Here is a 288358-nt window from a genome sequence, read left to right as displayed (position 1 = left end):
TCAACTGCTGGTCTAGGCAAACTTCAAACTTATAGCTATGTCATGCCACTGGTTATAATTTGGGTACCGTATCGAGTTCGAAACCTTAATACTGACTGGCAGGTTGTTACACTATGAAGAAATCCAACACGTCCCTAATTAAAAGGCTACACACCGCCACACCTTCCACCTTCGATTTTAGCCCCCTTGCGGTGGCATTCGTGGTACCACCTGGGTGCGATGTCAGTAGTGACAGTAACTGCTAACTCACTTTCCTACTTCATTCAACAATTGAAATCCATGCTGTTAGATTAATGTTTACCCCAATGACACTGGGAAGGTGCTCCACTCTACAACCTGAAAAGTAGCAGTCAGTAGATTCATACTCTTCTGCAGATCCTTAGATGCGTTAGTGTTGTGCTGTGGAAGCGCATGTGAATCATCGTTTACCAAAACGCACGTTCTGTACTTTCATGAACTATATTGCTTTGGATAGAAGTTTCAGGTCAATGTAGTGTAATCCATCCACCCATTTCATAAGAGCCTGGGGCCTGTCTCAGGAAGAACAGGGACCCAGGTAGGCGACACTCTGACAGAATGCCAGTGCAGTGCAGGGCATACATGTAATGTAATCCATTCATCTCTTTCATCAATTTTCCATAACTGCTTATCAAGTACAGAGTCATGGTGAGCCTGGAGTCAGGAAGGAGAGGCCATCAAATCTGGCCTCATCTACAGTATATCTTGGTGAATTCTCTCCTGCCCCTTCCCTACCTTAGCTACTGTGTGGTGAGCATACTGGTGCAGAAAGGTAGCCGTTGCGTCATCCAAGTGGGGGCTACACAGTGGTGGTGGTTGAAGTGGCTTCCCATTGATTCGGTGAAGCGCTTTGGGTGTCTTGAAAAGCGCTACACGAATGTAACACCCATTCACAAATGTAACGTAGGGCTTTTTAAAAATGAAGTATGATGTATATTTATGTCTAGTGGGACACCTGCTATGCAGAACACAGGAACCTTACAGCTTTTCAGACTGTATGCTAAGAATAAACCATCATGACGATTTACATGCGCATATACAGAGCAGCAGTGAACACCACATACAGTAGTTCTACCACAATAGTCCTAACATTTCCACTATGTCAATGGCAACTGTGCAACATGTCTACAGTCACACATCCAGCGAAATACCCCATTACATCACACCGCGGTGTGGAAGGGGAGAAGTACATGGTTTCACATGATAATAAAACTATTAACCTGGCTGATCTGACAGCTTGGACAGAATACTCCTAGGGGCACCTCTTTGCCATTAGCTCTCTGTCACAGGACATTAATAAGCCACTGGGGTAATTAAATGAATGCCACAAGAAGCATGAAGGAAACATGATTAATGAAGCTCTAGCTAGGCTGAAGACAACAGCATTGGTAACTGAGGAGATGCGCTCAACACTCAGATTTTTCCCGTCTTTTATTATTGACCAGCTATGTAACACTCAGCAAACTCATTAATCAACCCCCCGCCCACCCCCACGGCATTCTCACATCCTGAATGTGCTTGTATGGATCTTTAACATGAAACCTAAACTGATCATTTATATAATGACAGCAATCATCTTAGGTGGCTACAAGTGTTCAAGAATCGTTTGTTGTTTGTTTTGGGTATGAAAACATTGCCATTGTCCCTATGACCTTCGTCGGGATAAGCAGTTAGTGGATGGATGGATGGAACATTGTCATTATCTGAAGATACTGCATGATCCAAAATATTCAATAGTGAATGCAACTATATATAGTAGCTTATAGAAAACGGATTGTATCTTTTCTCCTAAAGATTTTATATTTTTTTGACATTTATTCTATCTGTTATATTTTATTTAATTTATTTAATTTTATCTAATTTTTGTTTGTCATTTATTACTTTTTTCATCTTATCACATAGTGTTCATGGTGTCCAAAGGTGTCTCTGTCTACCTGTGTAGTTGTAGCAAAAGCGATTTCCCTATGGGAACAATTAAGTTTTTTTCTGATTCTTATGTTTTAAAAAGTCCAAAAACAATTTTAACATTTAAGAAATAGTTTGAATGTTACAGCACTATATTTTTGAAGATGTACTTGATTGTTTTACTGCTTTAAACAGAACACTAAGGCTACACATAGGTTGTTTTTATATCCTTCTGAGCTTTGTGAGATTTAAGTTTTAATAAGCAAAAAAAAATTTAATCTGCAGAACAATAGGCTGATATCGGTGTTACTGATTTATGTATGAGAAACAGAACCAAAAAAAAAATAAAACAATGGTCTCACAACATTTTCCCTTGCTTGGTGCAATTTTATGTAGGTGGCTCAAGTAGTACACACGTGCTGTTCACGCTGTGCAACACAGAATCAGGATTCAATGTGAAATGATTCCAGCGGTAGCAGATGTTCAGGGGCCAAGATGCAGGATCATACAGTAGAATCCTGCCACAGTGCTCTCAGCATGTGTTCTGGAGGAGGGCTGAAGAGACTTCAGATTCTCTACCACTGTGTGATTTATGAGAAACATCATCTCCACTGGCTGGGCTCCCAGGGAGGGACCTGCTTCTGGAACCTGTCTCAGATCAGCTCTCAGCGCTCAGTCTTGAGTTTGGTGCATGTGGGTTGCATTTCAGAAATGTTTCTAAAACAGTTCATACGTTGGGAATGAACTGTAAAGGTGGACAGTCTCTCTGATGCCCAGGCTTTTGCTGTTTCTCAGACCTCGACTGAAAAGCAAATTTCCAAAACTCCACAGGACATACTTTTGACACAACTTCTGTTGATTTAGTGAGTTTTGGAAATTGAATGAAAGCTTTTTTGTAGGATTACATGAGAACTGAATGAGTTTGGTTCCCAATACTGTAGCATATGATGAAGAAGCTGGACTTTAAGTCATTGGCGGTCTCATCTCAAACATAACAAAAATGTACTGAGCAAGTTTTGGAAATTTGTTCTTCAGATGAGGTCAGAACAAGGATTTGTTTGATCTAGGTTTTCATTGAAATAGCAGGTTGCTGGTGAAAACCCATCTGAAAGCGAAAGGCAGTTAGACCTGAAAGACACCAGGCCTCAGGCAACAGTGTTCCATCCCTAACAATTTTTTCAGTTGCTTCCAGATCTGCACCGGAACATCAAAGTCGTCGACGTTCCTGATGGCATGCAGTGTGGCTGGCAAAGATATGCCAGGTGGTAGATATCCAAATAGTGAGTAACTGCATGTTTTCTTCCAGCTCGAACAGTCTTTGTTGTTGTTCTCCATCATTGACGTGAAAGCTGCTGAAAGCAGCGATGTTGCCCAGAAAAGAGCTGCCTGCTGACGTCCATAAAAACACGATTTTGCAGAATAGTTTTAGCAGGTGCCTAAAACCACAACAGAAGAGCATTATTTTTACCTTTAGCCTTACAAGCATATGTCTGTAAAAACATAACAAGCTAAAAAGTGACATTGTTTTTCTGCTCATTCCTCTATATTAAACGACCCTACTGTTCACTTTTCTTCATCCAAGCTCACTAGACTCAGATAACATCTGTCTATAATTTCAAGGAAAAAAGGTTGTACAAGCTAAAATATGTAATACATGTTGGAGCAGGATCAGAAAAAGATTGTTGCCCCTCATGGTAAAGCTGAAAATGTGAGACATTTAATACCAGCGGATGTTCAGCACATTGTTGTGCACCTCCCAATACCCCCTAATATACCTATCTTCATAAAAGTCATATTGCACTTTAGGGAGATTGAATCACAATAATGGAAAATACACCATTCCACAGGGCTGCAAAAAGCCTCATTTGACATGAAAGTTGGAAGCCATAGGGGTTCACGCAGCATTTCTTACTCAAAAGATTGGGATCCAGTTACATCTATCTAACTCTTAACTAAACTTATGGAAATAACATGTGATATCTACTGTACCTGGATTACAAATAAACAAAACAAAAACAATCTCAACATCTGGCAATACTACAGTTCTTACCCTTCTTGCATCTGCTTTGATTACCACGTTGTCTAACCACTCATTTTGACTGAAAATCGAGTGAGACCTACAGTGCTTGTTAAAAATCTCCAGATCATCATTCATTTCTGCTGCAGTGAATTCTACTTGAAGACACTTGCCAAGCTCAGGAATGCACCAACTTAAAGTTTTATACAAACTTCCCTCGAAACTTTGGCAAGTTCAATTTCATTGCAACCCAATGTTATAAAACATAATTGGTGGGCAACTAAAACTTTAATCAACAAAACCATAAATCCAGCTTAGATTTCCTGTGCACAAAAATGTATATATGTATTAAATTAGTATCCATAATAAACAATATCTCATTATTATAAATATTTCATAATTTTACTGTTATCAATGGATGTACTATATATAAAATCTTAAATCCAGTATTTTATTGTTTAGTTGGTTATTTGCCAGATCCTTTCCTGCCACCATTTTTTCTCTAATTAGTTTTCTCCAGTGGTGCATCAGACTTGTTGACAATACGTTCCCCCCCATGTCGAGACAGCAGACAGTGTATGCACGCTACCCAGTGCACACCTCAGCTGCTACCCCAGTGCACCACGCAGCCGCTACCCCAGTGCACCACGCAGCCGCTACCCCAGTGCACCACGCAGCCGCTACCCCAGTGCACACCGCAGCCGCTACCCCAGTGCACACCTCAGCCGCTACCGCAGTGCACACCTCAGCCGCTACCCCAGTGCACACCTCAGCCGCTACCCCAGTGCACACCGCAGCCACAGCCGATACCCCAGTGCACACTTCAGCCGCTACCGCAGTGCACACCTCAGCCGCTACCCCAGTGCACACCGCGGCCGATACCCCAGTGCACACCGCGGCCGATACCCCAGTGCACACCTCAGCCGCTACCGCAGTGCACACCTCAGCCGCTACCCCAGTGCACACCGCGGCCGCTACCCCAGTGCACACCGCGGCCGATACCCCAGTGCACACCTCAGCCGCTACCGCAGTGCACACCTCAGCCGCTACCCCAGTGCACACCGCAGCCGCTAACCCAGTGCACACCGCAGCCGATACCCCAGTGCACACCTCAGCCGCTACCGCAGTGCACACTTCAGCCGCTACCCCAGTGCACACCGTGGCCGATACCCCAGTGCACACCACAGCCGCTAACCCAGTGCACACCGCAGCCGCTAACCCAGTGCACACCGCAGCCGATACCCCAGTGCACACCTCAGCCGCTACCGCAGTGCACACTTCAGCCGCTACCCCAGTGCACACCGCGGCCGATACCCCAGTGCACACCACAGCCGCTAACCCAGTGCACACCTCAGCCGCTACCCCAGTGCACATCTCGGCCCCTACCGCAGTGCACATCTCAGCCCCTACCGCAGTGCACACCTCAGCCCCTACCGCAGTGCACACCTCAGCCGCTACCCCAGTGCACACCTCAGCCCCTACCGCAGTGCACACCTCAGCCGCTACCCCAGTGCACACCTCAGCCGCTACCCCAGTGTACACCGCAGCCGCTACCCCAGTGCACACCGCAGCCGATACCCCAGTGCACACCGCAGCCGCTACCCCAGTGCACACCGCAGCCGATACCCCAGTGCACACCTCAGCCGCTACCCCAGTGCACACCGCAGCCGATACCCCAGTGCACACCTCAGCCGATACCCCAGTGCACACCTCAGCCGCTACCCCAGTGCACACCGCAGCCGCTACCTCAGTGCACACCTCAGCCGCTACCCCAGTGCACACCGCAGCCGATACCCCAGTGTACACCTCAGCCGCTACCGTCATTCAAACCATCCCTTAACATCATGACACATTGTAATTCTGTGTTGTAGCTTAGGCATTGGGAGTCTTGCAGGCAGCTGAACCCAGCATGTATGGCAGAGGAGCTTAGAGCTGTGGTCGCACAGGTTAAGCTCACTCCCTCCAGTGGAGAGCTGCCATCACAGCTTCCTGATCCCAAGTCCCACCATCAGCAGATTACACAGCTCACCTTGTAGTCTGTTGTCTGAGCTTTAGGGCTCAGTCTGCACCTTGGATGAGTGTCATTATTGGCTGAACCGTCAGGATGCCCCTGAAAATGTCTCCTCTTATCGTCATTAAACCAGATTCAGACATAAAAGGCTTTTCAAGCAAGAAAAAAGCTGTGCTAATGACAATGAAAGAGCGACTTGGCGACTGAATTATTGAAAATATATAGGTGTCAATATCATTCGGATTCCTGTTGAAATCTTCATTAGCGATATGTAAATAGTTACTGCTACTTGAATAGTACTAATACCCCCCGCCAAAATAAAGAAATAAATAAACACATAAATAAATAAATAAATAATGATGGATAGATGTCTGCTGCAAATCACCTCAACTTCTGTTCTTCATTCATTTCCTTCCACCTTCCTTACAAGTACCCATCGATGCATGATGTTACAACTGACATATTTAGTATGTCTTCTTTAATTAGATGAAGTGTTTTTTTGAACAATCTGCAATGATCTTACGCAGCACTCACTTGGTACGGATATGCTTAAAGCTCATTTACATGATGAAGGTGGTGACCTCTAGTCCAACTCAATGGCAACATCAACGTTTGAATACTGTAACTTTTTCAGTTGCCTTCCTCTGATTACTGCTATGCTTTATCCCAGTTTATCAGTCAGTATAGCTTCCCAAATTCTGTGTCCAGCACATAGAAACTCTGGAAAACTTCTGTGTGGGCACTTGGAACGATATCAGAACTTGCGAGTGCACAGTCTGTGCTACACTTGCATGTTTAGGATTGCTTTGCCTTACATCGTTGGCTTTCTTCTGCTCATATCTGCACCACAGGAGAGGAACAGAATCCAGCACGCCAAAGGTAACCTTTGCTCAGCCTTGGCGTGACTGTAGATCCCGTTTATGGTAAATATTCATATTTTTTTTTAGCGTTCCCCATTTAACATTATTATACTTTGTTACTTGTATACTAACCTTATCTTTCTTCAGAATTTGAACTTTGTTGACAGAAGCTAAATGCCTACAATACAGGTTTCTTCAGATTCAACATACTGGAGAACTGTATCCTATTGAGAAGTTGATAGTCGGACTACTGGTTTAACGGATTCAATTCAATTTATTTTATATAGCTCCTTTCACAACACAGTCGCCCCAAGACACTTGACAGAATGCAGGCTTGCCCTTCTCTATGCCAACATCCTACAGAATCAGTCCAAGGCAAAGCACACCTTTAACTCACAAGTAGAAGTTTATCTGATGATACTTGTGGCATAATGTCTCTGGAGTAGAAGTATCTTCTGAAGATTTAGTTTACCCATTCATATACTAGAACTTAATCATGGTACAAACCTATAAAAGTAACCAAATTATCCAAATGCCACGGAAAGTTAAATGCACTAAACTTAATCAGCGAATACCTTGCCAGGAAATGCACAACACAGGTTTAATGCCATAAAATTTCTCACCCACTCTCCAAAGCTGACTAAAAAACAGCTATGGTCATCTGCAGTGGCCTGGTTGCTAAGCAACTCCAGAGCCGGCCCTATCAATTCCTGCAGTCAGACTCGATTAGCTAATAAGAAAGGCAAACAAATGGTGCCGCTTCAGCAATAAAGCTATTAGAGACATGTTTTGGGAAATTAAGGATTCGGTGAAAGTATTAAAAAAAAAAAAGGCTTCTTAGAAAGAGAAAATATATCCACCTTCAAGGTGGAATGAACACTGGGTGGATACAGTACAGTACGGAAACATAAGTGAAAATCAGCTTTGATAAATTAAACCTTGTTGAGTTTTTGCTGTAACTTCTGTGCCTCAGAAATCTAATCTTGTTGTACAATCTACTCTCGGCTTTGCATGGCACATCTTTACATTACATTTTATTTATTTAGCAGATGCTTCTATCCAAAGCAACATACAACAGAGAAAGCTGGGTCAGCCAGTCTCTGGGGCTCTTCTTAAGGGCCCTCCTTAGGGGCCCAATGGTGAAATCACACTAATGACCCCATGATTTTAACTAGCAACCTTCTGATCATATAGGCACCCACATACTGTAGGTGCACACCCCACCCTGATTAATTGCCCAAGAACTAAACTTTGGGGAACATCCTTCTTGGAAGTACATGAATATACTTATACCTGCTGATATTGGGCGAAAGGCTCTACACCTACTGTAGCAAACTGCCAGCAGGATTTTGTGATGGACATTTTTCATTCTGTTTACTTTTTCCTGTTTCTATTGAGATTTAAACAGTAACAAAAAACATAAATTATACAAGTTACAACACAAACTTATGTGGTTTATAACATTCAAATTAAGTTCTAAAAGGAAAGAATTTCTAGATTCTAAAATTAATTAATTAAACAAATAACCAACCTATTTCTGGAAAAGTAATCCAGTGTTGGATAATTACTAAAACAAAAAAGAAAGAAGAAAGAAAGAAAAGAGGGACATTTTTAAAATAAAAAACTGTGAATCCCATTTAGTATAACCAGTGGCTTTTAATGTCAATTAATAATAAATCAACCACTTTCAGCTCTTTATTGACATAAAACTCAGTGTTGACATAGAACTGCAGAGATGTTGACAGGTGCCTTTGGATTTTATGTGAGATTACAGTGCCATCTGAAGGAATCCCAAAGAAACGTGATTGCCACATTGTTCCGACTGAGGATGGACATGTTTTCATATCATAGGCTTCTGAACGTATGTAATTCCTTGCTATAATTGATTATTGCATTTTAGAGTTACTGATCTTAACCAAAACAAAGCAACAAAACAAGAACAAAACAAGAATAACAAGAACAAAACAACAACAGCAACAACAAAAACAACAGCCACAACAACAACAACAATAATAGTAATAATAATAATATTTCATCCCATCAGGGGTCGTGCACTATATGCTCACCAAGATTCTGCACTGGATAATCAGTTACAGATTATGGATGGATTATTGAAAAGAACAGAATGGCTGGTCATGAATAGTCGTGCATAGTTATACATTTTATATACCATCTGGTTATTTGAAGGCACATATCTATTTATAGGCCTTGATTTTCTCTTTTGGGCTGATGAAAATGATCTATTTCATGTAAAACTCCTGAACTGTTGTACCATATTTACCTGTCATAAATATAATCTAGACATCAGGAAAAAAAACCACATGTGTTTGACTATCTTAACCATTCTTTGGCGGAGGGAAGCGGCAAACAAGGAGTGGCAAACATCAGGGGTATACATACACCTTCACATGCCTAACGACTCACACAGGCAGTTTCTGCTACTGACAAGCAACGTCTCTGCATGCCACCTAACACGCATTTGCTATTTTTGTCATGTAGTGGTTTTATGCTTTAAAAATCACTGGACAGCGAGTTTGATTGCGTCGGGGAATATTTTCACAGCTAAACTGTGTAAACTGCTTTTTTGACATTCGGCAATTAAAGGTATGTTTTGTTTATGCAAGTACAGGCGGTGGTAATGTATATTGTAATACGTGTAAAAAAAATTGCAAAGACACCCGATCTCAAGACGGCACGTGCTAAGAGAATCGCAGTAATTACATCAGTATGGATAACTGGTGTCCCAGGCGCCAGTTTGTTTATTCATTAAATCATATATAGTTTCGTTAAACGCAACTTTAAAGTTGCGCGTGTGATCGATGGTGCGATTAAATATAAGGAAGCTTCCTTTCTGCGCGCATGTTAGTCTTGCAGCCCGCCTGGACTGAGCAAGGTAGCGGTCTGGTGTGAGTCTCCGTCTGGCATCAGCAGTGACATCGCCGGCGCGTGGCTGCCGAAAGGCGATCGCGCGCGGCTCGGACGCCGCCGCCGTCACTCGTGGGCAGATTTGCGTGGGCGCTGCTGTGGAATAACGGAGGAGCTGAACCCGGGGAGATGCATCCACGACACTGACTCCGGGATCCCGGCGCTCTCACTAACGATCTATGGACGCTGCCGTATTCTCCGCGCTGGTCCTCGGCTTCTTTGTCACAGGCTCAGCGTGGAAACCTGACTGAGGAGAGACACGAAAATGGTTTTGTAGTCAGTCTTCTGCACGGCAGGTTACAACAGTTATTGCACCATCCAGACAGACCGTGGAATCAATGACATAAGGTTTCTGGTGCTTAAATCTCCTGAGAAGCAACACAGTTTGGTAAGCGAAACACTGTTTTTCTGCAATTTACGGTTGCTTTTAGGTAAAGTCAAAACCGATTTATCTTAAGTACTGCGTTTTATAAAACGATTTTTTCATTCATTAATTCGCGTCTTGCTGGACGGAATAATTTATTGTTTGAAGTGCTATTAATTGAAATATGATAGAATTAGGTTTCGATTTTGTTTTTTTAATCATTATTATTAATTATTAAAACTGTAGAAAGAGGGGCATTGTAAAGTTGGGTAGAAACCATGGCGTGAATATAGCAGAGCATTAGTATCGCTAATACATAAAACGAGGCACGGGATAAAATAAATCCTTTCCAGATTCGTACTATATCAATTTGGGGAATTACCTGAAGAAAAGCCAATTGTGCTTTATAACAGGACAGCAAGAAAATTCTGGAGATTTAAAAGCTTGACTTGAACCTAAGAGAGGCATGCCTCTCTCCAAAGAGCAGCCTTCACTCCCATTGAGGTTGCAGTGATTTTTCCCCCCTCAGATTATTTTCTTTTATCAGACATCCGTGCACGACCGACTTTGTATGCTTTATATTTTTTCATGTTGTATATTTCTTTTATGTCACCGTCCAATGCAGTCCCCTTCTTCTCTCCTTATAAAACTGGCGAGTGCAGCGTGTGACTTACTGTTAGTTTAATTAGTCATCCTAGTCACGGCGGCACTTTTCTTCCATGTGTAGGCTATGTTTCACACCTTTATATTTGAAAGGGGGTGGGGGCATTTTCGGAAAACTGACAAATTAAAGGGGATTTTTATTGTGCACCCCTATAGATGCAACGTGCAAGGCAGAATTACTTTGGGCAATCAGGTAACTTCCTATTGCAGGTATGGACACAAAGCAAGCTACCATATATTCATTATTAAAAGATTGTCATGCAAATGTGCATCGGCGGATTCATTAAACCGCTCCATGTGGTCCCCTAAAAGTACGTCCAGCGCCTTCGTTCATGGGTTATCTACTGTAGCTGTAATGCAAATAGGTATGCAGCGTTATCTATCTATCTATCTATCTATCTATCTATCTATCTATCTATCTATCTAATCTTTTTGTTCGTTTTTTATTTATTTGGATTGATTGTATTTTAAAACGAATGTAACTTATCTTTACCATTATTTGTGCATGAATATACCAATTACTCCGCGCGTGTGCATTGGTTCTGAGCATCATTAGTTTTATGGTATAGGTGACCCGGTTTTACTAAGCGTTTTAAACTTTTGAGTTTAGGCTAGTTGTTTGAGTTTTGAGGAGTGTACAGCAGGAATAACGGACATATTTTTTTCCTGACCAAATATGGGTTAAAGATTAGGTCAATTTAGGCTAAGATTTGCATATTTTAAAATTAAATTGATTAATTTGACATTCTGCGTGCTACGCATTTTTATAGTACCTTTAAATTACTACATTTTTTCTTTAGCCAAAAGCCCTGATAAATACTGGAGAATGAAAAGAAATAAATATATAGGCAAACGGATGAAACAGGACGTTGGCAGGAAATATAATTGTAACAGGCAGTGTTGGACATAATTGGATAGTTTGCACGCAGCAAAGCAATAAAGGCTGCAATGGTGATGTGCAATGATACACTTGTATTAGATTATAACTTAAAGAGAGAAAAAACAGAACTTTTCATTTGCGCTTTATAGTTAGACTCAAATACAGATATACTCATTTAAGACCCAACAGAGGTCTGCTACCATGTTTGTTTTCAAGGTCACTTTCACTGGAGACTCTACCCAGCATTTTTATATTTTACTAAACAGGACTCAGACTGCGAAGGAAATGCTGGCGAGTGTGTTTAAGTCCTCATGCGATGCCGATCTCAGTTACAGGCAACGATATACAGTAGTAACCGTCTTCTTAGGTGGATAAAACGTGTCATGGCATATACCCCCTCTGCCTATCGCCCCCAGTCACAAAAAACAGCCCCCCGTAATTTAAATAAATCGTCCACAAATCTACAATGTATCCATTTGGGCTGGCTGTTATTACTGCATGTTAATGAGTGTAATCGGGTAATAGTATGCCTTGGGTATAAAGTATGAAGAGACTGAGGCGGTTATACAGGATAAAACAGTATGGTCAGTATGTGACTTAGTAAACAAGGTGCTACTCAGCAGGCAGTGTGCGATTGTTTCCTTTTGCTTACCATTAATGTTTATTTGTGGATGACATCACTGGCTAGTCTATTATTTGGGCTACCAAGCGGCGGGAGTGTGCTACAAGCAATACATTTCTGCCAGAAAGGAAGACTATGCTGCAAAAAGGAAATAGCGTCAAGCAGTCATGCCTTTGGGTGTTGGGAGCCAGATGTGTCATATCTTTTGCTCCTCACCATTATCTGGCTGGCTGGGAAATGATCTCTAGCAGAAAGGTACTGCTGGAATCGAAAGCATCTTTCCGAAAGGAGGCCCATCCGGGACTAGAGACATGGGAAGTGAAGGAGGAGAATGTGCTGCAATGGAGTCCATTCTCTGCCTTTCCGTTCGTCCTGTGGGTTCTCCTGTATTTCTGACATTCACCTGGATGCCTTGAAAACTGATTTCAGGAGACCATTTATCATCAGATGTTTACAGGGAGTCCTCTGGTCAAGTCTGCTCCACACTATAGAGCTGGTATCCTTTTTTACTCAAGTTCGTCAGTTGGCAAGCTATCAGAGGATTATCTACTTTTTTGTGGAAACCCCTGTTCAGGGCACCTTAGTGCACTGTTATTGTCACCCATCTGCTGTTACAGTAACTTTCATTGTTAAAGGGAATTGCTGGAACCTCTTCTCAGAAACACATACTTAGAGTATTGGCTGCCTGTCGGGGGGGATGATGCTTTATTTATAATAAATCGTTATTCTCTTTCTGGTTCTTGGGTAAACTCCAATCATTGTTATATGGACACAATAATGGAGGCGTCATAGCTTGTGTCAAATCTTGTCAGCTACTTGGGAATCACAATGGCTACCTTGCTGTTTTTAATTTTTGTCTTACATTATTGTTTTTCTTGCTTCTATTTCATCTTTCGTATTTTTTCAGCACTGGTCCGTTCATTAATTATGGGAAGCTAAATAATGGGTGATCACAGGCAGTTTCCGGAAGGATCTGTCTTTTAGATAAATGACCTCAGCAAATTTTCAGGTTTATGAAACTGAACCAGTGTGAACCACTGAAAAATGTCCGCTAAAGCCCCTGATTGACACTAAATGAGCATCTTCCTTAATCCTGCCCAAACTAATAATGTTATGCACAAGGATTTGGTGCATATCAGCAGTTGAAAAACCATAGAAAGTCACTTATTTCATAAATAGTTTACTTCTTAATTTATATTTTACTGAAATACTCTGAGATGCTCTTTTTCTGACCTATTTTACCCACCTAGTGCAAGAACCATTTAAACAACATTTTCCAACATATTTTTTTTTCACAATTCTTCTTGCTTATGAATGAATTACATGTTTCAGCCCATGGCACACTGTATACTGCATTTTCTCTCAGCTGCCACTGCGGTCGCAGGGATGACTTGCACATAACACACACCACAAATTGGGCTTGGTGTAACTGCCATTCTCAGTAAGGACTCTGCAAAATGAAAAACTATTCTCATTTTTATCAGATGGCCATTTTTTTTGCTGAACTCTGCTAATCCAAATCCTTTTCTTTTTTATTTAAAAAAGTTTAAATAATGCCTATTATGCCTTCTGATTTAATGAGTCAATTAATGCTGAGTTTATTCTATCGTTACGGTTTTAGGAGATGATTGTCTACTGCGTAAACAAGTCACTCTTCAGTGAGGATGAGTATGAAGCATCGCTTGTATGGTTCATGGGAGTTTTACATACATAAAAATGTTCAGAGGGCAGAAAGAACAATGACTGGTTCAGAGAGTTAACCAATCAAATTGTAAAGGATGTGGGTCCAAGCAACTAGAGCAGGCCGGACAAACCAGTCAGATGTCTTGGTTCAGCCTTCTCTAGTTGCTTGGACCCACCTCCTCCACAATCTGATTTGTTATGTCTCTGAACCAATCATTGGTCTTTCTTCCCTCAAAACAGTTTTGAGTAAGTGAAACTCCCACGACTGCTTGTAAAGGTGTATGCGTATGCTAATTTATCAGTACCCTGTTACTTTTGGTCTGTGATTGTGGTGATCATGAATTAGTGACTCCTTAAGAAGTGAAAGTAAAAGGCAAAAGCTAGAGAGAGAAAAAATACACATTTGAGTGCTTTTTAAAAGTGGACCAAAATGATTTCACATGTCTGAATTACTCCTGATCAGACTTTCCCGTAGAACTTAATAATCTCTGTTCAACATCCTTTCTCATTATAGCACATGTGACAACTGTAAGCTAGTCTTTGTGAGCAACCACTCAGTTACCGCCGTGCTTTGAGCTTCGGTCTCACTTTGAACTTAGCACACATGAAAAGAGGTCTACTCATCAACCAAGCACATGCATTCTGCGTTATGAGGATGACTAAGATATACAGGGAGTCAAAGGCAAACAAAATGATGCATGTGAGCCGATATGTATGATATTTTATATCAAATAGGAATACTGAAGTTCACTTATAGGATATTGTTTCCTTGCTGAGCAAAAATATCTACACTTTGCTCAAAACAGCATTGTACATTTATACATTTCTTAATTTGAACAGGAAATTCAGGCAGTCAATTGACTTTTCTTGCTCCCTTAGAATAAACTTGTAATGGCAGGATGTTGAAGAAATTAGGACTACATTATGGCAAGAAAGTTGATGGAATTCCTTTAAATCTAAGATTTATTTTTAGTCAGTTTAAAATAGATGGCATGGCAGGACAGTGAGTAACTCTGTTACCTCACACCTCTGAGACCAGGGTTTGTGTCTCTACCCCAGCTCTACATACTCTCTACCCCAGCCCTACATACTCTCTACCCCAGCCCTACATACTCTCTACCCCAGCCCTACATACTCTCAGGTTCACTGGTTTCCCAACAGAAAAGCATGTTAAGGTTAACTGGAGTTGTCCGTAGGTGTGACTGGTGTGTGTGCCCTGCAATGGGTTGGCGCCCTAACCTTGGTTATTCTCTGCCTCGTGCCAATAGCTTCCAGGATAGGCTGCAGGACCCCTATGATTCTGCATAGGACAAGCAGGTACAGGAAATGGATGGGAGATTTAAAATACAGCATGGGAATTTCCTCAGGTCAAAATGTGACTGTTGTTGCTGTAACCAAATAAGAGAAACGACTTTGATCCTTTCACCAGATGTATTCTTCATGTATTCTGTCTGTGTCGGTCACAGGAAGACGTTTGGTGAACTTTGAGACAGTAAGAAATTACAAAGAGGAGCAGGTTTTCACAGGAACCACATGAATTGTCATTAAACCGACATACTATTGATGACATCATTGATTGTGTTATTCCCTGTTGGTCTAATTTTCTCTTCACACAACATTGGGGTGTGTAGTCTGTTTAGTAGTGCAGCAAACTTCAGTGGTGTCCACAGGACCTATTTACATCCCTGTGTTCACTAGAGACCCTGAGCCCTGCTTTGTGTGCCTACATTGTTTTGTAGGTCATGGAAAAAGATTTCAGCTCTGCCTTGATCTCATATTGAATTAGACTAGGTGGCATTACTGTCAACGCTTAATGACACCAACTTTTAAAGCATCTGTTGTTTTCATCACATACTGCCAGAACAAACCGCTGTATTATAAACATGCCCTATTGTAATTCTGGGTTGATATTTTTTCCACCATCACTGTTATTTCATACAGCGTTAACCATCCTAGTGCTTTCTACTTTTAAAAAATAATGCTGCGTAGTTGTTTCTGGGGTCATCACTTTCTCTGCAGCCCCTCCTTTACAAAGCCAACTTGATTTGTTTCCATGCTGCCCCTCTGTGGGCCTGGGGGGGGGGGGGGGGCAATCTAACAATCCCTTTGAACCGCAGGCCACAGCAACGTTCCGTTGATGCCCATAGCCATTATAATTTCCCACCGGATAATTGCATTCTATGGCTCTATTAGGGAAGGCTGCTACTGATGTCCAAACCTGCGTTATTATCAATAGCGTCATACTTGTGTTAGCGACATGCATTTTTAATACACAGTGTGAGCTGATGATTATGAGCTGAATATTGCTTGGTGGATTTCAGCTCAACTTAACAGGGCCTGAGCGCTGGACACCATTCTGTGTAACAGTTTGCTGAGGTTCAGTGTGAATGAATCTGCAAGACAACAAAATGTTGCACTTCACTGATGTTTTCTACCTATTTTTTTGTTGGTATATTTGCATTACAACAGTTGGCTGGCCCTCGTAATTAACATTATATTACTCATCATGATTTTTGTTTAAACTAGATGCTGTTGGCATGACAACAGTGTATTCCCTGGATGGCCCCGTCACCCCCTCCCCCATCTAATCCTTACTCCCCCCACACCCCTAACTTTTGCAATCTCTAGCACCCCCTACAGTACACTTGGGCATTATCTATTTTTTCATACTGTTATATCATCAATATATTATATCGCAGTATTTAGATGCCATTTTCAGAAGCAACACAATTCTGGTATCTTGGCGCAGGTGAGGGAGATCCCCCATGATAGAATTCAGCAAGCAGGTCGGGGTCTTCACCCACAATAGATTTCACCGAACGAAAATACCATACAATACCAAAAATATTACCGTAACACTAAATGGTTAATAAAAGGCCACCTTTGAGTGACTTGTCTCAATCTAGTCAAGTTCAGCAGGGGCCTGTATCACAAAGCAAGATTTGTTGGTTAGCCTGATAACTTGTCAGATTTAAGGTACCCCAGTTTAAATGGACTTCATCTTTCTTCACTTACATTTAGCCCAGACTACCTTAAATCCAACAAGTTATCTGGCAAGAAATCCTGCTTCGTGATGCAAGCCTCAGATCTACACCTGTTCTTTCATGTGCCACCTCTGACTTGGACTCGATTAAATTCTCCTCATAATAAATTTCCCTGAGTTTCCCCACAATAAATTTTGCCGACTAGCTAGCAATAAAATTTGCAGAGTGGGGGGCCTGTTAACAAATGAATTAAATAACCTTTATGGTAGAACATTCAGAAATTCATCTTGTGCCCCGCAGTTTCAGAACCATGGACCTGTACAGTGTTCCTCAGAAGTCTGAAAAAAATCCACGGGAAATGTTTAGACCTACTGTGTTCCAATGATACTCTGTAGCCGCCCTGTGCTGCCAGCTACCTGTGGCACTTCGATTTGTCGCAGGTGTTTCAGGTGCAGATTTTCATCCATATAATGGTTTGTGAAGTGCTAATAAGATCCATCAAAGATTAAACAGAAAATACTGTAATACGATCAAATGGAATTATCCTGTTCACAATGTCAGACATCTTCTGCAGTCACCCTTTGCCTTTGGTGCCACTAAGCAGTGCTTCAGTTTTGCTGCGATTTGCCTCAAGTCCATATGTTCACCCATGCAATGCGTTGGCAAAGGTTGGAAGAGATCCGAAAAATACAATTATTAATTGTTAATTGAATACAATTATTTTAGTCTCTGGTCAACAGTATGATGTAGAAATATCATGAAACAGCATCAGTAGGCCTATATTATCTGAACCTTTTTTATGCCCCATGTACTACAATGGGCACTTTGACATCGTCCCTGGCTCATGATTACATTGGATTGCTTTAAATGTAGGTATGTCAGCAAACAGCACTTTTTAATCAGTGGAGCTGGCATGGTGGCTGAATGAAGACACAGCAGGCATGGCGATGCTGTGCAGCACGGCTGGCAACTCCGCAGTCCTGGCTTCATATGATTTTCATTGTTTCTCAGAGGAAAAGCCAGAGCATGCAAATCCAATTGTGCCTGACTCACAGCAGCAGAGACACCCTAAAACTTTAAAGGCCGAGGGAAATCCTCTCTCAGACCCTGTGTATCTGCAATTATAGCAGCTGGCAAATAATTGCTCCCTTCAGGAGCGGGATGGTAAGCCAGCTGGCCTCAAGATTCGGCACTGATCCCTGCAACGGGTATGTGTGAGGTCCCAGTCCCGCAGGCCCAAAGTGCTGTGGAGGGAGCAGAGGGAGGGGATGCAGGGAATGCGGCTCGGAGAAGGCCAGCTAGCTTTGCACCAGCCTGGACCGACCAGCAGACCCCTGCCCAGGCCCCCACCTGCAATAGCTGGTTATCTGCCCTCTGAGGAGCCGCTCGGGAAAGTGCAGCAGAGAGTTAGCGTCAGAGAATCGGATCCCCCCCCCCCCACCGATTTTACCCAAAGGGATTTCTTTCAAAGGGGGTTAACTTGGTTGTCGGAGTTTGCTGAATCTGGACAGCATGGCTCTGTGCCCCAAATTTATTCCATTAATCTCTGACATTTCTGTGGACTAGGGCGAGTACGCATGTGTCTAACACCCATAATTAAAAAGGTTTTACATTGTGAGACGTAAATGTAAATGTAAAGACACTCTTGTTTAAAGTGACGACCATATTATTCTACAGGACTGGATGTACTTGACTCTGTTGTGTTTTTTTTTTTTCTTTCTGGCAGATAAGCATGGCGTATGTGTAATGAAGACAGCTGATTTGGTCTCCATTTTCTTTGATATCTTTCTGGAATGTATGATTCTCTTTTTCTCTCTTTTTTTCGTAGAGGTCTATTTTCCCATGCAGCTAAGTCAAAAAAGCGCGTACTGTAGCTGTGTGCTTTTTCTGCAAAGGCATATTCTCCCATTGACTCAAGTTTGGGGTTATGCCAGATATGCATTTTCAGCGCAGAAACACCGAAATATGGGGGTGTTGCATGTAAATGACCCTTGTGTGCATTTTGCCACAGACTTTTAATTGCATTTTTAAGCACGTTTAATTATGTTTTCCACTATGCACTCTGGAGGGTTGCATTAAGTTACATGCTGCTACACGGCCAAATGCAATATTGCAGTTTTCAGAAAGCCCAATGTGTAACACGAAACTTTTTACATTTATTATACATTAAGAAGCAAATGTTACAATCCAAAACACATGTGAATAACTCATGTAATTATATAAGAATTATATAACACAACAGCATATAGAAATGTGTAAGTATACACAAGTATATTACCATTAGACTGCCTTCTCAACACACCTAGCATGCGAATCATATAGGTTTAATGACTGGTTGATTAAAAAATATTGCTTTCAGTTAAAATTTGTAAAAAATAGGTTCAAAGGCAGTAATGTGTCTTCACATTCTTAAGCTGCAGTGCGTGTACTTGCGCCCCTGAATGCATCGCATGTTTCTGCTCCACCTGAATGCATCGCATGTTTCTGGGTGCTGTTTTGAAACAGTACAGGATGCCACTTGTCCCATATTTTCCTACTCATATATTCTCTTCATAGGTCTACATACACTACATTCACTAGATGGGGGTCCCCAATGGAATCTCTGACCAGGACATCCGCCTAATGGGTAATCATTCTACGCTTAATGGCAGAGATGTCTGGGTTTTAGTGGCAGCGACTAGCAGTTTGTTTGGAATAATAGTAAGAATTCTAGACTTTTCTTTCATGCTACTAATAATATCAATCAATCAATCAACTTTTATTTATATAGCACTGATTTAATCCCAGGGTTTACAAAGTGCTTTACAGACATTTAAAAGAAAGGAAATAAAATAAGCATGCACAGAAAAAATATTTAAAAATAGAATCAGTTTTTAAAAGATGAATATTTTTCCAAAATAAACAAATACATTATTGTATATTATAATACATACACAAAATAATAAAATATCTAATTACAGTAGATTCTTATATGCAATGGTGAAAAGGTGTGTTTTCGGCCTGGTTCTGAAAGTACTAAGAGATTCAGTAGCTCTCAGGTTTTCTGGGACAGAGTTCCAGACTTTGGGACCATAGTGACTAAAAGCTGCATCCTCCCTCCTCCGCGGCGTTTTAGGAATAATCAGTTAATCTCTCTCGGATGATCTGAGAGATCTGCCTGGGACATAATTTACAGTCAGATCATATCTACAGATAAGACGGCTATGTAAACATTTAAAAATTAGCAAAGGGACTTTAAAATCACTCCTAAAAGCCACAGAAGCCAGTGCAGGGATTTAAGAGTATTAGTGTGATGTGATCCCTGTGCCTGATGCGTGTTAGCATGCTAACAGTGGCGTTCTGGACCCGGTGTAGGTTCGAAATGGATTTCTTAGATATGCAACATATGATAACATACCCCAGACTATGGCCATATTATGAGGGTGACAGTATGCTGTTTTGCAGACATTGCTGATATGGATACTAAACTAAAATCGCCATTGAAATTGAGTTTCTATTCGGTATATCCATCCTCTGTACTTCATCCCAATAACAAGAATCTATGTTTTTTCTACTAACTGAGCAAAAAATAGGTCCAAAGGGAGTAGTGTGTCCTCGCAGTAGTGTGTTCTTCTTACTAACTTCCTACTAAGTTACATGCTACCATTTACACCATTGTAAGCATCTGTTGATTAGCCAAATTTGCTGGCTTACAGAATTGTCATGAATGAAAAGGGGGGGGGGGGGGCGGAATGAAGGATATGGATTCATTCTTAGCAATAGGGGTCATTCTAATGAACCCATCAGTGTAACAAATCAATTTTCTCTCATTTTAAAAATTAGTTTGATGACAGACACGTCATATTGTTGTCTAAAATGTCTATTTTGCCTCTGGGTGGTTAATCAGTTGCGTAGTAAAACAATTTAAGAAATGAACATGCATCTTATTATACTAATTCATTGTCAATTATGGGTTACATGCAATATAGCTGTAAGACTTAAAACATTTTATCTAGTTGTGTGTTATTTGATTTTAAAACTGTCATGGTACTACCTGTTTGAGGAAAAGCTATAACACACCTAGACATAATTTTAATATACCCAGTAAGGCTCTGCACAAACTTCAAACACAGTAACATTTTGTTTTTGTCGAAGGATTCAGGTTTGTGAGAATGACCAGATATAAGTACAACAGGCTAACACCATGCTTTTATCAAAATAAAAGGCTTTCTGTGGATTTCCATTAGGTTCACAATGTAAATGAAGTAGTCCACATTCCACGTTTTGCTTTTTTGCCAAAATCGTTAAAGGCATAGCCCCCTTTCCTTGCTTGATGAATTAATTATATTTCTTGCATATACTTTCCGCACCTTCTTTATCGGGTTAAGCATGGTGAGGGTGACCATGCTGATGAGGCAAGAAGACGCGTAACTCAACGTTAGTACATGATGGGAGAATCATTCCCTAAGGGAACAGGCCTCCTGACATAGACCAGCACCCTGTACAGTCTTCAGTTAGCACAGTCCTATTAGTGATGGTGGTAACACTTCACTTAAGGTCATGTTTTTAATAATTTATAAACACATTCCTAAAGCATTATAATTCATTCATAAAACATTATATACATGGCTATAAATATTAATAAAAGGCATAACACATCATAGCCATGATTATTATGCATTATGAATACTCTATGAGGCAGTATGAAGTACAAAACTGACCATTATAATGGATTATAAAGGTATCTATAGTGCATTATACATGAGAGTTTCATAAAGCATTCATGATGCATAATACACATGGCTATAATGTTTTATGCCTTTTGATATTTATGTTATAATGCGTTATGAATGCATTATTATTTGTTGTGAATATGCTTATAAAATACTAAAAACAAGACCTTAAGTAAGGTGTTACCACAATGTTTTATTAATCTTCATCATATCACGTTGTATTGCATTTCTGGTCCTGAGATAATATAATTTTCTTAGAAGGTCATACATCATTTGTACACTGCAGTCTATCTATCGCATGTCCAGTTTACCCTGTCAAGGAAACCCCAGGTTTCTGGCATCAGATGTTTTGTATTTAACATTCATATGTGCAATTCCATTAATAAATAATATGATATCATGACAATGAGCAACAATTCTTCACTAATGTGACACTTAAGTAATTTATTCAGAATGGAAGACAATGAATTGTGAAAGAGCACAATCTTGGCACTTCAGTATTCAAGAATCAATAATTAACCTTTGATTGATGTGACACGCATTGACTTTTTATTTAGTCACATGCCACGTTCTCATGTAAAGAGCTTTGCTGTTTTTCTTACAAAAAAATGATTAATAAATAAAAGCAGAGAAACGGCACATGCTGCATGGTGGAGAGCTTTGAAAGCCGCCCACCAGGTGCATTCAGGTCAGCAGAATGGTCCTTTTAATCAGGTGGACGGCATATTAGCTTTTGAGGTCAATACCCTCATGCTGCACTTTGTTCCAGCTCCTTGGATTGATGTGGCATGTATAATTCAGTGTGCTTTCCACAGAAGGGGAGCCGCTGCTGCAGTCACCCTCCCTGCTTAAGCGCCTTTACCTCTGCACTTGCCTATACCCCCCCGATGGGCAGAGACAATGCAGCTTTGTCCTGGGCTTTTCAATAAAACCTTTTGACGGCCCTGCAGATGTTGACATGCAAGTTGTTTTAAATATGCTAAATTCACGGCAAGCCAAATAATAACGCTGTTGGCCATCCTGCTAAAAATGGCGCCTCTTCTCATGTGTTCTTCCTCGGGACTTTGACTGAATGGCTGCCTGGTTGTTGGTCTTCAGTGGGCAAAGCAGCCACAGAAGTGAGTGGAGGTGTCAGACAAACTATCTATATGTCTCAGATTTGTTTTGTCACCTGCGTACCATCATTGTCAATATGTTGGTTGAAGATATCTGGAACAGCAGTGTACGAAAGTGGGAAAACATCCTCGGGTGGTGATCTGGGGGTGGTGATCTGGGGGTGGTGATCTGGAGGTGGTGATCTGGGGGTGTCAAAACACTTAATGGCCAATGAAATTGCAACAAGTAATGTTGGTATTTAGCTGGTAACTTACATACACGTGAGGCTTTTCTCTGTTTGATGTCTTGCATAGTACCTGAAAGAACCTTATCAAATAACAGGTATAATTTACAAAATGCTGTATATTATTCTTAACATTGTCTTTTTTTAACAGACTGAGGATCTTGTATTTATGAGGAAAGACATTCCATTTTCAAGCCACTGAATGAAAGTCTTGTTTACCCCTGGCAACCGAAGATGATGTTACTATGGAAACAACTACTTCTGCAATCAATCATGGGCTGTCTGGCAGGTAAAAAAAGTTTTGTGCATACTGTATTCACAAATGATTATCTGCAATTATGCTTTTTTTGTAGGCACATGTGGCTGTGACCTAGAATATTATGTCTTATAGATGTACTGTTACCATTCAGAACCAAAGGTCACAGTTACATTAGTGCCAAAAATAGTAAGTGAAAAGAGCAAAAAAATTAGACATTTATACAGCGTAATCATAAAGTCTGAAGTATTTCTCCAATGTTTCACATAAACGTAAAAATTAATATAGAAGAAATTGAATCATACTCCTCACTCAAATTAAGTAATAAAATGGAAATTAATATAAATCTGTTAAATATGTGTAAGAATTGCTGTGTGAGAACACTCCAGCATCAACAATCACACTTAGATCATTTAGTTGTTTCTTTTATATGTTACATATCAGTTGTTTTCTAATTTCTCTCCAGCTTACATATGGAGTTCAGGTTTACTTAAGTGGTTTGATAGCAATTTATATGTGGGGACACGGAATAAAATGAAAATTCCATGAATTATTGTTATTCACTGATGAATAAAAAGCTAATGGCTTTGGATTACAGTGATAGTATTAATTCTGAGCAATGTTGGCTTTTGTGAATGTTACACTTCATAGCCTTTGTACATTTCATTTGATTCCCAGTCATTTACAATTCCTATGAAAAAATACATTATCATACAGTAAAACTGCATTGAACAAGAAGTATAGACACATCTCTTTTAAAACAACTGACGACTATGACCTAGGGCTGCAAGGTATTGCAGAAATTTCAAATATTGCTGTAATTTCTTTTTGCAATAAATATTATATTTATAAATTTATATTTATAAACTATAGGCAAACAAATCTTGTTACCATCTACCAACAGAGTCTATTCAGAGGTATGCCAGTTGTGCCAAGAATTCACTTGCTTTTGCTCAATTCAAAATATTCCCATACAGCAGAAGGCGAATGTCCCTTAATGACCAGGTCTTATTTGCGTTTCTTCTCCTCACTCATATTTGTTAAAAGTCTTACAAACATGCCACACTGTCTATAAGTGAATCTGACAACAAGGATAAGAATGATGACGATTGGCTGGGAGAGCACAGGCAGAGTCTATACAGAAGCAGCAGAAAACGTTTCACTGATTTTGTGTAGTACAGCTTTCCACTCAATCTGAGCTAAGTAGAGCATTCCTATGAAAGTCAAAATGACATAAAGTGAAGAAGCAATTGTCATTAATTAATATGGGAAAAAATTTGAGCGTTCCCAGACCCAAAAAATTGGCTTCCAAATCATGCCAAATAACACGTAAAACCTAGAATAATACTAACATATGGTAAAAGCAGGAATGACATGAAAAATACGCAACCTATGTAAAGCAGAAATAATGTGTGTACTGTGTAGTTTCGTTAACCAAAAGAAACATGAAGAGGTTTTCAAGATGAAGCACATGTGCTCACAGATAAAGTTCAAAGCTATAGTAGCTTGATGCTGAGATGTTGAGTGTAGTTCCCGGGGAAGAAGCTTGGTGGCGCCACACTTGCTGCGCAAAATGTGCGCTGCCTCTACACAACTCGCAGGAAAGCCAACACTTTCATAAAAGCAAAAGTCCTCTTCGGATTTATTTTGGTTAGTGAAAACAGGTAGTATGCCTCTGAGACAGTAGGTCTCGGAGGCATAAAGTGAAAATTTAAGTGAGGATACCTATACTGTATATACTAAGCTTTGTGTCCTGCAACAAGTAAAATTGTTTTAGGGAAACCTGTTGATGGTCTCTGTGCGGTGAGGGACACCCCATCCCCCATCCCTCTGCTCGGTGAATTGTATCACTGAGATTTCAAAATCCCGGAAGTGTATTGTAAAATGGCATTGCTTTTGGAAATACCGTATACCGCGGTATAATGCCCAACCAGTATGATTGTAAATTGGACACCATCCAAGCCTGATCTCATTCCAGATGACTATCATGGTCCTTGTGATGTGACAACTGCAAATGCTCAGTACATGTGCAATGTTAATAATGTTTCAATATTAACATTGCACATTTTTCTACCCTACTATGAAAATGTATTTCACAAAGAAGTGTTTTATAAGTAAACCATTTGTTAAGCACATTTGTGTTTCAATACTTGCTGTCCCATTGTGGTATAATCGCTTTTTCTTTGTTTATTTATTTCACAGTTCAGTGATTCAGAGCAGTTTATTGACTTGCAAAGAGCCAAAACCTTTTTTTATTATTTTAAATAGGTGTAACAGGCTAGTACCCATAGGGGACCAGACCTATGTCTTCAAATGCCGTAACATACTGTGTGTATTCTGGAAAGACTTATCAGTGGATTCTTCAGTTAAACACCCAGTTTGTTAGTCAACAAAATTGAACTTTGGTTCTGAGTCCAGAGGGAATATTATTTTTCTAGGCACCCACATTAGCAACTTCCAACATGTGGCAATTAACAATGCTCAGTACATGAGCTGACTGTTAATTATAAGGGATGCAGAGTTGCAGCTTCATGGCAGAACAGATCGCTTTGACAAAAATGCATACGTGCTCCAATTCTTAAGTAGCCAACACCCTTTATCCAAAATTATTCGCAAAAAACTGTTATGCTTCTGCCAATCTATACTGTCACAGTTAAATTTAAAAACATCCAGTATTTAACTATACATAAAGCTTCCTTTTTTGAGAGTTGGATTAGCCTGGTTTTCTAACCGCCACATAACCTACTTTCACTATGTGCTGTGGTACAGTATGGTAATAATGCATTATTTTTCTGTTGCATGACAATGGAAGCTGTGTCTTATGCATCATCGTGTAGGTGGATTTCTTTGAGAAAGCTCTTGAAAGATCCATAGAAGTTGATTAAGCTGGAGATGCTGTTTCTGATACAGGGCACAGGATAGTTTGAATATGTATATACATGACAACAATAAAATGACTGGCAGCTTTAATACTTATTTTCTGCCCTTTCCCATGACCGCTTATCAGTCCCCTTATGCAATGTCTTCCTTTGTCTTTATATTTTATTGTGTCTTTCTAATACAGACTATTCGATAGTTGGTAATCGGGTCATACAAACAAAAGCCTTTATTGAAGCCTTCCTTGTTCAGATTCGGCTGATGGAAACTGTATTACATCACTTGTCAATGCACGTGGCCAGAATGCTCCATGGCACTTCTAAAAGAATGCCATTGGTTATTTTCTGAAATTGCAATAATTATGGTAATTGGCTGTCAGGGCCAGACCCAGTGAAATTTAAAATGTTCATGATGAAGAAGAATCTTCGCTTTAAGTACTTTGTGTCATCTAACGTAAGAAGAAAATGTACAGTGTGCAAAAAGACAATTCAAAACAATAATCAGAATTAGGTTGACTAGAAGTGCATGAGAAAGAAATAGAGAATGACACTTCATTGCTAAATTCCTGTGATGTGCAGAATGCAGTCTTTGTTCCAAGAGGCAGATGGTTATGTATGTACTGTCACTGTTTTCATCCTCCCTGTTTTTTTTGGAATTCAATTAGAAATCCTCAGTGAATTTGAAAACGGTCTAGGGGGAAAAAATCCCTTTTTGCCCAATTGTATCTTGTCTTCAAATGACTGTAAATAAACTTTTGAATATTTGCATTGCATTGCAATACATTTATCTTTTCTGAACAGCCTGGCTTCTCAAAATGCTAATGTGCTATTCCTTTTTAAATGTCAGACAGCTACCAGGCATGGGATGTGAGTTTGATTTTTAAATGCGCTGGTTTCTGATATACAAAAAAAAAAGAACATGAACATGAATTTTTGCCTATTATTGTCGTAATTAAACGACTTGATAATGGTGAAAGCAATAACTACACATCAGTATTAAAAAATAAATAATAAAGTTCCAAGACTTCAGAAATGTATTTAATTATACTGAGACCACTCAAAATGTAATTTACAAATATACGTATATACCGTTCAACATTACGGGGACCCTTTAGTATTTGTATATCTTCAGAAAGCATCAAACTTTTTATGGTTTATAATGTAATAAAATACGACCTGGCAGCAGTAGAAGCACTCGTCCCTAATATTTGGTTGCAGAACCCTTGGTCACAATGACAGCCGCCAAACATATCTTGCAGCTGTCTGTAAGCTTCCTGCACTTGTCCGCTGATAGTTTCTCCCACTCTTCAACTGCAATTTGTTCCAGCTCTTGAATATTTGCAGGATTCATTTTCCCAATGGCAGATTTTCAGTTGGATCGAGATCAGAACTCAGTGGCATCCAGTTTAAAAGTCTGTTTTTCTCTTTCACAGCCGTTCTCTTATGCTTTTGTATGTGTGCTTTGCGTTCCCCTGCTGGTGGACACACATCTTTGACCCAAACCTTTCTGACAGTGGTTAGCACATTTCACTGTAAAATGCCTCAGTAATCCTCTTAGTTCATGATTCCTTTAATATGTTCAAGACCTCCAGTACTAGAGGCAGTAAAGCAGCCCCAGAGTCACAGATGCTCCACCATAAGGTAGAGTGCTGTATTCCTTACAAGCTAACTGCTGCTCTGCATTGCTAGAGCTCTACTTTGGTTCCATCTCTCCATAGAACATTTTCCCAGAAGGATTGTGGCTTCTCCAGGTCGATCAGTCTTGCCTTGTAATGCTTTCATTTCAGCTATGGTCTCCTGCTTAGCCTTTCCTCATAAAGCCCTAGCATCTTGGGTTAGTGTGTTTGGAGTATAGTAAGGGTTGAAACCTACACTGTAGATGTCACCAGGTCAGCCTTAAGCTCTGTGGATGTTTTATGCTGTGTTGTCTACACATCTTACACCGGACTTCAAAGACTCCTCTTATATTATCAACGCTCCTCTTCCCACAAGCTTTTACGAGCAACAACCTTCTTAATAACATTGCAGGCTGTTGAAACAGGGATGCCCGGGGTTTTGGAGATGGCCTTGTGCCCTTTGAACCTCTTATGCTGTGTGATAATAGCATTTATGATGCTCTCAGATAGCCGTCTTGTGTTTACCATTATGAAAAAGTAACAGGGACTAAAATTGGCCCTTTTAAGCATTAAAGCCATCAGTTCATGGCATGTGAGCAATGAACTTTATCACAAGCGAGTCGAATTTCACTGCAATAAAAATCTAGTTCTTTTGTGAAGCCGATTTGAATTCCTCAAAAGGGTGCCAATAATTGTGTCATGGTAGTGTTTCTGGTTTTCTGCTTTTCATTTTTTAAATTTTTATTGTTTTATCCTGAGCATGTCAAACATATTAGTGTTTTTAGACCTAAGCTGCTTCAATACTGATGCTCCTCTACTTACGAACTTTCAACATACGAACTTTCAGACATACGAACGAAGAGGACTGTAAGGCCAAATTGTGTTCCTTAGCCTCCCGTTTCCTGTCCGCTACATCAATTTCTTTTTTCTGCACGTTAATCCCGCCTTGTATGACTTCTGGCCGCTACTCCCGCCACGCAGCAGCGTAGCGTGCGTACTCCCAGCATCCAAGTTCTTTGTACTTGCGTATACCCTTAAAATGATGTTGAATAACGACGTACTAACATTTAAAGTTACGAACGGCCATTCGAAACGCATCTCGTTTGTAAGTAGAGGAGCGTCTGTACATTTTTTCCAGGAGATATCGTACATGATATACATTAAATTTAGAGATGCCAATAATTACTAAAATTGTATGTATCACCATATGGCCAAATTCCATGCAATCTTCAATGAGAAATATTTGCATAGAATGGATGGTCACATATAACACCAGCAGCCATAAGATAGCGTATTTCCAGTTAGTCAGATTGCCATATTTTTGCCCTGGTAGTGCTGTCCTGGTCAACCACAGGAGTGAAGCGATTGTGAAGTGGAATCATCTGGGACCTACTTCAGTTGTGAAGTGACTGGCCCAACAAACTTAAAGAGAAATCAATATCTAACCTTAATGGCAGCAAATCCAACCAGCATTTTTTTATATCAAACATACATGTCAAATTATTACTTGGAAAAATGTGTGTATATATATATATATATATATATATATATACACGCACACTTTATCTATCTATCTATCTATCTATCTATCTATCTATCTATCTATTTATTATGACGAACATAATTTGTCACATCAACGTATTATTAAATTAGCAAATCTGATTAATTAGTTGGACTGTGTAATGCCGAGGTTGTAATTTTAGTCTACATGGTTCAGAATAGGAGTAAACCGACCCTTATTTGTACATGAATTAGAGTATATTTTCCTATTAAGGGACTTTTGGTGGTGCTTGCATCAGTTTTGTGTACATTGAGGTGAGGTTCTTTCTGTTCTGCATAGACTTGTAACGAAGTCTGTGTTTATGAGTCTCATTTGGTGTCCCAGTCACAGCGTCCCTGATGACGGCCACTATTACGCTACAGCAAATTCAGTAGATAACGCCAATAGGACAAACAGCTAGAGAAATGTACGTTATTTAAATTCTCCATTTTCTCTGATCCCATTGATTTGGAGTGATATAAATATGGTTAAAACACACAGAAAATATGCCAAACTTAATATTTCTTAAACAAAGTAAACCAAAATACCATGCCACTGGATAACAGCAATTTCAGCTGAAGGAAATATAAATTAATAAACCATTGGAATGAGTTCCGAAACCAAACAAAGTTGAACACTTAAAATGACAAGCAAGGAAAGCAGATTTTTTTCAGTCAGCGGAATCATTAACATAAGTTCTCACTAAACAATAAAGCGACCACTGTAGTTTGCTATTACAATAAACCAGGGTGTCCCAAATTTCATTTGATGGCCCACTTTCATAATTCAAAAAGTACTTGCGGCCTACAATAAATTTAACCACACAAACACTTACACTGAAGCTTCATTTCAAGTTACTACAGTAGCAACATATACACAAATGCCAATGAGCAAACATATCAAATCTATATGCAAATATCAACTTTCTTTGCATTCACTGTGATGAAAGACAGCTATTGCAGTGTACGCATGTGCAGATGTGCATGGTACAAATCAGTCAGGTGATGCAGATCGAGTAGTGACATGGTGCAAGATTTTGCATAACAGTTGTCGAATCTGACATGCAGCTAAGGAGGAAGTGAGATGCACAGGTGAGGTTCTCCATTCAGTTGCATTGTTTTTTTCAATAGCGATAATAAGTAAAGTATTTCACATGATAACCATCAATTTTTATGTGATGAAATATCGTGAAATCGGTATACTGCTGCAACTGTAGTCACAACCCTAACCCTATCAGAAGCTTCTGCTCAGCTCTAGAAAGGCTGAATGGAAAATAAAGAGCGCATGATCAGACGATAATGAAAACAGGCTCATAATATTTAGCCCAAGATTTTCATTAGACTAAATCGCCCTGTTCCACTTGGAAAATATTGGACGGCAGCGATGAATGCAACTGTCATATACCAATCCAAAGAAGCCCCGTCTACATCACAGCAACCACGCCCTTCTGGGAGATCCCACCAGTAAGATCCGCTGGTATAATTAAGCAGCTTGGGTGCCTTGATTGGGTGAATCTTGCCAGTGGGATCTCCAGGAGGGGCATGGCTGCTGTGATATAGTCTAAATTTTACATTCTAGCCTTACGTCTATAGACATTAAACTGTGTAGCTCGTAATTAATTTCATGAAAAATAAATAAATAATGGACTTACTCGTTTTGCAGCCAAGAACAGGCTACTATTATGGACTGAAGAATCTGCCAGCTGAGTTTTGGCAATCTCTCAAACTCTTTTTTTCTGTATGTTACTTGGGCACTATAGAGCTTTGTTTCAATGAAATAGTAAATTATTTAATTTGGCAATCTGTATTTTTCAATGGGAAACTCATTCATCTTCATAAAAGACTTATTTCATCCATGCGTCCATCTTCTGTACCCAGTTATTCAGTACAGGGTTTACATGAGGACAGGGAACTAGGTAGGCGTCACCCTGCATACTGTAGGATGCCAGTCTAACATAGGGCATATTAAAATTTTAAGGTGAATATGGGGGTTTCACTCTACAGTCCCAGTTTTAGAGCTTGCAGTAATACTGATTAATGGCAGAGGGGAAATCAGCTGAGCCCTTTCCTTTGAATTCCATTCTGTAGAGGTTGGAAGGCTGCTGTGAAGCTGTGAGCAGATCGTTCTAACTGCAGTCACAGTCAGCCTCTGTAATCTTTCAGTTTAACCATACAGGTCAAGCGTTTGCAGTACTAGTGATGGGGTTCTGATACGATTGCAATACATAACTGCTGATACCGATACAAATCCAAATGAGCTATTTTTACTTTAATATTTTAATATAAATATATAATGTAAATATATTTATACTAAATGTATTCATTTTAAACTAGTAAATACAAATTTTAAAAAGCACTACAAAAAAATTGAATTAGGCTATTACAAACATACACAACGTACTGTTCCACCTCGTTTGTACATCTTGTTTTAATCATTTTTGTGGCATCATTTGCAGTTCAATTTGAATATGTTCCAAGAGAATATACGCAAGTGGCGAATGCTAAAAATGTCCCACAATTTTCTCCCACTGGTAACAGTGTCACTTACAATTCGCTGTGATGGCAGTCCCTTAATCTACACCAAGTGTGCAAAACAGCCCAAGCCAGCTACTCCATTGCTTTTTTGATATTACTCGCGTTGTCTCACACGATTGCATGCACTTTGTTTAGTGGGATTTCCACTAAACGCTGCTTTGAACTCTCAAAACTTTGTTTTTTCAAAGATTGGAAATCACTGTGCCGCTAGTTGTTGTTAAAAGCGTAAAATACTTCCAGACCATCACCCTCTTATCTGAAGTTCTTCGACTCGTCCTGCTGCGAAGGTATGCGCATGACGTCACAGCAGGCGGAAGTCATTGCGCCTACACCCACTTCGTAGCAAAAAACTGAGTGGCATTTTAGCGCTCAGCTTGAATGCCGCAAAAGCACTAAATCTAAAATAGGAAAGAGCTGCCGTGCGACTGATTGTACAAAATCAATTTAACAAGAAATAGGAGCTCTCTTTTTATAGACTGCCGAAAACTAAATAAGTAAGTATCGGACATGGATCAGTCACATATGGCCGATACCCGATCCGTCTAGTAGATATGGATCAGTGCCGATGCCGATCCAAATATCGGATCGGTGCACCTCTAGTTGCCGCACAACTATGATTTAACATTATACTGTAGATTTAGAATTTATACTAATTTCTGTTGCTCATTCTCTTGTTTGAAATGTTCCTTCTATCACGTGCACAGGATGCAGTGAAACAATAATAAATGACAATAATTTGTGTAAGGCTTGGTCTGTATGTTTTTGCAATTGTTTCTTTTTCTCTTTTTTGCCGAGTTAGAAGCAGGACCGTTATTCTATTGCTTATAAAATGAAGAAAAAAGCCTTTAATCTTTGTGATGCAAGTGAAGAGCCCTGACCTGTGCAGATTCCGAAGAAAGTGCCTCCTCTCCTCTGCACACGAGTGTAACATGTGAAACCTTGTAGGACAGCTGGTGTTTTCCTCCTGCGAGAGCTTCTCCTGCATGTTCTCCATACACGACATGCTGAATATCACACTTTGGCTTCCTCATTATGCTGCTCTTTTTATGCTGGTCAGAGTTTTGCCATATTTACATTTATTTATTTAGCAGATGCTTTAGTCCAAAGCAACATAAAAGTGAGGCAGATAGTTTGCAGCAAACATGCAGCTGCCAAGAGTCAACTAGGCAGAGAGAGAATGATCAACTCATGGTTGTTGTTCTAGGTGATATATTTTGGTTATGGCGCAGTGACAGGACAGGCAGGGCAGGCAATGGCCTGAGGCCCCCGAGCTGGGAGGGGGCCCCCCGAATGCAACCGATTACATAGTACATTGCAATGACAAATCTGCTTTATTTGCGTATTCTGTTTATCACAAAAGTCAAAATAAAGGTCTTTTGTTGATTAAATTCTCTTTATTGATATTATAAATTTATACTTCCCAGTAAAAAAATTAAAAAGTAATAAGTTTTAACATGCTGGGGGAAGGGGTTGTTGGAAGGCCCCATAGAGTTTTTTGCATAGGGGCCCCAGAGTCCCTAGAATCACCTCTACTTATGATCAAGTTAACTTGATGTAGTAAGAGAGAAATATAATGTAAGTGTGGTACCTTAAAGACAAGGACCAAAGGCACATGGAGTATCTAACTACTAAATTCTGTTTTCTAAGCACATTCCTAATCACATGAATCAGGTACTTGAAACAACACACATATCCTTTGAAAATATGATGTTAGCAGTGTTCCGTCTGTTAATTGCCAGGAGGGCGCTGATACCAGAGACGCGTGTTTTAGTTAAGGGACGCAGGTCAAAAATCATATTCATATCCTTTCAGCCTTTTTGGATGACAGTGAGTTCCATGGGCCCAGATGGCGGCTGCAGCCCAGCGACGTGACGCTTCCCGTGGACGACCCCGAGCAGGAGGCTGTGCTGCCGTGCCAGGCGGAGGGACTGCCTTCTCTCCAGTACAGGTACTGTACACCGTGGGCCCTTCCGCTTACTCCCACAAATGTGCCCCGTCTTTTCTTTAGCATGAAGCTTCACGGGGTGATTGGTCAGCCAACCAAACATAGATGCAAATATTTTTGCTTCGGATTCGCATACGGCGCACTGTTGCTCTCTGTGTGAATGTTGAAATATTTACAATACTGTCCATTTAGAGGACACTTGGAATGTGGAATATAAATTTGAGGTTTTAAATTGCTGTGGATGGGTTTAAGCACCACGCTGCCTAATTATGTTCAATAAAAAGCTTAAATCACTGCGTCAATTCTTAACCTACTTATCCTTTGAATGTCAAATACCCTTAATTTTATGTCTCTCAGAAGAAAAGAAGAAAAAAATTCCGTGGAGAAATGACACACTGAAGTAACCTAAAAATGAGGCAGTGATATTTTTAGCTGTGTACAACTGATTGTGAGTGCTTTCCGAAATTTTAGGTAACCAAATTACACTGCCTGGATCTGCTACATGAACAAATATAATTCAATACTCCCTGCCGTGCAGAAAGCCTCAGAACAAAACCCGCCATTGTTTGTGGAAGATTGTATTACTGGGTTCGGTCAGCGTTGTGTCGACAGCTCAGCAGCAGCTGAGTCTGGCATTAGCCTGCGATTGATTAGCCCGTTAAACATGTTGCCTTTTCTCTAATGACTCCCCACTAAAATTGCAATCTGACATTCACAGCAAAATGGATATCTGCATTACCACATCTCACAACTGGTCATGTATAACCGAAACCAGCTTTCCAACGGGAGGAATGGAAGAAAAAGCGGATTTCTTTGAAAGTGTTGTAATTGGACATTAAATTTAAATCACGCCTCGTAGCCATTGTGATCCTGTCTCTGAGACTGAGGCAATCAATACCTGAATGGAGAGCTTCTCTCCATCAGTGGTGAGGGCGTGGAATCAGCCAGACAGCTTCCCAAGATTCAGGAAGTGGGGAGATACTTGGCTTTTGTAAATTAAACTCTCGAATATGATATCTAGTTAAAAAAAGAAGCAGCACATGCAAAAACATGTGCATGTGTTTCATAAAACTTAAGTCATCCCACACAAGGAAGATACAGTGGTGTCCAAAAATATTAGCCTGCCAAGGAAAATTATGTTTAAATCATCTCATGTTGGTGTAAAACTGATGTCTGTCAAAGTGTGTCAGCTTAACCCTTTCAAAACCTCTCTTAAAGTCAGAATTAACCAGTCAGATGCAGTAACCATCCAAAATAGCTATGAATTTATTCACTCACTGGCATACCATGTTCAGCTAATCGATATCTCATCTAATCATTTAGCTAATTAAATTAATTAAGTGAGCTGGTGGAAAAGGTTACAAGAAAGGGTTGGCGTTGCATAAGATACATGAAGTGATTCTGAGTGTTGGGTGTTTTGGGCCCAGATCTATGTCATTAAAATGCCACGGCGCTCTGTATGTTGACAGTTTTGTTGACAGTAGTTCCAAAAGGCACTCTGAGTGGGTGTGGAAACGCAGTCTCCTTGGTGTATCTCACAGCCTTTCACAGTCATAGATAGCTGAGCTGCACGTGTGATAGTGCAGTTTTGGTTCCATACAGGGCACTTCAGTTGTGGCCTTCAGTATCACTTATTTTGTCCAAACAAGCATGAGGCCGTGTAATCGGCCATTGCAGTGAAGGAAAGGTGTGTCGCCCCAGGACCTATATAGCGTAGATGGCAAAGGGTAAGGAAGGCAGAAGGCACAGGGATTGAAGTTGTCAGGGATAGATTATGGGCTCTCTAGTGGCTCGGACAGGGGTGAGCTGCTTTAGGGTAAGATGTTGGAAACAGCACAGAGCCTGTGTGCGTGCATGCATGTCTCTGTGTGTGTGTGTGTGTGTGTGTGTGTGGCTTATGTTTACATTACATTGTGGGGACCAAATGTGATAAAAATATGTTGTTTTGACATTTTTGGGACAATTTTTCAGGTCCCCAGAAAGATCTGTGAATGTAATCAACAAAGTAAAAATGCCAATAGTCTTGCATTTTGTTTGGTTACTTATGGCTATGGTTAGGGTGCGTGTGTGTGTGTGTGTTTCAGGCAGCCAGCACTCACTGTGCATGTTCTGCACTGTCTCTTTATGATGCAGCACCCCCACCCCCACCCATAGTGCGGCCCGGAGAGGCCAGTGTCGCAGCCACAGAATAAATTACCTGGATACAGCCGCAGGGCACATAAAACCCTAACAGACAGTTTAAAACCCGACTCCTTGTTCTCTGGCAGCGGCCAGGACAGCAGAAGCGGCACGTTTTCCTCCTTCTGGAGATTCACATTCCGCGGCGGGTAGGTGGCGACGTGACTGAATCCGATTAGCACATCCAGAGTATAAGTAAAAATAAATTCAAATTTGCAGCAAACAAGCACACTAACTTCAGGATTTTCTGTGAACTTGCCTTAAGCAGTATTCATTGTGTAGCCCATTGTGATCTTGTCTTTTATAGGAAATGTAACATGGCCAGCCAAGATCCTGGGTAAAACCACCAGAGTTGATCTGTGAGAATATTTCGTTTGTAATATGGCATTCATCCCTGCTGAGGGAGAAAAGGAAAAAACCATATTTGTTTTTCTTATCCATTTTATGGTGATGAATTCATCGCCTGTGCTCATGAAATGGGACCTTCACTACAGGGAAGAGATGCCAAGCTCCCGGCCCCTTGGAGGCGATGAGGAGATGATCTAAGTGGGGGTGTGATTCCCCAAAGGATGCGTCCCAGGAAATCAGTTTCAACTGATTAATCGCCCTGCCTGACAGGCGAGTCTATAACTGATGCTCTCGGAAGACGGAATGATGAAGTTAAGGCGTGATGATGAACGAGGTGTGAAACGCTGTTCCTTGCATCGCCACTCAGAGGGACTGGCATGTAAGCACTAACGCAGTGGCGGCCAGCCACGTCCTCGTGCGGCTTGTATGTTGTAGCTAGGTGTGAGAGTGTCAGGGAGGGCAGCGAGGGGGGGGGGCTGAAACAGCGTTAGGACTACGGAGATGCTGTCGTTAGCTCCCAGTGGGCTGGGACAGTGGAGGGGATCAGCGGACAGCCTGTTCTGCCTGTGCATTCTTCTGGAGCCCAGAGACGTGGCTTTGGTGAATTGGTGCTTCTCTTTGTACCCTGGTGTGAGTATTTGTGAGTCAATACTCGGCGATGGCTTACTGTCCCATCCAGGGTCTCCCTTGCCTCATGTGACGTGTTTCCTGCAAAAGACCCCAGGTTCTCTGGGACCCCAAGCTGTAAAGGAAACGTACATGTATGGGAGCTGTGGTCTTTTGCTCATTAGACCCCCCCCAACCACACAGAATTTTAAATGTGAGTATTTTGTGTACAACCATACCACGGGAAAAGGGCACTTTATTTTAGTTAAACACTCAATGTGATTGCTGTAATACTGGATTGGCCAAAAATATGTTTACATATAAGGTCACCATTCAGAGAGAGGGCAAGCATGAGCATCTTATTAAATTCACACATCAATAATGTCATGGTGTTTATAGAATGAAAAAGGCGACACAATTTGTTATGCTAGAGTAGGGCTCACTGCAATCAGGCACCGCCTAAGGTCACATTTCCCTGGCCCCTGATTGGCTTGAGTCCGGATCACATGTCTCAGTTCTGCCAGGGGGTTATTCTGTTTACGTAACACCTAGGGGTGGCACGGGGTCATGGGGCTGCAGCGGTGCCAGCGCTGGCTGTTCACTACTGTAACAGGGTGAAGCGCGTGGTTGGTGGTGGCGGTGGGGGGGCGGCCTCCCAGCCCCGCCACTGTAATCTGCAGGCTGTTTGTCTGTGGGAGGCTGATGACTGGAGAGGCCGGTGGTGACGGGGCCAGCTGTGCTCAGCGCTGTGTCGGTGTCATTAGGCGAGGTGGCCAGGCGCGTCTCTCTGGCTGTGTGTGTCCCGCACGCTTCACACAGCCAACATTCCTGACCAGAAAGAATAGCAGTCCATCCATCCATCCATCCATTTTTCATACGCGCATCTCCGGAGTCCAGAGCCTATCCCCGACGCTATGGACATGAAGCGGGGAACATCCCAGGATGGGGGGTGGGGGGGCTGTAGCTAACCCACTACTCCTGTACTGGATATGTTGTGCTGAGAACCAAAGACGTCCCACTTTTATTTGGAAGAAGGGGCTCGTAAGAAGACTCGTGGATGAAATCTGATCTGCGTCCTTAATTCTTATTGATACTTTGATTCTGAACTGCCAGTGACGGGAACGGGAACGGGAAGCTGACTTCGCAGGCCGGCTGGTGTTTGTCGATTACCTGAAGCACAGAATCACAGTGACTAGTTGACACTGACTGCTAGAAACATTGTGTAATGGAACAGGTGACTTAAATCTGCTTAGATGATGTAAACTATGGTGCTGCGTGTCATTTTGAAAGAGCTGCTCTGTGAGGAGTCTTTTTTTGGCCCCCGCTTCCAGCAGCCCTCTGCCTGCCGTGCATTGACAAAGCAGGCTGATTCCCCCATTCTTATTCAAAGGAAGGTTTTTAAAAAGAAAGCGGAGCGTATTTTTGTCTGATCCAGTGAGAAGCTCGTGATGCGTGGAGCGAATGGTTTGGGACTAAATGCATTTGAATTATCTACAGATGTTTCTGAGCTGTTAAAAAGGGGATTTAAATAGACCACTCCTCTGTGGGCCTCAGTTTTATTAGACAAATCCACTTTTTATTTAGGATGCACAGCAGACAGCAAGTATTTCACTGATACCATGCAGACCTGTCACATGATGTCTGTCACAGTCCCCGGAGTAACATTCATTTGACTGAGTGAAAACCATGTGGCCCCTATTTCCCGTTACTGTACAAACCTTGCTTACCGATTCCATGCCCTGCTTAAATATACCATTTGCAGAAGGGTGAGTACAGGTGCATTGAAATGCTTCTCTTTGCTGACCCCATCCTGCTGACCTTGCTTGGGGGGTCACAGTGCAGGGACAGCCAGTGAGTGGCACCCACCAGCTGGGGGTTGAGGGCCTTGCTGAAGGGCCCAGAGACACGTGGTTATTTTGCTGCGGTCAGGGCTCACGCCAAGAATCGTCCAGTCACAGTCACAGAGACTGAGCCTGCTGAGCCGCAGACTTAGACTTAGCCGCTCACTTCTGTCACTTGATCAACGAAAGGTGTCCTCTGCATTTAACCCATATGTGACGTAGCAGGGGGCAGCTGATGCATCGCCTGGGGAGCAATGCTTGGGGGGGGGGGGGTACTTCCTGGTCAGGGATTCAAACCAGCAATCTTTCAGTTATAAATGTGCTTCCCTAATCATTAGGTCACCACTTTACTTTAATAGTAAAGTAATAATCTTCTGAAACAAATAACAGTTTGCGGTGTAAACAGCTCACATGCCATCCACTAGAGTGAAAGAAGGCAATTTTAGCAAGTAAAGAAATGTTACCCCCCCCATTGCAAAAGGTGTGCTTACAGCTACTCAGAGTATTAAACCACAAGTTGGTTAGTTGCTTACTATAATTTTTGGGTACTCTTGAATGTTTCAAATATACTGTAGGCATTTAGTTGAATTAAGCTGCAAAATACCTTAAACATGGCGAAATTTGGCAGCTGAAAGCCAAAACCTAAGTGTTGATGAAATTGAAACTCCTTTTTCGAATTTAGTCAGCAGGTCATCACAGTGTCAATTTGGAATGGTATCGAAGCAGTTTTGTGTACGTTTCTATGGGGAAACACGCTTATGCGCTCGGCAGGGAACCGCAGGCCTTTACACCACTGATGTTATCTGCATTCATTGCTGACCCAGTAGGAAATGAACAATTTGGCAGCCATACCCATGTAACGCTTGCATGGGAAATCGAATTTTACGGGCATTACCGGTGACAACAGCAAGACCGCTAAGTGGCACGCTACAAAGATTTTGCATGTTTGAACGGTTAGTGTGGCCAGCTGGAAGTGGTGCCCCACCCACTCCCAAACCCCCCCCCCCACAGCCCTCCCACAAGCATGACCGTCATCACCACCGAACACCACCAAGGCAGAGCTCATGCAGAATTGGTAAAAGCGAGTGTAGGGCTCGGCAGAATGGACGAGCTCGCCAAAACGCACCGGAACGGAGCCAGCAGCTACTCCCATGAAGGTTGTGGATTTAAACATGGTGGGTGAGAAGGATTTAACAAGAGAAAGCAAGCTGGGTGTGCTCCCACAGCGATGGGGGGGTACCACCCTCTGGGTCATGGAGAGCGAGGTCACGCAGCATGCAGTCTGCAGACACCAAACCTCTACAAGTTTAATGCTCTTTTTTTTTTTGTGGGGGGGGGGCTGGGGTTGTAGTGCAATTTTCCCATCACAAAGACATTGTTCACATGGATATATTGATGTTTATTTAATGGTTCTTGTATATGCCAAGAAGTATTTCTCCTCCTATACACAGAGTAATACTTTGCATCAGCATATCAGCGTAACTATGTGCATCTCTCACTCTCTCTCACTTTTGCTTCTCCCATTTCAGATAAAGGCTATTAAATTAGCCGCCGTGCAATTCAAGACATACAGCCGAGTGCTGAAATAACCACACGCTAAGATGCACTTCTGAGTGTCTATAAAAATTTATTCAGTGAGCGTTTCATTTCAGTCAGTTGCTTAAAAAATGTGAGCATTCATTATCATTCAAAACATTCTACAGCAGAAAACTAGATTCATATAAAAAAATCTGTGCTTTCTGCTGACATCTGTATATTTTTAGCTACATAATGTGTAGAATAACACAAATTGCGTCACATCTTGTTAAAATTTAGTTTATAGATATGGGTGTAATAGTGACAAGTGCTCACCACCATAGATGAATTATGCAGGAGATGAGATGAAAGGCAGCCTTACCTTTTGTTGTCTTGATGGCAGGTATCTGGGGGACCTGATGGCTTGTTTTGAGACTAGGAAATTAGTTCTCGCTCTTTGTTGTTTTTGTATTTAGAAGGAGCTTTGGGATGGATGATGGGGTTCAGAGAGCAGACCAATAGGAATTCTGAGAAATGCGGGACTACTGGGATTCTGTCGGGGTCGGCTAGTTAGATCATTTTAAGTGTTCCTGAGGTTTGAATTATTCTTCAGAGATAGAATACCATTGAAAGTTCAAGCTGTCATACAGATATTTAAAAATTATTATATTTATTATTTAGGACAGTTGTAGACCTCAGATTCTTTTGGTCAGTTAGGGACAGGACATACTTATGCCAGTACTGTACTTAATAAACCATACTGTTGACAGTGACATTTTTTCCAGGTGGTATTGCTGGCATTTTGTTACTTTTGTAACACAGTACATATTTATTTAAATGACAACAAAGGCAAACCTTCTTAATAAACATCATTAAATTGTACATTCACCTAGAATAATTAACAAATTCTTGCCTCGTGATTAAATTTTCACGCTCGAGAGCACAGAGAGTAGCTTGTGATATACTCATTACCTGATCACATCTGTGTCTTGCAGGTGGTCCGTGAATGGGACACCAGTCGATTTCAGCACCGACGGCCGGCGCCGCCTCTCCGGGGGGAATCTCATTATCGGGCATCCGGATCGGACCTGGGACGCCGGGACATACCAGTGCATAGCTACTAATTCAGTGGGAACAATCCTCAGCAGCAGAGCGACCTTGTGGTTTGCATGTGAGCTGCCGAGCTCGGCCCCCGCAGCACCGCGACGCGAGAGGAACCCGAAACTGAAACCGTGGCAACGGCAGTTTGATGCCGAAAGAATCAAACCAAAGATTTTCTTTAGCTTTTCTAAATTCCTAGGGCCCTATTTAGTTCATCCTGCATAGAGCGGCTCCCCGGCGTCTTTGCTGGCATGAGCCTGACATAGTCGTCATTTTCGTGGAATTCCTCCCCCAGGATTTCTCAGTTAGCTAGAAGTCATGATTGTCCAATAAGAGTGTAGGTAAGGAGCATCCCTACTGGACAATCACGACTTCTCTATAACACTAGCTTAAGTTAACCTAGCTAAATGAGAAATCTTAATTCATTGAACACCCCCATGAGTCAATGGCGCAGCATTTCACTGTTATTTTAAGAGAGCATCATCAAAACAGTAACATGCGCCTACACAGGCCCATGCACAGAACATGTGCGCTGCTTGTTACATGCACAGAAGCGCACAAACATGCAAAACATTAAAAATTTAAAAAATACAATATGAAAGATACTTTAAAGTGTACATAGAAATGTTTTAAGGAATCAAAGTCATAGTGGTTAGTCTCTGGATCTTCAGCCAGAGGAGCTACATGACATTTATGATTCATTTGTTGTATGGCTTTGTTACAGGTGTTTAATGTAAAATAATCAAATAATTTATAAATATTTTGTCCTGCTCCCACCCGCAAAGGAAAAATATGTTTTGCTTGACTATGACTATAAAGAACTAAGACAAACCTGTAGCCTCAACAAATAGGGTACAGTACAGTACGTTCAACAGATGAAACAGGCGATTTTAGCATAATAGTAAGCTAGACACTCACATAGGCACACTGTACCTGTATTTCACCCGCCACAATGTTCGCAATAACAGCTCATAGATCTGCACAAACAAAACCCACATATTTGTGAGTTTTTTAAAAATTTTTTGCAGTTATACCTTTTGATTTTCTTGCACTTTCACTTAATGCCAGTGTAGTCTAGCCTTTCAAAGCACACGTGACCCTGAAGTGCTAGACCAGTGTATGATAGCACATTGTTGCTTTTGTCACAATGTGCAGAAGGCGAGTGGTTCCCATTGTGGTGGCTTTCACTGACAAGGACTGTAGAATATCTGATTTGCCGTTACTACGTCTGACATTAAGTAGTTATTCAGTTTTATATTCACTTTCCCTTAGCAGGTTCTTACATCCTCAGACATTGAAGTGTTTCGTGCCAGTTCTGCTATCATTAGCTGGGCGCTCATGAGAGTGACAAGGAACCTTCAACATGCTGTCTTACTTCTGAAAGTTCCAGGATAGGCTGGCTGTGTAAAAACCAAATCAGGCATAATTAGTCTTAATACGTTGGGCTGCAGTGGACCCATCGGGTGCAGAACAGAAGGCCGCATTTGTAGTCCACATCTGAAGGAGCCTTCGGAATGAGTCGTCACACCGCTGTGACGCATTCGGTGCGCAGCAACATTTGATGGCCCACCATCAATACCCTAATGACCCACCAGGGGGCTGTGGCCCACAATTTGGGAAACGCTGGCTGTATCCGAATTCAGGGGCTACATCCTTACCCGGCTGCATTCGAAGACCGAATTCATCACAGCGGTGTGACAGTGCTGTACCATTTCGAAGGCTCCTTCGAATGTGGTCTAGAAATGTGTCCTTCTTTTGCCGAGTCGCAAGGAATCCACTCGAGGTAAAGTGGGTGTGTTCCACCTAGGCAATAGGAGCAGCTCTTCATTACTGAAGAGTAAGGGTGGGATCAGCTGTTGACACATATAGGAAATTATCCACAGACAGTCCCATTGGACAACGCTTTCAGTTTGACCTTTGATCCATGATCCATGTGAATCTCCCTATGGTTCGGCACACATGTGAACCGCCGATTAATTTGTAAAGTTTAAGCATAATAATGTGAAATACAGTTTTACTGCCAGTGTTGTTTTTTAAAGTAATAATCCCCTAAATCTCAATGGCATGGAAGTCCACAGAGGACATGGATTCAGGGCTTGAAATTCATTTCTCTCAACGGGGGAGAATTTCCCCCCTTATGTGTAACACATAGGGGGGCAATAATAGATATTCGGTGAGAATGCGGTGAAATGCTGCACGGGTATCTACAGTTTTTGTTTCCCTTCTGGTTATTTTGTGACCTCAAGAAAATAACTTTGGATGTGTTGAGATCACGAGAAAAATAAGTCATAATCTCGACATTACAAGTCAGAAAAAAGATAATAATGTATTTCCTCTATGGATTTCTGTACAATGCAGTGAAAAGATTCTTCAAACACATTAATATAAAACTGTTATTAGGCTGCTAAAACGCCATGTGCAGTTATAGGAAAATAATAAACAGCCATGTGACGTCTCTGGAGCAATAAGAAAATAGCATTTACCAAAGCTGTGGTGTAAAAATAAATAATACATAGATCATGCCCTTTTCTCCTTCAGAAAACACATGCATATTGATGCAGATTACCGGTATCACCGTGCATTTTGACACATCTGACGGTGATGATGCAGCCAGTTCTGTTTGGTCACACTTTTAGCCCTGCTAGCAAGCAGAGCCATGTCAGCATGGGTAGCATGGGCCTCGCATCATTTGCAATGGTAAACCATCTCTTTGCTGTACGGTTTGGTTCCCGGTGGCAGGAAAACTGCCATTTCTTGCCTCACAATTGAACCTATTGGTCTGGATCACTGTTTTCAGCAGAACAAACTAGGAATCCGAAATCATCTCACAACCCACCCCCTGTGGAGTCACTCTGTTATATTTCTGTCCTTTCCAGAGTTTGCTTTTTTTTTTTTTTTTTTTTTTACCTGGCAGCCTGCAAGAAAATGTTCATTTTGTCCCATTTTGCCATTTATTTTTTCAAATGCTTAGTCCAGTTTAGATTTCCTATAGTGATTCTCATTGTTATTGTCAAATGGTGAATAACCCTTCACCACTGCGCTGCCTAGAATAACTGAACTGTTTAGAGTTTCTCCTTAAACACTGCCAGCTCCTGCATTAACTTCCTGCTCTGCTATACACCCTTTGAGGTCTTTTCTAAGAGAGTCGTCTAACTTGTTGACACATCGACTCGGTTGTTTTTGTTGCCTTTGAGTTCTGAGCGCTATCTGCCTATTGTGACTAAGACTGTCACTCCATATCAAAATGACTAGCAGTGTTTTGCATGGATTGTTGAGAAAAATAAGTCTGTTTCTGTCTCTTGTTGCAGATTTGGAGATGTTTAAGAGTCAGACGAGAAGCGCTGTCTCTGTTCGGGAAGGACAAGGCGTCGTCCTGTTGTGTGGGCCACCTTCTCATTCTGGGGGCAAGTCAACAGTCATTAGCTACTGAAACTTATAAGAAACAGAACATTTTTAAATCAGCATAGATTATCCATGCCTAAGGACAGTGGGGAAAACCTTTTAGTAAATATTTTTAACTTTCAGTAAATATATATAACTTTCAGTGAATGTGTGTGCGTGTATGTTTTTTTTTTTATTTCCTACTTTTTCTTAATGTTTTTCCTGTTTCTGAAATATGAAAGCATGGAGAGTCACAAGTCGGGAACTTAAAATTTGATAGCTTATTGCATAAGAATGGAACAACTTTATTTGAATTAAAAACCATCATTCAAATCAGACCTTAGTGTAGTATGGAATGCTTACCGTATGGTCCTGCTAGGATGAGCCCTGGGATTTGTTCTTGCCGAGAAAGCACAGGTGTGGGCTGGCTGCCTGCTCGTGGGCTTCAAGTTCAGTCAGCCAGTCAGGTCACAAACTGACATTAGGGGAACCAGTGTCGTCCACCCAGAATGCTGGGATGTTGGTCAGAGCCCAGCCGTGTTCATGCAGATGGAGCAAAGCTGGTCCAGGAAGAGCTCTGCTCTTCATCATCCTGTTGATCTGACGAATTAATCAAATATAAAGCTTGAAATATGAAATACTAATTCTGCAAGGCTTTGGTGGGGCTCATGGCTGAACATTTTGTGGGGCATCTCTTAGTTTTCACCTCATTTTCTTTTTTTTGGGGGGGGGGGGGCATTGTCAGCTCATGGGAGTTTTATTTACACAAACTTGTTCGGAGGGCAGAACGAAATCGTTTTTTCATTCTGCCCTGAGAACATTTTTGTGTAAGTAAAACTCCCACGCATTTTGACACCAACAAAATGATTTTCTTCCTGTTTATAGAACTTACTTTCACATGGGTCTTCAATGAGTACCCAAACTTCATCCAGCAAGACTCCCGTCGCTTTGTGTCCCAGGTGACCGGAAACCTGTACATCGCCAAAGTGGAGCCGTCAGACGTTGGCAACTACACCTGCGTGGTGATCAACAGTGTCACCAAAGGCAAAGTTCTCAGCTCGTCCACACCACTGGTGCTGAGAACTGATGGTAAGATCTGTTCTCTTCTTCTTAGTCCCTCGAAGAGTTTATTGTAGGTATGACTTCTTACCTTTTAAAAATGACTCTGAACAAAAACAAACACATTTGGCCACAAGCTTGAGCTATAGCCTTCATATAGATTTAATCACATACCTTCTGTCTGATAAAAGTTTAACTATTGGTTATTACTAATAATGTCTTGATAGACGTATTTCATATCTGTTTTATTGGAAAAAAATGCCTATCCTGTAGCTTAAAGTGCCAAATTGATATGTTCCATTTTACGTGACTTCACTGTCCTTCATTTAGGCCTACTGCTAATATAGCCACAATGGTTGCTGTGTACAGATCGGATGCAAATTCCAGGCATTTTGTTTTGCTGTTCTAGCATTTTTTTGCTATATTCTTAGGTATATGTTGAAGTAAAGTATAGTTTAAGTTAGGCATATATCTTGATAGTCATGAATTATGGATGCTGAAAAGTAATTTGCGTATTGTCTGTCTATCGCAGGAGCAATGGGTGAATATGAGCCCAAAATAGAAGTTAATTTTCCAGAGACCGTCCCAGCTGCAAAGGGATCAGCTGTTATGCTGGAATGCTTTGCCCTCGGAAAGTAAGCAGTGTTTTGTTAAATGTACCTTTTGTCAAAAACGTTTTTCCGTTGAAGAAGAGGCCTTGTTTTAATCTGGGGACGAAGAGGGGACCTTCCTCTGTATTTGAATGAATTTCTTTTCTCTCTTTTAATCTTTTCGGAAATTGTAATGTCTGTATTTGCTATTATGCACTAGATAAACAGTATGGAAGATGGATGGATTGGTGTATTTTTAGATATACTGTCGATAAGAAAATGCATATGTAATTTGTGTAGGTTTCCTTTATTGTACGCTTATCAAGTGGGGGCACTTTTGATGGATTCCCCTGTTTCTCAGCACTCATTTGCACGTGACCAAGTCATAAAACGCAAAGCATTTCACAAAAAGATCAATGTCTGACTCCTCCCATTCTTAGATCAGGGGATTTCAGCATCAACCACCGCGGAGAGCAGTAGAATGTTTCTCAGATGAGGCCAGCTGCATGGTCACATCCTCTCAGCAAAATGTCTTGGAAAGTAAAGCTTTGCAAAATGAAAGAATTTGCAAAAGAAAAAAAAAGAAATCTACTTTCACTGCTGTGAAATCATGCCGTTTAGAGACTGGCTTTCAGATTTTGGTTAAGATGTTATAACTGCGCCCATGAGCAAGATACTTTACATCACTTCAGGAAAAGAAACTGATTTGTATAAAAGGCTTACCACCTTCATTCATGGCATTTAACTAAATGGTTCTAACTTGAGCAAAGTAAATGCATTATGCAGTGTAATACAGGCAGTGCCCAGGTTACGCACGACATCCTTTCCCTAAGTCTGTTTTTAAGCCAGAAAAATAAAACAATACATAATTGCAATAGTAATTATTCAGTAATAATAAAAGCAACTGCGTATGGTACTGTACTGAAGCCAGTCAATGTTTTCACAAGCATTACAAATAGCGCATGAATTTTTATCATGAATCGTTGTATTTAACCTGAAATTTATGGCAGTCCGTTCATAAATAAGATTTGTCCGTAATCCTAATCTGCGTGTAATGCAAAAAAATTAAAAACCATTTTTTGTATACAGTACATACCGTGTAACATAGATATTTCAGCTCGTCACCCTGAATTTTGAGTTGGTATTTTTAACACTTAATGCCAGAAATGAAAGTGAATTGGCCAATAAATGATGACACGTTTAACTGTAACTCAGAAGAGGTGTGTTAATAACATGGACACTCCAGATAACTGTTCAGTTTTTTCCTTCCACTGGTCCTTGCAGTCCAGTTCCCGAAATCACATGGAGGAGAGCCAATGGTGTCCCATTTCCGAGCAAAGTGAAGGTGCAGAAGTCGAGTGCGGTCCTGGAAATCCCCGACTTCCAGCAGGAAGACGCAGGGGGCTATGAGTGCGTTGCCGAAAACACCAGGGGCAAGAACGTGGCAAGGGGGCGCCTGTCTTTCCATGGTGTGTGTAACATTCTGGGGACTCCAGTGTGGATGAGGAGGGATATCGTGGACTGCGGATACTGGGGGTGTGACTGGATAGCGGGAAGTGCACTGAATTTGATGAATGTTTCTGTATGTGAAAGCAGCTCTTGCCTATAATAGGTAAAAACAAGCGTCCTCTGATGCATCACAATTAACTTGTGCAAAAGCTGCTTTACTCAAAGGGAGATTATCGGTGCCAAAGAGGCGTCACTCCTCATTACCGAAGCCTGACGTTTTACAACGGCTGAGGGATTCTGGCTGTATTAACATTTTAAATGCTTTCACAGTAGCATGCCATTAATCATTACCTATTCAGTGGCCAGCTAGCCTCTGCAAGTCTGCATGTGCTTCTGCGGTCGCATGTGGGAATGCAAAATGTGAAATGCGAGTTGACAAGCATGCCGACAGGAACGGCACTGTGTATATATCCAAGTGACAAGAAAACTAAATTACTTCCTTTGAGAGTTTCTTGAAAAGGCTGTGGTTACTTACGGAGGTGAAGAGTAGCGATTATATTCAGCATTTTGCTGGGAAATATATTTGTATTATGATAATTGCACATGGCTGGATAGTGAACAACACTCTGTGGAGCAAGTGTTTGTTCTGTCCTGAGTCTTTGGGAAAATTGCATTGTAATTCTCCATGAGCGTGAATCACTCTTATTTAGAAGTTGGAATTTCTGCATTTTTTTTAACAAAAAGTGTCTGTCTTCACAGCAAAGCCCCAGTGGATCCAGACGGCGACAGACACGGCTCTGGCCATCGGGGAGAAGCTGCTCTGGGAGTGCAAAGCCAACGGGAAGCCCAAGCCGTCCTACAGTTGGCTCAGAAATGGAGAGACCCTCGCTACAGAGGTAAGATCCTTTTCCCAGCAGTCTCTCTGCTGACTGTCAAGCGTGGTACACTGGCATGGGGTTATATACTTTTGTTTAGATTTCAAAAAAACATTAGTAAGACCCAATCAAGTAAATCTTGCGATCATGAATAAGAAGGTATGGGAGAGAAAGCCCTGTAATACTTGTGTATTAGCCTTGTTTTTCTTGCCCGGACTTCTGCATCGGTATGTGTGACCTGCCATGTCACTGATGGCAATATCCTGCCTCGCTCCTTATTATAGCACCTGAGTGGTCAACATAACATTGACTCCGTTTGTCATCATCAGGGAGGAAGGGTCCAGGTGGAAAACGGAGCTCTATCTATAGCGGCAGTGAACCTTTCCGACGCCGCGATGTATCAGTGTGTAGCCGAGAACAAACACGGCGTCCTCTATTCCAGTGCTGAGCTGCTGGTGCTGGGTAAGCCCCCCCCCCCTCCCCCCCCTCAATTTTTTGGTTCCTTTCTATGTACAACAGAGGCTTTGAGGTTAATGGTTTAGACAGTCCTGCCTCCTCCATGTAATCTATAAGCAGTGGAAAAGTCACAATACACCCCTCTGTGGGAAATAGGGCTGGGTGTGAAGGTTTTCTTCTGTTTTTTTTTTTTCTTCAAGACTTTCTTTAAATGGATCATGCGACTTTTGAAAGGGCTGCATTGGGTTTCCTGCTACTATAAATCCCATATCGATTGTCTGAAAAGACTGAAGCAGTTTGTCTTCCTCCTGACAGTATGAGCTGAATCTGAAGATTACAAATGTTACAAACAATGGAATTTTTTTTTTCATTATATTGCTGGTTAGATTAGGCTGGTTAAAATCCATGACAGAGACAAACATATTAAACTGGGTGTTTTTTTCTGGTGTTTTAGGATTCACACTATCAATGATGTCTCCATAGCTCCCTAAAGTCAAGTATTATTTTTCTAGAACTTCAATGCTATAGGTTTTGTCACTCATGTGATCATATTTAAATTTGTATGGTGCCAGAGCTTCACAGGGATGGGTCAGTTTATTGTTCTTAAACACCAAGTTTCTTCCAACCCAGAGCCAAAGAACTCACGCTATAAGCCTGTCATACCTTTCAGAAGGTTTGGACTCCATTAAGCAGGAACCGCTGGTGAAGATAAGACTATTTTTACAATGTCACAGGTCAAGGTGGTTTTCAAACACCATATTGGAGGTGTTGCTCAGTCGGATTGGAATTTGTCACACACCATGAAATCTTTGATAGATGAAGACATAATGGATCATAATGAAACAAGTTCTTGAAGACCTGAGAACAGCAGAAGCACATCACCACTGTATATTCTTTGCAGCATCACCTCCTGACTTCACTGGGAGGCCGCTGAGGACCTTGCTGAAAGCCAGGGCTGGCACTGAGGTTGTGCTGGAGTGCAGACCACAAGCGTATCCCCAAGCGGTCACCCTGTGGAAGAAGGGCAATGAGATTCTGCACAGAACTGAGAGGTGATCCATATTGTTGTCGATCAATACATTTGCACATCTATGCGTTTGCAGTTGGAGAGAAGGATACACAAGAATTTGTAAACATAACTCAAAGGAACACAGTATAAGTCCAATTACAGTGAATTAATTTTTATACTTTGTCTGTTTGTTTGTGTTTTCTGACTTCAACTGTATCTCTGCTTACACAAGACAAAAATAATGATCCCCTTACGATTAGCTGCTTATTAGGATGCCTCCGTATGTTTTTTTGCACAGCTCAAGTGACCAGATGTTTCATGCTGATTCAGTCCACCTGTTCCTCATAGAGTTAGTGTTAAAATTTAGTTGTATTTTTTTCTCTCACCCCAATAAACATGCCAGTAAATTCCCTCTGCTGTCCATATCTGCAGTTTAGTTTTCTTTCGTTGTACCTTCTCAGCTCTTTTGTTAAACCCAGTAATCATGTCCACTGTCCACACTGCCAGAGTCTGAGAATTCAGATGTTCGAAAATCAGTCATTAGCATTACAGAGGGAAAAAATGAATCAAAATTAAAATTGAACCAAGAATGAATGCTTAAATTTTAAAAAATGCATCTAACAACTGAAGAGGTTTAAAGGCCTCCGTCTGATTATCAGAGAGATGATACTGAAATGGGAAAAGTGATACTGTATCCATACATGCAGACTGTAACTGTGGTAAAATAGGAACAGACAAACACTCAGAGGAGTTTATGCTTTGTTTGTACAATATTCAGCTGTCTGGGTGTATGGATACAGCACCACTAACCACAATTACAGTCTGCATGTATGGGTGCAGCACCACTAACCACAATTACAGTCTGCATGTATGGGTGCAGCACCACTAACCACAATTACAGTCTGCATGTATGGGTGCAGCACCACTAACCACAATTACAGTCTGCATGTATGGGTGCAGCACCACTAACCACAATTACAGTCTGCATGTATGGGTGCAGCACCACTAACCACAATTACAGTCTGCATGTATGGGTGCAGCACCACTAACCACAATTACAGTCTGCATGTATGGGTGCAGCACCACTAACCACAATTACAGTCTGCATGTATGGGTGCAGCACCACTAACCACAATTACATTCTGAATGGATAGATACAGCATCACTAACTGCACTTACAGTCTGAATGTATGGATACAGCATCACTAACCACAATTACATTCTGCAAATATGGATACAGCACCACTAACCAGAGTTACAGTCTGGGCGTATGGGTACAGCACCACTAACCACAGTTATAGTTTAAATGTATGGATACAGCATCACTAACCACAATTACAGTCTGAGTGTATGGATACAGCATCACTAACTGCCATTACAGTCTCAATGTATGGGTACAGCACCACTACCCACAGTTACAGTCTGCATGTATGGTACAGCACCACTAACCACAGTTACAGTTTGCATGTATGGATACAGCATCACTAACTGCCATTGCAGTCTAAATGTATGGATACAACATCATTAACCACAATTACAATCTGAATGTATGGATACAGCATCACTAACCACAATTACAATCTGAATGTATGGATACAGCATCACTAACCACAATTACAGTCTGGGTGTATGGGTACAGCATCACTAACCACAATTACAGATTTGTGAAAAGGCTTGGCTTTTATCCTGTTTTTATTAAGAAGCAGTGCATCTTTTATTATTAATATGTCAATATTTAATCTTTTATAATGTTAACATAATGTGTGTTTTAATTTATTCATAGCAACATTTCCTGACATCCCATTGCAGGGTGTCTTTCTGGGCTTGCGTCCAGGCAGGTTCTGACCCTACACTGGACACACAGTTAGGGAAAAGGCATGGAAAATACCCTGAGCTATTTTGAATATGCTAGCAACAAACATGATTTTTTTACAATTGCTGAGCTGAAATAAGTATAATGAATATAATGCCATTAATCAGTCATTTAAATGTGAAACTTGGCCTATCGTTTAAAAAGAATTTTTATCTTTTATTATTTTTATTCTAATATTCCTTAGTATGGGAAAGGCTGAGCTGGTTAAAAATGAACCTGTTGGTCTAACTAAAGAGAACCTTTTCCTGGCAAAATAAATAACTCGCCAACATACAGAATGATACAACGATGGAGGTATGAAGAGCAGTTGGAATGAACTGGTGCAGTTAGAATCACCCGATTCCTGCCTAAGACACATGATGCCCCCCCCCCTCCCCCTCCATACACACAGCCTCATAATCCATGTCATGTTAAAAAGGGATTCCTGCAGAAATTACAGAAGTAATAGTAGCACTCAGTCAGTATTAATTTTGAGTATTGCCTAGTTAATGGCTGTGCCAAGAAGCAGATGCCAACGACAACTGATAAAACTTTCTTTTAGCAATTATGTCACCCTAATATATTTGGCATATTCAGGATGGATTTTCTGTGAATTGGAACAGTTTAGGCTGTGGAGATTTCGAATGATCTAGCTTAGTGCTTTGATCAGGAGTGGAATGTGTAGCAAATAGTCTGTGGAATGAAAAAGAGAGGGATAGTCCCATCCAGGGAGGATTTCATTCCATTCTGGGAAAGGAATTGGTGCAGTCTTGTATTAGCAGGCCATACCACCAAAGAAAGTTATTTTAATGCTACATTTCAGATTCGTTCTCGTGTGAAGATTTTTAATTTTTTTGTTTTGGTTTGTTTGCTTTTGTTTTTTCAGATTACTTCTAAGCAGATTGAAGATGTTTCAGTAACTGGGAAAACAACATATCTGTTTGTTTGCTTCTGAACATGACTCAGATAAAGAATGTTGCTGGGAGGAAAAATTTATATATTTTTTTTATTGGAGCGAAAGAGGTTTTCTTTCTAGGGGAACTTTTCAGGAGAGTGTTGCCGTGTTCCAGAGTCCAGACATGTAGTCATGACCAAGGTGCTTTCATTTAATACAGAAAGAACTTGATTACTTATGGTCAAATGGAGGCTTTATGTTGAGTGGAGGGAACTGCCCATCTGCTAATGGAGCTGGCGGATTGGATTAATATGCTAATGAGCACTGTAGCTCTGAGAGCTGTGGTATTGTTTGCCCAGTAATTTTTAAAGGAATCATAAAAATACAAAGAAAGATGGAGATATGGTGGATTTTTGCTGAACAAACATATGTCCCAACAGAAATAAGTGGGTTATTTTGATGTTAAATTCCTTTCAAGTCCAAAGCTAAATATCGGCTTCTTTATTAGGCAGTTATTATATGAAGATAAAACACTAATTCGGTGACAATTCCTGTATATGACTTTGTTGAAAATCTGTATATTACTGAATGCACTGGGAACTGGATGCCATGCACGAACAGGAAGAGTATGAGGTCGATTTTCAGCTAACAACCTGATTCTTAAAGCTGGAATTCATTCCTGGAGGGCCTGTGGATTTTCTGCAGTTTCATTGTGATGTCGGTTCACATTTTGTCTGAAGTTTATATGTCAGGTATGAGATGCTCATGACGTGATGCTGAAACCCTCACAGGACTAATTACTTAACTAGTTTTTTGGACTGAAAATCAATGTCGTTCAGCTTCTCCCTCCCCTACCATTACAGCTGTAAAGGAAGGCACGGAACTGAAATGATTCATGCTTCAAGTCTTCAGCTAGTGGGAGAACGAAAATCCTTTTCACCCTTATGACTAGAGAGCATGAAACAGCTTAACCACTGGGGTGTACTGTATGTGTGTAAATGCCATAATAACATCAGATTATGCTGACCTTCTCAGAACATCCAGACAGTAGCCTTATTGTAAAATAACAGTTTTCTCCAGGATTTTATTGCTTCCTGGTGGCACGCTGAAAATAATCAACGTGACCAAAGCAGATGGAGGAAGTTATACGTGCATGGCCAGAAACCAATTTGGGACTGCAAGCACCACTGGGAGGCTCCTGATCACAGGTGAGACCATGAAACTCCAGTAACTAGGTTCATTAAAGTGTAATTAAGAAAAATACATCTCAGAGCCATCCAGTCTCCCCATGCAGCTTCTTAGAACCATAAAGATCGGCAGTGCAGTTCTGCAACTAACAGTATCTGTTCAGTCAAACCAAAGGTTTATCTCAGGAGCAAATGATGCTATCTACTCAAACTGCTTGACCTCATGTTGCATGGTAGCTGAATCCCGTGCAAGCGATCTAAAGCCACTTCCAGCACTTTTGTTCACCAGTGCCCCAGAACTGTTTTACGTACGATAATGGTGCACAGTGCCAATCCATGATTATGATAATCATTTACATTATAGCCATGGTTTTTGTTCCCTATATGTAAAGAGAAAGGATGTCTGATGCTGATATTTTGCAATTTCCGGCTCTTATGTTTCTCCACTCACTCACTAAGCATCAGTACGCATCATCTGTAATCTAATTTGACTTCATTAGCCTGACCTTTTACCCACCAGACCCCTATACTCCACTGCATTCACTGTTTTATACACACCATACTGGCTACAATTAACATTCTCCCTCTCGTTACATTCTGCCGAATTCTGCATTGCCAGGTAGTTTCCCACTGTTATGAACTAGCTTCTTGGTGCCATTATTCTTCTGTGTAGAGCCCACAAGAATCACCCAGGGACCTACGAACATGGAGATTATCGTGGGTGAAAGCATCGTGCTGCCCTGCCAGGTGACCAGTGACCCTGCCCTCGACGTCTCCTTCTCCTGGGTGTTTAACGGCCAGCTGGTTGACTTTCAGCAGGACAAGACTCACTTCGAGAGAGTAGGAGGGGTGAGTCAAGCAAGGACAACCTTTCTTTAATGTTTACCAAGTGGGCATGTAAGTGTTGCAAGTCTTCTCAGGAGAGAAAAAATGTTGTTTTGAAAGGAGACGGCATCAACAGCGATGATTGTTTGCCCCCCCCCCTCCTTTGATAACAGATCGACTGCGTCTGACCAAGGGCACTTAGGTGTACCTGTGAAATGATCGTTCGCTGTCTGTATTAAACAAATAAAGAACAATCATGATACTCTTCTACCTATTAAAGAAGACATGAGTCAGTCACTGTATGTCTGGCAGCTGTAGGTTCAGGATAATTTACTAAATTGGTCAGTATATTAAAATTTTGAATTGTAAATGGGCTGCCTAGATAGGACCACGGACCAGATTTGATTTATGTATCTGTATTTATATATCGAAATATAAAGCTTCTGCCTGTATTCTTTCCACATGACTCTATACTAGACAGTTGATTGAATGATGATGACCATGTCTAATGGATTAATTAATTTGACTCAGCGGATTAAATACAATTAGACTTGAATTCAGGCCACTCTGTTGAATCTAAATCTCACCATATATTGGTCCTTGCTAGGCAAGAGTGGTGTTGTCACTGAAATTTTTCTGCAAGAACATTCCGCAATGATCAAAGGAAATTCCATGAGATGAGGAAAAAAGTTGTTGAAACTTGCCAATCAAGAAAGTGTTACTGAGCCCTTTCTAGGAGATTTCTCTGGGACAACACTGCACGACAGTGAGAGCGATTACCTCTAAATGGAGAACATTTGGAACAGTGGTAAATCTTCCCAGGAATGCCCAGCCTGCCAAAATTCCTCCAGGAACTCAGTGATGACTCATTCAGGACTCCTCTAAAGATCCTAGAAAAACTTCCAATGAACTGCAGGCCTGTCAACCTTCAGCTAAGGTCAGTTCATGACTACATGATAAGACAGGGCCTTAAAATTAGTTTCTTGGGGAAGGATTAAGGTAGTACATCAATGCTATTTCAGAGAACCTAGATGATCCCAAATCCATTTGTAATAATGTTCTGAAATAATGACCAGAAGGATGAAAATGGACAACACAGGTCCCACAATGTCTGCTGTGAAGCAAATACAGAGCTCCACAGTAAGAATGTCATACAGTACCTGCAGTCGTAGATGGGCATGGGAGTGAGACGGTGTGGGGATGCTTTACTGCCTTAGGACTTGGGTGACTTGATCTCTGTCATTGTTGAAGAAACCATGACCGGGTGATCTGTCTGTTAACCTGAAGCCAAGGTGTAATTGGATTATGCAGAGGACAATGACCCAAAACTCAGAAGGAGTCTGCAACTAAATGGCTCAGAAGAAACGAAATTAAAGGTTTCTGATGGTCTGAACCCAATTGAGACACTGTGGCAAGACCTAAAACGAATGGTTCACGCATGAAAACTCACCAATGTGTCTGAATTAAAGTGTGGCCTAATGGATCTCAGCAGCCATTTAAAAAATATATATAAAATATATATTTATAGAAAGTATGCACTTAGTTGGAATTATTGTGGGTAAAGGTGCTGAAACCAAGTAATGAATCTAAGGAGGTAATTACTTTAATTTCTTTTTTCATGGATGGTTGGGGCATTGGCAGAGGTGGACATTTCATTGGTCGAAACAAAATCTTGGTCGGGATTTTTACTTTCTGGAACTGAAATTTCCACCTTTTGGCATTGGGTAACTTTGTTCCTTGAATAAAGGGAAAATTTTCAGACTATACTGTGTGTATACTCGTGGCCATCTTATTTAATATTATATTTTGTCTTAAGACATATAGCCATTCTTTGTGAAATTCTGCCAGGAAATCGGGTGGAGGGGGACTTTTTCACGGCACTGTAAACTCACTTATTCTTTCATATCTCAATAAACTGTATGTGTGATCAATGAGATGTTTCACAAGGGCAGCACCATCCAGTTTTCATATCCAGTTCCACAGCCTTCTGCAGTTGGACAGACAATCAGTCGTTTTCTTGCATCGCCTACAGAATGCATTATCATAAATTAAACCAGAGCAGCATCACACCACCTCAGCTGTCAGAAAGAGGAATTAGCTAGCTGTATATTTCTGCTAGTGCTCCATGGTCAGAGAGACACGTCGGCTGTGCATGTTTATCAAAGCTTTGTCGCCCGTGTTAAAGGTCTAGGGCTTCCCTGGAAGCAGCGACAACATGTGGGAAGCGCGGCCTTGTCTGATGATTAATTGAATCCGATACGGCTCAATGTTTTCAAGATTCTGAGAAGTCAGGCTGCAGCTATTAAGCGCTTTCGGACCACTTTTCTCTCACTGCCATGCTTGCTCTGAACCTGGCTGGAAAACAGGACATGACACACTAACAGTCTAACTGGCATGTGGACAAAGTAGCGTTGGGTTAAAGAGTTGCTTGAACTTCCCAGGTTCTCACCATCGAGCTGGCGGAGGCCCCCTTAGCTTGCCGTAATATCCAGCTGCTTTACTCAGAGACCTGCCTGTGTTACCGAAGCCTGCACAGCACAATTACGTCTTTACTGAAGCTGCGCACTAATCGCATCCATCCTATCTGATGAGCTAATTAAATTAATCTATTTTCCAAGTCTTGGTTTCATGGCTAGTTACTATGGATTACCGGTTAATATTGATTTTCTTGAATTTATTTATTGATATATTTAGAGTGAAAGCTTTTTTATTTTTTATTTATAGAACATGCATAATTAGAGGCATGTTCCTCATATGCCGTATTTTTCTCCCATGAGTATCATTTGCTTTGGGTTGTTATAGCAATGGGGTACGGTGGGGGGGTGGTATGGGGTTGGTGCAGATGGGAGAATGCAGAGCCTCAAATGTTGGAAGTGGGAAAGTCAGAGCTGGAGTGCCCTACTGTGATAGCTTTGTCATTCTCCGCTAATTCTTTTTCTTTTCATAGTTTTTATCTACCGTATTAAACGCTCATTAGGAGCTTTTTTTTCTGTTGTCCTTTAAAGTGGACCATTTGCAGAAGTCAAGCTAGAGATTTATTAACATTGTTTTTTTCCTGCAGAATCTTTACGATTGCCTGTTTTAAATGCTGTTGGCACGCTCTCCCTGAAAAGTATTTTTAGTGCTCCAGCAGTAGCTGAGTGGTTAGATGTCGATTTTACGAAAACCAACCCTCAGACTCACACAGACACACGCAGAGTCACATTCTCCTGCCCTGAGACATGTTTAATTGTGGAACCTCACAGATTTTTGCGGGGGATCTGATGATCCGGAATATCCAGCTTGGTCACGCTGGGAAGTACATCTGCATCGTGGATACGGATGTGGAGAGTCTGTCAGCTGCCGCCGTTCTCATGGTGAAAGGTAAGGGAAGCAGCAGCGCCTGGCACAAGCAAACTGTAACGTATTCAGAGGCAAGACTCCGAAGCTTGTTGTAATTCTAAGAAATTCAGTGAGTCACAGTTTGACTTAGAAAGTTAAAGCTGGAATGAGGTGGTCACCTGGTGCATAATCCCACATATTAATATATCACAATAAGAAACCTTACTTACCCATCATTACATCAGTGCAACATGCAAGCTACTTCTGCTTTATTCCAGACCAACCATCTTTGTTTAATAATTCAACCCCCACTGCCGTCCTCTACGTGAAATACTCATGCTAAGTCCACTTAGCAATGCTTATCATGTGCTTCTTCTTTGTTTAAACTGTCATGCTTTCTTGTTACCAACCCAACACATGGCAATATACTAGAAGTAGAGGGTTTTCTCAATTTCAATCAAATTGCGGTTTTTTTTCTTGACAATTCATTCCGGATATAGTTCAGTCTTCATTAAAGATGATGTCACCTTACGTTTGCTTGACAGAATGCCATATTTATTTACAGATCTTCCTAACTCTTACAGACCATTAAGCACCAACAAGAAACAGATTACTCTCTATGGATTTAAAGCATTCAAAGTATATCGTTAAATCTGAGGAAATACAGTTAGGTTTTTTTTTTCTAAATGTCATGAATGGACATCTCTGAGGTAAACTACAGATCAATGTAAGTCAAGAAGGAGGTGTAATTGCCACAGAATGCAATATAAAACTTTTTGGCAATAAATATTAGGGAGCAGCAGGAATGGAAAGAGCATTTAAGCTGTAGTTTTAGTTGTCAGGAAATCTGCACCTTATATGCAGACGAGATGCTTGCGAGATGTCCACACCCTTCCATCTGCAAATGCATTGTATATTTGTCGGCTCTGCACAGAACATAACATTGAAAAAATGACAGGTTTCGATCCTTGGTAGTGGATTTAGATCAGTGGCCTGTACTACGAAGCAGAGTTACTGGCTAAATGGACTTAATTCGTTCACTTACATTTTGCCCAGACTACCTTAAATCCGAGAAGTTACCCCAATAAGGCAGTAACCCCGCTTCGTATTACTGGTCCCTGGTTATGTAGGCAGGGCTGAGGCGAGCTCTAACTTTGCTAAATGCCCGGTTGAGTTAGGTCCCCCCGGGCCGCCAAGTGCAGTAACAGTGGAGGAGATTACGGACAGCACAGCCCAGCTCTCCTGGATGTCAGGCAGGGACAACTACAGCCCCATCAAAGGCTATGTCATCCAAGGGAGGACTGCCTTCACTTTGGGATGGCAAGCCTTGGACACAGGTAACTCTCTGGATGCAAACACCCCTAAAGTCACAATGACAGGGGCAAAACACACAGCAGTATAGCCAATGTGTACACATAGATAACCTTTAGCATCAGCTTGTAAGCAGCTTGGACATTTCAGGTCCAGACAAAGATTGTGTTTCTCACAACCAGCTGAGCATAAAGAGTCACAGTTACTTGCCTGGGTGTTAGAAACAAAATCCTGGTCTGTATTTGTAGCTTCTGGACCAGAAATGCCCAACACTGCATTTAAGATGTCCAGTACCTGGTTCTTCTAATATAACTGACTTCCAGCATGTACCAACCAGCACCTGACTGGGTGGGACTGACTGAGTATACATTCCAGTGAACTAGTTGCATTTGGCCAGTAAAACATCTTCCTCACTTTGTTTAATTATTTATTTTTAAATCCTGTTCCATGTTGTTCTGAAAGATGTTGGCAGTCGCCTGATCTGTCACCTGACCTTATCTCCAGTCCCAGAGGTCATTTTTGGCAACACCCTGACAGCCACCGTAGTGGGCCTCAACGCCTGGGTGGAGTATGAGTTTCGTGTGGTGTCCAGTAATGCCGTGGGGGTGGGAGAGCCGAGCCCCCCATCCGCCAAGACCCGAACCGAGGATGCCGGTAAGTCAAAGTCTCTCCATTGTTTCCAAAAATAATATGATTTTTTTGTGTATTTCTGTTTCTTAATCCATTACTTATTTCATTACAAAGCTGGATGAGGAGCTTGCTCTGATAAAAAATCGTAATAGCTTTCTGTTGCGTTTTGTGCAACATATATTACATTACTAAGTTTTGAAATTAGTGTCAGGCAAAAACAAACAAACAGCCACTTGATGTGAAAGGAGTGTGTGTCCGGCAAAGCCAATCTAACATCTGTTCCCGCCTTGGTTACGGCACGCAGTCCCTGACACCCCCCCGACTGACATCGGAGGTGGAGGTGGCACCCAGTCTGAGCTGGTGATAACCTGGGAGGTAAGCCATCGGTCACGCGTCACTCATCCTTTGGTGCTCGGATAATGTCGTGGCTTAATGGCGTCGAACGGCATGGGCCGTTTTATCACCACGGCCAAAGACCGCCGATCTCTCCCCTCAACCCATTAGGCCCCATAAGGTCCCCTGAGTGTGATTTAGTGTCAGGATATTGAGTGTTTCAATTAAAAGCAGGACGTGGCGTCAATAGATACTATAGCTTTGCCACCAGCCTCCAGCAGGACCCTCACGCTTGCGTCGCGCACACGCATGCCAAGTGAGGCCATGGGAATAAAAGCAGATTCAAAGGAGAGAGAGACATGCAATTACTCCACAGCTGACGGTACTGCATTTAAGCCTCTTTCTCTGAAAGGTGACAGGTAACATTTTTCGGTTTAGAATAAGGGTGGACAGTTTCCTCCCACTTCTTCCTGCTCTTCTGCACCTTGTGGCTTCTGACGCATCGGTTCAGGATTCTAATCAGTTTGCCAGGAATTCAAAGCGACCAGTACTGGGTGTATGGGTGTAGAGAGTAGTAGCATCCCCTTCAGCCTGCAGAAATAGTACCCCAACTTTTACGCAGCTTGACAAGTGAAACCTGCCAGAGAACTTTCTGTGTCATTATCTGTGGACTCCAACTAGCCGTTAACACGTGTCGTGCATATTTCACTCACTGATGTCTTTAACAATGTCAGATTTTTTTGTTGATCTAAGTGTTCCTTTTTCAAGGGGAACAAAACTTTAAAAAGTATAAATAAAGGTTTCATACAGAGAATGCCGGAACTGTAATATTAGATATAACCTCAGGCAGAGGACAAATCTGGATCACTGTTTATCCGTCGGTGAGAGACAAAAGCCACCCAAACGATGTTCTGGGACTGATGGTCTTTTGTTCTGCTTATAGGTGCTGATGATCCTCACTTAATGCAATTTGAGCCGCTTCACTGAAATTTTAAATGTAAAATATTTTAGTCAAATAGTCCTATGATAATGGTAGTACCCTTAATTACAGTCTAATCTGGGATGTTTGGGGTCCCTGTTAATGTTCTGCGCACATGTGTACTAAGTATGTAAAAGGTTCATGTGACACATATTTCTGCATGATCTGCATTCTAAGGTATGGACTGAGGGTCTACGAAGGGGGGACAGATTCTCTGCATCTTTGTTTTGTATGTGTTTTAATATCACTACAGTTTTGTGTTTCGCTCCCAGCCTGTGCCAGAAGAACTGCAAAACGGGGACGGTTTCGGTTACATCATCGCGTTCCGGCCAGTGGGCGGGGCCACCTGGACGCGCGCCATCATATCCACGCCAGAGGTGGCCCGCTACGTCTACAGGAATGACAGCATCCCACCGTTCTTCCCCTTTGACGTGAAGGTGGGGGCCTTCAACAAAAGAGGGGAGGGGCCCTTCAGTTCCATAACCACCGTCTTCTCGGCAGAGGAAGGTGAGCCGGCAGGCCGTGGCGACCGCCAATGCGAAGAACACGCAGCTGTATTTACATGCATTTTCACATCCCGCGGTGAAGATGTCAGCCCCCCCCCTCCCCCAGTACACAGAGCCCCGGGGTTGTGCGCGTAGCGCTCAGTGTGCTGCAGCCTTAATTGAATGTGTCATCGTGATAACATTGTTACACGCCAGCCCTGGGTCCCATTAGAGAGGGAGGGACATGTTGACCGTTTGTAGGGGGGAGGCATGAGGCTTACTGGGCTGCTGCTTGCCACCGTGATGACACCGGATAAATCAGCAGAGCTGTACCCCCCCCCCCCCCCCCCCCGTCCCTCTCGCCCCCATTCAGAGCCCAGCGTGACGCCCGGGGGGGTTCTGGCCAGGAGTGTTTCCGCATCGCAGATTGAAGTCAGCTGGCGGCCACTTGCCTCTGCCCCCGAGAGAGTCCTCGGATACGAGGTACCCAAGCTGTTTGGAGGTGAAGTTTATCTCCCGAGCCTGGGGGAGCGCAGCGCCTTCCCCATTCCCGGGCAGACAGGTGCAGCTGCCCCCTCCAGCCCCTTAGGCTCCAGGTCCCATCCAGAATTAGGCCATGATACATGATTTGTTATTTTCCTGGGGAAGCTCAGGATCACAGGTCTTGTAGGACATACAGTAGTGGGCAGGTAGTAACAGTCACACGTTCTTCCATAAGAATATACACACACACACACACACACACACACACACAGCAGCCAAAGCACACATTTATAATTCTTGAAATGAATTAAAATTACAATGGAAATGAGAGCATGCTGGTAGAGAGGTCTCTCAGGACCAAAAGCTCAGCGCTGAATGAGGTACTTTATAGTCATAGAGATTAGATGCATTTATCAAATGCTATTACTACTTCAGTTCCACGTTACATTTATTTTTTCCAGCCGGAGACACAGCCGTGCCCCCTTCTGTGACATGTCCTTTTTGATATCAGTTAAGCGCATTTTCCTGTGGGAAAATGACTGGAATGATGAAGAATTTGATTTTTACACCTGTGTAGCCAAGGAGCGGCTGCACGGCAGCCTTAGAAGCTGGACGGCGAGGGCCGCAGCCGGCCGCGGCTCCAATTGATTCCTGATGGAGCGTAAGGAGTTTCCTTTAGCCTGCACCTGCGCACACTGTAATGATTGTCAGGCGCATACGGACGCGGCGCTCTCTGAATACCGACATGCCCCCGGGCCCCATCCAGCCCTGAAAGGCCGCAGAGTGACACACATGGTCATCCATCTTACGAGTGAAAAGAGCACCCCGTATGTTCACTATTCAATCATCTCTTCACAAAGCCAGTGCCAAAGCAGTGCACTGCCGTAACAGTGGCAAGGCAACAGCACTGGAATAATAGTGCCGTCGGAGATGGTCTTTGCATAAAGCACTTAGAGTGTCTTTGATGTGTCACTTGTTTGATTAAATAGTGCCTTTGTTTCTGTACGCCGCGTTTTTAATTGCGCTTGTGATTACTAAGAACTGTATATATAATGATGTTGAAGACTTTCTCTTAAATAGATTATTAATAACTATGGAGAGGGATGACAGAGTTATCCATCCTGCAGTGATTGTTTCTGTGCCTTGTCCCCCCGCGATGTGCCGAGCAGGTGACGTACTGGGAAGACGACACCAAGCCCGATACGGTGGGGAAGGTGAGGGTGTTCGGGAACCAGAGCTCCGTTAACATCAGTGCCCTAACTGGAAACAGTCAATATTTCCTGACGGTGAGCGCGTTCAACACGGCCGGGACTGGGCCGGCCTCTCCGTCTGTCAACGCCACTACAAAGAAGGCGTGTGAGTGTCCTCAGCAGCCCGTCCTCACGCCATCTATCCTCAGGGCCGTGGCACCGAACTAAGTAATGAAAAATCTGAAATTATTTTTTGTACACTCTAATAGCCCAAATTTAAAAAGTATTGCGCACCTTAAATATTGACTATATATTTCACTGGGATCCTCTTATAAAAAGAAATTCCACTGCACAAATTCCAATGAGCAAAATGTTTAAAAAAGGTAATAAGGAAAATAATAAAAAAGAGAAAAAGCATCAAAAAATTTAAACATGAAACCAAATATAAGTCATTATACTGTGCTGCTAAAAGAAGTCATGCAGTCTTGGGAAATGAATCAGTAGCAGCAGCAAACCATGAAAGAAAAATATGAATTTGGATATTCCTGTGTGAGGAGCCAACCAAAGCACAGCGACTCCTCCTCCTAAGACATGCATCCATGGGTCCGCAAGCAAAGCCCTGCTGCAAAATAATAAAACAGCAATATTATATGTCATGTTTCTTGTAACAGAGGTGATGAAATCCCAGTTACCTGTAGTACAAATTCATACAAAAGCAGATATAAAGCATGTTTCTGGGACCCTGTCTATTTTGTATGCATATTTTTCTGTATATCAGTGAGCAATTGGGGAGATTTCGCACTCAGTAACCAGAGCGTCTGCTTTAGCAGGAAGTCGGCATCAGCCCTTTCACTCTCTGCTTCAGTTGTCTTTAAGAAAAGAAGACTAATGTCCCAAGAACCTATTACTCTTAATGAAGCGTTACATTAAAAGGCACCTCTCCATCCTGTGAGTCCTAATCTACACCACATCACTAAGTTATCCCAACTTGGCTGCACAAATTCTACAAATGAAAAGGCAAACACATTCCCCAAAAGTGTTAGCAATACAGTTTCCTGTCAGAGATATGGGACATCAGATGTTAATGTAGAATGTAAACTTGGTTGCATGTTGCATGCTGTGTTTGGATGTGTAAATCGTAGAGGTAGAGTGACATGCTTTGGATGCCTGCCTCTCTTTCTCTCTGTCTCTCTTTCTCTGTCTGCCTCTCTCTGTCTCTGTCTGCCCCTCTCTCTCACTCTCTGTCTCTCTTTCTCTGTCTGCCTCTCTCTCTCTGTCTGCCTCTCTCTGTCTCTGTCTGCCCCCCTCTCTCTCTGTCTCTCTTTCTCTGTCTGCCTCTCTCTCTCTGTCTGCCCCTCTCTCTCTCTGTCTCTCTTTCTCTGTCTGCCTCTCTCTCTCTCTCTGTCTCTCTTTCTCTGTCTGCCTCTCTCTCTCTGTCTGCCCCTCTCTCTCTCTGCCTCTCTCTCTGTCTGCCTCTCTCTCTGTCTGCCTCTCTCTGTCTCTGTCTCTCTCTCTCTGTCTGCCTGTCTCTGCCTCAGCCCCAGCACAGCCCCCCATGAACGTGGAGTGGACGCTGATTGGCGCCCAGCTCACCCTGCACTGGGACCCAGTGGTCGCTATGGAGACAGAGTCAGAAGTCACAGGATACCAGGTAAGCATCAGATTTAGGTTTCTCTCCTACTCCCGAGTTAGGGTGTGGTTAATTGCCCTATAATATTCTTCTGTTGTAAATTGGCAGATTGCCTTGGCCAGCTTATACTGTAGGGAACCAAGACAGTAAACTGAGGGGCAACTTTGGGTTTCCATCGTGAACATCTGGGAATCACGGCTAAGAAGGGGGCTTTTTCTTGCAAACAGGTGTCATATCGAAGACACAGACACGGTGAAGTAAAGACCTTCATGACAAACAAGACTACAGCAGAGCTGACCCTGCCAGCCAATGATGACTATCTCATCCAGGTCAGGGTGCTAAGCGAAGGAGGAGAAGGTGCTGCCACAGAACCCATCCGAATTCACAGACTGAGTAAGTCCTTTCACCCTTTACTTAACAGGAATTAGTCATTGAGGCATTTTGGGGTCTCATTTATCAACTGTGCATTTGAACAGTTTTGTCCATACACCATCTGTATGCACATTTTTACACACAGAACGGTGTTTATCAATTTCTTCCTGTGCGTAGAACTGTGCATATATTTACGAACACTGCCGCCCGTGCGTACGCACAAACCCCTAGTGGCAGAGAAGCATAACTGAAGCAAACTGATCGGCTCATAGGATATGCAGGAAACTCCATTTAATTATAAAACTTGATAGATTGAGAAGTAGAATTATCTAGTTGTGTTCACACAAAGTATGTACAGGTAGCTCATGTCCATGATGAGGGATCGTTCGGAAGTCATATCAGGTCCATAGCCAAAGAAATAATGTCACTTTTACTAAATACAGTCTAATGCTGAGATGCACCTGATTGAGGCACGTCCGATTACATTTATGTCCGAGATCCCTAGTACACAATGCACGATAGAGAGACGTCTCACAGCAGATGTAGTAGGAGGTCAGCGGGTGTATCGCTTAGTGTGACAGGTGCAGGACAATGGGCAGCACCCACAGCCCTATGATGACTTGCTGTCCATATCTAACTTGCCAAACAATATTTTTTTAGTTTTTTTTTTTGTATTATGTCCAGCAGAACTTCCATCTCATTCATGGTAATGTTTGGTTTTCCCTCCTCTGTAAGTTTTTTTTTATTTTATTTTATTCCTCAATAGCAAAATACAGTTACTAAATAACAATACAAGCATAAAGTGCATAATATATTTCAATCAGGAATAAGGAGATAAGGATATATGTCTCTTTAGAGATGTAATTTATGCAAAACATTGCAGGGTTCAGCATGTATTATGTGAAAGTTATATGCCCATAAATGGATCATTGTGTGCGTTTCTTTATTTAAAATAGGCTTGCCGTGCACATACAGTCACATTTAGAATGTGTGAGATTTATCAACCTTCACTTAGTACAGCTGTTCACACACACGGGTGATAAATACCCATTTGCCTGTGCATACCGGCGGCTTGTAGGCACACATTTAGGGACTGTTTTACGCACCCTTTGATAAATTACACCCTTGGTCTTCTATGAAAATCTGTATGCAGAGCAACCCACCTTAGAATACAGCAACTCCTTGGGGAATAAAAAAAACCCAGGATGCATTGTGGGATGTGGCCAATAGCTTGTGGCTCCTCGATAAAGGACATCCAATGGAATCGTGAAGGTCATTTTTACTGACAATATGGAAAAAATAGCACAATTTAGTGGCTCTATTTTATTTTATTTTTTTCCAGAAAAAAAATAATTTTCGTGTATTTCTTTTGAAATAACTTTTAAATGATGTTGACTGTGGTTATAGGTATGAGTGCTCGGGGGTCAGGAACGCAGCGCCCAGATAACAGTCCCCCGTCTCTGGCCGTGGCCTTTGTATTGTCCACCTTCTGCTCATCGCTATGGTGACTCAAACTCCGTCCAGCACAGCGCTGTCGAAGATTTACTGGAGGAGCCCTTATCCCTCTTCAGGGGGATCAGTATGGATGCGTGACTATCTCCTGCAGAATCTTCTGGGAAACCTGGCAGCGAGCATGACCGAGAGGGGTAATCCATACTGTAAACACGAGGCAAAGAGGGAATTATGAGTTTGGATTTGTGTGCATGCAGTTTTCCTGCTTATCATTGTGGGGCACAAGTGCCGTTCGACTGTGGAGCCGTCCCAGGATATTTGTATACATATTTTCACGAGGGAGCACATGTGTACCTGTTACTTAGTTATTAACCCCAACAATCCTTGAAAAATGATGAAATGCCTTAATTGCATTTACATACCAAAGTAGGTCAACACATACTTGATAAATGTATCATATTTGCTCACACTAGTAACACGCTAGTCTTAGTTTCTCCATTTTTAAATTACTCATTATAAATGCTTTTGTGATATATATTTTTTTGTTTCATTGAAAAAAAAGCCAGAAGCCAGTACTGTTGGAAACTGGGGGGGGGGGGGGGTGTTATCATGGGTCCAGCTACATCGGGCTGCCTGCTACCGGTGAACATGGGTGATGGAAACATTTTCTTAGGCTGGGGCTATATTACATTTCTCTGTCATTCCCACCTTACAAAGCTTTGCTTTCATTGTCTCGAGTGCTCGAATGTTTGCATTTTTATTGTGAAAGAGTTGTGTCAACATATGCACTTGTGTGTCTGTGAAGTTGTGCTCATTGACTGAGAAAAAAAGTAAAGAAAGAGGGCTAGATTTACGCAATTCCACCAGTGCCTCTCTGAAAACACACGCTCCATTACCCACAGTCATTAAAGTCCATGTGTCTCGTGAGACTGGCACAGCCTCTAGTGAAGGACTATGCTCCCTAGGGTACAGTAGATGTCATGCTTTGCTATTATTAATTTACATATACCCAAAATTATTACCTGTGCACATTTGTATTATATTCTTCAGTGGATGGGATGTTCGTAGAGAAACAGCTTGGTTTCACGATCAAGCAAAGCACGTTTACAGAAAGGGCGTGTCGAGCAAGAAAGTAAGATCCAATCAAAGGGTTAGGCAGGTCGACCTGAATGCAACGATACTGGGCGCAGAGTGGTATGGTGGGACTGCCGCACTGGACCCAGTTTGCTGAAGGGCTGGAGACCAGCGAGCAAGATGTGGAGCAGCTGGCTTGCAGGCAGGCTTTGAGATGACGGAGTGTGCATCTTCTCAACCCTTAGAGCGCTTCACCTCAGCACAAGAATAATACAGATTGGAATTACTTGAAATCCATCTGGTGGTCTGATATGTGGCGTGATTTAGGAGCTAAACGGACATCTAAATAAATCACGGCTTGCTGAAAGGGATCTGATGAGTAGAGATGTGGAATAATGGTTGTCAGATCAGCAGTAGAAGATTAATGGATTGTCACTATCAAACAGTGCTGTACCACGACTGTGCCCGGAGATTTTTATTTGTATATAATATTTTATTTATTTTTATCTCTCTGTCATTCTAAAGGCCGCAGGTCTGCTTGTGAAGCGTCTCGTGGTTTGTTTACATGAAGGACACCCAATTTGTATAAGGAAAAAAATTCATTCTGTGCTGACTTGGTTGCTTGTAACTGGAGAGGAGTGAGGGATAGGTTTGCTTCAGGGTCTTACAGAACAGCCCCCCCCCCCCCCACCACCACCATCACAAGTTATTTTAAAGGAGTGAAACAAACCAAGCGAGCCAAGCTCCCCATCCTTTTGCATAGACTGTGGAAGCAGAGCCTTAAGCCCAGAGACCCACTGCATTTCCTCTGCCCTTGGTGTCACCCTCAGGTCTGTGTTCAGCCATTAAATTCTGCTGTATCCAGATAAATAACAAATTGATTTTTCCATCACAGCATAACGGCTGTCGTAACTAAGAATGAGCACGACTCACTGCTGTTAGTCCCAGTTCTTTTAACATATGAAACATCCTGCTGGTACATTATTGTGAATCATCAAACAAGTGATCAAAAGTTAAAATCACCTTTGTCTAACCATTGGAGATGTTCATTTAAAAGTAAGATTGCTGACGGCTGCACAAGTGCTATTTCGAAATGTTTTATTGGTAAAAAAAAAAAATGAACTGCATTGCTATTGTAATTACATTATTGCTATTTAATTGATAAGCTTTTTAGTAAACTGTCAGTACAGAAACCTTAACAGGTTATGGTCCTTGTCTTTGTATTTACTTTTATATTTACATATCTATTGAAAGGTCAAATGTTGTACTAAAGGAAAATATTTCTTTTAATTATCAATGTTACTTATCATTATTATTTATTACCATTATTTTTTATAATATACAAACATACATTTCTTTTACATGCCTTGGTTCTTTATCATAAAAGTTGTATTTTTCCCCCTGTCTTTCTAGGGCAGTGATAGTACAGTAAAATTCTTGAGGGCAGTTTACACTAAAGGACAAGTGTGACTTGATGTTGGAGTTAGTAGGACTATTAAAACAGAAGAATGTAGTTTAAGCACTTTGTTATTTTCAATGGAATGTGCCTGTCACTTTTTATTGTAATAATGCCTGTTTTTGTAATTTTTTTTAGTATTCAATATTGTGTTTTAATAATGCAATCCCTGTTATACATTTATTAAGAGCGAATTAGCTTTATGTTTAGTCTGATGAGCTCATTTGAAAAGGCTTAATTAATCATGTGTCAGCCCGGAAATTTGCATCCCCAAACATAGACAGTTTTACCCACAAGGAAAAACATGTGTACGTAAAATTTGTAAAATATATATATTTTGTACTATCCGCAGTTCCAAAAGCCTGTCAGATTCTTTTGATCAGACATGGTTTACCAACGCAAGACGTGAGTCTATTTTTCTTTACAACATTTGTCCTTTGCCTTTAATACTACCACTGCGTTAATGAAATGGTTTTGTGATCTCAATGAGATGGCTGTGTAAAACAGTACAGTTTTCATATTGAAAAACAGTGAGCTCATCTTGTGTTCTGAAGCTCTGCATGTAGGTTCTTTGGTGCATTTGTGTAAAGTTTTATATTAAAAAAAAAAAAATTAAAAATGAGGATGCTATGTTTGGGTATTTTTTACCTGTCTCTTTTGTCCATCGGTGTATGTGTTTTGCTAGGTTTCAGAGAAGCAACATTTTCAAAAACAAAATGTGACATTGTAATGCAAGATTACTCAAATTCATTGATTAGTGAGGTTAGTCCTCAAAAAAAAAAAACAACAACACAGTTTACATTCACCTCACAATCATTAACACAATTAATATGTAGCTTTTTACTGACCTTCTTGTCACATAAAAGATTTGTGAGCCAATAGAATTTACACAGCAGTAACTCTAGAAACCTGGTAACATTGGAGCACTCTGTCGATAGAGAAGCAAGCAAGAAAGGTGATGCTAATGAAGCCAGACGTCGCTCCATTACAAGGTGTAACACAAGGTAGATGCGGGGAGTCTTCAGGAGGGTTGTCTTGTTGTGAGGAAGATGTTTGGGATTTCATTATATATCAAGTTCAGTTGTTTGCATAGATTTCAAGGAGTCTTTCCTTAGTCTGCCAAATAAGCGATGCTGGCAACATTGTCCACAATGATTTGTTTATATTCCAAGAGCTTGATTCCTTGTTGTGATCTCTCAAAATACTTGCAAAGTGGTAACTATGCCAAGAGTTTCTAAGCCAAGAACTTCTCAGAGCAGTGTTTACACCGAATGTAAGTTTTTTTCTTCGGCTAAGAAATTTACCATACTATGTCAAGTCAGTGGATACTGGCTATTTACATGGCTAGTTTTTCAGATACAGATTTGGCAAAGGTGTGGGAATAACAGAAACATCTGATTTCATAGACATGCCATACTATAATCTAATAGATATACAAAATTCCAGTCCAACAGGGCAATGCATTTGTAAATCAGCAGTAGCCCATCTTTTACATTTTGTATGTGTAACCTGCTGATTTGAATTTGGAAAAAAATCAAAATGGAATGCAATTACAGTGTGTAGATCATACATCTATATGGAGTCTCTTCACCATACTTCATATAATGTCAGAAATTGCATTTTTACAAAATGAAAACTTTATTTAAGATTTTTTGCACAATGTGTAGCTCTCAATTGAATAATAGCATGGTCAACTTTTCTGTGATTAATTACATCTAAATATCTTTGTTCTGGCTAATTGACTTTCCTGCCATAGTGCATTAAATGAAATGATTTTCAGTGGCATTGTCCAGAAAACCTGAGAGGAAATTCTCACAAGAAGCTCTATTTGATGTGATGAAGTATGTGTCTGGTGAGCAAGACTCACGTAGGTACAGGGTATTAAACAAGCAAGGTACTATGCTGCCAGTATCTCACTGTAAATGCTGTAGAATTTACTATCAAGTTCAAAAGCAAGCCTACATCTTCTTGTGTATGTCTACGTCCAGAAAAGGGTCCTGGCTTGAATTCTTCTTTTATTGTTGAAATAGTTACTGTTAGTTGCCCATTTTGTTTACAAGCCCAGACCTACAGTACATGATGACTCAAACTATTTGTCTAGAAGATCTGTCTGCTTTCTGACTATATACGATGATATACTTATCTGTTGCCACCAAGGAAAATCTGATCCCGAGCTTACAAAATCAATACTGCATTTTTCCCTCAGCATTCCTAAATTCAATCGTCATTTATCGATGAGCCAGCTTATGACTGCATTTGTTAAGCAGTGTCATCAACTGACACAAACGTTTGGCATTTTGCCACACAAGTCAAGTACAATCAAGTAAAATACTGTTAAATTGTCTTTCTAGCCATTGTGTATCAGCATTAGGATAAAGTAATTGCATGGGGATTGTGTCAGCACTCATGTTCCCATGGCAACTCATTACCAGTCCCAGATGCCTGTGTTAATGAAACCCATCTAGCCCTGATTGGACTAAGCTCATTAGGGCCTTACCATGGGTCAGATGGATGGATTGGATGCTGCTGGAGATCAGCTGAGGGACCCATTGAGGTCCATCCTCCAGAATTGCAGTGTTCTTGAATTTTGTTTAGTGTATTTCAGAGGATATTTTAGCTGTCTTCTCAGCATATTACATTTTGCATCATCATTTCAAATAATAAAGACCCTTTTTTCATTCGAATCTTGACTTTGTCATGGTATAAATGTGTTTTGTCTTGATTTTTAACAAAGTAACAAACAAGCAGATTCACCCCAGAACTTTGGTAATACAGGTTTTGTGGGACCATTCAAAATCAATATTTCCTAATACACTTGCAACACTTTCTGACTGCATATTTGCTAGAAACAATTAATTGATAGACAGACAGACAGACAGACAATAAAAAAACAGACAAAATTTGTATTTAATTTAATATGTTTTAATTAAAGTATGAATGTGGTCAAGTAACTTACTTTTATTCCTATTACTATGAGCTTGAACACATCTGATCATATACTATGGTCAAGGGTTAAAGCTGTGATAAGACTCAATATATGACTGTTGGTTTACAGTATAGTGTAATAAGTGTTAATAAGCATGTACCTTGCCATTGCATTGAACCAGTTAAACCATTTGAGGCAGCACCCTGTTGTTACACAGATAAGCAGGCACCGCTTATTGTTTTTTTTTTTTTTTTTGTTAGAGAAATGGAGAGTTTGAATTCTTCTGTCACATACAATGATAAGTAGGTGTTATTCTGTAATGGACATTTTGAACCAATATGAATAGATTGAAAGATTGCCCAAATCACTGGACTATAACCTAATTTGGATTAATAAGTTTGTTTTAAGTCTGATAAATAACCCCCAAATAATATGCTTCACTGCTTCTACCTAAAACAGATTCCTTGTAGATGGAACAAGTGACTTTCATTCAATATTACCCAGAAAATCTGTATTCACTGTTTATTTCATGCATGTTACAGACACATTTCTTCAAAATATGTATGTGCAGCATAGCAGCTTGTTAATTCACTAGCCTGCCAACCACGTGATGGTACAGTTAGCAATTTGGTTCAGCAACAAATACAGTTTTATTTCTCACATGCAGCAAATATAATCTCACTGCATTAAGCTGTACTGCTTATGAAAATAAAAGCTTATTAAGATTCTATTTGATTTTTCAAACAAAGTTTTTTAGTCAATTGTAATTAACAGAATACAAATGTATAGAAGCGATGTTAAAATATATTATTTAAAAGTATGGTATAAATAGTGACCGGAAAAAGTTCACAGTCACACAACGGAGGTGGTCACTCAATTTCTGGCATGTTATTTGTTCTGTGCTTGCCACCATCAATGTGAAAAGAATGCTATTTTTCCTTAGGAACATCCATGAAGTTTGCATAGACTAATGCCAGAAATCTCTGCCAATGTTAAGGCGTAATTGCAAGTAATTGATCTTGACCATACTTGTCACTGTTTGACTAGAGGGGAACGTCAGTGTGTAGCACTGCAGCCTGACCTGAGTGACCCTCCCAGCCTAGATGCTCAGCTCCTGGCCCAGGCTCAGTGAGTGTGCAGTTTCCGTGTTTGAATCGGCATGTATGAATTGTGCATTGTTTGTGATTGTGTGTGTGAGTGCATGCTTACGTCAGACTGCCTTCCCATCCAGAACGTCCCCTGGGATGGACTCCAGGCTCATTAAAACCATACTGGATAAGCTCTATGGAAAATGGATGGATGGAACTTCAATTGAATAATTCAATTGCAGTAATGAATGAACAGAAGGGTAGCCCAGTGGCTATGGCTGTGAACTCACTCCACTGGTGCACGGGTTTGATTCCAGCCTCCTGTTTTAATTTTGCACCTTTATCCTGTTGTTGTGTAAGTTCACTGGCTGCTCTGCAAAAACCCACAGACATGGCTTAAGTAGAGTAGTGATATCTCTAAATTGCCCTTAGTATATGTGTGTGCCCAGTGGTATTCAGGACATTCCCCGCCTTGTCTCCAGTGCCTCTGATTACAGTCTCCAGGCTGACTGCCACACAGCATTCAATAAGCAGTTATTCAATGTGAATAGATACGTGGGTAGAAATATATAGTCATTTCTTTTGTCATTGTTGTTGTTATGCACGTACCCTGACTAATGAGAAGCTCTATGGTCTATTGACACTGCAAGCCATTCAAAAATTATTGAACTGACTGATTGAACTGTTTCCACTGTTTACATCTTCTTTATCTGGGGATTTTTTTTTGCTCTACTTGGAGAGCCATGAAGATCTGCTGTTTGAACATTTGAACTTGTTTACTCTTCTATCCATCAAATTAATGCAAATCCAGGGATATTTTGACATTGCCCCCACCCCCCATACTCAGAAACCGACATTTACCATTATATCATATTTATAATATACCATTCACTCATTTTAACATTATTATTTAAAGTTCAGCAGTGCAATAAATGGAGCTCCTATTCAGCTACATTTTTTGACTCTCTGAGGACATTTGTGCGATGAACTGGATCTGGGTCCATGTGCTGGTCCTGTTCCATATCCGTTTACTGAGGCACAAAACAGTACAAAAATCTAAATCAGAAAAACAGGCAGGGGTCGTAATGAGATCAGAGAGCAGATTTCTAAAACCAAATCTTACTTAACAAATCTGTTGGAGTTTATTGAGGAAGCTACTCACGAAGTTGATGATAAGAAGGCCTATGATGTCATCTAGTTAGATTTCCAAAAGGCTTTTGATGTTGTCCCCCACAAGAGGCTCTTACTTAAACTCAAAGCGACAGGTATTTTAGGAACTGTAGCGACCTGGATTGATAACTGGTTAACAGATAGGAAGCAGCGTGTCGTTATAAGAGACACAATGTCACAGTGGGCCTGCGTTCATAGTGGGGTACCGCAGGGTTCAATTTTAGGACCACTATTGTTCCTAATTTACATAAATGATATAGACACCAATATATACAGTAAACTGGTGAAATTTGCAGATGACACCAAGGTGGGTGGTGTAGCAGATACTGAACTAGCGGCTCAGCAGCTACAGCGGGATCTTGATTTAATTAGTGACTGGGCCAATACCTGGCAGATGAAATGTAACAAATATAAGGTACTCCATGTACTGTAGGGAGCAGAAATATAAAGTACAGGTATTTTATGGGACCTACTGAAATAAAGGTAGCTGATTATGAGAAAGACCTTGGTGTGTATGTTGATGCTTCCATGTCTCATTCTCCCCAGTGCGGGGAAGCAATAAAAAAGGCCAATAGGATGTTGGGGCATATCTCCAGGTGTGTGGAGTTTAAGTCAAGGGAGGTAATGCTAAGATTATACAATTCCTTGGTGAGACCTCACCTAGAATATTGTGTGCAGGTTTGGTCACCATATCTTAAAAAGGACATTGCGGCCTTAGAAAAGGTGCAACGTAGGGCCACAAGAATGATTCCTGGTCTTAGAGGAATGTCATATGAGGAAAGGTTAGTTGAGCTAAATCTGTTCAGCCTCAAGCAAAGGAGACTGAGGGGGGACATGATCCAGGTCTATAAGATTCTAACAAGTTTGGATGCTGTTCAACCAAATAGTTACTTCAGCATTAGTCCAAATACAAGAACTCGTGGCCATAGGTGGAAATTAGTGGGAGAACATTTCAAACTGGATTTAAGGAAGCACTTCTTTACACAGCGTGTAGTCAGAGTATGGAATAGTTTTCCTGATAACGTAGTGCAAGCTGAATCCTTGGGTTCCTTTAAATCCGAGCTAGATAAGATTTTAACAACTCTGAGCTATTAGTTAAGTTCTCCCCAAGCGAGCTCGATGGGCCGAATGGCCTCCTCTCGTTTGTATAGTTCTTATGTTCCTATGTTCTTTTTTTTGACATCCCTGTACATGAGCAAGAAGTCAGCAACAGGACAGAAGTAAGAATAACACTGCGTAAGACTGCTTAGCATGGACACTGCATAAGACTGCTCAGCATGGACACTGTAAGACTGCTCAGCATGGACACTGTAAGACTGCTCAGCATGGACACTGCGTAAGACTGCTCAGCATGGACACTGTAAGACTGCTCAGCATGGACACTGTAAGACTGCTCAGCATGGACACTGCGTAAGACTGCTTAGCATGGACACTGCGTAAGACTGCTCAGCATGGACACTGTAAGACTGCTCAGCATGGACACTGCGTAAGACTGCTCAGCATGGACACTGCGTAAGACTGCTCAGCATGGACACTGTAAGACTGCTCTGCATGGACACTGCGTAAGACTGCTCAGTATGGACACTGTGTAAGACTGCTAAGCATGGACACTGCGTAAGACTGCTCAGCATGGACACTGCGTAAGACTGCTCAGCATGGACACTGTAAGACTGCTCAGCATGGACACTGCGTAAGACTGCTCAGCATGGACACTGTGTAAGACTGCTCAGTATGGACACTGCGTAAGACTGCTTAGCATGGACACTGCGTAAGACTGCTCAGCATGGACACTGCGTAAGACTGCTCAGTATGGACACTGTGTAAGACTGCTCAGTATGGACACTGCGTAAGACTGCTTAGCATGGACACTGCGTAAGACTGCTCAGCATGGACACTGTAAGACTGCTCAGCATGGACACTGCGTAAGACTGCTCAGCATGGACACTGCGTAAGACTGCTCAGCATGGACACTGTAAGACTGCTCTGCATGGACACTGCGTAAGACTGCTCAGTATGGACACTGTGTAAGACTGCTAAGCATGGACACTGCATAAGACTGCTCAGCATGGACACTGCGTAAGACTGCTCAGCATGGACACTGTAAGACTGCTCAGCATGGACACTGCGTAAGACTGCTCAGCATGGACACTGTGTAAGACTGCTCAGTATGGACACTGCGTAAGACTGCTTAGCATGGACACTGCGTAAGACTGCTCAGCATGGACACTGCGTAAGACTGCTCAGTATGGACACTGTGTAAGACTGCTCAGTATGGACACTGCGTAAGACTGCTTAGCATGGACACTGCGTAAGACTGCTCAGCATGGACACTGTAAGACTGCTCAGCATGGACACTGCGTAAGACTGCTCAGCATGGACACTGTAAGACTGCTCAGCATGGACACTGCGTAAGACTGCTCAGCATGGACACTGCGTAAGACTGCTCAGTATGGACACTGTGTAAGACTGCTCAGTATGGACACTGCGTAAGACTGCTTAGCATGGACACTGCGTAAGACTGCTCAGCATGGACACTGTAAGACTGCTCTGCATGGACACTGCGTAAGACTGCTCAGCATGGACACTGTAAGACTGCTCAGCATGGACACTGTAAGACTGCTCAGCATGGACACTGCGTAAGACTGCTCAGCATGGACACTGTAAGACTGCTCAGCATGGACACTGCGTAAGACTGCTCAGCATGGACACTGCATAAGACTACTCAGCATGGACACTGCGTAAGACTGCTCAGCATGGACACTGTAAGACTGCTCAGCATGGACACTGCGTAAGACTGCTCAGCATGGACACTGTAAGACTGCTCTGCATGGACACTGCGTAAGACTGCTCAGTATGGACACTGTGTAAGACTGCTAAGCATGGACACTGCATAAGACTGCTCAGCATGGACACTGCGTAAGACTGCTCAGCATGGACACTGTAAGACTGCTCAGCATGGACACTGCGTAAGACTGCTCAGCATGGACACTGTGTAAGACTGCTCAGTATGGACACTGCGTAAGACTGCTTAGCATGGACACTGCGTAAGACTGCTCAGCATGGACACTGCGTAAGACTGCTCAGTATGGACACTGTGTAAGACTGCTCAGTATGGACACTGCGTAAGACTGCTTAGCATGGACACTGCGTAAGACTGCTCAGCATGGACACTGTAAGACTGCTCAGCATGGACACTGCGTAAGACTGCTCAGCATGGACACTGCATAAGACTGCTCAGCATGGACACTGCGTAAGACTGCTCAGCATGGACACTGTAAGACTGCTCAGCATGGACACTGCGTAAGACTGCTCAGCATGGACACTGTGTAAGACTGCTAAGCATGGACACTGCATAAGACTGCTCAGCATGGACACTGTAAGACTGCTCAGCATGGACACTGCTTAAGACTGCTCAGCATGGACACTGCATAAGTCTGCTCAGCATGGAGCAACTCACTGGCAAGAGGAAACAGTTTCCATCATGTTAAAAAAACAAGAAGCTGAGGCATTTCTACTGTAAGTTTAAAGCGCCTTTATTTAACTCAGAGTCTGAGTATCACAGTTTCCTGTCTGGTTCACATACTGCTGTAACATCCTGCCCGGCATGTCCGCCTCACCCTCCTAACCCTAACCCTGATCAGCCATGTCTGTTGCTTGTTGCCCCTAGATAGTCTTTGTACTAAAGTACCTTTTTATCTCGTCGGCCCCAGTCCCTTCACTTGTGTCTACCTTCCTGTTACCAGTGCCCTTCCCTGTGCCAGTCCTTCTGTTTCTGACCCCTCATGTTCCCATTTGTTTTCCAGCCCCAGTTTAGTTCTATTGAGTTTTGGTTTAATAAAACCCCCTTTGTTGGCCAAAAACCTGCCTTCAATTCCTTCATCTTGCATGTCATGATACCTGCACTTTTATAAGCATTTTTATATGGACTGGTAATATTTTTCTGACCCAGAGAAGCATTCCCTTTCTCTCTTTCCTTATTTTTCATAATGTGCTAGAGTGGTGGCAGTTGAAAAGGGGATTGTCTCTACAAGTTTTTGATCAATACTTTTTATTGCAATTTCATCACAAAAGTTCCTGTGGCAAAGACAACCAGTAAACAGAAAAGGGTGTTTTTTTTTTCTTTTTCTGCTGATATCAATATTTTTGTTCATAACAATAACTCTCTTTCAAAAGCATTATTTGTTCCAAAATAAATATGTACATTTCAAAGTCTATTCTTCAACAAGTTTATTCTTCAAGGACAAGAAAGCAAAAGATAAGAAAAGAAATCATTAGATTAATAACTGCCGCTGTTATTGCAGGATATCAGCAAAACATTCTCTGTGCCTATTGGTAATGAGTGTCAGAATTAAACATGCTTTGGTAGCACATGCAATGAGTGCACTGGAATGCTTACACATCCAACCACACCCAGCAGGAGATCAACTAACAGGATATAAATAAATAGACAATAGATGTGCCATAGAGTGTGCAGTTTTATTTGCCAATGCAGCAAAGGTTTGGACAGTATGTTTCGAAAGAGCTGACTTTTTAAGGTCAAGAAGGCTCTGATAAGAACAGGGTTTCTCCACTAGAATTGCTGAAGATTGTAACAGGCTCTCAGAAAACACCATCATTTTACTTTTGTCTCATAATCAGGATTCATATTTACTAAAAGTTTCTTAGACTCTATACATTTTATGTGGTTGATAGCAAGTAGTTTTAGCATGGAAATCGCAAAAAACCATGCGCATGCACACACGCACACACACACATACAGCTCTAGAAAAAATGAAGAGGACACTCAGTATTTTTTTTAATCTAATGCTAAAATCCTGGTTTAATCCTGGTTTAATCCTGGTTTAATCCTGGTTTAATCCTGGTTCTGCTGGCAGAAGGCTAAGCAGAGATTTCAGGATGAAAATTTCTAAGATAGGAGTACACAAGAAAAAAAGTGAAGCAGGAGATACTGGGAACGACAAAAAACCAGGCAGGTAGAGGGCAGAAGCAACTTTCTAATGCCAGAGATGACCGTCAACTTATCCGCCAGTGCCTCATGAATCGGAGGATGACCTTTAAAAAAAATGGGAAACATTAAGTGCTGTGAAGTGCACTGCTAGCACAGTTAGGACTGCTAGGATTCCTAGAAGCCCTTAAAAAACCACAAAGAAGGCCATCATCAATGACAAGCTGGGAAGAGCCAGGCTGGAGTTTTCAAAAAATGTATATTATGCACAATGAACTGAGAAATAAGCAATGCTGTGTGTGTGTGTGTGTGTGTGTGTGTGTGTGTGTGTGTGTGTGTGTCTTAGCCCAGTGTTTCTCAAACCAGTCCTTGGGGATCCCCCAAGATGGTTCACGTTTTTGCTTCCTCGAGGTTCCCTGGGAGCTGAAAGGGGGCAAAAACGTGGAGCATCTTGAGGTCCCCAAGGACTGGACCAAATGGGAAACACTGCCTTAGCCTGCAGAAATACCCTAATGAGTCTAAAGCTATTAAACCCACATGATACTGCAGGCAGTATGCTGATGTTCTCCTACCTCTACAGTTAACATTCACTGGGCAGCTGTATGGGTTCTTATTATTCCGGACTCTTAAAACCTGTCCTACACACAGCACTCGTATTTGGGCTGATACCAGGCCTGGACTGGCCATCCTGCTTACTGGGCATTTTCCCGGTTGGTCCATGGGTTTGTGGGCCAGCAGAATTTATTGTGGGTATACCACTGTATGTGGTAGGCCAGTCTGGGCAAAAGCCCAGGGCCAATTTTTCATCCCAGTCCAGCACTGGTTGATACGTGTTCTTTTATTTGAAAACACTGGACAAGTGTAGATACTTATTGGTCACCCTTTTAACACCCTAATCCATTCAAGTAGGAAATATGGTATATAGATTTAGTAAAATATTAACAAAATAATTAAACCGTTCTTTCTTCATGCTTTTGTATTTATTAAGTTTTAATTAGATACCATAAATCTCAGTGTGAATGTTACAAAATATAGGCAAATATTAATCTCATTCAGCAAACAGGTGTGACCTAACGGTATTATCACTGAAAATCAGGAGGCTTCAGGCTTTGATCACACAGGGTGTGCAGAACAGTAGGTTCCTTTAGTCTCCTACCATTCAGAGTAAAGGAATATTCCTGTATGTACATGTGTGTTGCTGCTCATTTGCACTGGGGCGAGTCTTGCTGACTAAAGACGGCCTTCATTAGTGCAGTCACCTCAGATGAGCATTGGCATTTTTAAACTTTGGGTGCTTGTAATGCACAGGCTTTTGTTTATGTGCGAAAGCCAGATAACTTGCTAAATTTCTAGTATCCAAAGACATTTCAGGTAAAAATGCCATTTACTATCCTTGTGTGATTGTAAGACACATTTCTATCGATGGATATGTGAATGAGGAGCAAGTACAACACTGTTCTATTCGTATGAATACAGTGTCTGCGCACAGGGTACAAACCTATTATTTGTGAACCAACAACATAATGGTGTTGTCTGTGATAACATACAAGAAGAGCAGTCTTACATCTGTGGCATAAGTGGTTCAATCTTGCAGCAGATTGTGTTTCTGATAATGTGGAAGGGCAGATGCCTGCTTAAGATGTCTGTTTCTATTACGCGCCTGCAGACGCAGCAAAACAACAGAGACCAGCTCTGAAAAAAAAGCTGACCAAAACCAATATATTGGCGCAAGTAAAAAACGGCTCTTCACACCCTCAGCCAGGAGGTGCTGAGAGGGAGAACTCAGGAAAAGCATGCGGAGGTGTTTTAAGCTTCACCACCAAGCCTGCAGGATTCTGAATATGTGTCTCAACCAGCAATCACTGTAAGCTAAGTAGTTTGGCCCCTATGATTAATTTATCACCCAAAACGTGCAGGAAGTGTGTAGCTTCTTTACACCCTTCAAAGAGAGTCATTTTTCACAGTTCTGAGCTGTGCTCCTTCCTAAAGGACTTCTTCAAAATGCAGAAAAGCAATAGCATTGAAGGCGCTGTTTTTATCCACTTGCTGTTAGTTCAATATTAAAGTAACTTTGCTGAATTTAAATATTAATGTGATTATCGTTTGACAAAATACAAGATACAAGTCAATTTGAAATTACATGAACATAAATGCTACGATACGGCTGGCTGTTTTTTTAAAGACAAATGAATGTGTCAAACACAAATAAAGAACAAAATGGCTAAATAAGCTGAGCGCAGAACATCAGCGTATCAGTGCTTTTGTCAGTGTAATAAAAGTGTTTCATCTGTCCATAGATCCCTGAGTACACAACGTTGGTCCGTGTCTCATGTCCAGTTGTTATTTTTTTAAGCTAAGAGCTTCACTGGCCGTGATTATGAGGATCTGCTCTGATTCAGCTGTGGACACACTCCTACTGGCGGGGGGCACAGGGAAATTCCCACGGGGGCCAGCATTTCTCTACCCCAATGGTGCCATACCCAGGGTCAACTGGAGCGACTCGCCACCAGATGCCGCGCCCCACACTGACAGGAATGAGAGCGTGGGCACATCTGCCCAGACACATGGGGCTACTGATCTATTCCCAGTCCTTTTGGCAAATATTCCTCGCATTTCTGTGCTGGAATACAAGGGAGACATAATTTCATCTCGTTCAAAAACAGGCTGATTTTCTCTGCTTAACCCTATAACACACTAGATCTAACACACAGTTTTCCTTGCAGGGATTGATGTCACAAGCGCCCGGAAATAATATCTCTGCAGATCAAACTCAAGAAAAGCAGAAATCTGACCTGCCATCTATCTTCTGATTGGTTATCCGGTACAGGGTAATAGGGACAGCAGAAATGCATGTCCATGAAGCAGCAAATTTTCTGTGGGTGCTAAATGGGCACGGGCTGTTCATTAGACGTGAATTACTGTCATATGATGCCTTCTGAGATCGACAATGTAATTGCAACATACAGCCTTTTAATTTGCAGTTTGATTTATATTCTGAAGCAGCAGCTAGACCGTATGGCAGACAATGAAATAATCTAGTATGTTTATGAGATTTCATCATTTTCAGGAAGTATAATTACAACCAGTACGATTGCACAAAATATGTGAGCAGACACTATATGGAATCATTAAAAAAATAACAAGAAGCATGAAACTCTGTCACATCCCGTCCGCGGCTGGGGACCAATACACAAATCCTCATTAAGTTGCCTTTTTAGTGGGTTATTCAAAGCAACTTCTTTTAATGAAATTACACAACTGGATATTTCACTTGGACATTTACAAAGCATATGTGTATCCACACTGTTAATTTCACCCGCAATTTTGTCATGCATACAGAGGAAATAGGCACTGAGCCTTTCAAGATAAATGACATGTGGTGATATTCACACTTGGATGAGATACCCAGCTTCTCCGACATCTGGGTAAAATCTTACAGGAAATAAACATCTCCCAAAGACATACGAGTAATGTTCACAGCATGTAGGTCCGTGGGCTGATGTTGGTTTAAACAGGAAATTTAACACTAAGAAAGAACGGGGTAATGACCGGTTTTAAGAATCTTGAGGATCTGGAAGGTGTCATGTGAGTCTCTTCCTCTGTTGCAGTGGTCTTCAACTGGCACCAGCAACCTCTTCAGAAAGCCACTGAAACGTCTTCCATCATATTGTTGAGAGACGGTAATGATGCCCAGAAAATGGATGAAATACGCTGATGTTAGCTGGTCTGCTACAGTTTACCATCAATCTTTTGGGGGCTTGTATTTGTTATTATTATTATTATTATTATTATTATTATTATTATTATATTTAAAATGTATATATATATAAAAGGTCCTGTTATCTGAAATCCTGGAAACTATTGAGATTCACATTGATCAGGATTTTGAGTGCCCCTCTAATCTGAAAGAATTGAAAATAACAGTGCAAACTAAACTTTGTCTCTTTATTTAAAACAAAGCTTAACATGCTATTATTGTCAAACATTGGAGATGTACTGTATGCATTACCCCCTGGTATAAAGTGCTAGTGGTGGTTTCGCGAAGAGTGAAATTTGTTTCCTGATTTAATCAGCGCTCCATTGAGCTCTTCGCGTAACAGAGATGGTCCGTCATGCCTGGCACTGCCATTTCACTATGTGCCGGAATTGAGTTTCCTAGGAAACAACAAGGAATTAGGAATACTGTACAGTAAGTCCACTTAAGTGTCAAACATCACTATTTTTGGCACTTGACAATTAATTTGTTATGCATTTCTCAGCAAAAAATGGGGTTACTCTTCGCTTTGGAAAATTTGAGGCAGGTGGGACAGATGATGAGCACAGAAAACAAAATGATTTATTCTGGCTCAGATTCACGTTTCATGAAATTTAGCATTTGTCTCTAGGGACTATTTTGTTTTTATCTTGGTGGAAAGTGGCATATTTGAATGTTTCTGGATTTCTGTCAAAAACACTGCAATTTGTCAAAAACAGCCACAGGAGCCAAATAAACTGTTTTTTATCTGCTGTAATGAAAACTGTTTTTATGTTAATGCCAATATCTTTCTAGAATAAGAAAGTGATTTGATCATATAATCCTATCAATCAAATAAAAATTTAAACAATAAAACATTGAAAAAGAAAGATTTACTGTTTGGTTTGTATCGTGGAGAATAAATCAACGTCTTTTACGGTCAATTTTTAATACGAACACATAATTTTTGTTAATAATACAGTGGTACCTTGGAACACAAACTTAATTCATTCCAGAAGGCTGGTCGAGTTGCAATTCGAGATCCAAGTCGAATTTCCCCATAAGATATAATGTGACTGAATTTAATCTGATCCAGACCCCCAAATGATTGGCTTATTTAAACATATCTATCTACCTAATGATAAAAAGCATTAACAATCAATATAAACCTAATACATGCTTGAAAAAGCAGACATACAAAAGCAATAAACATTAATAAATGACGATCCCACACTCCAAAGCGAGAACAGACACACGCACCACCTTCAAGTTTCTCTGTAAGTTCCACAGTTACTTTCACTACTTTCCTCTTTGCTTTGCTGCTATCACTGCTCATTTTTTAGGGGGCATTATTACTGTATCACTAAATGCACTTAGATAAAGCACAAGAAACGTCACACCAAACACAGGAACACAGCTTTCACACATCGAACTCAGTCAAAAGGTACCGCAAGACATAAGCATCCCAGCAGGTCTGTTTGCCTTTGTTTCAGCCCATCAGAGGTGCGTCTCAGTCCGTACAAGTTTTAGCAGCTCTGTTTGGTTTTTTCCTGTTCCAAGTTTTCGGTCAAGTTGCGACTAGATTTTTCTCGACCGACACGTTCGAAGTCCGAATCGCTAGTGTTGAACGTGTTTCAACACATACAAGTTTTAGCAGGAACAGTCCAGTTCCAAGATTTCGGTCGAGGTACAAGTCGAAAAAATTCAGCAGACCCCTTTGCCTTCCAAGTTGGTCGAGTTAAGAGGTGTTCAAGTTCCAAGGTTCTACTGTACTGTGGTTTTAGCACTTTTTAGACACAAATTTAAAAGAAACTATAAAAATTCAGTCGTTGATTGTGAGCAGATAACTTAATAAACAGACCATAAAAATGGATGCAGGTACAAATTTTATGAAGAGAACATTTTGTACTGCTAAATGAGGCTTCCTAATCATGAGCTGATTTAGTAAGTATTCAGATTTATAAATGCAGCTTAAGTTTGTTTTAAGGCTGGTTTTCTTTGTTGTTTACCATCTTTCCCTATCATGTCCAGCGCAGGGTTTATCTCAGGTCAGTGAAAACTTGCCACGTCTCTGGAGTAGCCAAAACAAGCTCTTCAAAGGTAAATATTAGCTGAACAGATGGAGCATCCCAGAAAGACAAAACGAAAGCAGCCCACTGCCCCACAGGGTTACCCCCCTCTGCTCCTCAGCTATGTTAAAGTCTGAGTTTGTTTTTTTTTTATTCACAGAAAGTTCGATTTGACTTTTACTCAATCATTTGTACTGAAATGAAATAGACCCCTTAATGAGACTTCATTTCTAAAGCATCAATCCCAATATGAAAAGCATCACACCTTTTCTTTCACAATAAGCCCCCGTACCAGTTATTCGAAAATCATACCAGGGAACGTGAAGCAAAGAGAGAAAAGCTGGCATAACAGGCCGTGCAGCCGCAGGCTCGGAGGGCCGACCAAAGGCCAGGCTTCTCGCGGCTCCTAGCAGACGGTCTTCAGCTTCGAAACGTGGCCAGACCTCCTCCAGCGGTCCATGCGACCCAAGCCTCTCAGCCCCATCCGAAGGTCGATGCTGCACGCTGAAGAGCAATAGGTTTGGAAAAGGAGTATTAAACAGCACAATATCATTTCAGTGCTACAAAAAAAACCATACATTTATCCATCCAGTCAATCCAAGCTTTTCTCAAGAGGTGGATAGGGAACTTGTACAGGTGAGCGAACATAAAATTGCAATATTGATTCGCTACAGTTCCAGGAAAATACCCATGAAACCCCAGTGCCACTTGTTAGCTATAGGCTTGCTACAAGTATTCAGTGTTATTCAGTAAAAGAGGCTGTTGTGGGTCTTTGTCCCATCTCTCAATTTTACCCTGAACAAATACTAACACAGATACCATAACCCATACTAAATACTAACACAGAGTATAACCCATACTAAATACTAACACAGATACCATAACCCATACTAAATACTAACACAGATACCATAACCCATACTAAATAATAACATAGATACCATAACCCATACTAAATACTAACACAGAGTATAACCCATACTAAATACTAACACAGATACCATAACCCATACTAAATACTAACACAGATACCATAACCCATACTAAATAATAACATAGATACCATAACCCATACTAAATACTAACATAGATACCATAACCCATACTAAATACTAACACAGATACCATAACCCATACTAAATACTAACACAGATACCATAACCCATACTAAATACTAACACAGATACCATAACCCATACTAAATACTAACACAGATACCATAACCCATACTAAATACTAACACAGATACCATATCCCATACTAAATACTAACATAGATACCATAACCCATACTAAATACTAACACAGATACCATATCCCATACTAAATACTAACATAGATACCATAACCCATACTAAATACTAACACAGATACCATAACCCATACTAAAACTCAGTTACCAATCCATGTGGCTTCCCATTCCACTTAACTAGTAAGAGATCAAAGTTCAGTCTGTTGCCCAGTTCCGTAATTTCCTTGCAAGTGTCACATTTACAAAACCCATTCTGCAGATTTTAAGTGCTCTGGGTTGTCCTGTTTGACATTTACAAATAATATTTATATGAAATTGTATTGAAGTATGCAGGTGTATTTTACCCCATCCAACGTCTTTTATTCTGGTAGCACATGATACTGAGTCAGTCCTTCTTGTGTTAAAAATAAGGGCACTTTATTCATTTATTTTCATCTCCTGAATGAACGTATACATATATTTCAAAATCAGTCATGCTATACAGAAATATTTTAGGTTGGCTACATAAAAAATAGGAAGGTACTATCTCTAGTCAGGTATAAAATAATGTGAATCGCTATATTAAGAAGACACTGTCATTAAACCATTTATCATTTATACAGTGCAATGTCTCATCTATTGAGAAGCTACTTTAATCTTTATCCTCCACAGCTTTCCACGGTGAAAGGGGCTTTCTATTACCATCAATTCTCATCCTTCCTCTATTGCTTTTTCAGCTCGTTCCCAGCTCTCTGACACTTTCTTCATGTGCTCTTGCACTCTGTCTTCTCCTCGACGCTCCACCAAGCCAACATGTCTCTGGCTCCTCCATGGGGCAGGGATACGGAGCACCACAAGCATCGCCTGCTTTTTGACGCACCCGCCGCATACAGTACAATGGCGCCTGAGTCAGTGGCTAAATTCGGCCTTTATCAAAGGCAAACAAGAGAGCAGATATGGCAGAACCTCAGGCTTGCTGTGTGGAGCCCAGAACTCATATAATCTGGCCAATGCTAATAACAGACCCACCCAGCTTTCGTAGCAAATCCTTGAAAAAAAAAAAACATATGCACACACACACACACACACACACACACACACACACATATATATATATATATATATATATATATATATATATATATATATATATATAGTTCAGCGGGTAGCCATGCATGGCGGTGCAGAACATTTGCAGTGTTGGGGGAGAGCATGAGAGCATTCTGTTGCCTCCAGCCACCAATATCCAGTCTCCTGGTATGAGTGCTGGAGGACTTTCTGCAGGCGGGCACCAGCCTGGAGGATGGGGAGTACAGAAGCGAGTAAATGGGGGGGGGGGGGGGGGACTGGGGCTGAGCTGCCAATGTCAATTAGGGTTCCATGGTAGAAACTGGGCTGCAATCAACAGCAAAGATAGCCAGTGAATCTTGGCATGACTTGTGTGGCATCTGGGACGTTGCCAGGGAAGCTGGCAGTGCGGGAAACGCAGAGCACCATGAAAGGCAAAGGAAACCAGTTTAGATGGATGGGGAGCCATTGCTTCTGGGGCATTCCGATCCCGCCGGCTTCGGATTTCCGATTTCGGAATGGACTGCGGAACCAGCTGAAGAAACCAGCTATATACAGCGCAGAGAAACGAAATGATGAATGCACAAGAACTAGACAAGGAATGCCAGTGCACAGGGGAAAGGTACACAGGCCGCAAGCACATTGGAAAAGTAATCATGACTGAATAATATGTAAAGTTACTATTTTCTGTGGTGGATAAAAAATTTGCTAAATAAATAAGCATCATCACAGAGACTTACTGCAAACTTTGTTAACGGAGGACATTTCCTGCTCAAAAACATAATTGCAGAGTTATACCCTAAGGCAAGAAATGGTCCTCTACTGCAACCCATGGCAACCACTGAATCTCCTTTTCGTGCTGTCTGCTATCTGCCTTCTGAAACTGCTTACGAGGTGCTCCGCAGCCCAAAACATGCCACTGTGCTGATGCAGAGAGAGCAATTAAGCTCTGGGGTCACTGGGGTTGCTGTTCCAGTGAGAGACAGTGGTGGACAGCCAGCCACGGCGAAGCCGAGAGTCCAACTGAGATGAGCAAGTCAAGTGACGCTCTAATCTCATTAGCCTCACATGGTACTCTAACTCAAGTCCCTATTTCTTTTACAGACACGCAGTGCACAGTGTCACATTCCCCCATCGCCACAGAGGGCCCGTTCATGTCTAAAGGAGACGGAAGGCCCTACAGCACCTACAGAGACGTGAAGGTACTGAGAGGCACCATTTGCAGTTTAGAGACCAGCATGCAGTTCCTTAGCAGGTCCAAAAAAGAGGCTAAGTTTAAACATACGCAAAGCAACAAACCAAAAACATGAAGAAAACACCTGGAAAAGTATGTGGATTATCATCTAAAGAGGTCGTTCAGGAGTCAGGACACTCAGTCAGGAGTGTCAGTTAATGGGATGACGATCAGGTTTACACTCACATTGATGTGAATGGTCAGAGTGGAATTCATGTGGGGTTTTTTGCCTATACAGTATGCATGCACTGTCATCGCCAGTCAGCATGTTTTTGTTGCTGGTGATGCAGATGACTGGCAAAAATGTATCTTTCATGTGCACATGCGAACCCTTTGGGAAGACAGATGTATTCACATTACAGTCAGGTACAATGAGACTGATAATTTCAACATAGCCTTGGACACCCCAGTCTGCAGGAAGTGTCAATCAACAGTAAGCGGCATTAGCACTAGTAATCTTTTCACCATCCGTTAAGTAGTGTAATTGCTCCTTTCATATTGTTTTTTACAGTTACAGTTACAGACTCTCCATCTCACTGCACTTTTATTTTCAGTTCAATTCAATTGCCAAAAAAGTGTCAAAACATGCAATAAATTTAAAGATCATTCATTCTGGGGACTCTCTTGTTTTGCTGGACTTCAATGCTCACGTGGGCAATGACAGTGAGACCTGGAGGGGCGTGATTGGGAGGAACGGCCCCCCCCGATCTGAACCCGAGTGGTGTTCTGTTGTTGGACTTCTGTGCTCGTCACGGATTGTCCATAATGAACACCATGTTCAGGCATAAGGGTGTTCATATGTGCACTTGGCACCAGGACACCCAAGGCCGCAGTTCGATGATCGACTTTGTAGTCGTGTCATCAGAATTGCGGCCGCATGTCTTGGACACTCGGGTGAAGAGAGGGGCGGAGCTGTCAACTGATCACCACCTGGTGGTGGGTTGGCTCCGCTGGTGGGGGAGGAAGCCGGCCAGACCTGGCAGACCCAAAGGTATAGTGCGGGTCTGCTGGGAACGTATGCCGGAATCCCCTGTCAGAAGGAGTTTCAACTCCTACCTCCTGCAGAACTTCTCCCATGTCCCGGGGGAGGCGGGGGACATTGAGTCTGAATGGGCCATGTTCCGCGCCTCCATTGTGGAGGCGGCTGACCGGAGCTGTGGCCGTAAGGTGGTCGGTGCCTGTCGCGGTGGCAATCCACGAACCCGCTGGTGGACACCAGTGGTGAGGGATGCCGTCAAGCTGAAGAAGGAGTCCTATCGGGCCTTTTTAGCCTGTGGGACTCCAGAGGCAGCTGACAGGTACCGGCAGGCCAAGCGGGATGCAGCTTCGGCAGTCACTGAGGCAAAAACTCGGGTTTGGGAGGACTTCCGGACGGCTTCGAGGCGATTCTGGTCCACCATCCGGCGGATCTGGGCGGGAAAGCAGTGCAACATCAACACTGTTTATGGTGGGAATGGGGTGCTGCTGACCTCAACCCGGGACGTTTTGGGTCGGTGGAAGGAGTACTTCGAAGACCTCCTCAATCCCACCGACACGCCTTCCAATGTGGAAGCAGAGTATGGGGACTTGGGTGTGGACTCCCCTATCTCGGGGGCGGAGGTCACTGAGATGGTTAAAAAGCTCCTCAGTGGCCGAGCCCCGGGGGTGGATGAGATCCGCCCGGAGTACCTTAAGGCTCTGGATGCTGTGGGGCTGTCCTGGTTGACACGCATTTGCAGCATCACGTGGACATCGGGGGCAGTGCCTCTGGACTGGCAGACCGGGGTGGTGGTCCCCCTCTTTAAGAAGGGGGACCAGAGGGTGTGCTCCAACTATAGGGGGATCACACTCCTCAGCCTCCCTGGTAAGGTCTATTCGGGGGTTCTGGAGAGGAGGGTCCGCCGGATTGTCGAACCTCGGATTCAGGAGGAGCAGTGTGGTTTTTGCCCTGGCCGTGGAACAGTGGACCAGCTCTATACTCTCCGCAGGGTTCTGGAGGGTTCATGGGAGTTTGCCCAACCAGTCTACATGTGTTTTGTGGACTTGGAGACGGCATTCGACCGTGTACCTCGGGGAGTCCTGTGGGAGGTGCTCCGGGAGTATGGGGTGCCGGGCTTCCTTTTAAGGGCTGTTTGGTCCCTGTATGACCGGTGCCAGAGTCTGGTCTGCAATAAGTCGGACTTGTTTCCGGTGAGGGTTGGACTCTGTCAGGGCTGCCCTTTGTCACCGATTCTGTTCATGGTTTTTATGGACAGAATTTCTAGGTGCAGCCAGGGCGTTGAGGGTGTCTGGTTTGGTGACCTCAGGATTATGTCTCTGCTTTTTGCAGATGATGTGGTCCTGTTGGCCTCATCGGACCGTGACCTTCAGCTGGGACAGTTCGCAGCCGAGTGTGAAGCGGCTGGGATGAGAATCAGCACCTCCAAATCCGAGACCATGGTCCTCAGCTGGAAAAGGGTAGAATGCTCTCTCCGGGTCAGGGATGGGATCCTTCCCCAAGTGGAGGAGTTTAATCTCAGGGTCTTGTTCACGATGGAGCGGGAGATCGACAGGCGGATCGGTGCGGCGTCCGCAGTGATGCGGGCGCTGCATCGGTCTGTCATGGTGAAGAAGGAGCTGAGCCAAAAGGCAAAGCTCTCGATTTACCAGTCGATCTACGTTCCTACGCTCACCTATGGTCACGAGCTGTGGGTAGTGACCGAAAGAACGAGATCGCGAGTGCAAGCGGCTGAAATGAGTTTCCTCCGCAGGGTGGCTGGGCTTTCCGTTAGATATAGGGTGAGGAGCTCGGTAATTCGGGAGGGACTCAGAGTAGAGCCGCTGCTCCTCCGCATTGAGAGGAGTCAGATGAGGTGGCTCGGGCATCTGGTCAGGATGCCTCCTGGACGCCTCCCTGGTGAGGTGTTCCGGGCATGTCCCACTGGGAGGAGGCCTCGGGGAAGACCCAGGACATGCTGGAGGGACTATGTCTCTCGGCTGGCCTGGGAACGTCTTGGGATTCCCCCAGAGGAGCTGGATGAAGTAGCCGGGGAGAGGGAAGTCTGGGTTTCCCTGCTGAGACTGCTGCCCCTGCGACCCGACCTCGGATAAGTGGGAGATAATGGATGGATGGATGGATGGATGGATGGATGGATGGATGGATGAATTTGACTGGTAGCATTATTATAATAATGTTGTTAAAATTTATTGATATAGCAAAAATATCATTATTGTCAATTCTTTTGGCCACGATAATCGTGTAGTGAAAATCTGATATCATGACAGCCTACAGTAGAATATAACATTCATTTTGGTGCATTGCATCTTTTCGCCTTGCCTTTCGCCTTGCCTTCTTTTGGCATAGTTCCAAACACAGGTCATCAAATCTGGTGGGGCCTTTCAGCTTGAAACATTTGTTAGAAAAGTAACAAAAAGTAATCAAATGTAATATGTTACATAACTTTGATGAAGTAATCAAAATAGTTACGTTACTTATTACATTTTTAACAGGTTAACTAGTAATCTGTAACCTATTACATTTCAAAAGTAACACTGCTTAGATAATCGTGTTGATCCAAAAATTGGAGCTACTGTAGATGACTGGAGTGAGTAAACACTCAAAATGACAAAGAAAATGGATTTTATTTCAACCAGTGGAATCATTAATTCCAGGGGCCTGTATCACAAAGCCAGATCTCTTGCTTATCCAGATAACTTGGATTTAAAGTACCCCAGTTTAAACAGACTTTATCTTTGTTTATTTACATTTATCCCGGAATACATTAATTAGTTATCCAGCTTAGTTTTTTGGAATTGCAGAAGAATTTAACTTCTTTGTTTTTTCATTCATTCATTAACGTTTATTTTACAAGGGAAAGCATTAATGACAGTTTCTTATTTAGAATGACAGCATCCAAGTGCCAGAAAGGTCTTGTAAAACAAAATGAAAATGGGGAAATAAATAAGCAAACAGACAAACAAATTAAAAATATACATATTTGTGGGTATGTCTGTGTAAAAAAAACATAACATGATTAAACAGAATTGGATCAAAGTCATATGTTTTTATGTCATATTCTATGTCGTATTCTATTCATATTATGTCATAACATTTTTTGTTTTATTACAAAGCTTGAAAGGAAAACAAAAGCAGTTTGTATTTATAACATTTATTTGTTTATGGTCCAGTGTTTAATGCTAATAGCTCATCTTCATAACATGTATGTGCATTAATGCTATTATCAAATTATAATAATAACAATTGATACTTGATTGATCTCTGTGGGGAAATTGTTTTTCCACCACCCTCAACTTGTTTTTTTGTAGAGTAAGCCATCTGTGAGGGGCAGCCGCCCATAGCGGCACCCAGGGAGCTGGGTGTTGAGAGTCTTCCTTAAGCACCCACAAAGGCTGGGTTCAAACCAGGAACCGGTGACCTTAAGTTGTGATTACAAGCACACAGGCTTAGCCCACTGAGCCACACACTGCCCCAATCGTGATTAGGCTAAGCCTAAAATTGCATTATAAAATGAAGAGAAAAAGACAATTCAATTGTTAATGGCAATTATTACACAATTATTATAAAATTTCATAATTGTGACAGTCCCACATCAGGGTGGATCTGTGTTGAGTTCAAAAGAGTTATGTATGTAAATCAGGGGTGGGGAACCTGTCCATGGGGGGCTGGTGTGGGGGCGGGTTTATAGGATGACCCCTCAATCAACCAATAACAGTGGATACCCAGGATTGGAGTTGAGAATCACTGCCTTATTATTGGTTGATTGAGAGGTCATCCCAAAAACCTGCACCCACACTGGCTCTCCATGGATCAGGTTACTCACCCCTGGTGTTAATTGTATTCCAAAATCTGTCAGATATCGCTTAATGAAGTAACATCCTTAGATTAAAACATTGTATGTGCCTCTGGTTTGCTCTGTCTAAATCTCTTCTGTTGAAAGATATTTGGTTTTCCTCTATATTTTCCCCAGGGAGACCATCAACAAACATGACAGCAGACCTGTAGTTTATACACTATTCTGTTTCTGCTTATATACACAAAGCATTACACAGAATTGCCTGAGCAGGACCTGTTTCACACACCTCTGTCTCTCGGCAGACTTGAATTATCTGCATTGCCACTCTCTAAAAAACAGAATTGCTGTACAGATTTAAGAAAATCAGTACTGCCACTGGCCAACAGAGCCCTTATGACATACGCCTGGAACAGCCAGAGTTTGGAGGACGATTACACATCGAGGAAGCCACAGACTTCTGTTTTGAGTAAATATTTTCCTGGTAAGTGCATCTGAATAATGATGACATGTCAACAATAACCTAGCATTAAGTTTTTTATACATAAAAATTTCCTCATAGTGAAAAAGTGGATTTGCTTTCCATTGGACAGAATGCTGACGACCCAGAGCAGTTTAGTAGATAAAATAAGTATGGTGTGGCTTAACTAGTGAAGGATATGATTAATATTAATCTTATTTTTAAAAATTCCACCCATGATATTGATTCTCAGTGCATTTTAAGAAGGTTCTTTCTGTTCTCTCCTATATACCATAAGTCCTCCCTTAATACCAAGTTTCCACTTGTTTGTTCCTGTATACAAAATCTGGCGCACCCCCTTTCCCTAACCCTTACAGCACATCCTTTCCACTGTTGTTCAGCTGTTTTTTTCCCTCTCTGAGAAATGCAGACGTTTCTGATAGGCGCTGCGGTTGCATTAATGTTTAACGCCGGTTCTGCGGCCCCACATCACACGGCCTGCGGAGACGTGCATTCGCTGTCCCCGTGCAGCTTCACACCGTGCCCGGCTCCTCTGCGAGGTGTCGCTTTCGTTTCATAACTGCTCACTCCATGAATTATTCTTTTAATTTCCCTCTCAAGGCCTCTCCCGTATCGGCCCCTTTCCAGCTGAATCTGAACCGTACCAGACATCCGGATGCTTTCTCTCTCTCCCTTTCTCCTGCTTTCCTGCTACTCTGAACTGTTCCACGGCCTGTTTCCTGCTGGCCCAGGTAGCATAATGCCCAGATGTTCCTTCTGAGAGCCATGCATTGTTTTATGGGTGACCTTTCAAGTCTGAGACCTCCGTTAGTCTTCTTATGGTTCAAAACCATCGGCATAAAAAAGCAGGATCGATTAAAACCTCGAGCCCAAGTAATCAGCAATTACTATTACAGTGGTGATAGAAAAGGTCTAATTTTAGTCCCTCTATTGATGACCTGTTTAAATGATCTATTGATTTTGATGTCCAATTCTAGACTGGTTGACTGCTCCACCCTGAAGTGGAATATTCCAGACGTCAGCAGGGATGGAATCTGGTTTTCAGTGAACCGCAGGGGTGGGAAGGGGTAGATTGATTATTTGAACCATCTTATGATGTCTCTGGATGATCAGCCACTAATCCCCAAGGGTGACAGGTCCATGGCGCATTTGTGGGTAGGAAAGGATACACTGGCTCCCATTTGATGTGGTGTGGCTCCATTGTGTCTTGGACTGAAAAAAAGGTTTCATAAACTACCATCCATCCATCCATGATGGGGTTGCTGTGACCCCGCAGCCCCTCCAAGGAAACACGTGGCACAAGAGAGTCTATTCTTATTGTACAGAAATGCATTGTGCACAGAATGATATTCCTGTCTATACTGTAATAAGAGATCCCACTAGTCCCAAATATGCAAGGCATGAAGGAAGCACAGAGATACTTGGAGCTCCTCACAGTTTGTCAGATGCCTGAGGCGCCATTAATGTACAGAAATGACAGAAGATGTGGGGTTGAGCCTCGATGGGGCCAAGACGCCAGTCGCCGAGCGTGATCATGCTGGATGCCCGGCGGACAGGAAGCCCAGAGCGTGATCATGCTGGATGCCCGGCGGACAGGAAGCCCAGGGCGTGATCATGCTGGATGCCCGGCGGACAGGAAGCCCAGGGCGTGATCATGCTGGATGCCCGGCGGACAGGAAGCCCAGGGCGTGATCATGCTGGATGCCCGGCGGACAGGAAGCCCAGGGCGTGATCATGCTGGATGCCCGGCGGACAGGAAGTCCAGGGCGTGATCATGCTGGATGCCCGGCGGACAGGAAGCCCAGAGCGTGATCATGCTGGATGCCCGGCGGGCAGGAAGCCCAGGGCGTGATCATGCTGGATGCCCGGCGGACAGGAAGCCCAGAGCGTGATCATGCTGGATGCCCGGCGGACAGGAAGCCCAGAGTGTAATCATGCTGGATGCCCGGCGGACAGGAAGCCCAGGGCGCGGCACCATCCTGAATTAGCATCATCCAGTTTAATGCATTTTAATGCAACGAAGGCCGGCAGATTCCGGACACCTTTCCGGCATCGCCGTATTGGGCACAGGTAGGCCAGACCTTGGGCGGCTTCTGCAATAGCCCTGATTTCACCTCACCGCTCGTTACAGTGGTGGCGTGAGGTCACGATTATGTACCTGTGCTCGGAGGGTCGTGGGTTCGAATTCCGTGGACGGCAGAGTGATTTCACCATTGTGTCCTAATGTAAATCACGTAGCTCCAATTGCTCCATGGACTGGCTGACCCTGCCTTCGCCATTATATGTCGCTTCGTATAAATCAAATGTAATAAAAGTAGAGGAGCATTTCTGCTTATGAGGTTAGCTCTGTTAGTTACGTCATAAAACAAAAGAACACAGGGAAGGCCTCTATACAGCAGATGCTGCTGTAATATGGAGCACATTGCTGTATGTTATCATTATATGCATTCTGACAATTATTGTACTTGACGTATTTTACCTGTGGAAAGAGAGGAAGCACAGTGAATCAGAAGGAGGCATTGTTACCACACACACTCTGTCACTTATTCAAATCCAGTGTGGGTATGAGACGGTGGGAGCATGGCATGATCTGGGCATGGAGCAGTGTGGCATGGCATAGGGTGGGCATGGGACGATGTGAGAGTGAGACGGTGTGGGCATTGGGACGGTGAGGGCACAGGATGGTATAATATTGAGACAGTATGAGCATGGCATGGCGTGGGCTTGGCATGGTCTGAGCTTCCTCTGGGCACTCTGGATTCCCTCAGTCTTTCCAAAGATATGCCTTCTGGTAAATTACACTCAGTCAAAATCACTTTTAGGGCACGACTGTCTGATCACGTAAACATGTGACTTGCAGCCTCTCTGGGGTGGTGAATGGACACACTGGAGTGAGACGCCCAGCGTGAGACTCACTGTTAATGGTGAGATATGTCATATGTTGTCACATGTAGTCCAAGTACACCATTTATTCCTAGAAATTCATCTAATGTACTCCCCAATGACACATTTTCATGCCCCCTGGGGGGCTACAGACCTCTCAGATGAGAACTCTGCATTCTATTACCTATTTATACTTTTATGTATCACAGAGCAAAATCAGCTAAATAAATACGGCTATAAAAATGATGGAAGCGGGATCATGAGCACATTTTGCAGATTGGAAAACAATAAGGACCCTGAGCCAATATATTTCTCTCTTGCAAATGCACCAGCTCCGGTTTCGCTGTTCCTGTGACTTTCCCCCATCGCCTGTTGTGCTGTGAATTGCCACCAACGGCCCGGACTCCAGGCTGAAGCACCGAGAATGTGGATGAGGTTCGGACTCAGGGAACGAGACGTCCCCATATTACCACTTGTCAGAGAGGAATGTCACATGGCTAACGGCTGAGTGCCATTTCTTCCCTTGTTCTGATTTTCTCCTGTGCGCCACAGCTGTGAGGGAGGTGGCCGTGCAAAGAGAGGCCCTCTCTGCTAAGCACCCCGGTCGCACGCAGCCAGCGGAGGCAGGGAGTAGCACTGATAAGAAGTTAGGGCGAGTAACAGCTGAAGTGAAGGACCAGGGTGGAGCTGAGTGCACAGTGAATTTAGACAAAGCCCTGGAATGAGTCTCGATGGAGGGGAGGAGCAACGCCCCCGTCACCATGCAGGGGGCAAGGATCCTTAGTGACAGATGGTCGTGAAAGGAAATGAGATGTTTATTTGGTGAATCGTCCTTTTCAGGGGATGGACAGCACATGACAAGATCACATCCGCTGTTCTGGTGATAGTTTTGTCGGTAACACAGTGACCTTACACCTCTAGCTGTGCGTGTGTGTGTGTGTGTGTGTGTGTGTGCGTGTGTGCGTGTGTGTGTCCTCCACTGATCCTGCATGTATCATCCCCACACCGCTGACTGCAAGCTGGATGTACAGATGGACAAAAAAGGAAATGAAAAAGGCAGGAAGAAGTCGGTGAAGTTTCTGTGCACAGGGCCTGGCAGCAGTGCTTCGTCAGGTAGCCATGGAAGCAGAGGCAGCATGGAGCTCTATGCTGGAGCGCAGTGTCACTAATCCCTCTGCTTCCTTGTGTTGTGCTTTCTGTTGCTAATTTGATTCATTTATTAATTCCAGAAATATATCCAACAAAACAGATTTTAAGAAAAAAAACCCCTTATATACTGTAGCCTTGCTGGGTTCAGAGAAATCCAGCAGTATGTTAATTAAAGGACAGCAGGAGGCGTGTTCGTAACTGAGGCCTACAAAGGGGCTCCTGCCTTCAATATAAAACTGACCTGATTTAATATCTTCCCAGGAAAGTATATAATGAATCTGGGGGAAAAAAGCATCACCATTCTCACTTTGTATTGTACGTCATGCATGGAAAGCAGCTGTCAATCACCCTGCTCCCTGCCAATCACGGGAAGGCATGTGTATTAGACAGACCGAAGTGGGGGGGGGATGGCTGTGCTGGACATAAAGAGGGGATTTGTCAGTTTTGGCTGCAGTTTTTCTCAAATTGAGAATATTCGCACATTGAGTATGCAGATTATCGCTACCTGTTCATTGGAAATAAGTCATTTGTTTAATCAACCTTGTCAATGTTACAATACTAACGGCAGAGTCCCACAAAGATACTCCAACAATGCTTTGCAGAACAACAGGGTCTTTCAAAACTCCTCATTTCTAACACAAATATGGAGGACATCCAGGAAGTGGAGGTTAGTAAAAAAGATCATTAATAGAAATATAGCATGAAACTGTGCAGGACAGCTTTGCTGGTAATTGTATATCCCTGTGGTTCCAAAACTTCTCCAGCTGGGCCCCGCATTTTGTGGATACAATTCCCCCACCCCCAACACACTCACACACACACCCCCAACACACCCCCAACACACACACACACCCCCAACACACCCCCAACACACTCACACACCCCCAACACACTCACACACCCCCAACACACTCACACACACCCCCAACACACTCACACACACCCCCAACACACTCACACACACACACTCACACACCCCCAACACACCCCCAACACACTCACACACCCCCAACACACCCCCAACACACCCCCAACACACTCACACACCCCCAACACACTCACACACACACACACCCCCAACACACTCACACACACCCCCAACACACTCACACACCCCCAACACACCCCCAACACACTCACACACCCCCAACACACTCACACACCCCCAACACACTCACACACACACACACCCCCAACACACTCACACACACACACACCCCCAACACACTCACACACACCCCCAACACACTCACACACCCCCAACACACTCACACACACCCCCAACACACACACACACACCCCCAACACACTCACACACACACACACATTGGTCTCCCTCTATCCTCTCTACAGATTCCTGAAGGAAACATCCATAAATGTTATTGTGGAACTCTAAGGCACCAATTTTGCACATATAGTCTTTAAGGACACATATTTAACAGTTGCAAAGGCTGTAATATGAAACACTGCACTATGTTTAAAATGGCTATATTTAACTATTTATATTTATTTATTTAACTTTATTAATAGATGATAAACTATCACTAAAAAACAGCTATTTGTTTCTATTCATTTCAGAAAAGCATTTTGCTGTCTGTGGTGTTGTTTACCTGTAACTGCAGCTCCACACGTTTGTACTGAGGATTGCTTACTTTCACAGCAAACGTGAAACGTATCCATATGTCAGTGTGCTTCTTCTACCGAAGGCTGACTGCAGAACACAAAAATCACAGAGCAATTTACAGACAGACTCTATAGACAGAGCTGCATGGTTTCTACATGTCTGATGGGTGCATGGTTTACACACATGGTTTACATAGATTGTTTACACACATGGTTTGCACACTTGAAGTCAATTTTGATCAACATTATCTAATGATGTACAACAATAATTAGCTCTAAGTAAAGATGATACTCTGATTGGATAAGTATCAAATTCATTGTTTGTTTTTTCTCATTTTTAATCATTGACAGAAGTTTCAATACATTTCATCATACCGTACTTTATGGCATCATATATTCATTTGTATTTTATTCATTATTTTGATTTCATTAATGAAAATTCTCATCATGCAAATTAACACCAGTCAAGCTGTAGGGACTTGCCCCCTGAGGTGAATTCACACCCCCGTACCAGATACACCCCCCAAGTTCGGGAACCTCTGCTATTTCCGATCACAATCACCAGCAAATATTTATATTAAGAATACAAGCTGTAGACGTGAATTCTTGCAGTAGCTTTTTCTTTGTCCGATTAACCAATTCACTCTGGGAGCAGAGCACAGTCTGAACTGACTCTGTGCGGCTGTGCTGACATTACTGTGTGGGAGTTTAAAATTATCAGAGAGCAAATCCAGGAGAGAAGGAAACGGAACCGCTCTGTTAACTTTCCTCTGCTTAGAGTGAGCCCCACTCCACGTAGGAGCTAGAGAAGCTAGAGTGGTTCCCATTAAAGAGACTCACATCAATCAGGTTCCTGCCCCTGGGCCTCCGGGCCCCGCAACATATGCAGCCGCAGTCAGGGTGGATGCGCCGGCAGCGGCTAGCGCAACAACAAAGTGCAGCCCCCACACTCATTTTATTCATTCTTCAAATCAATTAAAACTATAATTAGCTAAGAGTGGCCCACCCCCAGCCCTTAAAGTCATTTTTAAAGGTACGCATATCCACATGCTTGCTGGCAGTACGAGACTGATTAAAATATTTATATATGCGGTTTGAAAAACAGAGCGAGGCATCTCCCTTAATGGGGCTAAAGGGTCAGGCCTTGGCACTTCTGCACTTCCAGGTTCCACTGCCGAGACGAGGCCCCAGCCAAAGTGGGCGATTACTCTGCATTCAACGGCATGACCCCCAGCTCCCATCGCTTTTACATTTACATTTATTTATTTTGCAGAAGCGATTATGCGGCGCACCTTGCAAGGCAGCCAGCGCAAACACAGCAGTTAGTCCAGCAGCCCAATCACACCATCAAGTGTGTCCTAATGCGACATTGCTGTCTATAGATTACTTGTGTGTACAGCCCAAGAACAATATTTTATCATTTCTGAACATACTGTATCTACAGCAATATGAAAGTGGCATGTTAACTGTGCTAATATTTGAGAAGTAATTTCAAAAGTTCAAATTATTAGAGACATCGGTTAGACACATAGATACAAACAGACTAAATTAAAATTCAGGCAATAGACTGATTGAAACTGATTTCATTCTCTATATAAAAGAAACCTGGAGCTGCTATCAATAGGAATTTGCATTACAATAGTCGCTGCATCCAGAGACTCAAAAAGGCACACATGTGAAAGAGATCCCTGCTTAATTAAAGAGCGTGGTAAGGATATCACAACTAATGTCCTTGTCTGAAGAGTGGAATGAGTCCTGTGGTTCTGGGAGTAAAAGAAACCTCGGACCTGTGGTTCTGGGAGTAAGAGAAACCTCGGACCGATGCTTAAAACACACATAATCCTCATTTCAGAAACTGAATGCTGCCCATGAGACTCAGCAGTGGGCTGTATTACATTTTCATGCTTCCCCTTTGAACTTTAGTGCATAAAATACATCATTTAACTCTCACTTCAAGTGGCTGACAGAGGTTATGAGGTGGGCCAGGGTCATCTTGTTTAAAAGGCAGTGTATTCCAGGGCGAAACCTTTCTGACCAACAGCCAATTTACAAGTCACTCCCGGTGTGGCTCGATCCCATTATTCCAAGGCTGACCCAGAGAACCGCCGGCTTGGGTAGACAGAGCCTGCGGAGGCAACTTGGTCCGCTTCTGATCAGCAGAAGAAGCCCACTGGGACATGCCTCTCCCTCGGACGGTCAAGCAGGTAGTCGCTAGCCGAAACACATATAGGCTTTTCTAAGGCTGCCGACAAGGATCAGCGTCGTATTCGATACATTGCGGAAGTCGCCTCCGCAGCCAGATTTTTCTGCTTGATCAGCCGTGGCAATGCTCACCTTGTGTGCAGCAGCCGGAGAGGGAGTGACACATGGGCCCTGGAAATACCTTTTCTCCTACTGAAATCTGTGGGCCCGGCTGCACAGCAGAAGCCCACTCTCTGAAGGAATCGGATAAAAGTCAAACTTCCATTTATTTCATCGTGCACCAGGCAAAAGCACAGCTAAAAATGTGCAAAGAAATCAGATTATCTCAAGAATATCAAGACAAAATCAACGCATTCACTCACAACCCAGCCATTTGGAAACACTCAGGCAGGTCAGCGAAAGGCAAAGCAACTGTTGCAGTCTGTTGCAGTTAGCAAACAGGGAACACGGAACCTAATCAGGCAGAGGTGAAGACACTGTGCTAATTTTGCAATTAACTAGTAAACAGGTTAGCTGGAGCAAGAAAGTTTGAAGAATAAAAGTACCAGGACCCAGCCCTGGAGCTCGGTCTGGGGGCAGTGTTAGCTGGAAAGCAGCAGGCAAGGCTAAGCTGGAGATGGTGATGCAGAAGGTGGGGGCAAGGAACATGCACTGGCAGGACCCAGGAACAAGATAGCAAGTATAACATAAGCGGCTGAAATTAGGATTCTCCATAGGGAGGCCTTCAGAGATCCGGAGGTAACACAGCTGTTTCACATTAAGAAAAATCAACTGAGATGTTTTGTGGAGCTTATAAGGATGTCGTCTAGATGCCCCCCAAGGGTGCTGTGCCAGTATGTTCCACTAGACGGAGGCCCTGGGGAGACACATTTGGGAACATCAAGAAATCCACCACACTGGGGTAGAATCTTTGGCCATAAAAAGGAGAAATATATGATGTTCCTTCTCAGGAATATACCTTATTTTTTAGCACTTCAGAAACAGTCCTTTAACGATATGCCACCCCACCCCCTCGTGCCCCTCCAGCCGTCTTCCTCTCTTTCTCTCTGTTTCTAAAACTCAGAGAGAAAATCAATCTCATCAAGGTTTGAGATCAACATTGAGATACTCTTTTTATAAGCCCACAGGAAATGTATTTTTAAAACCCTCAATAATTTGACAGAATAACACACTTTGCATTATTGGTTTTTGATAGCAAGATAAAGAAAATACTTACTATACCTTATAACAGAATGCCAGCATGCAATATACTGAACAAATCATATATTTTTAAAACCTATTTACCCTATATTGTACATTGAATGTGTAATATCTCAGACGTTTCAGTATTGGGTAAAAACACTGCAGAAATACTATAACCCAAGTTATTCATTACTATAAATAGTTTCAGCAAACTGAAAAAAAAATCTTAGCTAAATTCTAATATAGAACTAATTATGAGAGTCACATGCAGTTCCCAGTTGTCTAAATTTAATAAATTTCTAATCTCTAACTTTGGTTACTTTGGGTTTTTATAATTAAACTTCACAGGTAATCACATCAAATTATTGAACAAGCCAGTTGGTTTGGCGGGATACTATTGATATTTTGCATTCAGGACTGATGTAGCTGAACCAGCCTCTCCGATTTAACTGCAGACATCCAGAAAAGCACAAGAAGTTCAATTCACATTACATGCAGGTTACACAATCTTTATTATTCATTCATTTCTGTCTGCCAACCTGAAGACACTGAACTGGTCATCGTAATAAGCCGCGATCATTCTGTCCATCTAATACAAAACCGGAAAACATCACACGTTTGAAGATTGCTTGTAGTCCACCATATTTCACAGCCCTTTTTCGTGCTGAAGAGCAGACAGTTTATAGTCTTCTGTGGGAACTGCTGATACAGTACATGACAGATTTGATGCAGCTCCAATTTAATTAATTACCGTACCATAAAATGAATGCTAATATGTCAGCTGTGATTTGTGTCTACCTTCCATGACAAGTACTTCTTTACAGTTTTTCCAAGAGAAAGGAACCACCCATAAATTGAAGGCGAGGTTGACTTCAGACGACACGCTAGCAACAAAATAAAAATAATGTGCCAATTTGCATCTCTGCTGAACCACTAATGTATTTTGCCTGCATTTTTGACAGAACGTCAGCGTGTGTCAGAAAAAGGTTGTTTAATCACATATCAAGTCGTGCATTCTTCCCATCAGTCATTTGATCACAATTTACTGACTGTGCCTAAGCTTCTACGCTTCCGCGCATTCGAACAGTCTCACATTCTCGATGTTGCTACCAGTGGACATCGTATCCTGTATGGTTACCTGCGATCCGGTCTGCCTGTCTGGCTCAATGGAAGCGTCTACAGCGAATATAACTGGCTATGTCAAGGGGTCTTTAGTCTGTAAACTACAAGAGGTGGAAAGTTCAGGTCCAACTCAACCAACCAGTTGAGTATAAAGAGTTCACAGAGTACTTAGTTTATTAGTTTATTTTCTGGACCTGAACTTTCTACCTCTGTACTGGAGCAGCTTAAGACATACTGTGAAAACAACTGTCTGAAGACCGCAGGAAAATCCACAGCATACAAATCTGGTTAAGGGAGCTCCTATTGTGTCTTGCTGTGGATTTTCTAACCTTGGTAGCTTCATTTAACATCAGCTACAGCTATATACTGTACATCAGTGTTTTTCAGCCCGGTCCTCAGGGGCTGCCTGACAGTCCATGCTCTCGCTCCCTCTCAGCTCCCAACCAGGATGTGGCCTCTGCCTGGGAACTGGAAGGGAACAAGAACCTGGGCCATCTGGGGGTCTCCAAGAAACACGGCTATATATGCTGCATTGTAAGCTATGCAAATAATTCTCAATATGTAGAAAGCACAACTAAAACAACTGAATTTATTTGTTAACACCACTAGTAGCAAGTTATCGATTGTGACCAGAGTTGATACATAATTCACAGGTATTCACAGGTATTTTCTTCCTCATGTATAGCAACTCCACTTCATTATTTATTTTTTGTATCTCAGGCTTGGCTGATGCAACATGTACCCTTTGGCCTTTTCGCACCTGGTGGGAACTGTTGATTTTACACTCTGAGAATTTACCTCTATTTGTCACAGTTCCTGCGGGAGAGTAAGAGGAGCAACAAGAAGAGTGTTGACTCACTGATGACTGAACACAATTATCCAAATGATACCAGATTGACACGTCACTTAGAAGGCACTGGTGTCATGCTTGGTTGACATAACAACACCATGAGACGCAATGAGAATGTTGCACCTCCAGTTTGAGGGGTTGCTGCACATGGTTGCTTTGCTGTGGGGACAAGTCGCTTCCCTCAATTTAAAAACAAATGGATACAAATCTGAGAACACAATTACCGAAATTATACCATCTACCACGCTGAGAAATTTGCTGTAAATGTCATTGACCTCACTTACAATATTAATTTCACAAATACGCAGCATGACTGTCCTGGTAACACTGAGCTTTCCCTCATTATAGCTGCCTACAGAATGCATACTTATGAGTCATTATACACAGAAATAGATCATTGTTTACATAAAGGTACTTATGCTAGATAATTTTAGCTGTGCTGTATTTCTCATGCTTTTCTCTATAGTCTTAGTAGTTTTGGAACAAGCTGCTTTGAAAATTGAATGAGGACATGGATGTCAGGACTACAGCTGCATGCACACAGCGCCTTTATGACACAGCTGTGAGGACATGGATGTCAGGACTACAGCTGCATGCACACAGCGCCTTTACGACACAGCTGTGAGGACATGGATGTCAGGACTACAGCTGCATGCACACAGCGCCTTTACGACACAGCTGTGAGGACATGGATGTCAGGACTACAGCTGCATGCACACAGCGCCTTTACGACACAGCTGTGAGGACATGGATGTCAGGACTACAGCTGCATACACACAGCGCCTTTACGACACAGCTGTGAGGACATGGATGTCACGACTACAGCTGCATACACACAGCGCCTTTACGACACAGCTGTGAGGACATGGATGTCACGACTACAGCTGCATGCACACAGCGCCTTTACGACACAGCTGTGAGGACATGGATGTCACGACTACAGCTGCATGCACACAGCGCCTTTATGACACAGCTGTGAGGACATGGATGTCAGGACTACAGCTGCATGCACACAGCGCCTTTATGACACAGCTGGGTTCACACAAGGAATTGTGATACACTAGCACTTGTTTGTTTTCAAACTATTGTGAGATACGTAGCTTTTTTGTATTACAACATTTGTGTTTTCGATCATGTATGTTCTCTTCCGAACACATGTTGAGCTTTTCCGGTCCAGAAGCTACAAACCCAAACCAAGATTTTGATTCTACCAACCAGGTGACTCTTTATGCTCAACTGGTTGGTAGAAACAAAATCTTAGCCAGGATTTATAGCTTCTAGACCTGAAATGCCCAACACTGCCTCCAGATCCCATCCACGTACATTGTGACCTCTTTTTGGCCACGATTAGCTCTGGGGCGCTGTGGAGTGACAAACAGCCCAGGAAGGTTCAGCAACATGTCGCTGGACAGTGAAAACAATCACCCGTGTGAAAAACCCTCAGTGAGGTACAGCAGGAGGCTGATCAGACTCCCCCAGCCCCATCCAAGGAGGCAGAGAGGCATGTCGGCCTCATTCAGGGTGCGGGAGAGAGAGGAGACCGACTCGAGCACATGTGCATGTCGGCCTCATTCAGGGTACGAGAGAGAGAGGAGACCGACTCGCGCACATGTGCATGTCGGCCTCATTCAGGGTGCGGGAGAGAGAGGAGACCGACTCGCGCACATGTGCATGTCGGCCTCATTCAGGGTGCGGGAGAGAGAGGAGACCGACTCGCGCACATGTGCATGTCGGCCTCATTCAGGGTACGGGAGAGAGAGGAGACCGACTCGCGCACATGTGCATGTCGGCCTCATTCAGGGTGCGGGAGAGAGAGGAGACCGACTCGCGCACATGTGCATGTCGGCCTCATTCAGGGTACGGGGGAGAGAGGAGACCGACTCGCACACATGTGCATGTCGGCCTCATTCAGGGTGCGGGAGAGAGAGGAGACCGACTCGCGCACATGTGCATGTCGGCCTCATTCGGGGTACGGGAGAGAGAGGAGACCGACTCGCGCACATGTGCATGTCGGCCTCATTCGGGGTGCGGGAGAGAAAGGAGACCGACTCGCGCACATGTGCATGTCGGCCTCATTCAGGGTGCGGGAGAGAGAGGAGACCGACTCGCGCACATGTGCATGTCGGCCTCATTCAGGGTGCGGGAGAGAGAGGAGACCGACTCGCGCACATGTGCATGGGAGTCCAGGCTCTGTGGACCTGACCCTGCCTGCCTATGCTTTGCTCTTTCCAAGAATCATGCCACTCTACACTAGATACAGTCCCATGCACACTGTACCTTAAAGGCACAATGAACACTCCCTGTGGGCTCACTAGCGCCTCTCTGTGGTGCTCTCAGTCCCTCTCCTGGGCCACATCTGGTTATTGCAGATGTTCATAAAGAGTTCAAAGTGATTTAATTGTATACAGCACCCTGGTCTTTGCTCAGCAGTTCTCCGATACATTTTACACACCAACATGAGCGAAGCATGGTGCCCTTTGGAAGATGCAGCTCAGTGTGGCTGAGTGGGTAAGTATGCTGGTGTACTATAAGCGTGTAGGATACAGCAGTCATAACCCTGCCTGTCACAGAGGAGGGCCACTCGGAGAGCCTGCCTATCACAGGGGAGGGCCACTCGGAGAGCCTGCCTATCACAGGGGAGGGCCACTCGGAGAGCCTGCCTATCACAGGGGAGGGCCACTCGTAGAGCCTGCCTGTCACAGGGGAGGGCCACTCGGAGAGCTCGCTTCTATATGTCACTAGCACAATTTTGTGGTGCAAATGTATTTCTGGGGGGAACGACATATAAAAAGCAAAACTTCCTGTGGAGTTGCCCCTTCATTTTCACACCAGCTTGAAAGATATCATCTGTGAAATGTGACACCTTATTTTCATTTTTTTTTGTGAGCAGTTACTTTGAGGAATTTGAAACTTTTTAGATGTTGGTGGAAACTGCTCAGCCAGTGATTAAAAGCCGGCGTTTTGTTTCGGAGTTGGACGGCCCTGCTGTCATGGCAGTGATGCTGTGCAACTGACCCGGTTCCAAATGTAGCACTGTGCTTGAGATGCTGATCTATAACAGCACGTGACGGAGAACGGAGAAGCAGCTGGGATGCCTCGGTGATAACCTGCAGTGCTTTCCCAGATATTATTTATCGCTCCCTTCTGTCAGCTCGTATAACTGGTGATTTGCGAGGAGCCGTACCTTTTAATGTGGACTTTAAGACTGGAGGACTGTATGGTGTCTGGCAGCTACCTCCTGCTTTGCGGGGGGTTTGCAGCATTAAGATTGATTTGCTTTCAGTTGAAGACGTGTATCTGAGGCAGGGCAGCAATGGTCCATTTTAGACCTTTGATTTGGTTATATTAATCTAAAATAGGTGCCTTTTTGGAGATTTATTGTACTGTGGCATGAAATGCGAAATGTGTATAATAGAACCATTTCTCCCAGTTTATTCCTTTCAGATAACAGGCAATTTTGTGCAAAGGGTTAGCTATAGATATCACTGCCCAGAAATCCTGAGGTCATCAGTATGTTATGTGGCCCTGATTGTGAACATCACACTTCTTTACATACCAAAAAGTCACCATAATTCATTATTGATTTTGTGTAGATTTTACAGAATCAGTCTTGTTCTAACTCAGGAGACGTGTAGCTGAGTGGAAATAGCTGTGATCCCTCACCTGCCGGGCAGTGGATTCTGGCCCCTGTGCTCTTCCACCTTATGCTGTTACTTAGCAAAAGAAATGTAAATTATTCCAGATGTGGCATATTTAATAATGGCTGTTTTTAACAAACAAATTCTCTAAATCTGGCTAATATTGTACTGAATTTGATTTGTTAATGTTAATTACTGTTAATACTTTATCAAGAAGTCATTACACATCAGTCCGTTTATGTAATGATTTAATCCTAATTAATAATATTCTTAATAATGATATTGAGAAAGATAACAGCCTCCCATAACTATCACGTTAGATGCAGTGAAGCATTAATTACCCCCCAGATTAAACTGAAAAATCACTTTACTGCGGTGGGTATATAAATGAGTTTGCATTAATTACACTAGGAACTATCTCACTAGCTAAATTGCTTCATTAATTCATACACCATATATCTACTTCATTCCAAAAATGAAGGCACTTAAGTACTGGTTATATTTTAGTGAAAACCATTCAATTACTTAGATGATCAGGCTACCAAAGTAATAACAGCATATTAATTTGTGTATACAGTACTGTATATGACATACAGTAACAAGCCTCACAAAACATTGCTGTTAAAATATATATATAAATGTAGGAAATGAAATGTAATGTTTTTCTTTTTCTAAAACTTAACATCTTGCTGATCAGCTGAGTAAATTTAAGGGCTGGCCATCCTTTTCTCGTTATCCTATTGTTATCTGTACATTTGTCTGCAGCTGGATGGCAAGTAATTAAGTAACATCGATCACGCAAAATTATGAATTAGGTAACAGTAGTGGATGCATACAATATTAGTTGTAGATTGGATTATATGTGAAACTTCCTAATTATTGTATGACTAGAAAATGAAATCATACTGACACAGATACAATCTCAGATGTGTGCTTTTTTCCTTAAAAAGGGAACATTCAGCATCGCCATGGGTGCTTCATAACACTGAACCACGGTGCCTAATTGTCTTTGCCACCAAAGCTCTCCATTACTCTAGAAAATTTTTCAGTGCTGTCAATAAACTAATATTCTAATGGTAAACTTGCCTTCCCTTCTAGAAAACCTCGCACGCATTGTTTTTCTGCTGTTAAATTTCTTTTTGCTTTCCAGAACTTTCATACGCCTTGAGTTTTGTGTCGACCGTAAACATTGATTTAATTAATGAAACACCTGCACGCGTGAGGGTGTCAGACTGAAATAACCAGGAATCGACTAGCAGAGACGTCTTCTTCTACCAAGCAGGCCACTTGAGCTATTTAAGCCAAAAGCAAAGTGACATGCAAAATACAATAAAAATGATATATTGTTAGTAATCAGCTGATCAGCGCCGGGGGGTGCAAAGTGGAAGATCGATCTATGGGCCAGATTTCCAAATGGATTAAAAATATGTTGTAGGCCATATAAAACTGTCTTTTGGCCCTAATCAGGCCTGCAGGTCCACGGTTGATGGATGGATGGACTGGGATTTGGATGGATGGATGGATGGACTGGGATTTAACTTGCAGAAAGAATGGACATTATGCTATGAATGAACACTAAAGAAAAATATATGTATTTTATTCATTATTTACCTATTTACATTTTATTGTGGGATAGATTCATCATAAATGGCAGGCAATATGCCTGTGCTCATTTTTTTCATATTTATCTTCTTGGGGAAATTTTTAAACCAAGGCTAGTGTACTGTTTCATTTATAGATGTCCAAAGAGAATTTGTTTTTAAAAGCAAATAGAAAGTGAATTCATTATCTACAGATAAGCGCAAGTGGGGCTGGCATGGTGGCATGGTGGCATGGTGGCACATACTGTTGCCTCAGACCTCAGTGACCGGAGTTTGAGTCTCTGCCGTAGCTCCGCGGCTGTGGAGTTTTCTTTTCGGCATCGTGGGGATTCTCTGGCTTCCCCCCACGGTCCGAAAACATGCTGAGGGTAACTGGAGTGGGCAAATTATCCGTAGGTGTGACTGTGCCCATCCTGGGTTGTTCCCTGCCTTGCGCCCATAGGCTCCAGACCACCCCCGCATAACACAGGGCGCCAGTGACTCTGCAGGTATGACTCTCTGCCTGTGATTAGAAGCTTGTCAGAGGAAATCCCCCATCTGGAAGAGCAATTTCACCACTGGGCCCATGACCCCAGTTGCACCAGATACTCACCAATCCAGCTTTTTCAATTGTATGTTGATGCGCAGAAGCATCTGCTAATAAATAAATGTAAATGCAGAAGCAGCTTGGAGGGTCTGTCATCCCTATGGATCACACACACATGCAGAGATTAGCTTGATGTGTGCTAGATAAATCACTGCGTTTCTCGCAGGAAGTAACACAAACATTTTGAAGCAATGTATGCCAGCCCATAATAACTGGGCTACCTTTGTTCACACCCACATTAAAAGACAGCTAACTCTGGTATGTGAGTATTTATTTTAAAATGAGTCTTTAGTTCATAAGTCCATTTATTTATTATTACCTTTTATCACGGTAAGTTATAATGCATCGGTACTCTGGACAGGAACTCCTAGATGCAAATGTCATTCACAGGGCCAGGAGCCGGTATTTAACACGACTCCAGTGTGACTGCAGTGCTTCACCCAAGTGATTTGCTAGCAATTAACTGTACAATGTCTAAATGACTGGCCAGCCAAGCATGATGGCATGGAAGTTTAAAGAAACTCGGCTGTGAGCTGGAAAACAAACCAGAGAGGATGGAGATTTTCAAAGACCCCGGAGGTGTGATATTTTCTCAAGCCAAATACGTGACCTGCATAGCTGAAATGTGTTTAAGGAAAAAAAAACTATATATGTGTGTGTGTGTGCGTGCGTGCGTGTGTGTGTGTGTGTGTGATCCCTTATATTCATTTAGAAATGCAAGGAAAGATAAACTTGGTTCTAAGGAAAAATCAACAGTGCTAAACATAAATTGTGTTTTGAGCCTGTATAATCACAGTGGGATGAATCTCAGAGCCTCTGGGGACTTCAGCTAGTGTTGATGCATCTGGCATGAATAAGGAAGGTATTCAAATTAAAGCAAGGGCAGCAAGCCTTTTAACAGCACTGTTCAATGCTAATATCCCCATAATTCCTCTGGAGTGTTTTTTAAAATTCTATTTGTTTGACAATGTATTTGAAAATCTAAATCTGACAGCAGTTTTGCAGTGGTTATTGTTTCTGTGATCTTGCCATGTGCAAGAGAGGATGTTCACCACTGTGAGCTCTGAGCTCCTCAGAAGAGGGACTAGGGGTGACCCTAGGGGACAGGATAGAGGGGGGAGTAGTGTCCGTTGGCGGGGGCGCGCTAATTTTCAATCTGAGAAGTCCAGGGCGCCTAATGAATGCTCTTTATTGAAATGCCACCCATTGAGCAGAGGAGACTTATTGTAGACATGTGCTTTGCCTCAGTCGTAGCCTCATTTATTAAGGCTCACATGACACAGGCAGGGAGCTAAACTGGAATTACTGCCCGCTGCTCCTCTGGTATTTTCACTCACCATTTTTCTTTATTGAAATCACTCTCCTGAGCTGGAGAAAGGGGCAGGCTTGATTTAAGAGTTGCCAAGAGACTGAAACTGGGACAAAGAACGAAGAACTCAACAAGAGTGGATAGATGGCTTTTGCGAATGAAAATGGATGTGTTTAAATGGATGTGTTTAAATGGATGTGTTTAAATGGCTGCTGCTTGGTGCTTGGAATGTTGGAGGTGTAATTGTTGTTTATTGGTACAGATGCATACATTGGGTTCATTCCAGTTTCCAGTCATATATGTAAGATATCTTTTCCTGAAGCTTTTGAAATTCAGTCAGTTTAGGCTTTCTGAACAGTCAAACAATTTGCAAAATTTTTCAATTCAACAATTTGCTAAAAGAAAATCTCTTATGGTAGAGCAAAATATGAATAGATACAGGGGGAAATTTCATTGATTCAATTCTCCATAAATGAATGTGTTCCTAAGATTAATCAACAATAATAAAATAAACCACTATGATGTATAATTCATGTAAGATGTAATTCATATAAATTCATTAAGGTTAGTGATTTTTTTGTATTATTATTATTATTATTATTCAAACTATTCATCTATATTCTACACAGAAAGGAAAATTGGAAGAACCCAGAGGAAACCCACAGAAGCACGGCAGGAACAAAACACCCCCCCACACACACACACTCACAATACCCCCCCCCCACACACACACACACACACAGCCAGGGGAACAATCAAACCCGACAGCCCTGAAGGTGGGAGCCATCGTTCCATTTGTAACGTAAACTAATTTTGAGTAATTTGTGACTATGTAGCAGAGTAGCAGATGCATGCACAGCTTATTTATTCATGAATTTATCTGGTATGCTCAATATCTCCAAGGTGCTAGAGGCAAGACCATGACAGAAAAGGGCTGCACTGTTATCTGACAGCCGGTAACGTGGCTTGTTAGACAGCGGGGGATAAACTCTCAAGACTCCATAAGAAATGTTGAAGCTCCGCACTCTATCCAGTCTGTGACTTTTAAACACATCAATAAAGACTGAATAATGCGGCAGTTCAGGCGGCTTAGACACAGCCAGAGCCAACATAATTAAGTATGTCATTTATGCCTCTATATATTTCTATTAGACTTCTGAGATATTTTGAAGTTATAGCTTTAAAAGCATCTGTTAAATGCATACTTTACCAAGACAGGGTATCTATCAGAACAATATTTAAACATTCAAAAACACAGTCCCTTCCGAAACTGTTGGAACGCCATTTCTTTTCACTGTGCACTAAAGACATTTGAGTTTGAGATCAAAAGATGAACATGAGTGACATTTCAGAATTTCAGCTATTTCCGTCCATATGTGTTAAGCAATGGAGAACATAACATCTTTAAGGCACAAATATTGGAATTATGCCGTTTATGAATGAACAGGTGTTCACTGACAGGTGTTTCATGTTACGAAGGTGTGTTCTGTTAGATTGATTGTTTAAACAGTATATAGCTCTGAATGTCTTCTCTTGGTTTTATCCTTGGGTTTCACCTATGAAGACTGTATTTATTGTTAAAAAAAAGGATAAACCGACATGTAGAGCAGAGAGCTGTCTATGAGAGAAAGGTGAGCCATTTTGAAGCTGAGAAAAGAAGGGAAAAGGTATTGCATAAACACTGGGGATAGACAGTACAACAATTCGGAAAAAGAAAGGACAGGTACCCCCTATCCGATGACTGACTCCACTAGTGTACCGAGCAACAGGCATAGAACAGGTCAGCTATGGAAAATGACAACAGCTGGTGAGGGAAACTGTGAGGATCACTGGACGGAAACTGTGAGGAACACCGGATGGACACTGTGAGGAACACCGGACGGAAACTGTGAGGATCACCGGACGGACACTGTGAAGAACACCGGACGAACACTGTGAGGAATACCGGACGGAAACTGTGAGGATCACCGGATGGACACTGTGAGGATCACCGGACGGAAACTGTGAGGAACACCGGACGGACACTGTGAGGAATACCGGACGGAAACTGTGAAGAACACCGGACGGAAACTGTGAGGATCACCGGACGGACACTGTGAGGAACACCGGACGGACACTGTGAGGAACACCGGACGGACACTGTGAGGAATACCGGATGGAAACTGTGAGGAACACCGGACCGAAACTGTGAGGAACACCGGACGGACACTGTGAGGAACACCGGACGGACACTGGCGCAGATCAGCTCTGAGTAATCAAGCTTTAATGAAGAGCAGAAAACAAGGAGTCGACAGTGTGAATCAGACACTGAGCAGCAAACACAATCCAAATATTGATGTCTGCGATCGGAGAGCCGAGGCAGTACTCAGAGCCGGTGAATCAGACGGAGGTTATGCGATATATGACGGCAGTCAGTGGGCGTAGCAAAGCTCAGAGTCTGTGAAATGAAGCAAAGACAGGCACACAGGTAGGGAGAAGAAGACTCAGGGGGTGAAGACTCGAATTCTGAAAAAAATAAGCAGATCTCGCATCTGGCCAACGTGCCAGACACACAGAAATAGGGTAACTAGAGAGGTGAAATGGCACACAGCTGGGAAGAGGCACGATTCCAAATAAGATCCACCAGTGTAATTAAGGAGCGCGCAGTACAGGGCTACCCCAAGCAGAGAGTGGTTGCTGTAATGGAGATGGCATTTCCTTGGACAGGTACCCCCTATCCGATGACTGACTCCAAGTGGGCAATCCAGGAGCCCAGTGGGGTCATGGTAAAACTGGTCAATGAGGGAAGGGTGCAAGACATACCAAGCACACATATCCCTCCCAGTCCACCAAATACCGGAGCCCCCAACCCCGACAACAGACATCAAACAAGCAGCAAGTGGTAAACGTTTCACTGTCGTCAATCAATCAAAGGGAAGGAGGGTGCAGCACAGGAGAGGTCAGAGGGTTGGTAGCAAAGGGCTATAATTAAGGAGTTTGCAGAATTGGGCTACTACCCCCGAGCAGGTGGATCTTGCTGGCAGGATCTCCCAAAGGGGCATGGTGGCTGTGACATACTGTAGAATGAGCTTCCTTGGACCGGTCTGTAATAACAAACACTGTGAGTGCTGTAAAGAAATACTCAAAAACAACAGTCAGTGACATCACCCTCATCCTCCACAGTGCAGGGGTGAAGGTATCACAATCCACCGTTCAAAGAAGACTTTGGGAGCAGAAGTGTAGAGGCCATACCACAAATACTATTCAGTAGTAAGATTCAGAAAGTCAGATTGGAATTTTCAAAACAAAGTACAGAGAGCCACAAAGGTTCTGGACCAAAGTTATATGGACTGAAAAAACCAAGATTAACCAAATGCCAAAGTGTGGAGGAAGAAAATATCTGCTTATGTTCCAAAGCACAACTCATGATGATAGCAGCAGAGTGAATTCAGAAGTCTAGAAAAACATTTTGTATACCAATTTGCAGAGAAATGCATCCAAACTAATTGGGAGGAACTTCATCGTGAAGCAAGGCAATGATCCAAAACACACTATCAACTCAACAAAGGACTTCATTTGGGGGAATGTGGAAGATTTTAGGCTGGCCAAGTCAGTCACTATTTAACCCAATATACTGATATTCATACTGTATCTCATATTCATCTTTTGATCTTAGATCCAAATGTCTGCAGTCCATAGTAAAATGAACTGGCCGTACCATTCCAATAAGTTTGAATTTTACTGTATCTGAGACTGGGCTTAAAAATCCAAATATACAGACATGCATACTACATTTATTGATATTGGTTAACATCATGATAAACATATTCAACTGTATAGAATGTTCACTATATTTGTTGTATGTTCATACATTTTCGAGAGCATTCACAGACAAAGGCTTAATTTTTGCCCGGTAAATGTGTTCTTAAGCAGGTTTTGTATATGTATTGTATGTGTGCATTATATACACTTTTTATGGTGACAAACTCTGAATTTGATTAATGATTTATTGCATATGAAAGTAACATCTGCAGAGGAACACAAGTTGTCAGGAGATTAAAGTCTGACAGGGCTTAAGTGACCTGCCAAAACGGTGTTGTCAAGTTGCTCTGGGACAGAGATGGCAAAGACGATCGACCAGATGTCACGGACAGCTCCAGCCACCAGGCCCAGTGGTCACGGAATGGGGACACTCTTAAGCCTGGTGTCACATCCTGTGATTCTCCCCATGGCAAAATGAGCCATTCCGTGCACAGGCCATGTTGGCCTGTGTGGTTGTGCGTGAACATCCATGTGCGCACATGCTTGTAGTTGGGAGCAGAACAAATTGTTCTTGTAGTGCAGATCTCTGGAGCTCCGGTTGGAGTATCAGAGCAAAAAAACTAGAAATGGAATGTGTGGCATTTTTATATTCCAAACAAGGAACAAAATTTCTTTTCCTAACTACAACACAACCAATACCGTATTGCTTACGACTTGGGACTCCATATTTTGGCATTTTGAAGAACGGCTCCTGCACCAGAATCCTCTCCATCATTTTATGGAGCAGTAACTTTTTATTTTAATTAACCCAGAGAAACCAGTGATGAATAACTCCAGTAATGCACAGCTGCTGGCTTGCGAATGTCCATGAGTCAAACCAGGATGTCTTGCCGTTAGCTCCACAAGTTCCTCCGGTTTGGCTGGGGCACTGGTGAGCACGGTTTCCATGGAGATCTCCCGAACAGCCAGCATTTTGTGAAACAGGGCACTTTCTCCATCGAGTGGTGTCCTTGTTCAGTGTTTGGTCCACATAAAACAAACATTTCAGTAAGAGGTCATTGTATCTATAACTAACATAAATCTTTTTGGCTAAGTAACGCTGAGCATAAGGAGAAAGCTTTTCAGCTAAGAATGACGCTGCCTTTACTCAGACAAATACTAGCTGTCAGATCATTTAACAACAAATCAGTTCAAGCAAATTGCTGTATAATATGTCTGTTGTTTATTTTCGTTTGATTGTTTTGTAAACTATTATTTCAGGATTAATGTGAATTGATGAATCCATCCATCATTTCCTCTTCATACTGCTTCTCCTGGTGAGGATCATGCTGGATAAAGAAAATATAAAGTATATAAAAAGAGAGGGAACTGAGAGCACGTAGAAGGCGGCGTTGTGCACATGCACTCACCTGATGCATGCACTTAGTGCTCAGATGCAACTTGTTGTAAAAAGACCTTTACTCACTCCTTGTTCTTACATTTCTGCAATCTTGATTAGTCTTATTTATTAAAAAATAAAAGGCTCAAAATGTATTACTGCACATGAATTTAAATCTGAATGCTCGGATGTAACTAGGTTTAGAACTGGTCTCACAGTTTAGTGAATGGGTGGTTTTGAATGGATATCAATGGACTCAACGGTGCAGGTACAGAAGCGCTAAGCCACTAATATTTGTTTTTATAGCAAAATAAAAACATGTCACGCAATAGATCTTATAATTCTCGTTCGAGAAGCAGTCGGGTGCAGCAAAAGAGGAAGATAAGAAAATTGCCTGTAAATGATCATTAGTCAGAAACACCAATCCAGGCTTATCGCTAAGGCAACATGGGCCATTTGTGATAGATTAATTAACAGTCATGCAAGATGTTCCCCTGCTATTTTGTTGTATATGGGTTTAATGATAAGTGATAGGCTGTGCAAGTACTCAGAATGTTGATAATGTGAGGTAATGATCCAATAGCAGTAATGAGAAATGCATAAAACCAAAAGCAAGATGATGAGCTTTAGGAAGAGAAGAAGAAAATGTCCTGCTTGTCTATGAGCTGCATCCTTTAGGGAGCTACATGTGAAGATGTGTTTCTGTCAGTCTCAAACTCTCACAGGCTAATTGGCCATTGGTAACCGGCCCAAGACCACCGTTCAGTAATCGGCGCACTCTGCTGGTGTCCATTCTGTGAGAAGGAGCAATGAATAAAATATTTTACCGTGCCAAAGAAGCGTGCCTTTTCCATCAATAGGATAATAGGACGGGGCGGGGGCGGGGGCGGGGGGGGGGGCGGCATCTGTTGAATGATGCAGAAATGGCTTTTGAGACGAAAGTTAGTTGAACTTGACTTTACGCTTGGACTTGATATGGCTTTTCTCATTGAAGATGCCTATTTTACCTGAAATTTTGCTTAAATTAAATTATCCTTAACTAAAAATGACATGTGACTAGATGAATAAACGGTAGTATGGTGGCTTTTGACACTGAAATGACTTTATAAATGGAAATTAATTTGGATTACTAAGGACCAAAATGCAAAAATAATACAAAAAATCTAAATTGAATTCAATTTCAGAATTGGCATTTTTTAAATTTAAATAACCTTTCAATTTGTGCTTTGCCACTTAAAAAAATGCTGTTGTGGAATTTGAGCCAAGCACTTGGTTGATTTGCTAAGTGCTTGACTCGCCTGACAGGTCGTTTAAACCTCACTTTCTGCCTCTCTACTGAAACACAGGGAGAAAATCAGCGTCTGAAATATTGACACAACTGCAACATTATAGATGCTTCTGAGAAGATATGAGAAGAGGCCTTTGTGCAAAGATCAGAGCCAGAAGGGTTTGGAGACAGGAAGTCCCTTTTTGCACATCACCACTCAAAAATAATGAGATGTTTTTTTGTCAGTCACTGCTAGGTTTTGCTTGTCTTACTCGGACTGCCATTGACTGCTGAGCTTTACCACAGAGTATTCAGTGGCGCTCATCATTTTAGCACTTTCTGCTACACATATTTTATCTTTGCAGCAAGCTACTGGTGCAGATGCTATAAATGTTTACAATGTCCTTTAAAATTCATTTTTAAATCCCATAGCAGCTGGGAACCTTGCCCAAAGGTGGAGAACACCTCGATTTGCACTAAAAAAAGGTGCTGCTTCCTGACAGCTCCTTCTCATGATGTCAGACTCTCCCTTGTGTGAGTTATTTGATAAGGTTTAAACGTGATAGCATTCTATTAAGCATCCAGCAGTCTTGTATAATATGCTCTGACTTTTAATGATTTTTTACCTCTTTGGCCTTGAATACTTCCTCATGTCAGCACAGTTTGGGAAAATCAGACTCTGATTATAAAAGGTTTTATTTTATTGTTATTCAAAATTCAAAATATGAATAACATTAACTTCACTGACAAAAATTCAAATGGTTATTCTTAAGCTTAAAAAGTAATTGGTTTTTTTGCTTGAAGAAATCACATTTTTTAGCAAAGCTGAAAATCCAATTTACAGTTTAACGTACAGTAGCTTCGAGAAATTCCTACACCTGGACTGAAGTCTGAACTGCGACTTATATACTAAATGACATATGCTTGTTCTTCCTCATTAAAGAATTGATCAATTTAGACAGGAACAAAGCTGTGAAGAAATGCAATGCCCAGCTCCGTCCGATCCTTGTGTGTGCCACGCCCCCTCATTACCTCGTGTCAATTCCTGATTGTATTCAACCTTCGCTAGTTTAAGTCAGTCTGTCTTGTGTATATTAGTCCACGTCTGCCTTTGTTTCCCAGATCCGTCATTGTTGTTACGTCGTGTTTTGTTGTATTCCCCGGATTAAACTCCGATTTCTCCGTATTCACGACTTGGCTCGCCTGCTTCTGCACTCGCCCCGCACGCCCAGCGTCACAATGAGTTACACAAGGCCACATTGCCACAGTGATGACAGGTTGTGTGCATTTTGTTTGCAAGTTTGAAACACAAACACACAAATGTAGTCCTTCTTATAAGCTGTAAATTTCACTGCCTTATTCCGGCACTTCGAAGACATGTTTACCTAAACTAACATGCTACTCAATGACATTAGACAGAAGTTAAAGGTTGTATTGCATGGAAAAATGCAGCAGTTGGTCCAGGGCTGGTCACCCCTAAGGCAGCCGCCAAGGGCACCAGCTGATGGGGGGGGGGTGGGGTGGGGGATTGGGGGGCATGCACTCAGCCAGCTGATTTCACCTCCATGCGGTGCGCGCTGTCTGAGACAAAGTGACACCCTTATAAATACTTGTGTCCTCTGCGGTGCCAAAACAGAACAACTTTGCCATGTAGGGGGAAGGAGAGGGTGACCAAGGACATTGTTGGGTTAGCAGTGTGAAGGTAGCCATTAGCTTGCTTGCTAGTTTACCTGTATTTTCTTGTCATCTAAGAAATCAGTGCTATCTAGACATCATGGACATCGTCAAGTGTTCATACTGTAAATGTTTTATGGACAGATCACACATTTATTCAGCCCTAAGTTACTGTAACATGTGTGTGTGTGTGTGTGTGTGTCATGTATATATTACCTTGTGGAGATATGATTATAAACCTGCTATTTTGATCTTGTGGGGACCATTCCTGAAAACGGGAAACTAAATTTTATAAAAATCTGCAACTGCTCTCAAAAACCTAAAGACGCCAAAAGTTTGTTTGGTTACTTATGATTAAGGTTAGGGTTGGTGTGTGTGTGTGTGTGTGTGTGCGTGTGTGTGTGTGTGTGTGTGTGTGTGTGTTTGTGTACCTGTAGGGGGCATCATGCACCACGGGGCGGTTAATGTTCAAATGTTCGGAAGCTCAGCTTTCCAGACCAGCATGCATAGACGCCTCACTGCCCCCATGTGGTTTAGCGAAATGTTTAACCTCATTTACTGTGTCCATCTAATAACTCAGTACTACTTACACTTTCTAATATTTTTATCTCTAAAAAGGAGAAGCAATTATAGCTAATATATGCCGATTTGAGTTAAATTGTATAAGAGCATTTTTTTTATACTCGTTGCCAGAAAATTACTTTTTCCTCATTAGTACAGAAGGATTTTATTTCTAAGGTGATGAAGGTTAAGTGTCTCGTTCGGCAGCAAAACCTTCCTGGGAGCTGAACCCGGGCCCAGCAGCTTACTAGGTTACAGGGACTTATTTAACTGCTTGTCAGCCTGATGGCTTCGCCCGTCTGGTGGGTGTCAGGAAGAAGAGAGAGCTCACTATCCACACTTTGATGTTGCAGATTCGGATGTCTATGCCTTAGAAACGCTGACGGCAGTTGCTGGGAGAGGGAGCAGTAATACTTGGGGACACAGGAGCTCCTGTGGAGAGACCGAATGTGCAGTGCAGTAATACCTGGGGACACAGGAGCTCCTGTGGAGAGACCGAATGTGCAGTGCAGTAATACCTGGGGACACAGGAGCTCCTGTGGAGAGGCCGAATGTGCAGTGCAGTAATACCTGGGGACACAGGAGCTCCTGTGGAGAGGCCGAATGTGCAGTGCAGTAATACCTGGGGACACAGGAGCTCCTGTGGAGAGGCTGAATGTGCAGTGTAGTAATACCTGGGGACACAGGAGCTCCTGTGGAGAGACAGAATGTGCAGTGCAGTAATACCTGGGGACACCTGGAGCTCCTGTGGAGAGGCCGAATGTGCAGTGCATTAATACCTGGGGACACAGGAGCTCCTGTGGAGAGGCCGAATGTGCAGTGCAGTAATACCTGGGGACACAGGAGCTCCTGTGGAGAGGCCGAATGTGCAGTGCAGTAATACCTGGGGACACAGGAGCTCCTGTGGAGAGGCCGAATGTGCAGTGCAGTAATACCTGGGGACACAGGAGCTCCTGTGGAGAGGCCGAATGTGCAGTGCAGTAATACCTGGGGACACAGGAGCTCCTTTGGAGAGACCGAATGTGCAATGCCAATGTTTCACACGCTGAAATTAAGCATCAGGTGAAATTCAGACCAGGTATAAATATGTTACTTTGAACTCTAAAATCAGTGATCCATGTTCTTCTGTTCCTCAGAAGTGCTGTTTATTCAAAATCATACAGCTTGTCCAAGTTTCAGACCCATCTTACTGCTCTACACAAGACCAAAATAAATGTACCAGCCCTGGACATGGAACAGAGAACCTTTCCATTAGCATCACCCAATCTTCAACACATCTAAATGTTGCATAAATCCTCAGAAATGTGGATTATAACTCTGATTTTCTTTAATGAGTGTAGTTCCTAGAAAAGAGCTGGCCATTCGATAAGCTCAGCTGGGGTCAAAAAGCTCCTATAATAAGTTTTTCCCTAATAAAAGAGGTGTGGTGGGTTCAGTCCTGTTCAGATTATCTACAACTTTGTAATGTTGTTCTGAGGAGTAGCTGTTTCATCATCTTCTGCACTAAGAGTCATCTTTCCCTCAGTCTGGAACAGTAAATATGAGACTTGTTCTGTAAGAGACAGTTATGCTAAATGTAATCTCATGATATGGGGATGGGATGAAGGAGTGTGGGGGTGGCAGCCGTTTTGATGGAACTGTGGTGAGAAATATGAAACCATTTCATCTTCAGCAGAAGGGAAAGACAGGAAATCAAAAAACGCATTTGATCTTGGCTCCAACAGTAGTAGCAGACAGCAGGGTCTGGGCATGTGTTACCTTTATAGGTACAGGTGAAGTGAATGAGTGACATGGTTACCTTTATAGGTACAGGTGAAGTGAATGAGTGACATGGTTAACTTTATAGGTACAGGTGAAGTGAATGAGTGACATGGTTACCTTTATAGGTACAGGTGAAGTGAATGAGTGACATGGTTACCTTTATAGGTACAGGTGAAGTGAATGAGTGACATGGTTACCTTTATAGGTACAGGTGAAGTGAATGAGTGACAAGGTTATCCTTTATAGGTACAGGTGAAGTGAATGAGTGACATGGTTACCTTTATAGGTACAGGTGAAGTGAATGAGTGACATGGTTAACTTTATAGGTACAGGTGAAGTGAATGAGTGACATGGTTACCTTTATAGGTACAGGTGAAGTGAATGAGTGACATGGTTACCTTTATAGGTACAGGTGAAGTGAATGAGTGACATGGTTACCTTTATAGGTACAGGTGAAGTGAATGAGTGACATGGTTACCTTTATAGGTACAGGTGAAGTGAATGAGTGACATGGTTACCTTTATAGGTACAGGTGAAGTGAATGAGTGACATGGTTACCTTTATAGGTACAGGTGAGATGAATGAGTGACATGGTTACCTTTATAGGTACAGGTGAAGTGAATGAGTGACATGGTTACCTTTATACTGTAGGTACAGGTGAAGTGAATGAGTGACATGGTTACCTTTATAGGTACAGGTGAAGTGAATGAGTGACATGGTTACCTTTATAGGTACAGGTGAAGTGAATGAGTGACATGGTTACCTTTATAGGTACAGGTGAAGTGAATGAGTGACATGGTTACCTTTATAGGTACAGGTGAAGTGAATGAGTGACATGGTTACCTTTATAGGTACAGGTGAAGTGAATGAGTGACATGGTTACCTTTATAGGTACAGGTGAAGTGAATGAGTGACATGGTTACCTTTATAGGTACAGGTGAAGTGAATGAGTGACATGGTTACCTTTATAGGTACAGGTGAAGTGAATGACTGACATGCTCTAGGATTCCCACACTTGCCATGGTACAGACAGTCCCCAGGTTATGAATAAGATTAATAATAAAAGTAGCTATACACATCACCGTGCTGTACCTCGAGCCGACACACCGCTGATGCTGCTCCCCGATGCTTTTCACACAATAAAATACAAATCAATAAAGAGGTACTCAGAAATGTATGCCTTCTTCTTAAATAAAAGTATTCCGATGATTTCTGATTCAGCAGCTCAGCGTTTTGGAAGTAAACAAAAGGAAAATATTTTGTTAGGACAAAAGAAACTTCTTTGTTCAAAACAAGACTGAAGAATAATATAACATTCTCAAGTTAAATGCATGGATTAACTTAAATTGTGTAAATTCACTCTGCCAGGACTAATTAATTAAAAGTTCAGCAAGAACCAAAACCAGCATGTCCTCTAACTAACCTGGAATTACCCAGTTCGGCTGTGGAGCTGAGGGAGAGACCAACCTTCTGACTCACTCATCACACTCATGGGCTAATTTTGGCTTCTCCCTCTGCTGCCCAGCAGAATTCAAACATGGATCTCCGCGGCAGTACACACCTGGCTTTTACCAAAAAAGTTATACAAAAATCATTTTCCTTTGTTTATTTGCATTTAAACAGCAAGCTGCCTTTGCTGTATTAGACTTGAATCCTACGTTTTTTCCAACCTCTGTCTGCCACCAAGGTGTACAAAAAACATCCACCAATTATCATTGTCACATTCATTAATATGATCGTCATCTTATCCAACATTGCAATTATAGTGATAATTAAAACATCCGCTGTGAAATTATGAATAAGAAGTACCTGAAAACATGATTTTAGAACTCTCTGGAAACTTGAAGCAACACTAATATTCCCAGCTACGCTGTAGCAAATTGCTGTCATTGCACAGGCCTGCAGGGTTAATTTCATTCCACCTGATCCAACTGAAATAATGGAATGATACACAATATGACTAAAATTCAAATAATTATTCCCAAAGTGCTGAGACAATTGTTAACACCTGAACACCTGTTTCACCTCTGAGAGCATAATAAATGCAATAAATTAGCTGAAAATCTCCAGACAGAATCAGACATTTTTGCATGTACAAAACTGCAGAAAAATACTCCAAACATTAAGAGATCACAGCAAAATTTTTAGTTTCACTCATTTCTCAATTTATGGGTATGCGTCTGTGTAAAATATACATCTTTTTGTAAACTGCAGCTTGGCTCCTCTCTGTTTCTCATTAATATAGGGCTTCTGCCTTGCTTTGTGGGACTTCAGTTCTGCTTTGAAGAGCCTGTTACAGTACAAACTGTCCTTGCAGTGCACTTCACACCACTTATTGTTTCCCATTCTTTTTGAAGGTCACTTGGTGTCATCCTCCGATTCATGAGACACTGCCGGATAAGCTGACGTTCATCTCTGGCATTAGAAAGTTTCTTCTACCATCTACCTGGCTGGTTTTTGGTCGTTCCTAGTGTCTCATGCTTCACCTTGTTCTTCTGTACTGCTGTCTTAGAAATTTTGAGCCTGAAAGCAGCCTGCCGCTCAGCGTAGGGTTCTGCTAACCAGGATTAAACCAGGATTTAACAATGCAGATTCTTTAAAAATATCGAGTGGTCTCTTAATTGTTTCCAGAGTGCTATATTCAGTGCCAAGTTTAACAATCTAACAACTTAGAATAATACTGATCATTTTTGGAATGAAGACCTATACAAGTTATAATGGTTAGGATGTTTATGTGTATTTTTTCAAGCAGACTTTTGCTGAAGTCATGTTTATATGATAATATCTATTAACTATAGATATTAAATGGGATTTTATAGATATTAAATGGGATTAGATGTCTACTGTCTACTGTAACATATTTGATATAAACTAGGAAAACCTAATAAAAAAAAAATATTATAGATCTATTATTGGGATGTAGGGCCATGCAGAGACTTTTTGAGGGACAGGTGTTCAAGGGTAAAACAGGAGCACACATTACCTGTAAAGGGAAGCACTTTAAATAGTTAAGGAAAAGGATCAGATGCTGATGCATGTGAGATGAATTTCCAGGCTAAGAGACTGCTGACACAGGCTCGCTCCATCGTGCTGAGCGCGGACTGAGCACATGGCTGTGCCACTGGCTCGATGCTTAACACAGGCTCGCTCCATCGTGCTGAGCGCGGACTGAGCACATGGCTGTGCCACTTGCTCAATGCTTAATGTACAGTGATTGATGTAAGTCTTCAGGCCATAATAATGCTGCAACTTCCCCCCTGCAGCAGATGCAGAATATATCAGCCAGTAGCCCCACAGCTGCCAGTTTGTTGCTTTTCAAACTCTCGTCTTCAATATATTAGTTATATAATCATAGGTTGCTCCAATACTAGAAGCTGAATGACATCCTAAATGCATGTTCATGCAAAATTTGTTTCTTGGTTGCAACACACAGGCTTGTCTCAGGATTCTGTATATCATTAAAGGTCAAATTCAAAGGGCACCTAACTTTGTTGATGTTAATATAATAATTAATAATATAGTGGAGAGGACACTGAACTTGCAGATGAAGTTTACAGCTGGTGAAGGGCCAGACCAAAGGGAAAGTGCTGTAGCTGCACTTTACATATGGATAAGAATTTACATTTATTAAGGTGTCGATATATACCTTCCTTGTGTTGGACTGGCATCCCATCCAGAGGTGGAAAGTTTAGGTCCCGGAAGAACAAATCCAGACAAAGATTTCGTTTCAACCTATCAGTTGAATACTCTGTGATTGTGACTCTTTATTCACAATTGGTTGGTTGAAACAAAATCTTACTCTGGATTTGTACTTCCTGGACCTGAATTTTCTACCGCTGATCCCATCCATGGTGATCCCTGCCTTATCTGTTTCTGGGGATAGATCCAAGATCACGCTGACTCTGTAATGGAGGTAAATACAGAATAGTGATGCTTTGCTCATCCCCATGGGGAAATTGCTTTTTTGCATATCCTATCCTGCTCTCCATGAGACACAGAGACATCTACAGGTGAGAACAAGTCTTGGGGTCAGAGCACAGAGTTAGCCAGCATTTGAGGGTTAGGGCCTTTGTCAAGGGCACTGCTGTGACATCACATGGGATGTCAGCCATGGGATATAAACCAGCAACCATCTGATCACAAGTTCCATCCCACAGTCACACACCGTCCCATATATGACATGCCGTTCATTAAAGCCTCACATGCTATCAAGGAGTCACCCACTGACAAAGAGCACAGACAGACCTTTTCATACCTCCTACAGAGCTGGTGAGCAGAGGCCCACAAACACGGTCAGAGGGTCCTGGGTTATCTGAGGTTTCAGAGGCTCCTGATTATTTTCCTGGATGCTGTAGCAAAGGAGGTTGAAGTCCAAGCCCATTTGATGCCCAAGGCAAGCTTCATCATGGGTGACCTTCTCCCTCAAAACTACCCCGCCAAATTGCACCCTGCTCTCGTGTGGTGGTGCGGGGGGTAGCAGTTTGATTGAGTCCTAGCAAATAAGACACTGAAAAATGTATCAAACGAGGTTCATTGAGGCCCATTTTTAGAAGAGGCCCCTGGGATTTAACCTGCACATTAAAGTACATCTGCTGCTTACACAGCAGGTTTATGGATCAAATCAATCCGAAGGCACGAAGACCCACTTCTCCAAAGTGTATTGCTCAGCAAAAGTTATCGGGGGGACATCGCCCCCCCACTCAGCGAAACTCATCATGGGTTTTTAATCCCAGACCAGCCCTGCTACATGCTTATTTTGGGTTAAACTAAAAATACATAGACATTGAGTGGAAAATATGAAACAGTCACTCAAACTCCATGAGAGAACACATTTATTCATTCATAAATTCATTCATTCACTAATTTATTTATTGCAGTTTAGATGAGTGCAATTCCCTGTTGAGGCAGATACTTATATACAACACTGTCTGCACCTGTGTGAGTCATCCAGCTGTTTCTTATCAGTGCGACTCACTGCGTGTCCTGCAGGCAGGTCTCCTGCTCTGGATTCCCCAACAGTGACTGTGGAGTTACAACAGAGTTAAAACATCTGCCTGTCAGCAGACAAGAAATTCTCACTTCTTCTCAGAATTTTCTGACTTTATGCCAACAGATTACAACATAAAATCTAAACAGTAAAATAAGTGAAGTAACATTATGGTTGCCCAGTTGAATAAAAATTTTAGTGTTTATGCTGTGCTAATAAAGCACACGGATTTTAAATGTCCAGCATATACCCTTTGAAAAACACAACTCTGTGGTTGCATTCTTAGCTAAATAACATAACTGCCTTCATTTAACATTAGACAAATAGGAATAATAAAGTGAAATGATTTCTACAGAAATGTTTTCTACAAAAATATTTTGAATTTCAGAATAATGAAGCAGGAGATAATTTGTCAAATAAATTACGATTTTGGTCAAAGTAATTTCCTGTGAAGCCCCCTATAGCTGGTCCAAGAAGGAAATTGCTGCATAAAATTCCAGTTCAATCAAAAACTAATCAATCAATTGATTAATTACTGTAGATACCAGCATTCTCCCAGAAATATGCAGATATGCCAAAGTTGGATGCTGAGTGATAAAAATTGTAGTTGCACTCAATTTCCAGAGAGTAGTGATTTGTACAGTAAGTCAAAAGTCTGAACGCACCTGTCATTAATGCATTTGTCTGTGTTTTAGCTATGCTACAGTAAAAACCTGAGTATATTAAGTAATACATGGCAAGTATTGCAATGACCAAGAGAAGTGAAAGGGGGGAATTAGTTGTTATTCTTGCCACAGCATAGCACAACAACAAAATGTGCCCTCTGCATTTGACCGATATATCACATCATGACATAGCGGGGAGCAGCTAATTCAGCACCCGGGGAGCAGTGCTTGGGGGCGGTACCTTGCTCAGGGTACCTCTGTGGTATTTTGCTGGTCAGGGATTTAAACCAGCAATCTTTCAACTACAAGTGTGCACCTAAACCCGTCAGGTCACCACCGCCTTGGGTGTTCAGCAGCTCAAAATTTTCTAAATTTTTTGATGACAGCGTTGGCATTCTTTCAACCAGTTTCCAAATGCTTCTCCAACAGTTCTGAAGGACACTGGGCACAAATTGGCTGCCTTGTTCTTACTCTTCAGTCCAACTCATTCTAAACCAGCTTTATAGGGTTCCGATCAGGGAGTTGTGGGGCAGGTCACAGCACTCCATCTCTTTCCTTGTTCACAAGATAATACTTACTACAAATCATTGAGGTGTGCTTGGGGTAATTATCTTGTTGAAATGATTTTCAGTACTGTAGATGTGTTTAGACTTTTGGCTGGTACTGTAGCTGTTAATCTCAACTAGCTATATTGGTAACACTTTCTATTAGAGATGGCACCGATCAGATACCCATTATAGGTATCAGACTGATACCGGCAAAAGGTGCTGGATTGGATATTGGAGGGTGGGTAGTGAGAAACTGACCCAATTATCCATCAGAGATAGGTCTAGTCTGAAAAATCGCAAAAATGCTTGTAGCATAACAAATATTCTAATTGTGTAATATTTGTTATCAATGTGTATTAAAGCTGACATGAAAGTATGTTAGGATGTTAAGGTATACATACTTGCAGCTTATGAATGTTCTGCAAGTACATGCATTATGAAGGTGAACTGAATGCTCTATGAATGCATAATGAATGCATCATGAAGGTATAGTTAATGTAAAGCATTACCATATATTTACAAAAAGGCATGACACATTATGCTTTGTTTATTATGCGTTATGAATGCTTCATAATGCAGTACAAAGCATCCTTGCATTATGAAGGTATCTATAGTGCATTATAGATGACAGCTTCATTGGAGCTTATGAAGCATTATAATCAACACTATCATGCCTTATGACTATCAATAGAAGATGCTGTAATGTTTTATTAATTCTTATACTGACCTCTATAATGCATTATGAAGGTATCTATAATGCATTATAGATGACAACTTTAAGTAAAGTGTTACTGTTATGTTTTCGCTTATTAGTTTTAACCCAAACAATATAATACATGTAACTTCCAGCTCCCTCCTTTCACATCTGTTACTACAGCTTCTTTCCCCTCTAACAGAGGGGTGACAGTACCTCCATCCTGTCATTGGACACACTTGCTGTTTTATCATTCTCAGGATGTCAGCCGCTGCCTCCTCTCCTCTGCACAGCTTACAGATGGTTTCAGGTTCAGACTGCAGGTTAGGAATTATGGGTAATTATACTGGAATATATTGTTCAAATATCCAGCTGTTAAAAAGTGACAAATTGTTAAAGTGTAGCACTGACAAGGTTTGCATATGGCTCTTATTAAGAAAACACTCAAAGAGCAGCCTTCTGTACGCTTCCTGCCAGTTTGTCTCATTCCCATCAGAAATAACACCGTCGGCATGGTAACACCCCACCAAAAAGCCAATATACAGATAAACAAATACTTAGAAATTTTTCAGTGAGCAATTATATCAGCCATGGTTTGCTTACATTTTTAATGCAAGATAATTTTCTCTACAAACACAGCACTACAGTTTCCAAGGGAGCAAATCTTACTATTGATTTTAATGAAAACCCGAGAGAAGAGGAACACCAACTGTTTCATCATATTAGTTAATTTTAGCAAAACATTTGCTTATTTACCAGCATCATCTTTTGGATGTCATATTGCTCTTAGTATTTGTTATATTCTATAGAACCTTAATGCAAATGTTATGTGTCATCAAACATGAAGGCAATCACTCTCAGAATAATACAATAGAGACTTAAAAGTAACATGGCATATTGACAGATAAAATGTATCACTCTAAGCTGCAGATGTGAGCAGTAAGAAAAGGACTTTCATTCAACAGTAATCAGACATGCAACCCTCAGACATATCTTTTATTCCCAAACATTGGACAGTATACAGTATATACATACGCGATATCCAAAGCCAGCTGAATATTCTTCATGAATGAAGGTCTGATCTCAGTTTATGTTACATATAGACCTCTATTGCTAGAAGGAACCTGACTGTTCAGAGCAGTAATATGTATGATGTTAAAGGTCACCGCTCATTCAGCAGCCCATTTAGACTGTCTGGGGGGGGGGCTTGCTTTATCTGTGTGCTTGCATCCATCTATTCATCCACGTTCTAGCCACTCACCTAGAATAGGGCTGCGGAAAATCAAGGTTCTAGCTTGTATGGAACCCTGGGTGGATCCTCCGCCCTCCCAGATGACCCCCCCCCCCCCCACAAAAAAAAATTACGTGTTGATTCCCCCCCCCCCAACAAAATAGCACCATTTTTATTAAGGAATTTTAAATGGTACAAGTACATCATATACATGCCTAGCTGGCAAACTAGAATCAAGGCGCCTACTGCAACAAGGTTAACTGACCCACATGGTGACATGATGTCACTGATGTGACATACAAACGAGCGACAGAAAACCCACTGCACAAATGTCACTGTCAATGTCACTGCAGGCGCCCCATGCCACCCCAGGCATGATGCCGCCCTGTTCGGCCATTAACATGCCACCCTTACCTAAATTTGCCAGTGGCTGTGGAGGGGTGGAAGTCTATCCCAGGTGCAAGGCAGAGATGCCCCCTGAGAAGTTGTGGTGTAACAGATCCATGATCCCCACGTACGGCAACCATTTTAGCTTTAATTTATTTCTATAGAATATCACAGTAGAATGCAACTTCGTGGTATCAGAAGTTCGATTGCAACTAATCATATGACCGCTTTTAAGCATGAGGCTCAATGAGATAAACCTCCGTGTATCTCTTTGGAAGGTTGTTGGTTCAGGCCCGGCCTCAGCACATCTGTGGGCCCTTGAGCAAGGCCCTTAACCCCCAGCTTCCTGGGTGCCACTACAGATATCTGCTCTTTGCTGCCAAGAGATGGGAAGTGAAACTGAGAATTTCCCCACGAGGGTCATTATCAATCCTTCATATCGGAAATTCTGTTTTAGCTAGTGAGATTCAAAATGTTTTTCTCATTCATTTCAATGGGAGATGGAAATTAAACTCCAAAACCGAAATGAATGAAATATCAAAACGCTGATACAAGTGGCCAATAATGTAGTTACGTGCATTTTAAATAAGAAATAACTTGCCAACTCCAATTAACTCAGCCTGTTCTTGGACTGTGGGGGGAAACCAGATTACTTAGAGGAAATTCAATGCCAACACAGGCAGAGCATGCAAACTGCACACACCAAGAGTCATGGTGGCCATTCAAACACTGCTGTAAGGAGGCAGCTCCGCACTACCATGCCGGCCCGAACTCCTGAAGCAGAAACTGAATTTTCAAATAGTTAAAACTTTATTCCTGATACCAACAATTGCCATTTTGACTATCGGAAAATGAATTACAGTAGGATTAGCTGCAACTGAATTAAATTTTAACTAGTTCAAATTCCAGTTGAAATACATGAGAAAAATGTTTTGAAACTCACTAGCTAAAAGAGCTAAAAGAGAATTTCTGATATGAAGAACTGGCATAACTAGTTAAAACTGAATATCCAATATCAGTAATATGCATTTAAAGTTGAATATCTGATATCAGAAATACAAAGTATAACTATTTACTATTGAAATTCTGATCTAAAAATTTGCATTCTATCCAGTTAGAATTGGATTTGTCATATCCCCTATGAATTAAAGCTAAAATTGCTTGTCATACATACAAAGTAGAGTTTCAGTGAAAAGGTTCAAATAAAGCAGTTTTAAGTGAATTCACTTGTGTTCATGTGAATGGGGCATGTTATAAGCAGTGATCCCCCCCCCACACTTTTGCTGATCCGAAAAATTATCTGATCCATGACTCAAAAATCATGGTACGAGCAAAGCCATGGGTTGCAGCCCTACTGAGAGGGTTGCCAGTCTAGTTCAGGGCACTCACACTACGGCCAGTTTAAAGACACTATTTTATCTAATCTGGAGGATTCTAGAGTACCTGGAGGAAAGATCCACACCGGAGAGGGGCAGGATTTGAAACCTAAGCCCTTCGAGGGTGAAGCAGCAGTGCCGTGCGCTGACTTGCCAGCCTGCTGAGCTTATGTTCAGCCATGCTTCACAACCTAGACCTTGGTGGACCACCCAGCACCTGTCCATGTTTTTGCTCCGGAAACTGGGAGGGAAATACTGACATACAGCATAAGCATAAAGAACATAGGTCAAAGGTCATGCACATCTTTGACCTCTCTAATATGGGCCATGCTGTTTGCCATAGGTAACTTTTTCTTTGTGCTTGCTCTCTACACTTTCAGAGCCTTCCACCCATCCATCAGTCTTCTATAAATGCTAATGGAGCTGAGCCTGGAGCCAATCGCAGGCACCATGGGCCACAATTCAGCTAACTGCATGCTAACACCTGCCACCTTTGAGCACAGAGTCAGGGGCGTGAGTCAAGCTCACAGTTCTGGATGTGCGAGGTACCCAGTGAGTCACTCCGCATTGCCTTTTAACAATTATGCTTATTGAAAATCATATATGTATAAATAATTTTAAAATGATATGTTTCGATATTGGCAAAAAAATGCGTGTGGCTGTAGCTGCAAACTGCTTAACCTTTTCACTGTAGATATGCTCAATTGGCTAGATGAAAAAATATAAACATTATTAGTAAATATTTATTGCATTAACTTATTTTTGGCAAGGCTGAATCAATCTGGCTTTAGCTAGTAATTTAGGAACAACAAAAACAAAAAATGTTAATAGAACAGCAACCAGAATGGTTCCACCATATGTGTTGGAAAACCTTTTTTTTATGGAGAGCTTAAAATCTATTATTTTTTCTGTTATTTCTGAAAACGCTAATTGTCATTTGCTGCACGGTTACCTGAATGTCATTGCAGGCTGGGTCATTAGCTTGCCTTTGCTTATAGCAGAAGTTCACATTAACTGGTAAACAGCCAAAGGGGACTAAAAAATAATTAATTCAGTAATATGTGCCCTAATTTGTGGTCATATTATTGTGGAATGTTATTCATATGCTGATAATATCAAGGAACAGCTAATTGTCTTTGTTATTCATACCTTGTATGATGGTTTGTATGGTATACAAAGGATGGTGAATTTCTGCTTTGTATATTGACCCTATTAAGTACACCTTGGTAGTACCAGTTTGGACCCCTTTTTGCCATCAGAACTGCCTTATACTTTTTGTGTTGAGATTCAGCAAAGTGCTTTGGTCCTTATTGACATGACAGCATCACACAGTTGCTGCAAAATTGTCGGCTGCACCTTCATGATCTCCCCTTCCATCACATAAGTACTCTATTGGACTCAGATCCGGTGAGTGTGGAGGCCATTTGAGGACAGTGAACTGATTGTCATGTTAAAGTAACCAGTCTGAGACAACATGGCGTGTTATTCCACTGGAAGCAGCCAAAAAAACTTCACAAAATCACACAAGAAATTACACCAATAGCAGCAACCCAAATTGCTGATACAATGATACAGGATGGATTCATGCTTTCATGTTGTTTACTCCAAATTCTGATCCTACCATCTGAATGTTGCAGAAGAAATCAAGACTCATCTAACCAGGCAGCATTTTCCAATTTTCCATTGTCCAATTTTGGTGAGTGGTGTCCACCGTAGCCTCAGTTTCCTGTTCTTAGCTGACTAGAGTGGCACCCGCTGTGGTCTTCTGCTGCTGTAGTCCATCTGCTACAATGTTCAACATGTTCTCCATTCAGAGATACTCTTCTGCATTGGTTGTAATGAGTGGATATTTGAGTTACTGCTACATTTCTATCAGCTTGAACCAGGTTGGCCATTCTTCTCTGACCTCCGCCATCAACAAGGCATTTTCACCTACAGAACCGCCGCTCATTAGATGTTTTTTCCTTTTTCGGACCATTCTCTGTAAGCCCTGGTTGTGAGTGAGAATCCCAGTAGATCTGCAGTTTCTGAAATACTCATACCAGCCTGTCTGGCACCAACAAATAAGCCACGTTCAAAGTCACTTAAATCACTTTTCTTCCCCATTCTGGTGTTTGATGTGAACATTAACTGAAGCTCCTGAAAAGAATATCCGTGATTTTATACGTCGTGCTGCTGACATATGACTGGCTGATTAGATATTTGCTTCAAAAAGCAGTTGAACCAGAGCACCAATGAAAGTGGATAGAGGGCATATGCTGGTCTTATATGGTGACTCATGCAGGGAATTTTTACTATAGGGTGATAATGGAAATAATTTATTGTTCTGAAAGGGGCCCAGAAGATAATGCTGAAGATTAGACAGAAGTGATTGCTGTCTGGACTTTTCAGTGTTGTTATGCTAAAGAATGTTTTGCGTGTGACTGCTGATAACTGAATGATTGCAAAAAGATCTGTGTGTGTGTTTGATAGATGCATATCAGAGTGTAATATGCACACACTTTTTTGATTGCAGGATTATGAAAAAATTGCACTAAGAAATGAGCAGTATGAGATCATATTTCATTGTAATTAATTACACTTCATCTTGGTTCATCCAGATTGTTTTGCTCATTATTTAAATTATTATAGACAATGTGTTTAAAGGCTGTTCAATCAATGAAACCAAAGCTTTGCTTAGATATGGTCATATTGCATGTGTATTACTAAAATATTTTTTTGTTCAACGCATATATCCAAATTATGTTTTTTTTTTTATTAAATCTTTATTTATTATATTTCATTTTCTAATAAATTATAAGCACAAGTTAAACATAACCTCAGTTACAGAATTGTTGGTTAACGAGTCGGCATGAATTAATTGAGGTAATACGGATTTTTGTTGCTTTCCAATAATAAGACTTGCTCTGTAAATTAGAGAAACCTTTGTTATCCACTAAAAATACAGTATGTCGCCACAAAGCAGGAGTCTTTTAATTTGAAAGTAACCTTCAGCATGTTTTTCCAATAATGAAATGTTCACCCTCAGAATATTGACTGGATCTATACTTGCCTAAAGGTTTTCTCTTCAGCCCATGCTGTTTGCCAGAATTAAACTGCTTTTCACTTATTCAGTGCATTTTTACAAGTGTGGGTAACTTCTCATCCATCCATCCATCCATCCATCCATCACCTCACCACTTATCCCAGCTCTGTGTTAATTTTCTGTTTCAGATAATGTACAAATGGTATTGGTATCATTGTCAATGCATACTTTCAAGATGTTAATGTTTCACTTTATTTTATTGTTTATGCTGATTGATGAATGTCTTTTGTAGATTTCTAGCAGGAATTCAGAAAAAAAATAATTTCAGGGACATGTTTTGTTTTCATTGTTATGTCAGTTATTCATAAAAACAATCCCCGATGTTTCTCTGTGAATTCCACATATAGGTCTTTGTTCTCATTGAATATCATTTACTAGTTGAAACTGTTGGACACTAACCAGTGCTGATGTTGAGACAGAGGATAAAAATCAGAGCAATCTGAGCAACCCCCCCCCCCCCCCCGACCTTTTTAATTAGGATTAATTATCCTAAAAAAAACTTCTGAATTGTCTTGATTTACATGGCATAGTAAGCAGTATATGCAGGATATGTAAAAATAAACCTCAACCTATAGCTTTCAGCTGAGTCCCAATGCTTCACTGCCTTATTATCTGTCTGCTCTCGCTTGTTTCCGAGTGCCGGCTAAATCAGAACACTGTTGTTATGGTGAACGGAGTTTGAACCAATTATGTGAAAGTTTCAGGGGTCATTGGCAGCAGGGGCACCATAGGGGGGGTTCGATAGGTCGATTCCAACAATTTGGAGCATAATTAGATTGGTCTGGGTTGGGGGCCCAATATGATATGCTTTCATGGGGCCTGAAATCTGTAGCGGCCCCCTGATTGGAGGTATAATTTTAATGTCCTGTATTCTGCAGGACAAGAGCTTATAGTGGTAGGTGGAGAATCGTAAGACATGGTATCTTCAGGGACCCTAAAGATGAAGAGATGATGATCAAGCACATCAACTCAATACGTTCAGCAGTTAATGAGGAACAAACAAATACCCCAGATGTTTTTAGATGCCTGCAAGACCTTCGCAGTGCACTGGAAAAGTAGACCTTGTCAGTTCTGAGCTTCTCCAACAGCTTGGAAGAGATTCATATTTAATAAGATGAGAAAGGGAAGCAGGAGTTAAACTAAGCCTTTTGGCAATCCTGTCACATGCACTGCTGAAATATACAATATTTCTTTAAATCATACAATATCTATGTAAACCAACAAACCCCCTAAAAGATGATAAATCTACTTTGCATAAGGAATATAAAGAAGAGAAATGCATTTGCAGTAGGGAATGGTATTTTTCACCCTCTGCGGTAAACTTTACCAAACATTACAGTAGCACATTTCATTTGATCTTAGAGATCACTTATCTTTGTTTATGTCTAGTGACATATAAGCAAAGCTTTATTTATTCCTGAAATCCTAAATCCCTCAGGAGGATAGAAACAGTCAGTTTACCCAAACAGAGAGAAAGAGAAAGGCATGTTTGGGAGTGCCACAATCTGTCAGTGTAATCTACCAAACTTGCTCTTCGTTGATGTTGAGTCATTGACACGGTCTGCTGGTGATGGTGCACGCTTTCACGTTATTGCATTACAGGACTGCCATGAAACCTTTTAGAAAATATTTTGTCAGAGTCTGGCCTTTAGCTGTGTGTCAGCATCACCGCTAAGGATCTGTAAGTCTAGGAAAGGTAAAATTCCAGGTAAATTGCTGTTGAGAGACAAAGGCACAGATGTGAGGGTGTTAATGTCCCTCTGTTATATCACGATGTTATGATAACGTCAATCAACGGTAATAAACAAATAGTCCCTCTTTCTCTATATCGGTGTTTCCCAATCTGGTCCTCGGAGACCCCCAGACAGTCCACGTTCTTTTGCGCCCTCCCAGCTCCCTGCCAGACAGTCCACATTTCTGCTCCCTACCGGGAACTTGGAGGGAGCAAAAACATGGACCGTCTGAGGGTCCCCAAGGACCAGGTTGGAAAACACTGTCCTATATGGCACTATGCTCTCTTTTGTTCGTCTGCCTGAAAAACCTGATTTTTGCCAGCCTTATTGGCAGATATTTATCTAAACATTCACCAGAAAAAATAAATGGTTTAAAGGGTTTTTTTGTCGCCCATATGTTGCAGAAATTAATTAACTAAATATTTGTCTTTAAGCCACTCACTACTTTGGCCAGGAAAGTTTTTCTATGCTAGACAGTTTGAAACATGCTACAGGTATAATTCAGGATAAAATGGAAGCTGCTTCTTAGGGGGGGGGATGGGCTACACTTTTACTATATCACAGGGTTGCAAGCCACACAGTAAGGGGTGGCATCCCCGAAGCTGCAGGGGGTCTGTATGATAGCATGCTTCATCTGCATCTCACCACAGTGTTTTGGAGCAGACTCGTGTTCGAAGGGACCGGGTTCATCTTGTATCAAGCTGCGGGGGAGATGAAATCCTCATAAAACAGTCCCAGATCTGCTGTTGTTACCCCAGTGTGGCTCTGTGAGACGTGTTAATCAGCAAACACCACAGACAATGCCGGCCACCATTCAGCAAGCCAGTGGCATGCAGCTCAAATCCCATAATGCTGCTTTTTGTGAGCCTGAAAATTAGAGTAGAAATTATCTGCCGCTTTATTGTTCATGATGACGAGGGCTTTGAAATCCTTCAGCTCACACCAGCAACACAAAAGGTGTGTTTTCCCTCCATGACAGGAAACCGGGGGCTTAAAAGGGGTCTCGCGGTGTTATTTTTTTCATTTACTTGTGCGAGTTTGTTAGTCTTTAAAATGTACTGTTCAAATGATGCAGTGATTGCAATGCTTCCTTTGTATGTGGAAAGCAGTTAAAATTACAGCCTTTAATTAAAATGCATTTTAAAATGACCGAGACAAAGCAATTTTTATTGTAATCTATGTCATCTCAGAAAGAAATATGCTCATTGTGAAATCTAACGAGTCTGCGGGTGTGTTTTTAAAGCCATAAAAGAAATTAAATTTGCTACAATCTAAAACGGTTGAAGATTTGTTTCTGTTTTTGTCAGATTTCTGCAATATTTGTATTTCCATTTCCACACTGATTAATGTCTATGATTGTGACTGAATGATGGGTATGCACGCCATCCTGGGTTCTTCACTGCCTTGTGCTCATGGTTTTTACAATGGACCCCAGACCCCTGTTACCCTGCACAGGATAAATGGGTATAGAAAATGGATGGATGTAACTTATAATGTACTAATACGTTTCTATCAAACATCAATATAGTATTGGATAACACTTTAGATTAACTGCACGTTCATAATGCCTTTATAATGTATTCATAGAACATTCAGTTTACCTTCATAATAAATTCATAGAACATTCATAAGCCACACATAAGTATACTGCAAGTGTTGCTAAGCATTGTCACGTCACAGCACGATGGAAGGGACAATCCACAGTGTGGACTGATAACACAGAGGAGTTTATTACAAATAGAACAGGAAATAAAAGGGCCCACAAGAGGTCTAATGAAGGCAGGACGATAAAATAAGAACTAAGCAAATTTGGGGAAACAGACATGAAAGCCATTCAGGAAGCAAGCAGGGAGCAAACGCAATTACTGACTAAAGAAAAGAGTGTGGGCAGGCACCGATATACAGAGATGATGAGGTCTGAACAAGGGACAGGTGTGAGCCATAACCAGTTAATCAATCACTAAGGACTTTCAGCAACAAGGAACAGGTGGGGGTCATTAACAATCATAAGGCAATAAAGACTCAAACACTGGGAAATACTAACACAGGAGAAACAGGGATAACCAGGAATAGGCAAGCCCAATACTGAATAACAAAACTCAAAAGTCCACTGAAGTTAGCCAGCCCCACAACAGTAGGAGATGCTCAGACCTCAACCATAACATTCAGCCACGCAGCAGCCTGGGGAGCAGAAGAAAACACCAGGACCTGTGAAGTGCACAAAACTAAGGGAAAGAGATCTGGGTAGCCAGCAAAACCAGGTGAAACCAGGGAATCGGGCAGGACAGGACCAGCTAGGAACTAATCCTGACACAGTATTGGTTATTCTGTCGTGAACAGGATAAATGATGGTCACATAGATCAGTTGCCTAAATCCTTAAAACAGGTCTGACAGTTTTACTGAAAAATTTAATATGAATGACAGCTACATTTATAAAGCACTTCAAGACTCCCAAAGCACTTTACTGAACCAATGCGGAGCCACTACAACCTCCACCACTGTGTAACCCCCACCTGGATGATGTGACGGCTGCCCTTCTGCCATGTATGCTCACCACACAGTAGCTAAGGTGGTGAAGGGGCAGGAGAAAATGCCCCAGTTAGATATAGGGGATGATTAGGAGGCCACGTTTCAAAGGGCCACAGTGGGCAATTTTAGGCAGGTCATCAGGGTACCACCTCTACTCTATCAAAAGATGCCCAGGGATCTTTTATGACCTCAGAGTTACATTTCGTCCAAACAGTTCCATTTTTATAGCACAGTGCCCCCATCAGTACACGGGGATTTACACAGACTGTCACCTCTTCCCACAGCAACTTAGCTTTTCTAGGTGGTCTATCCAGTTACTGGCCAAGGCCGAACCTGCTTAGCTTTAGAAAGATTACCTGGTCTAACCTGCAGGTGGCATGGCTGCTGATAAGCTCATACTGCAAAGAGGGGTGGCATTCTGTCCAAGCACTCTGAGGTGCTTGATACAACATCTGCTTATTATTCAGACACTTTCATTCAAAGTGAGGACTGGAGACAAGTGATACCATATTGAAAATACCATATACATACCAGCAATGTATAGAGTATGAGATTCATTGATACAAATAAAGTTTAGTAACAGAACAACTGGTGGAACATGGTGATGTGTAGCTCAGTAGGTTACACATCAGTGTCTATGACCTGAAGGTTGTGGGTTCAGTTCCTACAGCTAACAGAGTAATCAAATCACCATGGGCCCCTTAATCCCACAGGGATGCTGGCTGCTTCTACTCCCCAGTCCTCATTTTGGAGTGTCCGATAAATAAGCAGATTCAGAATGAAGCAACACAGCAGTCATGCGTAGAACTACCCCCCATTTGTAGTCTCATAATGACCCCCTCACCAGTCCTACCCCCTGCTATATGAGACCTGTCCGTTGAGTGAAGGGCTTCACATCGGAAATACATTTTCATTTCCCCATTCAAATGTCTTCTTTTTACTTACTCCATTCGCTTTACATTAATACAGTTAGATAAATGTTTATGTATAGCATTAACTAGCATAGATGGAACTTGTACTACCGTTGCTTGTTAGTATCATTCATTTTTTTAAAAATCCCATTTAGTTGTCTGTCTGTTTAGTAAGTCAATCATTCAGGAAATTTATTTCATCCACATCAGACAACTCGATGTTAATGCCTGTTTCACTCACTTATTTTCCGCATATTAAAAATAAGTTCCCGAAAAAATTATTCTGTTAGGTCGGTGGTTGGTTTAGAACATGGAACATGAAAGAGTTGAGCTTTGTAATGACAAATAAACAGTAATAAAAGAATAAAACGGTAATTAAATACAGAAATAGAATAAGTAAATACACAAAAGCGGATGTTGTGTAATATTTCTTGCTGTCTTCTTTCCTGCTCTTATCGTTATTACGGTAGTAATTTTAAAAGAAAGTCTTATCCGAGTAATATAGTACGTGAGAAGAATACGCGTGTAGCCGCTGGTTGGAGCTCAATGTCAACCAGGATAAACTGCCCACATAAACCGTAAGAATCCTTTCAATTTTTTTTTTACATTTTAGCAAATATTGGCTTTGAGTTGGATCGTTTTAATGGGGCTGTGGACCCTGACTTTATATGCATCTTGTGTAATGAAGTTTTGGAGGATCTGTTGACAACTCCTTGTGATCACGTCTTTTGTACTCGCTGTGTGCTTCCTTGGATTGTGCAGAAAAGCATCTGTCGACGGATGTCCGCGAAAGAGTTAAATCACTTTCTCCATTTGAAAATTTTGATTTTGAAGCTGGACATTAAATGTGACAATCATGCTAGCGACTGTGAAGCTGCAGCATCTGGCGGAGCCCAGAGCAAAGATCTGCGACGAAGTGGTGAACCTGAAGGAAACATATCATTATAGACCGGTCGGAATGTGCAAAGGTGGATGCAGATTCGTGCTGAGCCATAGAGAGCACATATTAAATAACACTACACTGCTGTCTAAACGCTCTCAAAGTGCAAACGAACACATTGCAAGCCAAAGCGGCCGACTTGGTTAAGGAATTAAAAAAGCGATCGTTAGAATCGAACAACAGGGAGAAGTTGCTTGCCGCCAAACTTTGTATTGTTCACATCGAGTTTCAGATGACAGAAACACTTAAGAGAGCGCGGATCCCTGCCAGCTAAGACTGTAGCAAGTAGAACTTTGCCTCTTTTCTTCCTGCAGCTTCCTATGATCGCGTTTCTCTTTTTCATACATTGTTTCCAGAGAGCATCTTTGTATTGCACTAAATAAGAAACCCCCTTTTTGATTTTTGTATGCCCTCTTTGTGGTATTCTACATTTTAATCAGGCCCTGACTATCTCTTCACCAAACTCCATTAATGATTTTAAAAGGAATTCCGCACTGGCTAACAATTACGCTAAACTTCTTGGGGGCCGATTCACAGTTCAGCTTCTCGGCAGACCAGCTGCCTCGTACAATTTGCGACATGAGCTGCTTGTAACCGTTTTAATTTCATTTATGTGTGTGATGCAAATGCGTGTTACCTTAAAAAATAAGTTGCTTCATGTCTCATCTGGTAGATGGAACCAGTCAAAGAATCCCAGTTGAACAGATATATACAGCGTCTGGTTATATGTTCTTTGTGCCTCCCCTGAGATTACTGTTATAAAAATGTGCTTATGTAGGAAGAGCATATCGGGGTTTTGTTAATAGATGGTATGTTATCGTGTTAATAAACTACCTAACATGTTGTTCCTGTAGAATTATGGACTGCAGGTTACCCTGGGTAGGAGACCGTGTGACGATGATGGATGACACTGCAGCGATTGCATGTGGTAATGTTTCACCCAGCTTACAGATGTGGAAATTCATATTAGCTGGAGGGATTTGTAGTTACAGAGTTTGTTTTCAAGTTGCTCTCCCGAAACTTACATCACCACTAGGTTTGCCTTCCCTTTCCCCTTTCTCTATAGGGATTACTTCATAGGTAATGCCCTTTTATGTTGCTCTGTTATACTATACTGCTTCTAGGTCTTTCCTCTATTCTATACCTTTCAGTTTAGGTTGTACAGTAAAGTGTACTGAACTTCATTAATCCCAGGGACATTTTTCAAAATTTATCTTTCGTCCATGAGTAACATGACAATAAAACAATGAAGAATAAATAAATTTTGTTGGAGGGGGAAAAAGTTTGTTTTTGCTGTTTCCCTTCAAATTTAGTTAAGCAGTAAGTGTATACAGTAAATAGAGCTCAGTCGAGGTCCAAAAGTCCTTGAGGCACGAAAGAAATGGGAAGCTGCTAGTGTGTGTGTGTGTGTGTGTCTGCATGTGTTTGTCTGCGTGTGTCTGCGTGTGTGTGTGTGTGTGTGTCTGCATGTGTATCTGTGTGTGTGTGTCTGCGTGTGTCTGTGTGTGCCTGCGTGTCTGCCTGTGTAGGGACAGCCACATCACTGCTGAGTTGTCACAGCTGGTTGCAGTTGTGCCTTCTATGTCACAACTGCACAAATCCTTTTCCACCTTCATGAGGATTCTGTGAGCCAGTGTGACAGCCCCCCCCTCCCCCATTCTTGATCATGATGGATCTTTTTTCACTCCACACACTGTGCAACCTTCCCCCCATGTAGATGTAACAGTACTCTGAATTTTTCTTCTGTAAGTGAATAGTCATTACATGGTTTTTGAACATTTTCCTAACCATTAGCTCAACAGATGCTCACTTTTTGACAATTTTTTTGCGCTTCATGCTTCTATTCTTTCAGTTATTTACCAAAGCAGTTTCACTGCTGGACTGTTGGCCTTCACATGTCCCTCATCTATCCCCCAACATCTCTGTCTAGTTTATCAGCAGCTATGAGCCTCTTTAGCTTTATCTAGTAAATCTGCATTTATCTCACAAATGTGTCATGACAGATTCAGCTTCAGTGCAGACAACCAGACAGATTCAGCTTCAGTGCAGACAACCAGACAGATTCAGCTTCAGTGCAGACAACCAGACAGATTCAGTTTCAGTGCAGACAACCAGACAGATTCAGCTTCAGTGCAGACAACCAGACAGATTCAGCTTCAGTGCAGACAACCAGACAGATTCAGTTTCAGTGCAGACAACCAGACAGATTCAGCTTCAGTGTAGATATCACAGTCTGGGGGTGTCAGCTTGATACTCAGGTATATTTCCAATAGTTTTTCTGACCAAATAAAGGGTCCTTTTAAATAACCTATAACTTCTATTATGTACGTGCTTCCCAACTGTTAATTTTTCTAGTCTTCACGATCTATCCAATGATAATTTTACGTATGTTCAGAAAGATGCCAATTATTGTGGAGTGAACACACCTGTTAAAATATGTAAGTATAAGTCTAGAGGATAGAACTCAGAGATATGTTTGAGTACATTTATTCTTGCACTTATGCCAGCATTTCAGAATATATTAACGATCCATATGCAGCTAACAACAAAGGTATGTCCAGGGACCTTTGCATTCTCTTACTCATGAGTTCACACACCATGACAGACATGCATATCTTAAAATCTAGGTGCAATGATTGTTTTAAGGGGTTCTGCATTTCTCAGTGTGGTCTTGAGATTCAGACCAGAGCTTTGGCCTGGTGTTTGTCCCTGAATTACCTGCTCCCTCACTATCCTCTTGAAGGACGGCAAATCCAAAAGCCTTACGGTTATTTTGCATAGGATAGCAGGATCCCTTGGATTCCACATCATTGGTGGCACAGCTTGTGAGGTTGGTATAAAGCGGGAGGCATTTTTATAAAGTTCTTCATAAATAAGACCTATTGATAAAAGTATTTATGGATAAAATACACTTTATGTAAATCATAAAATTATTTCAATAGAACAAAATATACAAATGAGGATTATGTATGTTGTGTTTACATATTAATGTATGAACTTTATTGAAGTGGATTTCATGTGACATCTCTGACAGGGGCAATGTGCAAACCAAATTTGGTGCAAACAGATGAAAAAATACACAAATGCAGATATTCATGTTCTTGAAACGGTTGTTCTGTCTTGAAAATGTTCTTTATGTAACTGTTATATATTTAAACATGTCCAGCTAAACTTATTTACTGCGGCTGAGATATGAGTTGTGAATGTCACGGCGGGACAACTCGTTGATGATTTGTAGAGTCATGGGTAAATAGGATGGAGGAGGGGATTATGAGATGCAATCTCACAGAGGAAGCTCACTCATTGGCCAGATTACCCTGACTGCAAGTTTAAAGATGTGTTATTCACAGTCAATGTAGGCACATTACTGATATACTGGATAATTTTACCAACCAATTGAGACACCTCAATTGGTTGGTAAAATGTCACTGATCTCTAAAATTATTGTTTTATTTTCAAGGGCAATGATGACGGTTAATCTCAGGCGGAGGTTTTTCTGTCCAAAATATTTGAAGACGGACCAGCGGACGAGAAGGGGGGGGGGGGGGGGGGGGGGAGGGCTACAGATTCATGACAAAATCCTGGAGGTATTTAGGTAACATGGAGACAGGGGAACTCACAGGTTTGGATCCAGGTGTGGAGTTAATTTCCAAAAAGCCAAATCATTTTCCAAGTTCAGGGTTGAAAACCAAGCATTGTTGAACCAGATGTAAACAGAGTACAGGCGACAGAGAGTCGAATGACCGAGAAATTGAGCGATGGATCAGGAAAATCCAAAACAGGAAGGCAATACTGAGATTGTGTGTGATAGAGGGAAAAACCTGAACACTGTGGCTTGTATCTGGAGGGTTTAAGTAATTGTTGGTAATCAGGAACAGGTGCATGTAATCAAGAACCAGAACCATTTATTAGTTAGGACTCAGGTGTAGTTGATTATTGGTAATTGCAGGTGGGGATATCTGCAGTTTGGGAAGGTGCGGTAGTGATGTCAGCAAAGCTGTCGACCATTTAAAAAAACCTGAAGTTTCAAAGCAATATACTACCTGCCTAGGTGTAATAAACTTAATTTTTCAGTAAAGCAAGGACCAATACTTCAGTGTATTTAAGAGCTTGTTCTTGTGGCCAGAGGCACTGTCCGTGTACAGCAGGTGGAACTCCAGAGTGCAGCATTCCTGAATTGTGTCTGTGATGTTCAGTGACATCGCCTCCAGTCTTTCTCTGCTGTTTGCATGTTTTTTAGTTCACTACATGGGAATTCCTGATCTCCCTCATGGCAATTCACAGATGCAATTGAGGAATATAGGGAGCAAAGTAGTGTAAGTGACAGCAGTTCACTACGCGTCTACAAAGATCGTGCTTCATGCTATGGGGCGCTTTCAGTGAACCGGCTCACACAGCCTGCTGGGAGGAGATGGGCTCACACGTGTCGAAGAGATGTGTGGGAGTTAGAGTGCCATATGGGTTTGGGGGGAGCAGGGGGGAGTCGGGAGATGCATTTTGATAAGCTGGGCACATGAGCCATCTGGGTAACTCAAAAAGCTTTTTATTCATGCTATAGTCAATTGCAAATAGACAACTACGGGAACTATGAATGCTGAAGACCGCAGCTTGAGGACAGATCCTGAAGGGTAGTCAAAAGGCAAGTTCTTCATAAGATACCACAAATCACAGGTTGTAATAAAATGGTGTGATGGAAACTAACTGTTATAAAGGGAGGTAGGTTGATAACAGTATCTAGTTTATACTGAACACAGTATTTTGACAGTATTTTCGAAAGCAACAGTATTCCAGTACATTGAGATCTTGGATAAAAAAGAACTGGGGGGCACCAAATTTTGTTGCCAAAATTACAGAGTACACCCAAAATATCACAGTATAGCCAAAATACCATGTTATGCATAATACCACCCAAGCCTAGTACAAGTATCATGTAAGGGGGTTTCAAATGGTTGGACATGAATAACTTGGTCTGTGTGGAATTTGACTTTTAAAAAACTACCCTTGCTTTGCTACCACATTTTATCGCCTTTAAAAGCTTGAACTATATGACTGCCCATGGCAGCTCACGCCTAATATAATACTTTATTAATGGAGGTAATGCATGTTTTAAGCTCAGCTCTACCCTCTCCCCTTGGGTGGTGCCATTACAGACTATACGCATTGTGCTCCTGGAATCGCCTCGAACCAGAAGTTGAAGGAAATCCAGGCGACTCGCATCACCATTTAGGACCCGGACCATCAGACACTTTGGGCGTATCTCAATAGTCAATTTGGGCGTATCTCAATAGTTACAGGGGAGAGGCAAGACATTAAAGGACACTACTGTAGCGTACACGTAGTATTTTATAGCGAATAATAATGTTAATATAAAATCACAGTACTTCATAGTAAATTGAGAATGCATTTAAATTTCATGATAAGACATGAATTGCACTACGAAATCAATACACACACAGTAGCAAACATTGGGAGCTGATAAAGTGGCACTTGAGGCTTTAGCGAAATATTTTATTGTACAACTTTGTATGTAACAAAATATCACAGTACAGGTACTGAACCTGTATCATGTCTGATTATTGTAGCTGTTCATCACATATACTGTATGCATACTGTGGACAGTGGGTTATCGCAGTGCTGCCCATTGTCTCGTACATGTTACACTAAATGATACATCTGCTAACATCTTACTACATCCACTTTCAGGCACCTCTCGATCAGTGTATAGCATTTACTATGAACCTCAGACTTAAATGCAATTTGACCTTACTCAGTAGGATGTAAGTTGACAGACACCTGTATAATAAACAGAGACCTTAGCATGTTTGCAGGCAAGAGGACCTGTTCACTTGAGCTATAAACTTTCCATATCCTGCCGAACAAACAGTGCAAGCATGAGGCTCAGTGTTTGTCTTTGTGATGCCAGTGTTTGTCTCTTCTTACAGTGGATCAGGTGTAACTAAGTTGTTTCACAGCTAACAGAATTTGACTAGGACTGTAACTGTTGTGATTTTATAGCTGACAACAAGCAGGGGATCCTCTTTTGCCATGGTAGTGTAGTGAACCTACTGTTCTGCAATGCCAAACCCCAGCAGTAGTTATTTACAGGTTTATTGATGGAACACACATCCTAATGGAAACAACATTATGACAGTTTAATGTTCAAAAGCAGTTGATTGTCCTGCAGCACCATTAGTATTCTCGACAAAGGAACGTAATGTTGTTGATTCATACCTAATAAGCTCTGGCAGGATGAATGTTAATCCCAGAGGAAGTTTAAGTGTCAAATATACAGAGGTGGAGATTTCAGGTCCAGAGACTGCAAATCCAGACCAAGATTTTGTTTCAGTCAACCAGTTGAGTGCTCTTTCAGTGTGACTCTTTATACTCAACTGTTTGGTTGAAACAAAATCTTGGTCTGGATTTGTAGTCTCTGGACATGAAAATTCTCCACCTCTGAAAATATATCAGGCACGATCTTGTTGTTTCCACTCCTCCTGTTGTCCTCCAAGCAGAATCATCTGGTAGGCAGGTACCCCAACACTGCATATGAACAGAGCCAAAAGGTGCTGAGGGTAGATATAGCTCACAGTCAGAATCAAAGTGCCCTGCTGTGTGTTGTATTTGATGGGCCATAGATATAACAGGACCAACAGTATCATGGCACAAAATGGATTTTTTAATGAAGTAGCAGAGTCATTTCCAGGTATCCAGTGAGAGACCTTAGGCTTTACCGTGTTTCCCCCTATTCTTTCTTTAGCACTACTGCTAGAAAATAGCCTTAACAGTGCAGATGTCGTAAGGCTTATTCCAGATTATTATGCAACTGCCCTTTTAACCTTCCACTTCACAAAAGCTTAATATAATTTATACTGTCTACTTTTCAGCCAATCAGTTGTGTATCTGCCGTGTAAGGCCCACAATTAAATCTGATGAAACACTCCGACTCAGGTCAAATTGAGTTACATGCCATTGTCTGTGGCCTTTACCTTGTCCGTAATACTGATTGGAGGAGTTGTCAGTAGATTACGGTGACCCAATGTGTCCCCTTTGGCAATTCGTGGTAGGGGTGAAAGCACAAGTGCCGGCCATGGCAGTCAGTACTTTCCATTGATGTAAAAAAGTAGCCAATAAGGGCAATAAGGGGTGGATCATTACTATATCACTCTTCACCTGCCGCACTAATGAGATTTCCAGTTTTTGATTTACATAAGCACTTATCCTTCCGTTTCGCTGTTGCTCTCACTGAAATATTTTTAATACCAAGGATGCTGGCCGTTTAAATAGAGCTTAGATATATACTAGGCTGCCAGATCTACCTTGAGAGACTCTCTCAGTACAACACTCGTCTATTTCTTGGACCAGGGAGGTTTTTTCCTTAGGCGTAATTAAGAGAAAGCAGCCAGAGCAGTTGCCACCGTGGTAACAAACGAAGGGAACAAATGAGCTGGGACGTTCCAGGAGGCCTGCCACGCCATCTGTGGGGGCAGGCCTTCAGGCGCTCTGCTTCAGCAGTTCAGGCACATCCAAGACGCCCTGGCTTTTGCCTCTTGTTTTCTTCACAGACAGGCACCAATTGCATGGGACTAACTTGTGCCCTGGCGTGTCATGCTGTCTCCTCAGGTAGCTCAGGCTGGCGTGACCTCCACAGAATGTCCAGGTGTGATGTGCTCAGACCATTAGGACCGTCTTCATGTTTCTTCTCAAGGCCCCAGCAGTCATCCTAATGACTTGTCTCACCACGTGTTCACTAAGGCGAAACTTGGCCTGCTTATGTTACACGCACTGAGAAAGAATCGCTTCGTTAAGGTGGAGCTCGGGTAATGCCTCAGCAGACCTGGCCGCCTTTCCATGGACTCTCTTTTGCAGTAATTCATACACTGGCTAATTTAATCTTGTGTTTTGTTGTTTTGTTTCTAGGCATGTGTGTCCAATCTGGTAGTTTACAGTACCGTACAATATTTAATAAGCATTTAGCCATCATCTGCACTAATATTTACCTTTTTTAGCATTAGCATTTTTAGCATTAATGTGGACTAGAGAACAGGTTAATTACACAGTGCAGGAATTCTTTTCAAATAACTCATAGACATTTATTATCTAAACATGACCAATGTCACTGTGTAAGAGTGACTGTCCTCAGGTCAGAGAACAGACTGACATAGCACAGAAGTGTCACTGTGGGGGGGTGCCAGGGAAAATGGAAGGCAAGAATCAGCTCTTAGAATATGACTCTTGGGACAACTGGGTGCATGACCATCCCCTACCCCAGAGAGTGCCCCACCCCCCCCCAAAAAAAAAAAAAATGGACAACAGTGAGATTTTTCATTAAACAAACAGGCAACTTGTAATGAAGGTGTATGTAAAGTTTAGTGCTTTTGGGTAGGTGAGCACAAATGAGATTAATATCCATGGTCAATATTTTTCTCATATGTAGAAATTATTTGTTATCTTCGTAGATCACGTTGGCTGTTGCTTCATAGATTAAACAAGTAGGTGCCACTCCTTATAATAACGAAGGTGAAAATGTAATAGTTTACTTCTTTTTTCTGTCTGCTTGTGTATGTCTTTGATCATGGGGACTTCGTTTGTTTTAATAAAGTCCTGCCCATTTCCCCAGCCCTTTGATTTTTCTTTTCTTTCTCGTTTTTAATTTCTCACCGTAGATAAAGTAAACAGCGTTCATGGGGAAATTTGCTGGATGGAAGTACAAAGTGGGGAACATGACAAGCAGTGCTGAGACAATGGGTAGATAATGGCAGAAATGAGTTGGAGGTGGTAACTGTATTTCCTTGGGGAAAGAAGGAATGGAGGAAGAGTTTGTGCTCATGACAGTGTTTTCTGGTTGAGAGCCACTCCTCTTAGATGGCCTACTTTTCTGGATTCACTTTGATCAATGTAATGATCAGATAGGGGTCTGGGGATACAGAAGTAGTTCATGAAAAGGTACGTTTTGATAGAAGAATGCTGACACCGAGATAAAAGGTCACTCTAACTTCTACAGTGGGACCTCTAACATTATTTTCCTGGCATTACTCCTCCTAACATCTCAATTTGATGAACTCTTGGCCCAGTAGCACATAATCTAAGCCAAGAGGGTTTACTCAAACTTAGGCTGAGAAGTATTGAACTGGACCCAAGTCCCATATTTTCACATGCAGCATATTGTGTCACCACCCTCCCGCTCCCCTGTGGAGAATGGGGCTAGATGGTAACTCCTGATAAGCGAAGAGTCTGACAGCAGCTGGCCCACGCTGAGACTGGCAGCTTTGACCTTGCTGTTCTAGTAATCTGTTCAAGAGCAGTGAAATACCACAAAAGAGAGAGCGAGAGTACCTAACAAATGTGACAGTGCTTGTCTATTATTCTCTTGTGTGTCATACAGGACTACAGATAGAAAACGGAGAAACTTTGGCTTCTTTTTTTTACCCGGATCTTACTTCTGCTTGACCACAATGGAGATGCCAGGTTTCTCTGCAGCTGTTAGCATTTGTTTTTTAATAATTTATGGGAAATAAAACCTCTAAACGTTTTGTAAACTGTAAGGGTTGAAGTAAATGTTAGAGATGGGGTCTCTGATGCATAGTTTGGCAGGAATTTCTGAAAAGAAAGTTTCAGTCATTTTGAACATAAAGGTCCCATCAGCCATGTAACTTTTAAGTTATCTGACATTTGGGGCAAGAAAATAAAATCTTCACAACTGCACCAAACTGTCCCCAACTCCCTGTAGCTGCCTGCTTTGCTGCTTTTACCTATTGTGGGGACTAGAGGGACAGCTGTTGTTCTTTGTAGATCTTTAACAAATTCTCAGTGTTTATAGCATCCCTAACATTGCACCATATGACACGAATATCAGTTTTGTTATTAATTGTAAGGTATATATGCAGGCAAATATATGAATGTATTTACCTTAAATGATAATGAATTTCATTGTGGAGTTTCTCTAAAATAAAGATTTCTATTGTATTAATTGTGTTAAATCTCAGCTGAGTCCTCCAGACTCTGGCTAACAGATGCTGTTAAAAGCTACAGCACAAACAGACACACACACACACGTTTGTATTTATATCTTTGTGGGGACTGTCCATTAATTTCCATGGGAAAATCCCTCTCTGACAACCTTAACCCTTGGCTAGCCCTAACCTTAACCATTAGCAACCAAACAAAATACAAGACTTTTGCCAATGCTAATGTTTTTGGTGGAATCCACAGTTTTTTATAAAATAAGATTTTTAGAAGTTTCCCTTTGTAAGTACTGGGGAAACATCCCCACAATATGAAAGCAACAGAGTTTTTCCACATTGTGGGGACATTTGGGGACAAGCTTGTGTAAGAAAGAAATATTATAACCAGATTGATTGATGGATGGATGGATGGATGGATGGATGGATGGATGGATGGATGGATGGATAGATAGATAGATAGATAGATGATAATGTTGTCAGTAATAGAAATGAGTAATACGCCTATGATCCCGTTTGATTGGCTGTTATGGCTGCATTGTTTAGCAGGCATTTAGAAAGGTGCACTTTAACAGATGGTGACTTTTTGGATCTGTGTCCGTACCCTTTAGAGCTTAGCCTAGGCTCTAGTGTGCTTATTTACACAAACTCCCTACCACCCTCTCAGAATCACCTTTCCCTCATAAGGAAAGTACATTGCCAGTTTCCTTCCTTATAAAACTTTCCATTTCTTTTCCATTCTTTTCTCTAAGCCATTTCATCTCGTTTAGATTACTGTAATTCTCTGTACATTATGGTAAGTCAATCATGCTTAACCCCCTCTACGTTTAGCCCAAAATGCTGCATGTTTTTTAACTGGTGCAAAGAAGAGGGACCCCATAACTCCAGTCCTGACTTCCATCCACTGGCTTCCAGGTCAATACAGAACTCAGTTTAAGATTTTCCTATTGGTGTTTAATGCCCGACATGGGTTATTTTCTCCTTATATGGCCGATTTGCTCTGTCCATACACTGCATCAAGATCACTGAGGTCCTCTCACCAGCTTCATTTGTCCACTCCAAGGTCCCATCTGAACACAATGCATTTACACTAGTAGCACCAATGCTTTGGAATAGCTCACCACTGCACATTAGACATTCTGCAGATTTAGGTTTTAACTACAGTTAAATCTCATGTTTTCATTAATGTTTTTAGGGACTTAAATGTACTACAGAGCAGATTCTTTATTTTATGTTGGTCTTATGCCTTGATATAATGTTCTGATTTTATGATCTATGTAAAGCAATTTGGTCAGCAAGGACGGTTCTTAAACTGCTGTATAAATGAAGCTGACTTGACTAAGCTTCTTGAAAGCGAAAGTTGTGAAAAGAGAATGAAAAATAGGGAAAACAGATGTGCACCGTTTCTTCTTTCAAAGTTCATCCAAGGTCTTAGACAGCCAAACAAAATGATGGATAAAGGATCTTCATGTTGGTGTACGACTATGATAGTATGTGCTAATAAATGCATGGAATGGCTGATGTGCCCCTGAGGAGAGGCCTGGGAACTGAAGCGATGTTCGTCTAGCCATCCAACAAGACATCAGTAACTCTTTGGAGAAAAGGAGAAATTCCTGTTAGTTTTTATTGTGTTACTATTAATTTATATAAACTATTATTATATCCTAATGTTAAACTATGTTTTTTATTATTTTATTTTTCTGATAAAATATAATCTTACTACCCAGATAAATGGCTTTATACTTTTGCACAGTACTGTATATTGTGTACCTCTGCAAGCATTATAAAACATAGCATTACATTATAAGCATTAAAACATAGCATTACATTATAAGCATTATAAAACATCTTTATGGAGGCGTATTATGCTAAGGGAAATGTTCTGTGCAGTGTGCCTTTCAGTGGCTGTGGGTCAGTAGCCTTTAATGCGCTGTTTTCTGGTTTGCTGGGAAGTGCAGGTGTCTTGCTCTGTCTTCCCTTACCTCTCCATATCTTCCCAGACAATCAGACTTTATTGTGTTCCTCACAGCCTGCTTGCCCCCCTCTAGCTCATCTACCTTTTGCCAAGAGAGGAGCTGCTCAACTGGACAGAACAAGCCACGTGTGGAGAATTCCTTCAGTTTAGTGAAAGACGACGACGGAGAGAACAGGGAGCCTATAGATCTTTATCAGTCGATGTTGGCAGCTGTGTCTTACAATGGGAACGGAGTAGTGGGCAGTCTGTAACACAAAGCTCATGACTAACATGCCATGACTAGGACTTTAATCCTTGTTGTAATGGTGCAAAGTAATGATGCACAGGCTTAATTTTCCTTGTTTTATTTTTCCTGAATGAACATTGTTAGTATCTAGCTGGATCAATGGATCCAACCAGTGGCCCAGATTTACCCAATTCAGGCAAAATGACTAATGAACTGACATGTTTTTGCCTTATATAGATTATTCTTTTAAAAATGATTAATATATGAATAATAACCAGAGTAGCCTTTAATTCAACTGTTAAGCGTTTACAAGCAGTGTTGGTAAATGGGACCACTGGGCAATTTATATGTCACATCCTGCCCAGCATGTCCACCTCACCCTCCTGTGTCCTCCCCAGCACGACCCTAACAAGCTGCACCTGCTATTTGTTTGTCTTACCTCTCCTTCCTACCCTCATTTTAATCACTCCCAGCTGCCTCTCTTTAGTTCTGTTGTTAGTCCCGTATATACATGCTTCCCAGGCCTGTGTTTCCCAGTTCAGTCATTGACGTCGAACCCTCGTGTTGCCTGTGCCCTTCCTTGCTCCCTCCTCCTGTTTTGATCTTGTTTGTATCCAGTCCATGTTCTTTGAGCTTAATAACCCACCTTTTGTTTCACCACAATGCCTGTCCTTGAGTCATTCTTTCCTCATGTCGTGACAGTATAGGCCCAAATGTTTTTGCTTCATGGTACTGCTCAGCTGATAAAGCAGAGAATGTCACTGTTATCGAATGACCTATTAAACTGAATATAATGAGCTGTCCATCATAAGTACAAAAACTGCTTTGATTAAGCTACACCTGGTTTCCTGCTCTTGGTTTTATGTTCTTAGATTTTTTGTGTATATACTGTATGTGTATATATATATATATATATATATACACACACACACACACACACACACACGCACACACAGTGGTGCCTGCGGTTCCAGGATAGTGGTCGTGAACCAATTTCTATGCGAACCAAGGCAATTTTTCCCATAGGAAAGTATTAAAATTCAATGAATTCGTTCACAAGCCTACCAAGTAATAATTTTTGTTAATTAATTTACTGATTTTTTTAGTAGAAACTTTAAACAGAAACTCAATATAGTGTGGTGACGGGTGGACCAAGGCATCGCGGGAGCAGAGAGAGACATGGAGACTTTCTATATATGTGTGTATATATGACTTTCCAACTAATTATTCTTCGCCTTGTTGTTTTGGTATCTGAATGTGAAGTTCAGAAATGGGAACATTTAGGGTAAGGCTATCATCACCTATTATAATGAGCAGCAAAACTGACCTAACCGGTCACTTTCAGTCCAAATTCACAGTGTAGAGGTTCAGTCACTCAAGCCAGTTAATCTTCACTCATGAGTTAGATTTAGATGGAGGGATGTGCCAGTGAAAAAGAAGTACTTGCATTGTGGAATCTTTCTTTTTCTTCTGTGTAGTTTTGTAGTAACATCTGTGAATTCCATGTCTATAAGAATCTACGAACACATTCATAACACGTTATAATGCATTCATAAAGCATTATAAACATGGCTATAAATACAGTATTTATAAAAAGGCATTATACCCTGTGCAAATGAATGGTGTGTGAGTGTGCTCTGAGATGGGTTTGTGCCCCATCCTGGGTTGTTCCCTGCCTTGAACCCATAGCCTCTCGGATAGGGTCCAGACCCCCTGTGACCCTGAATAGGACAAGCATTTACAGAAAATTGGGTGGATATGTGGATGGCATTATTAGCCATATTTGTTATGTATAATGGATGCTTTATGAAGCTGCCATTTATAATGCACTATAGATACTAAAGATATTTGCTTTTGCATTATAATGGCTATGCAGAGAATTGGTGTACTGCTGAGTTTTGAGGAACTGCTGATAATGGTAAGTATATAAGGTTTGGACGTCTAATGTCCCTGCATTTCCCTAAGGCTAAATCCTGCAAACCTACATTCTGCCAAAAACTGCTTTTACAAATGAATGGAAGCTCTCCTAACCCTATGATAATATGACTAATACTCACAGATGCTTGGCTATTCCTGAAAATGATGGGTTGCCAGCTAGACAGCAGAACCAACAGCAAAGCAAGCCTATGACCACCCCAGACACAGAAACACCTGTCCGTCTGTAGTCAGGATTTTTTGTTGTGCTGTTATGCTGACTTTTTTGATCAGCATGCAGTTCTGAAGCATTTTAAGTATATATGCTTAACCCCAAACATTCTGAGGGTTTAAACAGATGCCTCCATTTAGTTTCAGCTGTGCACTGAGCCCTTTAGTGAACCAAACTGAGGCTTGGGGTGGGCCGGATTGCCTTTGATGAGCTGGGCCTGCCTTGTTCGGAAGGCGGAAACAGAGCCTCTCTTGCGCTCCTGGAGTTTAACAGTGTCAGCTCTCTGGGGAGATAAATGTGTGAAATGCCTTTGACGAGGCAGTCAGCACCTTTCACTGAAAGAAGCTGTTTAAAGAAAGTCCCATCTGATGAAATCAGGTTGGGACAAGCTCAACAGACTGTGATTTTGAGTTTGAATTCGAGCTGTTTCCGAGTCTGATACATTAATCTTCTTGGACTAAACCACCTTTGAAAGCACAAGTTTGAACTTCTTGTCTTCAGCAAATAAGCGTTGGAGTCCTCCCACCTGGGACTCTCAAATCTCATAATCTTCTTCACTGCTACCTTACCTGACATCCCAACCAGCACATCAGGAACCCCAAAAGGATTTAATCTCCTTGTCAAAGACACAAGGTTTCATCAGGGTAAATGTGTCTAGAAATCGATGATTGTCTAAGCCTGTTGGTTATGGACTACGTGCAAATAAATACTGTTTCAGTTCTGCATTACCATGGCGTTAGGGCTCAGCTCCACAGAACAAACACACACAGTGCTCACAGAAAGTTGCAGAACACTTGCTTAATTCTGTAAAAATGTTGCAAATGTATTGGTTATATAACAAAAGTTCATTGACAAGCAATGTTTGAAATATCTGCATATATCTTCCACACAGACGTTTTCTTTTTATTGTCAATTTTTTTGACTGACTCATTCAGTTCTGTTCTTGCCTTTCTGCTGTTAATTGCAATTTTAGTCCTTGGCTCCCAAAGGGACAGCAAACACAAATGTTTGCTGTTTTATGCTTTTTCGGTTTCAAAAAAGCAGATAAATGAATAAAGTAATGATTTTTGTTTTAACACGAATTAAAGCAATATTTTTACTGAATTCTAATTTCCCCAGACTTTCTGTGAGCACTGTATAGCACAACTTTTTATTTTAGTCCAAGTTAGTATATTTAGAAAGCCCATTGATTTCACTGACTCTGCTGTATTTAAAATTCATTCATATTTATTATGCTCCACTTGATAAATTGTAAGTCACTGTTAGGGCCAATGTCTCTGTAATGTCACCAAATTATGTGTCTAATGTCTACACCCTGTGTCCCTGTCTATTAGTACCTCATTATTATGTCTTTAAGTAATATCATCTAGTTTGTATGCCACTGTCCACATATATTAAATCCATGCCTTAAAGAATTCCCTCCAGTGGTGGTCAAAGCTGTGACAATTTACAGTAATACTTCACTCCTGATGGGATTCCTCAGTCATGTTCATGGCCCGGTGGCCAATAATTAGCACAATAAGGTCGGCAGCACGGTTGTCAGGTTGGAGAGGCAGTCTTTAAAGGGCAAGAGAGTTTGGGCTTATCATTGAGTGAAAGATGTCTTACAGCTCTGTCAAATGGACAACCCATGACAAGTTTGCCAAGCTTCTACTGTGTGGTCAAACAATCCTGCCTCAGAGCCTTATACACAAACATGCGCACTAACACATATGCAGCAGTGGATTAGAGATATCTACCACATGTTCAGAGGTGGAACGTTCAGGTTCAGAAAGTACAAATCCAGCCCAAGGTTTTGTTTCAACCAACCAGCTGAGAATAAAGAGTCACATTCACCAAGTACTCAACTGGGTGGTTGAAATAAAATCTTGATCTACACTGGTACGTTTTGAACCTGAACTCTCCACCGCTGTGCACGTTCCTGTAGAAGTCAGATGCTACCATTGTTTGACCTCATTCTTGGTTGAGTCCAACATTAGAGAGAAGCCTGAACTCTGGCCCTAACATCCCTCTTGGACCACTTGATTTTCCATATGTTATCTCAGCCAAACTTACTCTGTACCTGCTCTGTTGAGGTAGATGGCAACATAAGTATGACACAACAAACTTTGGGGGTTTACAGAGAAATCAGCAGATCTCCAAACATACTTGGTAGTAAAGCTCTGTTAAATCAACTAGCACATATTTTAAAACATTTCCTGATATTACTTATAGTGATTTATTGTTTATTTTATTCTTTTATCCCGCAGTGTGCTGGTAAATTGTTCCATTAAAAACGCGATTTCCAAAATCCTTTTGCAGCTATATAATTAATTCAGTGTAACATTATACATGTTTATTCGCTTTTTCCTTAGCTGAACTGCTTTTACCCTGCTCACAAATGGACTGTCATCTTAATGTTTTGTGAGGCTTGTAGCTCAGTATGCTCCTTATTCCTTCTGAGAGTGTAGGTCAAACTCAGTGTACCACCTCATCTTTTTGCCCGTGTTGTCAAACCAAATATATTTCATGGTCCCTCTGCAATCTTTAGTCTGGTCCCTTGTCCTTTTTCCATGTCGGTCAAACACTTATTTTGTGTTCAAGATTGGGAACCTGACTGAGGTCATCCTGGAAATGCAACAGCTCATGTGACACAAGGGGAGTTAGTTGGTGCACATATTTTCTCCTTTCCTTCTTAGATGCTAAAAGCTCTTCATAAATACATTTAGCTGCACCGACACACCAACTCAAGGACCCAAGCAGTCATTTTCTGATTAGTTACCTGAAAGTTTGTTCTTTCATTTTTTTCTTCTTCCTACACTGTGAACTGAACTTCACATGAAGCTGATGAGTTACAGCTTTTTGAGCTGACAAAAAAGGACAAAACATTTGCTGTACTGCGTATTGCTAATGAATTACATTTTATATTTAATACATTCTAAATAAGAAATTGCTTGCACATATGACTTGGTGCGGCATATTTGTTTTCTTCCACATGATCGCGAAGCCGTACAGGGAAAACTGAACTGAGCTTGGGTATGACTTGAGTGACACAATGGCTAAGTGGGCGCAATGGCTAAGTGGGCACAATGGCTAAGTGGGCGCAATGGCTAAATGGGCGCAATAGCTAAATGGGCGCAATAGCTATGTGGGTACAATGGCTAAGTGGGCACAATGGCTAAATGGGCGCAATAGCTATGTGGGTACAATGGCTAAGTGGGCACAATGGCTAAATGGGCGCAATAGCTATGTGGGTACAATGGCTAAGTGGGCGCAATGGCTAAGAGGGCACAATGGCTAAATGGGTACAATGGCTAAGTGGGCACAATGGCTAAGTGGGCACAATAGCTATGTGGGTACAATGGCTAAGTGGGCACAATGGCTAAGTGGGCACAATAGCTATGTGGGTACAATGGCTAAGTGGGCACAATGGCTAAGTGGGCACAATGGCTAAATTGGTCCAATACCTTAGTGAGTGCGTATAATGGGTAAATGAGTGCAGTAGCTTAGTGAATGCTATGGCTAAGTGGGCACAATGGCTAAATGAGTGCAGTAGCTTAGTGAATGCTATGGCTATGTTGATACTATGGCTAAATGAGTAGCACTGTTACCTCACATTTCCTGGGTTGTGGTTGTTCTCTTTGTGTCGCATGGCTTTCTGTCCTTAGCCCAAATGCATACAGTTAAGCATGCTTAAGCATCTCTAAAACAGTCTATAGAGTGTATGGTCCCTGTGATGGGTTCATATCCCAGCCTTGTGCCCTCTACTGCCTGGGGGAGGTGCCTGATGGCCCTGACCAGGAGGAGTGGTTTGAAGATGGATGGGTAAGATGCAGTCAGTTTGAGTTCTGAAGGAACCCAACATGGGAAAAAAACAAGATAGTTTAAAGAAAACTGCAGGAAATAAGAGTGCATTTTATCTGGCACGTTTAATGGCTCCCTGAGTTCCGCAGTCTTAAAATCCATCAGCTCACTAACAGGACATGAAAATGTTTAAAGTCCTAATTCTGGAACACCTACTCACCGCCTGCAGTTTGCATCCCAAGGCTTTGGCTTAAGAGTAATGGAAACTTAACTTGTATTGACTGTATAATCCAGGCTAAAGAGATGCTTCCAGCCTGAGCGTGTAATTACTGCAGTGGCACCATCACTGGGGTAAATGTACTTTTGGGAACTCGTGTCCTACTATGAGTGTAGAGCTGAGAGCTTGGGGGGGAGGGCATTCCACTGCAGATAGACACTGAACAATCAGAACAAGAGGAACATTCTGGTAGTGGCCCTGGTTTTGAATTGAGTGCACTAGACACAATTGTCCCAGTGGTGCTCAAAGGATTTGAGAAGGTCGGCTGAGGTTCACTATTAGACTCTTGGTAGCTGTTACAGGCAAAAATTAGTGAGGAGAGATAAGTGGCTACTGAAGGTTGGTCAGAATTGTTCCTCAAAAAAGTGTGAGAGGGATACTCTCCAAATAAACTCTGCAGGTCTCCTCTGAAAGTGCAACCTTCTCCTCAAGGGTAACAGAGATGATTTTGGTGGAATACATCTCACATAGTAATCAACCCATTGTCTTCTGTGGTACCTCACTGCAGAAACCACAGCATCAGCAACGTTACCTCAGGGCTGTACACCGTGGCACCTGCAAGAGGGTTGACAACAATCAGTATTTAAAAAATAATGAAGATGAGTGCAGAATAAGTGGGAATAAACATGAAGAAGTTCATCATGTCACTGCTTAACTAAGAACAGAAACTAGCTCATTAGTCACTGGGAAACAACGATTATTTGCCCATGTTCCACCTGCTAGTTAATTCACATGCTGATATAGAATCCTGTCCTCCATGTTCAGGATGCTAATAGAAATAGCAAACTTACCATGAGGCTGACTTTATTCTCCAGAATGGAGGCTGGGTAAGCCCACAGCAGAGTCCCTCACGAAGAACCCAGAGGAGCTCCTGTGTTTTGCCTTCTGTCTTTTTCGCAGCCATCTGTCTTTCACACAAAATAAAACAGAAATGTTCATATTGACTCAATTTTGACTGACTGTGCGGTTGCACTAATTTACATGGTCTGATTATGATTAAGCAGAACCCCTGCTTGCTGGAAGGAGAATGTGCATGAAATAAGGAGACTCCTGTAGAAATATTTAGCATTCATGCTCATTACATCTGTAACAGGTTATTTTACTTGGCGAGCAAATACTGTACCACTGATGAATTATATATGAAGTACTAGATACAGATGATTATCATAAAATAATGAAATGTACAGCCACACAAATAAGAATTATATATTTTGCATGTACATTTTCTTTAGTTGTTTTCTTTTTGTTTATATTACTTTACAGATATTAAATAACACAGTTTAAATAATATGTATTTATATAAATAAAATATTTATTTTTGGTTAAACTAATGTGGGTTAACTGACTTAATGGTTTAGTTTTGATCTTTTTATGGATATGTGGTGAACTGATACGTGATTTGTATCTTGTTATTAATTGGTATTTACTGGTTTTTGTGTTTCCTTAGTTGTACATGTGTTGGTCTGATCAGCCAATGTTTAAGTCTTTAGTAGTTCAGGGTGTGGAGAGAGTCAGTTTACCTGCTTCAGTTTACCTGCTTCAGTTGACCTGCGTTGAAGATGTCATAGTTGTGGTTTTGTTTATTTAATCTCTTTTATGGGTTCAGTTTTAGGCTTCCTTGATATTGAAATAATATGGTGGTTGGGAATGAATAACTTTTTTGATAATGAACCTGTTCCTCCTCATGGGATGTGATGGTGTCCCATCACAGGTGGCACCTTTCTTTCGGCTTGTAGATTCCAGGATAGACCCCAGACCCCATTTCCCTTAACAGCACATGCAGGTACAGAAAATGGTTGGATGGTGAAATACTTATTCAAACTGAAATGTTATATACCCAAGGGTCCCGTTATATACCCAAGGGTCCCTATGAGTGCTTTGATTGGACTTGTTGGTCCAAAACATCCCACAAATACCCAACGCACACCTGGCCGACCAGGCAACAGAACATGGGATTAATCAGACCAGGTGACCTTCCATTGATACAAGGTCCAGGTCGTACCCATTGTAGGCACTTTCGATGGTGGACAGGGGACAGCATGGACACTCTAACTAGTCTGCGGCTACATTGCAGTCTGCAGCTATGGAGCAGGACTGGGCTGTACCTGATATTATCCCTGTCACCATCATTAAAGTTATCTGTGATTTGCACTGAAGTAGCCCTTCTGTTGGTTCCTACTCCAATGCGTATCCTTCATTCGAGTCCTGAACGTTAGCTTATGTGTAATATATCCCGGACCCTCACATGCGCTGTTTTAGATATTTAGTGTTATTTGCTTTCCCTGGGGGTGTTCTTAAGATTTTGGCTCATCGGGGACTAAATGAAATCAGCTGAATTGACGTGCATATTGCATGTAATAACCACCTGAAGCAGTAAGAGATATAGCATTAAAGGCAGGTAGCGTGGATAAACCAGGAAGCCCCTGTATAGGGATTATGCAGTGCTTAGATATGCCTGTTCTTAACTGCCTAGTTGCCTCTGCTTTTCACTGCAGATTCACTGACCCTGTTTGTGTCTGAAAACAATTAAGAAACTTTCGTTCATTGTGCAAAATTAAGCAAACTCCCCAGCTGCCACTTTTTCAGCCTCCCAAGCTTCACATATATGTGGGCCAGCTTCAGATATATGTGGGCCAGCTTCAGGTATATGTGAGCCAGCTTCAGATATATGTGGGCCAGCTTCAGGTATATGTGGGCCAGCTTCAGGTATATATGGGCCAGCTTCAGGTATATGTGGGCCAGCTTCAGGTATATGTGAGCCAGCTTCAGGTATATGTGAGCCAGCTTCAGATATATGTGGGCCAGCTTCAGGTATATGTGGGCCAGCTTTAGGTATATGTGAGCCAGCTTCAGGTATATGTGGGCCAGCTTCAGGTATATGTGGGCTTACTCCCAAGCATTTGCCTGCTTATATGCCAAAGGATTGTTGAAGTTGTGCTCCATAATACCTTTTAAATCACGACTAGTTCTCACATCTCACCATGCTGCATCTCCACACAAGTCCTTCTGGTGTGAGCTACTTAGCTCCTAGGGTCGCAACTTCAAAGCTGCAGAGGTGTTGCCCTTCGATGGCTGATGGCTGTGGCTGACCTAGCCTTCCACCCTGCCCCGATGAGTAAACCGACCCGCATCTCCCAGCACCTCTGCCCAAAATAACCCATTTCATATTTCAGGGACAGATTAAGCCAGACTGAGGAAAGATGGAAGCCTATTTTTTCTATCTGGAGGTCTGAGGCAGCAGGGAATGAGGGACTGAAGCACATTTCTGAGGCTGGTCACTCTGTGTCCCGCCTGCGCCACAGGATTGTGTTTTAAACATCACAGAGTTATTCACCGATGCAGAAGATCCATGCAGGATTAGGCAGAGAGCGACTCTGCTCAGAGGAGAGTGTTTTCATATCGGGGCGAGCTCGTTGCTGTCGGCTCACCGCTGAAAAGCTCAGTGTTTATGTCTGATGTCTTGTTTTCTAGTAGGGAATGGATAGCATCATATAATTAAAGCCAAGGGGAGCAGAAGGAGCCCTCTTATGATTTATGCACAGTGTTTTTTAAACATTCCGAGTCACACAGGATTTACATAGACAAATGCCATAGAAATGAATGCCATTTTGATTATGAATCAAAAAAAAAAAACATTGCAGGGCTGGCTTTCAGTATACATGCATAGAAAATTTATATATACATACATGAATAAAAACATGGAAATATGTAAATAGGTCCGTATGTAAACAACAGAATGCTTTGTTTATTGGGAATATGGTGGAGGTGTGCATGTCCTTGGTCAGATGTTTAACTGGGGAAGTCTTGCTGTTGTCAATAGAGGAACTGTATGAATGGTGATGAATGGTGGAAGGAGATGAAACATCGTCATCGAAGAGTGACATTGGGTAGAAGTGTCTTCTGTAAATCTGAGGTCCAGGGGCTTAAACCCAGGCCATGAGGTAGGTGTTATATGATCTGACAAGTGAAGTACTGTCACGGCATGTGTGGTGACAGGTGTTGGCTGCCCTATAATGCTAAGGGACACAGCACACATTCGGTCACTCTGTTAGGAGGTTGGCATTAATGAAACGCAATATGACTCCATGCAAGGTGATCCTCTGAACTTCGAAATATTACAATATCATACTGTCTGAAGGCTCAGGGAAAATTTTGCTGGCTGCAAAAGGTGCTATGGCAACGTACTGAATGACATTTTTGTCCGCATTTCCATTTTTTTCTTTCTGTATGCAAACTGAAGTGTATCTCATCAAAATTGTACGACGTGGAGAAACCTAGTTCTGCAGATGGGGAACATATCCACAGGACACAGGGATCGGAGGGTGGATCGCAGGCCGATTTTATTTGTACCCCTGGAATATTTCCGGCAGGCGTCTGGACAATGTACAGCCCAGTTCTGCTGTCTAACTTAAACGATCAATCCTGCAAAGCCACACAAGCCTGGGCGTAGTCCCCGGTCTCTCCTCTCCCTCAAACTCACAGCAAACTCACCTTACATATAATATCAACAGTTATATATGTGTGCAGGGCTTGTCCCTCCCCGAACATCTGTGTCCTGTCTGTATTTTACAGCATAACAGCCAGAATAAATAATAGAACAAATGCATTGAGGAATTTAAAAAGACAGTTATGGTACAATATCAGGCTGTGTAAAAAAGGCTTGAGTAATTCTGTATGCAGATGCCTAAATTCGGGTCCTGCCAGTCTGCAGTTTTGGAAAGATGTAGCTAAGCACTGAGCAGAGATGAGAGTTCAGTACCATCACGGTTCCCCCGGAGGCCCTGCTTGAAGCAGCTTCCAGCATTTATTCCTTTTTTCTCCCTTCAGCACCTGGGCTGATCCGGAGGCTTCCTGCCTGCCTGGTACCTGAACTTCTGCCTTCATCTTAATGACATGTGGCTTTAAGAGATTGGAGGTCCCAAGTTTCTCTAATTGTGTGTGGGGGTGTGTCTGTGTGGGGGGGGGGGGGGGGGGGTGTATTAGGATTATATAGGATTAAATGACACACAATGTAATAAAAACCTGTTATTTTGACATAGTGGGGCCATTTTTCAGGTCCCCACCAAGATCTGTGACTGCAATCAAAAAAGTAAAAATGCCAAAAGTCTCATATGTAGTTTGGTTACTTATGGTTAGGGCTGGGTAGGGGTTAAGGTCTTCATACTGGGATTAGGGTTTTCCCCATAGACATGAATGGAGAGTCCCCACAAAGATATAATTACAAATCTGTGTGTGTGCGCACGCGTGTTTGTGTGCGTGTGTGTGTGTGTGTCCCCTTCTGCGTGCCCTGGCAGCCTAGCATTCCCCTCTGCTAATGCAGCATCACTTTGCCAGTCTTATCCGATCCCAGTCCTTATCCCAGTACAGATTCTCTGCAGTTGTGAGGAGGGAGAGTGGCATGTGTAAGACGTATCGAGTTCAGTGCCAGTTTATGCGTATCTCCAAATCCACTTTTATGGACAGGGTGTGATTCCGCGATCTGTGTGGATTTTTGTGATTTACGCTTTTTTCGCCGCATATGTCCAGCTAATATATGAACTATCCAAAGGGGTTTTCTTTTATATAATGGCCCTTTAGTTTTAATACATGCCTAGGAGGGCAAAATAAACCCAGTTTCCCATAATGGTTTTTTATTTCATGTTCTGGGCACTTGCAGCAGAAAGGAATGGAGGGTGACATGCAGTATGTCTCAAAATCAGCAAGGAATGTCCCCTGAGGAACATGTGTGAATTATAATTGTAACAGTTTAATGAAATCCTGGTGACTTCTTTATTTATTTCTTATGAGAGAGAGATTGGTTGATCACATTCTGTCCACAACACAAGAGAGTATTGGCTTTATGGCACCCCATGATGAATTTGTTGTGGCAGCCCCTGGAAGTGGGATAAATGAAGGTGCAGAGTGCCTCCTAGTGGTCATTTTCATTCTTGCAGTCTTTTCATATGTGCCCAAAGCTGTGTTTCGCTATTCATCCAAAATATTACTGTTGAATTTTATGTGTTTTGTTTCACTTTGAGAAGCAGAAATCAATATGAAAACTGTTCAGCCCTGCGAAAAGACATTTGTTATTTTCTGTGATATGGAGCCGGATTGTGATCACTCCTTATGCTTACAGTGAGAATACAGTGCGATGTTGATTCCATCCAGGGCAAACCTGAGCCTTCTTCTGCCATACAGCACAAGGCCTGACAAGTCAAGAACTCAGTCCAGCTTCTCTGCGGCTTCTCCACGCTGGCATCTTCTGCAGCAGTTTCACGTTCAGCAGCTCAATTTGCAGCTATTTATGCAGTGCTAATCGGCTCTGTACTTCCCTGTGATTTATTTTCCTTGCAGCTACTGCCTTTATGGAGCTGGTTTAAGGGTTAAGCTCGTGGTTGCTCTCAAAAGCGAGCAGCTCCTCAACTTTAAATGAACAGGCCAGGAAAAAAAAGTCATGCAGCAGATGTGAACGCAGCAGATGGAAGGAAAGTAGGACATCTATTCTGGATAGGTAAGGTGGGGGGGGGGAGGTGCGCTAGTTTCTACCACGAATGAAGAGTTTGCTTGTGTGAGCGGCTGCTGCACGTCACAGTAGGAGGCTCTGCCCCCGCCTTCCGCACTCGGGCCCTGATTATCCACCATAAGCCAGCAGGTCCTCGTTTACTCAGCACGCAGGGAGGAGCTTCCGGCTGCGCTGTTGAGGAAATCCCAAACAGAACTCCGTCTTTGGTATGGGAGTCACACAGGTGGTGTAGGGAAAGTGGGAAGGTGACAAGGGGGGCCATACCTGAGCCACCATAAGTACGGAAGGGTATACTGGGATGTGCTCAACATGAACTGGCCAGCTGCAGCCGGAGTAGGATCTCCTGCCTGCAGAAGCAGGAGACAGAGAGGAAGGGAGAAGCGAGTTGGGGTGGTGAAAGGAATTTCAAAGAGTGGCAAGAGACCTCGAGTACAGAGAGGAGAGAGTGCGGCAAAGGAAGATAGATGAGATATAGAAACAGAGAGACCAAGGAAGAGGGAGGCAGCTTGATGGAGTCGAGAGGGAGGAACTTCAGAAGAACTCGTCTCCTGGCGTTTGGTGTTTGGGAGTCTGCATTTTCTTAGCATGACTGTTACGTACACAGATGTGAAATGTAAAACTACGAATATGATCTGACGGCAGTTTAAAAAGTCACTTAGAAAGACCTGGGTCGTTATAAATCCTGCTGGGTGATATCTTAATATCTGAGCACTTCTTTCCCGAGTGTATGCCTCTACCTGCAGGTGGAAGTAAATGCCATCAAACCAAAAATACATTCAAATATTTATAACATATTCCTTATGTTAGCCTCCTTATTTTTTATTTTTTCATGCTACGACTCCTTCTGCATTGTGCACGCACCATCCGTGGGTGGACAGCGTGTGTGTCGTGTTTTGAGTTTATGGCGCATTTAGGCTTGCAGCGTGCCGCAGATGCAGGCCTGACATCACGCAGTGTCCTATCCATGCGGTGGGGGCAGGCTGCAGTCCCATTGGCTGCCATTGCTTTCAGTAAAACAGAGCTCTGGACGGGTAGGTGGGGCTGCTTATCCTTCATCGTTCACTAAACTTTGTGCAAACCTGAAGCACAATGGAATGACTTCTCATGCCACAATATGAATATTCAGTCATTATAGCAGGTGCGATCGTGCTACTCAGCTCTCAGTAAGGAAATGCCAGTTTGACTGCGTTCACGGAAGCTGATTCCTTGCCCCATTGCACTGTGGCCATTAGAGTAGGATATTTTGTATATTATGTATATTTATCTCAAATTAAATCTCCACATTTTGATCAAATCTACAGTATGCACAGTAATTATTACTCTTGCAAATTATCATACTCACACTTCCAGCACTTCCACAGGCACATACTGTTTGGTTATTAGGTTTATTATTGTTTCATCCCTATTACTATTATTATTACTACTACTATTATTTTTAATTATTGTTATTATTGTTTCTATTGTAATTGTTATTATTCTCTTCTTAGGTCGTATGCATCTAGGATTGTTAAGTATGGGTGTATTACTGGCCGCTAAGATTTCCCTCAGGATCTAAATATCCTTCTGTCTGTCTGTCTAACTATCTATCTATCTATCTGTCTGTCTATCAGTCTGTCTGTCTATCTAATCCCACAGTACCGTGACCATTTACTGGCATGTTTATGTAGTAATAACAGCCAGCAGTATTATACAGCTACTAGAAATTTGTACTATGACTTATGTCCATTAAAATAACTTGGCAAAGCAAATTATTAAGGTAATAAAGACTGGCTTATAGTACATAAATATTTCCTTGATGTTTGGTTACATGGCAGAATCCACAAGAGTTTTAGTTTCTCACAAACTTCTGATATGTGTGCCTGCAGCCATAAACATCATTTATGATTCCTACAGAAGTCGTCAGGTTATTCACACGCCAGTATTGAGGGGTGAAATTATGTGGGAATGTGATGTACCACATAGGGCTGGAAGGCTCTGGATTAACTACACTTCTACAGAAGTCCCCTTTTAAGTATTAGGAACATGTGTATGCATGTATATATACATATATACTGGACATTTATTTTTTAAAATGTCACACTCTTACCTACATACTCTGGTGGTCTTAATGAATATGCATATACATCATTAGCATAAAGGCCAACCTTATTCCCCCATAGTGGGAGACAGAAAACCTTGCTTAAATAGCAGCTTATTGTTCAGTCATTCATTTAAGGAATCAGTTCATTTAAAAGCATGATTCATTTAATGTAGTCGCTGATTAAACTGCTTCGGCCCTGGTTTCAGGGAATATACCCCAAGCTCGACGACACTCCTCACCTGGAGAGTTATGGTTAAGCGCGGCAGCGGGGCTGGTTTGGATCTGGCCCCTCTGCGCCAGTGCAGAATTTCACATCCTGCTTGGGTTTCCTCCCACAACCCTAAGACATTTGCTGCTGATGAGCCAGTCACTGCAAAGTGCTGTTAGCGTTACAGTGTGTCCCTGAAAGGACTAACACCGGTGCCTAGTGGGTGTAATTTCTGCCATACTTTTCTCTGACTCAGAAAAAAGCAGCCAATTCTGACAGTATATGAACATATATAAACCTGAAATTTGAAATGCAAGCTCTAGTTTGAGGTTAGGGTTCACCTGCTTCAATTCTGTTTCTTCTTTCAGATTTTCGCATTATCTTCATGTAAGAAGATGAGGCAGAGAAGGTGTCTGTGACAGTCTGGCTGCCACAAAGTGCACCTCTGTAGACTAAAGAAGCTGCATAAATATGTGCTGATAATGTCTCACCCTGTTGTCCCCCTAACAAACACATCTTTCTAAAGGGATGAGTTGAAATGATTCATCCATTGACTCCCGTGCTCCCTGACTCCGCCAGAATCGTCCGTCTCGCATGCAATGATTATATTGCAATTGGAACTTGAATTGGAGGATGACTGAAGCTCATGGGACTTTCTGAGCAAACAATCATCTCTGACTGATTTTGCTGAAGAGTAAAATTCCACTCAATTTGAGGGTTTTATTATCTTCAAACAAATTTATGGCTTAATGTGAAGATTGCCCTGGAAATAGCACTTGCAGTACTACAGTACATATCTGCTAATAATAGGCCATGAAGCACTGCATTGCTTAAGAAACTTGGTCACACAGTATGTTTTGCTCACTTGCCCAGTTCATTCAGTAGAATTCAAAGTTCAATTCTCCTTTCACCCCTGTGAACAATCATATTCATAATCATTTGCATAGATGGGAACAAATATGAACGAAAGAGACGTCTCACCAACCCATTTCCTGTGTTGGATGATAATAACATTTTTAATATACTGTATATATATATACCCAGTATAAGACAGTATAAGGTATACCCACTGACACACACACACACACACACATATATACATATATATATATATATATATATATATATGTGTGTGTGTGTGTGTGTGTGTGTGTCAGTGGGTATACCTTACCTTATGGGGACACAATGTCCCCACAATGTGATGAATACCTGTTTTTTTTCCCTCAACAAAAAACTGTGACTAAAATGAAAAAACTACAAATGCTTTGTTACTTATGGTTATGGTTAGGGCTGGGTAGGGGTTAAGGTTGTCATAGTTAGCGTTAACATTTCTGCCATTGAATGAGCAGTCCCTGATATGTTTACCCAACGTGTGGGTGTGTGTGTGTGTGTATATATACACAATGCAAATGCACAGGTAAGGGTAGAAAATCAGAATGCTCATTAAAGGACGAGTTCAGGCATCAGCTCTTTCCCTTTATCTTCTGTTTTCATCACCTAGCCCTGTCCTTACTGGCCATCATGGGTAATACTTGGTAATCCGCCACAAAGAGGAATTAGAAGCTTGGTAGGTTCTGTATCTCCTTTGGAACACCTTGTTCCTTTCAGCAGATACACGCTATTTCCTATTTCTGAATATACCCCCTGTGCCTAATGAGGCCACCAGTCGACTTTCAATGCAGCCAGTTCGTGTTTGTGGTGCAGGGCTTTCAGGTATATTTTTTATGTTTTTCCTAATGATCATTGTGTCTTGGTGGGAAATTAACCTTTTGTACGGTGTCTTGTGTGTTAGTTAATCTGCTGCTTTTGTTGCGGATTCTGCCCTTTCTGCCTTTCATGAATCCCCAGACCTGCTTGTTGCATGAGATAATAGCTAATTGGCCATTCCGGATTTGTACGCTGTATGATGTGCACGCAATGTCCCCAGCATTCCGGATGTCTGGAATTCTTTATTCACATAAAGAATGATGATTATACCTTCTGTTTTTGGAAGACTCATTGTTAATTGTGACCATTAACCAATAAAAATACTTAACCAAAAAATCTTGTTTTCTTTTAGAATTGCATAATAATAATTTAAATTTTTAAAATATACATATGTATGTGTGCAACTTTTATATAAAACATTGACCTGTTACAAAGATTTTTACAAGTGTTTTATGGTATTTTTGAGCCTAAAATGGCTTATGGGATGTGGGGGGGGTTCTTCACTTAATTTGGAAGAAAGTACTCTTTACGTGTCCAAAAAAAAACAACAGTGTTTTTATTCAAAGGGGTGTAGAAAATACTAGGCTATAATTTTTTTAAATCATCATGCACAGTATGACTTCTGGAAGGTAGGCCTGCCGCTCGGCCTGCCGCTTGCCCAAAAAATTTAACCCAATTTTGTGGTGGAAATTGGGGGGTTATACTCATCTAATTCTTAACGCTGCACATGGTAATAACCAATATCTGCATACATTTCTGAGCCCGTGTCTTTTATAATAATGCATAATAAGTCTCTCATTACAAATTTATTCTCCTGTTCTTTTTTGAAAAAAAAAAACTATGCTTTGTGCCATTTACATATGTATGTATCAGGTAGTTTTTTTATTAATTTGCCCTTTTTTAAATCCAGTAACAATTTAGTTACAACTAGCATTCACATACTTCAGAACTATTTGCAGATGGCTTGATCACAGTCCCAAGACTCCAGCGTCTGGCTCTATCGATACATCTTCTGTAGATTGTGTAAACTCGATTTAGTATTCCGTGGGCATGTTAAACTAAATTTTGTGCACAATTTAGTACATCATATGCATGAAATAAAGTTAATTAAAAGCTGTCCTTGGGCCCTCCAGGGCTCCGTCGTTATAACTGAGTATTTTCTTAGTTATACCGATTTCCTTCTGAGATCAAATGTTACTGGGACCTAGATTTTACACACACAACCTCCAGTTAGCTGGAAAAACTGACCCACAGGTACAATGGGGTATATATAACATTTGTATAATGCACCAGATCCTAGCAAACAAAAATGAAATATTTAATTCATTTATTCATATTTACAGTATATACAAGGGATTAGCTGCAATGAACAAGAACAATATTTATAAGTCAAAATATTGTTATCCATGGCTCTATCACGTAGAGTTTACCAATTAATATTTTCTGATGGCTAAATTCACATTCTCGATGGTTAAATGTCATTAATTACTTTGCTTTTCAGATATACACACACAGTTGAGAGTGAAGCTTGAGGTCTGAATGCAGGGTCAGGTCATTTATCTGGTTCCTCTGGAGATCTTTGTGGCACTTGCCTTAATGTGATCAGGCTCATCAGATTTGCACCTGCTATTTCATGCACCACCACTGACTTGGTCCAGAGCAGAGGTCTCCAACGCCGGTTCTAGACCTACTGTCCAGGAGGTTTTCTATCCTACCTGGCTTCTATCCTACATGCCCCTTTCTGATGTGTGAATACTTCTTTCAGAGGTCATTAGCATTAACAAAGAGTAAAGTTAAGTGTGTGCAATTAAAATTTAGCCATTTGCTTCGTGACCTGAGTGCTCTACATTTAGCAGTGGTGACTTATGTCTTAAAGGGTTGAATCTAGTAGGGCAGGTTTCTGAGGGATGTTGCTGTGGAAACTCAGGAAGAGCCCATCAAATCAGTCTTTGTCCAAACTGCTACCATTGCTAATATGGAACAGAAAATGAAATTAGTTTAGATGAACTTCAGGGCCATTCCTTAAGAGGAAGCGAGCAGAGTGAATCCCCTCTTCAGTACCTTTCAGAGATTAGCAGGTTTCAGGTTCAAGTTTCAAGGTTTATTGTCACAAATGTTCGGAGGAACACACTGAAATTCTTATTGTAACAGATGCAGGGTAAGGCATAGAGTGATAGAACGAACAGCAATGCGACGTACGACAAGATAATGCAGGACAGAAGTGTGCAATATGAGAATGAGTAACAAATAAGGAATAAATGTGGGCAATGGGACCACAACAGAAAAATAGCAAATGGACCACAGTATACAAAAAATATGATTCAGATGAAGTCCCATATCTCTCGCTAATCTGCGTTTCCTGGTTCTGTGCACTGTTGGCCCTCTGCAGATCTGCCGAAAAAGATAAAGCGCTGGTGAAATATTAGCAAGAAAACAAGATATGAACATGTGACCTTTCCGGGTTTTAACACATAACATACCACTTACACTCGTACCTGGACATTCATTTGAAGTCGCAGCCTAGCGTGACTCCTTAACACTTTTTTGTTTGTAATGTGCTTTTGCTTAACTTGTGCCTTGATTTGGCCAAAAGCATCTAAATAATATAAATGTAAATATGTCTGTGTGGCCTGTTAGATTTGTCAGCATCAGGCAGCATCAACTGTGCAGTGAGAGTATAGGGACAGGAGGCCGTGCAGTGAGAGTATAGGAACAGGAGGCCGTGCAGTGAGAGTATAGGGACAGGAGGCCGTGCAGTGAGAGTATAGGGACAGGAGGCCGTGCAGTGAGAGTATAGGGACAGGAGGCCGTGCAGTGAGAGTATAGGGATAGGAAGCCTTGCAGTGAGAGTATAGGGACAGGAGGCCGTGCAGTGAGAGTATAGGGACAGGAGGCCTTGCAGTGAGAGTATAGGGACAGGAGGCTGTGCCCATCTTCTGGTCAGGCTCAGGCACATGAAATAGTGAAGTGAATCTGCAAGTACTTGTCCCCAACATCCAACCGAAAGTGATTCAATAACTCTGTAATTAAATGCCCAGGACAGGGATCAGTCTGTGGCTGTAGCTTTGCCTTGTCTTTTTAATTCCTGGAGATGTTTCTCATTAAGGTATCTGGCAGCAGGCCGGCTGCCTGCCCTTCCTCTGCGCGTGTCATTAATCGAGCAACAATAATGGCCACTTACTTAAGCTGTACCTCCCTTTGTTCTCTTCCAATCAAAAGTTTCTCTCGCAGGTCTGTGTTTTTCCTGGTTCTGTGCACTGCAAACATTCCAAATAATGATCAGTCTCTATAATGTTTGACAGGTCAATTTATACATGTAGAGATAAGTCCATTTACAAAGTTATTCTCCTCTTTTCCTGAGTCTTTTTCCTTGCTTTACATTATCTGCATGGCAAGGCTGAGGGTTTTTACCTGTCTGTAGGGTTATACGAGATCACAATATATATTGTGCAACAATAGATAAATGTCTGTCATTTCATATTATGCTCTATATTTTATTTCTTTGTGTCATAAATCATACTCTTTATGGCAATTTTTCAAAGCCGAAGTCATTTGGATGATGATCTATACCATCTGCCCGATATTTACCTCACATGTCTGGACTTGCGCAGCATTTTCGAGCATGCATACACCGCAATACCTCTTCTGTCTAGTGGTGGGTGAAATTACTCATTTTTGGAACATAGTTCGTTTGATTCAGTTCACATAAAAAGTTTTGTTTTGTTTCATTCACGAAGCATTCAGTGGCACTTCCTGTTTGCATAAAATTGGTCTGAAATGCTTGTGTTCCAATATGTCAAAAATACCCCATTATTTAGGCTAAAAACTATTTTGGAATAAGTTAAATGCCTCCAATAAGCTATGTGAGAAAAATAATATTTGTTATCGTGTTATACAGTAGTCTTAATATAGACAACACTGTACCTTACCTATTCATATTTATTAAAATTTCAAATCTAACAGTGCATCGCATAGTCAACTAACAAGTCCAAATATTAATGAACCTTGGTTAAAATCAATTTAAATTGCCCTTGTAAAATCCAATTGCAGCATACAGGAAGTTGCCGCACATGTAGGCTGTATATGACACCATTGCTGTATTTCAGTCATGAACATAAGAACATAAGAAATTTACAAACGAGAGGAGGCCATTCGGCCCATCAAGGTCGTTTGGGGGACTGAGGTACAGGTTTCTCTTTCATTCATGACCAAGAGGTAGTCAGCCTGATTCTCGCATTCACCCACTCACTTACCAAGTCGCTGACTCCATCTGAACTAGAGACCCAAAGGAGTGACCGAGTTGGTAAATCAGTCAGTGAACGAGGGGCTCCCTCATTAACCCACTCACTCACCAACTCGCTCAGAACGAGAGAACCGAAGGAGTGGTCGAGTTGTTGAGTTAGTGGGTGAACGAGACAGCAGGCATATACGTTCAGTCGCAGTTTTAGTTTCCAGCCAATCATATGCTCGCTTACAACATGGTCTTATATGCCTCACTGGCCAAAGTCAAGGAGGGAAGCAGCTTTCAAGTCACATTTCTGAGGACAAGTGGAAGAGCGTAGGATAGGAAACCACAGTTTAGCTTTAGTAGCAAATTTCCTACTTTCCAACAGCCTGTTGTATTACCCTAAGGTGCCAAATTACTGTTAGGAATCTGAGGCTAGGGTTAGGGTTAGAAAAAGTATGCCATTTTCAGGCATCATAATGTGTTTTACTTTTACAGGACTGCACCCCCGTAGGATGGGAATACACAGTTTACTATGCTTTAGTAGCATATTTCCTACTATCCAACAGCCTGCTGTATGACTGTAAGACCCTAAGAATGACTCTGTGCAGGGAAGTGAACTTCAGCATGTTGTTCCCATAAGGAACTTGTTCCCTGCAAACTAATTGTTCATGAATGTCACCTCATTACTTCTAGTATGGCCTGATTCATTCATTATTCCATTTTACGGCAAACCATAGTTACCGAAATCTACTGTGCTTGTTCTGTTGTTTGGTGAGATGTTAATGATTCCACTTACTGATAAAAAAAATCATTATTTTTTTTTATTTTAAATGTTCACTCCGGTCGTCAGTTTCTAGGTTTTGGATTAACACTCTTACCTAAATATTCCATATCTTAAGTATTAGTTTATATTTACATCAGTTTAAATAGTTGCTATCCAGCGACAGGTTTTTAGCATGCATATAGTTTTGGTTCAGTCTGAACTGAAATATGAAGTTTGGCATAGTTTGAGTTTGTTGCAGCAATATTTATATCACTCCAAATCAGTGGAGTGGTAGTAAAATGGAAAAAAGAATATCATACATTTTTGTAGTTGCTGCAGGATAAATAGTGGCAGCCATCAGGGACATAAATAGCCCCCCATTGTGACTGGGGCACATTCAGACACAAGTTCACCTTTTTATATTTTACACATTAATATTTTATATTTTGTTATATGCTTAATTGAAATTTTGCATAAAGGTTCAAAATAAAGGAGAAAAAGAATCAAACATGAGTAAGTACTTTTTATTTGTTGAGTATATACTTCAAAATATAGTAAGAAATAAACCTTTCCATGTGGTCATTTACTATAACCATTTATTCATTGAACTTACGAAAAATGTGCTTTATCATGATATGTATCATTATGGGGATATCAAATGACCTAAATCAGGATATGAGGTTGCACAGCCCTGTGATATAAAGGATAAGTAAGATTAAAAAAAAAAGGAGAATAATCTCCTGAGAATGGCAAGGGGCTCCTCACTCAACTATGTTTTCATGCCAAGCTGTGCAAGTGAGGAGTCTATCTAGAGCAAGGTTGGCCATGATGGGGTTCCAATAAACCAATAACTGGACCAAAATTATCATACAAATTATGCTTTTAATTAGATGAAGTTTGACAAACTCTTGTGTGCGTTGTTATCGACGGCCTGGGCACTGATGCCCAATTCAGATGCACAGTCATACTTAATATTGTAACTGCCAGCTCTAACTCAAAATATACTGAAAATCAGGCAAGCAGGGGTGTAATTTGAAGTGATAACACTGGAAAGAGGGCGATAGGCTGAAGAAATGAGGACCACAGGAAAGTTCCTCAGAGGCGGTTGGTGGGTGGAGCCCCTGCCACGTCTCCATCTTCTTAAGACCTACGTCTAGATTATTGCAGCAAAATGCAATGCAGTCAGCGCAGCTCTGGCTTTTAGAGACACAACGTATCAGCAGCAGAGTGATGCCACTGTGCCACAGTTAGTAGAAGTACATCTAGGTGAAGTCCATCACATGAAACTGTCATCTAAAGAGTGGATGGATGTAAATACGTAGATTTGCCTCAGACTATTCAGAAGGGACTAAATCGCACATGTGCAAGTGCGTGGGAGTTATAGCAATGGTGTCCATGGTGTCCATATCATCATCTACGAAGAACCTATGACTTGTGAATGTACTTAGCCTTGATTAGGATACTTAGCTAAAGTGCTACAATAAATATCCATCTAAAACTGTTTATGTGTTTGTGTTGCATAAATGGGGGGCGGGCGGGGGTGATATCCCCTGCTTCTTTGCATTAATTTCCAATATTATTTTCAGCATACGCAAAAAAAATTATAGAAGCACTTCCTTAATGAGCACCTGGGGGAAATGTTTTATTAAGAAGGTGAAAAATAATCATGAACGTTCAGGTTAAAAAAAGTGCACACGCAACTGATTTCCCTGGATGAAACAAGATAATGAAAGAGCACAACCTACTTGTGTCAAGTTCTTATTCATTAGCAGGGTAGGGGCAGAGTCTGCCTTTTATTGGGGCACTTATGTCCTTCATGGCAGCGCTGTTCCATATGAGGGTGAGTTTAGCTGCCTTAAAACTGTCTAGTTAAGCCAGAATCGCATCAGTGAAGGCACTGCTGTTTCTGTCCTCGGTTAGTTGTGGCAGGTATGATTCTCCTGGCTTGCTGGTTTCCCAGCACATAAAGCCTCATGCGTCATGGGAATCCCCCCGAGAACATTGAGGAACTCAAGCTTTCACCAGCGTAGACACTCTTACATTCATTTTTACATCATTTTCATATCTACCACTTTAGGTGTGAAAAATTTGTGTGCACTACTGGTCTTACGGTGACAGAGTTGTAATTAACAAAGTGGAATTAATGAATCAGGTGGCAGATTTCTAACAGAAATAAGTTTAACTAAAAAAAAATCTTTACAGTTTGGGGTGAGCTTTAATCTCTTCTGATTATTAGCAAATGCATTACCTCAATGCAATGGTGCAATTACTGTATATCTATCTAGTCCCAAATTTCCAGTGATATGAGTGGGGGTTAAATTACTTTCGGTAAAAGGAGCCCCTTGCATTTGCATTGTAATCTGCTGAACTGTTTATGTGTGTCAGAATTTATGAATATAAATTACGGTAAACATACAAGCCCAGGAATCCACACAGATCTGAAATTTATAAACCCGGGTATGACTGACACCATGGCGATTCCTAGCGAATAACGGAATGCCATATCCCAGGTAACCTCAAAACCGGACTGAGAAAATTGCAGCCAGAGGAGTTTAAAGCAGACACTCCAGGAAGGGAAAATTTTAGTATATGTCTGCAGAAGGGGTGCAGAGGTAGATGTTTGCTGTATCCTTTGAACTAACGGTTCCTGAGTGCGAAGCAGCAAACTGCATAAAAATACATTAATTAAATTTGACAGTATGTCTGCAGTTTCATAATTTTTCATGCATTAAGACAGACAGATAGATAGATAGATAGATAGATAGATAGATAGATAGAGATACTTTATTAATCCCAAAGGTTTACAGTTGCTCCACATACACATTTAGAAAGTAAAAAGACATTTAGACAGTGACAATAAATAACAGACCACAATAAACCGTGCGAAGAATGTCAGACGTAGTATTCACAGTGGGTATTGTATTCACAGTGGGTATTGTATTCATCGTGGGTATAGTATTCACTGTGGGTATAGTATTCACAGTGGGTATTGTATTCACAGTGGGTATAGTATTCACAGTGGGTACAGTATTCACAGTGGGTATTGCACAGTGTACAAATGAATGATGTATCTGCATTACCTTACAGCACACACACAGGAGGTGTGCAGCTCGGCTGTTCAGAAAGATGCAACTTCTACAAAGTACATTTTAATACTTTGGCCATCTTGGAGTTCAAGACTTAAAAAAAAACGTCAGTGCACATGGGATTATTTTTGGTTATTTATATATTTGCTCACTAATACAATGTGTTATGATATGCAGTTCGAGGTCCCATGCAATATGAAACCTGCTGATACACTGGGAGAACATGCACACCCAGTAAAAAAAAGAATATCTGAACTGAATCGCCAACACCCAGTTAACAATGATGTAACTACTGAACAAATCAGAATGTGTATCTAAACTCTGAGGACAGAAAATGAGCTGCAGCAGCTTTATATACATAAATACTTATATATTAATTAAACGCTTATACTGTATTCATAAACTTATGTTTTTGTATTTATGAGCCATCCATAAATATATTTAAACAGTAATTTGGTCCAGCGTGTACAGAATAATCAGATGAAAGAAACTGTAGAGAATTTTGGAATACAGGAAACATGCGGGGAAGATGAAGCAGATGTGGAGGGTTAGGGATTAGGTGAAGCACGTGTCTCTATCCAGTGCATGGGTATGGGGTAATTAAACAGCACAGACCCCACACACTTGGCACTATTGAAGTAAGCTGATCGGTATATACCTGGTAACCTGTTAACTGGAACCTCACCAGCAAGCGTGTCTGGTGAAAGGGGACTGACCAGCACATCTTAACCCCTGAGCTGTTTCGGCCGTCCAGTGGAGGGGGAGATCTCTTTGTGATGGTTGGCGCAGTGCTGCTGTCATGCTCCAGTGTACTACAGCAAAAGGTGTTGCCTGTGCAGGTGAACGGGAGGGATGTTTCCAGAGACACTCATCAGCAGGCCGCGGAGGCCTGCTGCACAGCCGGCAACCCACAGTGATTCAGATCTCACGGCAGGTCCACCTCACCATGGCACCCAGTGGCTCGAACCCCGAGACCCAGCGGATGGAAGCTGGGACGCAAACAGACATCACAAGTAAGCTCCTCATGGCCCTCACCAAGACGCCAGTCCCTGAGAGTCCCGTGGGTGTAGACCAATTACTTCTCCAGGTTAGATGAGTGACACTTAGCTAGTCCAACCCATTTGAACCTGCTAACAGGGTCATAACCTGTCTGGAGCCAAGCATGCTGCTTACTTACTGCTTATGTCTACTTAGCTGCAGTAAAAATGAGGCTAGGCCCCTCCTTGAGAATGGAAAACTCCCAAATTGACCTCATAAGAGGTGCTCACTGATGTGACTGTCCTGAGATTAGACGCATTTACTGTAGAGCTGGCAACGCAGACCCCAAGAGAAAAGCAAGAGCTGAACAGTGTGCTACTTCATTGTTAATGCCGGCAAGATTTAATCATCCTTGTTGTTTGGAATATGTACTTCCATCCATCTATCCATCCATCTTCCATAAGGCTAATCGAGTACAAGGTCACACTGAAAGTAAATAATGCCATCCCTAATTCAGTTACAAAAACCTTTGTTTCATCACTAATGCGGGGCTGAACTTTTTAAGTGGACCACCACATTTTGGGAAGAGTTTTTTTTTTAATGCAGCATTTGAAATTTGTAGTCTTACATCGATCTTGACACGTCAAAGGCAAGGACAGAGATTCTGGCAGGCGTGGGGAAAAACTAAAGGGGCTTTATTAAAGGAAACTACAGACAGGGCAAAAGGAAACAGACCACAGGGGGGTGAAAATGGGGTAGGGAGGATCTGGGGAGCACACTGGGGAGCAACATCAATGACTGGACTGGGGAGCTCAAGACAGGGAGGCACTATATACATCACTGACGAGGGAGCAGACGAGAGGCAGCTGGGGTGATCCACACAAGGGCTGTAATGAGAGGAAAGATTACCTAAGTAAGAGGTGTGGCTCATTACAGCCTTACAATGGAGAGAACAAGAGGGAAGGAATGCAGGGCATGACAGATCGCTACATCTCGTGAGTATATTGAGGAGAAAGCTCAAAATATCTCCATCGTCAGTTTGCAGTCGGAATCAGTTCTTCCTCAAAACTCTGTTGAAGCCATACATTAAAATAGGCAATCATATACCCAAGACAGTACCGTCACACACACAAGCAGAGGGTCACAGGTCTGATTGTATGTTATGTTGATGCATTTTTGCTTCCGCAGACAGTCTCCCAGTCATTGGCATTTTGACTCCAGTGATTTCCGCAGGGCAGGCAGCAGGAGGCTGAGAGAGAGGAGCTGCAGCATGTGGTACTTAAAATCAGGACTCAAAAGAATTCAACCACCATCGCGCTCTCAAATGCAGAACCAATCCACCCCATTTTGCCTACAGCAGGCGTGGCCAATCTTATCCGCAAAGGGCCGGTGTGTATGTGGGTTTTCGCTGCAACTCCCTAATTAGATTACTAATTAGAGGACTGATTGGCTGAAGAGTCCTCACACCTGGGTTTGAACAGCTGACCTACAGGTTATCCCAAAAACCTGCATACACACCGGCCCTTTGCGGATAAGATTGGGCACCCCTGGCCTACAGCAAAGACAAAAGTCTTCTGGCTACCACACTGACATTTCCATGAAGCAGGCTGGTGTTCATCTGCACTAGGAAATGACGTTGTATTAGGTGTGTCTCCGTGGTTTTAAATGCGCTTGTGCTGTGGGGGAGCTAAAGCAGATATGCCCTTGGGTGTACATGAGTGGGGGGGGGGGGAGAGGGTGTGATACACATTTAAAACACAGAGGTGAGCATTTAAGGGACGGAAATGGAAGAAAACAACAACCTTTAAGATCCCAGGGTTTTCAGAGAGGTGCGTCTTCTGCGATCATCTCAGCATGATCAGCTGGTACAGATTACCTGCTGTACTGCTATCGAGTCTCTCACTTGGGATGCCATTATGCCAAGGAGGGTGTGAAAGATGTTGAGTGGTAGCCAGCATCAGGTGACATTGCACAGATGACATTGCACAGAATGCAATGCTTTTGGGTGCCAAGTAACTGCCTGAAGGAATAGGTGTTTTTTGGCACGCATAAGGACATTATCAAGTTAATAAGCAGTGCAACACCAAAGACCACACGTTGTTTTTTGCAGTTTTTCTCCCAGTTTTTCCTCCTGTAACCTATTGGCTCTGATGTAGTTTATTTTATACTGCCGTGCCGCTAATTAAATCCACAGGTCTAGTGCAGAACTCCAGGCAGATGTCATTGTTGCCCTCTAATCCCTCTTCCAAGATGGTTTAAATTCAAGAAACACGTGCAGTTATGTGCAGCATAAATTAGTTTTATATTATTGATTTGGCAGATTTTTCAGAACGTAGTTCAGTACATATGCAAAGAAGGAAGAATGCTATCTTAGGACCTAAAATCCAAAAGGTAAATATCAGGCAGTGCGTTGTGTGCACTGAAAATGCACCGTATGTAGCATCCACTGTACAGTATGTAGCATCCACTGTATGTAGCATCCACTGTATGTAGCATCTACTGTATGTAGCTGAGGTACTTTTCTCATCTGAGTTGGTAGAAGTAAGGAAACCGTGTCTATTACTTAAAGTCAATGTCAAATTGTAGACTTGGGGTTATAAATATAATTTAAGAAATTATCAGGTTCTGCTCATGTTTATGGTTATAGATAGGTATTGTGACAGCAGTTTGAGATGTTGAGGTCTTTATATCATTTGTAAAAGCATTTAATTTATTGAGATTTTGTCATTTTTTCAGGGTCTATCCACCCTTTGCTTCCTATGGAGCTTTTATTACAAAGCATTTGGCTTGGAAGCCAGCCAAAAATAACCAGGAAATTATAAACCCCAAATTCACTAAATACTTAACACCTTCAGTCTGTATCCAGCAAAGGTGTTCATGGGATCAGTGAGCAGGAGGAATTAATACAGAAAACAGAAATGTGCACTGATATATCCAGTGTGCTAAACTGATGATAGATTTAATGTGTAATAAACATTTATTTTTTCACCCTAAGCGAGTGAGTTTTGCTTTTTGTTACATGGACTCATTCAGTGCTGTTCCTGAGAGGTTTAGTTACAGTTATTGGATACAGTGCCTTGTAAACATATGCAGATCCTTGGCGAAATCACATATGTAACTGGAAAACAAAAGGATGCTTTGATATTTCCTTCCACATGATATTATAATACAAAATAATAATACTCAAAATGAAAGTTAACATGGAGTTTTACATCCAGAAAAATAGATTTTAAAATATTTTATTTCAAATATATTTTATTTAAAATCAATCTTACACTTAGTAGATGATGCACCCACCTTTTGCAGCAGCTTCATCGTTGAGTATTTTTAACACCAGCTTAGTGTAGTTTTCGCCCATCCCTATTGGCTAATCCATTCAAGCTCTGTCGGGATGCTTGAAGATGCCTTATGGTCAGCAGTTTTCAAGTTTCGTCACAGATTCTGAACTGGATTCAGATCAGAATTTTGACTGTGTCAAACACTCACTCTTTATGATGCTACCCCAGGGAAGCTTTAGCCCTCTGTTTGGGATTGTTGATCTGCTGAAAAATGAAGATGTCATCTTTAAAGTTTTTAGCATTTCACCTGCATTTCACACTGTCCATTCCCCCTTTAGTCTCTCCATGCTTTCCAGTCGCTGCTAGTGAAAATGAGTCTGACAGCATGATGCTACAGCAGATGAACACCGGAAACCTAGCTTGATTCATGGAAATGTCAGGATTGGGCAGCCTCAGTGTGATATACTGATTGTGTTACCTGTGTGATGTGCTGGGTTGGGTCTGTGCCAAACATGAAGTTAAACATTTTTGGGTTACACTTTACATTTCATGAATAATGTAGTAGTACACGCTTACTTAATGCATTAATTAACCAGTATCAGTCTTACATACTTATCCCATGCTTGTTCATCATTAATTAATCATGACAGTTCATGTATTTCATTTGGGAACCATATTAGTTAACAGTTAATAGATTAGTTCATAATGGTAAGACTTCACTTGAGGGGCTAAAATGACTTAACTCATTTACTTCTCAGGAACAAATCATGAACTAATATAGGTTTCCTCATGAAATACATGAACTGCCATGAATGATTAATGATGAACAAGCATGAGATGAGTAGTTAAACAGTTACTAGCTAATGGTCCTCCATTTGGACGGCTGGCCTGATCTAGGTAGTGTCTGTGCTGTCTGATGCTTCTTCCACCTGTTGATGATGGAGTAGATAGGGCTGAAGGAGATGCTCAGAGACTCTGGGTTTTTTGTACCCTTCTCTGTGGTTTGTCGTAACTTGATCTTTGACTTGCTTTGAGAGTTTCTTGTTCTTCGTAGTGTCTTTACTAAAGATTTTATTACCAACCTGAGGAACCACACAGGTGTTTTCATCTTGTGAACCTTTGTTGTGAGACACTTTTATTGCACAGGCCCCTCAGCTAATTTCATGACTCATTATGGTAGTTTTGTGCAGCTAAATTAAAGTTTGTCACAATGAAAATGTCTAAATTATTGAGCCAGTGTAATATTTCAGTTTGGCTATTTTGTGATGTAAAACTCATGTTGACTTAGAGTATATCATGATTTTTAATTAAAATAGACCTGTAAAGATGTAAAGCATCATTTTTTAGCCTGTAAAATGTGTGATTTTTTCAAAGGTCTGAATTCTTTATTTAGTATCATTATCATTATTATTATTATAAGAAGAAGAAGTCTTCCATATATTATAGCGTAGGTGGGATTTGTATATCCCAACTTGTTCACGGGCCGTGTTTGTAACTGTTATAGTTAATACTTGTTATTTCCCATTGTGGCATGTGTGTTTGCCCATGTCATGCATGAAGTCTGTCTGATTCTCATGTGTCTGCAACCCTGTATAAATCTCCCACTGTGTGTGTATCTTACAGTCCGCTGTCTGCCCTCATTGGGTTTCCCCTGTTCTGCCTGGTTCTGCTGCTTGTTCAGTGTCTGTGTTAGTCCTTTTAAGGGCTCTAATGAAAGAACCGCGTTCCTCCCTGCAAGAAGCCTCCTCGTCATTTGTCGCCGCAGTGCCATGGTCTGCCAGTTATTACAGTATAATGTATGAAGTAAGATTAACTGTTCTAAGACCTTTAAAATTCCCTTTTTTAAAAACAAAAGAATGGACACAGGAGGATTGAAGAGCTGTATGCATTAATATTAAAATGCTGCTGAAGTTGACGGCTTCACAACATTTATTTGACATTATGTGCATATTTTTTGACAATCGCAGTTATTTTTTAGATTGATCCAGACAGCATCACAGCCAAAGACGGCCGAGGCCAAAAGGGAGTTAGAAATGAACAGGTACAGTGCAAACTCATCACTACTGGACCAGATGTCTTATCCTGTATCACTGGACTGGCTGTACCTTATTCCCACGTCTATACTGCAGATCACTGGTATTGAAATCCAGCACCACAATGAGGCTGTGGGCCTGCTTACAATCAAGGAGATGAGGAGTGTCTGTCTGTTAGTTGCCCGACCTGAGAATTCAGCAGACAGCCTGTCCAGCCAACCCAAATCATGTAATACGAACAGGAGCTCCTCAGAACCCTAGAGGGACCTGCCACTGACAGTAATGAACTGACGAGAGTTTGGTTGGTCTTTGAACAGCACTGATGGACCTTAATTGTAATAGTCACATGCTGTCTGCTCAGTTTGCTGAGCGATAGGTGGACAGCACCTGGAATTGCTTCCTCCATGACCTGCCCATCAACATGCTGGAGGAGTCACCACACCAAGAGGCCGTGCAGTTAACCCCCTTCCCCCCCCTCCCCCCACCTACATCTCAGCAGGTGAGTCTATCACTTACAGTATGTAGCAGGTATAACTGAAACTGGCACAGAGAGGGGGCTAAAGGGAGTGTGATTGTTATCAGCAAGTTTTGGCGTGTCGGTATAGATAGAGATGATTTACACTGAACCAGTCCATCACAGGGCCATATAGGGAACTGCTTCAACGAAACAGACATTATTCAATGTGGCAAAATTAGACTTGCAGGTTTGTCTCTGTGCTCCCTATTTTACTGCTCTACTTAAATAGAAATTGCATTTGCAACATGAAGGAGTCTCCAGGCACCAATAATGATCTTCTTACTCATGATCCTCCCTGCAGACCAACTTCCCAGCTTTAGTCGGTGTGATAAGCTCATATGTTATCATGTCATTGTCATCCTTGTTTACAAAAATCAGTACTTAGTGTCTCTCCTAGCTTCTAAATGTTAAAATTAGCCTAGTTTCTTAACAACTGATTAACTATGAAATGATGATGTCTCCAGTCACCACTGGTTGTTTTGTTGGTAATTAGGTCCTGTTTCTGTGCTGGCTGTTAAAACAATACCTGATCACAAAGAAATGTATTGCCTTTGATACATTGATCACTATAATCAATAATGAACTAATGATTAATGAGTTGGAGTGACCTTTAAATTTTATTTTTTAAGTAAAAATATGACGGGACCACAGATTCAGTGGCAACATTGTCCAGCCACCATGAGAAGCACGGTGGAGCTGTATGAAGAGATGAAGAACCTGAGCTCAGAGCAGGAGAATATGGCGGATGGCAGAGTCACGCCCTCCGTCACTAAGGCCTACAAGCAGGATTGTCTGGGACGCAGACTCTAAGGGTGTCCCCGCTGGCGAGGGCAAGGTCTCCCAGTAGCTGCTGGAGCTGAAATGCCAGGCGGGGGAGCGTCAGGACGCCGGCCGGGAGCTGGAGCTGCTGAGAGCGGGGCTGAGGTGCTACAGCTAGAATGCCTGGTCATGGCACAGGTCCGCCAGAGGCAGCGGCTCAGCGAGCCCTGGGCCATGTTCACCATCGCAGGTCATTGGTTCCAGAAGATTACCTGAGATGGTGGACAAGGGTAAAGCGCAGCAGCTGCGATGTAGGGAGGACCAGCCACAGCTTAACATCAAAGTCCCAGCACACATAGACCCAGGTCACAGTTATTACAGGAATCCCTGAGGTCACAGGGTCTCCCCTGTCCCATTGCCAGAACTCTCCCACTGCTGAAAGGGTCTTATCTCCCAGGGATACAGAAGGTGAGGGCCTGGATGAATTGAGGAAAGGATCCCTGACCTCCAAGCCGCGCTCCCCATACAAGCACACTGGCTTCCCTGCACACGCCCAGCACTATCAGAGCTACATGCAGCGGATTCAGCGGAGGTCAGCCGGGAGGCTAGACCCAGGTGAGCCCGTGGGCCCAGCCGGGACGGGCCCCAGAGGGAGAGGAACACAGGCAGCGAGAGGCCATGAAGCAGAACCGCAGGGACTGCCTAAGAGTGGGTAGGAGGAGAGCAAACCGGGAGGTGATCTTCATCCAGCTCAGTCACAGACGGATGATGAAGAAGAGGTGCAAGAAAATCTTTGAAAAACTGGAGGGCCATTCAGGAGCTGCTAGTTCATGGCAGAAGATCGGCAGATGGCGTGTGACAGTGCAGCCCCCTGCTCTCAGTGACAGTGCAGCCCCCTGCTCTCAGTGACAGTGCAGCCCCCTGCTCTCAGTGACAGTGCAGCCCCCTGCTCTCAGTGACAGTGCAGCCTCCTGCTCTGTGTGACAGTGCAGCCCCCTGCTCTCAGTGACAGTGCAGCCCCCTGCTCTCAGTGACAGTGCAGCCTCCTGCTCTGTGTGACAGTGCAGCCTCCTGCTCTGTGTGACAGTGCAGTCCCCTGCTCTCAGTGACAGTGCAGCCTCCTGCTCTGTGTGACAGTGCAGCCCCCTGCTCTCAGTGACAGTGCAGCCCCCTGCTCTCAGTGACAGTGCAGCCCCCTCTTCTCAATTACCACTGTAGGGGCACTTATGAAACATGCAGTTTAACTCAAGCCTCATGCAGAATAATGGCCCTGGAAATGTATCATGTAAATTATACTTTCACTAACCTTTCCACCATCATATTTTGTTTTGTTTAAGACATTGAAAGATTCAACAGTCCTGCTACATTCCTTAAGTTGATACTTCATACTTTAACCTGTTTTTTTTTTCTTGTAGTTGCTGTTAAAGAACAAATAATTACAAACCAACCAACCATTATTCACCAATTGGAAATGATTCAACAGTTTGGTGTTAATAACTACAGTTATTCACTCTTATTTTGAAACAGAAGTCTTACTCTACATTATCTAAAACCTCTTTTGTACACAGGTTTTTTCCATGTAACCAAGAAAAGTTATGTTAAAGTTACTATCAAGTATTAACTGTGAATTTTTACCTTGAATTTTGATAATTCTGTGGGCAAAAGGACCTTATATCCAAAGTTAGCAAACTGAATATGTTTGGAAAAACAAGACAACAGCACAGCCATACATCTGCTTATTGAATATAACTTAGCAAAGGTGAAGAAATCTTTGGCGATGTGCCTGTGTACTCCGAACACTGCAGAAAATGCTCTTCGGTTCCTCCTTATATCACTGCTGTTTAACTTTTCATTGGCACATGAAATAGCTTCCTGCGATGTTGTTCAGCAGGTGCAGAAAGGATGCTAACTGACATACTTCTCCAAAGCCTAAAATCCTGAAGTCCCTCAGATGGCATTTGAAAGCGCATTGAAATCCACCATTTGTAGGAGATACTGTATACAACAGGTTCTAAAAGCTAAACAGCATGACAAAAATGTTCCATCTTGAATTTAAAAAGCCCAAGATAAACTATTACCCAACATGATGCAATGGTTCAAGTTAGGAAAAAAGAAAATCCAGACAGCCATTGATGTCACCAGCCACATAATTCATTTGACATGCTTAGGAAAAGCACGAGAGACATTCCTATGCGGCATGACAATAAAAGAAGCCATACAGCCTTCGATTAGTCAGCGGAAAGGCCAGGGAAACTGTACACTGGCTAATCTAATTCCCTTATTTATATCAAGATGACTTTGCATATTCCATTTTTAACAAAATATATTCTAATAGCAATCTAAGAACTGCTATTAATGCAAGGGCTTTTAAAAAACAGCAATTACACAATATATTTCATAAACCCAGAATGTGCAGAAAGTTTTGTGCAGTATCAGCACTAAAAGTACATACAATCAGATGTGATTATTATTGATGTGATTACAATTTAATTGAAAATGTTCCAATTGTTAGTACAATGAGAATCCACTCAGTTGTATATGAAGTGAAACTGTTTATCCTACTGTTGTGTTAAATATATTTCCTTGTATTTATAACACTTTAAATTAGTTATCTATAAATACATACAATTACAGAATTACATACAAAACATTTAATTACACATTAACTAAACTACAGAAATGTAACATTGTGTAGTTTAAGAAGGTTGATGTGTGTGTGTGTGTGTGTGTGTGTGTCTTTAATTTTATTTGAAAATGACAATAAGGTTCAATTTATATATACACACACATACATACAGTATATCATGTGGCTCAGTGGGCTAAGCCTTTGTGCCTATAATCAGCAAGTCACCAGTTCAAAACCAGCCTCAGCACGTCTGAGGTAGCGGACAGCTTGCTCTACAAGTTGAGGGAGATATAAAAAGAATTTCGCCGCAGGGACAATAAAAGATCAATTATATATATCTAAACTTAAATATAAAAGCTTGTCTGATCTTTCTCAGTATCGGAATAACAATTATCATGCAGAAGAATCCATGAATTTACATGAGAACCTGTAATCATGATGATTAGCATTTAATCAGCCGAAGGTAACTGACAACAAAGGCATCATAAAGAAATATAATCTACACATATAACTGATATAAGCACAGTTACTGGACATCTGGGTCATGGAATTGTGATGAGACATTTGCACTGTGGCTGCTGCAAGGGTATGACGACAATATATGGAAGATGGAAAGTAGTTGCACCTCAAGAGGACATGTTCATAACAATTAAGCACAAAGGGACCCTGTGGGGAGCATGAAGGATTTGTCAGCCAACATGATTCACTGACTCATGGATAGGAGCAGGAAGATACGGAGAAGGTTACCACAAATCGGGCAGATACGGAGAGGGTTACCACAAATCGGGCAGATACGGAGAAGGTTACCACAAATCGGCCAGATACGGCAAGAGTTACCACAAATCGGGCAGATACGGAGAGTGTAACCTCAATTGGGCAGATACGGAGAGGGTTACCACAAATCGCACAGATATGGAGAGGGTTACCACAAATCAGGCAGATACGGAGAGGGTTACCACAAATCAGGCAGATACGGCAAGAGTTACCACAAATCGGGCAGATACGGAGAGGGTTACCACAAATCGGGCAGATAAGGAGAGGGTTACCACAAATCGGCAAATACGAAGAAGGTTACCACAAATCGGGCAGATACGGAGAAGGTTACCACAAATCGGCCAGATACGGCAAGAGTTACCACAAATCGGGCAGATACGGAGAGTGTAACCTCAATTGGGCAGATACGGAGAGGGTTACCACAAATCGGGCAGATACAGAGAGGGTTACCACAAAACGGGCAGATACGGAGAGGGTAACCTCAAATCGGGCAGATACAGCAAGAGTTACCACAAATCGGGCAGATACGGAGAGGGTTACCAAAAATCGGGCAGATACGGAGAGGGTAACCTCAAATCGGGCAGATATGGAGAGGGTTACCTCAAATCAGGCAGATACGGAGAGGGTAACCTCAGATCAGGCAGATACGGAGAGGGTAACCTCAGATCGGGCAGATACAGCAAGAGTTACCACAAATTGGGCAGATACGGAGAGGGTAACCTCAAATCGGGCAGATACGGAGAGGGTTACCACAAATCGGTCAGATACGGAGAGGGTAACCTCAAATCGGGCAGATACGGAGAGGGTAACCTCAAATCGGGCAGATACGGAGAGGGTTACCACAAATCGGTCAGATACGGAGAGGGTAACCTCAAATCGGGCAGATACGGAGAGGGTAACCTCAAATCGGGCAGATACGGAGAGGGTTACCACAAATCGGGCAGATACGGAGAGGGTTACCACAAATCGGGCAGATACGGAGAGGGTAACCTCAAATCAGGCAGATACGGAGAGGGTAACCTCAGATCAGGCAGATACGGAGAGGGTAACCTCAGATCGGGCAGATACAGCAAGAGTTACCACAAATTGGGCAGATACGGAGAGGGTAACCTCAAATCGGGCAGATACGGAGAGGGTTACCACAAATCGGTCAGATACGGAGAGGGTAACCTCAAATCGGGCAGATACGGAGAGGGTAACCTCAAATCGGGCAGATACGGAGAGGGTTACCACAAATCGGTCAGATACGGAGAGGGTTACCACAAATCGGGCAGATACGGCAAGAGTTACCACAAATTGGGCAGATACGGAGAGGGTAACCTCAAATCGGGCAGATACGGCAAGAGTTACCACAAATTGGGCAGATACGGAGAGGGTTACCAAAAATCGGGCAGATACGGAGAGGGTTACCAAAAATCGGGCAGATACGGAGAGGGTTACCAAAAATCGGGCAGATACGGAGAGGGTTACCAAAAATCGGGCAGATACGGCAAGAGTTACCACAAATTGGGCAGATACGGAGAGGGTAACCTCAAATCGGGCAGATACGGCAAGAGTTACCACAAATTGGGCAGATACGGAGAGGGTTACCAAAAATCGGGCAGATACAGAGAGGGTTACCTCAAATCAGGCAGATACAGAGAGGGTTACCACAAATCGGGCAGATACAGAGAGGGTTACCACAAATCGGTCAGATACGGAGACGGTTACCACAAATCGGGCAGATACGGAGAGGGTTACCACAAATCGGGCAGATACGGCAAGAGTTACCACAAATCGGGCAGATACGGAGAGGGTTACCAAAAATTGGGCAGATACAGAGAGGGTTACCACAAATCGGGCAGATACAGAGAGGGTTACCACAAATCGGTCAGATACGGAGAGGGTTACCACAAATCGGGCAGATACGGCAAGAGTTACCACAAATCGGGCAGATACGGAGAGGGTTACCAAAAATCGGGCAGATACGGAGAGGGTAACCTCAAATCGGGCAGATAGGGAGAGGGTAACCTCAAATCAGGCAGATACGGAGAGGGTAACCTCAGATCAGGCAGATACGGAGAGGGTAACCTCAGATCGGGCAGATACAGCAAGAGTTACCACAAATTGGGCAGATACGGAGAGGGTAACCTCAAATCAGGCAGATACGGAGAGGGTTACCACAAATCAGGCAGATACGGAGAGGGTTACCACAAATCGGGCAGATACGGAGAGGGTTACCACAAATCGGGCAGATACGGAGAGGGTTACCACAAATCGGGCAGATACGGAGAGGGTTACCACAAATCAGGCAGATACGGAGAGGGTTACCACAAATCAGGCAGATACGGAGAGGGTTACCACAAATCGGGCAGATACGGAGAGGGTTACCACAAATCAAGAACAAGCATTTGAGGCAAATTCAGCGGACAGAAAATTTTCATTTATCAGAGGTAGAGAGTTCAGGCGCAGAAAGTAAAATTCCAGCCCAAACAACCAGTCGAGTTACTCTGTGACTGTAACTCTTTATACTCAACTGGTTGGTTGAAATAAAATCTTTGTCTGGATTTTTACTTTCTGGACCTGAAGTAGCCACCTCTGTCAGTTTACGTAAAGACTGCTTGACTATGACGTTTGAGTTTTTTGAAAGCTACTCTAACCAGATCGAACTGCTAGCCAGTAAAAGTCTTGAGGGAACAGCTTGAGGCAACAGCAGGTGGGTCATCTGTCCTAAAACATTGCAGCATGTCGTCTCTCACCTGTTCTGCTTTGTAGTGTGAAGGGCAGCCCATCCACTGACCTATATTTACAAGTACACCATTATCTCTTTTTAGCAAATGACTATTTTTTTTCGTGTATATTCATTTTCCTTGGGGATGGACAGTTGGACTATCAAGGAAGGCAACCTGCTAAAAGGACAATTGCTGTAACCAGGATGGGAGTGCAAGATGGAAAGTGAGAGAATGTCACAGCCTCATAATGAATCACTTGGCATGTGAGCAGACAGGGAGAGGCACTGAGATTAATGTCTAGGGAGAGGGCTGTATACACTCTATAAAGCCAGCCACCGTTGAAACAGAGGAAACAATAATGCCTGCAATAGATTCCTCGCCTCCTGTTCTCGCTTCCTGTGATAGCATATTTCGGCCTGTGAGCTTGTCCCCTCATGTTTCTGGGGGGCTAGTGCTTCCAATGCAAATAACAGCAATGGGCGCTTGTACTCATGTTGATATGCTTTGCCTGTACCTTTTCATCATTGGGCTTTTGTCTTTGGCTAACAGTGTTGGGAAGGTTACTTTTGAAGTGTAATAAATTACAGATTACTAGTTACCCTGTTAAACATGTAATAAGTAATGCAAGTATTGTGATTACTCCATCAAAGTAATATAACTTATTACATTTGGTTGCTTTATTATTACTTTTCTAACAAATGTTTTAAATGGGGTGGCACAGAGGTGTGGTGGTTAGCACTGTTCCCAGATGTGTGTAGCCACACCCATCTGGGAACTGGGTTTGAGTGTCTGTCAGAGTTCTGCGTGGGAAGTTTGCATGTTCTCCTCATGTGGTTGTGGGGTTTTCTCCAGGTGCTCCAGTTCCCCTCCCCACAGTCAAAAAACATGCTGAGGCTAATTGACGATATCAAATTGCCCATAGGTGTGCCTTGTGACGGGATGGCATCCCATCCTGGGTTGTTCCCTGCCTTGTGACGGGATGGCATCCCATCCTGGGTTCTTCCCTGCCTTGTGACGGGATGGCATCCCATCCTGGGTTGTTCCCTGCCTTGTGACGGGATGGCATCCCATCCTGGGTTCTTCCCTGCCTTGTGACGGGATGGCATCCCATCCTGGGTTGTTCGCTGCCTTGCGCCCATAGGCTCTGGACCCCCTGTAACCCTGAACAGGATAAGAAGTTTCAAAGAATAGGTGGGTGCTTTAAACTGGGCAATAAATCAGAAAAGTCCACATTTGTCCCAATGGCTTTGCTGATTAGCGTAATCTGGAGATACCATAGGAAGGAATTTCAGCCGAAAAGATACAAAGTAGCAAAATGAATACTCTACATGTAAGCATTTTGAAAAGAATATATTTGGAGGTCCTGTTGTGATCACCAACATTTTGATTAGTAACTGTAATTTAATTTTAACATACTTTTTCTCTGTAACAGATTACAGTATGGTCATCTTTAACTTAATAACTATTAAAAATTAATTGCAACTCATATGTTCCTTTTCACCATAAACAACTCTACTCAGTCATCATTGGTCTTTCCTCAGACCAGGCCAGACTGACTTTTTTTTAATTCACCAATTAGCTTTTACAAGAAGGTTTTACTTTAAAGTGACATTAAAGTGCAGAGAATGCTGGAGTTATATATTGGGAAGAGGAGTAATGATAGATATTGAGCGTTTTTTTAAACATGTGATGTACTGCAGACAAATGACTGAGGACTTTGCCTCAATGCCCTCAGGTGAAAGGGGGCTATCTGGTCAATCCTGGCAAAGCCGATGCTGGGTGCCGTCTGAATGCAGGCTCACTGTCCATGTTTAAAACATGAATTCCTGCCCTTACAGAAGGAAACTCTGAATATCACTGAGGAACAATGAGATGCAATATTTGTGTACATTACTTGGGTGTATGCAGGAGAGTAGTTAGAGCTGAATGGATGGGGGGTCTGAATCTTTACTAGGAGCTGCTGATGGCAAACTATTCATGACTTAAGCCAATAAATACACATTTATTTGGGGGGGCTAAAATAGGCCTAACGACTCCCCTGGGTGTATGTATGAATAACACATTTTTTACCTGGCATCTGTTCAAAGAAATGTATCAGAGGATTAGAATAGCAAGCTTCAGAATATATAACCACATAAGCACATGTCAGAGATGCATGCCTAGTGAACATGGACTACCAGACACCAGCATGAGGTGAAGTGATGTATCTGTAGTGCCAAGCAGGCCTTTAACACCGTATTTCCCAAAGAGTTTGCCTATTAAATTGGTCAGGAACGAAACAGTGCCCTCTTCTGGATGTTAGACAATACAACAATGCTACCAGAAGCTGCAGAGCTGTCGGATTGATTTATTGCTCCTTGCTTGGCAAACACTTTATTCAAAGCTAATTACTTTTTGCTTACAGTAATACATATTTTTACAACTGGGTATAATAAATTTGGGTGTAGGACCTACCTAAAATAAAGCAAATTGTTAATTATGGCTTTCATGAAACTTTCATTCTCACAGTCAGAGGAGCCAGCACCAAAACATGAAGACAAAGAAGGATCAACTCCCACAGAAAACACCCACTTATCTCCAAACACTAAAGCAAAAGTAAAACTAAGACTGACGTTTCTTAAATAAGGCCGAGCATGAAGACATGAGTGCTGGCTTTGTAACACTAAGGTCACGGATCAAAAATTCTTCAAGCACTTAAATAATTAATATATGATTCATTGACTGTGGTTATGGGTATTTGTAATCCAAATGTCTGGCTTTGCTGAGAGGTATTTCATGTTTGCAGTGCTTATTTCCGGTTAGGACCCCATGAATCGCCACCTTACCCTGGTAGGGTCTCCCAAAGCAAATTGGTCCTAAGTGAGAGGCCAGACTAAGTGCAATTCACATTGACCCCTGTGATGATTGACAATAAGGACCATGTGACATGCCTGGATTGGGGAGACCACATCCCCCCCCCCGAAGCCAGGCCTGGGGAAGGAGCTCGAAAGCGAGTGCCTGGTGGCCAGGCCTCCACCCATAGGGCCCAGCTGGGCACAGCCCAAAGGAAGAACATGGGTCTGCTCTGCTGTGGGCCCCCACCTGCAGGGGGAGCTGTGGGGGTCGGGTACAGTGTAGATTGGGTGGCAGTCAAAGGCAGGGGCCTTGGCGACTCCTGGAGAGGGGCTGGCCCCTATCCACTCTGGAGTTGCCCTTAGTGAGAGGCGCCAGGCAGGGGTGGGTCTATTTATAGCCCCCTTGTTTGGTGCCAGCATGTTGGAGTTTACTGCAGTGAAGAAGAGGGTCCCTCTGGGGACTCCTTTGTTCTGCTGTGGGACTTTAACGCTCATGTACAATGAAACTTGGAAGAGTGCGATTGAAAGGAATGGCCTGGACGATCAGAACCCAAGTGATGCTCTGTTATTGAACTTCTGTGCTAACCACAGTTAGTCCACCATGTTCAAACATAAGGGTCTTCATAAATGCACCTGGCACCAAAACACCCCAGGCCGCAGTTTAATAATATTTAATAATAATTGATTTCGAATTCTGAAGTAGTATCATGTTTTGGACACTCAGGTGAAGGGAGGAGTTGAGCTGTCAAATGATTTCCAACTGGTGGTGAATTGGATCAGATGATGGAGGAAGATGCCAGAAAGACCTGGTTGGCCTAAACACAGAATCTGGTAGGGGCCCCTGTCCAAGAGATCTTCAACTCGCACCTCCGACAGAACATTCCAAAGGAGGCTGGGCCTGAATGGACTATGTTCCGTGCCTCCATTGCGGAGGGAATGTTATGCTAGCAGCAGAAAAGAGTTTCCTTTGCAGTGTGTCTGGGCTCAGCCTTAGAGATAGGATGAGGAGCTCAGGAATTCAGAAGGAACTCAAAGCAGAACCTCCGCATCAAAAGGAGCCAGTTGAGGTGATTCAGTTATCTGTCTAGGATGCCTCCTAGACACCTCCCTGAGGAGGTGTTTCGGGCATGTCCAACTGGGAGGAGGCCCGGGGGCAGACCCAGGACATGCTGGAGAGATTATATCTCTCATCGAGCCTGGGAATGCCGTGGTATCTCCCCGGTGGAGCTAGAGGAGGTGGCTGGTGAGAGGGAGGTCTGGGCATCCTACTTAAGGTGCTGCTCCCACAACCTAGCCCTGGAGAAATGATATAAACAGTGGATGGATGGATGGATGGATGGATGGATGGAAATAAACATTTGTAAATGTCCTACAGGAACACTATATGAAAGTGCTGGAAGGTTTAACACAATTAGTGAAAGGGTGGGATGAACAGGAATGGGAGATTTTAACAGTTGTGATGTCTCTGCACTACTGCCTAATTTGGAACAATATGTCACATGCCCGACAAGAATGAACAGAACTATAGATTTATGTTATGGGAATGTGGAAGGTTCCTACGCTTCCAAGTCCCACCCACCTTTGGGACTGTCAGATCACAACGTCATCCACCTTTTCCCAAAGTACCGACAATCCTTAAAGACGGCGAAACCGACTGTTTTGCACTGTCAAGCCTGGACAGGAACCTTGGTGGACATGCTGAGGGGCTGTTTTGAGGCAAAGGAATGGGATCTGTTTCTAAGTGATAAGGACTGTCAGAGCAATTATGAATTGTTAAATGACACCATAACTAGCTACATAAATTTTTGTGTGGATTCAGTAATTGGAACAAAAGAAAGTCAAATCTACCCAAATAATAAACCATGGGTCAGTAAGGAACTTAAATATCATTTAAACTTGAAGAAAATAGCTTTCATGCAAGGGTGACTTAGAAAAAATAAAGGAGCTGACAAAGGACATTAGACGATTAATTAAAAAAGCCCAATTGAATTATAAAGATAAGGTTGAGGAGAAACTGAAGACTGGTAATGCTAGAGATGCATGGCGAGGGCTGGGTAGGGAACAGAGACAGACCATTCAGTGTGATGACCCCGCCCACCTTGCAAATAATTTAAATATATTCTACTCCAGATTTGATAAGCATGATTTTAGGAATGAGCGTGACGCTGTTTGCTCTAGACTGACCTCTGACCCAATGATTATTCAGGAGGAAAGAGTGATGACTATACTGCAAAAGGTTAATCCTCACAAAGCCCCGGGTCCAGACGGGCTCAAAGGGAGGGTCTTAAAGGAATGCGCAGTCCAACTGGCACCAGCTGTCACGAAAATGTTTCAGCTGTTTCTGGACTCTAACTTTTATCCCCGCGCCTGGAAGACGGCAAACATTGTACCTGTACCAAAAACTCAGTACGTAAAAACAAATAATGACTTTAGACCCATTGCTCTCTCACCCCTCCTCAGCAAATGCATGGAGCGCTTTGTTCGGGATGAACTGACCAGTCAGGTAGCAGGATCACTGGACCCCATACAATTTGCCTATCGAAACATCAGAGGGGTGGAGGATGCGACACTCACCCTGATAAATAGTATTTACAGTCATCTGGACAAACCCAACACTCATGCTCGGATTCTTTTCATGGATTTTTCCTCAGCCTTTAATACAGTCCAGCCACACCTCCTCCTTGGGTGCCTTTGTGACCTGAAAGTTAGCGGTGGCCTCATCCTTTTCATCAGGGAATTCTTGAGAGACCGACCCCAGCGAGTCTGTATTAGGAACTGCCTCTCTATTGCTCTTGTCCTGAACACAAGTGTTCCTCAAGGATGTGTACTATCTCCCTTGCTTTTTTCCATATATACAAATGAAATTCAGTGTAACAGCAGTCACCTTTCCCTCATTAAGTATGCAGATGACATGACCTTAGTCGCCTGCCGCATGACCTTAGCTCTCCCTACCTTCAGTATATCGACACCCTGGCTTCGTGGTTTGATAGCAGCTTTCTGGACCTCAGTTAACAAAACCAAGGAGATGTGGCTGGTGAGCAGCAGGAAAGGAGGCAATAAGAATGCTGTGGCCACCTTCAAGCCAATTAGTGTGAAGGGTTAGGAAGTGGAGCAGGTCACCGAATTCAAATACCTTGGGATAATAATAGACAACCAGCTACATTTCCAAAACCATGTGGATTATGTGTTGTCTTATGCGTCTGTCTCTTCTGAGGAAGCTCAGGAGTTTTAACACCAGCCAGCGCACAATGTCCATGATTTACAAATCACTGACTGAGAGTGTGCTGACATTTAACATAGTGTCATGGTATGGGCAACTCTTGGTTAAACAAAAGAACAAACTGGCACAAATCGTCAATCAGGCCGGGAAAATCACTGGACACAAACAAGATCAACTCTCCCACTTGTACTCACAGATTTTGACAAAAAAGGCACAACAGGTTTATAAAGATTTTACTCACCCACTTCATTGTGCCTTCCAATTATTGCCATCAGGCAGGAGACTTGCAGTCCCATTAGTCAAGAAAAAAGGCTACAAGCGGTCATTTGTTCCATCAGCTGTAACTATCCTTAACAAAGACTTTTTTAGATAATTTAATTAGCAGATAGTTTTATTATACTGGTATCTTATGTATTTTGTTTTTAATCTATTCATTTATGTTAAATCTCTCACTTGGAGTAAACTGGCATGATTTTATAGCATATTTTACTTATATTTAGTTGCATTGATATATGTTTATTGTGTATAGTGTTGTTTGTATTGTGTGTTTAATTACGTCACTGTGAAAGATGAATTTCCATCTGATGTAAATTTGATGGACATTAGAGAAATATTCTATTCTATTCTAAAGTGGCTAAAAATGAGCAAGGAGTAGATTTAGATATAACAGAAGGCATAATACAACGGGCTCAGCTGAGAATAAAAAAATAACAGAATCAAAGAGTCCAACTAGCTGTGGTAAGCAAAGATGGGCCATTATCAGGACCCAACATATCCGGGAAGCGATGTGTTGCTAAAGAGCAGCGTAGATACTCCACAGTAACCTGGGCGGGTGCAGTGGGCATGATGTGTAAGTCCATCCATTTTGAATGGGTCTCTTTCAGCCACGAAGGGGCCTGAAAAATCAACATGAAATGGAGAGCAGGCTACTCTGAGCCACTCCCACTCCCAGAGGTGCAGCCCCTGGCAGATGGAATATACTCTGACAGCAAGCATACTGGTTTCCTTTTGCTGTGATATCCTCATCCCTGATTGGCCACCACATTATACCACAGGCCTGACTTTTCTTCCGTAACATTCCTGGATGTGCTTCATGTTCCCTGTGGAGACGCCACAATCTGGATTCCTCAAATCAGACAGCCCTCCTGCATCCTTAATTCAGGTTCTCTCCTGAAGTTTGGCTTCAAGGTGTCATTATTAACCAGAATGGAGAAACACCATTACTTCTGACAACACTGGGTCAGCTTTTGTCCAAAGGTCAATGTGGTGGACTTTTACTGGGAAAGTGGTGAGACTCTCCAGCAAAATGATCGTGTCTCCAGGAAGTGACACTGGGCCGATGTCTCCCTGCAAACGTAGACGACTCGGAGCATCATCATTTGTGTTCAAGTTGCCTGGTTTATTGTATATTATATTGGTGAGTTGAAAGACTCAGAGGATGACTTACCCATCACTAAGGCTGAGGTTACTGAAGTAGTTTATAAAGGGTTAGGGGATGAATATATATTATCTGGATTGCATACTCATGGCTGACAAAGTTAGTAACTTTGGTATGTAATTCTCTGTTTAGCCAGTAGAGGGCAGCAACACACTTGCTTTAGAGCCATATTGCTCAGGCCCTGGTCTGCAGCTTCTTTTGGAAACTGTGACAAGTAAACGTGGTCCAATCCATAATGAGCCGCCACACGGATCCCAACCAATCACTGACCGGAAAAATTAATGAAATATACTATATTATGTGTGAATGCACCATTTGGACTGCACGCTCTCCCCGTGTACGGTCCTGGGTCCTTTTTGTGTGGAGTTCACACTCTCTCCCCGTGTACGGTCCCGGGTCCTTTCCGTGTGGAGTTCGCACGCTCTCCCCGTGTTCGGTCCCGGGTCCTTTCCGTGTGGAGTTCGCACGCTCTCCCCATGTACGGTCCCGGGTCCTTTCCGTGTGGAGTTCGCACGCTCTCCCCGTGTTCGGTCCCGTGTTCGGTCCCGGGTCCTTTCCGTGTGGAGTTTGCACGCTCTCCCCGTGTACGGTCCCGGGACCTTTCCATGTGGAGTTCGCACGCTCTCCCCGTGTACGGTCCCGGGTCCTTTCCGTGTGGAGATCGCACGCTCTCCCCGTGTACGGTCCCGGGTCCTTTCCGTGTGGAGATCGCACGCTCTCCCCGTGTACGGTCCCGGGTCCTTTTTGTGTGGAGATCGCACGCTCTCCCCGTGTACGGTCCCGGGTCCTTTCTGTGTGGAGTTCCCACGCTCTCCCAGTTTACGGTCCCGGGTCCTTTCCGTGTGGAGATCGCACGCTCTCCCCGTGTACGGTCCCGGGTCCTTTTTGTGTGGAGTTCACACTCTCTCCCCGTGTACGGTCCCGGGTCCTTTCCGTGTGGAGATCGCATGCTCTCCCCGTGTTGGGTCCCGGGTCCTTTCCGTGTGGAGTTTGCACGCTCTCCCCGTGTACGGTCCCGGGTCCTTTTTGTGTGGAGTTCGCACGCTCTCCCCGTGTTCGGTCCCGGGTCCTTTCCGTGTGGAGTTCGCACGCTCTCCCCGTGTACGGTCCCGGGTCCTTTCCGTGTGGAGTTCGCACGCTCTCCCCGTGTACGGTCCCGGGTCCTTTTTGTGTGGAGTTCGCACGCTCTCCCCGTGTTCGGTCCCGGGTCCTTTCCGTGTGGAGTTCGCACGCTCTCCTTTTTCGCCGGGGGCTCCGGTTTCCTCCCACGGTCCAAAAGCGTGCAGGATAGGTTGACTGGTGAGTCTAAATTGGCCCTGTAGTTGTGTGCATGTGAGTGTGTGCACCCTGTGGTGTGTTGGCACCCGCCCAGGGTTGGTTCTCGTCTGTGCCCATTGTTGATAGGGTCCGGTCCTCCCCGTGACCCCAGTTGGGATTCAGCGGTTTCAGAAAGTGGATGGATGGATGGTGGACATTCCTATTTAATACATGAATGCAGGCCTGGGGCTGTGAGTGACACGGTGCCACAGCAGGGACTGTGTACAGGTATGTAGTAGCCATGCCATGAAGTGTGTTTGCTCACAGGGACTTACAACTTGACATACAACAAAACAAGGGTGCAGAATAAGCCAGAAGCAAACTAGGGACCCAAGACAGACAACTGAAATCAGCAAGTATTTGGGAACAAAGGAAAGAGAGAAATGCAAGGAGTGAGCGAGCAGGACACTGGAACAGACACCTGACACCACTAGGGGCACAAGACCAACAAGACTCAGCATGACCAGGACACATGGCGACACTGGACATATTACACCAGGCATGTAGATCAGGGTCTCATGAGTACCACCAGGAATAAACATGGCAACAGGAGCAGGAAAGCAAAGAATGACACAGGGACAGATAAAACCAGATAGACAGTGACAGGGTCCATAAGGACAACAAAGGGAAAGGAGGGAAACACCAGACAGGAAACAATAACTGTGTAGCAAGCAGGGGCAAGCAACCAGGCATTATGGGAGGCAGAGACAAAAGTCCAGGGTATCTCACAGACTCTGGGGTGCTGCGAATGGGTCGTGGTGGTCGGGACCTCTGGAGTTCATGCTCTGAAGGGAACGAGCTTGTCCTATTTGTGGGGCCCTCAACGGGCCTGCAGGAGCTGAGAAACAGACAGAGTGAATGGATGCCAAGAGGCAGGCAGGGCCGGAGGGCGCTGAGAGGCAGGCAGGGCTGGAGGGCGCTGAGAGGCAGGCAGGGCTGGAGGGTGCTGAGAGGCAGGCAGGGCTGGAGGGTGCTGAGAGGCAGGCGAGGCGGGCAGGGCCGGAGGGTGCTGAGAGGCAGGCAGGGCCGGAGGGTGCTGAAAGGCAGGCAGGGCTGGAGGGTGCTGAGAGGCAGGCGAGGCGGGCAGGGCCGGAGGGTGCTGAGAGGCAGGCGAGGCGGGCAGGGCCGGAGGGTGCTGAGAGGCAGGCAGGGCCGGAGGGTGCTGAAAGGCAGGCAGGGCTGGAGGGTGCTGAGAGGCAGGCAGGGCTGGAGGGTGCTGAGAGGCAGGCGAGGCGGGCAGGGCCGGAGGGTGCTGAAAGGCAGGCAGGGCTGGAGGGTGCTGAGAGGCAGGCAGGGCTGGAGGGCCCTGAGAGGCAGGCAGGGCCGGAGGGCGCTGAGAGGCAGGCAGGGCCGGAGGGCGCTGAGAGATGGCCAAGGCTGAAGCACATGTCTAGGTGACATCTGGAATCAGGGCAAGAGCTGACAGGAGGACCAGTGAAGAGAAGAGAAGAGACAAGAGTCCACAGAAGACGAAGCAGTAGTCAAGGACTCAGCGGCCGCAGGCAAGGTAGATGAGGCAGGAGCCATCATTGCAACAGCCGTGGGCAGGAAGGCAGGAGGAGCCATCCGAGAGACGGCCGCAGGCGAGCAGGCGGGACTGTGAGCTGAGCTGCTTCGCTGAACTCACATCCAACAATGATTGACAGGTCATCATCCACTCCTGTTATCTGGAGACAGTAAGCAAAAGGGACAAATCTCCTATCCAAATAAAGGACTCCTCTGGCTCTACCAACCATTCATGTCATTGTCCAACAGCTCATGGAGGAGTGGGTCATCTGTGGGGACTCAAGTAACTTACTCGTGACTTGACTATGACTCAAGTCACAAATTTGATGACTTGTGACTAGACTTAGCAAAACTGATGGAAAAACTTGGACTTGCCTTGGACTTCAGAGCAAATACTTGAGACTTGGACCCAATTTGGACCCTATGACTTGCAAAGACTTTAGGTTATAGTCCCCCTCTGGATACCGTAATGTTAATTTTATAATTTCAGTGTATTTTAATTCTCTTCTGTCTGCATTTTCAGTTAGCTGAATGCAATGTCTCCTGAGATAGTTTGTTGGAAAGATTCATCACTCCCTGCATATGCACAGACATAAAAACCGTGACAGAGTAGAGACTCTTTTTTTCAGTCTTTCTCTGCCTATAAAGAATGTACCCTTACTGTGGGGGGCTTTTGCTGCAGCATGTTTTAATCACTAAAGGTAAAAAAAAAAACTGACATAAGTAGGGACTCAAATTACATGACTCACAACTTGAATCAGACTCGGACAGCAAAAAGACTTAGACTCAACTTGGACTTGAGGGCAAATGACTCGAGACTTAACTCAGACAGCAATGTTTTGACTCAACACTTGACTCGGAGGAATGATTTGTTCCCATCCCTGATATTTACCATTCTGCTTGATGTAAAGACCCCTGATAAAGATCATAATTAGAACTATCAAATGAATTTGTATTCTCATATTTCTGATTTCATAATGATAGATTTTTCTTATGCAGGCCTCGGCGAAAGCACACAAAGCCCCTAACCCCCAGTACCGGGGGCACTGCACATAGACTGACCCTGCACTGGGACCTCCAAGCTATTTTAAGCAAGATAGGGTAGGAAAAGAGAAGAATTGCAATGTACCTGTACTTGTGCAAATGGAAAATAAAGGATTTATCATTTGAACAGCCTCTCATGTGCTTTGCCTAGGCCTGCTTAAGCAGAAGATGTGGCCAAAAGACAAGGAGATACGACCTCCATACTGTTCCAGTATTTGGAGGATGATTTTGTGGAAATGAGGATGCAAGGCAAAATGTCTCATGTTCATTTGCGGTACCTGATGAGCAATTTAGGTTTATGTACTTGTAAGATGCACGGTTAGTGCACTGAGGGGTCCATGTTAGCACAGAGGCACCGAGTTATGAACCTTTAAAATAGGGAGCCACACCTCGTCTGTGGTATTCAGCACAATCTCAACGCTTGTCACATGCAGGAAGTCAATCTATTGCATTTCACCTCAGCGGATGCAAAACCGGAAGAATGATTTCAGGAAGCACTGAGAAGACGAGATTCTGGGGGGTTAACAGCTCCAAAGAGATTGTGACAGAGAAGCTAAGGAGAACAAGCCAAGAGACTGAGACCTGAGGACAACTAAGACCTGGGAAAATACGGAATTAACGAGCAACTGGCCCCAGATTGAGCAACAGGGTCTGTATCTGTTAACTATTTTTTTATAATTTTAAAATCGAGTGAGTAAGACTAAGGTAATACCGCCTGTGCTTCTAATAGACACTTATGGTACTTTTGCAAATAAAAAAAAACATTGGGGGAAAACACATATAATGAAGGCTTTCATTGCATCTTAAGTAAAATAGGCACAGTTTGTCAAAAACAAAATGCTGTAATATGTTGCTACCTTTGCATACGTCCTGCGTGTGAAGCCTTCAGCTTGTTTCTGTGATCTTCTGCTCATCTCCAACATTAAGCGATGGCTGGTGTTTGCTTCTCCAAAGATCACAGTAAAAGCAATACCCAGTTAGGTCAACTAACTTTGATAGCAGTGAAATTAAGGATGTGTCTTTTTAGAAAAAGGAACTTTACCAGATTGCTTTAAAAATGATTCACACAGAGAAAGGGTTTCTTACTATAATATAGTTATTTACTTTAATATGGTATAAATGTCATTTACACTTATAAAAGTCTGCTTTTCCCACCCATCCGTCTTCCAACCATGTCTCAGCGTTGTGAGCTTTCTCATAAGATAAAAGAATACCACGGTGTAATGATAATCTATTATACACCACGACTTGTGTTTTCTGTTCAAGTTACTGTGTCAGCAAAAATTGAGGTAGGGGTTTACCAAAATATCTTTGTTATTGTGTCACATGTTGTATCGTTACTATGTGAGTAGTAACTAGGAAATATAAATAACTGTACAAATGACTTTCTTCCCCCCTCGCCACCCTCCAAATTCCATACATAAAAATAGCTGAAATGTTGCCACGAAGTTTCATTATGAGTCACAGGTCTGTCTTTCAAAGTTCTTAGTAGCCACTGGTGTTAAGGTAGACTAAGACATCAGTGGGTTACTTTGTATTATACTGTTGAATTATATTGTGCAATGAGGGAAATTAACACATAGAGACTTTTTAGCAGTCATAATATAAAAACCTATATAGGTAATAGGATAGGTCGGAGAATCTGGTTATCTGGTTTCAGAGATGTGTAAAAAGTCATTTGTCAGGATGCAGCCTTGTTTGAGATGTATCAGAGAACCTGTCTGTAAAGGTGTTATGGCAGGGTCATTCAATCCATCCATCTGTGCCCGCCAGTCCTATGCCGGGATCTGGACTTAGCCCAGAAGCTATGGCAGGGTATAACCCAGGTTGAGGCGCCAGTGCATCACAGCGCACAGTCACAGTCACAGTCACAGTCGCACACCATTCACTGAAACATGGAGGAACCGGCGACTTTAATGCGCCATGCAAACTCCAGAGACTTGGAGCAGGACGGGGCAGGGCGGAGACCCCCACTTCCAGGGGTGCGAGGCAACAGTGCTAATCGTGCCAGTACTGTGCCACGCCGTTACTCAGTTAGTATGTTTCACAACAGTCACCCCAAGGGTTAGTGTTACAGTAAGGATTAAGGCTAGGGATTAGTGTCATAGTTAGGGTTAGGGTTAGGGTTAGTGTTACAGTTGGGGTTAGAGTTAGTGATAGTCCTGAATCTGGTGAAGACCTGGTGATGTATGTGGAGAAGAAGTATCTTACATCTACGGTAATCATTCACTATTCATTCAGGGTGGGGCAGCCGTACATTTTTTTTTATCATTTAAAAAAAACAAGTGCAACTCAGCAGGTTAAGTCTTTCTGCCCATGATTGGAAGATTATTGTTCAAGTCCTAACTTTGGCAGAACAGTCATGCATCTAAGGGGCCTTTAGCGAGGCCCGTAACCCCAGCTCCAGGGCTGCCGCCCCCCCCCCCCCCAAGCTAGGAAGAGCAAGATGAGGGAGGAGAAGAGAAGAGTTGCAATGTACCTGTACTTGTGCAAATAGCCAATAAAGGATTTGTCATTTGAACAGCCTCTCGTGTGCTTTGCCTAGGCTTTCACAGGCAGGAGGCATGAGTCACTCAAATGACCCAGTAATTAAGCCGTTCTCCCTGGAGACTTATGATGGGACTGAAGATGCAAGTGCTCGAGGTAAAAGAGCCAAACAGGGCAGTAGATCAAAGGAAGGAAACGTGCAGATGGACACCAGCCTATCTGAGGATGTGGAGACCACTAAGCCAAAAATTAAATTTAATCTCAACTTTGATAGGTACGTTGCCCTGGTTTTAATAGCATGCACCATGTATCTGCTGTGGTTCATCTGAAAACGCATCACAGTGATTTCTCTACAGAATGGTTAGAGAGTCAGTGGGAAGCAACGATCAGGGGGAAAGATTTGACATGGAGACCCTGTTTGCGGCAGTGTCCAGTGGGGATGCCACCCGACTGCAAGGGCTGGATCAGTACCTGGAGCACACACTGAAACACCTGACCAATACTGAGTGTGAGCTGCCGCCTCTTCAGGATCCACCTACGACCTACAAATTACTGTAATACATGACTGACCTTGTTCGCTAAATAACTGATTTGCATGATCAAGAAACACATAGTTCTGAATGCACCTATGACAAAAATTATAGAAACTGTACTGAACTGATTCATGATAACTATCAGGAATATCACCCATGGTGTTCATTGTAACTGTATAAATGTAATTTTTTAAAAACAAAACCTCATCATAGTGATATATTTCTTTTTACAGATCAATCACATGGTAAAAATGCCCTTATTAAAGGGCTACTAAATCTAAAGGATGGCAAAAATGACACCATAGAGATTCTCCTTGATATTGCAGAGAAAATGGGGGACTTGAAGAAATTTGTCAACGCAGCATACACAGACAGCAAATATAAAGGTAAGATCGAACACAACCTTCACAGCATTCCCTTAAACCCTTCATGATGATGTACATTGTATTTTCACTATATGTTGTGTCTTCGGCTGATACAGGGCAAACTGCACTTCACGTTGCCATAGAGAGAAGGAGTGAGTCCTTTGTCAAGCTGCTGGTGCAAAAAGGAGCTGATGTTCATGCCAGAGCCTGTGGGAAATTCTTCCAGGAACACAAAGGACCCAATTTCTACTTTGGTATGTGGGGCACCATGATGAGGGATGATCAGAGGTATAAAAATTCCATGAGATTTGTTGAGTTTCACATACAATGCGAGCGTCTGCACTGTCAGAAAAAAAAGAGTACCAGTTTGTACCTTTGCTTGTCAGTGGGGCTGTACCCTCGAAGGTCTTGTACCTTTGAAGATACAGACATTGACTATGAGGAACATTTTTGTACTATTAGGGGTACATTAATGATGTTTGTACCTTAGGGATGTTCCTCAGAGTCCTGTGTCTTAAATTTGAGTCCTGTACCTTAAATTTGATTAGAAGGTACATTTACCTACAAGTAGAGTACAACTGACCCTTGAACATAAACATAATTCATGACCTTCTGCCACACAGGTGAGCTGCCACTATCACTGGCAGCCTGTACCAATCAGCCGGCCGTTGTTGATTTTCTCATCGATAATCCGTACCAGAAGGTGGACATCGCAAAGACGGATTCCCAGGGAAACATGGTGCTACATGCTCTGGTCCTGGTCGCAGACAAAGAGAACACCAACTTCATCATAAGGATGTATGATCATATCCTCACTACAGCAGCAAAGCAGTACCCAATGATTAAGCTGGAGGACATTGAGAACCATCAAATGTTGACGCCACTAAAGCTGGCAGCTAAGTCAGGCAAAACTGAGGTTTGTACCATCGGTGCATCTTTATCAGTCCTTAATTCCTTTTATTTTCTGTGTGCTGGTTCTGTCCCTAAGCTCAGCAGTCATAAGAAGTTAGCAAGGACCTCACCAAGGTATTTGCTGCTTTCACCTCTTCCTGGATCCTTGTTCTAAAGCTCTGTCAACTTCACTTCCAGGTGTTTGCACACATGGTGCGGCGCGAGTTCCAAAATGAGGAATTTCATCACCTTTCCCGCAAGTTCACAGAGTGGGTCTATGGCCCGGTACAGTCATCCCTGTATGATGTGACGTCACTTGATTCCTATGAGCAGAATTCTGTGATGGAGATCATTATCTACAACAGCAGGATACCAGTAAGACCATGACAACAATGTACTTTTCTCAAACTACTGCCTATGTAGGAATCCTCCTCACGTACCATGATGCTGCAGTCTTTGCCTTTATCAGATATCTTCATGCATATGTTCATCGATTGAAATTATGTCAATTATGTTTCAGAATCGACTTGAGATGCTACAAGTTGAGCCTCTGAATTGCTTGCTTAATGACAAATGGGACAAGTTCGCCAAATGGATATTTCTCTTCAACTTCATTGCCTATCTTACATATTTGAGCACCTTTACGGTGGTTGCATACCACATTCACAAATGGAGCGGGGTGAGTCCTTGAAAATGCAAATTCTTCACCATTACCTATATACATGGCCAAATATATTTGATACGCTTGCATTTTATTCAAATAATGCACCAATGTTTTCTTCCTGAAAAACATTGAAAGTAGAAGATGTTTTGTCATCCACACGTTTTTCTTTAGTTGGCAGTGAAACAAAACAAAAAAAGCCGGGAACTTAATTCTTGCTTATTCTACAAATACATTGTAACATGGCTGGGAGTATTGATGCTTTTTAGAAGTCATAAGAAATATGTGCTCTAATGAACAGTAACAGTGCTACAGACCATGAAAGAAGGTTTCTGTCACACAGGGTGTTGGAGACTATTGATTTGACATGAGAGCCAGTCAGTTTATGTGCATAAAATGCGAGCAGTTACACATGAGTTAATGTATTTTCATTCATCCATGGTATTGATTTATACAGATATAGGAGTATCGTAAAGTACGCAAGCACAGAAAGCGTCACAGAATATTTTAAGTTCCCATTGTACTTCCTCTACACTGAAAGCCATTTTTATGCAGCAAAACTGGCAAGATACACAACTTTTTTATAAAAAAATAGATAAAGTTAATACTCCTGCAATCATGCTTGCTAGTCATATTTGAACCATTTCCATTGCCGCTTACATCCACATCACACCAGCATTATCTTTACTTCTCCTCGAAATGACATGCGTCCTCTGGACCACTCTGAATTGTTTTTCATTTAGGTCTTTTGAATGAGAGCATCCAACGCAAATAAAATCTGGGCAGGGAACTGACCCATTAGCATAATCAGGTGTGCGATGTTAACCAATGAAACGCCGCATCACTAAGTCACTTACAGGACTTGTATTCCCCAGATGAGGGATACCCATGTCTTTGGAGCCAATCCACCGCTGCAGATACTTAACACAGTAACTCAAAAAGTCTTTGACAGATCATTTCTAGCAGCAAAAGAAAGAAAGTGCAGCCATATTGCATGGGTGACAGACTGAAAGTGATGAAACTTTGAAACATATTGCCCAAAAACTGAAAATACGGCACTTAGTGACAGCAAAGGCATGGGTGACTTAGATAAGATGTTTGACCTGGTGACCTATGATATTACTACTCTGTTTACTCAATTTGATCCTTGATTCATTTTTTTACCCATAGAGATGACACCGATATGATACCCACCCTCACTATCAAAAAATGCTGGGATTTTCAATCAGAGAAGGTCTAGCCTGAAAAAGCCGTCAATTCCTGCAGCTTTAGGGCGACATACGGGAAACAGAAGTGAGGGTCATGTGCTGATTAGTTGTTCAGCAGTGCATGTGCGTCAGAGATGTCGCATCAGCTGTGTCATGTTTTTTAATGTCTGAACACAGTAAAATGTATACAAACTAGATGTCTTCGCACTTGTATTCTTTCTAAAGTTAGGTTAATTACTACTTAAAAGTTTTATCTGCGTTACATTGTGTTTTTTGTTCTAGATACTTATGTGTACTTTTTGACTAGAAATGGCTAGTTGGGATAAGTCCATGCTTTCTTGTTGTTTATGCCAAAATCTGATCCTGTCATCAGGATGTCGCAGCAGAAATCGATACTCATCTGACCAAACCGGTTTTTATAATCTCCCATTGTCCGATTTTGCTGAGCCTGTGTTCACCGTAGCCTCAGCTCCCTGTTCTTAGCTGACAGGAGCAGCACCCAGTGTGGTCTTCTGCGGCTGTAGTCCATCTGCTTCAAGGTTCGACTAACCACTGCACCACCATGCTGCCCCCTGCAGGGCTGTTTCCTTTATTTTTCTATATACAATGCCGACATGACATCGATACTTGGGTCTCATAGCTGTGGATTCATAACAGGCCACAAAATGAGAGGTACGGGGTGGGTCCACACTGCATACTCATTTTGCACTAAAACATTTAGTTTGTTTCACCATTTGATTATTTATTGTTTTGCTTTGAACGGCGAGCCAGACGGCAGGGAAATCTCCTGGTACTCTTCATGGTCTGTCTGGGCCTAATTTTGTCCTTTGAATTACAGCTGCCTTTTCCAGTGCAGTCGTCTGTGGATTGTCTGTACCTCACGGGCCTGCTGATCAGCACTGTTGGGGCGCTCCTCTTCTTTATCAGAGGGGTAAGAGACAAAAATTATAATATTCTGTATTAACTGCACACGGATTATATACTCTGCATACCTGTGCCTCGCTATTTGAGTGTAACTGAAACCACTCAAATAGCGAAAAAAAAATCTTCCATCATTTCTTCAGGGGAAAAATATTACTTGTTCAATGCAGTACAATTAATTTTCCCAAAATGTATTTTCAGTCAATAAAGTTTAAGAACATATTAATAGCTTTTCACCTCCTCATTAAGTGATGTTTAATTCTCATACATCCTAAGAAAAATGCTTTTATTTTTGAAATGGTACCCAGATGTTATTTTCCAAAAACTGTTGTGATGTCACATGATACTGTTACTTGTTGTAAGAATACAAATCGTCAACATTTCTCATTAAGATATTAGATATATGGAGGAAGTGTCCCACGCCACAGTCTTTGCTGGTCGACGGCTACGACGAACTTCTTTTGTGAGTCAGCTTGTCGTGTCTTTGCCAACTGCAAGTCATCAACTAGAAATCAGACACTTTATGTGAGCATTAAACTGCTTGCAATACTAATTATGAGATATTAATTAGTTACAGCAAAGTGTTCTGATTCTTCCAACTGCATGCAGAAAGTCATAAAGCATGATTTGTTAATCTCATGTCATTTCCAAACTCACATTGGCAGTCTGCTGAGTTTGATAAAGTGCTCTGCTGCTAGTTTCATACAGGGCTTCCTCTTCATCATCTCGGCAGTCCTGTACTGCTCTGGAATGCATGCATACTTGGGCTTCCTGGTGATCTGTCTCGCCCTCAGCTGGGTCAATCTGCTCTACTTCTCCCGAGGTTCCAGACATATGGGCATCTATACTGTCATGATACAAAAGGTACAAGCAGAATGGCTTCTGGCTGCTGAAAAGATGGCGGCTGTTACTTTAGCACTGAGAGCACTGACATGAAAGAATCAGTGTCACATTAATGCTACAGCACTGACAGGGATTGACAGCTGCCTCAAAATCATATATTTTTTTCCTCCACTTCAGATGATCCTTGGTGATATTTTACGCTTTTTTTTTGTCTACATTGTCTACCTCCTCGGATTTTCTGCAGGTATCAGTTGTTTTTCATACCTATTCTAACTTTTTGTGTCCTTTCCTTCCTTTCTGTTCCCATACTGTCTAATGTACAGTCATGTTTCATTTACGGTCTAGTTTATGTAATTAACGTAAAACGTTGCAACCACAGCTGTGGTGACACTGATTGAGGACTCTTCTACCAACATGACGGAGAACGGCGACCCACAAGATAACGCTGACTGCAAAAAACCCACCTACAAAAACATACAATTCACCATCCAGGAACTTTTCAAGTTCACCATTGGAATGGGTGACCTGGAGTTCACTGACCAGTTCCAGTACCAGGAGGTCTTCTACATTTTGCTGATCTCCTATATCGTGCTCACCTACATCCTACTGCTCAACATGATCATCGCACTTATGAGTAAGACTGTGGAGAACATCTCTGAAAAGAGCTTCACCATCTGGAAACTTCAGGTACACAGATGCACCGAAATCCACTGACTCTACAACATATACAAAATGGAGCCTTGACTACCTCCATAATTATGCAGAGTCGTCAGCATTTGTTTTCTTTCCTTACAGTAAAAGAGAACAAAATTGCAAAAATGTTATATGAATAATTCTAACATAGTTCATCGAAGTTCTTTATTCTTTATGTTTAACTCATGCCCAAGGTGGGTCATTTTGACTAGGTGTTCTTTATAGTTATTCTGTGTGCTGAGTCAAGCATTGATCACAAGAGGAAAATCAAGAAGCATTATGCATAATTGGACACTTGTTGTTTATTTATACATTTTATTATACAGTAAATAAGAGGCCACCTAGTAATAGATATAAAGTATTAAAAATATAGTTATCATGATATTTTTATGTTATTTATGCCTCAATCTCAGTAAAGTTGTCCTTGACACCAACATAGAAGGACTGGAAGCCACATAAAATTATCTATCAAATAAAGTCGTTAGTTAAACTCACTCCATTTAACCTTTATTTCACCTCATGTGATGGATGACTTTAGTTACCTTGATGATGTCATATTAATGAGAATGTGCTGAGGAATCCACAGCCTCCACCTGAATGCTTCTGTTACGCCTGTAAGCAGATACAGCAAACAGATCTATGACCAATAATCTATGGCTGGCATCTTCAGCGCTTCCTCGCTGTTGACTGGCCTCATTAACGTGGACCAGGGGCTGACAGGTTTGTCTCTGCAGAGAGCAATCACCATCCTGGACATAGAGAGGACTCTGCCCTCCTGCCTCAGGAAGAGACTGCGCTCTGGGATGGAGAAAGACCTGGGCAGGAAGCCTGAGACAGACAAGCGCTGGTGCTTCAGGTGAACCATACAACGGGTGACGGGACAGTTTCCACGTGAATGGAGATGCGGAGATGTTTACAGTGGAGCAATGAAAACATGAGGCGTAGCTGACTGTGCTCCAATGACAAATGAACTGCTGTTCACTGTGGTCAGCATTTCCAGATGGATCTCAGATGCCTGAGAGTAGCAGCCAGTGAACAGCAAGTCCCATCTCAGGGAGACTGGCTTCCTCTGTGGTCGTTCATTATTATCTCCTATAGCCTGAGCCACAAAATGACAGCTTGTGGATAAATAGCTATTGAATGGACCCACTGCTAAACAGCAGAAATATCAGTGGAATCGATCTCTTTGATCAAGACCACATACTTGCATAATACTTTGGCTATAACTGTAGTATTTCGTATCAGTATTCAGTATATTTTACATGCTGTATGAAATTATGTGCTAATAATGTTACTTATGTGTAATTATCAGTTAACAAATTTAACAATTTAAATCAACCTGGCTTCAAGTTAAGAGTGATTCATTTTCAGACACTTATGACCTTAAATTGGCTTAAAGCCACTGAAGAGCAGTGTTTCCCAACCCAGTTCCCAGGGACCCCCAGACCCTCCACATTGTGGAGTGTCCCGGGGTGCCCAAGGACCGGGGTGGCACACACTGCTGTAGAGGACCCGAGAGCACGGTAAATCGCAGAGTGCATTTACTCACTTGAAGGGTGTCCAGGCCTCACTACAGCACCTGCAGTCGTACTTCACTTTGCACGACAGCATCTCGTCGGTCTGCTTTCACAACCCGTAACTGGAACACGTCTGTTGTCATTTTAGCATGGAGGAGGTCAACTGGGACAAGTGGAGCAGCAACCTCGGCATTATAAAGGAAGAACCAGGAAACCAGGAGAAAGACCCAGAGCTTACGGCTCCCACCAGGAGGGACAGAGGTATGGCCCACTAGAGGTCAGGCAGTAGGCTGATGGCTGCTGGTTGTTGTTTTTTTTTTTGGGGGGGGGGGGGGTTTCCTTTCCATTAAGGCAATATCAAAATGTAACATCTGGGCCCTGCCCCTTGCGAAAGGTATTTCAGAAATCAGTGCGTTACAATGTATATCCAAAGGCCCCATGGCTGAAGGTACACAAAGCAGAAGCAGAGAGAGAAACAGGACTGCAAGGAATGGCTTTCATGCATCATATTTGTGTGAAGTTAGAGATGCTCCGGTGTGTAAGGCTGCTTCAGAAAGTATGACATGTGGCTTTGATCTGCTTCAGAATGTATGACATGTGGCTTTGATCTGCTTCAGAAAGTATGACATGTGGCTTTGATCTGCTTCAGAAAGTATGACATGTGGCTTTGATCTGCTTCAGAATGTATGACATGTGGCTTTGATCTGCTTGGACTAAAATGAAGGTGTGAAACATTATAGTTGAGTGTTACTGTGAGACTCCAAGCACCATGTGTCTACAGGAAGCAGCTGGTATCGACTGCTGAGCCGCAGGCGGCCGGCACAACCTGTAGAAGAAGTGGAGACAACGCCCATGATGACCAGCAGAGTGTGAAAGGGGCACCTTCTCATTCTGGCCTCCGGAGGGCAGTGTCCCCCAGAAAGCATCTCTCTTTTACAAAACCCTCATTTTAACCCTTTCAACTTATGCAAGTTTTTGGGGTGACATCTCAATCAGCCAATAACAATCAGTCCCCAGGACTGGCTGTTTTATTATTGGCTGATTGAGAGATCATCCCAAAAACCAGCACCCACACTAACACTCCATGGATCAGGTCCCCCACCCCTGGCACGGACTGTCCATGGTGGGCCCATCAAGACTGTGCACCTGTTCAATACACCTGTCAGCACACGCACACACACAGTTATTAAAATTGGTGCACAGTTGCAAATTTTGTTTGGTTTTATTATCATCTTTGATCTTAGTTGTGGTTAACATACATTGTACCCATATGCATGAATACCCACAAATTTATTATTTTATTTATTTTAAAAAATAAATAAACTTTGAATAACTCGAAATTTTTTTATGTCATTTATGATGTTACATTCAACCCAGGGCTGTGTTACAGCTATCCCTGACCTTGGGGTAAATTGTAGCATTTCCCTCCATGTGTTTGAGGCTAAACCATTCATTTTCTGTTTGTGATACAGAGATAAAACCTGTGCCGTTTAACAGAAAACACCTGCAGGTGGTTTGTATCAAATTTTGAATACAATTTCATGTAAGAGCTCTGAGGTTCAGGCAACAATGTAAAAAACATTACAAACATCCCCAGTGAGATATGCCTGAAGCAATTATACACTGAAGTATACTCCTAAAATATTCATTCTATAATACAGTCTATACATAAATATTCATTACTTTAATATTTCTTTTTATAAGTAGTATGCATTTCACCTATATTCATATATTATTGTAAATCAGTTTTTAAGAATAATGTTGAAACCAATATTACATTGTTACAGTGTATCTATAACCCAAGAACACTGAATAAAAATGGAAATAATTTATTCAGAAATGATTTGACATATTTTGACCAATATAATTTATAGTCATGGCAAATTAAAATATTTTGCATTTCTAAATCCTTGCCAAACAATGTTGTTTTCCTAACAATATTCTGGATTAAAAACCTTCTGGCCATTAATTACTCTGCGTCACAATTATTCTCACCTTTTTTTCCAATAAGATTTTTATTTTTCCTAACTTTCTCTGTGAACCATGCTGCCACCTTGTGGATGAATCATTACAAAGCACCACCAACGGTAGCTACAGTATGTGGTCTTGCTTTGGAACCAACTTTATTTTGACTCGACGTAGAGGATTCGAGGGTTTATTTCAAGACCAGACAAGACCACTCATCAAAACACCTCAATATTTATCACAACGGCTTAATGTTCCTCCGTTTAACACAGTTCTGTGATTGAAGCAGGATGTTTTGCACACAAAGTTCAAACGCAAACAATAAGGTGCAACTGATTCGAAGGAAAAAAATGTTATATTTGTACATAAGCACTTATACTGAAATGTTAAGAAAAAACGTCCATAGTTCAAATTATACTGTGACACACATTTTGACTTGGACTAGACCTGCCTGGACCTTGGTAACGACTTGGACTCAGTTCAGCTGGTCTTGACTACATTACTAGTTTCAAAGCTTAATAAAACTCAAAACTGAGCGATTAGCATCACCCACCTCAGCTGGTGACGATAGTGCATCAATATTCCCCCCCCCCAACATGCAAGTGAGATTTACTCCCGATTCATCACATTATATGACCATATCTATGATGGAATGGAGGTAAGCCTTCTGCTCGACCATTGCCATCTCTGCACTTTCTGCACCTGTTAGCTGTCTGGTCATTCTCTTCTGGCCCCTCTTATTAATAAGGTGTTTTCAGCAGCTGGAATCACACATCATAGCTTTACAATCCCTGAGTCCTCCTGACCATGTCTGTGTGACTATTTATTTAGGTTTAGCCAAATGATCGACTGTCCGCAACAACAAGGAATTCTACTTAATAATCTGCCTTGTAAACCCATGCGTGTAAAACGGAATCAACCTTAAAAACTTCAGTCTCGTTTGGTATTCCTGTCCACCGCATGTATTTTATGGTTTGGGAGTGGTGGTCACTTTACACTTTATCTGTTTGTCAGTCTATAAAAATACTCATGTGCTTAACTCTCGTGGTGTGGAAGTGGAACATCTGACCCAGCCGGAGTCCGCATGAATGCGGTAGACTGTGATGACCAGGCTTTAAAGCAAAGAGGGGAGACGGGGGGGCGGTGGGCAGAAGCCATTTAAGAGCTACTGGCATTTCTGCGGGTGCCGGTCAAGAAGAGAGGGAGTGAGAGGGTCGTGTCAGGAGGCTGGAGCATCCAGCCTGCATCACATTCAGTCAGTTTCTGCCTTGAACACCAGGTCTGTTAAGGTATCTACTGGGGCAGGGAAGGCACATATAAAGGCTTGTTCTTTTTACCAGATCAGCATCACAGTGTATAATGTTCTACATACAATATGTTGCACCAATAAAAAAAAAATGCAATCGGTCAGCAGGATGAGGACAGAGCACATGCAGGATTTCAGCAGCTGATTCGCGCAAATCAGCAACATTTACGGCAGATTACCCACCTCCAGGAGCTTCATGCTGGAAACGTTGAATAAGCACTTCTATTATTTATATAACGCGGCTCTGAAAGTAGGTGGCATCAGTAATTTAACGGACGTTATGGTATCTTATCTCTCAGAACACTCACTCACACCCAACGTGACACCCCGCGTTTCATTTATTGCTTTTCATGAGCTGTTGTCAGTCGTGCCGTCATGGTGTTTGTTTACTGACAAAGACTCTTCTATCGCTGCGGCAACAAACCCGACCAGCGGCACTTACAAGCTTTTTTTTTTTTTATTGCTGGGAACAAACGGCAAGGGACACCCATTTGCAGGGGGGGCAAAAGTGTTTTTATGACAACGAAAGCAAGCCGATCTGGCAGATCCAACGCAGCCCGGAGCTTCATTTAGTCTGCGGCTCGACATGAACGAGACGGAAAACAACTAAATTTGTAACTAAATCTGTGTTCTAATGGAGGTTTGGTATTTAAGCAATGCACTTAGCGGTAATTGCACAAAAATGAATTTTAAATGCCTTTAATGCAACGTTTCCTTTCCGTTTAAGCGCGACGGCGAATGCTTTAAAAGCCCAGCCTGGGCCAGGACCTTGACGGGTCTCGTGACTGAGAGAGATGGAAGGATGGAAAAAAACACAGAGAAAGAGCAAGAAACGCAAGTCAGGCTTTATTGTTTTTAAGTTGAGAATGTTTGTGCAACACACATTACTTTTCAAGAAATAAAGAACCAGATAGATAGGATTTTTGGCAAAGCCTGATGAAAAAAAAAATCATACTCACACACACTGATGGGGGATAAAGGCCTGTCCTCTCAAACACGGTAGGGCCTGTGCACACAAACACAGCGGGGGCCGGGCCAGCAGGGCTGGGGCAGATCCAGGGGCACGAGCGGGTTCACTGAAGCAGGACCGCGACCCAGGTGGAACCAGGCCATTGACCTTTTGTTAATCGTCAGTTTCGTCGTCGTACTCTCACAGGAACTGTGGCTGCTTACAGCCTCTGGCGCCAGTTTCATTTGCCATTTCCCCAGAAAGCTCTCTGGGGGTGCGGCTGGCGAGCACATCCAGTGCCAGCAATAAATTGGCCCCTACGGCAGTCGGAGTGGCGGCTTCCACGACAAGGTGCGTTGGCGAGCGCCACCAAGGGCACGTGCACACACACACACACACGTACGTGCGCACACACACACACACACATGCACACACACACACACACACATGCACACACATAGTCCCAATATTTCTCATTTCAGAGGAGGCACTTTGCATTACAGTCAGAGCTACCTTTAACATCAACACCCCCATCCCACCCGGGCTGTAACAAATCATAAAAAAACAATAATTATAATAAAATGAAAGACATGCGGAAAATGTCTTGAATAAAAGGGGGAAGTGCCAGTTTGAGTGAAACAGGAAACTCAGGCCAGACACTGCAACCACGAGGGGGGGTGGCATGATGCACAAAGACGACGCATGCAGCCTGGCCTTCAAAGCATAAATTAGAACTTTATTTTTTATTACATTATTAGAAAAGGATGTAATACAACTCGCAGCCATCCTGTCTGCCATACAGCCATACTGACAAAGAGAAGAGAGTGAGGGGGTGTGTCCTGTTTAAGGAGCGATAGCAAAAATAAGGGGGGGGGACGAAATTAAATAAGCAAATCAAGCAATTAAATAGTGACAAATTAGCAAAACTGAAGCTTTGAAAGTCTGAAGACATTTGTTACAGCCCAGTACTACACTACAAATGTCATTACAATAAAACTTTGTCTTTTTATGAAATTCTAAGAACTATACTTTCATTAAAAAAGGACTGCTGTTCATCTGTAATCTGTGACAGCTATAATCCTCACCCTATATTTAATTCCTGTCCTCTCAGATCATGCCTACAAGGAGTAAATTACTTAAGGCTTTTTAAAGAGCTGACTGGAAAGTAGGGGGGGGGGGGGGGGGTTAGGTGGAGGAGGGGGGGCAAACACAGCCACAGATGCACGCACACACGCTCACAACCCAGACACACACCAACAGACACGCAATCATTACACGTCAACTTACAGTAGTACAGCTGTGAAGCCAGTGCAGTGAAGCCAGTGCAGTGAAGCCAGTGCAGTGAAGCCAGTGTACGATAAAATAAATGATGCGTTTGCTCAGATGGATTTTCAAAGTACTTTTAATTGCAAACTTGCAAGTGATCAATTTTCTGTCTCTCATCACACACACAATCCTCAGCATCAGCAGCAACCAGGCAAGTCCTTTCCTTGAATGGATGAGAAGATGCATGTTAAATTCCACCCCTCCCCCCCCCCCAATTCGGCTGCCTGCAAGGTCTGTCACATTACAGCTGTGTCAAGACCAACTTTATTTAAATGACAATAATAGCAGCATGGCACTAGACTTCATCGCCGGGATTATATTCTGGCTGTTTTAGACTTTTTTTTTTTGATATCACCAAATGCCATTGGCTCCAGAGATACCACCCGGCCAAACTGATCCCTTCATCTGAGAAGTAGGCTGGTCACCTCTACTGATCCCCATGAGATTAAATATAAAGTTTAGATACCAAAATCAGAGAGTAATTCAGAGAACCAACTTGAAAAGCAGGACTGAATTCAATCTATTATAAAAAATAAAAATATCCCAAAATAAAAGGCGCTTTTGCTCACTTGGCTGAAAGATGACACCTACGTGTCCCCCAAAATTAAATCAACATCCCTAATTAAAAGACAAAAAAAAAAAACTGCAGAAGAACCTGAGCGAGCCTGTAGTCTGAGTAGACGACGTGAAGGAGCTTTCAGAGGGACAGAGCAGGAAAGCAGAGCAGATCACTCTGTCCATACAGCTAATCTAGAACAAATCTCTAGCTTTAAAAAGAGGAAACACTTATTCAGGTTTGAACTAAAAACACACAGAACTAAAAGGAAAAAAAGGTCACAGGACTGAACGTGACATAAGAAAGAGCAAAAGTCAGCTCCAAACACATAAAGAATGAGGGAATGGCATCGTTTGAAAAGCATAAAAAGAGAGAATGTTCCCCTAAAGTCGCTTGTTTTAAAAGAGTTCAATTGATCACTTGCAAGGTCTTCAACAAAAGGGAAAAAAAAACACTGTTCTTTATTAAATATATTCTTTTTTTAAAGTTTAGTGGCCATTTACTTAATTTATTAATTTAATTCCTTTAATTTAAGACTAAAAGAGATCAATAACAGCAGAGATAAAGCTAAAGCTTATCTGTACCCTGGATGCTGAATGTGACTATTCCTGCTGTCCCCCGCCTCGGGACCCCGGCTCGCCGGGGGCCGCTGCATCTTGCCCATCATGACCAGATTCTGATCTCGGAAGCATGGGGCCTGGAAGTCCGCACCCATGTAATCCACCGTTTGCATCAGATTAGTCTGGCTGGAGGAGCCAGCTCCGGCCCTGTAATGTGCCCCCGGGACACAGTCTACAGGGGCCCCCGGGGGGGCAGCGTGGAACGGCACGGCCAGGTCCTGGGAGCCCGAGCTGTCGCTGTTCGGCGTCGGCAGAATGCTGCTCCAAGCGGGCTGAAAGTAGTAGCCATTGGTGTAGGCCACCGAAGCCGGGGTCCCGTTCACAGGGGGGGAGGGGGTGGGCTTGTCCACCGGGGGCTTCAGGCTGTAGGGCTGACCCATGCACATCTCCGGCGCGTAGCTGAGACTCTTGCAGGGGAAGCCGGGGGGGGCCGCGGGGCCGCTCTCCGGGCCGTGCTGCAGGTGGCCCAGCGGGTGCTGACTCCAAGGTCTCAGGTGCTGCGGCTGCTGCTTGGGGTCTGCGGGGTACACCGGGATGCGATTCATGGTGGGCCCACCGGGGGGCGCCCCGGTCGGCGGCGGGACCGGGCCGGCGGCCTTGTCGGCAGGGCCGAGCACGCAGGAAGGCAGGAGGTTGGGGCCCGGGTTGTGCATGGACACCCGGGAGCTGGCATTGATGAGCAGGTTGCGGCTGATGGGGCTGGGATTGGCGATCTGCCCCTCGCACACCGAGGTAGAGCTGCCGCCGGCACGGGCCTGGCAGAACTGGCTGATCTGGTGCACGATGCTGCTGAGGTCAGCCGGCCGGTTCTGGTGCAGGCTGGCGGCCATCGAGAGCGGAATGGTTGAGGTAGACACGGTCACGTTGGGCGGGGCATCGGCGTCGGCCATCTTCCTGCTGCCCAGCAGTCCGGGGGGCGGAGCCTGTTGCTGCTGCTGCAGCAAGACACTGGCAGGGCCGTGGCAGAGAGTCTGAGCACGGGGGGGAAGGCCCTGCGGGTGCGGTGGCCCGGGGGGCTGGGCCATGCCGGGGGGGTGCCGCAGGCCCTGTGGGGGGGGCTGCTGCGGCTGCTGCTGTGGGTGGGGCAGACTCTGCTGTGGTAAGGCCTGGGCTCGTGAGATACCCTGCGGGTGGGGCACAGGGACAGTTTGGGGGGGGTTTAAAGTGCTTGCCGCGACATAGGGCCCCCCTGGGTGGTTCATGATGATCTCTGGAAGCAGGCGAGCCCGACTGCCGTCGATGTCCTTCAGGATTCCCTTGACGGGCAGCTTGACGATGGCAAGAAGCCCCGCCTTCGTACTGGCCAGGCAGGGATAGGGGCTGTAGCGCTGACCGGACGTGTCCAGGCCGTTGACGGTGTGCCGGACGTGGTTCCTCTGAGGAACCTTGACACTGTTGGGGAAGATCTTTATGGTCAGCGGGTTGTTGGCGACTTTCTTAGCATAAGCATCCAGTTCTGCTGGGGTTGGATACTGTGCAGATCTCATCTTCTGTGTAGTGTCCCCTGCGAGGGTCAGGGAGAGAGTCAGGAAGAGTTTCGGGGGACCCACAAGGAAGGACAAGCGGGCAGGGAGGAGGGTCCGCGGACCGCAGGGAGGAGGGTCCGCGGACCGCAGGGAGGAGGGTCCGCGGACCGCAGGGAGGAGGGTCCGCGGACCGCAGGGGGAGGGAGAGACACACAAGGGGCCCGCACTAGTTAATGGTTAATGGTTTCATCCCATGAAACAGAGCAGTATTTAATGCAGATTTTCTCTGCTGTTATAACTGCTAGAGGAGGTTACTTTGATGAGTCAGATGTGACATTTTATTGCTAATAATTGTACTCAGATTGTGAAAAGACTGTAAATTTCTGTCAGCAAAGAATATTAAGTGCATTTTTAGTAAATGTTCAATAAGTAACATGCAAATGTTAGTGTGTGCAAAAACTTTTGACTGGTAGTGTACTTGGGGGGGGGGGGGGGCTAACAAGCTAATTAAAGTCGTCTTCATTTGGGGGGAGAGCAGAGCCTGGTGGTATTTGGTAGGGAAGAGGTCTGAGCTGTGCATGTGACTTCTGATGGGGGGTAACGCGTGCACACACACACGGCCTCCAGGGGGCGCCCCGGAGGTGAGGAGCCCACTGAAGCAGGACATCTATAATATAAAACCATAAACCTGGCGACATTTCCGCATGACCTTCCCCTCTTAATAAAAGATGGTCCCTCTCAGAAGGTGGAGGATGGAGCTTCCCCTGCAGATCAGGGCTGCCCGGTGAACCTTAAATGCCAGCCATTTGCATTTCCTTAGACTCCCAAAAGAGGTGGGAAGATGCGCACAAAGGAAAATAAACATTTTAGTCTGGAAATGGAGGGGCCAAGTTGCAAAAGAAATCCACCGGGGGGCGCTGAAGGCATAAAACAGAAGCAGGAGGAGGACAGATGCAATAAGAGGGTTATCAGAGCCTGTGTGTAGCTCCGCAGGCCGGACAGAAGGCCGTCCCCGAATAAGGTGGGGGCCCTGGCCACATCAGACGGGGGCACGCCCAGACGCGGCCTCTCGTTACATTACGGGGCACTAATACACCAAGCAGGCAGATCTCAGGCCGCTGGGGCATCCGCCGTATCAGGCCACATGGTCTTTCTGACTTCGCCAAAACTGCACTGGCACAAATTAATTAAGGTGGTGATATTCGACTGCAAGTACCAGCCCGGAACATGCTCATAATTTATTACGAAATTTGCCCCCAGCCCCTATGCAGAAAGTTAACTGGTTACAGGTATCGGAGATTATACACAAAAATTTAGTCAAAATTCAGTCAAAATTTCCACATTGGTCAGTCTACTGAAAGCAGCCAATCAGGGAGCTCTTTCCTTTATGTGTCTTTGTTCTGTACAGTTCAGCAGTTTGCCTTTTTGATAACTTACATTGACTTGCACTCCCTGTTTAATAAAATAAAAATAACAATGAAAATTAATGTTCTGAGATTCTACTTTCTTTGTAGCCCATTAATGATGCATGATAAATTCCCATGGTCATATTTGTGAAATAGTTTCAATGAATTTGGGTAGTCAAAACAGTCAAATAAGCATTTAATCAAACTGAATTGTGGTAGAATTAAAGTATGACATAAAAAACAAACGACGGTATGGAGAACAGCGTCAGGCTTTGATGGCTCCTTCGATGCTGAAGTCTGCCGGCTGCTTCCAGCAGGGGGCAGCAGGGAGGCATAAAACGCCTCCCACTCAGGATGCATGACTCTACAGAAAGGCGTCACAGGATATGCCAGGAGAACTGACAGAACCGGCGGAAAGACCCAGAAGAAAAGCAGGAAGGAGAAAGTGTGGCCGTGAGCACCGGCGGCACTGAAGTGCCGTCGGGGGGGGGGGCTGGGCTGATTACAAGGGGCCTTTAATGACGGTCTCGATAAGGCACTGAGAGGAAATGCAGGAATGTAGGTCAGGGCACATTTAAAAATGCGAATGGGGGAGGAGGGGGGCACAGGGAGGAGAGATGGGGGCACTTACATTTCTGAAGTCCAGTGTTCATCTGCGTGTGGGGGGGAAGCTGAGAGCAGAAGTCACCTGGTCCCAGCAGACAGACCAGCATTTCACACGGCACTAATGCTGCATGGAGGTCGGCCGGGTGTCACACTGCGGGAGAGGGAGAGGGTGAGCATATACGCCGGGGGGGGGAATGGGTGTCACACTGCGGGGAGAGGGTCAGCATATACACCGGGAGGGGGGGGGGCCGGGTGTCACACTGCGGGGAGAGGGAGAGGGTCAGCATACATGCCGGGGGGGGAGACATGATGCGGTGATGGACAAGGTGGGTAGGGCGAATGGGGGGGGGGGGGGGGGGGGGGTGCATCGGTGACCCCTTAGCGATGGTGGCAGCAAAGAGCTCTGTGGGGGGGAATCACATTTATCACAGGAAATGAAAACATGCAGCTAATTCATTACTCTCTAACCACTCACCTGTGGGGGGGGGGGGGGGGGGTTACAATGAAAGGCAATGATCCTGCCACTGGGGGGAGGGGCATGGTAAGGTCAGTGGAGTGGGGCTCAGTGCCGCCCCTCATTTACTGCCCTCAATGGCCCATGAGGCATTCACGGGCCATGCCCCCCACCCCCCAAGAGAGCCATCGTGCCCCCCACCCCCCAAGAGAGCCATCGTGCACCCCAAACAGTTCTCACCAAGGCCACAGGATTTTTTAATAAAGGCATTTATCATATAACAAATAAGACCAGTCTCTCACAGGGGTGGGGGGCTACAGCGCTTCGACAGCCCCCATAGCCCTTCTGATCGCCGTCCCCCCCCCCCCCCGCCTTGACTACCCTGCCCCCCCAAAATGGTCTGTGAATGTCATAGAGACTTGAGACTTGGGGGGGTCCAAAGGTCAGGCGGTGGTTATGGCGATAGCCGATGCCTCAAGGCATATAAGTGTGGGGGGGGCTGTGGTCACGCATTCAACTCACCATGGAGTGGGACCTAGGCAGGGTCCACACGGCCCAGCTGACCAGAACCAGACCCATAACAACACATGTTCTGGTGACCCAGAGGGTGCGCGACAAGCATCGGCCCTAGGCACCTGAAGTCACACTAAAGATTTTAACGACTGATCGGGGCAGAGAAAGAGCCCCCCCCCCCAAAATTACCACAGTGGTAATAGCCCCACCCACTGTTAAAGATAAATCGTAATAAATGTCAGTGCCACAAACACTTATTTAATCACGTCTGCCCTGAGGCTGGAGACAACAGCTGTGTACAATGTGGCCGCAGCATGAGATTGCTTTCTCTCGGGGGCGTAGGGAAGTGCGGGAGGGGCACGCAGCCCCCACTCAAATAAAAACTGGATAAATATTCCTCTGAAATGAAGTGATCCTGGACAACAGCCTCCATAAATTCCCACGTCCACCGAGCCTTTACTACACAATAAATCCCCACAGATAAGGGTGGGATTCATCAGGGGGTACGGTTACTGGGAGGGACACAGGGGCGCAGAGCTGTCACTGTCGAGATTCCGCAACAAAGACCGTGATGACATCAGCAGAAGCCCAAAGCCACGGGAATAACCATGACAATTCAACATAGGAACCCTAATCTGTCAGGAATGTTATTTTTAAACGGGAGTTAGAGTGTGGATGAAACGGAGGGGGAGTATATCCAAACACACAGCACAAAGGGAGGTCAGGAATAAAGCCGTCAGCCGAGGAAATCGGTTTGTCGCCCTGGAACGGGAGAAAGCGTCAGCGAGGAGCTCTTGCTGTGTCTGGATTAGAGCTGAGCAGAGCGGGTGCCAAGGGGGCGAGGCAATGGCGGAGGGGGGCGAGGCAATGGCGGAGGGGGGCGAGGCAATGGCAGAGGGGGTGGGGGGGCGAGGCAATGGCGGAGGAGGTGAGATGAAAAACAGTTGCTAGAAAACAGCACGGGCACATCTGGCCAAAATGTCAGACACAACATGTGGGTCAGCTGACAACCTAAAGGGGGCGCCAGCTCTGTTATCACCGCCGGCTCCACCCACCAGCCTTAAATCTCACCAGTCTGGTTCCTTCAGTAGCTTACCATCTCAGTCTGTCATGCCACACCTCCCCCTTTCCCCTCATGACGCCATGGGGGGGCAGTGGCCATTTCAAAGGAACAACCCCAATGACATGCTTTGATTTATGCCGCGTTCCATTTGAACTCGGAGGTCTGATATTCTGAGTTCCTAGTTGGAAATTTCAACTGGAACACCCCTGAAAAATCAGAATTCCAACTTGGAAAGTTGGAGGAACTTCTGCGACCCCTACCACAGAATTCAAGATGGCTGCTCCCTTTATCAACAGAAGTGAAAGCTGTAGTTATATACTGTTTATTAGCCCTTATGTCTTATTTGTGTTTCATTACATAGGCCATACACACAGCATTATCCAACTGCTATCTGTGGACATGTTGCTACAGTGTTTATATGTGAAAAATACTGCATTATGTGTTGCTATCAACTGATATTGCTAGCAAGAGGTAACAATGAACCTGGATAGAACTGGGGCCTGTTCCAGATAGCAGGAGTTCTTGCTAGCTGGATAACTTGTCAGATTTAATGTAGTATGGGCAAACAGGACATATAAACTGCAGTACCTTACATCTGACAAGTTATCCAGCTAAGCAAGAAACCTGACTTTTTGAAAATCGGTGCCTGGCATTGCTGAATGGCTTTCCAACTTGTTGTTACTGGAACGTGTTTAATTTGGCTGAGTCGTCATTCCCCGCTCCGACGTCTGACCTCCGAGGTAAATGGAACGCTGCATTAGACCAGCGGTGGCTCCAAAAAAAAAAAAAAGAAAGCGGAGGAGCGCTTGGGTTCCGAGACCTTGCATGTCACGGCCCCCCGCAGCTAACAAGCACATGGTCTGAATCAGGCAGCCTGAACGTGACACATTTACAGGAGGCACTCGGTTGTTCTGCAGGTTTCCAAATCCATCCAAACAGCCACTTCTCAAAGAAAGATACACAGAGGACACCTGAGAAGAGACCCTAACCCCACCCCAGATGGGGCCGGTCCCCTAGCTTAAAATTTTACACTGGCTAAGGCACAGCTCTGTGGCTAAGGCACAGCGCTGGTGTAATTACACAGCGTCGGGGTCACACAGTCTCTCTGTGGCTAAGGCACAGCGCTGGTGTAATTACACAGCGTCGGGGTCACACAGTCTCTCTGTGGCTAAGGCACAGCGCTGGTGTAATTACACAGCGTCGGGGTCACACAGTCTCTCTGTGGCTAAGGCACAGCGCTGGTGTAATTACACAGCGTCGGGGTCACACAGTCTCTCTGTGGCTAAGGCACAGCGCTGGTGTAATTACACAGCGTCGGGGTCACACAGTCTCTCTGTGGCTAAGGCACAGCGCTGGTGTAATTACACAGCGTCGGGGTCACACAGTCTCTCTGTGGCTAAGGCACAGCGCTGGTGTAATTACACAGCGTCGGGGTCACACAGTCTCTCTGTGGCTAAGGCACAGCGCTGGTGTAATTACACAGCGTCGGGGTCACACAGTCTCTCTGTGGCTAAGGCAGCGCTGGTGTAATTACACAGCGTCGGGGTCACACAGTCTCTCTGTGGCTAAGGCACAGCTCTGGTGTAATTACACAGCGTCGTGGTCACACAGTCTCTCTGTGGCTAAGGCACAGCGCTGGTGTAATTACACAGCGTCGGGGTCACACAGTCTCTCTGTGGCTAAGGCACAGCGCTGGTGTAGTTACACAGCGTCGGGGTCACACAGTCTCTCTGTGGCTAAGGCACAGCGCTGGTGTAATTACACAGCGTCGGGGTCACACAGTCTCTCTTTGGCTAAGGCACAGCTCTGGTGTAATTACACAGCGTCGGGGCCACACAGTCTCTCTGTGGCTAAGGCACAGCGCTGGTGTAATTACACAGCGTCGGGGTCACACAGTCTCTCTGTGGCTAAGGCACAGCGCTGGTGTAATTACACAGCGTCGGGGTCACACAGTCTCTCTGTGGCTAAGGCACAGCGCTGGTGTAATTACACAGCGTCGGGGTCACACAGTCTCTCTGTGGCTAAGGCACAGCTCTGGTGTAATTACACAGCGTCGGGGTCACACAGTCTCTCTTTGGCTAAGGCACAGCTCTGGTGTAATTACACAGCGTCGGGGTCACACAGTCTCTCTGTGGTTAAGGCACAGCGCTGGTGTAATTACACAGCGTCGGGGTCACACAGTCTCTCTGTGGTTAAGGCACAGCGCTGGTGTAATTACACAGCGTCGGGGTCACACAGTCTCTCTGTGGTTAAGGCACAGCGCTGGTGTAATTACACGGCATTGGAACAGGTGTATTGTGCATTTAAATCTCTGACAGGTGTATCCATTTACATTTCTCCATCTCTCCAAATCGGTGCCACAACTAAAAACTGTTTGAGTGTTTTCGATTAACATCCAGCGGGCCCCCCTCCATGTAGGTGGCCCAGTTCAGCTCTGTGCGGTGCAGCTTTAACAGGTCCAGCCGCCTGGGCCGGATTCCCCAAAATGGTAGCCATGTCAGTTCTCCCCGTGCAGAATGGGTTAATGATTCATTCATGCAGATCATACCTACCCAGAGAGTCACTGAAATATCCTGAGAGGATTGTGTGCCTGAGCACGAACCATATGGAGTGTGTGTGTGTGTGTGTGTGTGCACACATCTGTAAGAAAGTGTGTGTGTGTGTGTGTGTATATGACAGTCGCTGCGAGTGTGTCCGTGAGTGTGCCCACCAGCCTCGGAGTCTCTGATCTGGTTGTTTACATCGAGTCGATTTTTTCCGTTTGTGTGCCAGTCCAGGCCAAAAAGTGGGGCACTCCACCTCTACCCTTCACCTGGGCATCATGCCACAGCCCCCCCCCCCCCCCCAATACCCGTCAGGGGCCGGCTAAGGGGGCCACCTCCACAGTAAACATCCCAGAGCAGGGAGCCAAGACGAACATCTGCTGTTCCTGGAGATATGACCTTATGCAAACCCCACCCACCCCACCCCGGACTTGGACCTGGATGGACACACACCTCTCCCCATATGACTTCATGTTCCACTATTATTTTGAAGCTCATGGAGAATGCTAGATAGATGGGCCTCCAATGTTTAAAAACTCACATAAAAATGAACACGCAAAGAGCAAAGTAGCGTCTCCTTACATTTAATCTCATTTAAAGACCCGCGACACTAATCCACTTGGAGCATAAAATAATCAGGGACTGTCCAGGGTGAGCATTACCCCCCCCCCCCCCAACCCAAATGACGACAGTGAAGAAATAAAGATTGTTCCTTGATGAATGTCATTATGTAACAATTTAATATAAAGAAACAAAATGAAAAAACAGTAATAACTAAATTAGAAAGGGGGGTCTGTCAGAACTACAGCACAGCATTCCTCGGACAGCCCCGTCACCTGCCCCCCCCCCCCCATCTAACCCTTACTCCCCCCACACTCACCAACCTGTACAATCTGTAAAAGTGCTGAATGAATCAACTGGAAAAGTGAAAGCCAATTAACGTGCTTTTTCCTGAATGCTCCAAGTCCTCTAACTGAAACCACAGCTATTCGTTGCACATTCCACCTACATGCCAATTTGTAGAATCTTTCCCCAGAAAATACATGTGTGCATGTGTCCTAATGTCCATGTCTTAAGGTGTCATTTATATTATTCATATTTTACGTACATCTAAATTTCTCATTTGCACTATGACCTGCATTTTCCGTGATGTAACAGTAGGAATTGTAACTAATACAATGGTGTAAATGAGGCCATGGAGGGCATTAAATTGTGCACACAATGTAACATTTCCACAAAACACTAAAAATAGAGCTTGTGTAATGTTAACTCAATTTACTTTTTGTGCTCTCAATTTTCCAACCAGCTACCAGAACACCAAAGATAAAATGTGCCAAGCAGAGAGACCAAATAAATCATTTTAACTTTATTAAAGTATATTCCAAAAATCATCTCACGCTGCTAGGGCTGGGCATCATTCAAAATTTTTCGATGCCAGTACCAGAACAATACCTTGATTTTCATACTGGTTCCAATACCAATGTTTTTAAATAAATTTCAGCAACAGCAAGAATGCATTCTACATTACTGCACTAATCTTTTATTTGAACAAGGGATTTTACTGGTTAGTAAAATCACGTAAAGTTACTGGTTAGTAAAATCACGTAAAGTTACTGGTTAGTAAAATCACGTAAAGTTACTGGTTAGTTACTGGGGGGATCGATCATGATCATAATGGGACCCAGCCTTTTATTTATATTTTACCAGGGCTCTCAAGTTTCATCAGAAGTTTGGAGTGAGATGACATCTGCTGGGGGTGCAGCGTGTTCCTCACGGTCAACGTGTGACACTTTAGAGCCTTGCCTACTGCCGCATTCATCGGATCTTGCTCTTCCGCTTCCGCCCCGTCTGAACTCCGTGTGCGTGTGCATCCATGTAATAACGTGCTTACGGCGGGACCATTTATGACTGGATGACAGCTATGAACTCTGCAGAGAACTCCACTCCGTACATCTGTGCCTCGTCCATTAATTCTGCGTATAGGGACACCTCAGTTAGCGTGATCACTCACTTCTCAGTGTGAGAGACACAAGGTACGGCATGTCAGCGGGTTGAAATGTGTCTCTCAGTCAATGTGTGACTTGAGAACCCGATTTGACTTATATGATCCGCAAGATGTGTATAATCAATAAATAAATCTGGCCGGCAGATTAATCTTTCATTTTCCACAGAATCAATCACGACGTAACATTATCCCGCTAAGAAGCAAAGGCACATTTCACCGCCGGCTCTGGCTGGAGATGCAGGCAAAAAGCATTCAATTGTATTGAGGTGCAAAAATAATACCAGCTACTCCGTCTTCTTTCTGCACTTCTGTGTAACTTCCATGTTAGCGCCGGTGCTGGTGGTCAAGCAGTCACCAGGAAATCACTGCAAGCGGCTCCTCAATAGTGCCTCCAAGGAAATGAATCGGACTGAGTTCCGATGACCTTGCTCACACGCATACACACCAATTCTCGCTCTCTCCGCGGGTTCCACGTCACATATGATGATGTGGTCGGCCACTATATGGGGGGGCATTTCGGGTAGTGCCACAAAAGTACCGAAGGTCGGTACCCAGCCCTATGCGCTGCAGTTTGAGAATCACTGACCTGTACAACGGTCCTGGAAAGTTTGCAAAAAGATCCAGGGAATACAACTAGATGGCAGATGGCTGGGTGTACAAGATGGTGGCTGGAGGCTCTATATTCACACTTGGCTGGCGTTTGTCATTGCAATTCCAATTTTGGGGTGACTTGGGGTCCGGTCAGGTGTAGATCGTCAACCATATTACCACTTAGTAAGAAACATCATAAGATCCATCAAAGATCAGATAAAGTAAATAGAGCAATACTAACAAATAGAGCTATCCTCTTCGCAAGGTTAAGCCTCTTATTTTTCATCCTTCTTCAGCACCGTAGCTTCAGTTTTGGTGAGATTGGTCACAAAATTTGATCACGCCCAGATCGTCACCCGTGCAACACGTGTTTTTTTGCTACCACTATGCGGCGCTGCTTCAATTTTGAGATAATCCACCTCAAAATTGAACATGTCAGAGATAAAGTTAAACAAGTCTCCCCCCCCCAGAAGTGGCACCCCTCATTGAACAGCTGTTCTGTGCCGACACCGTGGGGGACGGGGGGCAGGGCTGGGTACCAAACGCGGCACTTTTTTGGGCATCATCCAGATTACATCAGATCTACCGAGGACCGATTCACATTAAATCAATCAGTGCCAAAATTTAAGTACCTGAGAGCACATTTGGATGAGAGTGTAACATATATTAATGATGTACAAGTTGGTTCTTTACGCGAGCCAATTCATTTCTACCTTTCTTTTTGTTAATCAATACAAGACAATCACAGGACGGCCTTTTCGTCACGCTGTGGCCAAGGCACATGCAACTGAATGACGTGGCAGTTCGGCACATTGTAACTTCTTACTTAAGCGGTACACTGTGCTACGTTTTGAGTGTAATTTGTTTGCAACGGTTTGTATTTTGGGTCATTTTATTGTTTAATTTTATTTGGACATCGCAGTAGCATTAGAATTGTAACATACATTTATGCAGAAGGACCAGATGAACTGTGTTAAGTGTTTGTAGCAAAATGGTAATTTACAATTTTCACTCTAAATAAAACATTCAATAAACGGGCAATAGTGTTTGATGTTTTTACATTAATGTCTTTATACCAAAAGATATAAAATAATGGTATTCCAGAAATTATAATATTTAGTATAATTGCATTGAATACTGCAAGTTATGTACGTGCACACATAGCAAATCACAGGTCAAAACAATGGTAAATTTTGCTGAATTATAAAAGCCAGAACTGATACTAAACGAAAATCCGTTTGGGAGGTGAAAGAGCCAGCTCATGCTGCTGAGCCAAGCCAAGTAAACGGGCTCACTAAAAAGAACTGGAATTCCTATCAGTAAAGTGCACATCAGAGTGAGAGAGAGAGAACGAGGCCATCTGACATCACCCCAGCAATGTGTGGGACAGTTTTAGGAGGGAAGCGGGAGGTAGAGAGGGGTTTTATTTTGTGTGGCGTGTAAAATGTAAATCCATCCATCCATCTTCCAAACCGCTTATCCTTCTGTAATAAATAGCAAAATGTCGAAATTGAGAAGTCTGGGCATTTTTACAACTGAAATTATACTTTTTGTTATTACAGAGAGTAAAGAGGTGAAACGCAGGGTCCCAGTTCAAATGAGAGTGACACCCAACCCTAAGTGTGAGTACTTCTAGGTGCCCCACACATCGTGTGGCTGTTCTGTGCCAGCACTGCAGGGGGCACCGACAGCCAGCTAATTCTACTGTCTCAGACTGTGCACACTGCCCACTAGTGAATGCGGCTGTGCACCAAGTCGGCGCCCCCTAGATGTTGGTGCCCGGGGAGGCTACCGGTGTTACAAATAAGATTGACCGGCCCTAAAACAAAGGAGAAACAGAGCCTGTCCCCCATCCCACCCACAAACAGAGCCTGTGTCCCATCCCACCCACAAACAGAGCCTGTCCCCCATCCCACCCACAAACAGAGCCTGTCCCCCATCCCACCCACAAACAGAGCCTGTCCCCCATCCCACCCACAAACAGAGCCTGTCCCATCCCACCCACAAACAGAGCCTGTGTCCCATCCCACCCACAAACAGAGCCTGTGTCCCATCCCACCCACAAACAGAGCCTGTCCCCCATCCCATCCACAAACAGAGCCTGTCCCCCATCCCACCCACAAACAGAGCCTGTCCCCCATCCCACCCACAAACAGAGCCTGTCCCCCATCCCACCCACAAACAGAGCCTGTCCCATCCCATCCACAAACAGAGCCTGTCCCCCATCCCACCCACAAACAGAGCCTGTCCCCCATCCCACCCACAAACAGAGCCTGTCCCCCATCCCACCCACAAACAGAGCCTGTCCCCCATCCCACCCACAAACAGAGCCTGTCCCCCATCCCACCCACAAACAGAGCCTGTCCCCCATCCCACCCACAAACAGAGCCTGTCCCCCATCCCACCCACAAACAGAGCCTGTCCCCCATCCCACCCACAAACAGAGCTTGGACCAGTTTTGGTGAAGGTCTCAGTGAGGACTCTCAGTAGCAGGTAGCCTTGCCAAAGTCAGCACTCGAGGTAGGTCCATCCTGGCACTGCCACTCGCCACTATCAGCAATGTCACCTCAGGAGACCCCACTACCAGCTGAAGCATTCTGGGATATTCCCCTTCAGGTGACCTGCCATCACGCCACAAGTCTCGTGGGGAAAAAGGCCTAATTCACCTGTCTGTATGCAGCTCCATCTCACAGGAGCAACCCCCCACCCCCCAAACACCGGACCCTGGCCATGCCTCTGCATTTCATTTCCTTTCACAACCATCCTGGATCTACTGATGTCCAGCTTAATGTATTAAAGCCCAGTCCCATTCGATTCATATACATTGTCCCTCAAACAATCCTCCTGATCACCACAAGGCACGGGGACCTAAGAAAGCACCACATTGTGCTGTACATGAAGCTCTGTATGCGTAGCCGAGGATGGGAGCCAGTGCCGACCCAGAGGTTCCCGCAGAGAAACGCAGCCGGGCACCACGATTACGGTTACAGCTGCTGAACGATCGAATCTCAGAACCGGTGTCGTCCAACGAGGCCTCAGAGTAGAAGTTACGCTGAAAGTACTTCTGCCACCCAGGTTCGAGCCAAGCAATAATCACGCCAGGGGAACAGGAGGAGAGTCGTAACTAGAGTGAGGTGGCAGGAGAGGCCAAACAGAGGGTGAGAGCAGATTCATTCTCATCCAGGGGGTAACGTCAGGCTATAACCCCCCCCCCCCCCCAGCAGCCACGACCTGAGGAGACCCAGCACCATCCATACACCACCCCCTGTGTGACCACCAGGGGGCTCTCGCAGCCACAATCTGCACGGGATGGTCTGGTACAAAACCCCCCTACCCCAGCGCAGCACATCAGGGACACATTTGTTCAGCAAGCGATACCGGACAGTGGCCTGCAAGATAAAGGCTGACATTCTCCCCCGTAAACGAGGCCTTTATGGTGTTACAAAGGGAAGCCAGAGATCTTGTAACAGCCATCGCATGGAAGGGACCCCCGGCCAAACAAAAAATCAACGGGCCCCACATCCGGGGGTGTGGCTAAAATCCCAGACTGCCTTAAAGCAGCCCAGTAAGACACCCGTGAGTCTGACACTAAAACAGCCATCATTAACCAATAAGGCAAACAAGTCAACTACTACACCTCATCTGCATGGGATGGAAGGGGGCAGGCAGTTTCAAAAAGTCATGTGTCCTTGTTTATAAGCCCCCGGCTCACACTTCAGCCAGCAGAGTGGGGGCACCGCCGAGGAGGGGGAACAAAAGGGCAGGGAGGCACAGAAGCAGGTGACCGGCTTCCAATCACAATCAGGGCTGCCAGAGCCCCGGGTGTCCAACCTTGGAACACCCCATTGTGGGGGGCAGGAGGTGGGTTCTGCCTGAAGCCGGCAGACGGCAAAGGCAATCAGCAGGGAGGGAGGGAGACAGAGACAGACAGACCGACCAGGTCACAAAGACCAGCACCCAAATAGCAGGACTCACCTCAGTAGCACCCATACAGCCCCCACCACCAGCACCAGCACACCCCGAAACAATGCAGCTCAGTCGTCTCAGATAACAGCACTAACATTCAAAAGAAAATAAAAGAGTGAAAACAGGACAAACACTGCAGTGTCTCACAACAGACAGACAGGCTGGCGGGTCGGACGCTTGTCTCCCATCTGCAGTGAACTTTCCACAGCTCTTATCTTTTACGAAAAAGAAAGTAAAGGATTCCGGCTTCAGAGAGCAGGAAAGAAAGAAAGTGGTGTCAGAAAAGGCGGCGATCAGCGGAAACTCGCACCAGTTTGGATCTGTGCCATGGGACCGGGCCTGAGGCAAATTTATAAGGGGCATTTGGATCAGAACTACAGACGGAAATTTTCAACTCGAGCTGGCGTTTCTTGATCGACAGTCGCTAACATATAATAGACAATCAGCCAGTTATTCATCAATCCCCGACACCACACGCACAAGATTTTGACACTGAATCTGCAAGTTGTACATTCCTCAATAAAGGACTTTATTGAAAAAATATTTTTCAATTCAACTTTTAAGCATATTAACAATGATCTTGTTTGTACAGCTACATGCATAATGCGGCAATAGGCTTACATAATATCTTGCCTGTGAATATTACTCTAATTGGCTATTTAGGCAACACACCAATGCTGATATAAAATTAAAACACAACAGCTGTTAGATCAAACTGAACTTAAATTTCTAAAGCAAAGATAAAGGTTAGCCTACTTATTTGTTTTGATTCGGCGTGGCGTGAGGCGTATTTGCAACCTGTGTACTGTAAGTCCAGCTGCAAAAAATACCCATTCAGCCCGTACTGATGTCCCAGGTATGCACAAATAGCACCATGCCAATTTAGCCAGCCTCATAAATCTTGTCGTGTTCATTTGATTTTCCACAAATCTATAGGACTTGTATCTGGGGGGGGGGAGGGGGGTGGATTATCTTTGAGGTAGCTCTCTTCTTCATTATTGCACACATTATTGTATGATGTAGCCACGTGCCCTCCCCAAAAATGTTACCACTGTACACCAGTGTACATGTATAAATGCTCACAAAGGCTTGCGTACCACACATACATAGAGCTTAAAAACATCTACAAATCGGCCTTAGACAGTAAAAAGAGTAGGTCCACTGACTCCACTCACAGTTGTGAAAATGGGCAATACCTACAATTTATTCATTTTGTTTGGAACTCTTGATCGACTAAATTCTTTATGGCGAATAACTGGAACCAAATCAGAACCAAAACACGGCAAGTCAATGTATGAATAGCACCCTGTTCAGGAGGGGGGGTAGCGCACCACCCAGGAAACAAACAGCTGCATGTGAGAAAGACCAGGCGGCTTAAATCCAACCCCCCCCCACCGGGTCGCTTCCTGGCACTTTGGGTCAAACTCATGCTTTCTTAGTGTGACCAGACAGAAGGCTGGAAATAAGAGGTGAAATAGCATTTAGGCCCTGAAAATGACAGCAGACCCTCAAAGGCAGGAGAGGGAGAAAAGTGATATTCTGACAGCATCCCGTGAAGATTCACACCCTTCCTGACAGGAAGATATGCAAATGACGTTTTTAAACACCAAGCATAAATAAAACTGTACCTTCTTGCGTGATCAAATTATATTTGACAGTCGGAACACTCAGTGTTTAACCTCTTAGGGTCTTTCAATGCAGCGAAATCAGGTGGACACATCTTGCCCTCCCCGAAACAGCCATCGAACTCCAGCGGGCAGCCCCACTATAAACGCGACCATATCCCGCATCCCCATGAAATATGATTAATCGTACGCACCCCTGCCACACGCACAAACACAAGGGGGTGCCACTCCCAATGCAGATCTGGCTAGCAAAGGGGCGCTGACTATTAATACAGCGGACCACCCTGACACTCCACGTAAGTGACCTTTCACCACAACTCCACAAGGGGGCGGGAGGGGGGGGTGGTCAATGGCAAAAGGCCACATGCGGATACGGACTCGGTCAGTGCCGCACTGACTCACTCAGGTCAGCCGCTAAATTATTCGTAGTCATTCTTTCATTTCGGGACGCCCTGGCTGGACAGGGAACGCGCGTCATGAATGATTGATTCTTCACCTTTCGGAGATGGGTCGGCGGCGTATCCGGCGGTGCGGCCATTTCCTAACAGCGGCAGTTCCCCACCGTGCCGTGAGATAACCGAGAGTGTCTAACACCCAGGAACCCGTATCAGCTGGTCTATGAGAGAGCAGAACTGTGCAGAACAGTGGACCCGAGACTCAGGCTACTGATGCTGACCGTGCCCCCAAATGCTATTTCAGCGCTGCTTTAAGCCTGCCATCCCACCCCCTACCACCACAAACCCCCAATTCCTGCAAGCCTAAGAGGCCGGATTGCTCAGAGTGCAGCCTCTCATCAAGTGGGGAGCACAAGGGGGCCCCTGAGGGCCATCTGTCTAGGCCCCTTACCACACATCATCAAGTGGGGAGCACAAGGGGGCCCCTGAGGGCCATCTGTCTAGGCCCCTTACCACACATGACAAACAGAGAAGACTCTGCTGTGCTCTGCTCCAGACACTCCGGGATGGACTGAGCAGGATGAAAAGCAGCACAGTCTGATGAATGATACCACCGGGCCTGAATGCTCTTCGTGGTCGGCTTGAACACGGTAAACACACTGATCACCACTAAGCCACTTTTTTAAACCACACCGTGCATGACGGCAGTAAATGGCACTGGGGCCTCCAACGTGACGATGTGCCAGTCACCAAGCGGGCGGTGTGCCCCCCCCCCAGAAAGCCACGCGGGTGATCTGATAAAGTGAAGGTATGCCAGACATTTGCATAATATGGGGGGCGTACAGCCAGCCAAAACAAAACGGCTTCATGGGACAGCAAACAACCTGTGGCATTACAGACGACAGATCTGGATCGGACCACTGAGCAGCTGCTTGGAGTTCAAGTTCTGGAGCTTTAATTTCAGGCAGCAACTTTTTCCCCTGTTCAAAGGGTGAAAAATTCAATAAATTTGAAAAAGCTGCTATTACATTAACTCAGCGAATAGTGATTCTGAATCACTGCAGAGCATCAGAAGTGTAAGGGCTGCCGCGCCACCCCTCACAGCTTCTTTCATTTGACTTTGTGATTTGAAGTCAGTCCCCAAGGTGCTAAATTATTAGCAGTAACCTGTACTTGCAAGACGAGCCAGGGAGCAAAAAGCTGCCAGTGAGATCACAGCCACCCCGGAACGAATGAAGGAATCCAGTGCTGCTAACGGCACGGCTGCCGATTATCGCCGGTCGCTGTCAAAAGGCGATGACAGCCCTGTCTGTGTCATGGGGGGTGACATTATAACACAACAAAGGCTTATTGATTCTGACACGCATGACTATTACGTTGTCACAACGACCTTCTCAGAAGCTGTGGGGTATGTACACATACACACACACAATCACTATTCTCTGAAACCACACACTACCATCCTAACCCTATAATACATACATAAGACATTAATGAAATGCATACTGCTATTATGCTTTCATTTGCGCCGAGCTATAGTCTTACTTTGCTATGGATAATCAATGAAGCATAAGCGGATCTCTAAACAGTAACGACCTTATAATCTTAACAGTAGCTAATTAGCACATAGCAGAGCCAAGGCCGAGCGAGGTATGTTTAGCGTGCTTGTCCTCTGGCCCCAATCACACCGGCACTCCTCTCTTTAGCCAGATTATTTGCAGGATAAAGGGCAACTATTTAAGCCGCTATTGTATCTACCGCATTCCTGCTAAGTTACCCGTCATCTCCTGTTATAATGAGAGGAGAGGCGTTATTAACATGCGTGAAGGCGAGGAGATCCTCCCCCCCCATTCTGAAAACCCCTTTGCCTTCGGACAGGATCCCACTGAGTTAATTAGCAAATACATAACTAAAGTTATACTAGACAAGGTGCCAAACTAATAATCTCCAGCCCACCCCAGACACAGAGGTATATTTGGATACATAGATTCCATGTGTGTGGAGAAGTGCTGAGTAAAAGTAAATCGGAAACAGGCATATCGGAATCGAATGGAAAATACACCGACATTCACGGGGAAACTGTAAGGTTTTAAGATGCTCATTCAGAAACAGTTTAAAGTCCTTTTAGCAATTTTATCGTTAAATTTCGCTGTTAGGTCCAGAGGGGAAAAAACATGCGATCGCCGATAAAAGTACCAGGAATGAGAGCCGGAGTACTTAAATTTTATTACCGGGTCTTTGTTAATATGTGGAACATACATAATAACATGAATCAGCGTTTCCCGTTTACAAACTGACACAAGACAACTATTACAGCCAAATAAAAGAGGCTGCTCTTTATCTGGGGAAAAGGGTCAGGGCCGTAAAACAGCACACGAAAGGCACGTCCACAGCAAAATCAGCACAAGAACGACATCCACACTCATTCGCAATATTTACCAGGCAGCTGAAAGTCGCAATATATATCTGTATATTTATTTTATACCATACAGACGACTGGTCAATCCAATTTAGAAAAAAAATACAGAAACGGAAACATGTAAGATATGCAATATTTTTACAATTTAATTACGATACGCAAAAATATTTTATAATCAAAATTTATGCACGTTATACAACGGCTAATTGCCTAGATATGTCGATAAATAAATCTTTTCCCTGTCGGAAATTTCAAACAGGAGCGAACTTAAAACTATAGACGCACATTAAGAAGACATGAACAAGAAAAGCGTATAAAAAGCGAGTTGCATTTCCCTTCTGGGATACACTACAGAGGAATACAATGTAAAAAAAGCATTAGGCAGGAAAATACTGTCCATCCTTACCCCAGGTTACTGCTTTAAATGAATGCTGCATTGGGGCTCTTCCCAGAAAGGGGCGCAATTATCAGTGACCCTCTAGCTTAAAAAAATACATGGTTCCAGTTTTTCAGTATCTCAGCCACATTAGAAATCCACCCCGAAAAGAAACGCAGCCAGCGGACCTACCCCGCTCCAGCCACACTACCCGAAGCCCTTTACTCCTCCCACAGCCGAAAGACTCAGCCCACATTTTTTTTAAAACACCGACCCGGAAGTTCCACCTAAACAGCTTCCGATTGGCTCCTTATCGAACCGGAAGCGTCGTCGGGAATAAAACCACCAATCAGTAAGCCAGGCCCGAATGAAAGAGGCGGGGATTCCGCACACGAGGTCACAAAGCCGGATATACAGAATGACGTCACCCCTTTGTTACCTTGCCGACCCTCTCAATGGAGTTTGTAGGAGAGGTTTCTAAAGAAATTAGCACGAACGACTGGAAAGCATTTGCGCAAACGCACAACATCTGCATTTAAACACACCCCATTATTTAATAATGCATGTAAATCTCAACCTGCATGTGCATCTTTTCGAAATCATTAGACATACCTGTAATACTTGTTTTCAAATGAAAGAAAAAGCTATATAATTAGTTCATAATGCAGATAGGCAAGGCATAGATCATCAGAAAAACCTCAGAAGTCACAACAAATACACGAAACCATGTACTCGCATTAATTGGAAGAAATTACCCTGTCACGCCATTCATGGAAATAATTATCTATAATTAAAGTTGGTTAAATGGTGCCAGTCAAAAGCCGAAGCACAAACATTTCTGCGACCTTTTCAACCGTAAATCAAACCTTTACAAGAGAACTGTACACACTAGCCCAAAGACAGTTACAGTGCAACATTTTGCAAATGTCAAACCACTGATGCACTGCTGTCAATGAGATCTTCGAAAAAGCCCGTATTTTCCAAACACAAGGCTGAATGCTTCCAAATGCTTCAAGCTTATGGCGAACTTGACTGCAATAAAGTTGGGTTGCAACACTGCATTACATCTTCCTCACGTTTAAAATAGGCTGCTGCAGAAGCTAAGTACATAACCATACACATGAGTATGAGTTCCAGTGGCAATTAGTCAGTAATACATTTGACAAAAAAATGACATAACAAAAGGAAACAACGCACAGAATATTAAAAAAGCATTTAGCTACAACAATAATGCATCCGTTTATAAATCAGCCAAGTTTAACTAGCCAGTAAGCTGTCAAAACAATAGCATTATGTTCAGTTCCGTACTCCATAAACCAGATAATGCGTGTTCTGGACGAACAGCAGAATTCTGCAAATATATTCGATTTTTTTAGGATCTTACTTATACAGCTATATATTACCCGATTTCAAAAATGTATAGAGCAATACATTTCCACATAAAATGTGCACGAATTTTCTAACGTAAAAACACCAGTTACAGATACTGAAGCCAGTTTGTTTTAAATAAGGAAAAACAACACTAGTTAACATAGCTAACTGCATGGCTGAAGTTGCCATTATGTTCGCTAGGGACCTAGTTAATACCGAAGGGCTGGAGCCCCCTCTTTGTTGTATCAGCAGCTTTACAATTGGAAGTGACAATCGTATCTAAAAGCAATGCTATTAATTACATCCTGAAGGAACACACTTACTCTCCATAAAGCTCGGCGACAGACAATTCTTACAGCTGCATTATGATTTGTTATTTAGACGCTGTATTTTTAGCTTCGCTGCTATCAGTCGCCGAATCACTGCTGCTGTCTGCGGCAGCAACTTCCGGCGCATGCGTAGTCAAAACAAGTGCAGAAAGAGACAGGCACGAGGTAGGCCTCCCCCAGAAAAACGAGGCGTCTACACAACGCCTGATTGAAAATAACTTATTGAGCTTGGTATTCAATCTTTAAATTAGTGCCTCATACATTATGCAATGAGCTATTTATCATTTTCTGTAGGCAACTAAATAAATCCCATACACTGTCTGCTGCTTCCAGGAAAATAACGATTTAAATGTGCAGTTACCAACTATGAGTGAGTGATATTTCTATCTGTATTACTTAGAATGTCACATTGTATTAGATTAATTTATATAAAAGTATCGATACTAAAATTATTATGCGGTTTAACACTATATCACCAGAACCGTGCTTATTTTCCTGATTAATGAGGTTAATTGAATGTTATTTTATTACTACTTCCACATAAACTATGAAGACCCTCTGAAAAAATCAAAAAGATATGCACAAGTACAGTCGCCGTAACAACAGTAACCCTTAGAGTGTTTTTTATATATATAAAATAAATATATATATATATACATGCACTTGACTGAACCGCATAATTTTGTTTCCAGTCAACACGGTATTAATTGACATTGTTCCACAAAACCAGTAGAAGGAAATTGCCACTTCGATTAAATTAATTGAACACCATTGGAGAGTGAGCATTTATGACTATTGTAGAATGCGCAACCACAATGTATAATTCATTATGTAACTTTCTACGTAATAAAGTCTGAAATAAATCATTATCCAGTTTCACTTTATAATGTTTGTCTCAGATCAGACTGAATTCAATACTATCCTAGGGCACGTAATTTGATTCGGTGCTCGATTGTAGAGTCTGATCTACCTACATCTGGTCAACTACTTATGTTTCTCTGACAACCAATATAAATGACACTATTACAACAACACACCTGCTCCTTTCTCAGTATTGATTAATTCTGTAAATGAAATGTGTAGGTGGAATACATTAAACATTCCACAGGACTATGTTTTGCTTTATCTAAATAACTGTTATTAGAAGAATGGAATGTATAGTCTACGGGTATGAAGACTGAATACTTTCCCTGGGATGCTTTTTATGGCAGTCTACTACCTTTAACTAAGCACATGTTGCTGCCATGGGAGACTGAGGTGTTAAATCCAGTTACCAGGTCTTTTATCAGCAACAACGACTTTGTACTTTATACCAGGCATAAGGCCAGAAATAAATTTTGGAGGTTGTCTGGCAACCTGAGCCATAGGTTTGGAGGGGGGTTCAGACTTTCTACCTGGCTACATTTACCATGTGGCTATATGCCTGCTTTATACTTGTAGGTGATTCTAGACCCTGCTTGGGTTGGGCAGAGGAGTCAAATTGCTATAATTGTCTCTGTTTCATAGAATTTGCCTTTCGTTTAATGTTATATTTTATCAATCTACAGGGATTCGTTGTTATTAAAATGCTTCGCGAAAAGGAAAACTTAAAATTATTTTTAAACAATTATTACAGTTCTTTCTAAAATGTAGGTCTATGTAAAGCAAATGAATAGTCTGAAATACATCTGTATCACTGTTCCATATATCACATCTACAGTAATTCATAAACATTTTTGCCATCCACCCTGAAGAACAGAAACATGGAGTGTGATGGAAAGTTGAAAATAGTTTTCTTTAACAATTTACTACACATCTGAAACATCAGGCATGGTATTGCACAAGCTCATATAGGAACATGGTTTCAATTCCTGCAGTTATATCTGAATATACTTTAGTCTGCCTCACTTTAAATATTTAATATCAACGATGCTAAGTGACACTAGGCACATGTGCGTATAATCCTAGTCCCCATGGATACATGCACCTCACTAAATAAGCCAAGTCGTGGCTTTGCTCCAAACCAAACCATTTAAAGGGGCCTGGAGTCATATTGTATCTCTGAGCATCATTTGATCTCCTCTACACGAAAAAAAAAAAAAATCAGCTTGAAATGCCAATCAGAGCATAAGGGAAACCAGGGGAAGTGCACCGCCGTGACTCCATCAGGCAATAATACAAAGTTAATGATGCATAATGGCGTCTTTCTTCATCCCTGAAAGAAGTCAATACGGGATGTTTAAGAACAGCGATCCTAATTATGCTTTTTATATTCAACGCGGCCGTGATGGATGATTTTAGAGGAAAGCATTATTGATCCACTTCACAGACAAGTCATATTGATTGCATGACTGGATTGAGCATAACTCCCCCTTTATTTTCTGATGGGAGGCTGAGAATCAGCATGACAAATGTGTGCTGTGCATTTTCCCCCTTTGTCTGCTTCTCCTTCTTTTAAAAAAACCTTTTCCTGTAGACATGGTAAAGGATCTACCGCTGTACGGTGTGTGTTATGAGAAGCAGTCGTCTGTTATGGATTAACGAGTGTCCTGTGTTGAATAACTACCCATGTCTGCCATCCTCACGTCCAGACCTTATCATTTGATTAACTTTGTTATTCCGCGCCGGCGGGGTTGATATGATGCAGCGACAACTGTTTGGATTGCTGAAAAAGGAGACCTCACATATTCTGGAGAGTAGTTAACATGTTGCGCACAAAGGGAATGCCACCGGTAATCGTTTTAAGGCGTGCCACAAGTTTTCATTTTATCATAAGAAATCCTGAGATGCTCTTTTAATTAATTTGAGCAATACTGCAGCATGACTTCTAAGAGCTTGCATTTATTTTATAGTCAGGAATAGGACTGGGCGTGGTTTTTAAAAATATTTTTAATCCGACTCCTTTCTGTGATCTAGGTATGAGACGGGCTGATTAAGTGGTTCACCACATCTTCCGGTTGATTCCCTAATTATTCACGATAAATATAGTTTTATCTTAAAGCTACATCCCAGAGTCTTAAAATCCATTCAGGTGACCTTTATTCTCTACCTTATTTTCAGTTATATTTTAAAGCCAGTTAACTAGATGGATTTGCTTCAGATGTGGTCTGTGGCTGACACCTGATCCCCGCCGGCTATTCCAGCGGAGCCGCCTGCTGAGCTCACGGCCGCAGGGACGCTTGGGGAGAAACATCTGCTCCCATCGGCTTTGCATGAACCCGCTTGTCCTTTTTACGCTACACTGAAACTTTCTGGTTTGTTTGTTTTCCCATATCGCTGTTTATCTCGACCGGCACAGCCTGCATTTTCCGAGCAGGGATCGTGTGCTTGTCCGCAGTATGAAATGGTCCGTTGTTTCCAGGCTGAAGTCAGTGACGCACCTGGACTGACCCCCCCAGGGCATCAGCGGTATACCAGGAGGTGTTCTGTTCTAGTTGCCGACCTATAAGCCAAGTTCAGCAAGTTTTGGTGATCTATACGACATGACGATAATTTTTATTGATTCGTTATATAAATGTAGGCTATTATTGAATAATTTTTGTACATCCATTTAACGGTGTCTCCATTGTACTTCACCATTCACTAGCCGCTGTGTACTAAGTTCCGTGAATGAAAATATGCCTATTTTAAAAATGAAGCTATTAGTCTATTAAATGTAGGGGTTATAGTAGCCTATCTAACCCGGAAACGGCGTGCATATTCCTAAGCATGGAGTGAAGTGACGAAGGTTATATAAATTGTTCCCAAAGGAAAATTGACTGTCACTTAATACTTTAAACGTATTTTGCTGGCATTTTCTGCCCGCTCCTTTTTCCTTCGGCCGGCCATGCAGCGGCGCGAAAGCCCATCCTGCCGAAGCAGGGAGCCGGACAGCAGAGTCCCGAACCTCACAGGGCACTTTTATGGGATCACGCAGGGAAATGTGCATTGTCACCCTGTTCTAAGTGAATCTGTGCCAGCAAAATAAAAGCCATTAGTTTGATTAAGTAGTTCATCACAGATGTTTGAGGCAAAGAAAAACTTAGCTGACTAATCAACTGTTTCTTGTGTGTACATAAGTGCTGTGTCTGGTATTAGAGGCAAACCTTTTTAGATAAACTTTGCTGTGGAACGGAGTAACGTTGCCTATGCATCATATGTCCTACCCTATCCGAATATCTAATTTTCTCAGATAGGCGGCCTAGTTAAACATCCTTTTATTGTTATACAATAAACGGTCTTGGGCAATCACGAGTTCAGTTTAAAAAAAGGTACAAAACAGATTTAAGTTCTACAGTTCGAAATAAATACCACCGATACCTTCCAAGAGTAAATCTTTTTGTTACATTCTGTACATTGTGTTTGCGTTACATTTTGATGTCCCCAACCTTCAGGCCAGGCTAAGTATATGCAAATACTTGAAATCTTATTTGACTTGTTATTGTTTGAAGACAAGGTCACAAGTTTAAATTATTGCCACTGAAATGTTAGTTGCTTTTTTTAAAAAAATAAATACATTAATTTAATATATTTAAATTAATACCTTGTTTATCCAGCACCCTAGCCACGTCACTCCCGTGGCTAAAAGGACGCAAATTCTATTGTTTTCCATTTTGGGGTGGAATTAAGCCATTGTGTAACCTATTGTACTTCCAAAACCGGCTAATTTGAAACTTCTTGATTAACCAGTCATGTGGTAGTAATAAAATCGCCTCCTGTCATCACTTTAAATGAAAACATTGAATCATTAGGGAAAACCTTTTACAAATAACTCCACTCTGTTATCCATCCATCCATCCCTCCCTCCCTCTATGCACTGCTTTTCCATGTCAGAGACTTTGAACTGCGCTGTATTAGTAACTAGGCGCAGTTAAAAGACCTGCAAAAGGTCTTTATTTATCCTTCTGGGTAAATAAAGTATCTCTGTCTATCCATCTATCTGAAAGGGGCGGATTGATCGTGCAATTCACAGCTTGTCCTTTGGATGTCAGCAGAGATTCGATCCGCACTTTAGACCCTGAAGGTAGCGCTCTTGGCCGAGCCCTGCTTTCCTTAGCAGAAGCATCATGTCTGCGCCCTGTGGAAAATGTGCATGTAAATAAACAGATGGTCTGTTGTAACCTTGTGCATGGTAATTGGGGTTAATGTGTATGAAGGCAAAGCCGCCGCAAACTCCTGATTGCACGACGGTCCGTCATGGCTCTGCGAATCTGCAGGTCGTTCTTGGCAAAATCTCGGTGTTTTTCTGGGAGTGCTCGTCTGGCTGTGCCGTTTCAAACTGCGTCACCCTTTCTCGAAACGGGTTCGTATGCTGCTGTATTATACAGCATAATGCGTCTGAACATCTGAATACGACGATTTTAAATAAAATGGTTCGATTCTAATAATGATCCAGCAGAACAATGTAGGCGGGCGATATAGAAATTCACGACGAAACAAAGCTATATAACGATATACAAGCGATACACTATACAGTTGGTATAACATAGGCTGCTAATTACTAAAATTAATTTGCTACAGTATCATACAATCTCATTCCAGTTAGCATTCTGGTAATCTGGCCTTGTGATTTATTTTCTGGGAAATATGCAGACTGCTAACTGCGTGATATTTGCCAACTTCCCGAACTGAGAAAAATAAATGTCTCACATTAATGCCATTCAGTTAGCCAGCTATCTTCTAAAAAATGCATAAATAACAGTTTTCTGGTAGGATGGCTTCGGCAGATACCTGTCATCAGTACCCCCGTCTGCAATGCCTCGTTTCAGGTGATGTCCGCTGTCCCAAGGCCAGTGGACAGACTGCTGCGTGCTTCGCTCCTGCCTCCTTTATTGCTCCGAAGGCGCTTTTGAGAGGGCTAGCAAAAGGCAAAGCGACAGAAACACATGACGGCCCTTGTCATTATGCGTCCCCAGTTCATCCTAACGGTAATCTCGGCCTCTTCAAAGCGAGGACGATACGCTGCTGCCTGTGCTCTCTCTGCTTTTCCCCTTTATTTTTTCATTTGTCTTTTTTCCATTTTCGCTACAAGTTTTTGTTCTCGTTATCTTGATTTAAAATTGATATTGGAATAGCAAAATATAGGCTAGTTTAGCAAATCAGAATACGCTGTACAGTTTTTTTGGTATATATTGTAGTGATGAAAATCGACAAGTACTTAACGTGATTTTGCATGGAAAATTTGTATTGTTGACGTTTCTTTCAGATGTGTCTGTATTATTCAGAGATCCCGATCAACCTGAAAACTCAAAAATATTGAAAGTGGCCATCATTGGTGCTCCAAACGCAGGGAAGTCAACTTTGTCCAATCAGATCATCGGCAGAAAGGTACATGTCACCCTATGCTGTATATGCTACATATCAGAATAATGAAAATGATAGGGTAATTGACCAAAATGAATATTAATAATATTTTTTATAGGTATTTGCAGTATCAAAGAAAGTACACACAACTAGGTCTCGCGCACAGGGCCTCCTTATAGAAGACACTGCCCAGATTGTAAGTGCTTCGTTTGACATCATCTTGTGCTATATCTATTGTACCTGAACATTGTATCAAACGAGCATGGCAGTTTGTTAAATGGAGCATTGCCCTGTAATTTTACTAATTCCTAAGCAGCTTCTCGAGCTGCTGTCTGATTTCTGCCTTTTTTTTCCATCCTTGTCTGTAGGTCATACTGGACACTCCTGGACTCACCACTCCATCAAAAGCGAAAAGGTCATTTGAGCAATAAGTTTGCGTTCAGTTCAGAGCACCGCGTGGCTTGATGCTTAAACCGTAAAACGGGGCATACTAAGAAAAGGAGCCTCTTTCCTGTCCTCCGCAGGCACCACCTGGAGAAGTCGCTCCTCGTCGACCCCAGCAGCTCTGTTCAGGAGGCTGACCTGGGTGTGTTTCCCTTTGCCTCCCAGCAGAGGAGCACAATAGCCTTATTTTAAGCAGAATTACACCAGGGAGGTTTTAACATGCTTTCTAATTTTTTGACAGTCCTGGTTGTCGTGGACGCGTCGGACAAATGGGCTCGTAGTAAACTGGGCTTTGAGGTGTTGAAATGTCTTGCCCGCAACACAGACATCCCTGCTGTCCTCGTCCTCAATAAGGTACCGGAATAATCAGAGTTGCCCAGTTTCCCACTAGGCCGTTGTGTATTTTTGTTCCCACATCCATCCATCTTGTAATGGCTTATCATGCTCGCGTTTGCCCCCCATGTTGAGCTGTGCCGATAAAACCAGGAGCCCGAGGTTTTGAGGAGCTGGCAGCAACATTGCCATTGTTTTCCAGGTGGATCTGGTGAAGGAGAAGACGACGTTGTTGGACATCACGACCGGACTGACGGAGGGAATCGTCAGTGGCAAGAAACTCCGAGTCAGACCCGCAGTCAGAGCACCGTCAGAGCAGAGGAGCGAGGCCCCGGAGGTGGAGCCAGCTGGAGAGGAGGTGGAGGGAGCTCTCGCCAGCAGCCCGTCCGGAACCTCCAAGGGGCACCTTGGCGTGGAGGAGCTGAGGAGACTCCGTACCCGGCGGGGCTGGCCGCATTTCCAGGACGTATTCATGCTTTCCGCCATTGCGTCAGAGGAGGTCGAGGCGCTGAAGGTATCACCACAAACCACATAGCTCTGTGCCCTATGTCTCCCTTGATGGCGGTGTTTCAGCTCCATACTTAGGTTCAGATGCCCTGCCTGCTGCTCCTCACGGAGTGTAGGGGCCTTTGTGGCAGCGGGGCGCTAACAGTCAGGTGGATTTCCCTCTGTGTCCCGTAGAGGTACTTGGTGATGGGGGCCAAGCCCGGTTCGTGGCAGTTCCACAGCGGAGTGCTCACTGACCAGAGCCCAGAGGAGATGTGCACTAATGCCGTCAGAGAGAGGCTTCTGGAATACCTGCCCCAGGAAGTGCCTTACAACATATCCCAGGTGAGATGAGATTTGCCCAACACGGGGAAATTTATTGTACTGTATTTATTTGGTCAGGTGGTCTGCAGGAAGAATGCAAGTACTTTAATGTTACAGTAACATTTTTATTTAATTAGCAGATGCTTTAATCCAAGTTGAAGTACATTTTGAGAAAACCAGGTCAGACAGACCCTAGAGCGATTGGGGGTTAAAGGCTTCACTCAAGGGCCCAACTCTGAAACCACTCTGCCAGCCCTGGGATTGAACCAGCGATTTTCCAGTCAGGGGCACCAATCCCCGATTGTTCCAGGGACTGGCTGACCCTCCTTTCACAAAAAATGCATGTCACTTTGGATAAAAGTGTCAGTTTGATTTGCTAATTTAAAAAGTAAATGTGTAAATCTCCAGCAACTCTAAATAAGAAAAGTGGTTACAGAAAATGGATGGATGGATGTGTAAATGTAGCACATCTGTTAAATTTGCAGACAATCGAGATGTGGCACGAGACAGAGGCCGGTGAGCTGGACATCATCGTCAAGCTCCATGTCAGGAAAGAGAACTACATGGTGAGGAAGCTGCCGGCGTTTGGGAGTTTACAGGCCGAGACGGCAGCAAGGCCCGTTTGCGGGCTGCATTGTGACGCCGGGACCATGCTGCATGGAGACCAGCTGCCCCCGAGGTAGACGGGTGCAGGGTCACCCAGCCGGGACGGCATTCACACTCCACCCTCAGTCTCTGTGCTAATCGACACAGCCCCCCCCACCATTGAGCCCTTGCCCCACCTCCCGGCTTCCCCCCCCCCAACACACATTCACACAACTTTGTGTCCCCCGTGACCCAATTTAGAAGAAGCACGGTGCTTTCTGTCCACTGGCACTGGTGTAGTACCATCTCCTCGGTAGTGGTCCCCACCTGTCACATGGGAGACGGGTTCGACTCCCTGATGGGGACACCGAGGATCCTTTTTGTAATTTATTATTTATTGTTACTGTTTATTGCTCTCAAAATGCCACGCTACAGTAAACCTGCGGATTAATAAAGTATCTATATATCTATCTATCTGACAACAGTGATGCCTGAAAGCTGAAGCCACACAAGCCCTCAGAGTCACTCTCAGCCGTGTCCTTCAGTCACCAGACCGCCTCCAAACTCAAGACGCACTATAACAATAAAACTGTACAGTCAAGTCAAGTTCGCTTTGTCACCAACACCCGCTTCATCTGTTTCACCGGCTGGGCTGAGGATGTATTCATGGTCTGCACTCTGTGACCATAAGCACAATAGTTTAGTTTTAAACATATTTAAAACTCCTTAAACATTTATGATTGAAAGTAAATGCTCTTGATGGGGATAGGGCTGGTTGACGTGGCTCCATCTTTGCTTAAAATTCCCTTAGGATTTCCCTTAAACAGACTGAGAACATGAAAGAAGACGACAAATTCAATGGGCTGCAAAACGCAGTCTAATATTATTGAATAAATCAAACGGGAATAAACATTTTTGTCGTAGACTGTAACAGGAAGAGCCAGCAATATGATTTGTCGCTGGGTTTTATTTCTCTCGCTGCTTTGATGCCTGTTCCAGGGGGCAGGTTTGTCTTTGCTGGTAGAGTTAATGAAAAGTAAAACACTGTCCCATTTTTAACCAGTACAGGATGTGGTTAATCATATCTTTCTTCCAAGCCAAAAATATATAAACAATACTCAAAATGATTTGGGCTGCATAAAATCATCGTATATATAAATATTAGTGTCAGTTAATGGTTTCATGTAATATCTGATAGTATCTGACGAGTAGCATCTCGGCCTGGGTGTAAACTGATCTTTATCTCAGAAAGCAGCCTCACTCATGCGATGGCTGTCTCTGAGACCATGGAATCTAGCGTTTCTTTAAACGTTTGCCTTTTTAATAATAAACCCAAGTATTATTTGTGAATTTTCTCATTCATGGGGAGCTTCCATCTCTAACTCTCGCATATGTGAGGGAGTGACTGTATTTCCAGTTTTATTTGGGACTTGTTTTTGGCAGCGTTTACACAGCACCAGTCTGTCGTGTGTCGTGGTTTGAAGTACTGCTGCACCACCAACCTCCTTTTACCTTGTTTATCCACAATCTCTTTTTTAAAAATACGTTATGGATTTCTTCACTGACACCAGAGTTAACTCTGAGGGAGTGTTAATCTCTTCCATGATATTACATAAACAATAGCATGTGCCGTGCTCCGCTAACTCAACCAACCTTGCTCTGTGTTTGTTGGGCCTAGGTTGTCTGACTGCCTTTGATTGGTTGGAATTGCTTTTGTTGCTGTGATGTGATAGGCTGATTTGTGCTGTCAAGCAATGTTGCTTATCAACAGTTTATCACCGTTTCTCATTTTCTTATTTAATATTTTATATTAGAGTCAATATGTCATTTATATCACTCACCCTAGATGGGGGGCCCCTCACAAATGCCCTCAAGAAGTCGTCTCCTGGGAGACACCATATAGCGCCCCTAGGAGGAAGGGGGGAAGTAATGCTTTTGCGTTTCCCTTCACAGAAAATGCTGATTGGCCAAGGGGGTCACATGATCGCCAGGATCGCTCGCGAGGCCGCTGAGGATCTGATGGATGTGTTCCAGCGTGTCGTCAAGCTGAAGCTCTCTGTGAAAATGGAAAAAGTGAAGAAATGAAGGGATGTGGAGAGAGAAACGGCAGATTGGCAGGCGCTGTGGGCGCCGTGGTGGATGTCTCGTCCTACACTCGGAACCTGGGTGGGGCTGCCAGCTCTGCCCCCCCCCCAGGGTGTCATTCCAGACCTGAGGGGGGGCAATAACCCAGCCCCCCGTCTCTTTACAGATAATGAAGCTTTATGTGGGAGCACTGTGACATGTTCAGTATTAAAATAATTGACTCATTGATTCATTTTTTCATCCTTGGAGTTGAGACGACCAGCAAAGATGCGTCTAAACTGACTGCCTCTGGGGGAGGGGCTGCAGATCAAGCTGCGTCTCTCTGGGGTGTGAGTCTGGAGCCGCTTGAAGGGGGGGCTGAGTGGGCGGGGCAGCATCAGGAGCCGTGGGGGGTGCTGGGGGTGGAAAAGGTGGCTTTTATCTGTCTATGCAGTCTTTGGAATCAGCCCATTAGCAGCAGGGTCTTGCTAACATGGACCCTAGGAGATAAACAAATGGGGGCTGAAACTGTCCCCCCCCCACCCCCCGCGTGTCTATTCATTGCAGAATAATTAGCCAAGTACTATTGATGGGGAAAAAGTTGACCAGACTTATAAATGTGAATTCAGAAGTTTTCTTTTGCTCCAAGTAAATTTAGAGAGGAAATTTTACATTGGTCTGTCACGAACAAAAATAAAAGAAAAACACTTGATTATCACTGTGCATAATTATTAGGCAATCAGAATTATTCTCTCTTTTATAACAGAAGTTATAAAAAAAGTTGTATGCCGTCTACATATGAAATAAACTCCTGGCTGTTCTATGCAGCCCCTTCACCAAGCTTAATGTCCTGCAGAGCCACCTTCTCAGTGGCCATCAGGAGCCTTTCGTCATTGAACCAGTCAAGTTCTTCATTTGATTATGTCCTATATTAGCTGAGGCTGCGAGGACCCCCTCCCAGATGCTACTCTGAGAAGCCTACTGCTTGCCACTTTGGTAAATCTCACACTTCAGTAAGGCCCTGCAGTTCTCTATGGGGGTTAAGTGAAGGAGGAGCCAGGTCATAATTCAATTACCTTTCAGGCCCTTCCTGGCCAATTTATGGACTACTTTGATGTGTGGCAAGGGACACTGTCCTGTATGAATATCATGACCTTTTTGAAAGCTACTGAATTATTCTTGTACAAGTGTTTGAAGAAGCTGTCTTCTAGAAATTGGCAGTAGATCTTAATTTTTGCACCATCAGCCAATCGGAAAGGTCTGATACGTTCATCACTGATAGTTGCAACCCATCATTACTTCTCCACCACCTTGTTGGTGCTTGAAGAAGGTGTCCATCCATGGGCCCATCCATCTGCTCCATCAAAAGCCAAACTCATCTGTCCTTTGTAAAATAGACATATCCCTGCCCATTCTTAATGTTTCAGTTTGTGTGCCTTATTGGTCATGTTTTAACTTCCGTGACCTTAGCAATGTCACTTAGCCAGTTGAGTATAAAGAGTTGGTTGAAACTATAACCCGGACTGGATTTTTACTTTCTGGACCTGAACTATCCTCCTCTGTTGGCTGCTGATTTCTAACAGCTACCCCCCCCCCCCCCCCCACTGAAGGGAGACCAGCGCAGCCTGCTGTCAAAGATGGTGGGCTTTTATATTTTAATGTTTTAAAACTAAATGAATGTCATTGTTTAGCTTTTGCCGAGACTGGTGAATAATCGTAAAAGGAATATTGAGAAATTTCGCATGAATAATTTCACAGCTGTACTTACCAAGGACTGGGTGGTTAGGTCTGAAACTGCAGTTGTTCACTTAGCTCATTTGTTTCCTGAAACAATAGGGAAATGACATACAAGTAATTGCATGGCACTAGAGGCTAATGGTCATGTGCTTTTATTGTTGTTTGTTTATTCACAAGTTTAGCTGTATGAAAGTGGAGGCAGACAGGTGCCATTTGGTGTCGATCAGCTGCCCTCTGAGGCGTTTTCCCTTCACCCCACCCTCCTCTCAAACAGCTCTAGGCTCCCACTGCCATTTCAGATCATTTCCGACTATTTCAGATCATTTCAGTTGGCTCTCGGAGCTCTTCATGCTTAGCCTAGGTACATCCTTGTTCAGATTAATTAAAAGAAGTTGTTGGTCTATATGCAGATGGACTGACTAAAGTTAAGACAGACATCACAGTCACATTAAGTCATGCCCATTGCCTTGGGTTCAGATTTCGGACCTGGTGGATTGATTAAAATTGTATGCCAGTCCATCGCAGGGCACACACACCATTTTCACTTATGGGGAATTTGGCTCCAACTAACCTTAGCATGTTTTTGGACTGTGGGGGGAAACTAGAGAACCCAGAGGAAACCCCAGAAGGACATGGGGATGCAGCTGAACCCCAGAGCATTCACCTGAAACACATGGATGGCTGAAGCACAATCATCCCACCCTGCTGTAATCCCACCCGAGCAGGCCTGCCAGTCTGTGGGCACAGTGCCATCTCTGTCCATCCACCTAGTCACACCACCCTGCTGTAATCCCACCCGAGCAGGCCTGCCAGTCTGTGGGCACAGTGCCATCTCTGTCCATCCACCTAGTCACACCACCCAGCTCTAATCCCACCCGAGCAGGCCTGCCAGTCTGTGGGCACAGTGCCATCTCTGTCCATCCACCTAGTCACACCACCCAGCTCTAATCCCACCCGAGCAGGCCTGCCAGTCTGTGGGCACAGTGCCATCTCGGTCCATCCACCTAGTCACACCACCCAGCTCTAATCCCACCCGAGCAGGCCTGCCAGTCTGTGGGCACAGTGCCATCTCGGTCCATCCACCTAGTCACACCACCCAGCTCTAACTCCACATCATCTTGGATCCCCAGAATATAACATTATGTGTTAAGACAATTCTAAGTGTAAATTTAGAATTACTTTGAAAATGCCATTTGAATGTGACATGAAAGGCATCTTATATGTCAAGGCTTTATTTTTATGCAAGTCTTCTCTTTGACAAAGCATGCCTAAAACACAGGGAACACAGAGAAGAGGTGGTGTCCCCCCCCCCCCCCCCCCATAAGCTGGGTAGTAACTTTGAAGCAATCAGTTGAACATCTTTTATTTCCAAACATTTCCAAAACCATATGCTCATTCATCATTTAATGTTCCTTTTTTAATGTTGCTTGTTGTGCTTTACAATATAAATATAATTATATAAAATATATAATACATAAAAAAATATTTTAACTGCTATATTTTAGAAAGCTCAAAACTCATATCATTTATATTATAAGGAGTCAAATTATACAGCTTAATCACCATTCTAAACACTTTACTAAATGCCAAAAAATGGAATTATTTCATTATTCGTTTACTTTAAACTAAAGGTTACACAACGGAATCTTGACTGTCCGTCATTTTCAAAAGTCTTTTTCTCCACACTTTCCAGTTTTACAAGTCACTGCTTGCCTGGGAGGGGGGGGGGGTTTATCAGCTGCAGATGGCAGTGAAGAGAAGCGATAGAACCCTTACCATTACTAAAACTCAGTAATGGTAACGGTTTAATCGCCACCCTCAGACGGAATCCCTGGGGGGTGTCTGCGCGTCGGCCTGAGTCTGGCGGCTGACTGACACCCTGGATAGTACATCATCTATACTGTAGTGTCTCTATAACGAACTTACAGTATATGATGATATCCTGTCAAGGGCTCAAGATATTACAAAGACAGCACTTCTCCATCTGATCCACACTGTGAACATAATATTAGAAATATTAGAAAATTAGAAAATCGTTGTAGCATCATATAGCATCACATCCGTATATTTGCTTGTGCATATAGTGGTAGCTTGTATGCAAGAACCAGAATAAATAAATTTCCTGGTAAAAATGAGGCACTTGTAAAATTCTTGGGGAGCAGAAAAAATTTTAAAGGTCAAGGATGTGGAATTGTAAAAATGCAAAAGGTTACGCCATGGCAATTTCAAACATAACGTTTGCTTAAATATGTACAATTCGTGACAATATACCTCCCTCTCCAAGCAGATGAATTTATACTCATCAGATCCACAGTTCACTAATTTATGTATCTAGATTTGAACAGTAATATAAATGAATAAATTATAAATGAATAAATTACATCCATGTCTGCAGAGATCCTATCTAAATGACAGAGATATTCATACTAGCCTGTGACAAGGTCTAATCATGACCTTTGACCGTTTCAGAAGCAATATTCATTGCTTCAAGTTCTCACCTTTCGAGCTGCACTCCGCAGGGAGAAAGTGTTAATTACAGGTTTAATGACGCCTCCTCATTGTCCCACGTCCTCCTGCCGCTTGCGCTCCCCTGAGACACTGCAGGTCCCTCCCAACCCTGCTTTTAATGGCCACGCCTCATTTGCATACTGTGATGACCTCACAGCTGCTTCTCCTAACACTCTTGAAAGGTTTTTTTTTTAGCCAATAAAATTTCCTTCCAATATCAAATAGTAAACAGCTACACAACATCATTATCATGATGATTAACACAAACCTGAAAGACTGCCAAATTCCGAATGGTTTCAGTTTATAACTGCTGACCCATTATCAAACTTTACTTAAATGCTTCAATAAATTTAAGAAAAATACACCAAATGATATTGCTACTGTATACATACAATTCACTAGCAGCCAATTACATCTCAAACCTTAGTAATTGCAGGCTGCAGAAGACTGTGAATAGCTAAAGAGAATGACTATTAGATTTCTTTGGATAAAATCTAAGTGGATTTTGAATGATCTTGCTCTTATATTTGAATTTAAAATGTTGAACGATACACACTGAAACGCATGCTGGTAGACTAAAAAAAAACTTTGCACTCATTTGTCTATATATTAAATTACTCTATTTATAAATGTCAACATTTCAAGACTTCTAGTACAGATCAGATTTTATAGGCATCAACAGCAGCATTTGTTCTGTTTAAAAATCAACCTGCATTTAACAACAGCTCACAGAAATTTTATCCGTAGCTGACTCTGTCACACGTTTTCTCTGAATGGTTTTTGTGGTGACCAGGAAATTGTGTAGACTGGACCCGTAAGCATATGCGGATTGTCTGTAAATGGCCATAAAACAGCCTGAAAAGGATAAAGTTGTTTGTTTGTTTATTTGTGTAGCCACAAATGAAATTCCCAAGCTGTGCAGCTTAAGCAGATGATGCAAACCTGGCTTCTCCAGTTGCCATGGAGACAGGCTCTCTGGACAGGGTGGGGACGGCGCCAGGCCCACGGGTGCTGGGGTTGGGTCTGCTGATAATGAGAGGGTGCTGCTATCTGGGGGCGCCGCACGGCGGGGGCACGCCACGCTGCTTCATTATCAGCATCACGGCCACATGGGAAGTTCTGGGAAACGTCGGTCACATACGGGGAAGGAGGACTTTGAAAGTGCAGACAGCGTAAATTTAAAATAGAAAAAAAAACTAAGCATAAAACAAAGATCTACAATTTAATGAAGATTCACAATAAAACTAAACTGCAGGTTTAGAATTGTATTATGTTTAAAATTACAGCAATAAAACCACAGTCCTGGGATTATTGCTTCCCACAAACTGCCCGGAACATTCTCTGTACTGACTTGACTTGAAATAAAGGATATTGACTTGATATTGATATTGAATAGACTGACTTGACGGAGCTGCAGAGGCCATAACCTTATGTTATAATAGGCTAGAGACTGACCTGTTTAACAAAACTTAAACACAAGTCACATTACGCCAGCAGATGCATTTACGAGCAGCTAATAAGCAATGAATTGTCGGATTTTATCCAAAGTTTTCTTTGTCACATTTGCAGTTATACAGTGTGCAGCAAAATGGGTTCCTACTCAGCTCCAGGCTGTGAAGAGGGGACATACGTATCAGGGACATAAGAATGAAAGGGACATACAAATAAAGAGATATGACATTAGACATTAAACAATAAACATTAATTATCATAAATATCTGCTGTGTGCAATTGGCAGTAAAGTGCAATGATCTAAGAGTAAATAAATATTTACATATGCACACTGTACATGTGTGGGCTAAGGAGGCTGCAGAGAGCGTTAGTGTGCAGGTCCTAAACACTGTGCTCATTTAGGACCCGAATTCCCTGTAGGATGAAGCTCTTCCTCCGCCTTCCTCTGCTGGCCTATAGGGGGCAGTAGCGCTTCCCCACCCTCGGCATAGAGAAGAGGCCAGTGCTGTGGTGGCTGGGATCCTTAATCATCTTCATGGCCCTGGTTCTGCATCGTTTGATGTAAACGTTTGGAAGCTGGGGAGTGCACGTCCCATTGTGTGTTCGGCTGACCGCACAAACCTCTTCCGAGCCCTGTGGTCCTGCTGTGTGCTGTTTCTTAGTACTGAGGGGGGCAGCCTGAAGCCCCTGAGATGCCTAAGGTGGTAGAGGAGTCGGTGAGCCTTCCTCACTGAGGAGTCAGTGTGCAGGGACCAGGTCAGGTCCTCCACTATGTGAACACCGGGCTCTCTGAAGCTGCCCACTCTCACCACTAAAGCACCATTGTCCTGATGTGACGCTAGGCCCTCTGCTGTTTCTTCCAGAAGGCCACAACAAACTCTTTTATCTCGTTCTTATTGAGGAAGCGGCTGTTTTCCTGGCACCATAGTGACCGCTTCTTCACCTCCTCCAGGTCAGCCTACTCGTTGTCGGTATATAGGGAGCACAGCAAAGGCCACCGGACACAGCCCTGGTGGGGGAGTTGAAGGTGAAGACTCGAGGGTGAGACTCGAGGGTGAGATTGAATGCTGTCCATGTTATTTATCCTAAATAAACAGTTTGTTCGCATTTTATTTCTTTGTATCCACAACAAACATATAAACTGCTACAGATAAATAAATGTAATGCGGAAAATCTCCACATTAGTTCTTTTTAATAAAAATGTCATCTTAGAGCAGACAGACATGAGAGGTTCGTTCCTGCACTTATAGTAAAGCATGGCCTTATCCTGAAATGGCTCATTTACATGTTAATGTACAGAAATTCTCCTGGTGAGATGAAAGGAACCTGGAGCACACCTACAAACTGCAAGGCAGCTAGCAGAACTCCCTCGTTAAAACCAGCCGTTTAAAGATCTCTCCGACACCCACTCTGCTTCGTACTCCGTCGGCCTTTGCTTGAACCCTGATATATTTAAAGGCGCCATCCCAACAGACTAAGTGCACTTTCTATTCCTCCAAGTATTTAGCAACATATTTTTAAATTCCCATCGTAGCTCAGGCAGATGAGGTGTAAAGTCTTTGTTGTATAAAAGAATACATTGAAATGCTAATTGTGCACTATTTATAGCGATTTATGATTATAATTTAATGTTTCTGGTTTTATATTTATTGTCATGTCTCTTCATAGTCCTGTCCCATAAACTTGAACTAGGAAAAAATGCATTTCACTGCATATTCTACTGAAAACAACTGTGTGTGGTGATTGATAGCGGATAGCGGACCTCCTCGATGCTAAGCAGGTAGCCACTTCGCTACATGCGATTATTCTTTCTGCTGGTCCTACAGAATAATGTGGGCATAGCGATTAAACGTGATATGTAGCTGCAAATTTCAGAAGAGAAAATGCATCATTATGTAGATTAGATTAGATAGATCAGATAGATCTTTATTGTCACTATTACAAAAACAGTGAAAAACAGTTTAGCAGTTAAAGTAATAAATAAGAAATAAGAACAACACACAAAAAGAATCAGCCATCCTCTTACAGTGTGAGTGTCTGAGTACAATGTGAACAATGTGTCAGTCCGAGGTAGTGTACGCTTCATGACCTGCCCTAAGCATACTTGTCTGTATAGCATGTATGTATAGTATATATAGTATGTATAGCAATATGCTAGGTGCTGTTTGGGAAATGAATATACGTGTTTATTTCTACTTCTTCTTTCCCAAAGGAGATCCCGGATCGGGAAGCACCATCACACCGTGCCAGAAAGAGCCATGACAGACCGGAACAGGACAGCAGGACTGATGAAATGAGGCAGTAGGGAGAGACGTGAACTCTGCCAGGAAAGCAGTCTGCTGGCCCGGCTTCCTGTAGTGATGGCAGGACAGCTGCTCAGGTGATTAACGATTAGCGCCTGCAGGAGGGGTTTTGAAGTGCAGCCGTGCCTCTGATGTGGCCCGAATCAATCCCAGACTGTGAGAGACAGGAACGGGACATCAAAGAAAGCCCAACCACCCCGACCAGCTTCCCACACCAGCACCACATCACCAGAGAAGGTTTTCGGGATTAAGCATATTTCTGCATCCATCAGATGTCCAGTGGAAATTAGTAATCTGCAGCAGGAAGTGCTACGGCATGTTTTATACGAGGAAAGGGCATTCAGTGACTGTCCCTTTCCCATGAAACCTCAGCTAAAGGACTCTACTTAGTGCCCAACGGGTAAGTTTCCATGGACAGAGAGATATTCCACATTCTCTAATTTAATTAACATTGTCATGGATGGTTATGTCATTTATGCATATGCACAAATTATGGATTATGAGTAACAGACCTTAAGCACTTGATCTCTTTACATTATTCCTTCGTAAAGGCAATATTGTGTCCTGTAATGGATTGCAAAAAATATGTTTTCAGCATAATCGTTTTATATAATGATATATTGTGGTGGAATTGCTTATGTAATAGATGCTAAAACGGTGTGGGTATTAAAAACCCAATTTGTGTGCCGCTGGGCGGCATGGAGCGACACCGCCTTGGGATGGAGCCGGGCCCCCAACGGGAGGCCTGCAGGTCCGGGATCCGTGGGACAGGTTCCGGCAAATAGGAACAGAGATGGTGATTACCAAATCCGGCAGGTAGAGTGCAGGAATGAAGCAGAATGACCCGATCCTGGTAAAGAAAAGCTATTAGTATGGATTGTAGCATTCTATTTAAAATTATATGGACAATTGTATAATTTATAGCAATTATATAAAGCATGTGGATTTAAAAAAATTATGTCTGTAGCAATAAATAAAAATTGCAGGTGCTGTGTGAGTAAAATATCCACCAGCATACAGCTTCTGTTCTGGACTAGAATAGTTAATACAGAAATATTCCCTTGGAAAATGTTAATAAGGCTTTTAAAATGATCTCACCTATATACCCAGGCCTGCATTCGCTGTCTGCCTTCATTAAATGTGTTTATTGGCAATTTATGTCTGAGTTTCCCAGGCTTGTGTTTCCGTGCTGCAAAGTCACGGGTCTGAACTCCAAGGTGCAGAACGTGCTGCTGTGGACATGGTATCTTTCGATGACAGCAAGTACATACAGCAAGTAAAATACATATAAATATAAATATAAATAAATATACGCATAGAGGAAGCGCCCCTAAGCGGCTCGGCATCCGTCACGGTGATAATCTCGTGGCAGGATCATTTCGTTTAGCTACCACTGATTAATGCAACTACTAAAAGTATCGCATGACCGTGATGGACAGATGGACAGATATACAGATGGCCAGAAACAGCATAATCAAATGCGCTTTTCCTCTATTTAATACGGTAAATCGCTGAAGAGTCTTAATGTGAATACGTTTTTTTTCTGATTAACATTATCTTCAGTCAGTTTAAAGAATCTACTCGTCAACATCACATTATGTACTGAAAACAAAATTTAAGTAACTTAGAAAAAGGTTGGGACACCATGAAATTTAAAAGCTCTACATGGCTTAAGGTACGAACAGGAAGGCAGGATTAACAAATGATGTCTGAGTGTCCGACTTTGGACTGGAGCGTTTATGTCTGATCTCTGTCTCTCCGGCCTCTCCCTGCTCTTGTTGTCCGTCCAAGGACAAGGACAGGTGGGAGGTGACTGGCACGGCAGAGCCACCCCCCACCCCCCCCCCCACCCCAGCCATTTCCGCATCCACCTGAATTCTCCTGCTGCTGGGGATGCAGTATCTGATATCCTTCCACAAGCTCAAGCTGACCAATAACACCTTCAACCGCAGCGGCCCGGCAAGCAAAATAAGACCCCCGCCAACCCCCCCCCCCGAAACTGAAACAAACTCGCTTTCGGTTTGGCAAAGGCAGGCGGCATGTGGGCTTCCTGAAGACCAGCTGAAATGCCATCTTGGAGGACATGTAAATGTAAATGCCAAGGTCACAGAAGGCTGACAGCGTTCCGAGGGCCAGCGTCTGTCACGCCGGCTTCCTGCTCCGCAGAGGGTGACCAGCAGAGCAGCCAGGAAGGATCTGTGCTTTACTGCACTTTACTGCACTTTACTGCACTACATGCACGGTGATGCTCCTGTCCCCTGCGACCCCTGCGGCCACAACAACATAAATTGCCACACCCCCACTCTATTTATTCCCCCCAACCCTGCAGGTTCTCTCCGCTTGGCGTGATGAGGTCAGCAGCCACGCCTGCACACGCGTGTGCCCAGCCCACACCCCCCGACCCCACAGGTTCTCTGCACTCCTTTATCATCATGGCAGAACCTGATGAATGACAGAGAGATGGTGGCCAGGCTGCCCCCCAGAGGGCGCCGGCGGGCAGCAACCCATCCCTGCTCATGGCCTATGTCTGTCCACCAGGTGGTCCTGCGGAACCCAGAGCCGGGTAAGCCACTTAGCGGAGGGAACGCTCGGGTGACGTTCCCGGAAGTCGCCTTCATGGCCCTGACAGCTTATCGGAACACAGAGGTACGCAGCCCGACACCCTTCATCTGCCACAGAAACTGTTACCTTTCTCCTCATTCAGTGTCCTATATGTTCTTGCCCACTCCTACGCCTGAGTGCTGTTCTATCAGGCTCTGCAACCTACCCCTCCGAACAAGCGAACCATGAGGGTCCACCTGAATACATACAGACAGGGTCGGGATGCTTGGCCGAGCGTTACAATGGCTCAGATGCCTGGTCTGAGCAATATTAAATTTGGTGTTTCAAGAATCTCAGAAACAGCCACTCTCCTGGCATTCGTAAATACTCCAGCACAAAAAGAACAGCGGAGTGCTGAACCAATGGCATCCAGAAAGGCTTATCTGGGCCCACAACTTGTCAAGCCTTAAATAGATTACAGAGAAAAAATGTGGATGCAGGGGTACATAACAGTGTATGTACTTACTGCCTTACTGTGGCAAATCTCAATAATGCTTTGAATAAAAATTTGATAAAAATCTATGCAGTTTGTAGTTAAAGATTTCGCAAGTAACGAACTTTGCATTTTGTTGTGTTATACTTCCATCTAGTGGTCAAATATTTAAATGGAATTTTTTTAATGTGTTGCGCTATTTAAACTATTGCCTCTAGTGCAGTTAATTTTGAATGGTTTAATGTATTTTTGTCTTTCGCAGATAAAAAAAGACTCAATATACACTATAATACTTTTGCCAAGAGCTTTTGAGATCAAGGGCTAGACAACAAAAGGCAAAATTATGGCAAATATGTGAAATGATACATAGAGGTGCTGATTTAAAGCACAATGGTAACAAATTGTAAGACATGTCATTTTAAAGAACAAACAGCAGCTTTCTCTTAAAGTACACTGTTGTTCAGTTTTCCTGTGTATTTAGGTAAAGTGATAGGATAAACTGATCAACATCAAAACGTCTTTTCTGTGCCTGCAGGTACAGAGCGAAAGGAAATCACAGTCTCTGCAAGCAGTCCATGAAAGGTGACCACTGGGTGACACTAAGTGGCCCCTCTGATACTCACCCTCCATACACACTGTGTCTCTGCACAGCTGCCTGACTCATTTGTAGCAGGGAAGGACATTTCAGGCAGAATTGCTCGCGGAATTTCGTCAGTCATTATTTAAATAATATTCAAATAACCGCACCTGCACTACACAGAAATACATGCATGGATGTACAAAAATTCTTCCCATACAAACTGAGATAATAGTCCTTGCTGCAAAATGATAATATAAAACATTTAAAGTAGCTTGAATAGATTTAACTGAAGCAGAAATTGAAATTAAAGTGAAGAGATGGCCTAAATGGAGTAGCAAACAATAACGTTTAATACCTCGGACAGTTGTGTGCGAAAAGTGTGTGGAAAGGGAATTGGACATCAGGAGGGGCAGCATATTGGGTCTGTTATGTCACCTGTGCTGGAGGAAGACTGCAGTGATGTGGACTCTGATTATCTGTGAACACCGCGGGTCTCGCGTGTTTAAAAGAGGGGGGCGTGTGGAAAGAAAGTTGGACATCGTTAGACCCGAGAGGGGAGGCATATTGGGTCTGTTATGTCTTAGGCAAGACGGGATTGTTTTGAATACTGTGTGTCCTTGTCTCACATTAGCCTGCACATACTCAGTTCTGCAGGCCCTGAAAACCTTGGAGGGACGGGCAGCGGAAAAGGGGGGAAGAAGCCACCCGCAGGAAGGGATTCGAAGCTGCCCCAACCGGTGCACAGAGAGATGTAGGTATGAAGCAGTCGCAGTAGGTCATACGTAATATGTTAAGCAGTACTACAAATGTATAAGTAATTATCACACATTAATCACATGTTAAGCATGTATTTACAGTAAATCAGTATCTATATACATATCTCAAGTAGGAGTCTAGCAGTCGAGACATGTTTTGGTAAATTGAGCAAAATGGGTGGATGTACCCTGCTGCCAAGGTGAACCAATAGAGGAGGAGAATTGTATTTGTTATACGTTTGAGGTTGGTTTGTTGGTGTTTGGTGACCAATTAATACTTAGAAGTCCTTATAGGGAATTGGGTGTTATGGTTTATCACCTCTTTGTGCTCTTTGTCCTCGGGGTACCTGGTGCCGGAGTGTGACTGGAGCGCTTTGCTGGATTGCTTGAATAAAAGAGATTACTTTGCTCACCAACTGTGACGTCCGGAGTTTTATTCTAAGTGGCCTAACTAGAGTTACTAGAGAAGTTGATTTATAATTTTTCTATCACAATTTGGCACCCAGTGTGGGGCAGCCGAGTTCTCTGCTTGTTCCAGACGAAGGGATCCTGCAAGAGAAGCGGGTAGGGCGTAGCTTAGCGTAGAGCCAGACGGGACCAGATCCGGACAAAATCGAGGATTGGCCCGGTCCCTCATCGAGGAGCAACGGAGACCACACTGTCCCAGACCTGAACATTCCTGAGACTAATTTTACCGGACTTTTTTTGGTGAGGTAAAAGCTTCTCTGTTTATTCATTCTTGCTGCTGCTTTTGCTTCTTGCTAAAGGTTGTAAACGCTTTTGGTAGCGTTTGAATGTGGATCTGAGTGCATGTGGCAGTCAGCCGTGGCTGCGGGATCCAAGTACGGGTGTTGAAAGCACTGACAGCGGTTTGAGAGCCGTTGGGCGAGCGCCCTGTCTTGGAGAGGAGAACGGGTTAAGCCTTATTATCCCCGTTGGCAGACAGGAATCCACCTGTGATAGGGAAAGTGTACGCTCCAAGTAATTTGTCTCTGGACGCGACCTGAGTGACCTATAAAGTGATTGGTGGCACGAGACCTTGGGAAAGTCCGTGATTGTGAGTGGCACCTCTGCAGAGAGTGTTGTTGTGTGACGGGGCACTGGACGGCAGGGAAACCGTCACCCGCTTAGGGGCCAGAAACGACTGCGTGCACTGCGTGGTGTGGCACTGCATGGTGGAGGCTGGACAGTGAATGCATTGCATGCTGTAGCACAGCACTGCGTAACAAGCCAATGACGGGTAAGATTCCTGTGTGAGGACAGGAACAACCTAAGACAGGCGCTGTCGTAGACCCCTGGCACCGGGCCGAGGGACTGTTCGGAATTTGGCCCGCTCCCGGTCCCACGGGAGTTAGAGGTAGCGATAAGACTGTATGTGCTGCTTTTTAAAAATGTGTATGTGATAAAGGGTGTGGTGCTGGTGGTCTCCCGGGTGCTGGTGGTCTCCTAGGTGCTGGTGGTCTCCTAGGTGCTGGTGGTCTCCCGGGTGCTGGTGGTCTCCCGGGTGCTGGTGGTCTCCCGGGTGCTGGTGGTCTCCCAGGTGCTGGTGGTCTCCCGGGTGCAGTGTCCTCAGTGGGATTAAAAGATACATCGAGTTGATTTTGCTCTGCATTGTCGCATACAAGTGTTAACATTAAATAGAATGGCCCTGTGGACTAACATAGCACAGAGGTGTCTGGGAAATCAAGTGCTGGGTCTGAGATATACATACTAGGTCGAGCTTATTAGTCTTGCTTTCAAAACAGCCAATGTTTGGAGTTACACTTGGTTCTTTTATGATTCTTCGTCACCCAGTGACAAGGAGCCTTGTTGTTTAGTGGCCGCCCAGCAGCTGCATGGTGAAACTCCAAACCTGTAAGTGGTGAAAGTTGAGCAGCTGACTGAAAAGGAAAGATGTGTGATGGGTAGCAGAGAGGACGGGGGGGCGGATCCGGCTGCTGCTGTTTCTCCGCCTGTAGCTGATGCTGAAAAAAGGAAAAAGCCCAATTCAGATCTCCTGTATCCGGCCCTGCCCGGAGTGTCTCCTCCTCCACCGCCACCGCCTGCACCTCGTCCTCCTGCCTATGTCCCTCCTCCTCTGGGGAGAGCTGAGCCCTCTACCCCTGCTGCCGAAGAAGTGGGGGGGCGGTGGGACCGATGCCGCAGCCTTCTGTGAAACAGGAAGAGTCGCTCCATGATGAGGTTGGTGAGGATGACCAATGGGATGATGATGATGAAGAAGAGCCTAGAGGCCGGGACAGTAAAGGTCGTTCATGCCGGCAGGGAAGGGGAAAGCATCAGTTTAATCTTGTGAAGGTCCCAAACCATCGACCTGGAGGACACCCTGTCATGTTGGTGCAACGGACCTGGGAGCCTGGTGAGGTAAAGGAGGTGGCTGAATCTCTGCCTGACCCACTGAAGTGTAGAGGAACTCAGATCTATGCGGCAATGAAGGATGTGGATGGAGCATACCAGCCCAGCGCTTGGAAACTGGGCCAGGTGATAAAGAAGAAGTTGGGGCCCGCATGGGCTGCTCTGGGGATGTCGTGGGACACCGGGATACAGAGATCAGATGGTGCTAGGAGGGCCTACCAGATGAACACCCTGGAAATTGCTCTTATAGCTCGTTTTCCCACAGCGGTAGACTGGTCTCGCCTGTATGCAGCTCAGCAAGGTGATAAAGAAGATGTGTATGACTGGGAGCCTGATAGAACAGCACTCAGGCGTAGGAGTGGAACAGCAGGGAAGAATGATGCCTGCCTTCTACGTGGAAGGAATGCGGCCCAAGATTCGAGAGCCCCAGAAACAATTTTGCCCCCACTGGAGGGAAAAGGAGATGAGCAATCTGAGAGCTTTGGCCCAGAACATTGAGAGGAATCTGAAGGAGAAAGAAAAAAGAAAGGGAGAAAGAAAAGAAAAGGAACATGAATTGCTCCTCCGAGCGAAGGCTAAGTTTGTGACAGATAATCCAGGGAGATCCCAAGGCAGAGGAAGAGGATGGGGTGCTCCACCTGCAGGACATGGAGGAGACAGGAAATGCTGGAACTGCGGAGATCTTAATAATTTCTCCAGGAACTGCCCTCAGCCTCGGACTGCGCAGGGGATCCAAGCTGGAAGAGGAAGAGGGGCAAGAAGATTAGGGCCTGTGGTGAGCTATGCCTGCCACCAACAGGGACATTGCCAGCCAGGGTCCCAACCAGGGTGTACAGAGGAAAGGGGAATATCCTATGGGAGCTACAAGGTCAACAATCAGAGAAGGGGAGGTGTCGGGAGTTCCTAATTTCTCCCTATTGTCCTGTCAACCTGCTAGGAAGAGACTTAATGGGGAAATTGGGGATGAAGGTGGAAGTGGGGGAAGATGGTTTCGCAGTGACCTCAGAGGCTTTGGGACTGTGGTGCTTATTGGAGGAAGAAAACCTTACAGCTTGGTGTCTCGCGGATGACACAGTCCTGAGAGACTGTGCCCCTGAAGGACAGGAACAGCCTGAAAGATTGCATTGCACTGCTCAGTTTTCAGGAAAGGGGGGGGGGGGGGCTGAGTGGATAAAGGAGTTTGAGAGAGAGGGAAAATCGGGAGGGACTGTTGTGCTTGATTAGCTCTACGTGGCAGAAGATCGATCTGCTGCATCTGTGGGAGGTTCGGTCCCTCGTGTCATATGGGAAAAAGGGGTCATTGGAGTGGAAGGAGTTAGGGCCTTGGATGGGGGAGTGTGAGAAAAGGGGTGAGCGGGTGCACATGGAAGACGGAAGGGGGAGGAGTGGAGACAGACAGGTGCAGAAGTATAAAATAGACCCGTGTGTAGAGGGATGCAGGAGAAGGAGGTGAGGAGAAAGGTGAGGAAGCACTGCCAGAGTGGCTAGGGGAGGTGCCAGATTGCTTGTGGGCAAAAGGGAAAACGATGTTGACAGAGTGGTGTCAGCTGAGCCTTTGGTGGTCCACCCCAAGTCCGACTTTCAGACTCACAATGCCCAGTATCCCTTATCTAGAGAAGCAGAGGAGGGAGTGAGAGAAGTACATGCAGATCTGGTGAAAAGGGGGGCTATTAAGGAGATTCTCCAGCCTATTCTCCAGTTAATTCTCCTATCTTACCTGTGAAAAAGGCAAATGGTACTTGGAGGTTTGTAGAAGTTCTGAGGGGTGTCAGTGCAGCCATACACCCCAGGCTCCTATTTATTGTACCCAATCCAATTACAATTCTGGCTTCCAAACCAGCGGAGGCTAAATGGTTTCCTGTCATAGACCTGGTTAATGCGTTCTTTTCTATCCCAGTAGATCCAGATTCCCAGTACTGGTTCACCTTCACCTTTCAGGGAGCGCAGTGGACCTAGACAGTGATGCCCCAGGGTTACACAGAGTCACCCACTATGTATGGTGTATAGGCAGGAGCTGGCAAATAATTTGGGGGGGTTCACTGCGCCTGGGGGCCGCACACTGGTACAGTACGTGGATGATTTGCTGCCTATCATGTCTGTAAACAGGACGGCAGAGCTCTGTTAGACTTCCTGGCAACAAAGCGTCCAAAGAAAAGCTGCAGCTGGTGTCACAGAGTGTGAAATACCTGGGACATGTGTTGACAAGTGAGGGAAGGTTATTAGGACCAGAACGAGTGGCCTCCATACAGGAGATGCCCAAACCAAAGACTAAACAGCAATTGCTTTCAGTCCTAGGCATGATTGGCTATTGCAGGCCTTGGATTTAGGACTATGCACAGAGGTCACAGCCTTCGGTTGATCCAACAATTGGACTTGGACTGACAGACAGACTGACGCCCGACACTGAAGACGCTCTGACTGATTTAAAACAGGCGTTAATGTCAGCCCCAGCTTTGTGACTGTGGAAAGGTGCTCTGCTTTGAACCCAGAGACCCTCCTTCCCGCGAGGCAGGATGGGGAACCACATGACTGTTTACAGGTAATTGACTACATTTGCAGACCTAGACCGGATCTGACTGACATCCCACTGGAAGGAGGCACTCTTTGAGGCTGGAGGATGGATCACCAGAGACTTCCTATGCAGTGGTCCTGCAAGATGGATCACTTGTGGACAGAGGACAACTGCCCAGACATTGGTCTGCACAGGCTGCTGAGCTGTTCCCACTGCAACAGGCTTGTAAACTGGCTGAAGGACAGAGAGTCACTCTCTACAGAGACTCGAGATATGCCTTTGGAGTGTGTCACAATCATGGCGCTCTGTGGAGGCAGGGAGGTTTTCAGACCAGCACTGGAAAACCCATTCAGCATCATCACTTGGTGGAACAATTGCTGGACGCTGAGCAGGTGGCAATAGTGAAGTGCCAAGCACACACTAAGCAGGCTGACCAAATCAGTCAGGAGAACAACTTAACCGACCAGTGGGATCCCACTGGGTTTGGGACTAAGGTTATGCTGGCAAAGACTGTTGATAACCCATGTGTTGGGAATGACCTTGTTTTGATTTGAACAGGTGCAACGGTGGGTGAGCTCCGCGGATGGAAAAGGAACAGAGCACAGTGTGATGGGGGAGGCCTGTGGCGAAATTCTGGGACTAATCGACCTTAGGTCCCTAGGTCCGCGTATCCAAGCATGGCCAAAGCAGTTCATGGCCTGGATCATGTGTCTCGTGACGGGATGGTAGCAGCTGTGACTCAGGTCTGGCATGTCCCTGTGGGAAGTGTGTGGTGTGTATGAAATTCATTGTGGGAAAGGGCATTCCGACCCTGCAGTGACCCCGAGTCCTGAAAACTCGTTTGATCACTTAAAGATGGATTTTATTGAGCTCATGCCATGCAGGGGATATACACTCACCTAAAGGATTATTAGGAACACCATACTAATACGGTGTTTGACCCCCTTTCGCCTTCAGAACTGCCTTAATTCTACGTGGCATTGATTCAACAAGGTGCTGAAAGCATTCTTTAGAAATGTTGGCCCGTATTGATAGGATAGCATCTTGCAGTTGATGGAGATTTGTGGGATGCACATCCAGGGCACGAAGCTCCCGTTCCACCACATCCCATTTGAATGTCTCAACAGAAATCGAGACTCATCAGACCAGGCAACATTTTTCCAGTCTTCAACTGTCCAATTTTGGTGAGCTCGTGCAAATTGTAGCCTCTTTTTCCTATTTGTAGTGGAGATGAGTGGTACCCGGTGGGGTCTTCTGCTGTTGTAGCCCATCCGCCTCAAGGTTGTGCGTGTTGTGGCTTCACAAATGCTTTGCTGCATACCTCGGTTGTAACGAGTGGTTATTTCAGTCAAAGTTGCTCTTCTATCAGCTTGAATCAGTCGGCCCATTCTCCTCTGACCTCTAGCATCAACAAGGCATTTTCGCCCGCAGGACTGCCGCATACTGGATGTTTTTCCCTTTACACACCATTCTTTGTAAACCCTAGAAATGGTTGTGCGTGAAAATCCCAGTAACTGAGCAGATTGTGAAATACTCAGACCGACCCGTCTGGCACCAACAACCATGCCACGCTCAAAATTGCTTAAATCACCTTTCTTTCCCATTCTGACATTCAGTTTGGAGTTCAGGAGATTGTCTTGACCAGGACCACACCCCTAAATGCATTGAAGCAACTGCCATGTGATTGGTTGATTAGATAATTGCATTAATGAGAAATTGAACAGGTGTTCCTAATAATCCTTTAGGTGAGTGTATATATAAATAATTTGTCAAAGGAAAAGCTTGTTACAAACCTTAATTCGTACTGTGCATTGACACTGTTACTGTATTTTTCCACATCGAATTTGCTGAACTAACACAGAGTGCCTCGATGGAGGACAGCAGAACAGCACAGTGAATTAACACAGAGTCCCTCGATGGAGAACAGCAGAACAGCACAGTGAATTAACACAGAGTGCCTCGATGGAGGACAGCAGAACAGCACAGTGGGAGGAGCCATGGACTCACACCCCCAGCACTGTTTCATTGCCATGTCTGTGCACCTTGTGATGGTCTGACGTCCTGTTTAGGCCGTCCTGTGCTTCCTAGAATAAGCTCCAAGGCTACCATTCATTTCTATTATCAAAACCTTAAACCCAAATGTGACCATCTTAATCCCCACCCAGCCTAACCCTTAGCCATAAGTAACCAAACAAAATACAAGACCCGAAAGTAAAGAAGTTTTGGTCCCAAATGTGATCAATGTAACCCCCCCACACACACACACATTTATATATTTACTTGACCAAATGTACTTAAAGCCCTCCCCCCAACCAAAACCGCCACCCCAGTAGCAAGCCCGCCGCTAAAATCCAGAGAGACAGCTGCTGACATGAAGGTGTAGTGCCGTGAAATTTATTAGATTCCAGTACGTCAATGTCAATGCATGCAAAAAGTCCTCATGGAGGTGTGGCAGGGAACTCAGGACATGTGACTGCCCTCAGGAAACAGCCCATGGTGTCACAGAGATGACCAGAGCAGAGGCACATGGGACACATGACAGCCCTCAGGAAACGGTTCACAGTGTCATGGAGATGGTCCAGAGCACAGGTACACTGGAGACCTGTGGGACATGTGTGTCTTCAAGAAACAGCTGTCAGTGTCATGGAGATGACAGAGCAGGGCATGTGGGATGTGACAGCCCTCAGAAAACGGCCAATGGTGTCATGGAGATGACAGAGCAGGGCACGTGGGATGTGACAGCCCTCAGGAAACGGTCAATGGTGTCATGGAGATGACAGAGCAGGGCACGTGGGATGTAACAGCCCTCAGGAAACGGCCGATGGTGTCATGGAGATGACAGAGCAGGGCACGTGGGATGTGACAGCCCTCAGGAAACGGTCAATGGTGTCATGGAGATGACAGAGCAGGGCACGTGGGATGTGACAGCCCTCAGGAAACGGTCAATGGTGTCATGGAGATGACAGAGCAGGGCATGTGGGATGTAACAGCCCTCAGGAAACGGCCGATGGTGTCATGGAGGTGACAAGAGCAGGGGATGTGGGATGTGACAGCCCTCAGGAAATGGCCAATGGTGTTATGAAAGTGACCAGAGCAGAGACATGTGGGACATGCCACAGCCCTCAGGAAATGGCTGTCAGCGTCATGGAGATGATCCAGAGCAGGGCACGGGCGACACGTGACAGCCCTCAGGACACAGCCAATGGGGACACGGAGATGATGCAGAGCACAGGCAAAAGAGACATGTGACAGCACTCAGGAGACAGCCAACAGTGTCACGGAGATGATCCAGGGCAAAGGCGACACGTGACACAGAGAAAACCAGGAGAACGGGCACACGGGACATGTGACAGCACTCAGGAAACAGCAAACAGCATCACAGGTAGTAGTGTCCGGTGCAGATATATGGATTTCATTTAGACCCAGCAATCTTAAATACACACCTTTTAAACATTTTTTTTATTTATAAACAGGTGTAACTTTAAGATAAAGTGAAATCTGAACTGATCAAATAAATGCAAAACATTAATATTCAAATATTCATATTTTTACATTAACAGAATACAAAAACATTTGCGCCAATCAAACGTAAAAGATGCCATGAAATCTGACTTCAGTATAAGAGTACATCTCTTTAAAATGCGAAACAAAATGTTTGCAGGCACAAGTGTAAATTAAGTGTTACTTTAAGGATTTCCTTTCTGCCGTGCTGCCCATTATAACATGCATATTCCTATTAGCTTATTATTCTTATAAGGTATCAAGTTGATGTTAATTGTTGGAAAAAAATATATAGGTCAGGTGCTAAAATATCCCCATTGACAAAGACATACAAAAAATGATTTCAAAATCACTAAGCTCATTCAGAGTAACCTGGGTTATGCTAAAACATGAGTAAAACTTTGGCCAAGGAGTGTAAAAATAAAAACAACACAAAAAACATATGACTGCATATGACTGACGAGAGCATGAAGAAAGACATCTGAAACTGTTTCCAGCCCAAAATTAAAAACTCAAGTTGCACTTTCACATTGATATCACAGCATAGTGACCCAGGTACCTACGGAAAGCTTAGACTAAAACCGTGCAAATATACAGAGCGTAAATATCTACAGTTGTCAGATCTTTGGTCTCGCAAATGATGAGTCCATTGCATACACTGTGAGGAACCTATCTGCCTTAGGAGGACTGACAGCATCCAGTAACAGCTAATTTCTAAACGGCCAAATTTGTTGGTATGTATCCATGCACAAGTTTACATATGACTCAGTATATATGTACAAAGAGATGCACAAACACAGTAATGCACATTCATGTACTAACAGACACTAACTGTCATGTTTATGACTTCCATGTTCAGACAATCAGGACAAACAGAAAGATCACACACGTTCCTGCGTTCTTTATGTGACTGACCGGAGCTCTCCTGCACGGTGGCAGTCAGGGTGTGGTTCCGGAGTCCAGCATCAACGGTGAGGCGGACGACAGCACAAAACCTCCGGAATAAACCAAAAGGAGGACAGAAAGCGGCAGACCCGCCTCACAGCAGTGCTGAGACGCCCCGTTCGGACCGATCACTTAGACGCAGCGTAGGCACTATGTAACAGAGTGGAGAGCTAGAACGGCAACTCCTAGTCATTCTTTCTTCCTGATGTCCTGATGAGCCATGTGGCGACTGGCTTTCTCAGCAAACACCGTGCCTTCAAAGATAAAGGGGGTGACTATCTGGAACACGCCGGGCCGCAGAGTCGGGCATTACCTTACAAATGTGCCACATGGACAAAAGATGGAGGAAGTAAGAGTAAAACACACAGCAGTGAGGGAAGTACAGCTCTAATCACTACAGACATTCTTACACTTTAGTATGCAAACCTACAAATCAACACGGGCTTCAATTATACCTGAAACGACGGCTCGACTCCAGCCTAGAGCAGTCTAACGACGTCTAAATCACAGGAACAGACGGATACAGGTGATTCACCACATGCAACTATGGGACAACAAAGGCCAGCTTTAATCAGGGCTGCCCAACAAATATGCAAGAAAAATAGTATGGACTTAAAAAACAATAAGATTCTAAAAGCCTACGAATATATGTATAATTTTACTGGAAAAAGTTAAAAAAATACAAATAAAATTAACTGTATTATGACATGACAGTATATAGGCACTGCACACTGCACTGAAAATGGTCTTTCATTCTGGCTTCATAATAAAATAAAATTTAAAAGGTGAGGTGATACACAGAGGTGGTCGTCTGGTCCTACTGTACTAAGGCACCAGAGGTTTAAAAAAATCCACTCATTTGTTTTTTTTCTTTAAAAAAAAAAAAAAAAAAAAAAAAAAACTTTCAAGTGTTTGCATTTGAAGGCAGTCGACATGAGTGCATAAGAAAGACTTTCTTTAGGGCTCTGTAACTGCTTTCACGCCTGAGCGCTTGACATCTTCTGCAGCAGAGGGAGCTGTGGAGCAGAAAGGGAGACGCGCACGTTAAACTCAGAGCAGGATGTCAGCTATCCGCAACTCCGTCCTGCGCAAAGGGGAACTCTGGTAGTAATAAGTGGTAATAAGTTTCATTGCCCTTTTTTTCTTTTGTATCGTACCATGAATTACCACAATCATCATCATCATCATCACTGAGAAGGGTCTGACTTACACCCTTTAATATGAGCTATAATGGGCAGACTGGCAGATGATATGAAGGTGCATTCGTGTTTGTGTGGGTGTGTCTCTCCCTGCTCACCTTGGACAGGTCCACGCCCGTCAGCGCGTTCACAGTCACGGGCAACTCCGCCAGCAGGCGGTTCACCTCCCCAGTCATGCGGCTCCCCTCCCCGCTCAGGATCACGATCTCATTGGTCCGGGCGAGGGGGGCAGCTACCTTCCCTGCAATCTGGACACACAAAAGTGTGGCTTTAAGTGGCTCTCTGAGGACCGGTGGTCTGGCTACTCTCAAGGCTCATAGGGATGGATTTAATCTCCTCCAACATATGATCATATTTGGCTCTAGGTTATTTAAGAAGTTGGAACAAAAGGCCTTTTGCATCTGTCTGTTTCAAACAGGTCTTTGCTGATGTGCATTTCATGTCTCGGCACAGAAAGCTGATGTACAGATGCACTTCCGTCGCCATTTCCAGGCGAGCCATGCTCTCACCTTGGGGAGAGCCTCCAGCACAAGGGCGGTCTTCGCTGCATCTCCGTACTGCTGGTAGGCTTCCGCCTTCAGCCTCATCTTCTCGGCCTCAGCCTTCCCCACAGCCTCGATGGAGGCAGCATCCGCCTCCCCTATCCGCCGGATCTTCTCGGCCTCAGCCTGGGCTGTCAGTACCTTCTTAATCCTGTTGGGCGTGGGATGGGGAAGTTGCAAGTTCTTCAACTGGATCGCCATTTAACCCGAAGCTGCCCAACGCTAAGAGCAACTACATCGGTAACAGCCTGACAGCGAGTCCTGAACAGGCGGGAGAGTTAGTGAAATCACGGACGTGAACATCTTCTGAAAAGCACGCAAGGATCTGAAAGAGATCTTACTTGTGTCCTTCGGCCAGCTGCTGCATCCTATAGGCCTCAGCCTCGGCGGGCCTCTTAACCGTCGCGATGAGCTCTTTGTCCATCCTGGAAATCTCCTTCTCCTCAATAGTGATCTGCTTCTTCCGCTGGACCACCTCAATCTCTATCTCCTCCAGCCGGATCTTCTGCTGCTCCTTTGCGGCCTGCAGCTCGTACGCCAGCTGGGCCTCCGCTTTCTGGATGCGGGAAACATTGCACCCAATACATTGGGTTTGAGGTTCAATGCTATAACTGCGGCAGCTAATGCGTGGTGTGTTTCTAGGCATTAAAACACTGACATTCACAAAATATAATATGGAGAATGTCTGAGAAGATGCAGAACATAATAAAAATGTAGCGGGAACATCATCCATGCATTCTCCAACTGTGTATCTTGGTCAGGGCATTAAAATGACACCATCAATAACAACAAGAGTAACAACAATAACAACCCAAGTGCAGCACATTGCTGTCTCAGTCTCGTCTCAGTCTAACAACCCAAGTGCAGCACATTGCTGTCTCAGTCTCGTCTCAGTCTAACAACCCAAGTGCAGCACATTGCTGTCTCAGTCTCGTCTCAGTCTAACAACCCAAGTGCAGCACATTGCTGTCTCAGTCTCGTCTCAGTCTCACTGGGCCTGGCTCAGGTACCTTAGTGTTCACTTCCTGGTTGAAATCTGCCTTCTGCATCTCCAGCTCTCGCTTGGAATACGCCATCTTAGTGTCAGCCTGGAACTTGACATCCATCATCTCCTTCTTGCACTCGGCTTCCTGAAAAACGAATCCTCATCACACTACTCCAGCGAAAGGCATCACTGCACAGAACAGCTGTTTCTCCATAGCGACCACAGCGAGGATATCTTGGGTGAACTTACCCTGATCCCAGCATCTCTCTCAGCCTCCGCCACACCGATGTCTGCATCTCTCTGCACGGCGGCAGTCTGGGTCTTTCCCAAGGAGCTCAGATAGTCCACCTTGTCATAGACATCCTGTGGGAGAAGACCTCAAAGTGTTTGACATGTCCGTGTCACATAACAAGGGAAAGTGAAGGCAGAGCGAAGACAGGCCACCCTTCTGACCTTGATCGTGAAGCTGAGGATCTCAATGCCCATGCGACCAACATCAGGAGCAGCCACCTCACGCACCAGTTTGGCAAACTGGTCTCTGTCCTGGTAGATCTGCTCCACGGTCAGCGTGCCTGGCAATGAAAGGTCATGGGTCACCGGGAATGATGCCTGTAATGTGCTCCAAGGCAGGGCTTCAGTACGAAAATCACACAAATGTCTCCATTCGCCACCAAGTCATACCCAGAATGGAGCGTAGGTGGCCTTCTAACGTCTGCAGCACAACGCTTTTGATCTCCACCACAGACTTTCCCAAAAATTGCTCACAAGCTACAGCCAGCAGCTCATTCTCAGTCATAACTTTCACCTAGCAAGAAGACAAAACAGCATTAATGAGACGATCCAGAGAAGTCGGTCAGGAAATCCTGGGGTCTTCAGTGCAGGCTTCAAAAAGATTTGAGAAAGAGCAGCAGAGAAACAATGAGAGCAGTAATCAGAGCACCGTGTGGCTGTATAATGTGCCTGAACCACCTCATAGCATGACAGTGATGCAGAGAGTCAGATGGGAGCCTCATACTTGGTCACTGTTTAATGGAAGCAATTTCTGGATCTTTCCAAATGTAGTACAATCCAAGCCTTTTTTGGCTTATTTTGCCTTTAAAAATGTATACCTAGTTGTAGATATCTAGTTACAAACAGTCTTAGAAATTTAAGGACACCCTCATTACAATTAATGAAGGTTTCTGTCATTGTGAGGCTCCGGTCTGACAAAGGACACTAAACAAAGATATAAATCCTTGCTGTACACTCCCATGTGACACATTCAGTTAGCATACACGTCCTGTTAGCCCACAATGACAAACAAGCATTAAAGCAACAGAGCTATCTTTGAGGCTACTTAGCAAACCATATTCTTGCTCTGCATGAGTAAGATGAAGATGTGCCCTCTTCATCTCTATTAAGTTTGTGACCACACAGTCGCTCGCCACACAGCCAGAAAGTTTCAGGATGAAACCCCCCCCATCAAAGCAGGACTGTCACACCAACATCCCACTTCAGCAAACCAATGCGATGCTCTTCTGAAGTGTGGAGCCCACCTCTAATTCTGGATAACAAAATATGTTGACCACAGGTTTCCAGTGTAAATCAGCAATAAAATTCTTACATGCCCCAAAGTCTTTATAAATTCAGGAGCACTTAATGTGCGTAACCCATATTACATTCATCTATAGAAGGGGGGCCACCACAGAATGAAAGCAGTGGGGGTTCACGGGTGGTGCTGCTAGAAACCTAAGGAGGGACAATAGCTGTGTCAGCCCCTCCCACACAAGGGGTGGGAGGGGGGGCTACGGTTTCCCGGGGCGACGACTGGGTGGCGCACGGGGAACATACACCCGAACAGCTGAGGGTCTCAAGGTCAGCTTTCCAAGCAAGTGCGGGGGAGGGGTACATGTTCTAACTGCACTGAAGTAGCGTGGTCTGGAAACATCCATGGAGAGAAGATGAGCATCTCAAGGCTTCAGTGAGCCCTGACATCTTCTCCATCGACGGTGAGGATGAGAAGTGAATCCATGCATCTGAATAGCTTTGAAGTGCTTAGGCTACACCTCCATAAATCTGTCTTTACAATTGTTCCTTAAATGCATGGACTGCAGGCTGTTACAGGCAGACATACATCCTACCGATAAGAAACCAGAAGCTGAGGTCCAGGCCCATCAGAGGCCAACCACAGGGAGGCTGGACAGCAAAGGCCCACTCCAGAAGAGCAACCAAACACCAGTAACTGAGCCAAGGTTCAAATGAGTATGACCATTATGGAGATGTTTTTCTGATTGGCTGCAGGTGAGAGCAGACGCTTTACTGAATTATCTATGAGTGAGGAGAAAAGTTTTTGCAGTTTTAATATGGTGAACCAATGGGCCAAGATTGTAAGAAGGAATGACTGTGATTTTCAAACTTTCATTGACAGCATCTAATATTGCAAACAACACACTGTTAATCTTTGCACAGAGAGAACAAAATAATAAAACTAACAGAAAGGGAAGGTATGGATGCAGATTAGCATTTCAGGTAAAACAGTAAAACATTAAGTTAACACATGTTTTTCTTCTTTTGAAGGTCAATCATTCCCTGCGAAATGAATACGCCCCCACATCAGGTACAGTCTAGGTCTGAAAAATTTTGTTTCAATATACTACTTCTCAAAATTAGCATAGGATCTCTGAATTAACAAACGTAACGGTCACTTAAAAATGGCTGCCTGTACGTGTGGTATATGCGGAGAGGAACAGGAAAGCTAGTGGGGGTGTAGACACTTCAAGGAGAGCGACTGGCCTTCAACAAAGCCTGTGGAGTGACTCTGTTCACTCGCTGCACGTCTGCACATCGCCGGAGGTCTGGGTGAGGCTGGACCAAAAGCGAGCTGAAGAGGCATTTACCTGTGCAACCCCAGTGACAGTAAGAGCTACACCCTCCGCTGTCTCTACATCCTCACACTTGGGCTGCAGGGTCATAATCTCAAGGGTAATCCTGTGGAAAACGTAAACAATTTGGCACGTTCTTGGTAAGCAATGAAAAAAAAGGGGTGGGGGGGGGGTGGGGGGGGGTCAAAAGTAACCCCAAACACCAACAAAATGAAGCCCAACCTTCCCAGCGCGTTGGCAACAGTGCATGATGTAATGCTGTTGAGAGTCAGGATACCCAGCTGGATATTATCTGTTAATTGGACAGGTAGAGTCCAGCAGACAGACTCATAGCCTTTTTTCCCCCTTTCCTTTTACCATGGATTAGTTTAACAGTCATTACGGGACCTATTGCCAAAGCACTCAGACAGCGACAGAGCGAGAAGGGGACTGCAATTCCCAGAATCCTTTGCTACAGAAGGGGGGGGAAGAAGAGGCACACGGTTAGAGTCCTGCTCGGTGTGTGTCGGACCCCCCAGGCGTGTCCTATAGCGGTGCATTACCTGAGCGACCCCCGTCACGTCCAAGGGGACACCCTCCGACGTTTCGATATTCTCGCAGCGACAGAGGATGGTCATAACTTCCAGAGAGAGTCTACGCAGCAGGGGATGGCGTGAAAGGGGCAGGACAGCAGACGTATAAAGCCTTTTGTTAGTCACATAGAAAGGGAGCACGGCGCACATTCAATAGGAAGCAGACGGCCCACGAGGCCGTGCAGACCAGCGGATGTCCCCAGCAAGCGGGCGGGGGTCCAACTCAGTAAGCAGCGGAGGTGGCATTACGATAAGTGTCACTGACCATCACCTGTGACACGTTACACTCAACACAACACTACACCCCATCTCAAAGCCAGGCGTGTCACTGTTGGTATTACTGCTGTTCTGATCTCTCTCTCAGAGCGATTATTCTGAAGCCTCACTTATTGGATTATCTACTCACTAAATTAGTGAAATATTCACGACCCCATTTCAAAGTTCATAAGCCTTTTGGTCATCCCTGTTGACCTGAGATCATTGGGAAGTCGTGTTGTGCAAATAACGCCAATTTTTAACCAGGGACTCTTAACGAACAGCTGCTGATAAACAATCTGGTCCCATCTTTGTTCCGTTTTACTGGGACCAGTTCCCCAAATAAAACAGCCACCAAGGCCTTGGCAGTTTGGCAAGTTTTCCAGTCTTACAGTCAGAGCAGAAACATCTGTGTGGTTTGCAGATACCCTATGGAATAGAGGAAAGATCCAAGGCCCAAAACAGGACCCAGTTATGGGCTGCTGGGATATTCAGCCCCCACCCACAGTCAACCGTCAGCCACAGAAGCAACAGCTGACATCAGCGAGGCAACAGATGCCACACCCATTTATCCCTGACAGTCACTGCACACAGAGGCAGCTGAACAAACTGACGGACCTACACTGAACTGCTGCCATGGTGGGCTGGCTGGGAGGGGGGGGCTCCCATCGGGTCCCCCGTGCCACAGATACAGAAAAGGACAGAGCCTCTCCTCAGTGGGGGAGCCATGGCAGTGCTGCTATGCCTGGACAGGCTCCACCATCCTCTGCACTCGCCCACCCCCCACCCCACAGCTCAGCTGCAGAGCGGAAAAGGCATAAGGGACGGTGCAAATAAGCTACACCGCCCACGGAAACTGCCATCACCGAGCAATATACAGGATAAACTGCCCGTGCTGTTCGGATTATAGGGAATACAGGGCATAACCAACCTGTAAATTAGCTGTCCTTCAAACAAACAAACTCATCTATCAAGCAACAAGGCTCTATTACAGCCAGGAAAAGAAAATCAAAAATCTATGATTAAATATCCAGAAAAACATAGAGTGGCATGCAAACGTTTGCTTAAAATGTCCATTACTGTGAATCGTTAAGTGAGAAGATGATCACCAAAAGGCATAGTCAAAGACAACACATTTCTTTAATATTTTAAGCAAGATTACATTTTTATTTCCATCATTCATATGTACAAAATACCAAAACAATGAAAAGGGCCTGAAGCAAAAGTTTGGGCCCCTAAGATATCAGAGCTCTCAGATAACAGTTACCAAGGTCCCAGACATTCATTATAAAAAATAAATTCTCTGACTCCGCAAACCTTGTCACAACATTCGGCATCCATGGGCTCCTCTCAGCAGGAGAAGATGCTCCCAAAGCAGGAGAAGATGCTCCCAAAGCAGGAGATGCTCCCAAAGCAGGAGAAGATGTTCCCAAAGCAGGAGAAGGCTCGAAAAAGATAGCAAAGCCTTTCCAGGAAGCTGCCTCCTCAGTTCATAATGTTATTAAGAAATGGCAGTTAATAGGAACAGTGGAGGTCAGGCTGAGGTCTGGGAGACCATGAACACTTTCTGGAAGAACTGCTCATTGGATTGTTAGGAAGGCAAATAAAATATGACTGCAAAAGACCTCCAGGAAGACTTAGAGGACTCCGGTGTGGTGCTGTACTGCTGTACTGTGCAGCGACACCTGAACAAACACGACCTTCGTGTTTGAGTCAGCAGAAGAAAACCTTTCCTGCACCCTAGCCACAAAATTCAGTGCTTCAAGTCTGCAAATGAACATCTGAACAAGCCTGATGCATTTTGGAAACAAGTCCTGTGGACTGATGAAGTCAAAATAGAACTTTTTGGCCACAATGTGCAAAGGTATGTTTGGAGAAAAAAGGGTGCCGACTTCCAGGAAAAGAAACAAAGAAACATCTCTGACCGTTAAGGGGGGGGGGGGGTGGAACGATTGTGCCTGGGGCTTGAGTTACAGCCAGTGGCACAGGGAACATGTGATTGGTAGAGGGAAGAATGGGATGAGTCCTACAACACACCTCAAAATCTACATGGAATACCTCAGGAGGGGCAAGCTGAAGGCTTTGCCATGGCCCTCACAGTCCTCCAACCTAAACATCATGTGGATAGATCCCAAAAGAGCAGTGTATGCAAGACGGCCCAAGAATCTTGCACAATTAGAAGTCTTTTGTGAGGAGGAATGGGCAAAAATCCCCCAAGTAACAACTCAAAGACTCTTAGCTGGCTACAAAAATCAATTACAAGCTGTGATACCTGGCAAAGTGGGTGTTAATAAACACCGACCATGTTGGGGGCCCAAACTTTTGCTTCAGTTCCTTTCAATTTTTTGGTATTTTTTACCTGTGAATGATGGAAATGAAAATGAAATCTTGTTTGAAATATTAAAGAAATGTGCCATCTTTAACTTTATACCTTTTGATGATTAGTTCATCTTCTGCCTACTTAACTATTCATAGCAACATACATTTCAAGCAAGGGTGCCCAAACTTTTGCATGCCACTGTAACTCCCCATTACATATGTGAGTCATCAGTCTGTAGTGGCACAAAGACTTCTACACACCGCCAGTAACAGCAGCAATGTGCCTTGGGTTCGAGACCTGAAGTTAAAGGTGGCCATATACTTCAAATGAAATCACTGGAATGACATCATGCTGCTAAAACGACGTCGTATGAGCTGTAATCACTGTGGTGACCACCGTTCCTGTGCACTGCCTGTGTCGGGTCCCCAAGGTAAACTTTTCCATTTGTTCTGATCCCGCCTGCTGTCCATGATTGGCTGACATAAATGTGACACCGCAGGGTTGGTCAGCAGGACTAATTATGCAGTTCCCAGTATGCTGTGCACAGCATCGTACTCTAAATAGTGTAAATTAATGTGTATATGTGCATTTCTGCTAATATAAAATGCCGTAACTGTGTAATGTTTGCCACGAATGCGTGTGTTTCGTTAGAGTGTAACCATGAGTGGAATATAAATCGGTAGCTTCCCTGTCTGTGTTGCTGGTAGTATTAGATCAATAGTGGCTGTTAATAAAGAGAGCAGCTTCCATTTTAAAAGAGCTGTCATCCCCTTTATTGAATTGATTCACATACTGTTTCTTTTTGTTTACTTTTGCCCTGTATGTGGGTCTGCTGCATCGCCAAAACTCTGTGCCCTGTAGGATCTCTGTGTGGCATCACACAGAACAAACAAGGTGGCAGCATCATTTGAAATATGGTACCGATTGTTTGTGTTGACGTGTTTAATCTCATTTTCTCCAGACATCATTTGAAGGGTACAGCCACCGTATAACTCCACACCAAGCAGTGTGACAGATAAGCGTCAGCTTGAGACCCAACAAGCAACATTTGGGGGGGGTTAAAGGTCTGACAGGAACAGCATGGATGATCCTACACACCAAAACGTGTCAGGGGTGTTCTGCAGAAGGTTAGAATTCACACATACAACAGAAGAGGAGCATATGGACATAAGAACCACACTCACGTGATTAAAAAAGACTACATGAATATAAGGACAACGCTCATGCAACAACAAAGGTCTATATGGACATAAGGACCACACTGATATGCCAACAAAGGTCTACATGGACATAAGGACCACACTGATATGCCAACAAAGGACTACATGGACATAAGGACCACACTGATATGCCAACAAAGGTCTACATGGACTCATATGACTAAAAAGGATTACATGAATATAAGGGCCACACTCATGCAACAAAAAGGACAACATGGACATAATGACCACACTGCTGGGCTGTGTTGGGATGTATCGAGTTTTTAAGATATATCGCTAAATTTTCATATGAGATACAGGATGAGACAATATTGTTTATATCAATATAGTTTATGTTGCTTTAAAATTATACCACTAGAGCCGCCAGTTCGCCTATTTCTCCTCTTCCTGTCTGTCTGTCCCGCCCCTCCCCCTCACACACAAGTCCTGCATGCAGCGACAACATGGAGAGAGACACAGACACAAGGCAAGCCAGCTAAGAGCAGCTGGTTGGTAAAATGATATATGCTGGTAGTTTATTTCTGAGCTATTTTTCCATGTACATGTACAGCTGTCTGTTAATAAAACTGGCTGTGTGACATTGGGGACATTTGGCTCTGACTTGGAACTGCCTTTTTGTCATTACTCCATGGGGGAAAAAAGTCGAAATGTATATCATATATTGCTGTTTTGCTAAAAAATATCGCGATATGATTTTTCGGTCCATAATCGCCCAGCCCTACCACACTAAGTAGCCTAAGTAGGACTATAAGGACATAAGGGCCATGCTGAATGCACTTAAATAGGACTATTTGTGGACTTAAAGCCCAGACTGTAAAAACAAAAGAGAACTTCATGGACATAAGGGCCACATTTATATGACAAAAACATGCACATAAAGACCACACTGATATGCCTAAAATGAATTACATGGACATAAGGACCACATTCATGCAACATAAAAGGTCTATATGCACATAAGGACCACACTAATATGCATGAAAAGGACATGGACAATAGAAGGACATAAAGGCCACACAGTAACAACAAAAAAGGACATGGACATAATGACCATACTCATAACGTAAAGGGACTACACAGCTACAAGCACCACACTCATACAGTTGTAATGCTCATGCAGCTCGACGTGAACAGGGCTGATCTATGGACACGTCACCAGGTCACCTGACCAGCTGCAGGCCAGGCAGGGAGAACCTTACTTTTTAATGTCCGAAATTAGCCACCAGGCCCAAGCCCAACCTCCCACCACGTAGGTCTTCTGGTCCGAGCCGCAACAGCCACCTGAGGGACCAGAGGAGACCACAAAGGCTTCAGTGAATGGCAGACGGTGTTCCAGTGCAGGGCAGAACAAGTAAAAAACGTGCATCGTGCCCCTGAAAGCAAACACCTCATTACTTTTTAGGCATGTCCTACCCGCATATTTCTCTGTTGGACTTGACTATCCACACCCATCCCATCTCAGAAGTGAACACATTTACCAAAAAAATTATATATATGTTATTATGCATTTAATCAATCTGCCACTAAACATCAGTCAGTCAGAATTATGAGCTTAATGGAAGGTACTCAGGTAGCAAGTCTTCATGACGTCTAATCTTATTTAACGTATGACCTCATCTAATCTCATTTATAGTGACTCCGCTGCGTTTCTGCAGCTCTCTGGTTTAATAAGGCCAGAAGCATCTTTCACTAACCAGTCAGCCATCAGAGCTTCACCCTCGCTAAGCTACCGACAAGCCTAACCGCTGTGGTGTACCCAGTGGAAAACAGAGAATGCATGAAGAATGCAGATGAAACAAAAGAGATTTGGTTTCCTCTGTTCAGTTCCTGTGCATTTCTTGTACTACTTTCTGACTGCAGGATGATAGTCGTCTTGTGATTCCTAATATATAAAACTATCTCTAACAAAGACTTTCACTTAGGATTTCTCCACAAACTGCTTTTCCAGTAATGGTGACAGGGCCTGTCTGCTGATCTAAAGAGCCCATATATTGTATTAGAGCCACACTAACAACATATTTTCTCTTTATAGCTCTGTTATCATTTTGAGATATATATATGAATGAATTCTAAACTCTTAGCGTATATATCCTACCTAAAGACAAAAACTGGAACTTTTTTTAACACTGACACACGTTCAGTTTAAGGATTAATGTGTTTATATCCTAAAAAAGAAAAAAAAAACACAGGCCTACATTCCTGAGATATCTAGAATATTCTCACTGCACCAGCACTAAGCTCGAATGTTTAAGTGCTTCCTTGTATTATGTGGGTGAAAATTAAATCTAGTATTCGGGAAACGCCTGGAAAGCTTCCGTTTGTGAAGAGGAAATCTCAACGCAATGATGGAAAAAAACACAACGATCATTAAATAATCATAATGTTCATATCAGCATCAAAGCATATAAATATAGACTGGAGTCAGAGCAGTTGCCAAGAAATGATTTATGTTCATTTATTATTCAGTTTTACATACTCATGACATTTGCGTTGGCATTTACAATTAACAGCAATCGTGTTCTTTGGATTCAGAGATTATTTTCTAAATCGATCTTCCATATCAATTTATTAACTTTTAGGTGCAATTCGGTATGCCTATATTTATGCATACCTTGGTATCTGTATGAAGCGATAGGATTTTGATTTGAATTTATCTCCAAAAAATGTTTTCATCTTCATCGATGGTCTTAATTTTCTGCTACGACTTAATTTTGTAAAGCTGCCCTTTCGCAGGGAAAGTTACCAGCCAGCCTCTCCTTAAAACCCACCCTGAACAGATCCACGGATATAAGCTCACGTTCATCGCAAATAAATATTACTCGCTGGATATGGAGTATATAATTCACCGCTACCCGTACCACACATGCTCTCCCTTCCGTGTGGCGAAGTGAACGGGGGTTTAGGTGGGTCTATGTGACTACGGAAGTGTGAGGAGACTCCAGCTACGGGGGGTTGGGATCCCTGATCCCTCCACCATAAACCAGTACAGAATCTCACGCCATAGCGGGGAGAGATGCTGCATTTAATCGTATAAACCGCAATAAAAAAAAAGTGGGATTCGGTCGTTTCACCCTTGATGAGGCTAGTGTCATGGTGTTAGGAAATTATGCAATAGCCATGCAGTGCTGGGTTACCATTAGCACACAGTATATACACTCCTGGACCATTCACGTTAGATGAACTAAATTAACCATTTCCGGAGACAATGACACACACCCACAGGGAAGGCGACTGCGCACAGCTCCATCATATAATTACCATTAAAATACAGATGGCAAAAATAAGTCTGCAGCGGGATACAAAAAAACATATTACCGTATACAGTAAAACGAGCGTAGCTCGCAGGCATTATGAAACTACCATGTTTTGTTCCCCATTTAAGACCATCGAATTTTTTATTTATTTTTTCATGCAGGAGATTAATCGCAAATCGCATACATTTAGCCGAGATAAACAAAGCATGAAAAAAAAACAGATTTAGCACTATCCTGTGTGGAAGTGCGCGATCAGCTCGCATTGTAGGACATACAGCCAGTTCATGCGGAGCCCCGAACGCCTTCCCGTCCCCAAAGAGCCATCTTTGTTACAGCAAGAGGCAAATCACTGTACCTGAAACGACAAGGGCTTCATTTGGTCCCACGGTGTGGCAGTTGCCCATTATACTATTCTATTCCTCGTCTTGTTTGCCTAGTAGAGGTTTGCCTCTTGATTTTAGGAGAGATCGACGCTTTAGAAGCTGCTAACGTGCAGTAAAGCCCGCAACCCGACAGCTACTGAGCGGCTCCGCCCCGGGATCCCGTGTGACGGAACATTTCACAACAACAGCGTGTGATCATGATATGGCGATGAAACCGGACTGTTACATTTTTTATGTATTTATGGAAAAACAACAAAACAGAAACAGGCCCAAAGAGAAGCGTTTTTGTTGATGTAGCGTAAACGCGATCAGTGCATGGTATTGACTGCAGTTCTGTACAGGCAAAGACGTTAATGTTTTAATAACACTGTCGTAGATTAATCCATAAACCAATCAGCAACCCTAACCGGGCTTGTTAACCACGCAGCGTGGGAGCCTGGCGCAGAATGACTGCGGATTCCCGTAAATTACGGAATGTCCGCTTACTGCCTGCCTTTACCGGGCAGAGGCAAATAACCGTGCGACACGTACCCCCAGAAATTATTAGCTAAATTATTAATAGGCTCTGTGATGTTCCTTATATACGATTATTTGCAGAGAGAAAGGGCAAGGCGGATGCTAGTCCAGCTCCCAAGGAAATGTACCCATAATAGGCCTATATAACATCATAATTGGGTGACAATGCTT

At 43.2% G+C, this 288358-nt stretch overlaps 5 protein-coding genes, 4 long non-coding RNA genes and 1 pseudogene across 18 annotated transcripts; 6 read left to right on the top strand and 4 right to left on the bottom strand.

The window, feature by feature from the left end:
* Positions 1-9373: 9373 nt before the first annotated feature.
* On the top strand, positions 9374-70255 carry LOC111854795 (contactin-3-like). Of its 2 annotated transcripts, none has more exons than XM_023833157.2 (23): positions 9374-9415; positions 23135-23272; positions 33618-33753; positions 41234-41409; positions 44648-44743; positions 45606-45809; positions 46312-46414; positions 47654-47838; positions 48578-48714; positions 49023-49155; positions 50051-50201; positions 53986-54113; positions 54766-54941; positions 58163-58280; positions 59417-59575; positions 60054-60203; positions 60484-60554; positions 61764-61998; positions 62350-62459; positions 63629-63815; positions 65188-65300; positions 65507-65672; positions 67059-70255. In XM_023833157.2, exons 2-23 carry the CDS (start codon positions 23218-23220, stop codon positions 67157-67159), a joined length of 3090 nt encoding a protein of 1029 aa, XP_023688925.1. In that variant the 5' UTR covers positions 9374-9415; positions 23135-23217; the 3' UTR covers positions 67160-70255. The 2 variants fall into 2 exon arrangements, with proteins under 2 accessions (XP_023688925.1, XP_023688924.1); XM_023833156.2 differs by lacking the exon at positions 9374-9415 and adding an exon at positions 9645-10124.
* Positions 70256-141532: 71277 nt separating this feature from the next.
* Positions 141533-185410, top strand: LOC140591891 (uncharacterized). Its single transcript, XR_011992203.1, has 3 exons — positions 141533-141598; positions 179740-179913; positions 185135-185410. It is a non-coding gene; the product is annotated as an uncharacterized lncRNA (long non-coding RNA).
* On the top strand, positions 141609-142833 carry LOC140591868 (E3 ubiquitin-protein ligase PDZRN3-B-like; annotated as a pseudogene).
* A 19024-nt stretch (positions 185411-204434) lies between the features above and the next one.
* Positions 204435-215387, top strand: LOC111854690 (transient receptor potential cation channel subfamily V member 1-like). The gene is made up of 16 exons (XM_023832922.2): positions 204435-204584; positions 206481-206696; positions 206779-206930; positions 207189-207341; positions 207437-207574; positions 207944-208236; positions 208410-208586; positions 208732-208890; positions 210919-211011; positions 211394-211464; positions 211700-211865; positions 212022-212088; positions 212224-212531; positions 213272-213393; positions 214203-214315; positions 214836-215387. Exons 2-16 carry the CDS (start codon positions 206500-206502, stop codon positions 214925-214927), a joined length of 2301 nt encoding a protein of 766 aa, XP_023688690.2. The 5' UTR covers positions 204435-204584; positions 206481-206499; the 3' UTR covers positions 214928-215387.
* Positions 211740-213272, bottom strand: LOC140591890 (uncharacterized). The gene is made up of 2 exons (XR_011992202.1): positions 213080-213272; positions 211740-211848 (listed from the first exon to the last, which is right to left on the bottom strand). It is a non-coding gene; the product is annotated as an uncharacterized lncRNA (long non-coding RNA).
* A 4273-nt stretch (positions 215388-219660) lies between the features above and the next one.
* Positions 219661-252304, bottom strand: LOC111854729 (protein FAM222B). Of its 4 annotated transcripts, none has more exons than XM_023833002.2 (3): positions 252179-252304; positions 224280-224405; positions 219661-222280 (listed from the first exon to the last, which is right to left on the bottom strand). In XM_023833002.2, exons 2-3 carry the CDS (start codon positions 224359-224361, stop codon positions 220731-220733), a joined length of 1632 nt encoding a protein of 543 aa, XP_023688770.2. In that variant the 5' UTR covers positions 224362-224405; positions 252179-252304; the 3' UTR covers positions 219661-220730. The 4 variants fall into 4 exon arrangements, with proteins under 4 accessions (XP_023688770.2, XP_023688768.2, XP_023688769.2 ...); XM_023833000.2 differs by lacking the exon at positions 252179-252304 and adding an exon at positions 247593-247727; XM_023833001.2 differs by lacking the exon at positions 252179-252304 and adding an exon at positions 241899-242278.
* eral1 (Era-like 12S mitochondrial rRNA chaperone 1) lies at positions 242255-252650 on the top strand. 3 transcript variants are annotated; one of them, XM_023833006.2, is made up of 11 exons: positions 242255-242274; positions 247631-247789; positions 248068-248189; positions 248284-248361; positions 248534-248580; positions 248690-248751; positions 248851-248963; positions 249145-249456; positions 249624-249773; positions 250238-250318; positions 252291-252650. In XM_023833006.2, the coding sequence occupies exons 1-11, from the start codon at positions 242271-242273 to the stop codon at positions 252420-252422; spliced, it is 1260 nt and encodes a 419-aa protein (XP_023688774.2). In that variant the 5' UTR covers positions 242255-242270; the 3' UTR covers positions 252423-252650. The 3 variants fall into 3 exon arrangements, with proteins under 3 accessions (XP_023688774.2, XP_023688772.2, XP_023688773.2); XM_023833004.2 differs by lacking the exon at positions 242255-242274 and adding an exon at positions 246884-247164; XM_023833005.2 differs by lacking the exon at positions 242255-242274 and adding an exon at positions 246905-246956.
* Positions 252651-258910: 6260 nt separating this feature from the next.
* Positions 258911-264770, top strand: LOC111854749 (uncharacterized). 2 transcript variants are annotated; one of them, XR_011992201.1, is made up of 5 exons: positions 258911-259152; positions 260311-260801; positions 262940-263047; positions 263971-264017; positions 264662-264770. It is a non-coding gene; the product is annotated as an uncharacterized lncRNA (long non-coding RNA). The 2 variants fall into 2 exon arrangements; XR_002840757.2 differs by lacking the exons at positions 258911-259152; positions 260311-260801 and adding an exon at positions 262757-262810.
* On the bottom strand, positions 260797-262353 carry LOC111854747 (uncharacterized). 2 transcript variants are annotated; one of them, XR_002840755.2, is made up of 3 exons: positions 262273-262353; positions 261500-261633; positions 260797-261251 (listed from the first exon to the last, which is right to left on the bottom strand). It is a non-coding gene; the product is annotated as an uncharacterized lncRNA (long non-coding RNA). The 2 variants fall into 2 exon arrangements; XR_011992200.1 differs by having other exon boundaries at positions 261500-261648; positions 262273-262348.
* An 8304-nt stretch (positions 264771-273074) lies between the features above and the next one.
* LOC111854746 (flotillin-2a) lies at positions 273075-288071 on the bottom strand. Of its 2 annotated transcripts, none has more exons than XM_023833030.2 (11): positions 287644-288071; positions 285234-285315; positions 280210-280300; positions 277488-277611; positions 277260-277378; positions 277056-277169; positions 276832-276951; positions 276163-276377; positions 275789-275972; positions 275378-275527; positions 273075-275096 (listed from the first exon to the last, which is right to left on the bottom strand). In XM_023833030.2, the coding sequence occupies exons 1-11, from the start codon at positions 287690-287692 to the stop codon at positions 275058-275060; spliced, it is 1287 nt and encodes a 428-aa protein (XP_023688798.1). In that variant the 5' UTR covers positions 287693-288071; the 3' UTR covers positions 273075-275057. The 2 variants fall into 2 exon arrangements, with proteins under 2 accessions (XP_023688798.1, XP_023688797.1); XM_023833029.2 differs by lacking the exon at positions 280210-280300 and adding an exon at positions 279683-279773 and having other exon boundaries at positions 287644-288064.
* Positions 288072-288358: the final 287 nt, after the last annotated feature.

Source organism: Paramormyrops kingsleyae, chromosome 6, assembly GCF_048594095.1.
Source record: "Paramormyrops kingsleyae isolate MSU_618 chromosome 6, PKINGS_0.4, whole genome shotgun sequence".
Lineage (NCBI taxonomy): Eukaryota > Metazoa > Chordata > Actinopteri > Osteoglossiformes > Mormyridae > Paramormyrops > Paramormyrops kingsleyae.
The sequence above is the reverse complement of the archived record's forward strand: the minus strand, read 5'-3'. Positions and strand labels throughout refer to the sequence as shown.

Excerpts from the sequence above, each read along its gene's own strand:
- LOC111854746 (XM_023833030.2), bottom strand. The coding sequence starts at position 287,692 with ATGGGCAACTGCCACACCGTGGGACCAAATGAAGCCCTTGTCGTTTCA. Across the intron at positions 277,379-277,487 it reads CCACCTACGCTCCATTCTGG|GCACGCTGACCGTGGAGCAG; the intron begins GTATGACTTGGT and ends TTTCATTGCCAG. Across the intron at positions 276,378-276,831 it reads ACCAGGAAGTGAACACTAAG|AAAGCGGAGGCCCAGCTGGC; the intron begins GTACCTGAGCCA and ends TCCCGCATCCAG.
- eral1 (XM_023833004.2), top strand. The coding sequence starts at position 247,059 with ATGGCTCTGCGAATCTGCAGGTCGTTCTTGGCAAAATCTCGGTGTTTT. Across the intron at positions 247,790-248,067 it reads GTCCCCAGTTCATCCTAACG|ATGTGTCTGTATTATTCAGA; the intron begins GTAATCTCGGCC and ends CGTTTCTTTCAG. Across the intron at positions 248,581-248,689 it reads ACTCCATCAAAAGCGAAAAG|GCACCACCTGGAGAAGTCGC; the intron begins GTCATTTGAGCA and ends TGTCCTCCGCAG.
- LOC111854795 (XM_023833157.2), top strand. The coding sequence starts at position 23,218 with ATGATGTTACTATGGAAACAACTACTTCTGCAATCAATCATGGGCTGT. Across the intron at positions 59,576-60,053 it reads ATGGCAAGCCTTGGACACAG|TCCCAGAGGTCATTTTTGGC; the intron begins GTAACTCTCTGG and ends CCTTATCTCCAG. Across the intron at positions 63,816-65,187 it reads CGCCACTACAAAGAAGGCGT|CCCCAGCACAGCCCCCCATG; the intron begins GTGAGTGTCCTC and ends TCTCTGCCTCAG.
- LOC111854729 (XM_023833002.2), bottom strand. The coding sequence starts at position 224,361 with ATGCTGGTCTGTCTGCTGGGACCAGGTGACTTCTGCTCTCAGCTTCCC. Across the intron at positions 222,281-224,279 it reads GAACACTGGACTTCAGAAAT|GGGACACTACACAGAAGATG; the intron begins GTAAGTGCCCCC and ends TGACCCTCGCAG.
- LOC111854690 (XM_023832922.2), top strand. The coding sequence starts at position 206,500 with ATGAGTCACTCAAATGACCCAGTAATTAAGCCGTTCTCCCTGGAGACT. Across the intron at positions 208,237-208,409 it reads CTAAGTCAGGCAAAACTGAG|GTGTTTGCACACATGGTGCG; the intron begins GTTTGTACCATC and ends CTTCACTTCCAG. Across the intron at positions 208,891-210,918 it reads ACATTCACAAATGGAGCGGG|CTGCCTTTTCCAGTGCAGTC; the intron begins GTGAGTCCTTGA and ends TTTGAATTACAG.